This window comes from Ceratotherium simum, chromosome 4, assembly GCF_057802395.1.
Source record: "Ceratotherium simum simum isolate JZ-2026a chromosome 4, ASM5780239v1, whole genome shotgun sequence".
In the NCBI taxonomy this organism is placed as follows: domain Eukaryota; kingdom Metazoa; phylum Chordata; class Mammalia; order Perissodactyla; family Rhinocerotidae; genus Ceratotherium; species Ceratotherium simum.
The window spans coordinates 50,183,541-50,471,461 of NC_141903.1; the positions used below are offsets into that span (position 1 = coordinate 50,183,541).

The following is a 287,921-nucleotide window of genomic DNA, read 5'->3' on the forward strand; positions in this document are numbered from 1 at the left end:
CCCTCTAATGAGTTTTTCATTTCCAGTATTGTATTCTTCATTTCTGATTGGTTCTTTTTATATCTTCCATTTCTTTGTTGACATTCTCACTGAGTCCATCTATTCTTCTCCCCAGATCAGTGAGCATCCTTAACACTCTTAGTTTGAACTCTCTGTCAGGTAGGTTGCTCATTTCTGTTTCACTAAGTTCCTTTTCTGGGGTTTTGTCCTATTCCCTTACTTGGAATGTATTCTTTTGCCTCTTCATTTTGCCTCTTTCCCTGTGCTTGTGTCTACGTATTAGGTAGGTCAGCTACGTCTCCTGCTCTTGGATAGGTGACCTTATGTAAGTGATGGCTTAGGAGGCTTCCAGTGTGCTTCCCTCAGTTCTCAATGTTCCAGGGGTGACCCCTATGTGGGCTACGTGTATCCTTCTGCTGTGGCCTGTTTGCTCTCCCTGTAGGTGCCCAGGGAGGCTGAGTTATGCTCCTGGCCAGCTGTTGTAATGCTCAGCTGCTTGTAGTTGTTGTGGGTCCTTCAGTCTCTTTATCGGGTGTGGGGAGCCCCAGCACAGTTGGCTGCAAGTTCTAATACCACATTTGTGTTGCAGTATTTCTTTTAAGTGAGTAGGCCCCCAGCGTGGCAGGTTGTTAGGCTCAGGGCCTTACAATTGCTGTAAGCCTCTAGCCTATTAGGTCTCTTGTCAGCTCTCTGAGGATTGCAGCTGGGTGGGGCTGGCCTCAGGCACAGGAGCACCCAATTGTTTCAGGTTTTGGAAGGTGGAGCAAACCTCCTATGTGGGTCTTTGAGAAGTACAAGTCTTCTGTAGCTGACAAGCTCTGCCGCCCACAGGTCCACACACACAGTCAAAACAGTCCTGCCCCGTGTGTGCGCCCCGACATCCTGAAGTGGACCCAGTCTCTCCTCGGCGGGAGCCCCACACACTCTGCTACCGCCCCACACTCTCCACCTGCTCCTTGTGCACGCCCTGCCCCGCTCAAGTCAGCTCAGTTGCCAGGCTGCAGAGAATCCAGTCACCAATCTATGCAGGCCCACACGTTGCCTGAGGGCTTGTTGTTGGGTGGGGCTAGTCTCTAGGGTGGGCTGCCTGCCCTGGCTGAGCTGGATTAAATCGGTGCTCTAGCGGGTAGAGCAGACCCTGGGCTAGCAGGTCTCAGGGAGAACTCCAATGGCGTCTGTGTCGGCACGCTCACACCAGGCCACAACAATGGCCGCCGCCAATGTCCCAGTCCCTGGAGAGGTCTCACCCCTCACCGAGATGCACTCAGGGCCTATTAGGTGAGTCTCTTGTGCACGAAGCACTCTGCACCTTTCTTTCTGGTGATTTTAGGATGCTTTCTGGAACGGGTGAGTTTGTGCGCGGGCCCTTTAAGAGCCAGTTTTAGTTTCTTTGTGAACCGGGTTTTCTGGGGGTGCTACCCAATGCTTTAGTAGCAGGCAAAGTCAGATATTATGCTGCTGGTCTCAATTGTGCTGGGTCCACAAAATGCCCACAGCGGGGGCGCTCCCCGGCTCAGGGCCCCGCGCCTCCAGGGAGGCTGCGTACCTGTGAGCTGCTCTCGGCGGCCGTGAAGCTGGCGGCTTGTGAAGGCGGCGTTTTTCCTCTCCAGAAGGGAGTCTCTGCCTCTTCTACCCCAGTTAGGATTGTCCGTTGTTGCAGGAGTTCCTCTTATCCAGTTTTCAGTTCTGTCTCAGGGGTAACTTTTCCACGAGTAGTTGTAAATTGGCTGTGTCCATGGGAGGAGGTGAGTTCAGAGTCTGCCTACGCTGCCATCTTGACTCCGCCCCTCCTATATAAAGTATTAATATTGTTTTTCCTATTATAATATCTTGGAGAGAGATTATATCATTCCTGGTTATTAGTGAATCATATGAGTGACAGTGGGCTTCCAATCCCTTCATGTAATCAACAGCAAAGAATGAACAAAATAGCATTTCTGCGTTTTCCTTCTCATCCTTTATCTAAACTCATTGTTCTACCTTTCCTATGATAGCTTCAGTTGCTATGATGCAGAGTAAACAAAAAAGTTTCCAATCACAGCATTATTAATAAAAGCTCTGATAATGCACGTTAATTATTTTATGTCAAAAAGGACTTTTTCTCCGATTCAGTAAGAATATTTGGATACTAAATTTGATACTGAAAGTAGTATCAAACCTGTTTGAACCAGAGGAACAATTTATGTCATAAACTACATCAGATTAGCTGCTAGTCACACTGCAACTTCAGAGGTAAGCATATGAGGAGAATGAAAAAAACAAACCAATCTGTTTATAAGCCTGTGCTCCATAAAGTTGGCCAGCAAAGGGGGGTGGTAGGCAAACTCAGTGGGAATCTAAGATGGTCTTAAAATCCGTAGGCTCCAAGGCATTCTATAGAATGTCCCAAGAGCCAGTTCGGGGTACAAGTGATAATAGTGGTCAAGTGAAAAAAGTCATTTATCAAAATCCACTATCTATTCCTGATAAACACTCCCAGCAAACTAAGAATAGAAAGGAACTTCCTCACCCTGGTGAAGGACAGCTACAAAAAACCTGCAGCTAACATACTTAATGGTAAAAGAGCAAGTGCTTTCCCTAGAGATCAAGAACAAAAGAATATCTTCTCTCACTATCTCTATTTAATATTGTGTGGGAGGTTCACAGCCATTGAAATAAGACAGAAAAAAAACAAGATAGCAGAGTAGGAGATACCAGCCTTTGTCCCCCAACAAAAAACAAATAGACAGCTATAAATGAATGAAAATAGCCCTGGGAGGACTCAAGAGTACAATTAAGAACCTACAGCAACACAGTGGAGCAAAAAATGGAGAATAACCACACACAAATGATCTCTGGGAAGATGGGCATAGTTGAGGCATCTAGAGACAGCTAGGAATGAAAAAGAAGGGTGGGGGCTATCAGTATCAGCCATGCAGTGAATGCCACCCTGGCAGTCTTTGCCATTGAGGACCTCAACAGCCCCCATGACAGCCAGAGACTACACCATAGTGTTTGTTGGCATGGACCCCACTAGCCTTGCTTCAGTGAGGACACCAGCAGCTTTCACCAATGAGGTAACCAACATCCATCATTGCCCTGGACCACTTGGAGAGGAGACGCTGCAACCTCCCTCCTGCCAGAAAGAGCAGTTGCTGCATCATCCTGAGATCAGGACTGCCACCTCTCTTCCCAAAGCCCACACATGCCCCAGACCCCAGAGCCACCACTGCTCCACATGTACCCAAACTTCAGACCCTGACTACACAACTGTTCTGCATACACCTGCATCTCAGACACTGGAGCCAATGCCACTGAGGGCTAGGCAGTGCCCCAGACTCCAGAGCTGCTGTCTCTACAAATGTACCTTCTCTTCAGTCCCCAGCTCCATGGCTGCTTGGCATGTACCAGCATCTCAGACCACAGAGCAACCACTGTTGCAGCTAGTCAGTGCCCCAGACCCCAGAGCCACTGCTGCTCTGCAAGCAGATGCTCCAGAGCTAGACTCCATGGGCACCTGTGCATCAGACACCAGTGCCATCTCCACCACGAGGGTGCCCACAAGCCAGACCAGTGGAAAAAAAAGTTCAAGAGGTCCCCGGAAGCCTTTACCACCAAAGACCCCAACAGATCTCACCACTGCTTCAGACAACCACAGCTTTTGCCACTGAGGACCCCAGCAAATCTGTGCTGACACTGACCTCAGCTGACACAGCTACATAGAGCTGTGGACTTCTCTGGAGTCAGAACCACCACACCCTACTCAGCCAGCACTCTCACACCAGCCACAGGTGAAGGTCTTTCCCCACCAAAACCAGTCCATAAAGTCTGGAAGAGGTGACTACGCCATCAAATGCACAGACATCAACACAAGTCTACAAGAAACATGAAAAATCAAGAAAACGTGACACCACCAAAGAAACACAATAATTTTCCAGTAACTGACCCCCTAAAAATAAAGAACTATGAATTGACAGAGAATTCAAAATAATTGTTTTAAGCAAGCCCAGCAAGCTACAAGAGAACACAGATAGACAACTCAATAAAATCAGGAAAACAATACATGAACAAAATAAGTTCAACAGAAAGATAGAAATCCTAAAAAAGAACCAAACAGATATTTTGGAGCTGAAGATTACACTGACTGAAATGAAAAATGCAATACAGAGCACCAACAACAGACTTGATCATACAGAAGAGGGAATCTGTGAACTTGAAGACAGATCATTTGCAATTATCTAGTCAGAGGAGAAAAAAGAAAAAGAATGAAAAAAAGTGAAGAAAGCCTATGTGAATTATGGGACACCATCAAGTGAAACAATATTTGCATTATGGTAGTCCCAGAAGGAGAAGAGAGAAAAGAGCAGAAACTTATTTAAAGAAATAGTGGATGCAAACATCTCAAATCTGGGAAAAGATATGGACATATAGGTACGTGAAGCTCATAGGTCCCCACAAAGATTCAACCCAAAGAGGACATTACCAAAACACATTATAATGTAACTGTCAAAAATCAAAGACAGAGAATTTTGAAAGAAGCAAGAGAAAAGAAATTCATCTCATACAATGTAACTCTTACAAGCCTATGAGCAGATTTCTTAGCAGAAACCCTGCTGGCCAGGAGGAAGCAGGATGACATATTCAAAGTGCTGAAAGAAGAAAAAACCTGCCAACCAAGAATATTTTATCTGGCAAAGTTATCCTTTAGAAATGGAGAGATAGGGGCTGGCCCTGTGGCCTAGTGGTTAAGTTGGGCGCACTCCACCTTGGCAGCCTGGGGTTTGTGGGTTGGGATCCCAGGCATGGACCTACACCACTCATTAGCCATGCTGTGGTGGCAACCCACATATAAAATAGAGGAAGACTGGCACAGAGGTTAGGGCTAATCTTCCTCAGGGGAAAAAAAAAAAAAAAGAGGAAGAAATGGAGAGAGAAAGAGTTTCCCAGCCAAACAAAAGCTGAGGGCATTCATTACCACTAGATCTTCCCTACAATAAATGCTAAAGGGAGTTCTTCAAGTTGAAACAAAAGGACACTAATTAGTAACATGAAAGAATATTAAAGTCTAAAAGTCACTAGTAAAGATAACTATATAATCAAATTCAGAATCTAATATTGTAATGGTGGTTGCAAATCACTTAATTCTGCTATAAATGTTAAAAGACGTTAAGGGGTAGAAAAAAATGAGTTAGGTTATAGAAGACCTAACTGTTATTAATAAGATAGATATAATTTGTATATATGCATTTTATACCCAGAAAACAGAAAGTAAACCTTTATAAGTTCACTTGAAATATGCAGAAAAATTGAGCATATATTAGGCCGGAGAAAATATTATATCCTAAAAATATAGGAAGTGTGGTCTTTGATAAACCTAGAAATTAATAAGGAAAAAAAATTATAAAAAGACCCTTCAACTTAGAAATTATTTAAACATTCTCTTAACACTTGCATCAGAGAGAAAAACAGAAATCAATACAAATTATAAGACCTCTAGAAAATAAGAATGATGAAAACAACATTTATCAAAATTTATGTGATAGTGACATAAGCAAGACAGTAGACGAGGAAACTCCAGGCCCTTGTTCCCCAACAGAAACATCAAGTAAAGAAGAGACTGACTAAAATAACTTTTGGGAGTGCTAGAAACCAGTTAAGGATATGCAGCAACCAAGTGAACACCCAATCAAGAAAAAGTCACACTCAAAACAATAAGAAATTTTGTAGCATTTTTGCTCACCTTTACCTCACTCCCTCCTCAGTGTGGGGTGGTGTGAAGCAGTGCAGTCAGGACGAAGCCACCCAATTCCTGGCTCCTCCTTCAGAACTGATGGTAAAAAGGGGAACTTGCAGGGCGGGCCCTGTGGCTTAGCGGATCCCGGGCACGCAGCACCGCACCACTCGTCCAACCATGCTGAGACGGTGTCCCACATACAGCAACTAGAAGGATGTGCAACTACAACATACAACTATCTACTGGGGCTTTGGGGAGAAAAAGGGGGAAAAAAAAGGAGGAGGATTGGCAATAGATGTTAGCTCAGAGCTGGTCTTCCTCAGCAAAAAAGAGGAGGATTGGCATGGATGTTAGCTCAGGGCTGATCTTCCTTGCAAAAAGAAAAAAAAAGTGTGTGTGTGGGGGGGGGGACTTGCTTGCAATATTTTGGTTTGTTTCAAAAGCGCTGAGGGACTGGTTTCTGTCTCTCCTGACTCTGATCTCAGACAGGAATGGTGGCATAGTTTGGATATCAGGTTGGAGGTTGCTGAACGTAGTGGTGGGTAACATGGCATAGGAAAACTGCAGGGGACTGCAGACCTGTGGGTGCCTGGGGGCAAGATACTATGGGCAGAGGAATACAATAAAACATCTAAGTCCTCAAGAAGAAGCAGGAATGAAACTCAGGGAAATTAACACATTTAAAAGCAGCTGTGTTTACAGAGGATGGGGGGAGAAATCACATGCACAGTTTCAGGGAAGACAAATGCCCAGAAAAGCCTTGAGAAGACCTTAAGCCTTCAGGCCAGGTGAATTAGTGAAGTTTTCCCCCTGCATGGAGCCAGTCTGCAAAGACTGGGAGAGGTGGTTAATTTCTTGTGTGCCCAATTTTCAACAAAAGATCACAAGTCATACAAAGAAACAAGGAAACCTGGCCCATTCAAAAGAACAAAATAAATCTCCAGAAACCAACCCTAAAGAAACACAGGCTTCAGATTTACCAAAGATTTTAAAACAATTATATTAAATATGCTTAAAGAGCTAAAGGAGAACATGAACAAGTAATTAAAGTTATTCAAGAAAACTATAAGGAACATAATGAGAATATCAACAAAGAGATAGAAATTACAAAAAAGAACCAACAGAAATCCTGGAGCTGAAAATATAGTAATTGAATTGAAAAATACAATAGAAGTGTTCAACCACAGACTTGAATAGGCAAAAGAAAGAATTAGCAAACTCAAAGACAGGTCCTTTGAAATTATCGTGTCTGAGCAGGAAAAAGAAAAAGAATGGAGAAAAGTTAGCAGAGCCTAAGGGATTTATGGGATACCATCAAACGGATTTAATACACACATTTTGGTAGTCCCAGAAGAAGAAGAAGGGAGAGAAAGGGACAGAGAATTTATTTGAACAAGTAATAGCTGAAAACTTACAAATTTGGGGAAATACATGGTGATAGAAATAAAAAGAAGGCAAAAGAACTCAAAGTAGGAAAAAACTATTATAATCAAACTGTGAAAGTCAAAGACAAAGAAATAATCTTGAAAGTACAAGAAAAAAGTGACTCATTACATACAAGGGATTCTCCATAAGATTATTAGCAGATTTCTCAACAGAAACCTTGCAGGCTAGAATGCAGTGCAGATACATTTAAAATGATGAAAGAAAAAAAAAAGTCAAGCAAGAATTCTATATGCTGCAAAACTATCCTCCCAAAATGAAGAAGAAATTATGACATTCTCAAATAAGCAAAAGCTGAGGGCATCTATTACCACCAGACCTGCCCTATAGGAAATGCTAAAGGGAATTCTTCAAGTTGAAATGAAAGGACACCAGAGAGTAACTTGAAGCCATAGGAAAATATAAAGTTCTCAGTAAAGGTAAACACCTGGACAAAAATAAAAACCAGTATTATCGTAATTTTGGTATGTCACTACACTTTTTATTCTTTCACAGGAATTAAAAGACAAAAGCACAAAAATCATATGTCTATGTTAATGGGTAATAATATGTAAAGATATAATTTGTGACATGAGTTAAATAAAGCAGGGTGGGAGAGACTGTAAAGTGTAGAGCTTTTCCCCCCAGCTTTATTGAGGTGTCAATGACAAATAAAGAAATAGAGTTTTTGTATGCAGTTAAAGTTAAGCTGTTATCATTTAAAATATATTATAACTTTAGGATGTTATATGTAATCCCCACTATAACCACAAAGAAAATATCTATAGAATATACACAAAAGGAAATGAGAAGAGAATCAAAATGCATCACTACAAAAAAATCAACTAAATACAAAGGAAGGCAATGTGGAAGGAAATGAAGGACAAAAAACTATAAGGCATACAGAAAACAAATAACAAAATGATAATAAGTCTTTCACTATCAGTAATTACTTTCAGTGTAAATGGATTAAAATCCCCAGTCAAAAGGCGTAGTTTGGCAGAATGGATTAAAAAGAACCATGACCAACTATGTGTTCTCTACAGGAGACTCACTTTAGATCTCAGGATAAACACAGATTGAAAGTGAAAAAATACTCCATGCATATAGTAACCAAAAGAGAGTAGGAATGGCTATATTAATATCAGACAAAATAGACTTTCAGTCAAAACTGTTACAAGAGACAAATTATATAATGATAAAAGGGTCAATTCACTAAGAAGATAAAACAATTATAAATATTTATGCATAAAACTCAGAGCTCCTAAATATATGAAGCAAACTTTGACAGAACTGAAGGGATAAATAGAGAACAACACAATAACTGGAGATTTCAATACCCCACTTTCAATAATGGATAGAACATGGGACAGAAGATTGATAAGAAAATAGATGACTTGAACAACACTGTAGACCAAGTGCACCTAACAGATATACAGAACACTCCACCCAACAACCGCAGAATATTCTCCAGGATAGCCCAAATATTAGGCCACAAATCAAGAAGATTAAGATTATATAAAGTATCTTTTCTTATCACAATGAAATGAAACTAGAAATCAATAGCAGAAGAAAAACTGGAAAATTCACAAATATGTGGAAATTAAACAACACACTCTTAAACACCAAGTAGGTCAAAGAAGAAATCACAAGAAAAATTAGAAAGTATCTTAAGACAAGTGAAAATGAAAAAACAGCATACCAAAATGTATAGGACACAGTGAAAGCAGTGCTTTAAGGAAAATTTAAATCTGTAAACACACTAAAAATGAAGAAAGATCTCAAATCAACAATATAACTTTACACCTTAAGGAACTAGAAAAATAAGAATGAACTAAACCCAAAGCTAGCAGAAGGAAGGAAATAATAAAGATTAGAGCAGAGATAAACAAAATAAAGAATAGAAAGCAATAGAAAAAAATCAACAAAAATCCAGTGTTGATTCTTTGAAAAGATCAACCAAACTGACAAACCTTTAGCTAGATTGACTACGAAAAAAAAAGAGAAGACTCAAATAACTAAAATCAGAAATGAAAGAGGGGGACATTACAACTAATTTTACAGGAATAAAAAGGACTATAAGAGAATACCATAAGCAATTGTATGCAAAAAAATTGGATAATCTAGATGAAATAGACGAATTCCTAGAAACACACAATCTGTCAAGACTGAATCATGAATAAATAGAAAATATGAATAGACCTGTAACTATTAAGGAGATTGAATTAGTAGTCAAAACTTTCTCAACAAAGAAAAGGCCAAGACCTTCATTGGCTTCATTGGTGAATTCTACCAAATATTTAAAGAAGAATTAAGATCAATCATCTGCAGACTCTTCCAAAAAATTGAAAAGGATGGAAACGTCTAACCTCATTCTATGAGGCAACATTAACCTGATAACAAAACCAGACAAAGACACTACAAGAAAACTACAAAATAATATCTCTGATGAACATTGGTGTAAAAATCATCAATAAAACACTAGCAAACAGAATTCAACACCACATGAAAAGGATTATAAACTATGCCCAAAGGGGATTTATTCCTAGAATGCAATGATGATTCAACATATAAAAATCAATTGATGTAGTAAACCACTTCAGAAGAATGAAGGGAAAAAACTCGCATGATCATCTCAATTGATGCAGAAAAAGTATTTGACAAAATTCAATACCCTTTAATGATAAAAACACTCAACAAAGTAGGTACAGAAGGAAACTACTTCAACATAGAAAAGCCCACATATGAAAAACTCAGAGCTAACATCATTCTCAATGGTGAAGATTGAAAGCTTTGCCTCTAAATTCAGGAACAAGACAAGGATGCCCACTTTCACCACTTCTATTCAACATAGTACTGGAAGTCCTAGCCAGAGCAGTTAGGCAAGAAAAAGAAATAAAAGGCATTCAATTGGAAAAGAAGAAGTAAAATTATCTCTGTTCACAGATTATGTGATCTTATATGTAGAAAACTAAAAATTCCGCAAAAAACTGTTAGAACTAATAAATGAATTCAGCAAAGTTGTAAGATACAAAGTATACAGGCAAAATCAGTTGTGTTTCTATACAGTAACAATAAATGATCCAAAAAGGAAATTAAGAAAACAATTTCATTTACAATAACATCAAAAAAAAAAAAATACTTAGGAATAAACATAACCAAGGAGGCAAAAGACTTGTACACTGAAAACTACAAAATGTTGCTGAAAGAAATTAAAGATGACACCGATAAATGGAAAGACATCCAGTGTTCATGGATTGTAAGACTTAACATTACTGAGATATCAATACTACTAAAAGCACTCTACAGGGCCGGCCCCGTGGCTTAGCGGTTAAGTGCGTGCACTCTGCTGCTGGCGGCCTGGGTTCGGATCCCAGGCGTGCACCGACGCACCGCTTCCCTGGCCATGCTGAGGCCGCGTCCCACATACAGCAACTACAAGGCTGTGCAACTATGACATACAACTATCTACTGGGACTTTGGGGGGAAAAATAAATAAATAAAAGTATTTAAAAGCACTCTACAGATTCAGTACAATCCCTATAAAAATCTCAAAGACCTTTTTTTCTAGAAACAGAAAAACCCATCCTAAAATTCATATGGAATTTCAAGAGACCCTAAATAGCCAAAACAATCTTGAAAATGAAGAACAAAGTTGGAGGTCTCATAATTCCTGATTTCAAAACTTACTACAAAGTTACAGTAGTCAAAACAGTGTGGTACAGGCATAAAGACAGACATATAGACCAGTGGAGTAGAATAGAGAGCCCAGAAATAAACCCCCACATATATAGTCCAGTGATTTTCAGCAAGAGTACCAAGACCATCAACAGAGAAAGAACAATATTTTGAAAAATAGTGTTAGAAAAACTGGATATTCACATGCAAAAGGATGAAGATAGAGCCATACCTCATACCATATAAAAAAATTAACTCAAAATGGATCAAAGACCTAAATTTAAGAGCTAAAACTATAAAACTCTTAGAAGAAAATATAGGGAAAATCTCAACATTGGATTTTGCAATAACTTTTTGGATCTGATATCAAAAACAAAGGCAACAAAAGAAAAAATAGGTAAATTGGAGAACCTTAGAATTAAAAGATTCTGTGCAAAGGACATGACAGAGTGAAAAGGCAACCCATGGAATGGGAGGAAATATTTTCAAATCATATATCTGATAAGGGTTAATATCCAGATATATAAAGAACTCCCATAACTCAACAATAACAAAAACTAACGACCTGATTAAAAAATAGCAAAAGACTTGAGTAGACATTTCTCTGAAGAAGATATACAAACGGCTAATAAGCACATGAAAAGATGCTCAACATCACTAATCATTAGACAAATGCATTCAAAACCACAATGAAATATCACCTCACACCCATTAGGATGGCCACTACAGAAAACAAAAACAAAGAAACAAAAAACCCAGAAAAGAACAGGTGTTGGCAGGGATGTGGAGAAATTGGAACACTTGTGCTCTGTTGTGGGAATGGTAGAGCCACTATGGAAAACAGCATGGTGTTTCCTCAAACAATGAAAAATAAAATTACCATATTGTACTAGTTAGGTTTCTCCAGAGAAACAGAAACGACAGGATTCTTCAGAGAAACAGAACAATGGGAGATTTATTATGAGGAATTGGCTCACATGATTCCTTAGCGGGAGGCTAAGAAGTCCCTCTATCTGCTATCTGCAAGCTGGAGACCTATGAAAGCCAGTGGTGTAATTCAGTCCACGTCTGAGGCCTGAACCAGCGGAGCCAATGATGTAAATCCCATTCCAAGGGCAGGAGAAGATGAGACAAGATGTCCCAGCTCAAACGGTGAGACAGGAAAAAAAAAGGAAGCAAATTCCTCTTTCCTCTGCCTTTTGTTGTATTCAGGCCTTCAAAGGATTGGATGATACCCACCCACACTGGGAGGGCAATTTACTTTACTGAGTCCACCAATTCAAATGCTAATCACATCTGGGAAAAGAAATTCTGACATATGTCATCACATGGATGAACCTTGAGGACACTATGCTAAGTGCAATAAGCCAGTTGCAGAAGGGCAAATACTTTATGATTCCACAGCGGCAGGGAGGAGGGGAAATGAAAAGTTATTATTTAATAAGTAGGGAGTTTCAGTTTTCCAAGATGGAAAAGAGTTCTGAAGATGGATGGTGATGATGGTTGCACAACAATGTGAATATACTTCATGTCACTTGACTATACACATAAAAATGGTTAAGATGGTAAATTTTATGTTATGTGTATTTTATCATAATTAAAAAAATTTTTTAATGCAGAATTTCAGACCCCACCTGGACTTCCTGAATCTGAGTTTGCATTTGCACAAGATCACCAGATGTTTTGTACACATATTAAAATTAAAATTAAAATTTGGACTAGAAAGTCATCCTACACTTTCAAAAAGAGTTTGGCAGTTCATAACTAAGTTAAACATATAGCATCCTATGACTCAGGAGTTTCACTTGTAGGCATCTACACAAGAAAATTGAATGCAGATGTCCACAAAAAGACTTGTGCAAGTTGATCATGGCTGCTCTATTCATAATAGCCAAAAATTAGAAATAACACAAACCATCGAGAGAATGGACAAATTGTGAATATTCACGTAACAGAATACCACTCAACAATACTAAAAAGAAAAAGAATGAACTGCTGATACATGTAACAACATGGATGAATTTCAAAAACATTATGTGAGTAAAAGAAGCCAAACATTATGTGGTATGATTTCATTTATATGAAATACAAAAATAGGCAAAACTAATCTATGACGATAGAAGTCAGAATAGTGTTTACATTTTCTTTCAGGGGTATGGATACTGCCTCAAAAGGTCCACAAGGGAACTTTCTGGGAGTGATCGAAATATTCTATGTCTTGATCTGAGTGGTAGTCACTTGTATGAATATATATGTAGAAATGTATTTATACAATTTACACACTGTATTGTGTATTTCACTGCACAGTGGAATTCTTAATATTCTTAGTATTATCCTTAATATTTGTGGATCTTACTGTATGTAAATTATATCTTAATAAAGTGCCATAAAAATATAAGAGCTGAGATTTAAATAGGATGATATTAGAATTTTAAACAGAATTTTTAATAACCTGAAATGACTGGAAAGTTCTGACATCTGTCCAGGATGTAGTTAAGTATAGGAGAGATTTAACAGAGTAAAAGAAGTGAGTGAAGAAAAATGAAATGGATTCATGCTGATGTCTTATCGAGTAGAGACTATTCAAAAAACCAGTTACAATTCCATTATGGAATATTCAGTTACATATAAAATGATGCTGTAGGTTGCTTATGGAACATATATATGTAATAAAAGTTTGTTGTTGTTGTTGTTTTTAAAGAACAGGAATGTGAACAGCAGTGTAAACATTCAGGAGAGTGGTCAGACAGGGGAAGAAAGGGGGTCAACGGGATTAAGAGGGATACCAAAGGGTCTTCAACTTTATTTTTTCTTAAAAGGCAAAATAATAATAATAATAATAAAAATGTTAATACTTGTTAAATCTAGGTGGTGTCTTTAAAAGTGTTTATTGTACTTTTATCTGTAACCATTGTTTAAAATATTTCATTTTAAGAAACAAAATGAGATAGATCTTTATATCTTAATAGAAAATTATCTGTAAGATTTACTGCAAGCCATCACAGTTTTATAGTTTGCTTGCATTGATGTTGTTAAATAGGTTAAATGTGTGCTTGTGAACAGAACAATTCTAGAAGAATACCCAAGAAACTATTAGCCATTGCCCCTGGGATAGGAAAGAACCTTAACTTCACTGTATAACCTTTAGTAATAATTGAATATTTCTTTTCAGTGTTATTTATTAACAAATGATGTAATTAAACGAGTGGTTTAGATGATATGATTTTTAAGGTGTTTACAGGTTCTAAAATGCTATGATATAATGAAACAGATTTCCAGAAAGGACTTTATTCTGAGATCTAAAGACATAATTTTGAGATCACACATATTTTGAGTTGTAACATTTTATTAAAATTACCTGAGGGGAAAAGCATAAATATTGTCTTGTTTCTTCAATCTGCATTATGCCTGTACGACCAGTCAATTTTAAATTACTGAATATTGATACATATACATTGTGTTGCCACTGCATTGGATTTTTGTAGATAAAGTATTGACCTTAGTATCAGAGAATCTTAAAATAATAGTGGAAAATATATATTAACTTGTTTACAGAAATTTCTTATAATTATGTTATAACACAACATCCTGTTTCTACCATAACAGATTTAATATTCCATTCTTAATTATATTTAAAAAGACTTAAATTGTCCTTTTTTTTTTAGAACTAGCTTTAAGGCAGACTTGCATTCTGGTTTGGCATGCTTCATATGTGAACTATAATCCACCAAAAGCACTTAAATTAAGGTTTATCCATTTATTTACCATTTAAACCTTGATTACCTCTTATTCATTTTAACATTTTGTACCAGATGATTGGCTAGATATGGAGAGAGAAAGAAAACTAAGACATGGATCCCACCCTAAAGGGGGTTGTAATCTAAACAGGGCACAAATAGCTGCTGTACAAGGTATACTATGGGATTAGTGCTATCATGGAATGTTAAAAACTATTATAATGATGCTCAGAGGACAGAAATATTTCAGAATAGGAAGAGTCACAGAAGAGGTAGCATTTAACTAGGCCATGAAAGAGGAAGAACTTCAAAATGACCTTATATTAATTAATCCCTTTAAAATTACTGTTCTTTTCTACAAAATGCTCAGAAGTTGTTTTTAATGCAGTTATTGAAATTTTTCTATTTTTCTACATAGAGAGAAGGCTTTTTTTTTTGGTGTAAAGGTATGCACTACCGAAAAAATGAAGGTAGTTATAGTGAAGTGTTAAAGAATCATATCTGTAATGATACATTTATTAACATCATAGAAAGTAATTTTATTTTATGTCTTCTCAAGAGATACATTAATCAGAAAAGTCCAAACTGCATAACTCATTCACTAAAAGATGGACTAGATGAAAAAACACCTATAATATTTCATATTCAATATGTATAATAAAGTATCAGATGGCCTAGATCATTACAGTAATGAGAATTTAAAATACAGCATATTAGTTGCTGGAAAGGTCAGAGATGGTGAAATAATAGCACTAATAAGAACAACAACAACGTCATAATACTTGGAGGTTTGGATCAAATAAACTCCCAAAGAGAAACCCTCTAAACTTGCACTGTGAAGATCAGGGGAAGAGGGCAGAATTAGAAGACATGGTTTTAAATCCCAGCTCCGCCGCTTGACCTCTTAGCACCCCTGCTTTCTCAGCTGTCCAAATGGTAATGGCCCAGACCATGCCTCCTTCGAAGGGTTATGCTGTTGAGTGAATGTGCTTTATAATATACAAATCATTATCAATTGTAGTTGTTACTAGTCAGGTGTGACAAACTAGCTCAAGTTTTCCAAGCGTGTCATGGAGAAGGGAAGTTGGAGACACGATACGATATATCCAATTACGACTTTCCCTCCTATTCTTGTTTTTACTATTGCATTGCCTAAGTTTTACTGAGAAAAAGTTGAGGAGTCCTCTCCACACAATCAACTAGCTGTACGACTCTGGAAGTTTTCTTCTACTCCAGTGAGCCTCCGTTTCCTCATTGGTAAAGGAGGGATCATAATATTACCTTCCTTCTGGAGCATTGTGAGAATTAAATAAAATACCACATGTGAAGTGCTTGGTACAATGCCTTACATGTGCTAAGTGCCCACAAATGGCAGCTCTTGTTATTACCATATTCCTTGTATTCTCACAGGAACAAGAGAGTGCTCATTGATACATTATGTCAGTCCTAAAGGGGATGCCAACTTTCCACAGTTTGTACAACTGCTAAGGAGCTATGAAATGGTGTTTTAAAGTTCAGGATTATATTTAAAGAGTTTTTCTGGAATTATGCATTTAGATCTTTTCCTAACATGTCTTATTAAAATTTTAAAATTATATGTATTTATTTCTTCTCCTTGAAACAATTCTTTTCCTTTTTTCAATCCCTCAGTTTCCTACGCCCAAGTATGCCAATACTTGGAATGTCAATAGAAGCACCATCTTTGCTCTTACATATGGTTTGAAGCAGTATTCAGATCAGTTCTGACTGACAGAATAATAAAATAAAGAAAAGAAAGCCCTGTTGAAGGTTAACCAAGCCATAACTATTCCAAAAGAAATAAAGTTGGTTCACTGTCATATCATAGGCCAAAATAAATCCCACCAGGGAAAAGAGTTTAAAAAAAAAACAAGAAAACTCAGAGTGCTAAAGTTCTTTTAAACCATAAAGGCAAAAGAAGAATCCCTTAAGGAAAGGATTGACAGATTTAATTTCTTTAATTTAAAAAACAACATAAATAAAACTAAAATGAAAGCAACAAACTAGGGAAAATATTTGCAACACATATGACAGATTTATGTCTTTATTATAGAAGGAAATAATAAGAGTTGTGTGCAAGGATGTATGTGAAAGGATTTTATAATAGTGATAAATTAGACAACTCAGGTTATAAAATGAGGATAGTTTATGGAATGACCAAAAAATGAATAGTATACACTTATTACAAAATTAGGTAGTAAAAGAATACTTTAAAAATAGTATATTTAAAATATACTTATCAATAAAATAGTTAAAAGTAAATACTTAGAAAATGTTCAGTCCTAATTAAATGAAAATTATGTTATAACACAGTATGTTTAATATGATACAAACTTTAAGTAAGTGTATATTTTGACAAAATATGATTAACTCTGAAAGATGTGATTATGGGTATTTTAAGTTTTCTTTTGCTTTTCTGTGTTTTCCAAAATTTCAACAATGAATATATAGATTTTTAACAAAATCTCAAATGTTATTTTTAAAAACATATCATAAACAGATTAAATGATGACTGGAAAAACTATTGCAACATGTTTAACAGAAAGTTAACATTTTTACCTTCATGCTGCCTCATCTTTTCTGAGCTAAGTCTTGCCTCTATCCTGTTCATTGCAATACTTGAACAGAGAGGCCACAAACGTTATATTTAAGAATGTATACCACAGAAAAAGTAAATGGAATTGATATAAATGTAAAATCGTAAGATTAAATAAAATTATGCTCATTCATAAGATATAATGATGTGCATCTATTAAATACGCCTGTTTAAAGGAATAATGTTATGATCAAAGCAAATGGCACAGTAGTCTGTTTGAAATGATCCCAATTATATCTTTGTTCACATATCACCTTTTCAATAAGGCCTCCTCTGACCATTCCATTTAAAATTGCAATCCCGACCCATCTATATGCTGCTTACAAATGCTTACTTCAGATGTAAGGACACACATAGATTGAAAGTGAAGGGATGGAAAAAGATATTCCATGTAAATGGAAACCAAAAGAAAGCTAGGGTAGCTATACTTAGACAAAACAGACTTTAAAAGACAGACTGTAATAAGAGGCAAAGAAGGGCATTACATAATGATGAAGAGGTCAATCCAACAAGACGATATAACATTTGTAAATATTTATGCACCCAATGTAGGAGCACCTAAATATATAAATCAAATATTAACAGACCTAAAGGGAGAAATAGACAGCAATACAATAGTAGTAGGGCACTTTAATACTCCACTTACATCAATGGATAGATCATCCAGATAGAACAATTAATAAGGAAACATTGGCCTTAAACAACACATTAGAACAAATGGACTTAAGAGATAGATATATACAGAACGTTCTATCCAAAAGTAACAGAATACTAATTCTTCTCCAGTGCACATGGAACATTCTCCAGGATAGATCATATGTTAGGCCACAAAACAAGTCTTAATAAACTTAAGAAGATTGAAATCATATCAAGCATCTTTTCTGACCACAATGGTATGAAACTAGAAATCAATTACAAGAAGAAAACTGGAAAATTCACAAATATGTGGAGATTAAACAACAGGCTACTGAAACCAATGGGTCAAAGAAGAAATCAAAAGAGAAATAAAAAAATAACTTGAGACAAATGAAAATGGAAATACAAAAGACCAAAACTTAGGGAATATAGTAAAAGCAGTTCTATGAGGGAAGGTTATAGGGATAAATGCCTACATCAAGAAACAAGAAAAATCCCAATTTTACACCTCAAGAAACTAAAAAAGGAGAAAGGAAGCCCAAAGTTAGTGGAATAAAGGAAATAAAGATCAGAGTGGAAATAAACAAAATTGAGATTAAAAAAGACAATAGAAAAGATCAATGAAATTAAGAGCTGGTTCTTTGAAAAGATAAACAAAATGGACAAACCTTTAGCTAGATTCACCAAGAAAAAAAGAGAGAGGACTCAAATAAATAAAATTGGAACTGAAAAAGGAGATATTACAACTGATACCACAGAAATACAAAGGATCATAAGAGACTACTATGAACAATTATACATCAACAAATTTGCTGACCTAAAAGAAATGGATAAATTCCTGGAAACATACACCTACCAAGACGGAATCAAAGAAAATCTGAACAGACCAATTACTAGTAAGGAAATTGAATCAGTAATCAAAAACCTCCCAACAAACAAAACTCCAGGACCAGACAGCTTCACTGAGGAATTCCAGCAAACATTCAAAGAATTAATACCAATCCTTCTCTAAGTCTTCCAAAAAATAGAAGAGGGGGAAACACCTCCAAAATCATTTACGAAGCCAACATTACCCTGATACCAAAACCAGACAAGGATGCCACAAGAGAAGAAAATTACAAGCCAATATCCCTAATGAACATACATACAAAAATCCTCAACAAAATATTAGCAAACCAAATTCAACAATACATTAAAAGAATCGTACACCATGATCAAGTGGGATTTATTCCAGGGATGCAAGGATGGTTTAACATCCACAAATCAATCAACATGATACACCACATTAATAAAATGAAGGATAAAAATCATATTATCATCTTAATAAACGTAAAAAAGCATTTGACAAAATTCAACATCCTTTCATGATAAAAACTCTTAACAAAGTGGGAATAGAGGGAATGTACATCAATATAATAAAGGCCGTATATGACAAACCCACAGCTAATATCATACTTAATGGTGAAATGCTGAAAGCTTTTCCTCTATGATCAGGAACAAGACAAGGAAACCCACTCTCACCACTTGTATTCAACATAATATTGGAAGTCCTAGCCAGAGCAATTAGGCAAGGAAAAAAATAAAAGGCATCCAAATTAGAATGGAAGAAGTAAAACTGTCACTATTTGCAGCTGACGTGATATTATATATAGAAAACTCTAAAGACTCTGCCAAAACACTATTAGAACTAATCTACAAATTCAGTGAAGTTGCAGGATACAAAATCAATATACAAAAATCTGTTTCATTTCTGTACACTAATAACAAACTATCAGAAAGAGAAATCAAGAAAACAATCCCATTTACAATTGCATCAAAAAGAATAAAATACCTAGGAATAAAATTAACCAAAGAGGTGAAAGACCTGTACACTGAAAACTATAAGCATTAATGAAAGAAATGGAAGAAGACACAAATAAATGGAAAGACATTCGATGCTTGTGGATTAGAGTTAAAATGTCCACACTACCCAAAGCAATCTACAGATTCAATGCTATCCCTATCAAAATTCCAATGGCATTTCCCACAGAAACAGAACAAACAATCCTAAAACTTGTATGGAACCACAAAAGACCCTGAATAGCCCAAGTCAACTCGAGAAAGAAGAACAAAGCTGGAAGGAATGCTCCCTGATTTCAAACTAAATTACAAAGCTCTGGTAATCAAAACAGTATGGTATTGGCATAAAAACAGACAGATAGATCAACAGAACAAAACAGGAGCCTAGAAATAAACCCACACATATATGGTCAATTAATTTATGACAAAGCAGTCAAAAATATACAATGGGGAAAGGACAGTCTCTTCAATAAATGGTGGGGAAACTGGACAGCCACATGCAAAAGAACAAAACTGAACCACTTTCTTAAACCATACACAAAAATTAACTCAAAACGGATTAAAGACTTAATGTAAGGCCTGAAACTTCTAGAAGAAAACTTAGGAGGTAAGCTCCTTGATGTTGGTCTTGGCAATGATTTTTTTGGATTTGATACCAAAAACAAAGGCAACAAATATAAAAAGTGGGACTACATAAACTAAAAATCTCCTGCACGGCAAAGGAAACAATCAACAAAATGAAAGGGCAACCAGTGGAATGGGAGAAAATATTTGGAAATCATGTATCTGATAAGGGGTTTAATATCCAAAATATATAAAGAACTCGTATAACTCAATAGGAAAAAAACCCAAACAATCTAATTAAAAACTGGGCAGAGGATCTGAATAGACATTTTTCCAAAGAAGACATACAGATGGGCAACAGATACATGAAAAGATGCCCATCATCACCAATCATCAGGAAAATGCAAATCAAAACCACAATGAGATATCACCTCACATCTGTTAGAATGGCTATTATCAAAAAGATAAGAAATAACAAGTGTTGGTGAGGATGTGGAATAAAGGAACCTTTGTGCACTGTTGATGGGAACATAAATTGGTGCAGCCTCTATGGAAAACAGTATAAGGTTCCTCAAAAAATTACAAATAGGTAGCATATGATCCAGCAATTCCACTTCTGAGTACTTATCAGAAGAAAATTAAAACATTAACTCAAAAAGATATATGCACCCATGCTCACTGCAGCATTATTTACATGGACATCTACGTGTCCACCAACAAATGAACAGATAAAGAAAATGTGGTATACACACACACACACACACACACACACACACAATGGAATATTATTCAGCCATACAAGGAATGAAATCTTACCATTTGCAACAACATGGCTGGTCTTTGTGTGTATTATGCTAAGTGAAATAAGTCAGACAGAGAAAGACAAATACGATATGATCTCATTTATATGTGGCATCCAAAAAAAAAGGAAAAAAAATGAGCTCATAGATACAGAGAACAGATTGGTGGTTGCCAAAGGCAGAGGTGGGGAGTGGGTGAAAGGGGTCAAAAGGTACCAATTTCCAGATATAAAATACATATGGATGTAATGCACAGCATGGTGACTATAGATAATAATACTGTATTGCACGTTTGAAAACTGCTGAGAGTAAATTTTAAAAGTTGTCATCACAAGAAAAAAAAATTTATAACTATTTATGGTGATGGGTGTTAACCAGACTTATTTTGGTGATCATTTCACAATATATACAAATATCCAATCATTACATTATACATCTGAAACTAATATGTGTCAATTATACCTCAATAAAAAATTAGAAAATAAAGGATGTCACTGAAAAAATAAAACTATTTCTCTACCCTGTTAAAAAAAATGCAGTCCCCTCCACTCTGCCCCAGCGTCTCTGATCAACCATCTTACTCAACCTGCACTATTTTTTCCATACACTTAATATCTTCTACCATACTATATAGTTTTCCTTTTATTGTGATGATGGTTTTTTGCCTGTTTCTCCATAGAATGTTGGTAGGCACCTAATGAGAATTTGTTGAATGAATGATTGCATGGGTAGATACTTTTAAAAAATAGAAATACACCAAAATACTAACTGTAGCTCTTTTAAGGTGGTGTGATTATGGCTGGTGATTATTATTTTCTTCTTTATACTTTCCTAGATTGTCCAAATTTTCTGCAACTGATAACTTTTATAATAAAGAGAACATGTAGTGTACATATGTATATGTTTAAAGGATGTTAAACTAGATCTCTGTGTAGGTCTTCACCCCTGAATCATTCTAGATATTGTATGTTTTCAAAGACCTCCTGGAGAAATGATCTTACAATCTTTCCCATCAACCTGTGTTAGGGTTTAACATCCCTGAGAGTCAAGAAATATTTCTTTCTATCTGACTTACTTCTGCTTGCCACTTGCAAGATTAAACGGTGCGTCTGGGTCTACTGTCAGGTAGTGAGGTGTGTGTTGAAGACAAGAAAATGGAGCAGGAGAGAGACACATTTTTTAGAGTGATGGAGTCATGACAATGAAAAGAAAGGTAAGTAGGAGAGAGAAGAGGAGAAAAGGCACAACTATTACCAGTTGCAAACATTTATTGACCCTCTTTTGTACGCTAGCACTGATGCTGGGTGCTACAGTATGCATTAAGGTGATTGTAAGAGAGTCCCTGCCCTCAAGGAGTTTATAATATAGTAAGGGAGTTTGGGGTCTAATGTCTATACCTCGTCTCCTCCCATAACCTCAGCAGCCATTTTTGACTACAGGCGCCCTGCTTATTGACAGCTGCATTAAACGAGTGGCTGCGGGGGAGGAATGTGGGACAGCTAAAAGTAATAACACTGTTGGGATATTATAAAATGTTTGACAAATTATAAAATTATTATAAAGGATTATAAAATTATCCTTCTATGGACTATCCCCTGTATGCGTTATCTGCAGCTTTATTTTATTGGATGGTGTCTTTTTGTCTCATTTTAATCCTTGACTAACTTTTCCTTAGCACAATTATGACACACGCTTGGAAGATTTCAAAATAACTTTGAGACTGGATTAGGTGAAAGATAAACAGGCAAATCTGGAAGAGGAAAGAGCATCACATTAGAATTCCACAGCCAAGCATAAATGACTTAAGGGTTTTGTTGTTTGAGGTATTTCATCCTAGGATGTCTTTCTTTCCCGCCAGAAAATGGAGAATTATTTGCAAGGCTGGTGTAAATTCTTCTTGCTTTCTGGGAGAGGACAAAAACTAAGCTGGTCATTGTTTGTCATAAAATGGTTTTGATAAGCAACCTTTGATAGCTTTCTTCAAAAGCAGCCAAATTTCTTTGACTTACCCTCCTGAGTCTCTTCTAGTTCTTCATACCCTCCGGAAGCTGTGTGGCCCTGTCCTAACATCAGTGTTACAGGTGATGTTTGAATTCTGTCAGTTCTCATAGTAACTATGTTTTGCCTCTGATTTTGAATTATACTTCATTTTTAGACCCAGATAAAATCATTTCCTCAGGCACCAGTGTCACCAGCGTTACTGCTGCTCCGTCTGCACCTTCGAGTTACGTGTGCCCTGTCCTGTCTGCCATACTTGCTCATGCCCTCCACGTGTCCAGTTCTGTTCCTCCTCTGAGCTGTCCAGCCACTGTGGTTTGGTGGAATGGCTGTGGGAACCAGAGTCAGGAGATCTGGGTTCAGGTCCCAGACTTACTGCATCCTGTCTGTGGCCTGGGTTAAATTGTTTAAGTCTTTAAACCTACCCTGGGTGGTTGTGAGCATTAAACACAAGAGCAAACATGAAAATACTTTGCAAACTGAAATCAGATATATAGATTCTCCTTCTGTTCCATTTTTTTTTTTGGTAGTGAGTTTCTGGAATCTCCCCTTGCTCCTTTCCATCAAAAGGTATTTCTTTCATTTAAAATACTCCTCTAGCCCCTAGTTAATGCCTACTCTGCCTTCAGATGCCATCCTAACCATCTCTACCCCATGAAGCCTCCCCTGACCTCTTACCTGGGTAATTTCCTCTTAAAATACGCTTAATAGTGTCACGAACCTCTCCTCTTCAGCTCTCAGAATAGTTATAATTTTCCATTGATCTATAAGTTTCTTTGATTACTGAAAGTCAGTGTAGCTCAGGAGGCAGACAGCCTGGATTCCCGTCCTGGCTGATACTTACCAGCTGTGTAACGTTGGGCACTGTAATGAATCCATCTCTGGGCCTGAGATTCTACACCTATAAAATAAAGACATTTGCGGTGCCTAGCACACACAGCTGTGGGAGAATTAAATGAGTCAGTTCACACAAACCAATCCAAACCGGGCCGGGCACGTGGTCAGCACCCAGTGAATGGTGCCTGCCATTACGGAGACTGGTATTACTGTGTGTGCATCCACCACGAGCACAGAAGCTCCATAATGACTATGCCCTGTCTTTCAAGTGCAAGCACGGGGCCTGGCTTAGAATAAGTGCTTCACAAAGATTTGCTGAATGTAATAATGAACACTTGAATTAATGGCTCTAAATTCTAAAGCTGTCCTCACCTTAAAATGCCGGGATCATGATTTCTATTCCATTATCCATGTTACATTAAGTCATGTAAACGTTAAGAAGCAGAGGGCTTAAAACCAAACCTTTAGGGAAATAATCTCCCCTAAATTGCAGCTAAATCACTGGTCATTATTTATATACACTGTGAACTTCCATTCAGTTGGGTACTGCCTTGTTAGTTATTTGTGGAATCTAAAATAATAATCAGTAAACATTTACCTGAATACAAAGAACTCTGCTAGGTATTTTGGACAATACAATAATGAATGACTATCTCTCTATTGGAGAAGCTGGTTGGGGAGTTATAACATAGTATCAAACCAAGCCTCCTTGTGATAAATCCAAAAGAGGAGTAGACAAGTGCCATCCGCTGGTGGCTGATGGTGGAGAACTTCCAGTCACAGATTAAGGAAAATGGAAAAATTCAAAATTGTTCATGTTTGGCTCTCTCCTCCTCCACCAAGTCCACCATTTTGTCAATATGTAAAATGACTCTGAGTTTACTTTTCTTACCCTGTTCTGTCCTATATTTGCTGTTTTTTCCCCTAATGGTTTGTTCTAAAGTTTTATAGACACAGATAAGTTAATTCAAATCATTTCCACAGTATCAATTTTCTTAGTCTTAAAAAACAAAATATCCTAATGATTGTAAATGTAAAAAAGCTCACATTGAAAAAGTAAAAGTTGTGTTTTACGTAGTTCATATAAAACACATCCTTTCGTGTTTCATAGTAATTGGGTCTCTGTTTCAGTGAAGTATAAAAGGCCAAACTACAGAGACAATAAACCCATCAGCAGTTGCCAGGGGCAGGGACGGGAGGAGATGAAAAGGCAGCGCACAGAGGATTCTTAGGGCCGTGAAAATACTTGGTATGATATTAGAATAATGGATATATGTCATTACACACTTGTGCAAACCATAGAATGTACAACACCAAGAGTGAATGCTAAGGTAGACTATGGACTTTGGATGTTTATTATGTGTCAACGTAGGTTCATCCCTGGTAAAAAATGTAGCACACTGGTGAGTGATGTTGATAATGGGGGAGGCTATGTGTGTGTGGGGGCAGGGAGTAAACGGGAAAACTTTCCATCCTTCCTCTCTCTTAATTTTGTTGTGACCCTAAAATTGTTCTAAAAAAATAAAGTCTTAAAAAGAACAATGCATGTTTCAAATTTGTGGTTTAAATGTAGGCCACTTCATCTGGCCGATTAAGTCTCCTAGGTGAGGAGCTATCTTAAAAGTACTAATTAGATGATATTATATCCAATAAATACCTTTCCTTGGCTGAGCAGGTGGTTTCGGAAGATGAAAATTAGCCTGATGTGGCAGTTACTGTGTTGCCTGACCAGTGATCTTTCAGCCTTCTGTTTTCCTTGTTAGAGCTCATCTCCCTAGAGAGGCCCCAAATGCCAAAAAAATTGGATTCCCAGCTTTCTTCATAGCTAGAGCATGGGTATAAGACCCAAGGATATAGGAGGAGAAGTCTGCTGAGGGGTTTCTGGGAAAGGCTTTTCTCCCTAATTACAAATAATAATAATAATAAACACTTTTTTCTGTCTTGATGATGTTGTAAGTGAATGTGATGCCTGCAGCCATAGCAGCCTTCTTGAGATTTGAGGACAAAAGCCAACATACTGAACATATTATAGCAGAAAGATGGAAAGAATATGGGCTTCTGATGACATCTCTAACTTCTGTGCTCACCTTCTGGGTGTAGAAGAAAATAACTGTGCTTGCTGCTAACAACCTTTAGTTGACTAATCTGTTGCAAGTAGTCAAAACTATGTAATATATTAGTAAGCTTTGCCCAACACACTGCAAGACCAAACTGATTTTCAAAGTGGGCCCATGTGAATCAGTGAACAGGGCAATGGACTGGCCTGTGGGAGTTAGGAATTTTGTGTTCCACCATTTCAGTTCTGGCATCAACTAGTTAAGTGATTGGTACTGCACAAGTCATATAACCTCTTTCGTGTGCCATGTCCTTACCTGTAAAATGAGGGATTCGCATTGAGAAAGCACTTAGGTCCCTTTCATCACTAACATGCTCTGATTCTGCGTTTATAGTAGTGTCAGCGCTGGTTCCCCAGGAAGCCGACTGTGAATCAGAGATAAGCTTGGAGAAGGTTTATTAGGAAGTGCTCTTGGGATTATCACCTGTGGAGGGGGCGGGACAGACGCAGCACTAGCCAGAGGGAGAAAAAGAGCTGCCATGCAATCTCAATGGAACCTGAAGCTGGAATGTTGGAGTGAGGAGGCCGGGCCTTATTACCCGACATCAATGAGTCACGGGAGGAGGCTGTTCCAGGAAGAGTGTGCAACCTTGGGTGAAATGTCTCTCTCTCCAGCAAAGACAACCCACGTAAGGGGCTGGTGGCTGAGGCCTTTCTGTGGGGAGCACCCCCAGCAGCTGAAGAATATGCTTTCATTCCTGAATGGGATCTGAGTAGCACATCACAGCATCCACCGTGGATAGGAACCAAAGTTTACTTGTGTTAACAACATAAAGGTTGGTATCTTTCTTTCCATTTAAATCACTGAATAATAAAAAAAATCAGCATGGAAATTTTCAAACCTTCATTAAAGTAGAGAGACTTGTATAATCAATCCCATCCATCCATCCCCCAGCCTTTTATGATCCACATTCTGCCATTCTTGTTTCATGTTTTTCCCACCTCTACAATTTTCCCACCTCTACAATTTTCCCCCTCTCCTGGAGTATTTTAAAGCAAACTAAAAATATTATAATAACGATATACGGTTGATTAAACTCAACACAATACAGAGTGTCCATATGTGTCTCTAATCTTAGAGGTTTTCATTTATTAGAATATTATTTTAAATTACAATAGCAATAACATATAGCCTTCTCCCCCTGCTCTATGAGTTCATTTCAAGGGCTTCTCATGGAGCCCTGAAGAGACATTTTCAGGCCCAGGAGTTTTCACCTGCCCCCTTTCTCACCCTGTAGTAGGAAACCAAGAAGCATGGAACTGGGTTTTAGACTGGGAGTAGTGGGTCCCATTATCAGCCAATCCGATTAGGGGTCCCTCGTGAGTAGTGTGTTTTGCCACCAGCGTTCAGATGAACAATGGCAAGCTGTGAAGCATTACTTAGTAAATAATGATTTTGTGGTTCCCAAGGTCAGTAGATCCAAGCTTAAAAATAGTGTTTGTTTTAGCTATGCCCTCACTTTTCAAAAATTCTTCCACATAATGGCCCTGTTCAATCATTCTCATTTCCAAACAACCATGTCCACTGACACTTCTAATAAAATGGAGGGTCTCAGTCCAATTGCCATAAAAAGGATCCTAGACCAAAAGGGATCACTAAGAAAATGAAAGGTTTGATTCCTCTTAAAAGTCAACTGGACGGTGTAGAAAGATAGACATTGGGGGAAAGTTCAGATTGAACGCATCTCCTGAGCTACATGTTATCACAGGAATTCATGTGAGGGATCTGCTACTTTGTTTTCCAGAACAGGCATCTTTAACCCAGTGTTGTTTTCTCCCTTGTGGGAAATCTGACAGCAAAGCCAGACGAATGAGCATGAATTCTTAAGTGATTGTTGAGAAGCGTGAAGGCTGAGACACTCTGGCTTTAATCACTAGCCCACACTACATCTTTATCCAGGAGCATGGCAATTGGTCCCTATTTATGGAGTGCACCCTGCTCTGTGGGTAGAGCCAGAGCCTGTCCATTAGGACAGGACAGATGAGGACTAGAGACTGCAGTGTCTATTCTAGAAAAACTTATGGTTCAATTGTGAGGACAGGCCAGGCAAGCACAGCAATCTAATAAGAACAGTTACTTGGAAGCACAAAAATAAACTGACTGTATCATATATGTAGATACAAAATCCAGAAGTTTCTTTATGGCTAAAGGTACTTAGGAACTTGGTAAAAATACTGTATCTCCATATATCACTTTCGTGCAGTGCAAGAAATTTAGTTTCTTTTCATGCTGCTTGAAAAGTTGCTCAAATAATAAACTCAAGGTTTAAAATTCAAAGGATGCAGAATATACAATGGGGAGTGAGATATCAACCTTATATGGTGCTTCCAGGATACTCCTGAAAGATTTTTATTTGGAAGCATGTGTTTCAAGGTCACAAGGTGGAATATACTTTTAATAACTCTTCTGAGGTTCAATATCATTGAGACTGGGTGAAATTATTTTGCTTCTAAGAAATAAAGACTTGGAACATTAGATGGAAAAATCCTAAGAAAAATAGTAGCAGACCAAACCCAACAATGTAAAATAAGTTATACATCAAGATCAAGTTGAGTTTTTTCCCCTAGATTGCAAGGTTAATATAACATTAGAAAATTAATTACAGAAATTCATCGAGGTAACAGAGAAAAACCATGTGCTTATCTCAATAATGAAAAAGTGTTTGACAAAATTGAATATACATTCACAATAAAAACCTCTTAAAGAAGGAATAGAACTATACTTATTGAACACTGATAAAGCATATCTATAGCAAACATCACATATAATGATGAAATGTTGACAGCATTCCCTTTAAAGTTAGAAATAAAACCAGGTTCCCTGTTATTATCAATTCTATTTAACCTTTCTCCAATGAAGTTAAGAAAAGTAAATAAAAAGTATAAGGATTGGAAAGTAACAAAACTATCTATATTCCCAGATAAAACCATTATGTAGAAGAAAATAATCTACAGATAAAGAATTACAAGTTGCTGGATGCAAAAATCAATGTACAAAAATCAACTGCATTTCCATACCCCAGCACTGAATAGTTAAATATAATTTTTAAAAGATGCCATTAATATATCATCAAAAGTATAAAGATTCTAGAAATAAATTTAAGAAAAGATGTGTAAAACTTCTATGAAGAAAATTATAAAGGTTTTTTGAAATACATTAGAGAAAGTTTAAATCATATACCATGTTCATGGGTTGAAGAGTTCAACATCAAAGTGTCAGCTTTCCCCAAACTGATATTTAGATTCAATATGATTCCAATAAAAATCCCCAAAGTTTTTTCCTATGAAACTGACAGGCTGATTCTAATATTTATATGGAAAATCAAGGGGTCAAGGGGAAATTTAATTTAATAGATATTACCATTTACAACGAAACTATAATAATTGATTCAGTATGGTATTGATTTAAGGATAGACAAATTGATCAAAGGAACAGAATAGAGAGCCCAGGAAAAAAAAAACACAAAGTCACACTTAGTTTATGACAGTAGCCTTTGCATTTCAGGGACTTTTCAATAAATGATCCTGGAATAATTGGATATCCATATGGAAAAAAATGAAATTGGGTCTGTATTTCATGCCACACACACACATGAAAATCAATTCCAGGTGGATTAAAGACTTCAATGTGCAAGGTAAAATCATAAAACTCTTAGAAGACAACACAGGAGACTATCTTTTTAACCTAGGATGAGGAGCAAGTTTCTTAAATAAGACACAAAAACCCCACCAACTATATAGACAAATATTGATAAATTAAACTACATTAATACCAAGAACCTCAGTTCATCAAAATTTGTCATTAATACAGTGAAAGGACATGCTACAAATCAAGAGAAGATATTTGCAAAACGTATAACTAACAAGCGGAAATGGGAAATGGAGAACAGGCCCTTCACAGAAGAAGAAATCCAGATGGCCAATGAAAAGATGTGCAATCTCATTAGTAATCCAAGAAACGAAAGTAGAAATCACAATAAGGATCCATTTTGTTACCACTAAATTGGCCAAAAAAAAAAATCTGACATTAAATATCGGTGAAGGTTTGCACAATTTCTATATATATATATCTTGCTAGTGAGAGAGTAAATCTGTATGGAAAACAATTTGGCATTACCAGTAAATAAAGATGCACATACTCATGACCCAGTAATTCCACTCCCAGTGATAGACCCTAGGCCTAGAGAAATTCTAGAGTGACCAGGAGACCAGGAAAAATGTATAAAAACCTTCACAACAGCACTATTTGTAAAAGACAATATTGGAAATAACCCAAACGTCCACCAACAATAGAATGGATGAATATAGCAGTGAACATGAGTAATTTATATCAAGCTATATGCAGCAAAAGCATGCTACATGCAGCGCAATGAATGACTCAGAAACCTAAAGTTTCTTGAAAACAAGCCACAAAGCATGTGTATGATACGATTCTATGTATATAAAGTTCAAAAACTTTCCTGAAAAAGAAACAGTTACGTTCTTAACTTACAGTAAGTATTCGTTGTATTACTATTCTTTATACCTTACATAAATTTTAAATATTCTTTTGTATCAACTTAGCAGTCGATTAAGTTTTTAAAAAGAGAAATACTGACCTATAGCAATCCTTATATCGATTAAATCCAATTTGCAGTTTTTAAGAGAATGCTTTCCTATAGCAATCATTTCCTGACTAATATTGGAATAGAAGTAAAGAATAAATCCTCATTATCTCAATAAACATGACAGATAATCTTCAAAGAGGAACTTCAGGCAGAGGAGGAGAGAGAGAATAAAATAACCACCCGCCCACACGAAGCCAAAAGTCTCCGCTGGAAAACTAGCAAGCGAGACGCACATCCCCCCAGCCGCCAGGCCAGCGCCTTTAATTCTGTGATAAGGCTGTAAATTCTCGTCCCCGGCCTGGAGTTCAGTGTAAACACTCCAAGAGCCTTAGGGACCACAGAGTGAGAGAGAAATGGCTTGGCTCTGGCTGCTGCTTCTCTGGGGGGAATGCTCACTATCAACTGTTGAATCACAAAACCCAAACTCTCCGCATCTGTCAAGGGCGGTGCGTCCCTGCGGTGGGGAGAGTATCTGGTGCAGGGGGACGGTGGTGGGGGTGGGGGTGGGGGACGGCTCGACACCGACACGACGGTGGGGCCCAGACAGTCGGGCCAATGCTTTTGGGTCCTCGGATCCCGAGCAGGGCCGCAGCTGGGATCTGGCTGCAGCGGCTCCGTAGACCTACCCACCAGGCCCACCGCGGCCTCTCCTTCCTCTTGCAGACTACACTGCCTTGTGGGAGCTGGGACCGACCACGTGCGGCTTCCTGCTCGCACACCTAACTGGCCTCAGTGAATGAGAACACAGACAATATTCCAGAACTGCTCCAGAACTGCCAGTTGCGCGATGAAAAAGAAAGACATACTGGGCACAAAGTTGATGGATGCTTATTTCCGTGTTCCTGAGGGAGATTAAAGCACATCGTGCAAGTAATTTGGGCGCCTTTCTGTCCATTACCGAGAATGAAACACACCACCGCGTGCAGTAACGAAAACTATGTGAATTTGGGGGAGAGAGGCCTCCCGCCGCTCTGCCGGCAGAGCCAGCCAGAAACTTCTTCTCAGATAGCAGTTGGCAATAACATCTCAGCCTGTCAGCTACAGCACTTAAAGCTGATGGATATATATTATTTTTGTTTGGAAAAAAAAAATCCATTCTACCATTATTGACTCCTCCAGTATTAGCTCAACTGTTTTCTTTTATATTAAAATAAAAGATGATTTAGACAGATTTCTCATGGCTTCTCAGTAACTTATGCCGGTATATATTTTTTAAACCAACTTTATTGAGGTATAATTTATATACAATAAAATGCATTCATTTTAAGTGTACGTTTTTATGAGTTTAATTTGTGCAACTACTACAATTAAGATGTAGAACATTTCCAACACCCCCAACAGTTCCCCCAAAGGTTCCCCAGCTCCTTCCCAGTCTATCGTCCCCCTCCCCTGGGCCCCTGCTTCAGGTAATCTCTGATTTGCTTTCTGTCACTATGGATAAGTTTTGCCGTTTATAGAATTTCAAATGAAATGCAATCAGTCAATATATTTTTGATTCAAGGTTTCCCCCATTCTGATAAACTTCTAAGGCGTTTCTCCTGATTCTCATTGCTCAAAATGGCAAGACTTCATTTTGTTTTGTCCAATGTCATTCCCCCCCCTCCCCACTCCCGCTGGTTTTTCCAATTTTAGTAACTTTAGTACATGTCCCCAGATGGAGCAGTTCTGGTCTGGTTTTAAACTTAAAAACCAGAAAAGTTAGAGATTCTAAATTGAAGTGAAAATACGTATGACTCACATAGTGATACTTAAAAAACCACTCCATTATATCTGTTCCATATGAGCTAACTGGAGAAGTGGCCCAAACCCATGGCCATGGCTGACTACAAGTGTCGGCTTCTGCAGGAGTGTGACAAGATCCATTTACATATCCACAAATAGAACAAAAAAGAAAATGCTGACAGATCAGCCAATTATGAAATTGTGAAAAATTAAAAGCTGCCAATTGGAATTACCTATGAAAATGTCCTCTCTGTCCAGTCACTGGTGGGGGCCACAGAAGAAGGTGGTTTCTCTCTCCACCTTTCTAAAATGCCTTCTGAGAGGCAGGGGAGTTTTGGGTAATTTGCTTGTATTCCACTGATCGCCAACTGTGCCCAGTCCAGGTAGGGCAGAAGTCTTTCCATAGTGGGCAACGCTGAGGTTCCTCTCTTCCCAGTAATGTTTTCTAGGCATAAAGCTTCTTGGGAACTCAAAAACGGACTTCTCTCTCAGCACATTGTTAACCTTTTTTCCTATATCTTCCAGGCCATTAGCTTTGGAGACTTTGAGAGGCTGCAGGTCACACGATCACAGAACTTCATCCACCGTGGTAGAAAAGGAGAATACAGGCTGTTTTCCTGCCTTCTATTTTTGTTACCCACCATATCTATTTTAATGGCAATTAAACTCTGATGCCCTCGCTTATCTCTGTTGGCTAATGTATTTAATTCCACCACTCCCAAAGGGAATAATCCCAAATCTCAAGCCTGCGCTGTATTAAAGACCCATGACTGCTTAATCAGAGCAAACAGAGGATTTGCTTTATATAAACAGCAAAAGCTCACGTCTTTTATGTCCAGAGAGCAGGACTAAAGGAAGAAAATGATGGTAAATCATTTCAAGAAACAGCATAACGTAAATGTTGTATGTTTATTTAAAACTTCATACAATCATTTGTCTAGAGCTACGGCCCAGCTTCAGAAAGTGACTTGCCATAATGAGGTTCGAAGGCGAGCAGCGTTCAAGAGCCAAAAGACGTATTACCTCCTCCCCGAACTGGCTTATGGGGAAAAGGATAAGCTCTTAAGTAGAACCAAAGCATCCAAGAGTAACACACAGCTTTGAGATATATGTATATATTTAACAGTTCTTTGTTAAGGTATCAGGTTACACAAAAATCTAAGATGGTTTTAAAGAGAGTAAAAGAATGTGACTTCTTTTTGTCTGAGTTGAAGTGAAAAACCCAAGTTGATATCATCCTTAAGTTTGCTCCCAACAAAAAAGAAATAAGAAGAATGAGAGTATGAGTTGGGGGGTCGGGTAGGGATTACGTTGTGGGGGAGGGGGAGGGTGGGAGGGGAGGCGGCACTCTTCCACTCTGCTGTTAGGTATTTATGAAGTAAGAGGATGTATTCAGGTATTTAGAGCTGGGGCAGGCTCTGGCTTCAGGCTGCCTGGGTTTGAATTCTGATTCTGCCATTTCTCAGCTGAATAGCTTGGGCAAGACTTCTCTTTCCCTCAGTCTCCTCATCTGTAAAATGGGATGATGATAAAGGCACCAGCCTCAGAGAGTTGTTGCAAAGATTAAACGTAGGGGCTGGCAGCGTGGCTTAGCGGTTAAGTGCGCGCGCTCCGCTGCTGGCGGCCCGGGTTCGGATCCTGGGCGGGCACCGACGCGCCGCTTCTCCAGCCATGCTGAGGCCGCGTCCCACATGCAGCAACTAGAAGGACGTGCAGCTATGACATACAGCTATCTACTGGGGCTTTGGGGATAAAAAAAAAAAAAAGATTAAACGTATATGGAGTACTTAAATAGTGCCTGGTGCCTAATGAATAAGAGTTGGCTTTTTGGAGGGAGAGATCTTCCACATGTCTCCGAACACAGCATGAAGAAAACCTTGGTTATGGTTTCACTAGAAGGAGGTGGTGTGTAGAGACTGACAAGAAGAGAGTTACCCTGTTCTGTGACCCTGAAGACCAGGTTCCCTGGAGAGAGGGAGCAAAATCATTCTCAAATTATTTCTAATGTGAAGGGTAAATACAATTCTGTTCCTACATTGCCTCAAAGCCACGACATATGAAGCCAGAGTAAACCCCTATTTCGTAAGTTGGCACTGTCTTTTAAGGTTGCATCCTTTTCTCTTTTATTTAGAACAACATGGAACCAGCTAGGCCATTGTGAGCTTTAATGCTGTGGGCTGTCATGATGGTGGCACACATTCCATCACACGTAAAGCCTGATTTCTTTAACAGACAGAACACTGCCAACACTGATGAGCTCCAAGTCTGACCTGCAGCAGTATCTTAAAAGCTGCATTAATCTGCTCACAATATCGTGCTGATGGTTGAGGTGGTGGATTTTCTTGTTTTCTTCGTTGATTTATTTGATTGTGAGGGGTTGGGGGGGAACCCTGATCAACTTTCAACCCTATAATAATCCAATAGAGAAGGTGGTGGGTGGTGGGGAGCTAGTTTTATTATGTAGATGCTGATGTAGAGTCGTGTTTTCTGTGCTCACACATTTCAAAGCGATACAAAGAAATTCTAAGGAATTGTCCATAGAAAGAGAACATAGTTTATCAGTAGTTATGAGAACTGATTCTTGGGAAGGAAATAGATCTGAAGAATATATCATGCAACCTCAAAAAAATATTAAAATTCTGCAGTTTGTAAGAATATTAATAAAAATTTCAATGTAACCCAAAGGGAAAGTGCTGTTTCTTAGTCTCACTGCCATCAAATGTGGCTCTTCTAGATCGGAAGGGTGAGGCTGTTATAATACTATGCTATGGTACTTGTAGTTAATGGACACTTTCTCTTAATTTTCCCAGGTAAAGTCATAATGTATATGTGTATGATGGTGCCTTTCTTGTCCAGATAAATAAGGACTCATTTAAAAAAAATCAATTATGTTATTCAGTTGAGATCAGTGTGTTATTAACGATAAATATACTCATTTAATCCAGCATTTTCAGATTTTGTTTTTCAGACACCGAAGCAGTAAGATAATGTGCCTGGTGTCTTGGTTTTTCCATTTCCCTTTAGTTTACTTGAATTTATAGGTGAAGTTTTCTTATAAAAACCCAATCAATATTTATATTTGTATTGAAAGCATTGATGAGGCAAAGTTGTGAAGCCTCTACCCTTCTGAGGCTTATAATCCAGATGCAGAGATAAGATATAAATATATAAACATTTTACAAAAGATAATATAAATAACTTTTCAACTAAATTTTTGAAGAGGTTTCACTGTCTGTAGATGATTAATTCTTCATAAAATTCACTGTGGGAATGATATTTGCTGGAGAAATTCAGAGGAGAAATTCACTTCCTAGGGAAAGGGTTGGTGGGAGAGAGAAGGCAGAACTTTGCTTGAAGGATGGGAGGCAGGAGGAGGGAAGATGAGAGCCTGAGGTATGCTTCAAGAACTGTATATTCATCCACCCAATAAATATTTATTGAGCTTCTACTACATGCCAGGTGCTGTGCTCATTTACGAGGTGTTGGGGTACAGGCTGAATGAACAGATCCAGTCCTTGCCCTCTTAGGCCTATCAAAAACAAGACAACAGGCCCAAAATGGAGTCACTTATGCTGAGCCCCATGTCACCAAACCAAGACTTAATTAAAGTTTCGGGTCTCCCAGAAATGGAATCTTAAACCAGTCAATTAGGAATTGCCTGATCAGCACGAGTTAGGTAATCTGTCTGATAGACCCCTACCATCCCCTAAAGGAAAGTAACCGTGCAATAACCAACTCACTGTTCTGCCTAGTATAACTTCCTTGTGCCTGCTCCATCTGCCTATAAAAGTCTTCATTTTGTACAGTTCCTTGGATCTCCTTTCTGTCTGCTAGATTGGATGATGCCTGATTCGAATCAATTTTTGCTCAAACTCTTACAATTTTTAATATACCTCAGTTTATCTTTTAATAAGAAAAAATTTTAAATAGAATTAAGTATTTTTATTTTTGTTACCAGACACATTTAAACTCCTCCTTGAGATGTGCCAAGTAGGGGGACACCTGCTGATTCATTTTCTCTCTTCTCCCTCCTTTCTGATCCCTGTTCTCCCTCAGGAATGCAGGTCCTCATGTGTTCTCTACCTTCCTCCCTATTAAAACATTGTTTTCATGAACAACTGGATACATTCACATTAAAGATTGAGAAGACTAAAGGGCTGTCTTCCTCAGGAGATATATTTTAACAGGACACAGAGTCATAGCTAATGGTATAATTCCAGGTACCTGCAAGATTGCCCAGGAGGCAATTTGATGTGAGGAGGTGTGCAGAGAGCCTTCCTCTCCCCTCACCCCTGCAATCACATCCCCAGGCAAATATACCTACAAGTACTGGTTTATCAAAGATCTAACATTTCTTTAAAATTGCTTGAGCTTTTTCAGTGTGTCAACTTGTCCAGCCCAAAGTATTTCTCAAGAGTCATTTAAATGAATACAAAAATAAGAATGAAAATCTTTGAGCAGCTTTCCTCTGTGCATATACCTTGCAAATCTTGCCATTGATTTCTCTTCTTACTCTTTGCTTCTTTGAGCATTTTAATATATTATCCTTTTATTTTATTTTGGGGCAATTTTCAAATTAAAAAATGTCAGTAAAAGATAATTTTAAATATTTTTCCAAAAGTAAGGGCAATGTTAGACTTATCTTTGCTAGAGATTCTGAGGAGGAGGGCTGGGAAGGTAAAATCTGAATGTGCAGTAGAGTATGATGGAGAATGTAGGGCCTGTGGTTAAATCACCCTCAATTGTATTTAAGGTCTTCCACTTAATAAACTGTATGGCTTTGGACAAGTTCTCTAACCTCCCTCAGCGGCAGCTTTCTTATTTGTAAAACGTAGATAATTATAGCGTCTGTCTTATTAGATTGGTTAAGAATTTGCTGAACGAATGCATATAAAATGCCTAGCAGAGATGAAGGACTTTCTAATTGTGAGCTGGTAGTCATTCTTTTATCTAGCAAGTGTTTATTGCCTACTATGTGCCAGGCATTGTTTTAGGTGTTGGGATATAGCAGTGAAAAGAAGTCTCTGCTCTCAGGAATACTGTGTTCTAGTTGGAGTTCAGAAGCAGTAAGTACATAAAGATGTAACATGTCCAGGGATGAGAAGTGCTAGGAAAAAACCAAAGCTAGGGAAGGAGAGAGATACGCTGGTTGGGAAGAGGAGTTATTCCAAGTAGGAGGTGATGGGAAGTTTTTTTTTTTTTTTTTTTTTAAAGATTTTATTTATTCAGTTTTTTCCCCCCAAAGCCCCAGTAGACAGTTGTACGTCATAGGTTCACATCCTTCTAGTTGCTGTACGCGGGACTCGGCCTCACGCTGGACGGAGAAGTGGTGCCTCGGGGCGCTCCCGGGATCCGAACCCGGGCCGCCAGCATCAGAGCGCGCACACTTAACCGCCAAGCCACGGAGCCGGCCCTGATGGGAAGTTTTTTTGATATGTAATCAGAGACCTGCCTGAGGGGAGGTGGTGAGCCTTGTGGGAATCTGGAAGAAAACTGAAACAGAGAGGCTGAGGTCAGTCATATTGACACCGAACCAAGTGGGCTTGCCTCCTGGTGAGTTAAATAAGACTTTACACCAGTGCAAGTTGTCTCACAAAGTAAAGTGTATTTGCAGCAAATAGGAGGCCATGAGGAATCATTTCTAATGGCATCCCCGAACAAAGGAAAGCAGGAACTTTTATTTGGTTGGGGAATGAATATTCAAAAGGGAGAGGCGAGTATTCGCTTACACAGGCTCAGTTGGAGAACATGCTTCCACATAATGAGGCCTAAGCTCCTCCTGGAGAGATCTTTGCATTAAAGAAAAGGCAAAGGTCATGGGCATAGTTCTTGTGGTGAGGCTTGGTCAGTTTCAGGGTGGCTGGTGGTTACATCTCCCTTGAGTGCCTCGCTTTGTCAGTTTCTTGATGGCTGAGGGTTACATCTCCTTAACATACAAAAGGAAAAGAAACAACTTGGAAAAACAGTTAATTGCTTCCAAACCCGTCTTTGAGTTTCTTGAGGCACCTTGTCGGTGACAATATCACAGGATGTGAGTGTAGGAGCCCCAGAACTTGTTTTCTCTTTGCTGGGTTCACTTTTGAGTTGTTGTGTGTCTTTTGCATGGCTTTTCTCTTCACTGCTCATTAATTTCCTCAGTTATAAAATGCACACACTTTTCATGTGTTTCCTTGGAACTGTTGGGAGGGCTGAAGAGGTAGAATCCGGGTTGAGTTTGCAGGAATGAGCCCCAAAGTCACACAGGAGAGCAGTGGCGTGTTGCTAGAGGAGGAAGCTGCCATGGGAGCCGAGAGGGTTCTGCCACAGTTGCTGGCTCCAGAACCAATCCACATCTGTAGAACTCTGCACCAGCAAAATGATTATTCTGCTTCAGTTGCCTTGCTAACCTGACACCCACCTCTCAATGACAGTAATCTTCCCTAGTTCCTGAACCAGGAAACCCCTGGGTTATTTTGAATCCCAATCACCCTGGATAAAAGCAGGTGTTCTGAGTTCCAAAGTGCCCCAGAACAGACTTGGACGTGTTCTTCAAACACGGGCAGACTATTGCTGGAAAGGATTAATTGATTGATAAAGGTCAATCATGTCAAAACATAAAATGGTAAAAACTATGATATCTAATTTGTTTGTAGTCCAAATTTGATACCAGTAATGGCTTCCAAGAAAACTCATTATCTGTTTAATCATAAATATGTCAAAACGAATGTCAGCATCTAGTATTATGCCAAAGATAAGCAAGAGGATGGTGTTTCTCTTAGCCAGAGCATTATTCACTCTACCCAACATTTATTGCATTTCTCCTACGCACTGTAGCTCCTGTAGTAAAACCCGGGGCCTCAGAGGGGATTTGAAGAGGAAGGATCTTACAATCACACAGTGTGGTCAGCGGAAAGCACTCACTGCTTTGGAACACCGGGGGGTGGGGGTGGGGCAGGGATTCTTGAGAATCAGGAAAGAGGTACGAAATTATTTTATACACAGTGGTCCTGCCTGCAAGTAACTATTGCCTTATCAGTACCCTGCAATTTGTCCAGATTAATAGTCCCTCTTCTTGGGAAGAGGTGAAGCAGGAAATGGGCAGAGAAGAAAAGAGCAAAAGGTGTCCCAGAATAGAGGAAGAGGGCTGAGAACTCTGCCCTGCTACAAGCACGGTGTGGCAAGCCCTGGTTGAAAGAGACACTGCATATAGCACAGCCTTCCTGGAGGTATTAAGTCCCTCAAAAGTAGCAACCAAATGCAAGACGATAGATGAGTCATTGTCACGTTGTGAGCTAGGGGTACAAGTGTTCCATAATTTCCCACGTGCTGCTTTATCTTTGTAATGCCCTTCCCTCACTCTCTGCTCAGAATGTTTCCTTTTCCTGAAGCCCTGCCTCTCTTCCCTAAGTGAGCCACCTGCCTTCCCATTTGGTCCTCTTAGGACTAGGTCACGACTCACGTTCTGACCATTCATGTAATTATTAGTCCACATACCTGTCCTCCCAACTGGATTGGGGAGCCCCAGAGGGGAGGGCCTGTTGTGGAGTAAGCAATCTTTGGGTTCTGGTGATGGCATTACAGTTTTCAACCTTCACTCCAGCCTCTGAGGTGGGTTTTACAGCCAACGGGTGATGGTGTTGAGATTCACACCGCTGTCCTTCTGGCTCCACAGCGGGAGCCTTTAACCACCACACCACGCATGTAAGGTCATAACATTTTGGTATATCCAGTGTAAATCCCTTTACCCAAAAGAATGAATGAGGAATTTGATCAGTTAGTAGGGAGAAGGATTGCAGGAAGTTTCCCAGGTCCCATCACCTCCGTGTTCCCATACTTGGGCTGGGTATAGGATGGGCTCGGCTGTTAGAATGAAGGGCCAAACAAGGTGGAGGTCAGTTCCTCCAGGATAATCCTAGGCTTTGGTACCTAAAATCACAGAGATTTCGGAAGCCTAGAAGCAGAAATCATTTTCTTTGGCTACATACCCTTGTCGCGTTGATGGTTGTTTGAGACCATGATCAATTAAATCTATAACTATTTTGAAATTGACCTGTGTTTTGTTTTTTCCTGCTCTACATGATTTGTACTTACTGACAATCCTTTTTATAGAATTACTTCCATCGTTAGGCTTCCCCACAGCATGGAAGCTTGAGGGTTAACAAAAGCACTCAGTTACTGTTTTCAATTTGTAAACAGAGTTTTTCCAGACCATTTTATCAGGCTTCATAGCTGGGACTTTGAGTTTTCTTGAATGGTTTTTACATTTTGTTTGAAAATGTCTTTCCACACACAGTGAAATGGAAAAAAAAAATCCACACAAATAAGAAGTCCTGCTGGCAGGTGTTTTAACAGCTCCAGAATTATAAAGCCAAGAACTCATTCTCGTATCTTTAAAAATGACCAGGCCCTGTGGGCCCCTGTTATTGTTTTCTCAGTTCTATTAATAGACTTCCTTAGCTGGTGCCCTGCAATGTATAGTACATGGCATGTTTTATGGAAACACTAACACAGACTCTATTTTGGAAGTTTCTTTTTCTTTCTTCCAGACTTGACATTACACGTTTGATCAGAAGTAATCATAATTTATACATTTTTTTTTTTTTGTACAAGCTACTTGTTTTAGTTTCTGAAAGTAGGGAATGTCAGCACAGAGAAAGGTCTACTTGTGAGTTAAAATCCTTTGAAACACAGAACACGTTTGATACTTGAAAACTGTTCCAAAAGTCTGTTTGGTTTTCCTCTTCAAAGTGGTCAAATGCAAGCTGAAAGGCGTTTCAAATGAAACCCCACTGCTGTCTGTCATCTCCCGGGCTTGATAAACACAGACGAGAACTGAAAACTACCGGCTCAGCTCTGGAGCGTCACTGACAACCACTCAGTCCATCCCAATTTCCAAGGAATTAATTAATTAAATTTATTTTTTGAAAAAGTAACTTATACACATAGCTAAAAATTCAAATAGCATAAAAGGGTCTACAATAAAAAGCAAATCTATCTTTTACACTAGTCCCTTGGTCCTCCAATTTCCTAGTTTCTTATGTATTCTTACAGTAATATTCCATGTGTATGATAAACATTGTGTTACACATATGGTAGCCAACTCTATATGCAGTTTTAACTCTTGCTTTCTTTACCGCACAATGTATTTTGGAGATGGTATCTTATTAGCATATACAGTTCTACAGAAATGTTTTTAAATGCTGCTTAGTATTCCATAATGTTTTTAACAAGTCCCCTTTTGGTGGGCATGGAGGTCATTTGCAGTCTCCCGCTATTGTAAACAGCACTTCAGTGAAGCCCGATTCCCACGGAGGGGCAGACCTCTGAGGGCAGGCGGGTAAAGCGCTGACACAGCAGAGAAGCATCGCTGTTTCCAGTGGCTCTCTGGAAGAGGACGCCCTGGAAAGGTGGAGGACCGTGGGCACACTTTTGTTTGGAGGCTTCAGATTTATAGCTATGCAGCTGCCACACCAGTGAGGTTTTAAAATAAATTAGAAAAACAAAATAATTTGACTCTTTGTGACCTCAAAAGTATACAGTTGTTGGAGTTGTTCTTGGAGTCAGGAAGTTCCATTCCAGGACAGATTTTTAGTGAAAATGATGACCTTTGGGTACTCTTCGTTTATTTCTCTCATTTTATTTTCCTTTTTTATGTGATGTTTAATATGCAAAATCACTATCTCTACCAGTTACCCAAGACAATTTTTGTGTTCTCCATGTAAAATTATTATGTTTTATATATTTCAAATAGAAAATAAATTATTTCAGCATTTTTAAATTAAAAATTATACCCTCAGTGAAATGATCTTGCCTAAATATTGAACAGGAATCTAATCAAGTCTCTAAATCTAATTACCAAATTATATAAAACATCAGGGAGAAAGGATTGAGTTAAACTACACTATGAAGAAGGAATCAGCCAAATCAGAATATGGGGGGTTCTACAGGACGAATAATCCAGCTTTTTCCTTAAGTTTATACCACAGGAAAGGGTAGAGACTGAGGTTTGTTCTAGAATAAAAGATGCTTACAGGAAGTAACAACCAAATACAAGAATTGGATTTGGATTCAAACCATCTGTAAACCAACAAATTAATACCTTCTTTGAGACAACTGGGAAAATTTGAATAGGGTCTGCATGATAGATAATAAGAAGTTATTGTTAGTTTCATTAGGTGAAGTAATGGCTTGGTGAATATGTTTAAAAAAAATGTCCTTAAACAGAGATGCATACTGAAATATTTATCCGTGAAATGATGATGTCTGAGATTTGTTTTAGAATACTCCCGAAAAAAACATTAGAGGAGATCAATGAAACACTGTTAGCAAACTATTGATAATTGTGAAAGCTGGATGATGGGTACGTGGGATTCATTATAGTCTTCTTTTCATTTTGGGGTACTGTAGTAGTTTACTAAGGCTGCCATAACAAAGTACCACAAGTGGCTTGAACAACTCAGTGGCTTAAACAGCAGAAATTTAACTTTTTACAGTTCTGGAGGTGTAAGTCCAAGACAAAGGTGTCAGCAGGGTTGGTTTCATTTTGACGCCCCTCTCGCAGCTTGTAGATGACCGTCTTTTCCCTTTATCTTCACATTTTCTTTCCTCTGGTGTGTCTTCTCCTCTCTTATAAGCACACCAGTCATATTGGAATAGAGCCCAGCCCAATGACCTGATTTAACCTTAATCATCTCCTTAAAGGCCCTATCTCCAAAAACAGTCACATTCTGAGGTGTTGAGGGTTAGGACTTCAACATATGAATTTAGTGGGGGACACAATTCAGCCCATAGTAGGTGCCTATGAACAGTTCCATAATAAACAAGTTTTATAAGTAAAAGAAATGTTAGCTGGTACAAGATAAGAGTTTATCACAGCAGCTTTTCTGCTAATGCACAAAACAATGCCAGGTGAGCTGAGTGCCTGCTCCCCACTCCTCTCCAACAGACTCGCACAGCCTCTGAACACAACCCAAGTCGGCGGAGCTGTTTCAGTTACTTGATAAACACAACAGACCTCAAACTCTAAGAACCCACTTTTGGAGGATTATGTGTTTTATGATGTGCAAAGATCACTCCAAGTTTAGGAAGCATTTACACTCTGAGAGGAGAGGAGCCAAGTTGTTTCCATAAAGCCTGGGATACGGGGCCGACTGGTGTATTATAGAGGTTGGTTGTATCTGTTTAGCTCCCGGTTTTCTTAAATAAACCTTAATAGACTCCTTTAACCCTCCTATTCTTTTTTTTTCCCTCCTGCACTTTTTGCCCCTCCTCCTCTTAAAAAGTAAACCCAAGGACCGTTTGTATAGATTTTATGCTACAAATGAATGTCAGACCTCCAGGCATCAGTCTTTTAGAAACAGACAGTTTTCTTGGTATTCTCACAAATTGCTCGTGGGTTATCTTTTTGGAAAACTATTTTGACAATGTATTATCAAGAGCCATGATCTAGTACTCCCACTTCAAAAATATATTCTTGCCTCCAAAATGAAAAAAATTATATGTACAAAATTATTCATCATATTAGTATTTATATTATCTAAAAATTGGAAGCAACAGATACATGGTTAGTGGTAAAATAGTTAAATTATGACACATCTAAGTGCTAGAAAAATTCTACAACCATTTAGTGAGAATATCATAAAGGAAAACCTTGAAATATCTCTTTACATGAATATTTTAAATTCTAGTAGGGGGGAAAAACATAAAATCAGAATACAGACAAATCTAGACAAAACTTTTGTGACATGTACACAAAAAGCTAATTTATTTAACACAGCAAGCTCTTACAAATCAACAACAACAGCAGAACCCCAATAATTCAATAAAGGAAGGTACAATGAACAAAAGCAATCCCCAGAAAATGAAATATAAATAGCTAACCATATGAAACAATGTGAAGCGCACTGAAAATTGAAGAAATGCCTATTACAATCACAATGAGATACTAGGTCTCACTCATCTGATGCCAAAGACTGAGCAGAGGGTTTGGAGAAAGAGGAACTGTTGGTAAAAGTGTAAATGAACATAATCTTTGTGGAGCACAATTTGATAATCTCTCTTAAATTTTAAAACGCACATTCTCTTTCACTCAAGGGTTCCTTTGCCAGTGATTGTAAAGAGTTACCTTTCCAGGTGCATAAGGACATGCATACATGGATTATTACTGCAGCCTTTTTATGTGAATAACTATCATTGGGGTCTAGTTGGATAAATTATGGCACGTCTATACAAGGAATACTATGCAGCCATAAATGAAAATGAGATAGCTCTGCTGGCATGAGATAATGTCTGTGATGTAGTGAGTAAGGAGAAAAGGTTTCAGAAGATTTTCTTTTGTGTAGCAAAAAAATATATATGTATATGTGTTCATTTGTGCCTACAAATGCTCAGAAGGTGTGTGGAAAGATGCACGCTGGGCTACAGGCGGTGGCTCTCTGATGTGGCGGAGGGAGAGTCAGGTGGAGGTCATCTTTTGCTTTCTATAGTTTTGTACCCTGATAACGTCAGATAAGCATGTACTTACTTTTATAATACAAAAACTCCAAGTGGCACTTATGAAAATTTTAGAGGATCATGGGAAAGGTTCAGAATGCTGAGTGATAAACAAGAGACCAAATTGAATTTGCAAAATAGTAAAAATTCATGTGACAAGTAAAAGGAACAGAATGTCCTCGGATTATAACAGTTTGTGATCTGGTGATGGCATTATTGGGGGCAATTCTTTTTTCTTACCTAAATTTTCTACAAACTGCTTGAGTGGCTTTTTCCACTTTAAAACGATTGAAACAAAATAAAATAAGCATACAAATTTTTTCAATTAACTTAACTAAAAAACAAAAACCCACACATGCACCAGCAGTGGGTCAGTGAAGAGCAGACCAGAGATGAAGCCTGGAGTTAACCCAATCAAGAGGAAATCAAGAGGAAACGGTTCTCAGAGGCTTGGACTCTGGCCATTCCATCTCACTGAAAGGTCTCAACTAAATACTCAGAGAACCAGCTTTTTATCTTGACAATTTTGAAAATGCTGTAATTTCTCCTTACCTCAAATCCGTGTTGTCCTCAGTGACTGCTCAGGTTAGCCCCGTAAACCATGGGCCATCTTTCTCTCCTACAGTCTCATTCCTCTAATTCTCTCTGGCCCTTAATTCAGCCCCCCTACTTTTCCCCACACCTCCTCAAATTTTTGCATGTGCCATCTAGAACTGTCCCACTCTGGCCTCCAGCTCTCCTACATCCTCAAAGTCTTCTCTCATTAGCCCCATCCACTTCCCTGCTGTATTCAAACCTGTCCTGCCAGACTTCCCCATCAGCGCTTTCAAGGGGAGGTTATTTATTCCTTTGGATCCTACCCATCAGGCCTATCTCTGCCTCTCATGACACTGCCAATTCCCAACCACTATGACTTCCAGCCTGGACCTCTCTTCTGAGCTCCAGATCCATGTACTCCACAGTCCCCTTAACAGATCTTCTACTGGGATGTCGCATAGACACCTAAAACACAAAATATCCCAAATCTGATCCTTCATCTTTCTACAAGCCCACTTCTCTTCTTCTAGTGCTTTCCATCCTGGTACAACGATCTGTTTATGCCAAAAACCTGGGGCCCCCTCAATGCTTTCTTCTCCCTCACTCCTGTATCCAAAACACTACCAAATTTTATGGACTCATCGTCTAAATACCCCTCGTGTCCAGCCACCTTGTTCATCTTTACTCCACAATCCCAGTCTAAGCCACTCTCATCTCTCAAATAGACTATCACAAACACCTCTACCTGGTCTCCCCATGTCTTCTCATGCCTCTTTCCCAGCTGGTCTCCACAAAGCATCCTACTTGTGTAACATGGAGATACAATCACATCCTCCTTGAGACCCCTCAAATGCATGCCTTTGCTCATAGGATGCAGCCTAAACTCCCTGGTCAGCTCTATAAGGCTTTTTATAATCTGTCTACACTCTAGCCTCAAGTATTTAATGAGGCAACCAAGACATATATGGTACCTGCTCAAGGCGAATAAACAAGAAAACAAAATAACCAGGATCGTGACAAGTGCTATGACAGAAATGAACAGGTTCTGAGATAGAAACTAAAGGGGTGGGAAGAGCTGACCTCTCTGACTTGGGGTGATCAAGAAAGGCCTCCGGGAAGAGGTAATAGTTAAACTGATTCCAGAAGTATGAGAAGGTATTGGGCATTGTGAGAGCAGAAGGAAGAGTGTTTAGCACCTGCAAAGTCTCGAGGCTAAAATAAGTGACGTGGTAGAGAAAGAGAAGGGCATTGTGGCTCGAGAAGAGTGAGTCACAGGTAGAGTGGCAGGAGATGAGGTTGGGGATTTAGGTAGTGCCTCATAACCATGATCAGGGAAGGAGGACTTTATTCTAAGGGCAATAGGAAACCACATTCCCTTCACTGATTGCACTCCAGTCCCATTGGGGCTCTTTCATCTCTTTGAATGGTTCTACATCCTTCCTGGTGCAAGGGCATCCAAACCTGATGTTCTCTCTGCCTGCAAAGCTCATTTCTTCTTTTGTCATCTGGCTGATGCCAATACATCCTTCAGGTCCCAGCTGAAATGCCATTTCATCCCAGCGGCCATGCCTGGCCTCTCAGCCGAGGCAGGATCTATCACATTCTCTCATATCTCCCTGCATTTTTCATGGATGGCACTTATCACAACAGAAATGAATTGATGACATGTCTGTAAATCACTCTATCCCAAGGACTGGGCACAAGCTAGGTACTTTAAAAATATTTTTAAATAAACGAATAAATACACAAATCAATGAAAACTGATGCAAGCTTAGTGTTTGACCGAGGGCCACAACGACCATAGAAACTTTAAAGTTGGAAGAGATTTGGAAACTGTTTAAGTAAAGCCAGTTGGTTTATTGATGAAGGATGGGTCCAGAGAGGAGACGCCACATGTCCACAGTCACTGAGCTCACAGCATGACCCGCTTCTGGACCCAGAGACAGGCCCTCACATTTTTCTCGTTGAACTCTATGGCACTTGCATAAGGTCCTGGGGGAAGTGAATTCCTTGAGACAAACTTTTTTCGGCTGCTAATAACTGACTAGGAAAGGAAAAATAATGTAGACAGCATTAGTATTTCACTGATGGATTTAGTTACATAGATTAAAGTGTCAGCTTGGTAAGGTTCCAGCATGTCTCTGGTCTGACACTAGTTTTCTAATAAAGGTAAAGACGTCCAGAGCTGGCTTCTTGACGACTTGGGTAGCAGTGTCCCATGGGTCTCTCTCGGAAAACCTCGGTTCAGTTTGTCACGGTGGGTCTGGTTGGCTCCAGGGAGGCCCACAGCTAGAAAGAATAACAGGAGTGTGTAGTTCAGGCCCGAGACCTGTTGGCACCAAAGTGTGGGAAAAGTTCTCATAAGGCCTGCCCACAGTCAGCCTGGTCCAGACCGAGGTTATTAATCTTTCATGTCCCAAAACACTCAAGTCACAGAGTTTTGAAAAGTAAAAATACAGTGGGATGGCCGGGAGGCAGTGTGGCAGAATAGAAAGAACAACAGAAGGTGACCTGGGAGCCTGACCGCCTGAAGTTCCTTGGCTGAAATTGAGAGGGCTGTCCCAGGTGATGTCCAAGTCATCCACCAGCTTTATGACCAGGTTCGAGGATTTGAATCCTGTTCAAAGCTGACAGATCTGAACACATGTTCAGGCAGTGGGGGTTGTCCCTATGATCATGGAGTCAGACTGCCAGGATTCCAGTCTTGGCTTTACCATATATTAGCTGTATACTCTGAATGTCTTTGTGCCTCAATTTCCTCATCTGTGAAATGGGCTTCACAGAGTTGTTTTAAAGATTACAAGGGATACTCTATGAAAGCGGCTAACACATACTAAGCTTGATAAAAACTAGTCATTACTATTATTATCTTCTGTTGTAGGAAAAGCATGCCCAGAAAAGACATGGGCCACAGAGAGCCAAAGGCTCATGATCACTTATACAGAGTAGAAGAAAGATAATTCCTCAGCTGGATTCAAATAGCATCAAAGAAAATGGTGCTCAGGACATAAATATATAAAGCAGGTTCCCAAACTGTTTACACATCTCAATCTCATTTTTGCAAAATTCTGTACATACTCATAGTACGTGTACAGATAAGGGACGGGAAGGAGGCACACGAAAGAATATTAGCAGTGATTATCTCTGGGAGGAGCTGGTGGAACTACCCATGGTTTATATTTTCTATTTTATTTCTTATTTGCTATTTGTGTTTTCTAAATTCATTCATCAAACATATATTACTTTTTGAAAGCATTTTTTTTTAACGTTCAGGGCAGAGGAATGGGAGAAAAATAAATCAAATTTTTGTCAATGGCTTTATTATATTTATAGATTATTCACCACCTGGGACCTTTAGTCATTCTCATTTTGTACCTTTCCATTTGGAAGTTATTCTTACAACTGTTTCTGGGCTTTTAGTTGCAATACAAAACAAAAGAAAAACTGAAGGAGTGAAGTGTCAGCGAGAATTTGAAACATGAAAAGGGTGTGCATAATAATAATTACTTGTTAAACGAGTAAATGAATTAGATGACATTGTAGGTAGAATGTCCATGACATAGCAACTGATAGTACATAGAGATCCACGTACTAGTATGACTCACAGTATGATTCCAATTTGGCAGGAAAACGCACACACACACCCTGAGTTTCCTCAGGCGTTAACAGCCTGTAGGTATGAATAGAGTTACATTAATGGTAATAATTCAGATTCCACTGGCGCTTGTCTCTATCTGCTTAACACAGAATCCCTTGAAAATAATGAAGTCAATGGATAACGAGAAAGTAGAAACAAATGTAAAAAGAAAATTATGTTCTGTTGTCTTTAAAGTGGTTTATCTCGGTTGATTTTTAAAATATCAGATTTTTAAAATAACTTTTCAAATGTACTCTTTGGAAAGGCTATTACATATTTGCCTCTTTGAAACCTGAGGGTGTGTGAAAGTGGGTGCAGCGTGCTTCCCTTCCTATATAATCTGTGTCCTTCAGCCTGTCTCTTCCTGGAAGGGAGTGGATGGTCTTAAATGTTTTTTGTCTTCCATGGCCCGTGGTCAGCACTGAGCACGTATCACAGAATAACCACATTTTTAATCTGCAAAAAAAGCTTCAAAATCTCTCCTGCCCTTTGGCCTAGAGGGGTTTCCTGGACTCTCCAAAGCCAGACAGTCATTTCATGGCAAGGCTGGGGCTCTGTGCTAATACTGGGCAGTTTTCTTTTCTCTGCACAAAATGCTTATTAGTTGGAATGGGATCCAGGAGTCGTAGCTGGAAATGCCCCAAATAATTTCTCTCACAGACCCTCAATCCTTCTTCCTCTCGGTAATCCAAGAAGTAGAGTAGCTCACACTGAATTTAAAGATATAAGGAGTAAAAAAGATAAATCCAAAAGCACTTCTGGCTTTTGACATCTCATTCCTTCTGAAATATTTTAAATAGTGTTTTGGGGAAAAGAAAAGGTGAAGGTGCGTAAATGAAGAGTTGCATTCAGTTCTTTTTCTGTTCATCTGAAACACTTTATTAGATTGTGGCAGCTTATCCAGAAAAAGCTATAGACCTATAGGGCTCACTCTTTGTTTTGTGGTGGCTTACCCTTTGCATTCCTTCTGACCCTCCAGTGCCCGCTCACCACCACTTATCCCTGGGAGAGACCTGTCTTAGCGCATTAATGAAATCACTAATGTCTGGCCATATATACCCTAATACCACTGTTTCTAGAATGACATTTATATTATGCTCTGCCTCTTGTATCTTTCATGAGGGAGTTTTTATGTGTCACTAAAAAATACTGGATAACACTCTTTATTAGCCCCATGATACCCAGTCCATCAATACTTGTCCAGGCCTGATGAGATCATGCTATGTTTCTTAATCAGAGTGAAAGAGAGCAAGAAGTACCTTTATTAAAAAATCAATTAAAAACCAGTTGCCTCAGGTAAACAAAAAGCATCACCAGGGCATGAAAAGAGGACTAATAATGAAATGAAGTGGCAGGAGGCACTGCTCAGGAAAAGGCCTAGAGATTACTGGTCACTTCCATGCATGGCAGTTTTCTTTTTGTTTTGTTTTAGATAAAACTCTTTCCTGCAAATACAAAAATGCAGCCACTTATCATTCTCATGTGCTCGGAACGATTTTTCTTAGGAGCAGGGATGGATTTTTGCAGCACCATTGATAGACACATCTGGTCGTCAACATAACCCAGCCACAGGCAGGAAGCCTGACTGACTTTATTTAGCAGGGTGGCGCAGGCCTTGATTTCTGCTTCAGAAGCAGTTGGGGTGATGGTTTTAAAGTCCATATTTCAGGGTCCCATTCCCAGAGAGTCCTGTTTAGTCATGCTGAGAAAAGCCCAGAAATCTGCATTTTAAGCAAGCATTCCAGGTGGATCTCATGCAAAAATAAAGGTTGAGAACCACTCTTGTAAGAGGTATGACCTTTAGGGCAGAAAGATCATCAGAAAGTCACAGATGCTTAGGTCTCCCAATGAATACACCCACCCCAACCAAGACACAGAATATTTTCATCCTCCCAAAAAGATCCCTTAAGCCTCATTGCAGTCTTGCCTCACTTCCTGCCCCAGCAACCACTGCTCTGATTCTAACCACCATAGGTTACTTTTGCCTGTTCTAGAACTTTGTTTACATATGGAGTCATACTCTTTTGTGTCTTGCTTCTTTGGTGCAACGTCATGTCTATGAGATTTCATGCTACAATAAATGTATAGCACTTAGCACAGTGCTGGACCACATTTACCTAATACCAGCTGCTGTGATCATCATGAATATCATTTCATCCTTGGAATATTGTTTATTGTTATTTTGGTTTTCTTTGCTATTCAAAAATAAAGGAAATAAATACGATGACCACACAGCATGGGAAAATATTTTTTTTGCAGGCTGATAGTCTTCCTGTGGGAAGGGCCGACTCGGTGAGGGACACCCAGAGACATCAGACACAAGATGGTTGATTTGCTTGACTGTAGTATGGCTACCACATAGACACTGCTGCCAGAGCTCTGTGACGCTGACTACAGCAATTTCTCATGATTTCCTAGAGAGCCAGGGCACAATTGTTATATGAATATTCCTGCTTAAGAAATACTGGTTCGCAGAGTTCATGAGTAATGGAGCCAGATTCCCTCAGACATGGGAAGAAACCTTTAACGTGAGAATGGCTTACCTACATCTCAACTTCTGAAAGCTGGCCATGGAATCACATGTATTCTTTTCAATTGCTTTCCACTTATAATTATAACACTTAGAATACAGTTATTTAGAAAAATAGGAAGAATATGACAGGACACAAATATTATTCTTATGTTCATTTCTAGTTCAATTGGGGTTCTTTATATGGGAATGCAGATAGCAGAGAAACTAGCATTAGATTTACTTTAATATTTACGTATTTATTTTTGTAAAGAAGGCTTTCAACCTGAAGTCCCTCCAGAGTAGATTAGAAACTCTTTCCAGGAAAATTAAATCTAGGCCTAAAAAATATATGGGACTAAGCTCTATTTAGTAAGGTATTCCCCTGGTAGAAGCCCAATATTAGACATTATGTCCTGCTTGGAAAAAATAACATTCATATTAAATAGTTTGCATTTGGAAGAAAAAAAGGATAGCAAGAAACAACAAAAAGCAGAAGTCTTGACTAAGGGCAACTGCTCTCTGTCATGCTGATAGTAACAGAACAAAGTAGTCCATGGGAAGGACACAATATTTCCTGCCATGGCAACCAAGGTATTAGACAGTGACGGAACATAAAGGAGAGAGTGAGGAGTCAGAAACCCCTCGTGTGAACTCTTGGAACAAGCACTGTGAGGCCCTGCCTGTCCAATCTACTTGTGGTTAGTTTGAAAAAATCCCTTTGCTTTGCTTTTACTACATAACTTCACGGGGCATTTCTATTCATTAATTTGTTCAAAAAATATTTATTCAGTGCCAATTTTGTGCCAGGTGCTGGGCAAGCTACAAGCTTCTGACTCTATCTTAAAAAAAAAATCTCATTTTAATATGGAATGGTAGACATGCTAATTGCATGAAAATTCTGTTTGGCTCTTTTTCTAAATTTGTAGGATTATTTCTTTCAAACAGACAAAAGTGTAGGCTTTGATCTGTGTCCTGTTCCTCCATGGTCCTCACCACATTATGTTCTGTGTCTCTTATTTTGTGTCTTGTCTCCCTTGTGATTTGATCTCCTTGAAGGCAGGGGCTGGGTCTTATTCATCTTTGTCTCCCCAGGCTTTAGCCCAGGGCTCAGGATCCAGAAATTACTCAAAAAATTCTCGAATAGATGAGTGAACAGCCACACAGGAGCTTTTCTAATTTGCCTCAGAAAAAAATACTTACGGAAATAAACACTGAATAGAAGGTAATTCAATTAAGAATCACCCGAGAGTTGATTTTCAATGCTCATTCCCGAGTAGCCCTTGGGAAACCTTAATTAGGTCTAGGGTGGGTCTCAGGAAAGTGAGCGTTTAACAACTCCCTGGGTGGTTCTTATTATCAGGCCCATTGGAGAAACTCTGCTCTAGAGTAAAACATAGCAATACAGATAGAAGAAAAATTGAAAAATGAGGAATAAAGTTTTAGCTGGAGACTTTATTTGTGTGGTCAATAAGCATTGGCACCTAAAACATACTTTAAAAAAAAAATAAGCTAATGCTCGTCTTCATTTATATGGAAGTTCTGTTTCCAAGCCAGCCTGCCCTCCATAGCAGCACATCACGGGGTGATCTGACTCTGGCCGGTGTGCCGAGGCCCGTGGCCCCACCTTCTGAGGTTGTCGGGCCTCAGCAGTTCCTTTGCTACCACTTCCATCTCTCTGTTTTCAATTCCTGATGTAAATGAGGGCCATTCTGAAGTTGTCTGAGAGGTAAATTTAGTGCCTATTGATTTTCACAAATCCTGTGGGTCCTGTGAAATCCTCTTAAATGAGTATCAGATACAGGAACAAAACTGGGAAATTGAATAGAAAACGGAGTGCAATGTGAATGTTCATCTGTTCTGCTGAAAAACACAGGCCCAGTGTGATCAGGTGTAAACCCAGGCCGATGTTGGTAAACACATATTTTAAGGAAAAGCCTCAGATATGCCCCAATTATTGTGCAGATGTCCAGGTTAAAGCAGGACAAATGGGGCAGTGACTCTAATTGGCTCCTTGGACAAATTCAAATTTTGACTATGCCAGAGAAAGGGTGAGATTGTTGTAGCATCATTTAATGGTAACTTTTTGCAAAAGCATTCCTTAATTGACAACCTAAAACATAATACAGCCCCTCCTAGAACCAGTCACAATGTGCCACTTGCAAGCTTATGAAGCCAGAGTGATAAGCAATGATGCCTCTGCCAGTGAATAGCCGGTAACATGAGTCAGTCACTTCCCTCCATCCTAGACTTAGGTGCAATAGGCTTTCATGCAAATTTGTCCATTTGCATTTTAGTGTAATTGAACACATTGTTTATCTACTCTGTTAGGGTCTCCTTTGCTAGGTGCTAGCAGCATAAAGCAAAATGAGTCTTGGTCTCAAATATGCAGGGTTAACAATCTGATAGAATAGTTGTCTAAAATAAATAACATCATAAGGGTAGAATATGCTAAATCCCCAATTGTGATATAGACCAGTGCTTCTCAAACTTTAATGTGCATATGAATCTGGGGATCTTGTTATAATGCAGAATCTGATTCAATCGGTCTAAGATGGAGCCCAAGATCCCGCATTTCTAACAAGCTTCCAGGTAAGGCAATGGTGTTGATCAGAGAATCACACTTTGAGTAACGAGATATTGGACATCAGAATGGAGGTGTCAGGTAGACAATTGGGTATATGCCTTTGGAGTTCAGGAGAGAAGTGTAGATATAATTTGGGGAGTTACAGACATATGGATTGCATTTAAAGCTGTGAGACTGGCTGAAGTCACCAAGATAGTGAACGTGGAGAGAGAAGACCAAGGAGTGGGGTGCTGATGATGCATTTCATGCACACAATTTTGGCTGGACCAGAAGGCTCCTTTTGAGGGTAGTGAAAAATAGTTAGGAGCTCAAAGTTGGAGTCTGGTTGTAGAGGGTCTCAAATGCCACTTAAAAGAATTTGGACTTAAGAAACTATTCTTATTCTTGACGGTCTTAGGGGAATCCAACAGTTCATGTAGCTGATGGAAGATGACATCAGCCTCATGTAGTCACCTCACCCAGTGCTTCTACACGTGGAGTCACATTAAACAAGTTAGGCTAATGTGCTACTCTGGGACTCTGATAATTCCTCAAAACATTTAAGAAAGCAATTTTGAGTGACTCTCTCAATGCTGCAAGCAACTTATTTCTGTAACAGAGGGCAGACTATAAATATGACACATCTCTGTTTGGTAATTGCTTTATTTCGGATTAAGACTAGCAATTTTCTTGTCAGAGACAGGCATGCAGTAGAAAGGGAGTGGGGACATTTGGACAGCTCACACAGTTTTTGCAATTTGAAAAGCCATCTACAGTTATTTTCTTTTAAATTAAAATGGCAGATTCGGCATTGGCACCAAATTTGTTTTCTCTTCTGGTCTCCTTGGTTTGATACTCTTTAGAGCTAAAAACTTTATTAATCCTATTAAGTACAAACCTGTTGTGTCTTGTTATTTCCCTCTTGACTAGTTGAACTGACTTTATTGCCAGAGTTCTTGGGGGAAGTGAATGAGAAAGTTAAAAAAACTGGATATCGGTAACGGGAGCCCAGGATTACTAATCCCATCCACCCTAGCCGTTAAACCAAATGTGCACATTCCCAGGACTGCATTTAGCTCTGTGCAACCAGCTAGTCACTGTGCGTTTGTGTGTCTTTTATATGTTAAGACGTGTGTGTTAATCTTGACTTTCCAAGGGCACTAACTGTGGAGATACGACCCAGTGATTATGTGATAAATATGATGAACTCATTTCATTTACTGAGGAAAGCACTCATAATTTTCCCCACAGTTCTGGTCTACTGTATTCTTTCTCAAAATCATTTTTGGAGATAGCAGAGCACGCCTGGAGAGGAGAATAAAGGGGACTTCACCTTTATCTATAAAGTTCTATTTTACTTACATTTATAAATCTGATGCAAAAATGACAAAATGTTAACATTTGTTAATTCTGGGTAGAGACTGTTCTGATGTTTATTATGTTTGTTTTCTCTACTTTAAAATACTGTAACTTTTTTCAAAATAATAAAAAAAGCTCTGCTGAGAACTCAGGGTAAACAAACCTTGAGGCACAGTTTCCCTCTGACTTTTCTTTCTTGCCTCCACTTGCCTTGAATCGGAAACCATGTCAAGAGATTAAAAAAGAGATGGTGATGATCTTTTGCACCTTAATATTAACTTAAACTACTTTTGGTTAAGGTGATTATTTTAATCCTGAATTTTTTGCTAATTTACATGCACTAAAACTCACTCCTCTGGAGGTGCACGTTAATGAGTTTTGACAAATGCAGTCTGCAATCACCAGCACAGTCAAGACACAAAACGGTTCCCTCACCTTTTGTTATCAACCCCCTGGTCCCCCACCTCAACCCCTGGCAACCACCCATCTGTGCCCGCCCTATAGTTTTGTCTTTCCAAGAATATTATTATTTTTTAAGCACAGTCACTTCCTTAGATATAATTTTTATTTTCAGATGACTTCTATTTCCTAGGTTCTAATTGTGAGAAGTTCTTATTGTTCTTTAAGCACAATATCATTTTTTTTTCCCAAACCAATTGGAAGTAAACAGTAACAGTAATATAGTTTCTTATCATAGAGCTCTCACTTCATTTTTCAGGCCCGAAATATCAAATCCAAATCTTGTGACATTTACTTTTAATTTACTCATCTTTTTGTGTAAGTGGAATTCACATGGCTTTCCCATCGAGAGCTAATGTAGCTCACATTTAGTCACTGGAATCGCACATACAGTTTCTGTCAACAACCCTGGGAAGGGTGCGGAATGAACCAACACCAAATTTATTTCACTCTCAAGGGCTAAACAGCACTTCCTTTCCGGTTTCCATTTTGTGTCAGAGCCCACAGTAAGCTGATTTGACACGAAGGTTCTTTTCTTCTTCTCTTCCATTTAATTATTTTTAGCAGAGACATAAAGAAGTTTTAAAATTGCTTTCAGCACCTTCTTTTCAAATACTACATTCCAAGTTTAAGCTCAAACTTAAGTGTAATGAGCCTGTTATCAACACCTGACAGAAAAGAGCATAATGAATGAATATGTTCAAACACCCTCTTGACAAGACCGCTTATATCTCTCCTTATGAAAGCACACTATAGATTATTTCTGTCTACTTTTTATGCATATCATTTTCATAATCTACCTTGGTGCCTTAGCAATACTAGGAGTTTCTGAGAAAAACAGCTCCACTCTACAGACGCTGTAGAGAAAAAATGAAATGAGAAGCAAAAATACCCACTCCACTTTTGTGCGAGAAGTAACCTTAAGTTCTCACCCAAAGCAATGAGAAGACAAGTTTTGACTTGGGAAATACATATGCTCTGTCAATGGAAGTCAAGAAGTAAGCATTATTTTCTTCAGTAATTTAAAGAGAAGACAATTTTATAACATGCATTAGAAAAAAACACAGAGATTCAGAGACCATTTGAGACAGCAGATAGATGGATAGAGGGACACATATGACTTCTTACGGACCTTTCATAATTTTAGCATGCGTGATTTTAAAGCGCGTAAGGTACATATTTACATGTTAATTTCAATTTATTACAATGCTTTTATGATATCAAATGACTAGAAGCTATTTTTTTCTTTCATAAGGAGCAAACCCAACACATAATGTATAAGAATTCATTTTACAGCATAAAATGCCAAAAACAATAAAGAGCTGTGTGGTCTGTCATCTTTTAATTTAATGCTTATAGCTGTACATGATTTTCAACGTGAGAACTATATTCGTATGTATTCTTTAGTTAAAGCAAGAAGCTGTTTAATATATTTGAAAAACTAGCAGCCAACTTAATCAGCTCCTAATCTACATTCCCATTATAACACTTTGGACATTTTAAATTTATGCATATGGTCTACTTGAATACGCAAGCAAATACACCCCTGCAAAGAAAAGACAAATATTTATGTACAAATAAATAGTGTTTTAGTGAACAGGCACTCAGATGTGAGGGCTGATGTTTTATGACTTGACTCAGCCTCGATAAAACATGCTCACAAGGCAGCATTTTTCTTTGGGGATAAGTCATAACTTTGCCATGGAGGCCTATTAGGCAACCATTTGCTGACATGGGACTGAACCTACAATTCCCACAGAGAAATGTTATTTAAAAAGGAAGGCTGATATAGGGGATTTTCGGGAAAATCCCCCCGGGGGAACTGAAGTTCCTCTAGCCAGACAAGCAATGCAATATTCCTTATTAGAATAGAGAATATTATGTTGCAGTAACTGTTCCTAAATGAGATATGGCATGAGCACATCACTTTTCCACCTAAGATATCTGTGGGATTATACTGATGGAAAACTAATAACGTGAAATCGCAGGCTGTTTTAGAACTCTCACTGGCTTTCACAACAGAATTTGTTTCCCTACGTATGTGTGGAGAGACACGCCCTTTAGTTTACAGTCTAGTAGTATCTCCTAGGGGAGGGCTTGCCCAAAGGTCTAATGCGATTGAGTCCTGGGAGGTACTAAATCGATTTCATCATAAAGCCACAACTTCAGTCCTCTAAGGCCCACAATGGTTATATAAAGTAATCAGGGCTCTCTCCCCTCCCTCAGTTACTGGAGATGTGGTGAGAACTTTGCAACATAGATTCATCCAGAGGCATTAGGCATCTCCTACCTCCTGTCTTCACCCAAATATGGAATCTGGCCCCAGGGAAGTTTACCACTTTCTGCCAGAGGACGAAAAGCAATGTGGGTAATAAGTCCAGGTATAAGTATTACCTGGACATTGCATTTAATATGGAATAAATGCAATTGCCTAGCTTCTCTGTGTCTCTTGATCTCCTGAAATTTCTTTCTTGTGCAGTGAAAACAGCCGAAGCACAAACAAGCTAAAGAAGAGAATCAACTCTGAATTGGTACAGGTCCTAAAGCAATGGTCCAGCTTGTACATTCCCTTCTGCTCACCAGTGACCAGGTAAGAATGGTGGGCAGGATCCCCAATAGTGGGCAGAGCATCAGCCTTTCAGTTTTTATGAAGATAGAGCAAGAGGAAGTGAGCTGAAGGCACAGTATGAAAATTTGGATTGCATAAAAGACATAATTGAATAATGTCTTATATTTGCATATGTTTCAACTTTGCAAATTGCTTCCAGATTATTATCTTGTTTTATCCATCCAGCAACCCATCATGGGAAGAAGGGAGCTTATTATTATTACTAATTTAGAAATCAGGGCACTAGGGCCAGCCCCAGTGTCCTAGTGGTTAAGTTCAGTGCGGTCTGCTTCGGCGGCCCGGGGTTCAGTTCCTGGGCACAGACCTATATTGCTCTGTTAGTGGCTATGCTGTGCTGGCAGCCCACATACTAAAAAATACAGGAAGATTGGCATGGATGTTAGCTCAGGGCAAATCTTCCTCAGCAAAAAAGAAAAACAAAAAGAAAAAAAAAAGAAAAAAAAAAAAGGCACCAAAGAGATTCTCAGCTTCCTTCTCAAATTGACAAAGTCCCTGGAGAGTTCATCTACTCCTAAGACTAACACTCCAGAAAGAAAAGCCAACATTTTTGAGTGTTTACTACCTGAAAGGTATTCTGCTTAGTGTTTGATATGCATTTATCTAATTTATTTATCCAAACCTATGAGCTATGCATATGACGCATTGTATATATTTTTATATTTATTTGCATTTATCTAATTTATTCATCTCAACCTGTGAGATATGCATATGATGGCACAGAAGTGATAGATGAGAAAAATGACATATTTTCACAGAAATAGCAGTGGATTTAGAGCCTGATTAAAATTCCAGCTCCATAGGTAGTACAGCTTCGAAATAAACCAGAGGAAGCCTCACAGCCTGCTGCCCTGGAAGCCCATTCCACCTGCCAGTTCTCTGGCTTAGAGGAAAGCTGTTTAATCGTTCTTTCCCTCCCTTCCCTGGGCAGTTTAAATGGGGGTAAAACCTCATTGAGTTGTGAGTGGATTAAAGGAGTTAATGTAAATAACCTGCTTAGAGTAGTGTCTACCATATAAAAAGTGTTCCATAAGTGTTGGTTCTTAACAGCATTTTTACCTCCCAGCTGATGTCATCGGACAAGCCACTTAACCTCTCTGAACCTAAGAAAATGCTTATGATACTGCTTACCTTACAGGCTCAACGGAGATAATATACATGAAAATTAAAATAGTTTTTGCATTATAAGGTTCTAGAGAAATGTGGTATCATTTTTATGACTTCTGAGTTTGTCTCTACGCTGGCCAGTCTCCTGAGATCCACTCCTGAATTTCCTACTGTTCATTTTTGTGTGGAATTAAAAGGCATTAATTCCCCAATTCATTCTCTGAATAAGTACTTCCTAAGTACTTTCTCTGCACTAAGAGATGGATATGGTCTGTACTCTCAAGGAGTTTGCACTCTGGGAGTCGAGACAGACAAGAAAACCAGTGCTAACCACACGGTCTCCTGAGTGCTGTGACTGACGGGGCTAAAGGAGGCAGAGTGGGAGCCACAGACCTGGCTTACCGTGGACAGTGGGGCCGCAGAAGGGTTCTGTGGGAGGTAACATTTCAACATCACCATGTCCCCACACTACTCATGACCCATCTATTCAACCTCTCTTTCCCTGTGTATCTTTTAAAAAGAAGTGAATTTCTATCCATCTCAGGTGTCTTATGATGGTTTGCTCTACAGTAAGGGCAATGATCAAAGCCCTCTCCAATGATTTCTTTATGTTGTAACTCTATTAGGGTTGCGCCTGAATCATACCTGGAACTGCAGAACTCACCATAAACCTTCAAATACAATTTGTTCAGCAGGGTAAAATCTGGGTTTTCTGAAACAGGCTTCAGAAAATGGTGTCGTCTGTGATCATTCTTTCATTACATATCTCAATAACTTGATATCATTAGCCAGAAAGAGTTATGGAATCATAATAATTATTTTTGACACCCTAGACATCTATCTCCACCATTTCCAGTCTTACCTCAGTGCCACTCAAACTTTTTCTCTCAAGTGCTACTAACAGCAGCTGAGAGAAACCACGGTCCTGGGGGTAGCTTGGGGGCCCTCCTTCAGCACAATGTTTTTTGAAGTTTCACATTTTATCCTAAAAACTAATGTCAATTTTGCAGTCATAAACTAAATACATTTATTTTAATAACATCTTATTGTATATCTTGTACTGTATAATTATATGATTATTTTTTCTCCAGATCTTGTTTTGTTTCATTTCTCAATATTCCTATTTTTTCCAATCATCAAGGCAATGCCATTGTAGGAAATTAGGAAACTATATCAAGTGACAAATTAAAAAATTAGGCTCGCCTGTAATTCTTAAACTGCTAACCATTGTTAGTGCTTTCCCTTGAAGTTATTTTCATGTGTATGTACAAGATAATAATATAGAATTACATGAAAATACATACATACAATATGAAGTCATCCTATATCTATATCTTCAAGGCTATGTCCTGCTTTTTTTACTCGACAGTGATTATTTGATGAACATTTTTATATAACAGTTTGATGAGTGTAAGAGTTTAAAGCACAGGATCTGTAGCCTGGGTTTGAATTCAAACTCTGTTTACTTACTAGCCTCAGGTATAGTATAACTGGAGGTTAATAATATTACTTCCTTTAGAGGGTGGTTGTGATGATGAAATAATTCAATACATGTGAAGTGCTTAGACACCCCCAGCACATAGTGAGCACTATGTAGGGGTTTAGTGTTATTTCTTCTCAGTAATTTGAGAGGCTACCTTTTCATATACTGAATTCCTTTACGTATTTCAGTCTGGGAACTTCTGAATCTTCTATTTTTCTTCCATTGAGAGCAATCTGTCTATTTATGTGCCAAAACTACCTTGTTTTACATGTTGTCTTTACACAAAGAGTCCAAACCGGTTAGGCTAATTCCCCTTATTATACTTCTTTTCAGAATTTTTCTGGCTATCCTTTCTTGTCCATTTTTCCACATGAACTTTAGAATAGCTTGCTTAATTAAAAATTTTTCTTATTATTTGCCTTTAAATTGTATTTGCTGAATATGTGAATATGTGACCCTTTAAAACTCTTCTGTAATTCACTGCTCTTCATCTTTATTACATGCTGCTTTATTTTTATCTTAGTCTACTCTATTCTTAAGGCTTTTTCGACCACAGTCTCCCCTAGCCCTGATACTTATTCAGTTATTTTTAAAGAATTGTATCTCAAACTAGATGTAAAAAGAGAGGAACGAAAAGGAAAATAATATTCTGGCACTTCCAAAGCATAATCTGTGTACCTATGTCCCCTGGTAGCATTTCCAAAGCATGCTCCTTGGAAGACTGGTGCTGTAGGATGTTAACAGGTTTTGTTACATAGGAAAAAATAGCGGGCTGTGTGGTAAAATTTCAGAAATTCTAAGTTAAACAGAATTAAATAAGTTTTTATTCTGCAAGAACTCTCACAAACTTTAGTATCGCTAATGTACTTTCTGAATCTCCAAAAAGAGATATATTTGGCAGAAGTGCCCAAACTTTTGACCGTATGCCCTTTTCTAGAAGGAATATCCCTTAGGAATTAAGCTCCTAGACACATCAGTTTGGGAAACTCTGCTATAAATGGGTTGCTTCCAAGATTTTGGGGTTGGTACCAAGGGAGTTTTTTTTTCTCCTTCCACAAGCACTGTTCAGGGAGGTGGACGATTCATTTAAAAATCGAGGATAATTGGCCTTGAATCTAAAGGAAATTCCTCTCAGATTTGGTCTGTGGGTTGACAGTGAGTTCCACTTTTTGGCGATGGTGTGTGTTTCACCTCTTTCAATGTCCTCATGTGTGTTTCAGTGGGAAGTTGGGAGAGACTCAACAGCCAAATACTCCTCTAAAAGTGAAGCCTGGTCCAATATTCTATTGGTTACACACTGAACTGACTCAACACTAAGTCAGAATTGTTGACTAACAGAACAAATGGTTCCTAAAAATACTGAATTTATTTTTAAAACTCCTCATTTGGAAAAGAATTATTTTTCTCCTTTAGGGAATTTTTATTATTTAAACATAACAACACCCTGCAGAACTATTAGGCTTTGTACCAAAATAGGGGTTTTTTTCTTTTCCTTTTTTTTTTTCTTTTTTGGCATGGAGGAAATTATTTTCATGCAGTCATTTGTTGGACCGTGGGGTAAAATTATATTTCATAGTTCCCTTGTTCCCAGGCTATGGTAAAAAAGAGATTGATGTCTGAAATTTCAACTGTATTTGTCTTACAAATTTGTTCAATTCTCTTGGGAATAATTATCTCATATCATTTGAAGGTTAGCAATTCCTTAGGAATGACCTCTCTGTTATAATTAGAGTAAGGGTACGTACATGCAGCTAGAAAAGTGAAAGCTAATGGACTTAGTTTCTGGCATTACTATTTTATTAAACTGTTACTCTTTGAAACAAACAGCAGGAGTCATAGGGACACTACGCAGTTGAGTAACCATTTTTTTCTTTCATTTTCTGAGAATAGATAATGTTGAAATACATGGTAAAATAACATTCAGTGAGAAATATCTCATTATACAATACTAAATCTATATAAAACAGGGAAAGTATCAAATAGCTTTTGAAAGGCATTTCCCAATGGTTTCTTTTTCCCAGTTTGCTACCAGTAGTTAGTTAGATCCAGACATTTGATTCAGGACTTTATTAGAGCAGGAATGAAGGAATAAACAAAGAAAGGAAGAAAGGAAGAAGGAAGGGAGGGAGGGAGGGAGTAGAAAAAAAGAAAGCAAAAAATGAAAAAATATTTGATCTTATAAATGGTAAATCTAAAAAGTCACAATCCTTTAATGAGAGGCCCCAAAAAACCAAGGGAAAAAAAAGGAAAGGAAAGACTTAACTTTGTACAAGCCACTCAGAACTTTGGTGAACGTATGAGCTAGAAAAAAATGGCAAGGGAATTTAAAAGAACTTTCAAGATCAACTCTCCTACATCCAATTTAATAGAGGATGGGAATAACCCAGCTTTGGGATTTTCAGTGAAGCATTTCTTTCTCTAGTCTTAGAAGAAGATTTTAGTTTAATGTTAGATCTTTGCATACACTGAGGTTTCTCCATAGTCACAGGCTCTATGCTGCTGGGTCACTGGCTCAAGACACTAAGAAGACTCTTTAACCCAGCCACAAGATAAATGAATTCTTTCCTACGTATCCTTAGATTCAAGTCAAAAGCTCAATTATGAAAGGTATTATTCACTGTTGTAGGACTCATAAATAATCCCAATCATCGGAGAAAAAACCTAGACTTTGTAGGAATGTTGGAGAGATGCCAACTACTTCCATCTCCTACTTCATATGGGAATTTCCTTTCAGGCCAGACAGGTACTAGCTTATTGTGTTTGATCTGATACCATGGTGACATGGAAAAATATTGCATCTGGCTGTAGGCTCTGTTAGGATGAGTTTTTAAAGCTCATACATTGGCTCCAATGAGTTGAACAACAATTAGTGAGAACCTTTTGTAAAGCTGGGACCCCTAGAGGGACTGTCCTTCTATTAAAAATAAAACTCTTGAGGGGCCGGCCGGTGGCGCAGTGGTTAAGTGCGTGCACTCTGCTTTGGTGGCCTGGGGTTCGCAGGTTCTGATCCCGGGCGCGCAGCGACGCATCTCTTGTCAAGCTATGCTGTGGCGGCGTCCCATATAAAGTAGAGGAAGATGGGCAGGTATGTTAGCCCAGGGCCAAACTTCCTTGGCAAAAAGAGGAGCATTAGCATCGGATGTTAGCTCAGGGCTGATCTTCCTCACAATAAATAAATAAATAAATAAAGCTCTTAAAAATAAATAAATAAAAATAAAGCTCTTTCTAGTAACAAAAGGAATCAGAAAGCTCAAATGTATCCCACTGAAAGAAACTTGAAGCCTAGGTCACTTGCAAATAGTGAGTATGAATTTATATTACTATGTGCTGTGGAATATCAATCTGAAAATTTACTGTAAAAACTGGTCTATGGGCACCCAACAGAGGCAAACTGCTTTATAAGGATACTGCCATAATCTGGGGTGTAGTGGACTCCCTTAAAAAATCCCTACTAATGATGAGTCCCTCCTAAAAATTTATAAAGCAATAAGTAAATAATCCACAGTAAATGAGAGTCAGCAAACATAACTAAGAGCATAACTAGAACTCGATAGTGTTTAAAAAACTGTAAGTATACTCTAAAATGGTTAAAGAAATAAAGCAAGAATAGAAACAATGAAATAATAGGATGCAATGAAATTAGCTAAAAGATTTTGAACAAAACCAAATAAAACTTCTAGAAATAAAAATGTAAGCACCGAAATTAAAAAATTAATGGCTGCATTAAAAGCAGATTGGCCACTGTTTTAAGAGAACATTAAGAGGGGGCTGGCCCAGTGGTGCAAGCGGTTAAGTGCGCGCGCTCCCCTGTGGTGCCCGGGGTTCGCCGGTTCAGATCCCAGGTGCGCACCGACATACTGCTTGTCAGCCATTCTGTGGCGGCATCCCATATAAAGTGGAGGAAGATGGGTACGGATGTTAGCCCAGGGCCAGTCTTCCTCAGCAAAAAGAGGAGGATTGGCAGACGTTAGCTCAGGGCCAATCTTCCTCACACACACACAAAAAAGCATTAATAAATTAGGAGATAGATTTGGGAAAATTACCTAGAGAATAGCACAGAGAAATTAAAAAAAAAGATGCAAAGTATGAGCGAAAGTTTAAGAAGCACACAGAATTAAAAGCAAAAGTCCAGCACACATACAAGTTCTGAAAATAAAGAATAGAAAGAATGAGGTGTGGAACTAAATTATAAGCCCTGAATAATTTTAATCGAGCATTTGTTAGAATTGTAGTTGAAAACTGGAGGCCATGTGTTTCATTAGCAGTTAATGAAGAACATCAGGAGAATGAGGAGACAGCTCGAACCGAGCTTTCAGGAATGCAGAGTACCAGGTTAGCCATTCATCTTCATTTAGATAAATAAGGTTATAAGATCGAGTTTCCTCAAACTCAGTTTACTGAGAAAAGGAAGAACTTTCTTGTAATATTTAGAAGTTTCTTTTAGTATTTCCAAGGACTGCTGACTCATAACCTTGAGACCATGAACGTTTGTTTTAGGAGAGTTTTTGTGTCATATTGTTTGTTGTAGGGAATTGAGTTTGTTCACTTTGAATTATAAACTATGTCATAGGAGGGTGTGACTATGGCTTCAGTGATCTTGACATTCCCCATTTTCTTTTTAAGTTAGGAAAAGAACACATTTTTCCAAATAAAATAATGCAGTTATTTTAAAGATTATTTTAAATTGCAAGTATCTCATTCTTCCACAGCTGATGTGAACGAAAAGCTGGAGAATTTTCCGAAATTGAGGAAAGACATGAATCCTTATGTTAGGAAGCAAATGAGTCCAGCAGGATAAAAACCTAGACACACCGTTGGATATAGCAAAACACCAAAGATACAATGAAAGTTTTAAAAATAACCAGAATGAAAGATCCATTACCTGCCAAGGAACAACAGAGTGACATAAAACTTACTCATACCTCAAATATTTATGAAACCCCTTCTTTATGCCAGACACTGTTGTAGGTGCTTGGGGGTAAATCTGCAAACAGAACAGACTAAAAAAAGAAAAAAAGAAAAGGTCGGAAGGTGATGGAATAATATCTTTAAATTGAAATCACCTTGTGACAATTAACTCCCTAACTATAGCCTCTGTTATCTCATCATATTGAACTCAATCTGCCTATCTTTCTTTCTACTATAATAACAGTCCGTAGTAGTTATATTGGTTTCCTATTGCTGCTATAACAAATTACCATACATTTAGTGGCTTAAAACAACAAAAATTTATTTTCTTACAGTTCTGGAGGTCAGAAGTCTAAAATCAGACTCTCTGGTCTAAAGTCAAGATGTCGGCAAGGCTGGTTCCTACTGGAGGCTCAAGGGGTGAACCTAGTTCCTTGCCTTTTTTAGCTTCTGGAGGCTGTCTGCATTCCTTGGCTTGTGTCCCTTCCTCATCTTCAAAGCCAGCAGTGTAGCGTCTTTTAATCTCTCTCTCTTTTTTCCCTCCCTTCTTCCATTCCTGTCTCTCACTCACCTGCACACACTTCTGCTTCCATCATCACATCTCTTTCCCTGCCTCTGCCTCTGCCTCTCCTGCCTTCCTCTTCTAAGGACCCTTGTGGTTACATTGGGCCCATCTGGATACCCAGGATAATCGTCTCATCTCAATATTCTAATCATGTCGTAGAAGGTAACATTCACAGGTTCCAGGGATTAGGACATGGATGAGGACATCGTTAGAGAGCCATTATTCTGTCTACCTGAATAGCTGTTTTACCCTCCCTTCTGATGTATTCATCAGACTATTGTCAACCTAAAACTCTGTATGCAGCTAAACCAAACTATTCAACCAGTGAAGGTAAAAGAACGATATTTCAGACAAAGACAGAGAGTTTAACAGTCATGGACTCTTGCTGACAGAACCCCTAAGGGCTTTTCTTCAATGAGAAGAAAACTGAACACAGAAGGAAGGATTGAGAAGCAAGATGCAAAAGTTCTTTCTAAAAAATGCATACATCTGTGTTAACTAAACCTCTGAATAACAAGGTGGCCCAAAAATGCTGGAGAGCAATTGTATGGAGGATGAGGTGGGGGCCTGTACAGCAGCCTAAGGTTCTTGTGAGGCATGGGAAGAAGGCAGCAATGTTGATCAACTTCAGAGATTGCATGTTGACATTTTGAATAACCTCTGAAAGAACGGAAATATATAGACATGTAGAGGGAAGAAATCATCCGAAAGAGACAACCCTCAGACTCAAAACACAGCATATGCACCTAACAATATAGCCTCAAAATTTATGAAACAAAAATGGACAGAATTGCAAGATGAAATTAATAAATGCACACTTCCAGTAGGAGGGTTTTAACACATCTCTCTTAGAATCTGATAGACAAAGGAGGCAAAAAATTAATAAAGATATAGGATAGATGAACAATCCAATTAACTGGCTTGATCTAATGAACATGTAGAGAGCAGGTGCCAATACAGTCTGCACTCCTTTCGAGTACACCCAAATATTTGCAAAAATTGACCAAACACTATGCCACAAAGCAAGTGTCAAAAATTCCAAATAATCTATGTCAGTGCTCCCCAATAGAAATATAATGTGAAGGGCGGAGTCAAGATGGCGGCGTAAGCAGACTCGGAACTCACCTCCTCCCGTGGACACAGCCAATTTACAACTACTCGTGGAAAAATTACCCCTGAGACAGAACTGAAAACTGGATAACAGGAACTCCTGCAACAACGGACAATCCTAACTGAGGTAGAAGAGGCAGAGACTCCCTTCTGGAGAGGAAAAACGCCGCCTTCACAAGCCGCCAGCGTCACGGCCGCCAGGAGCAGCTCACAGGTACGCAGCCTCCCTGGAGGCGCGGGGCCCTGAGCCGGGGAGCGCCCCCGCTGGGGGCATTTTGTGGACCCAGCACAATCGAGACCAGCGGCATAATATCTGACTTTGCCTGCTACTAAAACACTGGGGAGCACCCCCAGAAAACCCGGTTCACAAAGAAACTAAAACTGGCTCTTAAAGGGCCCACGCGCAAACTCACCTGTTTCAGAAAGCATCCTAAAATCACCAGAAAGAAAGGTGCACAGTGCTGTGGTGAAAAGAGACTCACCTAATAGGCCCCGAGTGCATCTCGGCGAGGGGTGAGACCTCTCCAGGGACTGGGACATTGGCGGCGGCCATTGTTGTGGCCCGGTGTGGGCGTGCTGACACAGGCGCCATTGGAGTTCTCCCTGAGGCCTGCTAGCCCAGGGTCTGCCCCACCCGCTAGAGCACCGATTTAATCCAGCTCAGCCAGGGCAGGCAGCCCACCCTAGAGACTGGCCCCACCCAACAACAAGCCCTCAGGCAACGTGTGGGCCTGCAGAGATTGGTGACTGGATTCTCTGCAGCCTGGCAACTGAGCCAACTTGAGCGGGGCAGGGTGTGCACAAGGAGCGGGTGGAGAGTGTGGGGTGGTGGCGGAGTGTGTGGGGCTCCCGCCCTGGAGAGACTGGGTCTGCTTGGGGAGGTCGGGGCGCTCACACGGGGCAGGACTGTGTTGACTGTGTGTGTGGACCTGTGGGCGGCAGGGTTTGTCAGCTGCAGAAGACTTGTGCTTCTCAAAGACCCACATAGGAGGTTTGCCCCACCTTCCAAAGCCTGAACCGATTGGGTGCTCCTGTGCCTGAGGCCAGCCCCACCCAGCTGCAATCCTTAGAGAGCTGACAAGAGACCTAATAGGTTAGAGGCTTACAGCAATTGTAAGGCCCTGAGCCTAACAACCTGCCACGCTGGGGGCCTACTCACTTAAAAGAAATACTGCAACACAAATGTGGTATTAGAACTTACAGCCAACTGTGCTGGGGATCCCCACACCTGATAAAGAGACTGAAGGGCCCACAACAACTACAAGCAGCTGAGCATTACAACAGCTGGCCAGGAGCATAACTCGGCCTCCCTGGGCACCTACAGGGAGAGCAAACAGGCCACAACAGAAGGACACACGTAGCCCACATAGGGGTCACCCCTGGAACATTGAGAACTGAGGGAAGCACACTGGAGCCTCCTAAGGCATCACTTACATAAGGTCACCTATCCAAGAGCAGGAGACGTAGCTGACCTACCTAATATGTAGACACAAGCACAGGGAAAGAGGCAAAATGAGGAGGCAAAAGAATACATTCCAAGTAAGGGAACAGGACAAAACCCCAGAAAAGGAACTAAGTGAAACAGAAATGAGCAACCTACCCGACAGAGAGTTCAAACTAAGAGTGTTAAGGATGCTCATTGATCTGGGGAGAAGAATAGATGAACTCAGTGAGAATGTCAACAAAGAAATGGAAGATATAAAAAAGAACCAATCAGAAATGAAGAAGACAATACTGGAAATGAAAAATTCATTAGAGGGACTCAAAAGCAGAGTAGAGGATACAGAAGAATGGATCTGTGAGCTGGACGAAAGACTAGAAGAAATTACCCAAGGTGAACAGGTAAAAGACAAAAGAATTAAAAAGAGTGAGGACAGTCTAAGGGACCTCTGGGACATCAAGCGCACTAACATCCGTGTTATAGGTGTCCCGGAAGGAGTAGAGCGAGACAAGGGGGCAGAGAATCTATTTCAAGAAATAATAGATGAAAACTTCCCTAACCTAAGGAAGGAAACAGACATCCAGGTACAGGAAGCACAGAGAGCCCCAAACAAGATAAACCCAAAGAGGCCCACACCAAGACACATCATAATCAAAATGTCCAGAATTAAAGATAAAGAGAGAATCCTAAAAGCCGCAAGAGAATGTCAAGTTACATACAAAGGAAACCCCATAAGGCTATCAGCTGACTTCTCAGCAGAAACCTTACAGGCTAGAAGAGAATGGCATGATATATTTAAAGTGCTAAAAGGAAAAAACTTACAGCCAAGAATACTCTACCCAGCAAGGTTATCATTCAAAATGGAAGGAGAGATCAAAATTTTCCCAGATAAGCAAAAATTAAAGGAGTTTGTCACCAAGAAACCAGTGTTACAAGAAATGTTAAAGGGACTGATTTAAGGGGAAAAGAGAAGACCACAAATAGGAAAAATTATCTATTTCCATGATTAGAACGTAATGGATACAAATACACAAAAAGAGGTTAGATATGATATCAAAAACATAAAAGGAGGGAGGAGGGGAGTTAAGAGTACAGCTTTCAGACAGAGGTCAAACTAAAGTGACCATCAATTCTGTATAGAAGAAGAAAGGAACAGAGAAGGATTACTAAAACACTGAGGAAAAAAAAAAAAAGTTAAAAAATGGCAGTAAGTACATACTTATCAATAGCTACTTTAAACATCAATGGACTAAATGCTCCAATTAAAAGGCATAGGGTGGCTGACTGGATAAAAAAACAAGACCCATATATATGCTGCATACAAGTGACACACTTCAGACCTAAAGACACTCACAAACTGAAAGTGAAGGGATGGAAAAAGATACTCCACGCAAATGGCAATGAAAAGAAAGCTGGGGTAGCAGTACTCATATCAGACAAAATAGACTTTAAAACAAAAACTGTAAAAAGAGACAAAGAAGGGCATTACATAATGATCAAGGGAACAATCCAACAAGAGGATATAACACTTGTAAATATCTACGCACCCAATGTAGGTGCACCTAAATATATAAAGCAATTATTAACAGACATAAAAACAGAAATAGACAGTAACACAATAATAGTAGGGGACTTTAACACTCCACTTACACCAACGGATAGATCATCCAAACAGAAGTTCAATAAGGAAACATTTGCCTTAAACGACACACTAGAACAGATGGACCTAGTAGACATATACAGAGCATTCCATCCAAAAACCGAAGAATACACGTTCTTTTCAAATGCACATGGAACATTCTCCAGGATTGATCACATATTAGGCCACAAAACAAGTCTCCATAAATTTAAGAAGATTGAAGTAATACCAAGCATCTTTTCTGACAACAACGGTATGAAACTAGAAATCAACTATAGGAAGAAAATCAGAAAAGCCACAAATACGTGGAGATTAAACAAAATGCTACTGAACGATGACTGGGTTAACGAAGAAATCAAAGAAGAAATCAAAAAATACCTGGAGACAAATGAAAATGAAAATACGACATGCCAGAATTTATGGGATACAGCAAAAGCAGTTCTAAGAGGGAAGTTTATAGCGATACAGGCCTATCTCAACAAACAAGAAAAATCTCAAATAAACAATCTAACAATGCACCTAAAGGAACTGGAAAAAGAAGAACAAACCAAGCCCAAAATCAGTAGAAGAAGGGAAATAATAAAAATCAGAGAAGAAATAAATGAAATAGAGACCAAAAACAATAGAAAAATTAATAAAACCAAGAGCTGGTTCTTTGAAAAGGTCAACAAAATTGACAAATCTTTAGCTAGACTCACCAAGAAAAAAAGAGAGAAGGCACAAATAAGTAAAATCAGAAATGAAAGAGGGGAGGTTACAACAGACACCTCGGAAATACAAAAGATTATAAGAGAATACTATGAAAAGCTATATGCCAACCAATTCAACAATCTGGAAGAAATGGATAAATTTTTAGAATCATACAACCTTCCAAAACTGGATCAAGAAGAAGTAGAGAATTTGAATAGACCAATCACCAGTAAGGAGATCAAAACAGTAATCACAAACCTCCCCAAAAATAAAAGTCCAGGACCAGACGGCTTCCCTGGTGAATTCTACCAAACATTCAAAGAAGATTTAATACCTATCCTTCTCAAACTCTTCCAAAAAATTGAGGGGGAAGCTCCTAACTCATTCTGAGCCGACATTACCCTGATACCAAAACCAGACAAGAACAACACAAAAAAAAGAAAATTACAGGCCAATATCACTGATGAACATCGACGCAAAAATCCTCAACAAAATACTAGCAAATCGCATACAACAATATGTTAAAAAGATTATACACCACGATCAAGTAGGATTTATTCCAGGGATGCAGGGATGGTTTAACATTCGCAAATCAATCAACGTAATACACCACATTAATAAAATGAAGAATAAAAATCACATGATCATCTCAATAGATGCAGAGAAAGCATTTGACAAGATACAGCATCCATTTATGATAAAAACTCTGAATAAAATGGGTATAGAAGGAAAGTATCTCAACATAAAGACCATATATGAGAAACCCACAGCTAATATCATCCTCAATGGTGAAAAACTGAAAGCCATCCCTCTAAGAACAGGAACCAGACAAGGATGCCCTCCGTCACCACTCCTATTTAACATAGTACTGGAAGTTCTAGCAAGAGCAATCAGGCAAGAGAAAGAAATAAAAGGGATCCAAATTGGAAAGGAAGAAGTGAAACTGTCACTATTTGCAGATGACATGATTTTATATATAGAAAACCCTAAAGAATCCAGGAGAAAACTTTTAGAAGTAATAAACGAATATGGTAAAGTTGCAGGATACAAAATCAACATAGAAAAATCAGTTGCATTTCTGTACACTAACAACGAAGTAGCAGAAAGAGAAATTAAGAATACATTCCCATTTACAATTGCAACAAAAAGAATAAAATACCTAGGAATAAACTTAACCAAAGAGGTGAAAGATCTGTACACCGAAAACTATAAAACATTGCTGAAAGAAATTGAAGAAGACACAAAGAAATGGAAAGATATTCCATGCTCTTGGATTGGAAGAATTAACATAGTTAAGATGTCCATACTTCCTAAAGCCATCTATAGATTCAATGCAATCCCTATCAAAGTTCCAACAACATTTTTCACAGAAATAGAACAAAGAATCCTAAAATTTATATGGAACAACAAAAGACCCCGAATAGCTAAAGGAATCCTGAGAAAAAAGAACAAAGCTGGAGGTATCACACTCCCTGATTTCAAAATATACCTCAAAGCTATAGTAACCAAAACAGCATGGTACTGGCACAAAAACAGACACACAGATCAATGGAATAGAATCGTAAGCCCAGAAATAAACCCACACATCTATGGACAGCTAATCTTTGACAAAGGAGCCAAGAACATAACAAATGGGGAAAAGAAAGTCTCTTCAACAAATGGTGTTGGGAAAACTGGATAGCCATATGCAAAAAAATGAAAGTCGACCCTTACCTTACACCATACACAAAAATTAACTCCAAACGGATTAAAGACTTGAATGTAAGACCTGAAACTGTGAAACTTCTAGAAGAAAACATAAGCAGTACGCTCTTCGACATCGGTCTTAACAACATCTTTTCAAACACCATGTCTGACCAGGCAAGAGAAACAATAGAAAAAATAAACAAATGGGACTACATCAAACTAAAAAGCTTCTGCACAGCAAAGGAAACCATCAACAAAACGAAAAGACAACCTAACAATTGGGAGAAGATATTTGCAAACCATACTTCTGATAAAGGCTTAATCTCCAAAATATATAAAGAACTCATGCATCTCAACAACAAAAAAACTACCAACCCAATTAAAAAATGGGCAAAAGACCTGAACAGACATTTCTCCAAAGAAGATATACAGATGGCCAATGGACACATGAAAAGATGTTCAAAATCACTAACTATCAGGGAAATGCAAATCAAAACTACAATGAGATACCACCTCACACCCGTCAGAATGGCTATATTTAACAAGACAGGAAACAACATGTGTGGGGAGAGGATGTGGAGAGAAGGGAACTCTCATGCACTGCTGGTAGGAGTGCAAACTGGTGCAGCCACTATGGAAAACAGTATGGAGATTCCTCAAAAAATCAAGGATAGAACTACCGTATGATCCAGCTATTCCACTGTTGGGTATTTATCCAAAGAACTTGAAAACACCAATTTGTAAAGGTACATGCACCCCTGTGTTCATTGCAGCGTTATTCACAATAGCCAAGACTTGGAAGCAACCTAAGTGCCCATCAAGGGACGAATGGATAAAGAAGCTGTGGTATATATACACAATGGAATACTACTCAGCCATAAGAAACGATGAAATCCAGCCATTTGTGACAACATGGATGGACATTGAGGGTATAATGCAAAGTGAAATAAGTCAGAGGGAGAAGGTCAAATACCGTATGATTTCCTTCATTAAGTAGTAGATAATAACAACAATAAACAAACACATAGGGACAGAGATTGGATTGGTGGTTACCAGAGGGGAAGGGGGGAGGGAGGAGGGTGAAAGGGATAATTGGGTACATGTGTGTGGTGATGGGTTGTAATTAGTATTTTGGTGGTGAACATGATGTAATCTATGCAGAAATAGAAGTACAATGATGTACACCTGAAATTTTTACAATGTCATAAACCAATGTTACTGCAATAAACAAAAAGTTAAAAAAAAAAAAAAAAAGAAATATAATGTGAGCCGTATATGTAATTTTAGAGTTTTTGGTAGCCACATTTAAAAATGTGAAAAGAAGCAGGTGAAATTAATTTTAATAATATATTTTATTTTACCCAATATATCCAAATATTAGTTCTTTTTCCTACTAAATCTTAGAAATACAGCACATCTCAATTTGGACTAGTCCCATTTCAAGTGCTCATTAGCCACATGTCACTAACGACCACTGTAATGGACAGAGAAGCACCATGTCATGCAGACCACATTCTCATTCCTCAGCGTAACACAGCTGGAAATCAAAATCAAAAGGTAGTTTAAACAATAACAAATTCTGATGTTTGGAAATTTCAATAACAAGTTTAAATAAATTGCAAATCTAGACATTTGGAAAATTAAAAAACTTACTTTTAAATAATTAATGGTCAAAATCAAATGGAAATTGTAAAATATTTAGAACTGAACAAAAATCAAAATGTAGATATCAAAATTTAGGAGAAAAAATGTACAGCTTTAACTATCCAGAGACAGGCATGTGAGTTACATGCGAACTTGGTGTATGACAGAAGTGGCATGTCAAGTTAATGGGGAAAGAATAGGTTATTCATTAAATAGTGCTGGACATTTGGCTTTTCACATGGGGAAAACATATGTATTGGAAACTTGTCTCATGCCATATACAGAAAATGAATTTTTGTTAAACAGTAGAAAATCTTTCCACTTGAAAAACAGGACAATCTTATCAAACAGCTTAAATTATGGATCAAGAATATTAAATCAGGACAAAAGAAACTATCTCTAGTCAAAAACCTTCAATGATTGCATCCTTATTTCCCACATTATTAAGTGAGATTAAGCAGATAGATAAAAGGGCCATAATTTATAGGCTAGTATGGATCTAGGGTTTGTGAACAGTCAGTAGAGAGGAAAGTGCTCAGTCTTGGAATCATCTGGAACTGAGTGTGTGGCCGTGGGCAAGAAACAACTTCAGTTACTTAGTTCTGGTTTCCTCAGTTGTAAAATAGTGATAATAAAGCTTACTTTTCAAGGTAATAATAGGAATTTAAATAGATCAAGTACATTTAGGGCCTAGAAAATGTTAGTTCGTTTGCTTTAAAGTGTGAGGTCCAGAGTGCATTGAGGGCTTCTGTCCTAGTTCCCTGGCCCCTCTTGCAAGACCGCGAGGCCTGAGGAGTTCTGTGGTGATACATCATATCCCAAGGGTACTCTGAGATGGACGTGAAGGACAAGGGCTCTGAAGTCAGGCAAACTTGTGTTTGAATCTAAGGTCTACCTCTTGTTAGCTGTTAGAACTTAGGCAAGTTACTTAACAGCTCTAGCCTCAGTATTTATATCTGTAAGCAGGGTTGATAATAGTACCTGTGTCTCAGTCAAGATTCTTAGTTTCAGCAACAGACCCCAACTCTGGCCAAGGTAAACAAAAAGGGGCTGTGTTAAGAGTACTGAGTAGTTACTCCCCAGGCTGCACAGCCAGCATCCATGTCCAAAGTGATGCCTCAAACTGGTCCCATGTTTGGGACTGCCAGTCCCAAGCCACTGCTGACACCAGTGCTTGCTGCCTGCTGACACTAGAACCACCTCTGCTGTTGGAACCTGGGTGTGGCTCTCTTGGACAGAACATACTCCAGGCAGTCCCTATTTCTTTGTGTCATTAGCTCTTTGGTTCAAGTCCAAAACCGGTACATCTGACTGATGGAGCCTAAGTCACTTGTCCGTGTCTTAGCTGCAAGGGAGGCTGGGAAAGGAAGTTTTCAGTTACTGTAGAGAGAGAAAGTGAATCTCTGCCTCTACCCAGACCTCAGGCTGGGAAACACTGCAAGAGAAAGGGAGTTCAGATGCTGGTTGGCCACAAAGAATGTCCACTACCTGTCTATTGGATTACCATGAGGACAAAATGAGCTCACGAATGTGAGCACTCAGCACACTGTATAGCAGTCTCAGACCTCAGCTGGGAGGCTTAAAGACAGAATACAGGGGACATGAGAGCATTTTTGGAAGAAAAACAGAGCATATTCTGACCAGAAAATGGGGTAGATATGTTAGAAAAGTTCTTCTTGTGTTCTATCAATCAGTCAAGTTAACAAATGTTTTCAGAGATTCTGACTTCTAAATTCACACATAAAACATGAAGGACCTTGAAAAATGTTGAACTAATATAAGGTTAGGGAAGATGACAGGAAATCTTGTGTTTGGCTTCCTTTTGAAGGGGACTCACCTGTGATGAGCCAATAGAGAGAAATCTTGTTCCACTGTTCTCAGATCATCAGGTGGATATGAGGACATGGTCTCTCTGAACACAAGAAGTAAACATTTTTACTTCTGTGAATTTTCTTTTTAAAACAGAACTTAGGTTTTTATGGAGATATTTTTAGCAGAAACACAGAAACTCTTGTATGTAATTGCTTTTTTGGTGAAAGAATTGACTTTATGGAAAAAGATACTTCTTTCCAGATACTTTCCTTCCTACAAATAAGCTTAAATACACACTCGCTAGAGACTTTGCATTGTCAGCTTTTCACACAATTTCCTATGTCATAATGAGGCAGCAGACATAGGTGGCTTGAAGACTCACAGTGACCAATCATGTGGATTTTTGCAATTTTTATTAAAATCCTTCTTGCCTAGACCTATTTCTTCAACTGTGGCCTCATTTTCTGCAAACTCTGGGATGAAGATTTGTATCAGATCATAAGCAGGTTTGAGGGAGAGGACTGTGAGTTCTATTTTCCTGTCACTTTCCACCAAAGCTGGTGCAGGGTCACACTGCCCAGAAGGAAAGTCCAGCAAATATTATTTACTAGAGGCAGTCTGTGTGTTGTGTCTGGCAGGCCACAGGCAGCACGCTGCTCCCAGGGGCACACCAAGTGCCCCACACTCTTGTGCTGTGAGAGCGATCATCATTAAACAATATTTATTAAATAGCCCTGTGCACAGGGTGCTGGGCTATGTAAGTAAGTAGAGCAGTCGCAGTCCACACCCTTTGGGAGCTTACAATATCAAACAGGAAATTTTTCACAGCCTGGAGGCGCACTGGTGAGGCACTGCGCTAAAAGCATCCATTCACACCACGGGGCGGGCTTCCCTCCCAGCCAGCAGCTCACTCCATCTGGCTTCCCAGGCTCCAGGCTATCATTCAGAGGCAGCTAAACCTCAGCTCACTTAAAAGGTGCATTATTGGAAGAAGTCCCTGCACTGGGGCCGGCCTGGTGGTGCAAGCGGTTAAGTGCGTGCCCTCTGCTGTGGCGGCCCCAGGGTTCGCAGGTCCGGAGCCATGGCGCACACCGATGCACCGCTTGTCAGGCCATGCTTTGGCGGTGTCCCATATAAAGTAGAGGAAGATGGGCACCGATGTTAGCCCATGGCTAATCTTCCTCGGCAAAAAGAGGAGGACCAGCATCCGATGTTAGCTCAGGGCTAGCCTTCCTCAAAAAAAAAAAAAAAAAAAAAATCCCTGTGCTAAGGCAGCCCTTCTACCGAACCTCCACATGCCCAGTCACTTCCCTTTCACAAGATCCAGTGAGCCCTGTGCGGGTTACCAAAGTGAATGCCACATTGTCTCTTCTGTCCAGAGGTGTACTGTGACCCAGTGAGGGTGAGGCATGCCCAGTTACCTGGATTACGGTAGAGGCCAACAGGTATAATACAGCTCCTACAACGTGTGTCCTAATACACAATACAAGACATGCAAATGAGCACATGGAAGAGAAAACCGTTCATTCTGACTTGTGGGGATCAGAGACGTCTTCAAGGATAAGAGGGCAGTTGAATTAGGTCTTGTAGTTTAGGTGAGATTTTGATGGCCAAAGAGCAGGGGGGGCGAGCATTGCAAACTTTTGGATGGGTCCTGGAAGAGTTGGGGAAGTGATGAATTCATGGATCAGGCTGTTGAATACTTCTGTCCCACACAGAGCCTATTTCATCTACTTCAAACATCTTTGGATCTGTAGGTTGGAAGCAGAATTGGGACGTAGTCTACGTGGGGCTAGGAGCCTCTTTCTTCATGTGCTACTGCTCCTCCCTCTGGTTCATCTAGGAGATGCTCCACCCCAGGAGCACAAGAATGACAAGTAAAAGAATGGCCTCCGACCAGACTGCAGCAGTGCGAGATGAACAAAGACTTTGAGGATCATTGGGAAATACAAACTCATCCGGCCATCCTTGCCATCCTAGGTCACAGTCAGATGACCCAAAACAAGGCAATCACACCAGTGTTAAACACATGTTATCATTTTCTCCCATCCTGGGAGTCAACAAAGAGGCCTCTAAGGGCGTTTTGTCTGCCAGGTGTTTGGCAGTGGCATTGACAGGGAAAAAAGTGTCAGCCTCGTAGAGTTTGGAGAGCAAAAGGACCTCAACGGGTGATATAGTCCAGCTCCCTGCCTTTAGTCTGGAGAGCACACAAGTCATAAAGCAGTGTTGGTTGTTTCTTACTCAGAGAGTTTCTCCAGGAGATGTGGTTTAGAAATTGATGTGTTTAGCCTGATACTGGATGCTTCTCTCTCTTGAGCCTCCCCCTACCACAGGTCACCACCTTTACTCTTCCCATCAATGTGAGGTCACACAGTCAAGAGGCACCTGTTTGTTCTCCCACTCCACATTGCCAGAGTCATCAGGGAAAAGGATGGCCTTAACCAAGGATCATCTTCTCAGGACAGGAAGTATCTGTTTTGCACCAAATTCCTATTTAGTTCTATCCTACAATTGCCTGCGGTGATCTCAAATGAAAGCACACAATCATAGACACCTTTTCTAGCAAAAGTAAGCTATTATTACCTCTTTCTTTTTTTTCTAAAGAAAAAGGCAAATGATGCCTTAGTCCAAAGGATTTCACAACTTCACATAAAAACCAGCCAAGTTTCAAAGAAAACATTCCAGCTACATAAAATGAGACATGTGAGCAGCCAAGTTCAGAAAGTACTTGTTCTTTATGTGGATGTGTTACTCTAGATTCTCCCTGATTCTGCTGGAAGCTTGCAGGCTTCCCATGTTCCCCTGTATCTTCATCAATCTGACTCATAGTTCTTTTTTTTTTGGTGAGGAAGATTGGCCCTGAGCTAACACCTGTTGCCAATCCTCCTCATTTTGCTTGAGAAAGATGGGCCCTGAGCTAACATCTGTGCCAATCCTCCTCTATTTTGTATGCGGGTCACTGCCACAGTATAGCTTGATGAGTGGTGTAGGTCTGCACCTGGGATCCGAACTCACGAACCTCAGGCTGCTGAAGCAGAGCGTGCCAAACTTAACCACTATGCCACCGGGCCGACCCCTCACAGTTCTTTTTTATTGTGGTCACTTTTTAAAACCAAATATTCTGCTTCTATAATGCAGTAATAGCCCATGTTTGGATTAGAGTCATGCATGTTATTTAGAAAAAATTGGATGGTTTTATTATAAATGAAATTTCTCTGGAAGCCTGATACTTTGTGTACAGTGATTTCATCTCTCTGCCTACAAAATGGGAAAAATTCTAAAGATTCTGTGACATTGAGGAGTTGTGCAGAAATCGCTTGGCAATTATCTGGTTAAGAACAAGTGGCATTTGGGGATTTGTTGCTATTATTGTTATGATTTTTATTATAATTATACTGGCTGAACTTATATCTTCAATCTATAAATTAGACACTACATAAAGTAACCTAGACAGGAAGTTCTCCACCTGTGAATGTGCAATTCAGATCCGTTAACCCAGATTTAAACTACAATGAGATTTTTCTTCTTTTGAAAAATAAATGGGTATGTATTATTTCATCCAAAGTAGCAGGAACCGAAGTAGGTCTTTTATCATTTTTATATTATTAACTTTTTACTCTTTAACTTCATAACTAAACAATACATGGCAGATGAGTAATCAAAAGCATCCATTTAATTTACTTTAACAGTCAACTAACTACATTGGATGAGTGGAAAGATGATTGTTGGAAAAATAAAGTTTTTTTCTTTCATTGTAAACATTGCATACTTACTATAGGAAAGTAGAAGGAAAACCACTCATAATGCAAACACCCAAAGAGCAACAGGTTACAATGATAGTAAATTTGTTTCTGTTCTTTTCTCTATTTATGGTTATTGGGTCGTGAATGTTTGCAGTCACACTGTATTTAAAATTTTACATTATAATTTAACATTACAATGTGACAATTTTCCACGCCTTTATTAATTCTTTGTACACCTTACTTTAAATGGCTGCATAGCATTGCATTAAGCAAATGATTTCCTTAAAGACATGGCATTGTTTTCCTCTTTTAAATAAAATTATATGGGACATCTTTGTGCATAAAGTTTTCTCCATCTTTAGGATTAATTTTCATGAGGTAAATTTTCAGAAATGAGAGAAAAATACCGGTATGTTTTTCATCTTTATTTACAAAACTGTTTAAAGTCCATAATGATTTTATTTAAGTTGAATCTTTGTCCCTGCCACAGGAAGCACTCACTCATCTGCTGTAAGAGAAGAAATGATCTCAAGGTTGCAATGCATAACTTCATAATTTCAGAAGATTCCCTCTTCAAACTGTCCCTATTTTTAGGAAAATCACATTCTTTTTCAAATTCAGGATTTCAGTGTTCCGTTTTGAAAATATCTAGAGCTTGATTCAGTGTTAAGTATAGAGAAGGAACTCATTAAAGATTGGAAGGAAAAAAGCAAGCGAGAGAGAGACAACTTCTCTTGGCAGTATTAAAATATTATTTATGTGGCGGGACAGAGTAATTTTATTTTGTTTTTGCACCATTATGTTATATAGTTCCCTGGAAGGGTATGACACCAGGGTATGGGAATGTCCACATGCACACATTTCATGTCTGCTTGGCCATGTGAATATAACTGTGCCAGGAGCCCCGGCTGTCAGTTTGCAGCATAGAAATCATGCTGCTGAGATTTAGTTCCTGAGCAACTGGAAGAGAGATTCCAGAGGGACAAATTCAAGAATGACTTGGAAATTATAGACCAGATCACACAACTGTCATAAAGCTATCATCAGCTAATAAAACAGGGTTTTCTTTTCATTAAAAAAATGCTGGCTTTTTTTCCCCCTTAAAAAAAAATATTGATGTTGGAGGCTTTTGGAACGTTGTCTGACCCTCTTTCTGTTGAATTTTTCATTTCCTGTTTTTTTCTTTCCTTTCTTTTTTTTTTTCTTTTTTGCATATAGTGGAGATCTCTGAAACAAGCTCTCAATGTGTTAAAAACAAATATACATTCCCTAAAAATAGTCAAGCTTCAATATCCTTGGTCCCAGAACCCTGCTGTACTAGGGTCCATTGTTTCTGTGAATCAGATTTCTCAAAAATGCAGTCTCCCTCCTCTCCCCCTCCTCCTCTCCTCTTCCTCCTTCTGCTCCCACAGAAACTAGGCTGTGGAGACATTTGTAGGAAGAAGTCCAAGAATAAACATGAGAATATTCTGAATGAAAAGCAAATCTCTGGTAAGGATGAATATGACAGCGTCTGCAAAGTGCTTCAGAGATGAGCTTGGTTTAAATGCAAATCCTTATTTATAGCTCCATAGGGGGAAAATGAGGGCACAGATAAGCCAGAATAGAAAATCCACACACACACTCACACATACACGCCCACTCCAGTCCTCTGGTGCACCAAGTTACCTAGTAGTAAGATGGCACTCTAGGGCCTTATCTGAGGCACTGAGAAAGTGCTTATCAAGTAGCCAGTCCCTGCCAACCACTGGGAACAGAGTAGTCAATATGACAGACACCATCAGCACCCTTTGGGACTCACAGACATTGAACAGGCACACAACACGTAGTTTTGCGCATGACGGGCGGGGAGGAGAGGTACAGATGATACTGTGAGATCCCAGAACCAGGGAATCAAACCTTGTCAAGGCCAAAGCAGCCTCCCTGAGGAAAGCATATTTCAACCCAGACTTGGAGATTGCTAGCAGTTAGCCAGGTGGGGAGAGGGGTGGAGGAAGAGCATCCCAGGCCTAGGACCAATGTTTGGAGACCCCAGGCCCAGTTTCCTGCAGGCAGGGAGGACGGTCCAGGGTGTCTGAGACAGAGGAAAGAAGGGGATGAGAGGAGCTGCAGAGGGGGGCGGGGTGACATCACGCAAAAGCCCCCAAGACTCTAAGAGATGTTTGAACTTGATCCCAAGGGCAATAGGAAGCAATTAAGTGGGTACTCGACACAAGCTGATTTGCACATGGGGCCTGAGAGTATTTTGAAACAATAGTTTAGGCTTTTTTCTCTTCCCAGCATTTTCTTCTTTATCTTTTTCGTTTTCAAATAGATCTCTAACCACGCTTTCCATTACTTTAGGGGAGGTGTGTTACTTGCAAGGCAGTAACAAGATATACCTCACAAGAATTTCTGCTTTTATTTTCAAAAGCATAAGCACTTAGGGGAAGTTGGAGATTTGCAAAGGAATTGTAGAGAGATTTGAAAGGGGTTGTAGAGAGAGGGAGGATGGAGATATGGGCTGCCCTGTAAGTTAGAAAAACAGATTGCTTTGGAGTTGGGAATGAGACGAGAGTGGTCAGTAGGTCCTCAAATCGTTGGTATATGGGGACAACCTCTCAGTAGCAGTGGGACCCTAGGGAGCTCTTTAGAAATTGAGTTGTGGGCAATGGTCACCCCAGAGACCATTTGTTGGATGCCCCTGAAACTTTGACCACACAAAACCCGGGGAGCTTGACACAACTCCAGGGAGTCAGGGAAACCTCAAGAATACCTGAGGATAGGGGCCGTGGCGTGGTGGTTAAGTGCACGCCCTCCACTGCTGGTGGCCCCGGTTTGGATCCCGGGCGCACACTGATGCACAGCTTGTCGGGCCATGCTGTGGCGGTGTCCCACACAAAGTGGAGGAAGATGGGCATGGATGTTAGCTCAGGCCAGTCTTCCTCAGCAAAAAAAGAGGAGGATTGGCATGGATGTTAGGTCGGGGCTGATCTTCCTCACAAAAAAAAAAAAAAGAATACCTGAGGATAAAGTTTCTATAAGCCTAAAAGGATCGGCCTTCAAAATTGAGAGAAAGGTGATCCATGACAAATAAAATGCTGTGATATTTCTTGCACTGTTGACGTTGTGGACCATGATTCATATCAGTTATGCTCATTGAAAGGCTTAGTCTGGCTCCCATGTGAAAAATGGATTGGAGAGACGCAGGTAAAAGATGATAGTGACCTATGTTGGGGTGACAGAAGTGAGGATGAAAAGAAGTAGATGGATTTGCAAAATATTTAGAAAAATAGAAGCACAAGCGCTTGGTGATTGGTCAACTGTGGCAGTGAGTGAGAGGGAAGACTCGAGGAGAACTCCAGTTTCAAGCCTGAACAATCGGGTGGGTGAGTCCACGTCCCGCAGTGATGTTGTGCAGTGGGGCTGAAGAAAGCCACTTGGAGATTTTACGGGAATGATGTCCAGCAGACATGGACAGGGGATGTAATGTTTTACCAACAGCATAAGAACAAGGAGGAGGTAAATGCTCTCAAAGGCAGAAACTGTAGTTATTAACTGAGGATATTTAGTCTCGGAGGTCAACACATTGCTGGAGATATCACCCATCCAAGTCCTTTCCATCCACTGTCTCAAATACAGAAAATGAAATATTAGTCTTGAGAGAGGCCTCAGGAGTCCTATGGCTGGAAGTGTTCCCTAAAGCAGGAATCTCCTCTCGAAGGTATGTGGCAGCAGCCTCTGCTTCTGTGCTCGCGGTACTCCAGCACTTGCTATCTTTAAAGTGAGACTGCAATGGGATCCATTCCTAATTATAAGAAAGTTCTCTTTCCCTTACATGGAAAACTGCCTCATTCACCCACTGCTCTCAGTTCTGCCCTCCGGAGCTACACAGAATAAGTCCAATTCCTTGTTCACATGACATTTGAAAGCTGTTATCACGTTTTCTCTAAGTCTTCTTTACTCCAGGCTAAAACTATACATCATTTCCTTCATTTGTTACTTTCAACGGACATGTAGTAACAGAAACAGCAACTAATATTTATTGCGTGTTGTGAGTGATGTAAGAAGTAGGAATGTCTTCCTTGCTCCACCTGACCACAACACTTGCATCAGACTGTGATGTGAGTAAGAAGTAAACTTTCCTGTGTTAAGCCATTGAGAATTTGAAGTTTATCTGATACAGCAACCTGTGTTACCCTAACTAATACAGAAACTGGTAGTGGACTGCTGCCATAACAAAAACCTAAAATGGGTGGCAATGACTTAGCAGCTAGTTCTAGAAGTTCTAGAATAGTAAAAAGGTGCAGAATGGTGGTGCATGTTGGCTATTAGCTGGCTTTAGCAAGGTATTACAAGAAAGAGATGAGCTCAGGAAAGAATTGGCCAATTTTCAAGCAAGGTTGGAAAGAACAGCAAGTCCAGGGATCTTACAAGGGTGGAAAGATCACTTGCTTCTGGATCCCAGAGAGTAAGAGATGAAATTGAAGAATGCTTTGATGATAACGGCTCAGTAAGATCTCTCAGTTGAACAAAGTGGCTCAGTCCTGGAGCAAAAACCAGGTTAAAGGTATATCACTCCACATATTATGACTTCAACAAAGCTGCCATCTAATTGAGAGAGAGGCATGAAGATAAGGAGCAAAGAAATATGAAGGTTTGAGAATAATATCTAAGAAAGAACTCTGTGTGTGGTTATTAGCACAGGTAACTGACTGAAGCAAATGGATTAGAAGCCGCCTAAGTTTCTGAGAACATTCTATTGCCAAAGAAACCCAGCACCTGGACCAAAAACCAAAAACTCTTTTGACTATTTAAACTTTAAAACATCCTTCAGGCCCCTGAACTTACAGCATCAGGAAGCTGAAGAGCCCTCACGGGATACTCCTCAATGCCCAGTTCAGGGGTGCCCGTGGAGGATACTGGACAAGGAAAATCTCTCAGAGGGGGGAGCCAGAGAGCTCAGGTGAACAATGGAGAGAGGGTTTCTCACAGAGAGCAGGACCATAAGGAGCCTCTTCTAGACCTGATAGAAAGGATTATGTACCACCCAGAGATGCTGGACTTTGAGCCAGATGCAGTAACTGGATGAGACTTGGAGTTTCTCCTTTGGGAAAGAGGTGAGTGTGGAGGAAGAAGGAAGGGGTAACTGGTGATCAGAATGCTGCACTGTGGCCAAGACCGCTATGTCTTCACTAAAACTTGTTTCCTTTCCTCCTGGGTGCGCAGAATATACTTCCCAATCCCTTGCAGTTAGGTGTGGCCACAGGATTGAATTCTCAACAATGGAATGTGAGTGGAAATAAAGAGGTTAAGAAGAGAGTGGTCTCTCTCCTCATCTGCAGGTAGAGCCATAAGACAGAAGGATCCTGGGTCCCTGAATAACCTCATGGAAGGCTATCTGATAAGAAAACACCCACATTGGACTGTGATATGGGCAAGAAATAAACTTAAATCACATTGGGTCACTAAGAAGTCAGAGTTTTTTCTATTCCAGCAGTAGGTCTTAGCTTAATAAATACAATGTATTATCCACTTAATGTCCATTTTATAGATGAAGAAATTAGAGAAGTTAAATAACTTACTCAGGATGACTCATTTAGTAAGAGGAGCATCTATGCTAGGATCTAGATCTATCTGGTTCAAAAGCCCATGCTTTTAATTAATGTGCTGTACTGTTTCCCAGAAGAGCAGGCTTCCAAATCCTGTATCCCATGGCTCTCCTTCCTCTGGATGTTCTTAGTTTGTCCACAATTTTTCAGAACTGAGCACAATGATTTATGTAATAATTTAGGGGTGATGTGACTTAAACCACTTCTCTCTTCTGGAATCATCATCTATGAATGCAGCTCACGAGCTCTCCAGGTACATTAGTGGCCAAGCCTCATCCTAGGACCGTTGACTTTAATCAACCAACATTCCTAGACATTCTCATCCCTGCCAAGCCTCTTCCCCAATAGGAACTTGAATAATTATTTTTAATATAGGGGCATATTTTATAATCAGTTCTGATTAATTCCTTCTTGATAATTTCAGCCTAGTGTTCTAGCTTGTTCACATTTTTCTTGAATCATCCAGATGACCATTCCATCTCGGACTATCTTGCACTGGAATGGAATCAGCCTTGCGTGAGGAGCAGTATCTTTGAATGCTTACTATGGCCAGTCACTGTGCTAAGGACTTTATGTGCTTCATTTAATCTTCTCCTCATGCGCACTTTACAGACGAGGAAAGTAAGTTCTAGAGAGGTTACGATTGCATAGTTAATAAGTGGAACCCATCGTCAACCCTAATCACTGAGTGATCTGAATTGGTAGTTAATATATTACGACCACTTTTTTCCCTTAAAGCAGAAGAGAACTAATATTTACTAAGTGCGTACTCTGTGCAAGGGACTTTCTCACTCCCCTCACTTATCCTCACAATGATCCATTGGCATGATGAAACTTGGAGGGAATAATTTTAAGAGATTTTAAACATGAAATAGAATTATTTGGGGAAGGTCTCAATGTAGTAAAAGAGTCTGTATAAATAAATAGTGGAAGTAGAATGAAGTAACCAGCTAGATACCACGAGCCCAAGATTGTCAGACTGGGAGTCTATGAAAGCAGAGAATTTTTCCCCCTATGAACACTGCTTGGCACAGAGTAAGTGCTCAATAATGTTTGTTAAAATGAGTAAATGAATATAGACCTTAGTGGGCACACACAAAACTCTACATGAGACAAAAACTTCATGCATATCACAAGTATTTATCAGGCTGCTATTATATATGATACACTTTTGGGAGGCCCATGGCTTAGGGAAAGGAGAAATAATTCAAATAAAAGACCCCCCCCCCCCCAAAATACATAGACATTGACTATCTGTGACTAATTTCCTTGGGTGTTGTGGAGCTGAACTATACCCAGGCCAGCAGCATCGTGAAGTAGATATGCAGATTACAGTTCTAGAAGCCCTGCATTTAAACCCAATACAAACACTCAGACTCAGCACAGTGTCGGGTGTTGATCCTCTTAAATCAACATTGGCAGATAGTCCACTGGATTGGAATGATTTAAACCTAACTGTACTAGAGGGTGGGTAGGAAGACAATCCAGCCAGCCAGCCTTTTTCCATGCCATGGAATTCGTGAGCTCTCCAAAGTTCCCCTGAAACAGACACTAGGTAATGGATGCCACATACACCAGGTGGTGAGCCCTGTTTGACTCTCCTAAGTGGCAGCCCTTGTCTGTAGAGGTTTTTCTCATTCCTGCTCCTACCTAAATCCTTTCTTGTTCCTCTCCAGTCTCCTCCTCCCCCTCTCTCCATCTTCCATTCTATTTCCTTCTTTCTGAGTCTCTGTTTCTCTTTCCTTCCTTCCTCCGTATCTCCCTTTCTTCTGTCTTCTTTGCCTCCTTCTATCTTCTTTTTTAGTCTCTGTTCTCTTTTTTATCAGTCTCTCTCTAGAAGACAGTGGAATTTAGAATTTCTAAAGAGCAGTTAAGCACCTCCTTGTCCTTTCTTTGGAGGCTGAGATTAAAGCTGGCAGGGGACAATTAGAATGTGACTTTAGGAGCAGCCATGCACAGGCTACATCATACTTCCTGCTCACAAATCCAGCAGTTGAGCTATGCACATGCTGTCATTTCAGGCAAAATTGTTTATACATCACATAATGCTCGTCTATGTTGTGTCTGTTAGAGCCCTGGCGAGGAGTCTGTCCTGGATTGGACAGTTAGACCCAGGCACATGGTCAGCACAAAACATGAGAGATCCATATTTGGGCATGAGTGTGCTTTAAACACTAATGGAGTTTGGCACAACTGTGGCTCTGGAAATCCAGCCCACAGATCAAGTCACACATCAGGGAAAATCAAAACAGAATTAAGTTGGCCACTTTTTCTTTGCACAGACATGAGAGGCATTTTGAGTTAAGTCTGTGAAACCTTGTTTTTCACTTTCAAGTCAGCTTTTGGGCATAGCCAAATGTTATCAGAGTCCTATTTTATACAACTTTTCCCATACACAAATGAAGAAGGCCTAGATATAGACTCAAAGCATGGATTCAGAGGCAGCACATGATCAAATGGTACTTTCTGTCCTAAAGAGCTTTGAGATCACTAGATAAACACCCATCTGCCTAGGACAGTTTGCATATGTTCCTGCCCAGTGGATGGGGAATGAACAGGGTCAGGCCTGTGATCCTCAGAAGTGGAAAGACAAAGCACTAAATCTCAGAATAAAACTCAGATTATTGGCTCCCCATTATCCTTGGCCTAGTCTTCCATGGACCTTGAAATTTGGAATAGTTTTGGACTTATCCTCCATGATTCCTTTTTATGAACTCAAAATCTCAATCACATTGGTTAACTCTTTGTTCATCTAATTCTCTTTCCTTCCAGGTCCTAGCTAGTTTGATCCTTTGTCTTTCCACTTTCAACATTTCCAAATTGTAATCATCCTTCAAGTCTTACGTCATATGTTACTTCCAAATGGAAACAATCACTCCTCTTTCTAACCTTGTAGCACCTTATGCCTCTTTAAAGATGCTTGTCATTTTTCTACTGTGTGTCCAGTTATAACCTAAGAGAATTCTGGTGTCACTAGAGGGAGTGCTAGACAAAAAGAATGGAAAGTTCCAGGACCTGCTGGTCACTTTGATTCCAGAGATAGGAGTTTGCATTTCTTGGTGTTCCCAATGCCCCCACCTCACTCTAGCGTCTACACTGCACCACCTTTTCCTAAAATATACACTTTTTCACTCTTAGTATTTTGGAAGCAGGAGAGATGCTCATCTGGACTGGAAAGAAAAAAAAATAGCAGCAGCTCAGGAATGAAGCTGCAAGACAGTTTTCTCTCTACCATATGCTCAGCCTAAGGGCTTGCCTAGTGGTCAATTTAGAAAATTAAATGATCAAGGCCACCAGTGAGGGAGAGAAGTACAGACCTTAGATGAGACCAACACCAAGCCCTTAGGCATTCCAGGCAACCTAGAAAATTGGGAGCTCAGCTACCCAACCACTAGCTGCAGTCAACACATCAGAGGTCTTGAATGAGAACCCTGGATGGGAAGACTCCCCTTTCCCCTCCCCGGAGGTGGGGAATAATGCTGATAGACACTGAAAGTTCGAGATCGCCAGATTCTCATGTAATCCAAAGACTTGATGTCTACCCACACCCACACATATGTCCTGTCAGTTAAACCCATTTCTTTACCCAATGTTAACAGTATACTTTGGAGGGGAGGGCATGGTGGAGGGAAGGAGCGGTACTTGTGCAGGGCCAGTGTTATCAGGAACTTGGCTGGCCTTTGTCCCTGCTTCCTGGGAGGGAGCCTCCAAACCCTTGGAATTTCCCAAGTAATAAGAGTGTCTTTTTGTCATTCATAGTGGACTCCCTGCCTCTCCATCACACCTGAGTTTATGCCAATGAGATGACTCAAGATGTGGCTGATGATGCCAGAAAGACCAACCACATAATTAAAGGGTTGGGGCTTTGAGCCACGTGATATCAGCCCCATCTATGGGGAAGGGGATTGGAAATGGAGCCATGTGGACAATGATTCACTCAGTCTTGCATGCATAATGAAACCCCAACAAAAACTCTGGACACGGAAGCTGGGGCGAGCTCCCTTAGTTGCCATGCATTGATGTGCAGAGAGGGTAATGCTCACTGAGAATGCAAAAGCTTTGCATTTGGGACTCTCCCAGACTTTACCCTGTGTATCTTTTCTTTTGGCTGGTTTTTATTTGTATCTTTTCACTATATAAAACTGTAATCAGGGACCAGCCCAGTGGCGTAGTGGTTAAGTTCAGCGCGCTCCACTTCGGCAGCCTGGGTTTGCAGGCTCAGATCCCGGGCACAGACCTACACCATTCATCAAGCCCTGCTGTGGAGGTGTCCCACATAAAAAACAGAGGAAGATGGGCACAAATGTCAGCTCAGGGCCATTCTTCTTCAAGCAAAAGGAGGAAGATGGGCAATAGATGTTATCTCAGTGCCACTCTGCCTCAAAAAAAAAACAACAAAAAACTGTAATAATAAATAAGACGCTTTCCTGAGTTCTGTGAGTCATTCTAGCAAATTATCAAACCTGAGAGTGTAGTAGCCTGTTGGTCAGAAGTGCAGGTGGCCTAGGGACCCTAAGTTTGCAACTGGCATCCAAAGTGAGGGCAGTCTTGTGGAGAACCGTGTCCTCAACCTGTGAAGTGTAACTCTGGGTAGTTGGTGTCAGAAGTCTTTGCAGCAGGATAGTAGATATCCACAGGACAAAATTGGTGACAGAAAGATACTATACCCAAATCTAGAGACCTGAGTTTCTCATAAAAGAATCAGGACCCAAATAAAAATCCACATTTACATATGCCAGAGGCAGGGGTGTGTCCTAAACAGCCCTGTGGTTCCCTATATAACCAGTGCAAAATCTTAATCTGTGTTTGTTGAATGAAGTAAAGAAGACTCATGAATAATTCTATTACTTTCACCAATTTTAATGAAATCAAAGTTTTGTAAAAAGTCATACGCCTTCTATGCCTAGGTTAAAAAGAGAGAGTGGAAGTATACACATGAAAATATTAACAGTAGTTATTTCTGAGTGGAAGAGTTGTAATTTTCCAAAATATATCTTACTTTTTGCTTGCTAGTTTGTTTACATTATGTTTTGCTTTTATAACTTATTAAACAAGGTGATTTAAGGGGAAAAATGTGGCAAGCTTTTGGGAATAAAAGGATGTTTTTCAAAGGGTAGATAAGGCATTGGACTCTTTCTAGCACTGCTTATGCATAACTTATGTAATAACAATCTTCTCCTGTTGGTGTCATTTGGCTCTGTGATCTTGGACAAGTCATTTCACCATATGTTAAATTGGGACTTAAACAAGATGACTGCTAAGATTTCTTTCCACTGTAAAATTCTAAGTGCACATCTAAAGACTTAAGTTTATGTGCCCATGTCTCCAAAACATCCACAGATGTTGGAGGTGAGGGAGAGGAGTTCCTGGATAGGTGCGCCCCGCCAGGGGAATATTTGCATAAATCTGATTTAGCAAGTGAAAAATGGACTGTGACAGATTAATGCTGGGAGGCTTGATCTGCTCAGTATCTGGCCCACACAGCCTGGTCTGATCAGATCTGCAAAGTCATATGGTCCCTATTTGGTTTTACAATAAATAACTCAGACTTATGAGTTAGACACCAATTAATGAAATCATCTAGCCCAGGGGAGAGCAATCCTCCTGGGCAGTCATTTTGGAAGCATAGACCATCCACTGGGTTTGCCAAGCTTGGGGTTTTTATTCCTGCCAGTGATAGAAATGGTAGGATTCCTCCCAATTCCAGATGACTTTGCCCTGAAATATACCAGTGGTTGCCGTGGAGGTTAGGGAGGGATTGGCTTCCACAGACTTTACTGATGATGAAAGGCAATTCTAATTCTAGTCATAGCTTGGACTCAGTACTGGGAAATACTTGGGGTCCATAGGTAAAGGACAAGAAACTTCTGGTAAAACTACATTTACTTAATTTGTTGTTTATATCCATCCTAAAAGGATATAGGAAGGACTCCAGGTAGAATTGTTTTGGAAAGTACTTAAGGCAGCATCTTGAGGCATCATGTTTCTGGTTGAGAAAGAAAACTACTGAAGTGTTCATATATATTGAGAACCAAACCCACCATGGGTCCTCAATAAATATCAAGCAATCAATCAATTCTCCAGACACAGAGAAGCTTCCTGTTCCAAACATGTAGTCATGGAAGGGAGCCTGGCCGAAGACCTATCTCTCTTTTCCAAATGATGTGGCTTCGAACTCCAGGAAAAATTCTCAGTGTTTTTTTTTTTCCTTCATCCCACAGCAACTGATGGCACAATCCTTGGCAGCCCTGGAAACAGTGATTTCCAGATCAAGACACCAAAGGAATGAGGTTCTGCCATGTGTTGGTCAAACTTTTACAACTTAACAGAAAGAGAATCTTAAATTATTGTCAGGCAGCTGATTGGAAGTGGCTGTACCTGTTTTCAGAAACACTTAAGTAAAAATTGATGTGATTCTGAAAATGGAAATCTATTGTATGGAACTCTTTAGCATCGAAAGCACTTGTTGGAAGATAGCCATAAACTGCATTTATTTGAGTCAATTTTGCATCAATCAGTATGCCTCAAAGATGACATTCTGCATTTTTTATTTCGTGATACATATATTATAAATTTCACCTCTGAGTGTTGGGAAAGAGAACATCAAAAATCCACTGTAACGGTTGACAAGTTACTAACAATTTTTAAACATTGCTATTGCAAAAATGATTACCTCTGAAGCTTGAACATTTGGAGTTACCCACTTTTCAACTTACAATACTGAGGTTTCACCACATGTGAAATTTACTTCTGAGGGTTCCACTTTTCCTTCAAAATGACTTTAAAAATGATGCATGTTTTAATGGTTCCTTGGGCATATAAGATTTGCAAGACTGTTTCAGCTGTAACTTTATAGATCTTTTGATGGACCATTTGTCTTTGGCTTTTGGAGAAGGGAACTAAAGTTATGTGATCATATATGTTTTCTATTTAACAGCCATGTATCAAATCTCTACATATTTTTAGTGTGATGAGATAATAACTTGATATATTAACCATGTGAGGTTTTTTTCCCTTGTATTTTTTTAGCCCTGTGACCCTGTGAGCATCTCCCATTAGGACCATTAGCCTGTATGGCCTCCACTGGAGGGCAATTTCAGAGGGGATGGGCGAGCAAAGAGGCGAATTCTGAGTTTCTAAATTCAAAAGCTACTTATCCTTGAGTATGACAGAAGTGATGGGAATCAGACCGAACTAATCTCTCTGGGGTTCTGTCCTCACCCCCACCCAAAATAGTGATCCTTAGAGCTGGTAAGAGAAAGAGAGAGCTGAGAGATTTCTGAGTGGCCATAACATAGGAGTGGATACTTTGCTCAGGCTGGGGGATGGGTAATTAGGTGTAAAGAATTGGGCCTGTTTTCCATCGTGGTTACTGAGAGGTGGCCAACCTCCTACAGAATTCTTTTTGTCACTGTGCTTCTGGAAAGCAAGCTAGATGGGGTGCAGGAGTCAGTGGGAATGAGAGAGAGAATAGAAAGAAAGCGTTCAGGAGGTCTTGAGGCCAGGCCAAGCAGCCACTGAAGAAGGAGACACATACAGGGGTTTCCAGCCAGGGGTCTGATGACGTATCATTCATTGTGGCAGATGCCAACGTGGAGAGATGAAGACCAACTAAGACTCAAAATACATGGTACATCTTAGCAGATACCAGAAGATATAGATACAAAGAGGCCCAAGCATCTCTCACCTTCCCAATATTTTACCTCCAAACCCACCCCAGATTTCATATTGCTAAGGAAGCCCACCCAAACCCACCCCAGACGCCATATTGCTAAGCAAGACTGCTCAAATCCACCCCTGCTGTCTCGTTGCTAAGAAAGACCCCCAAACCCATCCTTGATGTCTTGTTGCTAAGGAAGGCCCCTGAACCCATAAGCCCTCACAAGAGAAGGAAAAAAAAGAAATTTTTAAGTGACTGAGTCTAACCTTAAAATTACTTATCAAATGTTAGTCTTGACTAGATTGTATTTTAGCTGTTGCATAAAGAGAGAAATTAAATCTAAGGAATAGAGCCATGGTTCTTACAACTTTGTAGACTGAGAAATATACCTTCTCCATTAGTGTAGTGTATATAGTGTAGTGTAGTGTAGTGTAAATACTCTCTTTATTGTCTGCACAAGCTTAAACATAGTGCACAGAAAACAGAGAGGCAAAATAGACTTACACTTAGTAAGGTCCTAAATTAAAAGTTTGCCTGGTGAAAGAAAGTCACCAGAAGGCTGAGGTTCTAGCCTCAGCACCACCACTCAGCCATGTAAACTTAGGTGAGCCATCTGGCCTTTCTGAGACTCTGTTTCCTCATCTGTAAAATGGGGATAACACCGCTCTATCTCACAATGACTTGCACAGGGTCATGGTGAAAGTCAAATAAGAAAAAGTATGTGAATATGTCTCGTAGGTTGCAAAACACTGTGTAAATGTAAGGTATTTTAACTATTTCTTTCCAAGCCCCAGAAACGTGGAGAGGTCAGTTCCGAGAGGCAACAAGAGCGTTCAGCAGCGTGTACGTGGGCTGTTCAAACAGTTGGCCCTCAAGATCTGAGAAGCAAAGCCCACTTGAGATATCAAATGATTCCTCTTAGCTGGTGTATTAGGAGAATGGGTGGCAGTCTGATTATTTTTCAGTAGTACGATTTTAATCACATCTAAATCCAGTACTTGTGGAAGGCATGACATCTCCCTACCCCCTCTTCACCCAAAATGCAGGGGAAAGCACTTGAAATTGGTAATAACCTATTTGTACTTGGTCTAAACATGCGTTCGTCTTTCTTTTACAAGGCCGATTTCTGACTCTCTATCAAACTAGTTCTTCAAATCAGAAGAATGTATTAAAAAACTGACAACTAATCTAAATAGAAAATGTCAATCCTCTTATGTTTCATCTCAAGGAAAGCAAATCAGATGCCAAGAAGCTGTGAGATATTGCAAAGAAATGGGACCATAAAAACTGGACTGGGTGATGGATAAACAAAGTCTGGGAGTGGCGGCATGTGAATACAGAGGAATTATTCAGCACTGGCCCCAGTGCCTGTGTGGCCCACACACACGCACGCCTGTGAGAGGAGACCATGCGCACGTTTAACTTACAACAACTTGGCCACACATACGTACTCAGAGTCTGTCTTTTCGTGCAATTAGAAATATTATTAAATTGTTTCTTGCATAAGTAATCTTTATTATATATTGTGTTTTACTGTATAACAAAACTTTTATACATACATATTATTGTACTTTATATGCACTATAAGGGGTTTCCAAGGATGACTGGACTACACACATTCCTTGCCTTAGATACTGACTTTGGAATCAAATTTCCATATAAAACGGAACTTCATTATGTATCTTCACAGTCAATTCTTGCTAAGTTGAACAAAATTTTAAATATGAAAAAATCATGCAACTCTCTAAGGCAAAGTCATCTTACCCATATTTACCCACCTTTGGAGAGGTAAATTTTAAACTTATTTGGAAGTGAATATCTATACTAGATTTACAGACCTATAGATAAGATCTGTACCTCCTTTGCTAGCCTGTTTATTTCACTTCCAGCTAACCCAATTCCAGGGCTAACACTGTATTTTCAAAATCCACAGGAACTTGGCTTCCAGAGGCACTGGCTTCACAAGTGGAACAGAAGGTAAGGTGAGTAAGGCTTCACATGCACAACCGAGGCCTGACACAGGGCAGAGGCATTCAATTTGGAAACCAATCCATTTTAATCACACCTCAAGTTAGGAGACAGACATGCAACCCTCAGGAAGGGCTGATGCATGCAGGAAGTCAGAAAATAATCTTAAATGTCCTCTTTTGCTTTTGCTAACAGTCTCTGGAGACCTAAATGAATTTTTGGTAGAATAATTCCACAAGTGCAATAATATGAAATTATTATTGACATTTTCAATAGGCAAAATTGTGAGAAAATTTCTTTTTTCCTTTCAGTCAGGTTACTTCTGAACACCAGAAAATTCAAGAATTATAGAGTGACTGTGGCAGATATTCTCAGCCCAGGAAAGACTCGAGAGAATGGATACTCCACAGTTTTCATACCCTTGGGGTATTGGCGCACAGAGTAGCTTCCATATTACAAGGGAGGCAAGTGGAAAATGATGGCGGCTGATAGCATTAATTCTGTTCCTAACATCATCATTCTTGGCAAAACCAAGCACAGAAGCTTCATCTCCAGAAAAGCAGAGACTTTAAGCTTCACCAGCTATGGCCCCTTCGGAACAGGTTTGTTGAGGATGCCTGGTCCAATGCTTCCACACTGATTAGGTTTTTAAAATAATTACCTAAAACACAAATTTCCACACTCTTTTCTACAGAGCCGTGGGTGTTTCAAGGGACAAAGAGGAGGCCAGTGTGTCTCCCTCCAACCAAAACATTTCCACTTTTGTCTGTTTTATATATTGGGATTTTGTTTAAGATTTTGTTTTTTAAACAGTTTTACAATTTAAAAAGTACTGATTTAAACTGCAGTCTCAACTATTAATTTTTTCTTCTTCACTTGGACCTCAATAATATCCCCAGGCGATGAGTTTCATAGGTTGATGATGCATAGACTTAAAGAGTGTATCCTTGAATCAATTTTCAATGGAAGCCTTTGACTTAATTGAATACTGTCTGGGCCTTGAAATATGAGAGAACAAACCAGAAACACCTGTGTGACCATGCATTACTTCAGTGTCTGTCATTTCTCCCCTGACACGTCTCTTGCTGGCTAAATACCATAAACCAGCGACTTCCAATTGGTCTTCTACATCATTTTCATATCTTTATATTTTGTTTCCTTCTAATAAGATAAAAGTCCTGGTAAAATGCAAAAGTTAGCCTCTGTCTGCTCTTCAACCCAAGAACCTCCTAGCCTTCCCTTCTCTTCTTGCTGGTCAGGCTCACTAGTTGGAAACTTCTTTTTCAGTCCATTTTGGATGGTGAATTAGAGATATGAGAGCAATCTCGTCAATTTTTCTAGCTAACAGTAAATCCCAAATGTTCCCCCAAAGTCAGAGTAAAGTCCCACAGTTTTGTATTTTCCCTGGCAGCAGGGAAAGATAGAGGTCTTCTGTGCATGTATACATCACTCTGCTATTTAGATACTGGAGCTCATCAACTGCGGGCCAGTTTCTACATCACTTTTGGCTTTCAGCTCCTAACACAAAGCTCGTTGCACATGAGGAGTAATGTTCAATGTTGAGACTTATTGTTCCACTGAGTGACCCTGTAAGAGGCAGAAAACTTGATACTTGTTTTGAAGGGAGAGCTTCCTTTGGAAAAGAGACCAGCTCTCATTAAAGAAATGCTCTTTGGCTTTAGTGAGGGACATTTGCACTCTCCTTGGAGCTAAGTCACTTACAAAATCTACCCACTAGTCCCATGCAAGAATGTTCCACCATGCACCTGAGAAAGGAGGCATATGTAACTGGCACAGCAGGTCATTCTGAAGAGGAAAATGTGGTCAGGCAGAGAAGGAGGGGCGCCTTCTTATCACAAAGGCTCCTTTGATAGATTCAAGCACACATGATTGGTTGATGAACCCCAGGCCTCCCAAGGCCACCCTCAGCACAAACCAGCATCGATTCCTGCTCAGAGCATTCCTTCATTCTGAAGAGTGGCTGTCTGAGAGAGCCTCATGAAGCTGGAGCTTATAACATCCCTGTGGATCATTCATCGAGGGTTCTGCTAGCTATAGCATTGCTAAGGGCCCCTGGCTCTGCAAGGGCCACAGAAGACAGGCCTCTAGCATAGAAAAGCCCCAAAGGAAAAAAAAGGCCCACAAGCCCCAGGCTCCTGACCCTGTCAGAGATGGAGCCCACCAAGCCGTTTCCACCCACCAGGCCAAACCCAGAAAAAGTGTTTGGCTGGACATGGTATTGAGTTTTTCTATTGGCTTCTCAGGTTGACCCACTGACCAAATACCATACCCCACCACTGCCTGGGATTTTGCAAGTTTATAATCCATATAGAAGAAACATTGTTATATAAACCTTGCCAAGACTATAGGCCTTTTAAATTCCCAACTAAGAAGCCGAAGAAATTTATGGCAGTGTTGCTAGATGGGGAGGCCAAGTAAACTCACAGTGTTGATCTTAGGTCTGTTTAAATTTCTCTTGCCTTCTGGCACTTTAAGAAGGAGTGGAAAGAAATCATTTACTCATAGGTGCATTAAGCATTTGGAAACACAAGGGTACCGGGGAAGAGCATTAGGAACATAATTGATGTGACACATGTGGTCCTGGCCTGTGGAGGGCAGGATTTCACTCCAACACTGTAGCCATTCGTGTCATGGGTGGCACAAAAACCTAACAGTACCTTCATGCAATAAATAGAGTGAATTCTATGGAAGCTCAGGTTTCCTACCAGTGAAGTCTTGGTAATTAACCAGCCCTCCCCCGCACCCCCGTAAAAGGACATACTGCTTGGAAATGGAGCTAGTCATATAAGGAAGATCCAGTTGGCCTCAAAGTATAAGGATGTCGCTTTCTTGTGCAGGTTTCCTCGGCTTCTTTGTCATTAGTTCTGGGTCTTTCTTCTGCTTTTTATGTCTGTAATGACTGCAGGATTAGTGATAGGAGTCACTCAATTTCAGATCCTTTTAGGACTGTAGTTGGAGGAGAATGAGTTGAACCCTAAAGAGAAAAATCGGCATTTAGCACAAGATTCAGCCTTCATTTGCTCATTGCATGTCTTTGTGGGAGAATTTGGGATTCAATCAACAGTGAATGCTTTCTGCAAAAGGCTGCAATTCTGCAGGCCTCCTGGAGGAGTGTGAGGCAAAATGCTGCGGGAATCTCCACTCTCGCCCAGAGCTGGAAGTGAAATGGAGGAGGCTATTTTTACGCGCCAGATTACCTTGATTTAATACAAGATGAAATGCAATCTGATATGAGAACTGGTAATGGACTAACACATGACTCAAGTAAAAAGTCATTTTAATGTAAAGTCCTGGACATGATGTATAACCTTCCCAGGAAGCCTGTTAATTGTGCGCCCCCAAGGTTCGTGGCTCTAGGAATTTTCTGGATGTGACGCCTACGGCTTATCTACCCTCCTCCACTGTCTCCATTTTAGTGCTCACTTGTGTGTAATCTGAGTATTTTATATAGGGAAAAACTTGTTGGAGTTGAAACTGGAGGAAAATATGCCTCAATAGAAAGTATCATTTAACAATCCAGTAAGTCAGATTAGAATTTATTGGAATAATATCTCTAAGAATCTTCCGTATCCCAACTTCCATAATCAGTGATCCAGATCTTTAAAAGAAAAAGAAAAGAAAAGAATGCCTTAGAACTTTTTTCAAGCTGAAGAAAGCTGAACTTATTTAAAGTCTATAGGGAATAGTGAGAGAAAGAGAGAGAGGGAAAGAAAGAAAACAAAACAAAGGTCTTGGTTTCTAATTTCCCTGTAGCAGGAATGACTTTCCTCTGTTTTCATTCCCTCTAGTCTCCACCCTCCTCCCATTAAGTTCTTGGATTTGTGTATCTTTAGATGCAGACACTCAGATGCGTTCCTCACTCAGGAAGTTCTTCTCCTCACGCCTTGTGAGGTCTTGGAACAAAAATTAGTTGAGAAAGAAACAACTGCTGCTTCTCTGTCTAGAAAAAAACTCACATTGCATCATGGAGCTCAAAAAAAGTTTGGTGTTTTTTTGGGGGGAGGGGCAGAGATAGCGTTGAGTGGTGGGTAGGGAAGAAGGCAGGAGGGGAGGGGAATCTCATTTCCTACATGTGTAATTTTTCTCCTGAGAGCAATACAAGAGCCAACAGTCACTGTCTGCTAACGTGGTTTGCAGGGGAACAAAATGAACACGAATAGTGTTTGACTGCGTCCAACCTCCTAAGTCAGAACGTGTGGTGTTTGTGCCTGTGAGGACTGAATCTCTCTTTTTTGTCTCATTTCTTCACATTATCCCTCACTCTCACTCCCACTAACCCCCGCCCCCACCCCAAATACTAAGGCTTTTCTCAATAACAAACAAAAATATTTTATGAAAAGTAGATTTTACACTCAGAAAGTTCATTGCCCGCCCCCTTGAAGGAGAGGAAGCATAGTTTGGAAAGGCTCTGTTTATTGGTCTATAAATCACGGTCACTGTGTCTGACCCAGCCGCCAGGGTGCCTAGGGTCAAGGGACCCTTTCAGAGCTTAGAAGCTCTGAAGCTTCTCTTTTTGCTGGGCTCTTAATCAACCCTCCAAAGGCAGAAAGAACATCAAACAACCAAGACCTCGAAGAAGGATTGGTGGTTTAAATGACTCAGCCTCTGCTTGAGAGAAAGAATTTCTTAGAGATTCTGTCCCATCGTAAGTGGTTTTTCTGATTATTTGGAGACAGATGAGGGACTGCCAAGGGAGAAAGAAAAGATCATTCCAAATAATACAAATGACTTAAAACCAAGAACAAAGACAGTAAATATCAACCTCTCCAACTGAGTTCCCTTCTCTTTAAAATAAAGATAATAATAACTGCTTTCTAGCATTCCTGAGAGGACTCAGGGGTGATGCCCAGTCTCCCAGTCAGTCTGCCAGGTCAGATTCTGGCCGTTTGTACCTCAATTTTTCTCATCTATAAAATGGCAATAATTGCAGTCCCTACCTTATAGCACTGTTGTGAGAATCCAATGAGAAAAGGCATGCAATGTGTTTGGAATAGCCAGATATATACTTAATGCTCAGTAAAAGTTAGCTATTATCATAACATATGCCAAGCTCAAGTTCTGAATTACCTGGGCACATCCAAAATGAAGCCACATGAAATAATAAAAGAACATGACTTTTGATGCCAATCTGATCTGGGTTCAAATCCTGGCTTCTTTATTCACTAGCTGTGTGACCTTGGACAAATTACTTTCAGTGGGCCTTGGCTTTCTTCTCTAAACAATGCCCATCTCACAAGGTAGCTATGAGGACAAACTCAGAGAATCCACACAGGAAAATGTTTCATTTGATGGTGATGTCTGGCTTAGAAGCTGTCAAAAACCAAAGATACATGCTCAGTGTTCACTGGTCTGATAAAATAAGCGTGTACTGAACTCCCACTGTGGGCAGGCACTTCAGAGCTAGGGACTGACGATACAAAGGTGAATATCACACAGTCCTGCCTCAAGGAACTTCTAGTCTAGGGAAGGAGACACATAAGGAGACATCATTTTACTGCTCTGTGGCTCTTAGTATTGTCAAAGCATATTCAGAAGACCGGAGAAGACTCAGTAACATACTATTCCCTTGTCTGATACATGTTTTTCCAACTCTTCACCAAAGTAACTCCTATTGTCCTTCAGCTTTCAGACTGGACTTTACTTGGTCAAGGAATCTTCCCTGAACTCCAAGCTGTTGCCTACTATGAAGGCACCCAATGTTTCTCATTTTCTAACACTCATCACACATATAATGGCTTGTTCATTACACTCCCTCATACCTCAGCCCACTAGTATTTTCAGGGCTGTGTTAAACTCATTTGCTTGTTAAATGTAGCATAAATCTTTTATATGGGAAGAACTGATTTGCCCCCTAAAACTGCTCATGGATGAATGAATTGATTGTGAGGTGAATCAAAGATTCTAGGACATCCTGGGCGCCTCAGTGTCTAGCCTCTGGTCTGAAGGAGCAGGAGGCAATTCTATGATCATTAACACAATCCAACGAGTCAAAAATTACTTTGAGAGCCCAGAAATAAACCCTCCCATAGAGTCATGCACTGCAAAATGATATTCTCGTCAACAATGAACTGCATATATGACGGTGGTCCCATAAGATTATAATGGAGCTAAAAAATTCCTATCCCCTAGTGACATCATAGCCATCGTAACATCATAGTGCAATGCATTACTCACACGTTTGTGGTGATAATGGTGTAAACAAAATTTCTGCACTGCCAGTTGTATAAAAGCATAGCACATACAATTACATACAGTACATAATACTTGATAATGATAATAAAAGACTATGTTACTGGTCTACGTATTTACTATTCTATACTTTTTATCATTATTTTAGAGTGTACTCTTTATACTTCTTAAAAAAAGTTTACTGCAAAACAATATGTCATATTATGCCAGCAGCAGCCTCATACATCTTGTGTTTACTGTGTCTCTTGATTGCATCATTTTCTCCTGTGCTTGATTTAATCTTGTGTTATTTTGTTCATCATGGCCCCTAAGCATACAAAATCCACTGCTGATGTTGCCAGTAAGAGGCCACATTGAGCGATTGACCTGGAAATGAAATTAAAAGTGATTAAGCACTACAAAGGTGGAAAATCAGTGATGGTTATAGCTCGTCAGTCAGGCATGTGCCATTTCACCATAGCTATGATCTTGAACAACAAGAACAAAATGATGGAAGCTGTTAAAGGATCTGGTTCATTGAAGGCAATGAGACTAACCAAAATTTGAGAAGGGCCTACATCAGACATGGAGAAACTTCTAATGACTTGAATTAAAGACCAGACACAGAAATGTAGCCCTTTCAGCACCATGACAACCATGGCCAAACCAAAAGTTTGTCTGCGAAGTTGAAAGAAAAGGCTGGACCCAACTATGATGCTGAATTTGCTGCTAGCTCTGGGTGGTTTAAATGATTAAAGAATGGTTATTCATCACATAATGTGAAAGTGAATGGTGAGTCTGTGAGTGCTGATGTGAAGGCAGCTGAAGAATTTTTGGAAATTCTAGATAAGCTGATTGTGGAGGAAAATTACTTGCCAGAACAAATATTCAATATGGACAAAACCTCCCTATTCTGGAAACAGATGCCTGAAAGGACTTATATCCATAAGGAGGCCAAGTCAATGCCAGGTTTCAAGGCTTTTAAGGACAGGATAACAGTTTTACTTGGGGGCAATGTTACAGGCTACAAATTGAAACCCTTTGTTATCTGGCACAGTGAGAATCCCAGGGCCTTCAAGTTATCAATAAGCACACACTGCCAGTACTACAGGAGCAATAACAAGTCATGGATGACCCAGCTTCTCTTCCAAGATGGCCTCCTGAATTGCTATGCCAGTGAATTGGAGAAGTACTATTTGGAGTATAGCTTACCTTTCAAGATCTTGTTTATTGTTGATAATGCTCTTAGACATCCTCCTTTTATTGGTGATCTTAATCCCAATATCAAAGAAGTGTTTCTTCCTCCAAACACCACCTCTATGATCCAACCAATGGATTGAGGAGTTATAGCAGCTTTTAAGACCTACTACTGAGGAGGAGCTTTGCCCAGGCCATTGCTGCAACTGAGCAAGACACTGATGCAATTCTGGAAAGATTACAACATCTATGACTGCATCGAGAACTTTGCTTGGGCTTGAGGTGATGTCACCAAGGAGTGTATGAATGGCATCTGGAAGAAGACACTCAAGGGGGTCATCCATGACGTCAAAGGATTTGACAAGGATGAGGAGATTGCAAAAATCAATAAAGTTGTGGTTGAGATGGCAAACAACTTTAACCTGGGTGTGGATGAGGATGACATTGAGGGGCTCCTAGAGGTGGTTCCTGAGGAACTGACTAATGAGGAGTTGTTGGAATGGGAACAGGAACACATAGCTAGAGAAATGGCAAGAGAAAAGGAAATTGCAGGAGAAGAAAAAGAACCTCCAAGAAAATTCACAGTGAAGGGTTTAGCAGAAGATTTTGCAGAACACAACAAGCTCCTTAAAAAGTTCAGAAACACAGACCCCAACACTAAAAGGTTTTCATTAATAGAGAGGAATATTCGTGGTACATTATCTGCTTATAAAGAAATCTTTGATAAAAAAAGAAACAAACCAAGCAAACCACCACAGACATATTTCTGAAAAGAGTGATACCTCCTCAAGAAGAGCATAAGGCAGGTCCTTTGGAGGTATTCCAGAAGAAGACATTGTTATCAGAGGGGATGACAGCTCCATGGGTGTTATTGGCCCTGAAGACCTTCCAGTGGGACAAGATGTGGAGATAGAAGACAGTGATATTGATGATCCTGACTCTGTGTAGGCCTAGGCTAATGTGTGTGTTTGTGTCTTAGTTTTTAACAAAAAGTTTAAAAAGTAAAAAAAAAAAAAATTTTAATTTTAAAAATACAAAATGAGCTTATAGAATAAGGATATAAAAAAAGAAAATATTCTTGTACAGCTGTACAATGTGTTTGTGTTTTAACTGTTATTACAAAAGAGTGAAAAGGTTAGAAAAATTAAAAAGTTTATAAAGTAAAAATGTTACAGTAAGCTAAGGTTAATTTATTATTGATGAAAGAAAAATATTTTTTTATAAATTTAGTGTAGCCTAAGTGTAGTGTTTATAAAGTCTACAGTGGTGTACAGTGATGTCCTAGGCCTTCACATTCACTCACCACTCACTCACTGACTCACGCAGAGCAACTTCCAGTTCTGCAAGCCCCATTCACGAGAAGTGCCCTATACAGGTGTACCATTTTTTATCTTTCATATTGTATGTTTCCTGTACCTTTTCTATGTTTAGATATGTTTAGATACACAAATACTTACCATTGTGTTACAAGTGCCTACAGTATTCAGTACAGTAACATGCTGTACAGGTTTGTAGCCTAGAAGCAACAGGCTATACCATATAACCTAGGTGTGTAGTAGGCTATACCATCTAAGTTTTTGTAAGTACACTCTACCATGTTCACACAACGACGAAATTGCCTAAAGTCACATTTCTTAGAACATATCCCTGTCGTTAAGTGATGCATGACTGTATACAGTTAAATGAGTTTCAGCAAGGGTGTCAAGACCATTCAATGGGGAAAGGACACTCTTTTCAACAAATGGTGTTGGGAAAACTGGATATCCATATGCAAAAGAATGAATTTGGACCCTTACCTTACACCATATGTAAAAATTTTAACTCAAAATGGATCAAAGACCTAAAAATAAGAGCTAAAACTATAAAATTCTTAGAAGAAAACATAGGGGAAAGCTTCAGGACATTGGATTCAGCAATGATTTCTTGGATATGACAACAAAGGCACAGGCAACAAAAGGAAAAAAATAGATAAATTGGACTTCATGAAAATTTAAAAATTTTGTTCCTCAAAGGACACTATCAACAGAGTGAAAGGGCAACCCAAGGAATGGGCAAAAATACTTGCAAATCATAGATTGATAAGGGGTTAATATCCAGAACATATCAAACTTTTACAACTCAATAACAAAAAAACTAACCTGATGTTAAAATGAGCAAAGGACTTAAATAGACATTTCTCCAAAGAAGATATAATTAAATGGCCAATAAGTACATGAAAAGATGCCCAACATCACTAATCATTAGGAAATAAATGCAAATCAGTAGCACGATATACTACTTCACACCATTAGGATGGCTATTATAAAAAGAAAACAAAACAGAAAATAACAAATGTTCGCGAGAATGTGAAAAATTGGAACACCTGTGTTCTGCTGGTGGGAGTGTAAAATGGTACAGCCACTATGGAAAACAGTATGACAGTTCCTTAAAAATAGAATTGCCATATGATCCATCTATTCCAATTCTGAGTGTATACCCAAAAGATTTCAAAGCAGGATCTCCAAGAGATATTTGTACACACATGTTCATATCAGCATTATTCACAATAGCCAAAAGGTAGAAGCAACCCAAGTGTCCATCAATGGGTGAATGGACAAAGAAAATATAATATGTACATACAATGGAATATAATTAATCTTAAAAAGGAAGGAAATTCTAACATGTTACAACATGAATAAAACTTGAAGACATTATGCTAAGTGAAATAAGCCAGTCACAAATGGACAAATACTGTATGATTCTACTCATATGGGTACCTAGAGTAGTCAAATTCATAGAGACAGAAAGCAGAATGGTCATTGCCAGGGGCTAGGGGAAGAGGGGAAGAGGGAGCTATTGTTTAATAGGTACAGAGTTCCAGTTTGGGAAGATGAAAAAAGTTCTGGAGATGGATGATGGTGATGGTTGCACAACAATGTAAATGTGCTTAATGGCTCTGAACTGTACAGTTAAAAAGCGTTAAAATGGTAAATACTATGTTACGTATATTTTACCACAATTTAAACAACATTAAAATAAAATAAAAGATTTACTTTGAAGTAAAGGATTTTGGTAACGAAAGGAGTCTGAGAATGCCACCACAGGCATGAAGTTTGAGGTTATTCTCCATATGGATTGAGTCATGTTTTTTTGAAAGGCTGAAGGGCAGTGTCAGTTCAAGTAGACAGGTGAGGAGAGAAGGCAGGATGCAGGTTGATGGTGTTTGGAGAGAGCCTGGGGTTGGAAAATCCAAAGACACTGGTCTTCACAAGCTTCACTTCCTGCTTCTTTAGATACTCTTGTGTTTTTCAGGGAAATGGACTCCATCTGGTCTGAGTCATTAGCACTTTTTGAAATGTTGCTTTGAAGAGCTTGTTGATGTGCAAGAAAACCTTAGCCTCTTCTTATCTCATTTGTTGTTAATGAAAGAAGCTTTGTGATTGGCCACAAGGCTCCAAAGCCAGTAAGACTCAAATCCATACCCAAAGCTCAGGCCTGTGGAGTTTGAGCAGTTTCAAAACTTGGCCCAAAGGAAAAGGGCTGTAAGGAAACGCTGCAGAATGAAAATTGTAGGACTCTGGGTACCTGAAAAATGAGCTGGGATGAACTCTAACTCCTTAAGGCTTCTTTTGCCAAAAGCAAGGGGAGGGCAGGAGGCCAGGTTCCAGGCCTTGTCTCTTGGTTGCTTGGCTCATGTTCACAGAGACCCAGCCTATGGAAGAGTAACATGCCCCACCAGGCCCAGGGTGCACGTGAAAACAACTGAGTTCAGGAAAGCCATCTTCAATGGAAAACAAGCTAGAAAGTGGGAGGAAGACCAGGATGCTGGAGGGAAGCTCTTAACTGTGGGAAATGGTCTTTTAAAAGAAAATGAACCAAACCTATTCATTATTCCTTGAACCTCACTTTGTGAGACTCAAGGATCCTCCACACCAAATCTGGTTTATTTGCCTCATTTGAGGGACTAGTGGCCTTTTGTTATTTGGCCCAAAGCAAATTTATCAAAGTTGCCCCCAGTGAGTAGCAATGGGAGATACCAAATATATTTATCCCATGGACAATGTCAACTTTTAGAAAGCAAACTATTTCTAAACCCGAAGACAGAATTCATCCAGCTGTAGATTTTGGCCTATTTCCATATGGATTCATCTAAGAATAACTTCTCTTAGAGCAGTTGCTTTTTGGCCTGTTTTATGTGGGTGGTGCCCTCATATTTGGGACCCAATGGCTCAGGTCCCTTCCTGCTCATAAAAAGGAGGGCCATAAAAAGGAGGGCCTAGTCAAGAGGCACTTGAAAACTCAGAGCCACGGAAACTCTTCACATAGGAGATGCCCATCGAGGGGTGGACAGTGCATGACGGGAGACAAAATGGAGCATAGTGTGAAGAAGAAATTTTTTTCCAGAGTCATGCACAAAATTCTCTTGGAGAAGCAGAAGGGCCAAGAAGTAGCGATTCATTTCCCAAGCCTAAGGAAAGGCGATAGTTAGACAGTCTGAGCCAATCTGATGCAGTCCATAAAGGGAGCTATGTAAATGCCCTGTGGTTGCAGGACTAGTAAGATCTCCAAGCTCTGAGAGGGATGAGCATTGCTATCAATGACTTTCAAGAAACATCACGGGATTCTCCTTACTCTTCCAAAGTTTTAGCTGATTTCCAAGTTCTCTTTGTTCTGACCCTGGACTATTTCTATTATGAAAGGCCCAGAATAAATCTCTGTGAATGGCTCAAAGGTTAAAACATTAGATCTTTAAGAAAAAACATAAAGAAACTGAGATTGAATAATCTAGATATACACATCGCAGATGAATGGATCTGCAGATCTTTAGTAGCTCCTGGAATTCTACTGAGGGGCTGTGGCAGTTTAAAAACATGGCCCCCAAATTCTTTGACATTCCTTCCATAGAGAAGTGGGGAAGGGACTGTCCCCTCCCTTGACTCTGGGCAGGTTTGTAACAGCCTCAACCAATGGAATATGGTGGAAGTGATGCTATGCCAAGGCTGGTCCCCTTGGGATACTCACTCTGGGAGAAGCCAGCCACCGTACAACACATCAAACTCCCCTAAGACTACCATGCTAGAGAGGTCATGTCCAGGCACTCTGGCCAACGGCCCTAGCTGAGCTCCCAGCTGCCAGCCAGCATCAGCTTCCAGCCACACCAGAGAGCCATCTTGGACATGCAGCCCAGTAGAGCCTTCAGATGATCCAGCCCCATCCAACCGCTGGCTCCAACTGCTTGAGAGATTCCAAATAAGAACTGCCCAGCTGAGCCCTTCCTGAATTCCTTTTCAACAAAATTGTGAGCAAAATTTAAAGGTTGTTTTAAGCCACTAAATTTTGGGTAATTGGTTATGCAGCAATAGTAGCCTAAATATGGTCCCTTGGTAGTTTGGTGGTTTCAGTGGGAAAGGTCAGGAGACAAATTTGTTTACATACACATCACACACTTGGAACATAAGGTTGATTCTGGTTTTAACAAAAATCTCATTCTATCTTCAATAACCATTATATTCTTAAAAGTTACATGTGCACTATTAGGATTACATGTAGTCAGTCTGTCATGGCTAACTTTCAGTTAACAGGGTACAGTTCTTCATTATCTTTGCATGTTATTATTTAGAATAGTTAAATTCATATTTTTCATTTTTGTTATACATATATTTTTATTTGCTGGATGGCAAATATTTACAAAGCCCTTATTAGATGCCAGATACTATTTCAAGTGAAGACAGTCAATCTTGAGAATGATCCCATAAGGTAGGTATTATTATTACTATCCCTATTTTATAGATGAGAAAACTGAGTCACAGAGGTAAAGTATCTAGTTCATGGTGACAAAATTTTTAAGTATTGGATTTGGACTATGACCCCAGGAAATCTGGCTTGAGTCCATAAATTTTGACCCTTTTCTGCCTCTCAATTCTGCATTGTTTTATTCTGAATTCACACATACACACACACAAGGACTCCAAAGTGGTACACCAAAGTGCAAAAGAAGTAATAAAAACAGTAATAAAAATATACATCTCGGGAGAATGTCATAAATGTAAATGATTACCAGAACTCAAGTGCAAATACAAAATATGTATCTATACAGGCTGGGATGAGTGAATCTGAGTTGTATATGATACCTGAAAAATAGATTTTATAAGATCATCTATCCATTTACCTCTGGTCTCTAGTAAATTATCTTTTATGCAGCTTTGTCATATAGGGTCATGAAGTAACCCAAGCCTTCCCCTTATTTTTAAACACAGCACAACAACCTTCCTGATAAACCAAGAGAGTCTTTCTAGAACAAGTGCAAAATAATCTTTCCAGGAAGAAATTTACAAATTGTGCTGCTAAGGCATAAGGGAGACCAAAAGGACAGAGGCATCATTTAAAGTGGTATTCTCTACAACAAAACAAGTCACACTATTGCCAATGAGCTTGTAAAGCCAGCTCTATATTCACTGATTGATATCATGTTTGGCAAGAAAGCAGAACAAGCTATTGGGAAGCTCCTTTTTCAAACGTCACTGTGGGTGTCACAAAAGAATAATGACATAAAGTGTGGAGGAGCAATTACCATCATGCGTAGTGATTAAGAACATGGACTTCAGAGCCAGAATGCCTAAGTCCACATCCCAACTCTGCCACTTGCGAGCACTGTGACCTTGGGCAAGCTATGTACCCTGCCCGTGCCTCAGCTGCCTCATGTGTAAAACAGGGATACTGACAGTACCACCTCAGAGCTGCTAAGAGGATTAACTAAATCAATCATTTAAAGCACTGAGGACACTATCTAGCACAGGGTACCTGCTATACAAATATTTGTCACATAAGTAAATAAAACATGTGCTAACAGATATTTCACCCTCTAGCTGGATAACGCTGCTAATGTGCAGTGTACAAATTCAGCATATGTGTAATATACAGATGAGGGAGAAATGTGTGATGACTTTTGCTCTAATTAACACTGAAAGCTAATACTACAGAAGAAGAGACTTTTTTGGTTTAGTTAATAATTATTTTGTGAGCTATAGTGTAAATAGAAAAGGTGAGTTTGAGTATTGAGAAGGTGCTAAGTATGTGTTCATGAAGAATAAAAGAGTAAAAAGTCGTCAATAATTAAATGTGTCATTCCATATACAGCTTTATTCAAAGAACAGTGGGTGGTCAAAAATAAGCCTCCAAATCCTAATTAAATGTTGAAGGAAATAATGATAGTGTAAAGATAATCAACTCACAGCCACTGAATGTCTTTTGGATGTGCTGTATGAAAAAGCAGCGGCGAGTCCCAGCACTCTGATTCCCCACGCTGAGCTATGTTGGTTATTGTATTGATTATTTATTGCCACAGTTGTTCCAGGTAACAGAGAATCCCAAAATCTTTGTGGCACACAACAATACATGTATTGCTAGTGTCCCTGAAATCGTTTGGGGATTAGCTTGGCAGCACTATTGAATTTGGCTGGGCTCACACACATGTCTACGTGTTGGCTGGCTATCAGCTGGGGAAACTGGGGCAACATGGCTCAGTTCCAAGTGTCTCTCATCCTCTGCAGGCTACCCAGGCATGTTCTCATGGTAATGAAAGAGGTACAAGAGAGCAAGCACAAACACACAAAACCTCTTGAGGGCTAGGCTCGGAACTGGCACACAGTCACTTCTACCACACTCTGTTGACCAACAAGCTAAAAGCCAGCCCATAATTGAAGCATGGGGAAATAGACTCCACTTCTTTAGTGGCCAAAACTACAAGCTCAACACGGCAAAGGGGATGAATACACAGAAGCAAAGTAAAAGACTATTTCAATGATCAAAATATCTTTCCTTCAAGATTTATTCTCCAAGGGATGCATTTTTTAAATATACCTAAAATTGTTGGGCTGTATTTATATGAACTGCTCATAATGTGCTCTGCAGTTGAGAGCACTCTGATTCTACAATCAGGGCTAAGATATCATGATTTTTAAGTTAAAATCATACTTTCTTAATAAGACCAAACTGGAATGCAAATGTCTAACTGCCAAGAGCTTTTCTGATATTGATAATTTTTATCATTTGTTGGGGAAAAAAAATCAATGACGTATTCTGTAAAATGTGTCCAACATTTGAAAACCATAAACAAATACTGCAACAGAATGGGAAGAAACACCTTCCACAGCCATATGCAGCCAGAATGAATTAGGAAATCATTTTCCTTTAAATCTCCAGTTGAAATTTCAAGTTTCCACCTTTGAAACAGTATATGTTCTTCAGGTTAGATTCTGACACAGTGCTAAAAGTAATTTCCAGTGATAAAATTTTCCTTAATTCCTGGGTTTGTGTCTAATCTGAATGTCAATGACTCTGACAGAGCCATCAAATACCTGCTGCCATTGCCAACAGCTTATAATTGGGAATTAAGTGTTTCTAGATTAAAAGAAATAGAGAAAAGGAAAAGAAACTGATGAGACGTGGAAACAGACCTATGGCTTAAGCTACCATCCATCATGGAACCAGATGACCAGACTACCTTTGAAGAAGATAATCTGGGGAAAGATAACAGATACTATCATTCCTATAAATTACATTATAAACTAAAATTAATTATAATTATAAAAATATTAAAAAATTGTATAAAATATTAAAAAGTTATAATTAATTTTTAAATGTTTTATTATTTAAAAATTAATGTCAACTCTTTTAAAACACACCTAAAATTGGTGGGCTACATGTATGCTCTTTGCCGTTATATGCTCTGCCAATGATAAAAGTTTGAAAAACAAGTAATGGTCAGCAAATGTATGGAAAAGAGTGTGCCAACCCCAAGAGTCAGCAGAATACAGATTCTGTATAGATCCAGGCACTTGAAGTCAGAATTCAAGAACAGTTATCATTAGAGAATGTTGTCATTCTGCATTGCAAAAGTGACATGGCAAGCCTTACTGACCAATGAGAGTAAGAGCAAGTGAAATTATCTTGGTGGAGAGAATTTCCCAAAAGTGAATTTGGTTGCCCACTCACTGTTTGCAAGATGCTGGGGTATGAACCACAATGGATTTCCTACAGCTGCTGTAACAAACTTAGTGGCTTAAAACAACAGAAATTTATTCTCTCACAGATCTGGAGGCTCCAGGGGTCTGAAATCAAGGTGTCAGCAGGGCCATGCTCCCTCTAAAGGCTCTAGGGGAGAATCTTTCCTTGCCTCATTCACTTTCTGATGGCTCCAGGCGGTCCTTGGCATGTGGCTGCAGCATTCCCATCTCCGCCTGTCTTCACACGGCCTGGTCCTCTGTGTGTCTTCTCTTCTGTTCTTACAAGGTCAAATCATTGGATGTAGGATCCACCTGGGTAATCCACGATGATCTTGAGATCTTCAACTTAATTATATCTGCAAAGACCCTTTTTCAAAATAAGGTCACATTCACAGGTTCTGGGTAACATACCTTATTCTGAGGTGAGGGGAACTATTCAACCAACTACAAATAGGAAGGAGGATGGTAAAAACTCAGAAGAGAATACAAATAGAAGCTTGAAATTCTTTTATTAAGGATGTTAAACATAAAATAGATTGTTATCTCTTACAAAACATGTATTTGTGTGTGTGTGCGTGTGTGTGTGTGTACTGGCTAAGTGAAGGCAAGAAAAATTGATAGAAAGGCCTTGTAAGATGACTCCACTTTATTATATGGTGAGTTGGGGACTAAAGTTCTGTTTTACCACTCTGATAGATACCAAATAATTGATTTTGATTGTGACTGGGATTCCAAATAATTAGTATTCTCTTACAACTGTATGCATGTCACATATAATTTCTATATACACAGATCTGGTTTTAATTTAGGGATGGGAAAAGGGAATAATCTGGGATAACAGGTGAGAAATTCTCCGTCTGGCTGTGAGTTACCCTTTTAAAGGATAACAAAATGACCTCTCTAACTTGTAGATTTGGCCTGGCTTTCTTTCCAGGTCTCTATGCGCCTGTACTGAGTCATAAACAGAGAGAATCTCCTGGTCTCAGAAGCAGGCATCGAGGCCCTGTTGCTCTTGCTAGAGCAGTGAACCAATCAGTCTTGCTTGTTCTTCCTCATTACTTAGAATCGTCATGTAAAGAATGAATATATATGTCTTTATTATCTACTAGGAGTTTTTTGTTTCCATTTCCACCTAATCTTTTGAAAGGCGCCATTCCAAATGCAAGATCTTAGAGTCAGAGGTTCTTAACTTGGGATCCAGACCCGCATCCCTGAAATTCAATGTAAAGTTTGGTGTATTTTTGAACTTTTATGTGGAGCTGTCACATTCTCAAAGAAGTCCATTACCCCAAAAGGCAAGCATATCTACAGGTTGGTTCAATGTTATAAACCATCAGTTTGTTGTTGACCTTTGGCAAGTTCTTTAGTTTTCATGTGCAATATTATTATCTACACAGGGGAAGAGAGCAATGATAAAAATTCATGAAAAGAAAAAACTTTGATTCAAATATGACACAAACATCCCAGAGAAGGGCACAGTGGGTAGACTTGAACGTAGGTGGCAGACTCTCCAAAAGAGCCCACGTGGACGGTTCTTTGTGGTAGTTGTTTAGTAGAGAATACAAACACTTGTCTCTGTTCATTTCAACTCACATCTCAGAAAGCAACTCCTTGGACTCGCCTGAACTCCTCCTCCAGGGAGAGCTGACTACTCCCTCAAATCTCTCCTCACTGGTTCCTATACAGCCTCCTACAACCTCTATATTATACTTGATTGTATGTCTTTCTCTCCCTTCCAGATTTTATTACCCACCATAGCCTATTAATTTTTGTATTAATCAAAATGGAGTCTTAGCACATAGATTTTTAAAAATATTTAAGTAGATGTATGAATGAATGAATGAATGAATGACAAAAACGAGTTGTCTAAGGACTAGATGTCTCATTAAATCTGCTTGGAACTGTCCCAACAGGAGGCTGAAAACCACCAACCACCCCGCTGGCTGGCCCTGCCCTTCCCCCAGCAAGAGGCACTGAATTGAGCTTACAGCCTGACCAGAGAAACAAGCTACACAGGAAAACAGTCTCATTTATTCCCAGAGCAGCCTTTCCTTAAGGAATCTCCAGAATGAGACTCAGGTGTCCCGAGGCTGCAGAGTACTACTATTTCCAAAGTAGATCCTCACTTCTGATGTAATCTTTTCCTCAAGAAACATTTGCACGTCATTCCTGGGCAATGGAATGTCCATGTGGTGCAACAGAAGAAGCAGGATAAAATTCAACTCCTTGTTTCCAGATTGGGGCTGGCTGCTGAACCTCGTCAGATAGCTGCCTATTGTGCACGATCATTTTCACATTTATTATACAGGAATGATCCTGATACTTACGGAAAGAACAAGCAACCTAAAAATGGAATGTAAACTCTGAAAGCAAAAAACTCCATCTTCCAGTTGCTTAGGCCAAAACACCTTGGAGTCATCCTTGACTCCTTTCTTCATCTAACATCCCATTCAATCTATTAGCAAATCCTGTTAATCTTCAAAATATGCCCAGAATTTAACCACACCCTGATGCCTTTACCACTACCCCCCTAGCAGAAGACACCATCATTTCTCAACTTTTTGATGTCCTCCTAAATATCTCCCATCTTCAACCCATAGTCCCCTATAGTCTACTCTCAACAAAGCAGCCAGAATGATCTTTTTCAACCAGATCACGCCCCAGCTCTCTCAAAGCCAGTTTTCCCCACCTCACTCGTGGAAACAGCCAAGTTCTCATAATGGCCTTCAAGGCTCTACACGGCCCACCCTACTTTACCTTTCTGATTTTACCTCCTGCCATCTCCTCCTCTCTCCATCCACTCCAGCCTCAATGTCCTTGCTATTCCTTGAAGCTCACATATTTTTTCTCAGAGTCAAGTGGAATTTTATTTCCTAACAGAACAAGAGGTAAATCAAACAGTTGACTCTGGCTTTCTGACTGAGAGGCCCATGGCCCTGGACATTCAGAAGGGTCATAGATCCAGGCTACTCTTACAGCAAGAGCTTTCTGCTCTTCTCCAAGTCTTATGGAGGCTTGAGATGAAATAGTAAGTCCACCCCACCATAGAATTGTGGCTGGGCTTCTGTGTATGCATTTCCTTGAGAGTGTGCCCAACTCGGTTGAGCAAATGAGCATGAGAGCACAGGCATGAGGAAAAGAGCAATCTCAAATATACCCGAATAAACCATAGGGGTGAATTTTAACAACCTTTCTGCTAGCTAGTTCTACAAGCTTTCTCAGCCCATTTTCTAGCCTAAGCTTTCCCAAGAAGAGTTTGTTGACTGCCTGCATGTTAGGATTGAATAGTTTGCGCTTGGAAAAAGACCCAACGTGGGACTCAAAAGACAGAACCCAAGGGCAGATCAAGTCATCATAGGAATGTTTTATTAATCAAATATATTTACATTTCTTGGCCAATTATCTCTAAATGTGTGCCTGTTTTTCATTTAAACACAATGTAATCCTGGTAGATTATATCATAAGAGCACAGCTGCATGCATGATCTCATTGGTTCTTTGTAGTTTTTTAAAGATGTGAGTTTAATAAGCTGAAAAACATAAGCAAATTGTTTACCATTCTAACTGCAGGATAATCATTCTTGTCATATCAACAGCCCTTACAGCAAATGCTCCTCACCACCCACAGTGAGCTTCTCCTCATTCTCTTGACTGACTTGTTTAAACTTTCCAAACCTCAAAAAGCAGGAAGTCAAATTGAGCCCTAGCCCTAACCATTTTATTTGGGGGAAAGTTGGAGAAAGACATAGTTCTATTCCAATGGGGCACATTTACAGTAAATTTAAAATTAGCATATTAAGGAAATTTAAACAATGCCTTGATAGCATCTAACTATCACACTTCTAGTAGCATTCTACAAAGCTGGATGCTTTCTTCCTTGATATCACAAAACAAATTAACTTGAGACAACAGGTATCCAAAGTAATTTTGGTGATTTGAGCCCAAGTTTTCCTTAATGTTTGAGTCACTACTTTGGCATTTGTGCCAGGCAAAGCCTCTTTCATGGAGTTCTAAGAACTTTCCAGAAGAAGAACATTGCTTCTGTTTTTGCTATTTCATTCTCTCCCAAGTTGGGAGAAACTTGAGTGTGTGCACTAGATTGAGAGAAAGTGAGTTTACAGGGTTGATTTTCAGCGTTAGACAATGCTTGAGTGGGGATCAACAGGGACTGTGAGTCGATAGACATTTGGTCTAAAATGGCTGCTCTCCCTGACATGTGGTGATCACCTGCTGTGACAGGATTTTTTTTTTTTTTTTTTTAACATGAACCAGTTCTGCTACAGAAATATATTTCCAACTTGTTGAAGTTTATATCAAGATTGTTTTCAGTTAGGAGTGATGTGCCAAGCTTCGGGAGAGAAAGGCAACAACAGTGATGTTTTGAAAGGCAGAAAACAGGAAATACCAACCGGAGCCTACCATGTTTGATGTGGAAAACGTGTTCATCGTTTTGACACACAAATGTGCCTATTAGAATCTGAATTTGCAAAAAAGTAGCACACATTGTGGTTTCAATAGCACGATACAGAACTGCCTTGTAATAAAGTCAGTTCATGAAGAAATTTTGTAAACTTACTTTTTGAACACATCTCACAAATAGTCTCATCTAGATTGTGCCTAAGAACTTGAACTGGTTCCTTGAGTATCTCATGCATGGAGTTGTGTTATTTGTGCCTTTGACAAACCAGACCCATAATGACTGCAGTCTTTCTATCTCACTGCTTTAAACCAACAGGCTAACCATCTAAGCTCATATTCTTAATGGACACAACTGCATAATTACTCCATTGATGCCTGAAAAGTAACTCACTTTGCATTCCATCAGAACAAAGAAAGAAAACTAGATTTCACTTAGCCCCGTTCAGGATGTGTCTTCACTTGTCAATAGTGTTCAAGCCTACTTCTTTTTTGGCCACTGCCCAAAATAATCTGCCTTCCTGCCTGTTGCCATTTGTCCCTTATGTGTATCACAGACTTGAGAGGATTTTTTTTTTCTTTTAATGTGGAATTTTAGTTGCACGTTTAGAAAACCAAAAACAACGCCTGCCAGCAATGGGATATTTGAAATTCTGCTGTCCAGCAGCACAATTTAAAGATTACAAAATCGGCAATTACAATGATCCATATTGTCAGAGTAGTTTAGCATTGTTTCCACAAACACATTTTATAAATAAATTACACTTGTGCTTGTTTATTTTAAAAAGCTCTTGTTCTCAAAAGAAGTTTTGAATAAACAAATATTTTCCCTTTTAAAAATTATTGTCACATGATTTTGGAGGAGGGAAAGTAAAGAAGCTGCTCAGATGAGATTAAGCATATATATGAGACAGGGATAATGAGAGTGTCTTCGGTACAGAGTTACTGAGGATTAAAGTAGATAATCCATGTCAAGCAGTTAGAACAGTGCCTGACAGCGACTGTACAATATAAGTTGCTATCACCATTATCGTCCCCTCAACATCTGAGGGAATAAGCTCAGACTTTATTTTTCTATCAAAATTTACTCAACAGATTCTTTTCTAAGTACAATGGTAGCATCTCAATATATAGGGAAGATAATTCAATAGTTTTATGTCTTTCCCCTGTATTCTGACATATTTTTGTTTTTTATCATTTTTCATGTTGACCCGATGAAATATCTGACATCCATTACCTAAAGGAAGAAACTTAATAAATATTTTAAATGTTAAACACAACCATGGATTACAGGCTAAACATTGGCGGCAAGGCTTCCACAGATAAAGCAATATTCTGTTTGGTTTGGCTCTCTCTGGTCAGTTGTACCTGACAGCTGATCGTTGAGTTTGTAGAATTTAATCTTGAGAAGGCCTGAAATATGTGGCTCTTCCCTGGACTCTATGTTGTTATTTTGCAGTAGTTCAGATAAATGCCAGTGATGGGAAAACCTCAGACTCTTGGGAGGGTAAGTACCCAAACAGAGTCACTTCGTAAAATGTCTCCAAACCTCTTCACCTTGAAAGGATCTTGACAAATGAATGACATTTCTGGAACCTACTATTACAACTTAAAGAAGCATATCTCTTAGTATCTTTCAAGATTTGGTGTCAGCAACTGGTAAAGGCTATGGGAAATAAGATTAAATTCACATCAAGGAAGGAAAATATAAACTAACTTTTTTGAAAATGTGTTTATTTAGTTTACTTGTTATTCCTGGCCTGGTTTCTACAGGCATATGTAGTCTTAATATGAGAACGATGGATTTGCCCCTAAACACAAGGCTGCTGGGCCTGCTCAGAGTGACCCACTGACCCCATACTGTTCCGGAAATGCCTTACTTTGTGCTATGTGCCATGTTTCCCATTTTACACAACTCAACAGATACTTGCACTTGATTTTTTAAATTAGTGCAAAACAAATACAGTAATAATGATATTTCTACCATGAAAAGCAATTAAATATTGGTTTCTTACATCAATAACTCTTAAAACCAATTACTAGCAATTAGCCTTGCAATGATGTACCAGAGACCTGGGGCCTTGGAGGTGGTGCCACTGAAGAGGAAGATCCTCCAGTTTTAGTGCATAAAGAGCTTGTTAGTGAGATTCAAAAACAAACTTAACCAAACAACTGCTGTTTTTAAACCAGTGGTGAATATCTACTCCGACAGTGTTCTCTGAAGCATCTGAGTGCAATTTAGGAGACCCCACTTCTGAGAGCACCACAGCCACACACTGGGGACAGGGCCTACATTGCCAAGGCTTGTCACTAATGAGGCCCCTGAGACACATGCAGGGTCTGCAGAGTTCCTTCCCTGAGCAACTCCAGCCCTGTCTCCATTTGTTGCCTTATCACTGGAATAGGGTCATAAAAACCCTAAGACCCTGGCCCTAATCCTGGTATCTCAATATTGTTGCTAAGAACCAACAGCCTGGTGCTTCTACCAAAGACAATCAGGTTGTGTATCTTAATTTGTTTTGAAATTCGCTACCTTCTGGTCCCCAGCTGAGTTTACATCTCTCTGATTCTCCCAGTTGCAGCAATCTCTGTAATTTCACTGAGACAATGGCCTAAAGGACTAAAATACCCATGCTATGAGCCAGCCACTTACAAGAATATTATTTTCTCACCAATAGTCACTTAAATGAAGCTGCTTATGGCAAACACCTACAATGGGGTCTTTATACAAAACAAGAGTTCAATAAATATGTGTTGAATAAATGAATGAAACAATGAACCAATCAATTGATGACAAAATTTGATGAGTTGGTAAATGTTTGTAAATCTTCATATATCTAGACTAGAATCAAGTTTTTCTAAGGTACAATAAATTGTAAGCCCTCTGAGGACAGAGTGTATCATAATCTTTTTCTGTTATATACAGTATCCCTCATAAGACTACATTTTGAATGGAGATTCAATAAATATTTACTAATTGAATCAAATTATATCAATTATACAAGATTCAGTTTTACCAGCTTTCATTATCCACACAATAACTGTATAAAAGCATATCTCCCCCCAAAAAAGTCATTTTTAAAGATAAAGAGAACCAAAATGAAAACCTTAAAAATTCATGCATATTTCTTAGGGAAAATATTCAGCTTTGTCTAAGGTTACTGAGATTTTTCTAGAAATGTGATGTCTGCAGCCCCACCTGGCACTAACCTTTGGCCTAGACTCTTAGTTAGACAAACGAGCGTGTGGTAGGATGCTAAGCCTTATTCTGAAAAAAAAAAAATCTGTCCACATTGATAGAAAAGGGCACAGAGGAATGGCTTCAGGAGCCAAACATGACTCAGTTCTGATAGCCTCCCTTTCTCATCTTAGATAGCCTCCCATTTCCTCCATGAGTCAGAGCTTTTATTCTCTTTACACTGAGATTAATTAGGAAGCTGCTAATAAGAGAGACTGGCAAATCTTTACGACTGCAGTTTCTACCACCCATTTGCAGTGTCCCAAGTGATTATCCGTCACTTTTAAATAGAAAAGGCTAAAGCAATTGTTGGGATGTTTTAAGGAAAAAACCCCTTCCCAGCACATACTTCAATTAAAAGCATTTGGGACCCAAGTAATGCAGGTATCTGCTTCAGGCTCCAAGTCAATCTGCAGGTATAGGCCCATTTTACGAACAGACGGCCTAGGCTAGTCTGCTAGAAGCTGGCAATGGCTCAGCAATGTAAAAACTGTGAATGTTCCCAATTTTCTATTTGTTAGGCAGAAAATATTTTCTGACCAAATTTGGTGAAAATACTACCAAAAGTCTCCCTTACTAATAAAGGAGAAAAATAGACTTATACGGAGCAGAAGGCTTGAAGGATCTTGTGGTATAGAGGTTACTGCCATATTAAGTAGGAGTTTGGGATCAGCTGGCAAAGCCATTAGAGTAACAGAGACTATTATTATGGAAACTCTTCCCATGCCAGATATCAAGGGAGGATGGAGGCTTCTCATTCTTGCATGTGGAGCTCAGGAGAACTGAGTGGGGTGCGCTGTGTTCAATTGTGAAAAGAGGAAAACAGTGGAACTGATTTTTCTCACCGAAAAAAATATTAGAAACATACAGTTGAGTCCCTTAACATTTTCAAAAAGTATAACCAAATGTTTCAACCTTAATAAATGAAACAGTTTGCTCATCTACGTAGCCAACCTATCATTTTCTTACAGGTTTCGAGATAGTATGGCTACATATTCTTTCCACCCTTCCCAACGGCGCACATTTTTGGCAAATGTCTTCATCACCGAGGGCAAGGAACTATAAAATCAGAACACATTCCTATCTACCAGAGAGAATATTTTCAATCAGCAACAGTTACATAGCAGCACAGATTGCTTACTGCTTCCACGACAAGAAGCCAACAAGAACTAGGGGAGAATTCGAGGTGAATGACTTGAGATTGGGCAATGAAGGTCAGAATTAGCCAGGTTTCTCTTTGGGGCCCATACTCTTAGAGATTATTTTGAGATATCTATATATGTTAGAAACACAATTAGTGAGGCCCTGTTTTACTCCATTTTATTTTTTTTATCTTTTTATTTTTTATTTTTTGTGAGGATGATCAGCCCTGTGCTAACATCTGCCAATCCTCCTCTTTTTTTTTTTTTTTCCTGAGGAAGATTGGCCCTGGGCTAACACCCGTGCCCATCTTCCTCCACTTTATATGGGACGCCGCCACAGCACGGCTTGCCAAGCGGTGCGTCGGTGCGTGCCCGGGATCCGAACTGGCGAACCCCGGGCCACGGCAGCAGAGCGCAAGCACTTAACCTCTGCACCACCCGGCCGGCCCGTTTTACTTAGCAATGGGTGCTAAGAGATGGGGAAGAAAATTAAAAGGGAAGGAAGATATTCTGAGAACCAAAATACATGATGATAGATTAAACTGAACCATGTAGTATCCTTGCCTTTCATAGCCAGTTCAGTTACTTGTCTCATACTTTTGTTAAGGAAAGACAATGGGAGGGCTAAAAGACAAGGAGCTCCTTAAAAGACCGTGTCCTGCTATCAGGTGAGGGAGAAATCCAAACAGAGATTGCTGCTGTGAAGCACTCTAAATAAAACTGTTCAGTTTATCCTCACCGGCCATCAGGTAGACTCGTCTCTGTGATCCTGCTGGGAGCTAATGGACAAGAGTGCAGGAGCCGACAGTTCTTCCTGATGTCGGATCACTTCGTGGAATGTGACCCAATTTTATTGAGCACCACTGTTGAGTTACCAAAAGGCTAGCTGAAGTTACACTCACTTTCCTTGCCCTTGGTCAAGGAACAGTGAAATTGTATAGATAACCCTTTCTCTTTCAGTGGATTAATGTTGAGAGAAGAATATTATCAAGGGCCAGAGGAAAATGAAAAGATAATTGATAAAATTAGCTGTTCCTGGGCAAGTCTGCTCTAACCACAATCCTCTCTGTGGCTCCTCCTCTCCATGTTTCCTTGTCTGGGCTATGTTCACCTATTTTTGCAGAGATGCTCCTCCCACACTCAGGTGTGAGTGGAGTAAAGGGGCCTCCCAGGTTCCACCTGTATGAGGAAGGAAGCTGAAACCGCCTAAAAGGGCCTTGACAACGGGGCTGGCACTATTTTTGCTCACATATTCAACACTTTCACAGACACATCAAAAAATTACTTGAAGCCTAATGCCTTATGTTCAGCCTCATGCCGAAGAACTTTATTTTCGTTTTTTAAGCTAAAATGTTATTGGAAACAAAATTTTCTCAGCTAGCTGCTCGGGAACAATATACTGTATCATGAAGCTCCGTACATTTTAAGTGTTTTTGAAATCCTAGCAGGACAAAGTTAAGTCCCCCATTTTTTTCCCTTGAATTTTGACATTTAAACCATCTTCTTCCTCTTCCAGGCTCTTCGGCATCAAGACCAGGCTGCTGGAAAGAAGGAGCCACGTGAAAAGTGCATGAGAAGTGAGCGTGGAAAACACAGAAATGGAATGCCCGTGGGGCTGAAGATGGCGCTGACTTAGCGAAGGTTCTCGCTTCTGCTTCCGTGGTCCCGGCTGGGGCAGCCAGCATCAGGCCAGGCCACACCCAAACGGCAGGAAGAAGGACTGTACAACGGGTCCCCTTGAATCATGCTACTAAAAAAAGGTGCAACGAGAAACAAGTCCCTGTGCATTCTTAGTCACAACTGTGGGCAGAAGAACCCATACGATTCCTCCCTTTGGTATTAAATAACAGTTTAAAAAAGCTTTTTAGAAACAAAGCAAATACATGGTGGGACTGGAAATGTTAGCCATCCCAGGTTAGTTGTCCACTGAAATAAGTCTCATCCCTAGTCATAAATAAATAATCTCTTTCCTGGTCTGACTTCCACGCCAGGATCAATATCTCTTAACATCTTACTTATTTTATTACTGCTTTTGGTTTTCTGGGACTGATTGAAAGTTGCTCAGAGGAAATCTTTGGTTTTGCTTAAGTGTCCGTGACATTTAATCATGACTTTCCTTGCAGTTTAATTCCAACCAGTCAATCAGTTAATCCACTTCGATTGATTCTGGGCTCTCGGTTATTGGCTTGCACTCATTGGGCATCCGCTGGTGTCGGCTCAGCTGGGTGGCCTGCGTGAAGCTCCTCTCACACCTCTCGCACCTGGTGGAGGCAAGAGAGAAAATTGAGACCAGGGAGTGGGGCCTGCAGGGTGATGGGCTTCCTCTCATCCTGCCTAATCAGAACAGACACTCCAAAGTGGCTTCAGATTTTACCGGCTCAAGAGGTTTAATTGGTGGCTCCTTCCAAGGCCTGGATGCCTGTGATGGGACAAAGCCGGTCTGATGCAGAACAGAGGGATCTGTCAATAGGCAGGGGGAAGGTGATTTCTCCAGAGAGCCCTGTCCTGCTGCAGCTCTGATCACTGTCAGTTCAAATAGATAAAGAACAAAAAGAGATTTTTAGGAGTGAGCCATCAAAGCAGCAGCTTGTCTGCAGTTTTCTGCTCTGTAACCCCAAAGAGAAATTGATGACAAACAGAATTTCACCGCCTGCTAATTTAAAATCAGGAATTCTACTCCCCTCAGCATAGCAGTCAAAGCGCGATCATCTCTGAATTTGGAAACCAGAGGAAGCAATACATTATTTTGCAGTGGCTATGGGAGTGGAGGTAAGTGGCCGCTTGGGGGCAAGAGCTAGTTACAGTATCAGAGCCCAACCAAATTTAGGGTTAAAACAGTGTTTATGTGGGGTAGGGGGCTCAGAAAAACCTGAAATCAATCACTGTTTGTGTGGTTCAAGAAGTTTACTTCTCCAGAAAGTACAGTAGAAAGAATGTAGTTGTGGGCCATAATTAAGGGCCAGTGTGTCTGATGAGGAGAAAAATGGGTTTCACACTTCAAGAATATCTCCTCTCCTTCACTTAAAAAAGAAAGATTATAGGGCGGCCGGCCCCATGGCTTAGCGGTTAAGTGTGCACGCTCCGCTACTGGCGGCCCGGGTTCGGATCCCAGGCGCACACTGACGCACTGCTTGTCCAGCCATGCTGAGGCGGCGTCCCACATAAAGCAACTAGAAGGATGTGCAACTATGACATACAACTATCTACTGGGGCTTTGGGGAGAAAAAGGGAAAAAAAGGAGGAGGATTGGCAATAGATGTTAGCTCAGGGCCAGTCTTCCTCAACAAAAAGAGGAGGATTGGCATGGATGTTAGCTCAGGGGTCATCTTCCTCACAAAAAAAAAAAGAAAAGAAAAAAGAAAGATTATAATATAGAGACTCTGAGCCCCACCCATCTCCTATGTAATACACACTTACTAGCTTGATGGCTACTCAGTGTACAAAACACATACACAAAAATCTAGTGGTGGTGTTTAGTTTTTTGGTGGTGGTTGTTGTTCCTGGCTGGTTGTCTATGATTATACACACACACATACACACACACACACACACACACACACACATACAGATGAGCTATGGCAGCAAGCTGGGCACAGACAGGGACTACTCTGCTCGTCTGGGCTGCCTGAAGCACTGGCTGAGCACCCGTTAGGGCACAGTGGCCACCTCAGCCATGCCCTTCATGTCCTCTCCTCAACCCCTTGAAGGAAAAGATTTTCAGGAGAGCTGCAGTCAATTGTCCTTTTCTTAACGCCATCTTTGGTTCTCGGGTCCCTGCACTAGTGGGGCTGCGGCAAAGCCATCCTGACAAAGTCCAAACTGTCCATCACGTGCCATGTGCCCCCTTATCTGGTGGCCAGTCCTCTGTTGCTCCTGTTTAGTAAATTATACAAAGTGCCTGGCCACAGAAATAATAACCTATAAAAATAGAACACATCCACCCACTTTGGGGATTCTTGCACATTGTTGGATGTTGAGAAGCTGGAGTTTGACTGTCACGGTTGGATTTTTCAGGGCTCCTGCACCAGCTCGTGTGTCAGGGTGAAGAAGTTGTGTTTCTTTGATTGTCTTTCAAGGAATATTTTTAGCAGCCTGTTCCACTGTTAAAAACTGCACTGTGATCTTGACAAATGTACAGTGTCAGCTTTAATGTATCAGACCTATCAGCTCAATGAAAATAACTCAGAAGTATTGATCAGCTAATGATTTTTGGTGCATTCATTAACGTCCACGGGCCGCTCATCCCCTCTCCAGAGCTCCTGAAGGGCCGAAGACACGTTAGCGAATTGCTGATTGTTTATTAGAAAACTGATTAGTTACTGGATTAGTGTGTCAAAATATACTACCTTTCACTGCTTGACAAACTTTCAAATTATTATATTCCTTTTTTAAAATTTTGAAGCTCTAGAATCAATTTCAGAGAGAGAAAAATAGCTTGAACAACTATGAGGACTGACCGTTTACCTGGCTCATGCTTTTACACTTCTGATCTTGTGTATTAGATTATAAAGAATTCATAAGTGGGAAGTTTAGTACTTCACATAAGGCAAAAGTGTATGTAATACGTAATATTTACATATCCAGATGAACAGAGACATTAAGAGAGGAGTTACATTTTTCTCAAGTGTTTGCCTAAATGCCTCACAGATATTTACCCTCATGGAACAATTTTCTATAAAAGGAAATTTACTAAGTCTGATCCATCAGGTGCCTGAGATCATTTCTGAAAAATCATCTCTAGTGCCATCTGCTCACCAAGTGTGAGTAAAACACATGCAGATATGTAGAAAATTACCTTAATTTAGATCCTTTTCCTAGGAGTTTCCCTTCTTGAAGAAAGTGGGCTACTAGAAATAATATCTATGTGAGTTGGGAATGATAAGAATATAATTGATATAATTGAGGAAGTAAAGAGAGCTAAATATAAAAATATCTTTTTTGAAAATAAGGGAAGGGCCTCAGTTTTATGTTCATCATCTTTAATTTTAGAAAAATTCCCTTCACAAGTTATTTTCATAGCTTAATGAAACTCATCAGAAGGACAGACTCAATGCAAATACCTAGGTTCTGGCAGGTCAGAGCAGGACTTCAGTGGGGTTGGCATTTCATTAACCCTGAACTACAATGCCAGACGAGTGACTGGGCATGGGTACTTCCAAGCCAGGGCTTCATGTGGTGTAACAGAATAAGAAGGAAGGAAAGATGAGGGTAATGAGCTTGGAGCAAAGAAATAGTCTTGCACACTTGGTCTTCCTCATCGTGCTGACGTCACAGCCTTGAAGAGAACATCGCAGGAACATTGAAGTGGAAAGTCGTCCGAATATTTCAGCAAAGAGAAAGTCCCCAACTTTCTATCAGTACAAATATCTTAATTAGACTTAATTTCCTTTTAGACTTGAGATCATTCCTTACTTAATGTGATGCTGATTGGATTATAGGTACAGGGAGCTTAACAATTACCACCTGAAACTGACAGAGGTGCAAACAATGTCAAGTCTGTTACACAGAAAATCTGCAAGAAACTTTCTTTCCGTGCCACTACAGCCTGTCACAAAATACTTCTTGAACCGAACCAAATTGCACAGGGCTTCGTACATTTGATGTGCTCAATGCATATTTACTGATGTGCTCTTTTGATTTGCTTTGATTTTGCCCAGATCTTGTTAAAAATATTAGATGCTCTTTAGAATACCCTCTAATTTTTTTTATACCGAGCCAAACTGTCTGTACTTAAGGCAAAAATGCAGTGATGAGCATTTCCCCCTGCTTCCAACAAAGATGAAGAGAAGAATCTCTCCTATGGAACGTCCTGGTCTTCTCAGGTGCAGAAGCCAGGCATCAAGCAGCTCACATGGATCCTTCCAGGCAGAGCAGCCTCCCTGAAATCTTGGGAGATGATGTTTAGTAATAGGGAAGGAGAAAGGAGTCCTCACTATAAAGCATAAGTTTTAGACTGCCAACCTCCCTCCTTCCTTCTTTCCTCTTTTTAATAAAGTGCTTGGCAATTGCTGTTAAATGAAATGATGTCTTGCTTTTGTTCCTTGTCCTCCACGACTTCTAGTCTCACAGCACAAACTGAAAGCTGAGACCTTCAATATGATCCTTTGATATGTGTTTTTCCTCTGTGTTCCTTTACCTTAGAAATTCTAAGTCGACAGCCTAGGTTAGCTGCCGACAGGCCCATGAACTACCTAGAGCTTGGGGGATGGTGTCTTTCAGTGGGATTTCAGCCAATCAGATTGTGAGGCAAAGCCCTGGAATGAAACTAGGATCTCTTAGTGCCAAATCTTCTCCAGCCTTCTTTGAACAGCAATAACCTTGATCTGCCTTCAAAAACCACATCTCAGCAGAAGATTTTAGAAGTTGGAAAGGGCTTTCCCCTGGCATGGCAGGCTCAGTCTCAGCTGGCCCCTGAGAATTCTGTGAAGGCCTCCTGGCCCCTGGGTGGGTGGAACAATTTGGGGACTGAGCCATTTGGGGCATCAATTTGGAAGCTGCCCCAGGCGTACAGTTTAGGGTTGTGCATCTTTACAAGATTCTTTTCCTTCTTTGCAACATTGTTTAAGTCAATAGCCATTAGTTGAAGTAGTAAAATTAACTGTTGTGGCGAAACCCATTTTACTGACTTATCTGCAACAAAAGTTTTTTTGCATGTTTGTTTTATAAGCTTGTAAAAGGATATCTTCATAATATTTACAAATGTCCATGGGATGGATATCCATGAGCTATGGTTGGAAGATTCCCAAAACTCCCTTGGGATAGATCAATCCTGAACCATCTGGTTGTATACACTGAAGGATTTAGCTTTCTAGTTCTTAGAAGATGTTTAAATCTTACACTTTTAAAATAAGAGTACACTCAGTTCTCCCCTGAGAATATATATTTGATACGGTAAAAAAAAAAAAAAAAACCTCCATAGTATGTTGCTATCCTAATAAGAGGAAAAGCAGAAGGAACTAAAACATGCACATAGAATCTAATCCTACCAGCTCTGGATGCTTCCTTATATTTTTTTTCGAGATGAAATTAGGTTATGGTCACAAAAAATACTTTCAGAGAGGAAAAAGATACAATTACTAAAGCCCTTCAAATATTAATCTGATGAATTAAAATTAAGTTAAAATGGCAGCTCTATCGGAAACATGACAAAAACAGGATGTTAAAGAAAAAAAATTGAGTGGAGTCAACAAGGTTACACATAAGTAACACCTTAACATTAATAGAAATCTATTTCCCATTTTGACCCTGAAACCTCTTCAATTAATTACTAAAATCTATTTACACAGCAACAAGATAAAAATCAATCTGATTCCTGGCACTGTATCTGTCTGGCTGCCCTCTGTAATACAGGGGCCAGGAGGATTGTCCGTCCTCCTGCATCTCTGCTTCTGAAAAGCTCTCTTGCTCAAAGGCACAGGAGATGTGCTATTGTCATCTTGCACATCCAGAGCAGCGCTGAAGCCAGATTCTGTGAACCCCCTGAGGGCTAGACCTGAGGACAATGACAAAGTCCAGTGGCGCAGGACAAAAACACCTGCAATAAGGAACTCTAGTACTGTGCCAACCCCTCTGGCCCTTGGGGTGGATTAGAAAAAACTGGCCTCTTTGGGCTTCGGCAGCCACAGAGGGCACAGCTCAGCTTGGATTGTGCAGGCTTGCTGTTAGACCCCATCCTTCCCCTTAGCCAGATGCCTTCATGCAATTAACAAGCTGCTCCTGTGTACAAAGACAAAAATTTAAACTATTTTTATTATTAATATCTAAACCACTATGAAAATAGGAATAATGAATAAAGGTAACTAATTTGTGAGGAGGCAAGTGATGAGCTCCTCCCTCCACTGGCAGACACTGAGGTGGAGACCGGGAGGATGAGACTAGCAGGACGAGACGAGCAGGACTCTGTGACCCCAAGCCCAGCCTAGCCTCAGGCTGAGCATCACGGCGACAGCATGCCACACCAGCTGGTCTGGAGGGAAAATCATGGGTAATGAGACTCTGGGAAGACTCCTTGGTTGAGACTGACCAAAGGGACTTGTCTCTGACTGCCTGAATTATTTCCTTTCTTGCTTGATCTTGTCCTACAAAAGGTAAATAGGCTGTACATCTATGGCCTTTTAATTCTCCTTTTTAATCAGGGAAAGGCAGCGTAGCAAAGAGTAAGAGAGATGCAGGAGGGCGGAACAGAAAAGAGCCCATCACACAGACAGTAAATACTGCTCTGAGACCACGGACCCATCATACATGCTGGTTCACATGCCCAAGCCTTTCCACATGCTGTTTGGGATGCCAGAAAAGCCTCTTTCCCTTTGTATGTCTGGAAAACTCCTACTCATCTTTCAAAATACATCTTAAATACCATCTCCCCCAGGAGGCATTGATTACTCCACTTCTGTGCTACTCTGAAACACCATACATATATGTTTTACAGTTTTTCACTTTTGCACTATTTGCCCTATGTTGTAATACTTGTTTATTAATTGGGCTTCCCCATAAACTATGAGATCTTCAAAGACTTGGGGGGCTGAGTCTCATTCACCTTTGTATCTCTTGTGCCTAGCAGGGTGCCTAGCACAAAGGTAGGTGCTCAACAGATTTGCTGAATGAATGAACACACATATAAATGAATGTATGAATGAATGAGTGAGTGAATGAATAGGCCACCTTGCATGATTCAGATGTTTATTGTTTTCATCACCGTGCTATATCTAGAACCACACTCACTCAGGCACCATCCCTTTGCCAAAGCCATTGGAATTCAGTTCCACCTCTTTCCACATTCGCTGAATCCTCAAGAACTTGGATGTGCCCTGTATTTGGTTTTGTTTCTCTTTTTTCACTAACATGGTAATTCTGAGATCCAAAGGGCACACTTAAAAGCTGGAAGTTGGCTGCTATAATAGATTCAAACCTCATTAACACATAGGAAAGAGGAGGAAATAGTTCACTAGAATCCTAAAAGGTTCAAGTCCCACAAGAGATGATTATCCAGATATCCTAAATTGTGGCCACTTTGCTGATGATGGTCATGAGGCTTGCTGATGACCATGAGATGGCACTGTGTGGCTCTGGCTCAAATTCTAGCATAGATCGTCAGGAACTAGAAAGAATCTTAAACTACTTACTCCTACTTCCTCATTTTACCGACAAGAAAACAGACCCAGAAAAATTGTCTCAAGTCCAAGGTTATGCAGCTCAAGCCAGGATCAGTGTATAGGCTTCCCGACTTCATTTTCCCAATGACAGCCAATAAACAAGTAGGTCCCTTGCAGCCTGGACACTGACCTTCCAAATAGCCTCCTGCACCACCTGGCTGAACCGGGCAGCACTGGCCCCCTTGCCTTCAGGCTCTTGGGAAAGGCTAAGAGAAAGGGGGATGAAGGGCTTGGCGCTACTTACTTGAAGGGCTTTTCTCCAGTGTGGGTTCGGATGTGGTTGTTGAGGGTGGTGGCCCCAGCAAAGGCACGACCACAGTAGCCGCACTTGAAAGGCCGGTCACTGGAGTGAGTGACCACGTGGTTCCTCAGTTCTGAAGGCTGCGAAAAGGACTGGGAGCAGTGACCACATTGGTAAGGTCTGAAACAAATAAAGAGACTGCCTGGTCATTGTTTTCTATGTGAGTCAGCGGAAGCCAGCATCATGAGGCAGGGCCAAAACTTTTTGGTGACATTTTCTCAGTCTTTGAAACAGAGCATAGAGATTGGGCTGCTGGGTTCCCGTTACTTTACTTGTTGCCACAGGAATAAAATTCACAGAGATGCTGAGACACACTAATTCCCAAACAAATATTTGTTTCCAGTATCAACCACACCATTCAAGAACCCCTACTTTCTAGACAAATATTAGCGTACTTTTGGGAGCATTGAGAGTACAGACTCTATTGAGCAGAATTTTACAAGAGAAAATATGTAATTGTCTCTCATAATTCCATAGAACTTTTCAAAGTGCTTTAAAATCAATTATCTACTTTAATCTTTACAATAATTCTCTGCGGCAGGGAAAGCAGTTGTTATTATCTCTGTCAGCTCAGAAAACTGAAGATAAACCATCCTCATAGGAAATATGCTCTTGATGCCAAGGTCACTCTAGGGTGTCTGGACCTTATTCTAAGTGCCAGGTAAACATGCAGGCAAGTCAGCAAGTTGCATGTGTGTTTTAATAAATACTAAACTGTCTTGGGGACTGTCTATGGCACAACCCCAACTTGGGGTCATCTGATATATTACACAGATGAACACAGGTGTGCACCTAGATTTGTTCCTTTGTAAAAGTCCTGACTTCTACTTACTCCCCTCCCCCCATTAATATTTATCCATTGGGTCTTTTTCCTGAACTTAGGCTCCCTGGTTTAATCTGGTAGCAAGCAATGATTTATAGCAGCACAGAAATGACGGGATGTCACTACGCTTGCAGAAGGATGACTGTGATGCAAAAGCAAATGGAAGGAAGTTGTGACAAATACCTGATAATTAGCAAGATTATCAGAGAACATTCTTTCCAGCTCATGAAAAGTAAATCAATTTTTGGTTTTCATAAAATAGATTAAAATTCCGTCTTCTCTACAGAAGTTCTTCTGCTTACTTAAGCAGAATCTGGTGAGTGATATAAAACCTGGGAAGTTTTCCCTATTTGAAGCTATTTCATATCATTCCTTGACAGGGCTCTAATTTGTTTATCAAAATTTTTGTTAAGAAAATTAATAACCTGTCATGAAGGATATTAACAGTGCTCACGAAGCTCTGGTCTGTGGCCCAGACATTTCTGGCTGCATTTAGAAAGTGAATGGTGAAAGCTGACTTAATTGCTCCACCTGTAACAAATGCATAAGCTCCGGTGACCAGAAACCAAAATGCAGGGCTAGGAGACAATGGTGACCAAGCATGTACAACAATTCAATTAAGTGCAAAATAAAGTGTACCCTCTCATTTGTCAAGTGAAGTGCTTAATTGTGGCTATTTGCCTCACTGAACACAAATACTATTATTTCACCAGGCTTCAGCACACTGAGCACTGATTGTAGAATTTTTTAGCTTGATTAATAGTCCAGGATTGGTCAATAACTCAATACTATACAATTTTAATTACTTACATTTAGAAATCTATTCTAACTGCTCTCAAACAAGTTTCAAAGAAATATATAAGAGTCCTTGGTAAGGAGTGTATCAATCTTGACAAATTACACATGCATTTTATTACAATTATAAAATAATGCTTTGAAAGTCATTAAAATTATACGTAGATGAAAATGTCCTGCCAAATCTGTCCTTGGTAGTAACCATTAACCTTAAAGGGCTACTCAAGAAATCATTCTCTCAGGGGTGAATTTTTTAAATGTCATTGAAGATTATAAATAAAATAATATATTTATATATGCTATATCTACTGACAATTGATTTTTCTAATAGTGAAGGAACCATTAACATTTATTAGCCTCTGGTTATCTATTTTTAATAGCTATCACAATAAACAATAAGCCACTAAATAAAACCAATTAATCTTTTCTTTTTTTTCTAACTCTGCTGTCAAAAGTTGGGATGATTTATTTCCTATAGTCAGAAGTCAATCCATCCTTTTTACATTAATAGTCACAGGGGCAAAGATTTACACAAAGAAGAGCAGAAATGACCACAAAGAGGCTTATGTTGAATTCTTATATCAAGATAATACCAATGAAAGGCAAATAGGATTCTAACACATCACTTTTGCCCAGCACCGGCCCAAGAGGCATTTGCTAGGTATCCAGTGACCTTGGCACAGTTTTCAAAACTTTGCAGAATTCAGCTTGACTGAATGGAAGGGTCTAGAACAGGGGAGATAGGAGAGGTGAGTCTTACTTCAGCCTCTGACCCTAATCAGCTGTGGGACTTGGACAAGTCACTCAACTTCCCTCTCTATTTTTTCCTCTCTCTGGTAAGCAGGAGGGACTGCTTACTAGATGCTCTCGTGCACCCCGTCATGCTCTGTTCCTGTTTTCAGATAATCAACAAATGTGTGCCGCCTGAGGATCTGTATGAGACACAGCCTCACAAAAGATAGCATCAATATGATCTCCATCTTTTACTGTGTGTACTAGCCAGTTCCCTGTACATAGAGCTTTCTATGGTTTTGTGTGTATGTCCATGCTACTGAGAATATGGACCATTTAAACTTATTTGGTAAACAGTTGAGAATTCATAGCAACAAGAAAATCTGGTACCAAAATGTAGGACCAAACCTTATTTCAGCTGATCTCAAAAAACCAAGTGATATCCTTTCATTCTTAGGTACCTTGAAGAATAAGATTTCAGACCATATGGTCACATTCACCTTTGCAGAAGCTGATTTTATGTAGAATTTAGAACAAAAATCTGTACTCTATTTGCCACTATAATAACAGATTATCTCTCTCAGCCTAGAAATTTATAGAAAGTTAGTCCTCAGAAAGTACAGAAGTTACACAGCTAATAGACAAGATTCCTTCTTTTCCTGGACTTTTAATATTTCCTAAAAAATGAATAAAAGGAGACAATCAAAAGTAATTTAAACATTGACTGTGTCCTCCAGTTTCATGTAATGACATAGGAATACATTCAAAACAGAATGAAACCTTCAAGCCCAAGAGCAGGGCTTAGGAAACATAACTGCCACTAAAGAATCTCAGACGTCACAACTTCTTTTGGGACAACTGGCCACAGGAGTTAAGACTATGAATGCATGTTTCTATTAGCACACCCTGACTCCTCACTGCTCAACTGACAGCTGAAAGGCTTTGGGGGCACAGAAGTAGTTGCCATTACTCAGCTTTTTATTCTGATGACTAACATTCCCATTAACTTTTCAAGGTCTGGCTAAAAGCTAAGACTCAATTTATTAAACTTTTGTACACAATCAATTTCAGCTCCAAAGTTCTGTCTCCCTTTGATGTGTCATACTAGAAGAAGCATGGGAGGACTGCATCAAGGGCTGTGTTCAGCTTGACTCTTTCCAGGATCTCACGGCATTGAACAACTAAATGGGAATTTCCTTTCTAAAGCACTTTGATTCTCCCCAAGTCATCATATACAGCATTTTATTATTCTCAAAACAAACTCAATAACATTCCTCACAAAGGGATAACATCTCACAACCAGAGGAAGCTTATGGCTTTTTCTTTCTCTCTTTTTTTTTTACTACTTGAGATATCTAGCAGTATCGTCCAATGATAGAGATGTTCTATATCTATGCCATCCAATGTGGGAACCACTAGCCACATGTAGCTGTTGAGCAATTGAGTGTGGCTAGGGAGATTGAGAAACTAAAATATTATTTTACTTAGTTTTGATTATTTTAAATTTAAATAGCCTCGTGTGGCTAGTTCTAACACAGAAATATCAAGCTTCATGAAAAACTAGAAGGTGTTCCATACTCAATAATGAAATAACTAAAAAACAGACAAAGCCTAGGTTGATTTAGTTAGCATATGTGCCAGTAAATTTATAAGCAGAAATAAAGAAGCGAGACAATTTTGCACATCCTCTGGCATTCTCTGTAACTGGCAGCTCCTCTGCGAAAGATTACTCCAGTAAAATGTGCAATTCATTTACTTTGAGTCTGTAATTGGTTTGGTGTACACATAGGAAAAGAACCAAACACTTAACAGAATTAAGTGTGGTTTGGTTTAAAATATTAATCCTGCTTTGATTTTTCTTTCACAGCATGAAACCTCCAGGACTAAAGTTGTTCAACTGGGGCCACATTCTCTCCTTGCCCCACATCATCAGCTCAATGCACACCTCCTAAGACTTCAAAGGGAGCACTACTTAGATCACCGCTGGCTGTGTGGAGTGAGAAAAGAACGTAGCTGTATGTAAGGAGAAAAAGATTTCAGGAAAGCAGCAAAAGTGCAGAGCCAGAGCAGCTGCAGAACACAGAAAGCTAGAAAGAAGATAACCTTCACGCTGGGGGGGACAGGGAAACAGTGGAACACAAGAACACTGATGCATTCCAAAGTACTATTATGGTAATGGATTATCTCCAGGATCCTCCCACCAAACAGTACCTTCTAGAGTCATCTTCCCCTTGGGTACTACCACATCCACTTACAAACAATAATATGTCAAAACACAAATGTGAGCGGCTGACAGTGCACCCAGGAGGCTAAACGCGAACTTTCCCCAGGTGTCACAAACAATTAAAAAGGAGAAAAGAAAAGGAAAAGGATGCAAAATGATGATAAGCATTATAAAGACACTTTCTGTGGAAAATAAAAGAGAACATATTCATCAGAAAATAATCCACTGTGATTGAAGGCTTTGCTTACCCCTTTCTGGAGCCCCCCCAATGGGACTGTTGAGAGTTTCTGCAGCAGAAAAACAGAAGAGAAAAGGGATTTCTAACTCCTGGTTCAAGCAAAAGTTGAGTCAAGCTGCTCTGGCCTAGGTAATAAGCTTATGCAAAACCCCAAAGTTTATGAAGTACCTAAATAAAATCTAGATTCATCTAGATTCTAACAGCTTCTTCTCTTTGGATTCTGTCAGGAAAAGAAAAAGTCAGTAGCCTGGGAAAAAGGAAGAAGAAATTTTTGGTTTCATATGTTTAATATATTAACAGAACAAAATCAAGAAGATTCCATGACTCTTGGACCCTCATGAATGTGTTTTTATCTTTAGTGCTAATACCTACCTTGTCAGGTCAAACGGAATTTTTTTTTGCATTTAATGTAAGAAACACAGTAGTGAAAAATGATGATGCTGGCAACTCTGGGTATCCTCAGATCTTTTTCCTTTATATCAAAGCATAAACTTTTTGATGGTCCCTCACATGAAAAAGCTCACGGATATAGACACACAAAGTCTCTTTGATGAAGGTTCATACATCTTGGGTTTCGTGGCCAAATATTTAGTCCGCTGAGTGAAAAATATTTTGGACCTAAGATTCAGGGGCCTGTCTGAAACTCTAACCTGTTTACCTTCTGACTTGTCTTCTGTGTCTCCCTTTCTTGCGTCTGGTTCTAGCAAGATTTTCCCATCAAAATAAAAGCAATTGAGTTTTTCAAATAGAAGGGAAATGGTTTCTGACTGGTAGGTTCTAAGCTTTTTCACTGTATATAGCTGAATGGGCACAAACTGCCAAAGACTAAATGCCAACTGATTTATGAGTCAATCACTAAAGAAAATATGTATATTCAGCAGTTGTAAATCTTCACATGGATAACAAGAGAAAAGGCTCCAAATTTAGCAACCAGCATACACAAATTTGATGTTCCATTTTAGTTCTGTATATTTCTATTTAGCAATTCACTCATATGGTTAAGAATTATGAAGAGTATCTTTTATTTCCAAATTTGCTGGTGCAAAGAGAGCATTCTAGGTTCTGGAATAGAAAAGAAATATTCCAGTCCTATACGCTAAAAGCAAATTATGTATCTAGAATGGAACTAGTGGGTCAAAGTGACTAGGCATCTCCCTCCCCTTATCTCTAATAATCAACTAGGATCTGATGGAGTTATTCAAGCATCTCCCCATGATTAGTAAGAGACAGGTACTTTATTACTTTGCCTACACAGGGACCAATTTTTTTGAAGTCATAATGCTGAATTTTAACTTATTCGTGAATGATGGTGATCACCTCAAAAGTCTTCACCAACAAAGCACAAGAAAGGGAGGAGTAGGGACCTACTGCGTGAGTCACTTGATCCCACTCTGGCTCTCTACCCGGATAACAAGCACCCACTACTTCACCTCATCTAAGAAGGGCTGGACACACCACACCTGGGCTTCTGAGCCAAATAAGCCTGTCAGGGTCTAGCACAGGATGGGAGTCTCATGCCACTTGGATTTTTGGCAATAACTATATTAGATTGAAGTCACATTGACCTAACAGTCTCTCATGGAAGTGTATTTTGTACATGTAAGTCTTCTAATTTGTCAGGTAGTTCTCTGATGGTTTACAGAGGTGTATTACAAATTATGACACTATTATTTGACAGGACAGACTTCATAGAGACTTAAACCATAATACACATATGGTTTTCTAAGTATAACTGGGATCAGACAAAACATTCTGTTTCAGTATCTTTCTATTTACCATGACATATTTCCATTGCTTAATGTGATATTCAGCATGAAATCACATACTCAAAGCTAAGCTCTGAGTTCCAGTATCTAGAAACTTTCAACTATCATTTCATTTTGCCTGGCACATTCAGATATTATAACAACAACCAACCAGTGCAAATAATAGATCCATACATCTAAACTCGCTCAATTTAAAAAGCAAGTTTATAATAACATAATTTTAATGCATCTTTTATATTTAAAAAGCTACTAAAATGTTTTGCAAACTTTGAATAGATATACCTTGAGGCTATATGTATACTTGCAAGGAAGGCAAACTTTCAAAAAAATCCTTTCTGCATGAGGAAAACCTTTTCAAAACTTTTGTGTCACCTCTAAAGCCGATGGTACTAAGATGTGCAGAAGTATGGTGATATTTGCACCAAGGGGCTCTCCTATTGAAAGTAAAAGATTGTAAAGACACAGCTGCCTTAACAGCCCTAATGCAAACATTTCATCATTAATTAGTTACAGCAATGCTTGATGCTAAGCAAGTGGTTTTGAGAATGGCACAAATAAAAACATATACACATGTAAATGTGCATATGTACTCTAAAATGGATTATTATTACTTTAGGAAAGATCCACCCCCTCTCCACCACACCTCCACCTTCCCTGCTGGTGTTTTCTAGCACCCAGTCATATCCTGCAGAGCTGGGAGGGGAGAGCTGGATGTATATAATAAGGCAAGGAAAGCCAAGAGGCTTAAGATTAATAGATGGCCAAATTAAGAAAATAATTGAGGAGCCCTGTTTCTGAGTCTCCTTTCCTATTTCCAAAAATCATTTCCTGCTTTTATATTCAAAGTGCATTTTCAATGCTATTCTTAGATATTTTGGGTTTAATCAGATTTTCATAGGACCTGAAGGAGAGATAAAACACAATCCTTTCTTATTGAATTAATTTGATTTTTGTCTTTTGCGCTCCCAGCTATCAAGACTGTCGAATAAACCAGTTTTGATTCATAAATAATAGTTCCATTATATCTACTGTGCCACTCATCAGAGTACCTGAAATTTTAATTCACTTGTTCAGCTAAATTTCATCCTCAGTTCATGGCCATAAAATTCTTTATTGACAAACTTTCAAACCAACTTTGACTCTGAGGTATCTAGTCAACATTTTTCTTCTGTGTGGATATTAGTTTATTGAATAAGTGGCATCTGTTTTCCTCCACATCACTAGCAGAGTAGGTATTTCCTTTTGACAGCTTTGCAGGATTTATGGGTTTGCATGCTCTGAAGAAAAATAGTACTAAGCAAAAAATTCCAATTCATTACCTCTTAGTACTTAATTAAGTTCATACCCACGGCACACTGGAGGTGAACCCTGAAATGGCTGTCACAGCAGCAGAGCCGCCGGCTATATTATCTTTGGAAGACAGAGGGGATTCTAATTATCCTGACCTCATTTTTCCATCTATGATATTCATAAAGGTTCCTTCTCTTTTGCTCCCCCTAAGACTTGGACAGTTTCGAAAGCAAGAGCAGATTCTTCTCTGCAGCCACTGTTCACGGAGCCGGTCTAAACAATAAAGTGAAGCAGTGGCCTAACATTTATTATTCTCTGACCTTCTAGAACGCATACACCTCTATCACAGAGTGATATATACACCTCTCCGAGGTGTGGCTGGAGGAGGTGACTGGAACCTGGCGGGAGGGCAAGCAGTGTGGGTCTCACTAAGCAAACACACCGTGAGCAGTGAGAGCCGGGGTTACCTGTCGGGGTTCTGCGTGCACACGTGCATCTGTAAGAGGATCCGCTGCGTGAAAGTCTTAAAGCACTGCCCGCATTTCCAAAGATGCCAGTCACTGAACTCCGAGTGCAGCTGGCTTGTGGAAGTCGGGCTCGCAAGGACTCGCTGGTTTTTCACGTTGATTTGGTTAAATCCTGATTCAATGGGCCCAGACTTATCCAGGAGGGAGAAGTTCCTGCTGCACGGAGTCTGCGGGAAAACGACGGAGCGCTGCTGGGTGGCCGGGGAGAGTTTGCTGCTCTTGTTGAAGGGCTGCAGGGCGTCTTGTCTGCACATGGCTTCCATTACCGTCGAGGGGACATTTACTGGGAGAACAGCAAGAGTTATAAAAGATCAGTTTTATTAGCCCTTAAAACAAGCACAATAACACAAGCTTTAAAAAAAATCCTATAAATCAACATTTAAAGAATTTATTTTTCTGGACTCAGAATTAACATAATAGCAGACAATTTGACTTGAGGTGGAAAGCACTATCATCACAAATTAATAACTCATTCAATGCCTATTTATTAAGCTACTACTATATGCTCAGAATTGTTTGTACATGGTCTTTGCCCTCACAGAGCTCACTTATGACTTGAGACATAAAGACTCCATAATGAGGCTCCACTCTGCACCCTAGGTTTGCAGGGAGCTCAGATGGGAGGGGCATAGCGAGAGGGGGCTCTGGAGAACAGGGGCGGGGGGCGGGGGGGGGGGGGCGTGCTGCCCAGAAAGTGTGGCCTTGGGCAGTACAGAGAAGGTAGATTCAGGCCTTCTACCAGAACTTGCCAGCACAGGACAGGTATTCAAGAAAAACTGGCAGAGGAGACGAACGGAACAATATGAAAGACGCCTGGAGACAGAAGTCTGGCCATGCTGGTGGGATGTGAGGGAGACAGGCTGACGAGCAGGGCATGGGTTCTCAGCACTGTGGGAATAAGGGGTGAGGGGTGTAGACCTCAGAGGGCTTTTAAAGTCCAAATAAATAAATAAAGACTTCAGGCATAGGAAATCGACACAGACTGTTTCTGAGCAGAGAAATAGCAAGAAAAAAAGCAGCAGTATTCAGGCAGGGCTTGAGTGAGGCATGATTCACAGATAGGGTGCAGGGATAAGAGAAGAGTGGGAGGCAATGGAGTATGGTGCTTGCAACTCATGCTTTGGAATCAGGAAGACCTAGGTTCAAATCCCGACTATGCCTTTTACTAGCTTGGTAAGCATAGGCAAGTTATTCAATCTCTGTGTGCCTCAGCTACCCGTCTGTAAAATGAGGACAGTGATAGTAATAATCCTAAAAGTAATAGCAGCGTGGCTTAGTGGTTGAGACGGCCTAGATTTTAATTCCACTATTTACTAGCTTTGTGACTGCGGGCAAGTATGGAACATCGAAATCCACAATTTAGTTCTTGGTAAAATGTAAAATGGTCACCCAAAGGATTGAGTGAGATAACGTATAGACAGCATTCAGTAAATGCCATGGTTGCCATTCAATAGATCTAGAGCTCTATGATCCCTGGTCTGCTCATCTTTAAACCCCCTTTTATGAGGTTTAAATGAGGTAATGAAAGTACTCATCACAGGACCTACCATCAACAATAGCCACCATTCTTATTATTATAGAAGGAGAAGAAACTGGAATGAAGGGAGATGGACCTAAACTGGGTGGTGGCAGTGGGAATGCAGAAAGAACTAGAAGTGAGAAACATTTTCGAGGAGGGAGACTTAATATACTTGAAATTTGTTTTTCTTTATTTTTTAGGTTGTTATTGTGTTAAAAACATGTATCATGTATTCACTGGTCAACCCACAGGTTCAGAGGTGATTAGAACCTAACCTGCTTAAAAACTATTATTCTTTCTTTTTTTTTTTTTTTGGTAAGGAAGATTGGCCCTGAGCTAACATCTGCTGCCAATTCTCTTTTTGCTTGAGGAAGACTGTTGCTGAGCTAACATCTGAGCCAATCTTCCTGCACTTTGTATGTGGGACGTTGCCACAGCGTGGCTTTGATGAGTGGTGTGTAGGTCTGCAGCCGTGATCCGAACCTGCTAACCCCAGGCTGTTGAAGCAGAGTGCTCGAACTTAACCACTATGCCACTGGGCCAGCCCCTATTATTCTTTTTCTAATTAACTACTGTGTCAATAAAATGTATTTATTGGTCATTTCAAGGGTTAAAGAGATTAAAGTTTACAGGTTGGTCAAGAGAAGGAAATTAGAGACCAAAATATATGAAAAGGTTGGCAAAAAGATTGGTGATGAGAAGTAAACTATGGCTGTTCTGGTTCAAGGTTGCATGGAAAGGAACACATGGACTGGGAGCTCTCATCCTTACCTGCCACAGACCATTGCTGAGATGACTACGTAGCATGAAAACTGAAGTGTCCTCAACTATAAAAAGAGAATGGTAGGGGACTGTGACTGGCAGGAGTCTCCATGCTTGAGTGGACAGGTAGATACCACGTGTGGGGACATAGAGGGATTGGGGTGTTGCCATTAAGGAGTCTTCAACTCAGAACATTCTATATAATTACATGTATTAGATGAATCCAACAAAAGGAATCACTGAGTCTACAGGGCTCTGTGGGCATGGCCCACCTGTCCTAGGAAGGAAAAAAAAAAAAAAAGCAAGAGACTCTCAGGCCTGGAGAGAGCCTAGGTTTGTCCATTTGGCAGTTCTTTACCCTGACTGCACATTAGACTCACAGGAGAGATTTTTAAAAAAATTAAATCAGAATCTCTTGGTAGGGCCTGGGCATCTGCATTTTCTAAAGTTCCCCAAGTGCTTCTAATATACAATCAGGGCTGAGAATCACTGATCTAATCCTACCCTCTCATATTACAAATAAAAAAAGCTGAAGCCCAAGAAGGCCCAGTAACTTGCCCAGGGCCACACATTCAGTTAAGGACACAGCTAAGCTGGAAGCTTTAGCTTTCTGACTTCCAGGGCATTTTTTTTCTGACTACACTCCTATACTGTCTCTGCTTACCAGCTGTGTTTCAAAAATAAAAGGGCTAGTTACAGCTAGTATAGTGTTTTTTTGTGTGTGTATACATATAAATGTATATATATCATATACATAAAAATATGTTATATATGCACCTATACACACATCCATATACATACTTACGTATATGTGTATATTTTATATATAAATATTTATGTATTAATTTCAACTTTTGGAGCAAAAGTGCATAACCAATATAAAATTTGTGCACACATTTTTGACTTTCAAAAAATCTTGATTGCACACAAACTGTTACTTTTTAAATAGGTATTGAAAGATAACGAGGAATGTTTCATCATGTTTTGGCACTTTTTAAATAAAAAATAAAACAGCAGCAGTGTCAGAGATCAAGGGAGAACTCATCTTGTTTAGCCCATTTATAACTAATCCAGAAGAGACAAAGCACAGGGAAACCCACAAGCTTTCAGGCAACACTAAGCTCTTGCAGGCTGGGAAATGCCAGACTAGCAGGAAGGCAGGGTGGGAAGACTGAGGAATAAAGATGTCATCAACATGCATGAGAGCAGGAAAACCGCAGACGCTTCCCTGTTGGAAAGAGTAATATGATGCCTTTGGAGGTAAATAATACAAATAATACTCAAGTATAGATTATAGATTCTGACTTCTCACTTATGCTCCTGGAAAGTAATCTAGTAAATTAATTTTCAAAAATTGTTAAGGTCACATAACCTTTATATTAAACAAAAGAATTTGTGGGCCAATGAATTTTTGTAAGTTTAATGATCAATGTCAAAATGGTAATAAAGGAAAATTTATACCAGTTTGTATAATAATCTGGGATATATGGGATCTGAGTTAATGATAATAATAGCATTTAAGCAATAAGAGTGGGAATGGTTGGAAGAAAATTCTTCTCTGTTTTATTCTTTTCTTCTCTGGGACACCCCAAATCAAATGTAATATGGTTCAAGATACAGGTAGTAACACTTCACTCTATATTCTACTTTTGGCATGGTCCTTTATTGTACTTCTGAATAAATTCAATCCTACGGAAGGAAACAAACATATAATTTAGAGAGAAGAAAAAGTAAGGATAGGAACGAATAATTTTCACACAGTGACCATCTTTGATCTCTAAACTGTCCTGCAGAGCTCCTGCACACTTCCATGGGACCCTAGAGATCTACAAAGCATGAGTTTTTAAAGCAAGACTTAAAGGACACAGAAGATTATTCTTCCTAAATATCAGCCTCATCCGCTACAATAATCAAAGGTATTAATAAAACAGGAAATTATCAGAAAGGGAACAGGGAAGGAATCAGAAAACATTATTTCATCCCAACTTAAGACAGTACAGACAACTGCAAACAGCCCAGAGATGACCAATGAAAACAACCAAAAAGATGAAGTGGTTTCTACATGAAGGTATACTAACCTAGTAAAATCTCTTCAGTCTATAAAGGTGAAAGGGGAAACAAAGATTAAGGGGAAGAGGGCAAATTCTCAAAGCCTTAAAGGATATAGTCAAGGAAGAATGTGAACTCACGAAATCCTGGAAAATTAAAACATTGAGAGAGGCCAATTCAGGATCCATAAAACAAAGTCCTCCTTTATGCTCTTGTCTATTCAGTCAGTCTACAAGTTCTTACTAAGCATCTATTACATGCCTGACCCTGTGCTGGCGCTGCGGGTACAGGGGGAGCAAGAAAGCCACAGCCCCTCCCCTCATGCCACTTAAACTCTAGTGAGAGGGACTGATATTAAACAAATGTTTTTACAGATAAATATTTACTCAGGTACATCACCTCTAAAATTCCATTAACTGCAAATTGCACCATTAATTGCAAGGCACCGTTAATTGTAAGACATCTGCCAGGTTCAGAAAGACTTAATTGTGAAAAATATATGCATTTTAGAATTGACAACATACAGTTGCTACAAGTGTGATACGTGCTATGAGAGAGAAGAAAGGGGAGCCAGGAAAGCTTATATCAGGGATGGCTAACGTTGGGGTGTGAGGGACGGCTTCCCTGAGGCAGTGACCTTGAATGTGAGTCCTGAAGGGTGCACAGACATCAGACAGGTGCAAAGGGAGGAAAAGGCAATGCAAGGAGATGAAACACTGGCAGCTTTGCCAGAGGTTTGTGTGGCCTACTGAGGTGGGGAGGAGCTCAGGGCACTGAAGGAACTGAAAGGCGGCTAATGCAGCCAGAGGGAGAAGGGTCAAGGGGCTGCAGCTGAGGCTGGAGAGGAAGGCAGCACAGTCGCCAAGGCCTGCAGCAGCTGGGCAGGTAATGGCAGTAAGCGATGGGAGGTGCGTTAATACAACAGAGGACAGTGGGGTCTGCAGCAAACCGAATAGGGCAAGGCCAATCTAAAGATGTTTGAATTCTAACTTTGTAAAACACTGTGTGAGCCATACAAAACATTTCTGGACACTATATGTATCCTGTAGGCTACTATATTAAAGAACCGGGGATTTATAAAAAGAGTAATGGCAAACCAAAAAACGGTTTTAAGCTAGGGTGTGAGGTGATCAGATTTATCCTTTAAATGCATCATCACTCTATACTGTTAAATGAAAAAGTGAGACGCAGAACAATGTATATAGCTTGCTGCTATTTGTATAAAAAGGGGAGGGGGAGAGCAAGAGCCAGAGAAAGAGAGGGAGAACATGTTTGGATGGGCAAAATATATGTCTGGAAGGATACCTAAGAACATGTCAACTGATTGCCTCTTGGAAGGAGAATTATATGTCCATAGTACTTTCTGGATTTTGATCTATGGAACTGAACTACCTGTTAACAAAACGGTGAATAAGCTGCAGCAATGAAATAAGCAAATCAATGAAACTTCACTTTGGCTGCAGTGATACTAAATGAGGGACAATGTGACATCCAGGAGGCTACTGCTGTGTTCCAGGCCAAAGCTGATGGTGACGCTGATCAGGTGGCAGCAGCAGAAATGAAAAGAAATGCGTTTAAGAGTATACAATCAACAAGACTTCATAACTGATTGGATAAAAGGATGAGGAAGAGCGAGGTGTCCAGCTTTCTAGAAAGAGCAACTGGAGGAGTGGGAGTGAGAGTTACTGAACTAGAGGAGAGGCAGTTTGAGAGAGTGAGGAGAATGGTTTCAGTCTTAGACGTTTAGTCTGCGATGCCCATGAGACACGCAAGTGCAGATGTGGAGTAGACAGTTGGATAGGAGTCTGGGGCTCAGCAGAGAGGTCTGGATTGGAAAGAGAAACCTGGGAGTATCTGTCTTAAGTCAGGTCCCCTGGAAAACAGACTCTGAAAAGCAGATTTGCAGGAGGTTTACTAGGAAGTGCTGCCGGGATGGACACCTGTTGGGGAGTGAGGCAAGAGGATCCTGTGGAGGGAGGAGATTAACGTCAGCTCTGGAACTGGGAAGGTCCTTCAGTGTAGTCCTGCCTTGGGACAAGAGAACCAGTCCTTAATACCCCTACATTGACTAGTCACTGGACGTGGGCTACCTGGGGAGGGGCTACACGTGGAGGGAGCATGACCAAGAGTAAAGCAGCTCTTAGGTTGAAGGTAATTCGTGGAGACAAACTCATCTGAGAGCTCTCAGCTCCCTACACTCCCACAAACTAGGGGAATGAATGTCTCAATCCTGTAGCAAGGTTGGGATCCAGGTAACACACCACAGCATCCTACAGCAATCAAGAGGTCAAATCTCTCGTGACAGGTTTCCCTGTGTCTTTTGTCATTTCTCTCTGCGGACACATTTTCAGTGGGTGCTGCCTTCTGTTGGAGTCCCGCGCAGATACAGAGGCAACCCTACGGGGTGAATTCTCCTTTGCTTCTTCTAGGACCCTACAGGTTTCTCCAGTTCTAGAGCAATTTTTATATTAGTTTCTTGGCCCAGGGTTTCCATACCTGGCAGGTTGTGCAAAATCAAGCCCCACACTATCCCATAGCTGAGGCTGGTTTTTAGTGTGACACTCTGTTCTCACCAATGGCCCAGATGGATGGTTCCTTGGCCTACTGGCTTGAGGGTAGTATTTTTCTAGTCCCCATTCAGGGACAAAATAGTAACTTCCAGTTCCCGGATTTATGTAGGGAGTCCAATCTCCACTTCCCACTGTGCACAAGGGGCCTGGAACCTGACTCCTCTCAACTGCGTTAATACTCAGCCTAACACCCCCGTAGCTCAGGCTCACCGCTATGGCCATCGCATGTGGCACCTGCATTGTGTTTTGTACTGTAGTTGTACGCTTGTGTGCCTTCTTCTAGACTGAGTTCCTTGAGGATGGGGCCTGAGTTTTTGTACCTCATCACAATGCTTCCCATAGGGCCTCGCACAGATGTTCTTGTTGGGTTGAACTATACTGTAACCTCCTCAATGTTCACAAACAGAAGGCTTGAGTAGGGCCTTCTTTACCCTGGGCCTAGTTTCTCACTGTTGGTGGAATGGTGGCAGTGACGGGCACTGTGTAGAGGTGCCTCTCTTTATTTTATGCTCTTTAAAATCAAAAGAAGAAGGCAGGCCTCATGGAGGCAGAGTTTACTTCAGTGCAGCAACTCCTGTGTTGCCATCAAGTTTCACATTCTGCTACCTCAGCTTCATACGCCAAGACAGAAAAAGCAGCAGGAAGACTTGTTTAACATTTATTCCCAGGTTTTTTTAAAATTTCCTCTGAAACGAATATGAATACACTATGGTCTTTACACTCTGCAGGAGCTAATCCCCCACTGGAAGCTTTGGGGAACCTCATTCCTTCTTGCGGATGCAATCTGTCCACACAGGCGTTCCTTCAGGCTCTTCTGAAAGACCTACAGTCGATGGAGCGGCTCTCTCTTCGGAGCTCTATTACATTCATAACTATGGTTTTTTAAAAGAAAATAACATAGGAATTGCTTCCAGAACTCAAATGCCTGTGTGAAAAGCTGTCTTCTCTTTGAGGCAAGGCAGCTTTCAGTGGCTTGTCTGGGCAGCGAGGACGCCCCACTGCTTCAAGGCCGCTGCAGAGGGGCAGTTACTGCAGCCTGAGCCTACCACACATGCTCAATAGGAAACGTGTACTTTCGATGTTGAAAGAACCATGGGAAGAAAATGATATTTTTATAAATGAAAGTGCTTAATAAGTATTATTCACTAAGTAAAATCATATTTGCCTTGAATGTCTTGGTCCATATTTATCAATTTTATTAACAAAGAAAACTCTGGCTGAAATATTAATCTCTCCTAATAATGGCAATAAAATTCTCAATATTTTTCCAGCGAGCATTTATTAATTGTTTACCGTGTGCATCGCACTATAAGGAGGCTCTGTGGAGGCATTTTGTCAAATAAGTCTTTGATCTCAAGAAACTTCTTTTTAAGGTACCTAATTTATTTTGTAGCTAGCTCAGTAGGATAAAAATTGTCTTGGAATTGCTAATCCTGTTGAGATGATTTAAATTACTCAGGGCTGTGGAAGGCTATCTGTTACATTATCTGTTCATGCCATTTCACACATTTGTGCTTTTAAATCACACAGAGTATTTTCTCAGTACAGAATAAGGAACCCTCATTATAAAGCATTCCCAGGTCTCTCAGTGAATCATACGGAACGAGAATCCATCTTAGAGTTAAGAGTCAAAGTCATATATTTCCCCCACACACTCTGATGAAGTTTTCTGCTGGTTTCTTGGGTGGCCAATCACATGACAGATATATGACTTTGACACAGGAACTGAAATAAAATTCCTATAATATCCTTAGGGGAAAAGGGGATATTACACTGTTGAGCATTTTAGTCAATGACTTAATTCCCTTTAAACTTCCCTCCACCCTTACTTAGAGCTCTGAACTCAACCCAAAATAGCCGCCTAGTTTACCTACTGAATCCACAATACTTCAAGCTGATGTGGCTTTGCGAATTTTCCTCCAAGGATTTCAGGTGCTAAATGATATAACATATGCCCTGGTAGAGTTTATTCAACACTCTAATCAGCAATCTCAAGAACGCTTCCCACAGGTGGGACTATAGGAGAAAGGACTGAAAAGCAAAACAAATGGTATTACCAGGAAGTACATTTTTGGATGGCACTATGGCACTGAATCTGAAGACCAGATGGTACACTCTTAGACATCCATTGTCAGGTGTCTTTGAATGGTACATAAGACCCCAAAATCCTCCAGCCCAACCCTAAACTCCTCTCATCCATGAAACAGCATCATGAGATGGAAGTAATGTTGTGGATGTGTGACTTCCACCCCAGAGATCCATGTCAAGGGTAAGAAATGCGTTCCCTATGTAGTCATTCCACATTTTCCATTTCTGACTCCTAACTCAGTCGATGGCCATTCCATCCTTCCAGTTCCTCACACCAAAGCCTTGGAGTTATCCTTCACTCCTTTCTCTCTCATTCAGCATCCAATGTGTCAGCAAACGCTGTTGGCTTTACTTGCAAAATGTATCCAGAATCCAACCACTTCTCACCACCTCCACCACTTCTACGCAGGTCCAAACCACCATCATCTCTTCTCTGGATTCCAGCGAGAGCATCTAACTGAATTAACTGCTCCATTCTCAACTCTTACTGTCTAGTCTCCACTCAGTAGCCAGAGTAATCCTGTTACAACTTCAGTCAGATAATATCACTCTTCTGCTCAAAACTCTGCAATAACCGCCTTCACCAGACCCACACAGAGTAAAAGCCAGGGTTCTGACAGTGGCCTCCTATGCCCTACAAGATCCCTGCATCTCTCCACATCTGAGTTAATTTCTCCCCAGGTCACTCATTCCAAAACACCTTTTCCAACCTTGTGATGCTCTTCCAACAGGCCAGGAACACGCCCATTTTGGGGGCCTTGATACTACTAGTCCAGCTGCCTGGAACATTCTTCTCACAACTAACACATAGCTTGTTCCTTCACTTCCTTAAGTCTTTGCCCAAAGGTCACCTTCCCAGTAGGGCCTACCCTGATCACTCTCTACAACACTTATCACCACCTGACAAACTTTTTATTTACTCATTTACTTGTTGGTAATCTGTCTCCCTCTACTAGAATTTAAGCTCCATAAGGGCAAGAATTCTTGTCTGTTGTGTTCACTGCTGTATTTGCAGTAATTAGCAAGGACACTAGCCCACAGTAGGTTTTCAATAAATATTTGAGGAAAGAATGAATGAATGAACGAATGAATGAATATTTAGACTCTGTGCTATGTATTTTAGAACTCTAGGCTTTGATATGTTTACTCTCAACATTCCTCAACACGTGCACACCACAATAATATCTTCAGAGTCTGTAGCAGGTTGTATTAAAGGAGGAAGCAGAGGGCATTACAGGATTTCTGGAATCCTGTCGGATCAAATTCCATACTTTAGAAGGTGAGGTTATCTCAAGGTTCTAATGTACAGACAGGCCCATGTCAGCAGATCAGGGGGGCTGACACTGGTTCCTTTCTTTGTGTGGATCTAGAAGTAGTTTTAGAGAAGCTGAGGCAAGGAGCCATCCTGGGAGGAGAGCATACTGGCCTCCATATCCATATCTGCCTCTAACAGCAACCGCACACTCAGGTCCAATGCTGAGATTTTGTCCTATGAAAACAGACACTCCCTCAAACAGGAGTATCACTGCAGAAAAGAAACTTTCCAATGGAAACTTGGGAAGTAAGAGGAATGTACTATATGTCCAAAGATTCATGTTTTGATTTGAGATTGATTTGGGGTTAGGATAAAGGAGAAAAGGAAAGTTGATAGTAATATGCTTTTTGAGGATTCTATTTTTTTACAAAGAAAATAAAGACAACATGGAAAAGAAATATCTGATCATCAGCATTTTGATCAGTAGTAATACGAGCATTTTTTTATTGGAGTGTGTATGAGAGAGAAAGAGAGAAAATAAGTAGAGAAGGAAAAAGTTAAATAACACTTTTTTTCAAAATCAAGTTTCTTAAATAGATCTGTTCTGTTTCTTTTTCTGTTGCATAATACCAGATTATCAGTTCACAGATTAGTCAATCCGGTGACAAGAAAAAATAGCATCATTGAAACCAGTGTTTTTCATTGAAGCCTATCAGAATTATCCAATTCTTTTCCAAATACTAGAAATCACCTTATAATATTTTCCAAAGAATTGACAAAACAAAGATATAAAGTTTAAGTAAAAATTGCTGCCAGTTTGCATTTGCCTAGACGTTAGATTATTTTTTAAAGATAATGATTGCCATAGTAATAAAGATAGAAGAAAATTACATGGTTCATTTTAGACTAAGATATTTAGAGAGACACAAATTCCTCGGTCATGTCTACGACGTTTACCACCATTCCTCATTCCAGTGAGTACTTAGGAGGGAGCACACCCAATTGACTAGAGGGGTGTTACTCCTGATTAAACACCATTGTTTTCTCATTATTTCATTTTTTTATGTGTGTGAGGAAGATCAGCCCTGAGCTAACATCCAATGCCAATCCTCTCCTTTTCTTTTTGCTGAGGAAGATTGGCCATGGGCTAACATCCGTGCCCATCTTCCTCTACTTTATATGGGACGCCACCACAGCATGGCTTGACAGGTGGTGCATCAGTGCGCTCCCGGGATCCGAACCCGCGAACCCCGGGCCACTGAAGCGGAGCGTGCACACTTAACTGCTGTGCCACAGGGCCGGCCCATCGTTATCTCATTTTTGCATGCAGTGTGACTCCAGCAAGACTGTGCAAACCTTCAGAGCAGAAGTTTTATTTCATGCTGCTCTTATAACCCCATAAGGTGGTGAGCATAGAACCAGAAACACAGTAGGCGTTCAGTAAATACCAGCTGCCTTAACATTGCTGCCAGCGATTATTTAAATTTAAGGGGAAGGTTTTGAAATTGCGAACAGGCAAAGAAGGATTGGCCTGTACAAGTCAAAACACCTTGTGAAAAAGCAAAGAACATCTAAGGAAGAGAAAATGATGGAACCGACTTGGGCACATTGGTGTTCTGTATCAAAGTGACCTGCATTTCAGGAATTTCAAACAACACTCTTAAAAAGTTAGCTTTCAAATAGGTATTTTGAGATGTGAATTCAGAGCCAAAAGAAATTCTTACAGTTTTCATCCTGGGCAATGCATTGTAAGGGGATCCCAAAGAAAGACGTATAGCTGTCATTGTACCACACCAGAAGCTCGGTACCCCTGGGAATATCTATACAGGCTCGGTAGAATATATTCGACCTATTCAAAACAAAAGAAAACCCAGCTTAGTAATAGGTAGGATTCACGTGCCCCCATCCGCATTTTTATTGCCCCGAGAAAGTTCCACCCAGCTCCACCTAAACAGTTTCTGTTTGTAATAAAATCTGCACCCACCTTATCATTCCCAGCAACCAATTACAGCCTGTAACCCAGTATGATAAACAGCTCACAGTTTATTTCCACAGTGTCCCTCCACAGAATGTCTTGGCTGAAAAGACAGATATTTGGCCCAGGAGAAAGCCGAAAGAAAGAGTTCATTTAAAAAAAAAAAAATTCCATCTCACACTGATGAGAAAATTCTCTCTTGGAAAATTGCAGACACTGGTGCCTCAACCTCAAATATAAATTAATACTATTGATTTCTTATTTGAAGGAAAAGCATTATGTATATTCTTGCAACTTGGCACTGGGAGTTCCCAAATTTGTAATAAAATTAAGCAGCTTTGTGACATTAGGACTGAGAGAAAAAAATCTTCCCCATTGCCTTTCTTCTAAAGTTTGATACGAGAGAAGAGAAAAACTCTCTTATGTGAAATGGATAGAAGTTCAATAAATAGAAGAGGAGCACTTTACTCTGGCTGAGAGATTACACTCTGAAATGATAGCGTGAAGGGACCAAGAAATAAACATATTTTTTATAACAGCTTTGGTACTGTAAAGAAAAATCTACAGATTAAAAAAACTGCAACTGGTTTTCTCAATGAAGAATTGCTACAAATATTAGCCTCAAGTTCAAGATAAAAGTGTTTAGGGTTGGTGGGCCTTAAATTTAGCCTTTCTGTAAGGAATTGGATGTAGCAGGGCAATTTGTTCCTTGTACAACACTGCAGACATAAGGCAAATCCTTCACCACATTTTTCACGGCAGTGAGATATGCACTTGTCAACATATTTTGTCACCACAAAGTGGCTCTTGGCAATAGGATCATAAAGATCAATAAAAAAGTGCAGATTCTCAATATTTTACTTGCAGCTGCAAAAATTTCATTTATCTTGTTATTTTCCTTACTTGCTGCCATTCTGTCTCATGAGGGCACTGCTAGCTAAGCAGAATGTTTTTCCCAACATTCTATGAATATCTGACAAAAACTCCAGCCAGTTGTCCGGACCTCACTACTCTTCCTCCCTCCGCATCTCCAAGAGCTGTGCGTTTTATTAATTCTTTCCACTGCTACATAAAAAAATCAAAATTGGAGCTGAGCTATAAATCACTGGCATCTCCTAACTTGAGAAAAATTGAGTCTACTCTGTACTTCACCCTTGTAACATTTCATCTCTCGGTTTGGCTTCTCTTCATATAAACACAGCGCCCGGCAAATGAATGTGCTAAAACCAAATGACACACTTTGCCGCTGAAAGAGCAGAACTGTTTTTGAGCAATGGGTGGTCTTCTGAGGCACGGAGTCCGCCGAAAGGGAAAAAAAAAAATGTGTAAGCATACACCGTTCCTTACAAGCGGGCAGAGCTTCCAAAACTCGCAGAAATCTCTGCATGTTGAAGCACATCAAAGGGATTTTTCCCTTTTCAGATAATATTTCCTTTGCTGACATGTATTTAGTATTGTGGTTGGATGACTCATAAAGATAGCTTCATGGCGTCCCAACGCAGTTGAAGCAGAACACATGCCAACAAACATTATTGTCAGCCTCAAAATAAAAACAAAACGTTCAGCTAAGGGTCAATCAATCAAGGGCGCTTTGAAGAAAATTCCATTTAGATATTACAAATCATAACAGAATGAATCTAAACCAGCTGACTTTTTGTGAAGAGGACATTCATGTACAATAAAAATTAGGCTGGCTCTTCAGGGTCCAACTTTTCTATTTTCTTACTCTTGGACGTGGTCACTGGTGATGGATGCCAGTTTTCTAAATTGTGTTTTTGTAGTTCATTTTATAAAGATCTGAAGTAATCGAAAACAGATCGGCAGAGAGAACTTGAAGTTGAAGCACCATCATGAAAGGGGAGCTATAAAAATCCACTTAATATTGACAGATAGGTAATGACTTACTCATGCCCACCTTCCTCTTAGGGGGTTCTTGTCTTCCCAGATTCAGAATTCGCCTCAAGGGCTCCCCGGGTGCTCATTACAGAACCAGCCAAACTATCTCTTGCTGAATGGGCGAGCACAATCTTTACTAATTTTCTAGCTCCAGCTTCATAAAAACTTCATGACAGAAATGCAGCTGCAGTAAAGGTGAGTAAAGCCCATACATAGCAGTGTAACCAAACACCATTGCGTACTATTTCATTTAAATCATTATTTAATGAAATATAACTGCCCAGGAAACCAAGGCAGGGAGTCACATGCTGCTCAAATATGTGCCTTTTGAATTGGAGACCATGCCAGATTTGTGCAGCCTTTAAGCTATAAGAATAGAGCTTTTTTTTTTAAAGCCTTCATTTTTAAAAACCAAAAAAAAAAAAAAAGCAAAGGAAAATAAATAACCATAGGCAGGACTCCAAGTTGCCGAGCACAGGGCCTTCTGCTTTGATGTGTCTGTGGTGCCTAATAAAGCTAAACAGTTGCTTCTGATTCTAAAGGGAACACGGCTGTTTATAACTGAGGTCATATATTTATATGGCACATGTTTTCGAGGGATTTTGAGAAAAGAAGGCTTAATGATAGGGCTTTTTCCTATGTGATCTGTTTTTGCCTCCCCATCTCCACTGCAACCTTCTTGAGGACTAAGTGGAAATGCTTGACTAACAGGTGCACTGAGCAGATGTGGCTTAGCATCTAGGAGTCCACCTTGCTTCTCAGCCCTCCAGGGACCCTCCTGTGAGACTGTGGGAAATGGAGGTGGCTCCACCTTGTCTTTGTGACCCTTTGGGCTTTGCCCAAACATCTCGGGAAACTGAGGGTTTCTCTATGTTCTGGAACCACCTCATCACCTGAAACCTTCTGAATTGTCGAAGGGCCAAAGCCAAACGTTTAGGCACCGTTCGAGAGATCAGGAGAGGTTATTTTGGCTCAGCCATTGCTGCTGAGCCTAACAGTTTTGGAAAAGCAGCCTTGGGAAGGTTGAGAGTTCTTGGTTTCCCATGCCTTTGTGCAAATGAAACTGTTCCCCCTGGGAGACAGCCTGAAGGTGACCGAAAGCAAAGGCTCTGAGGCTGAATCTCTGAGCTCATAGTTATATGTGTGTACACATCCGCTGGGGGGAATCCCCCCAGTCAAAAGGTTTTCTGGGCTTGCTCAGGCCATTGTGGAAGAGCCGGTGATGATGTGGAAGGAACTTTACCATGTGCACTGAGTGAAAGAGGCCTTCTATTAGCATCTTTATTCCTGAATTCTCACGAAATTACTGTTGCAAGAACTAAGAAGATTTCGGAAACCTAGCAAAAAAATTTCGGCCAGTCCTTGCAGAGTTCTGCAGGACTCTGTGGGATTTTTTCAAAACTAGCAGCAAGCCTGAATTTGTAGATGAAAGCCAAAGGGCTTCAGCTCCGTAAGTGGAAATCAAGATATACTTTACCTGTACTGAACTACTGTTAGATTCTGTTCTCCGCAGTGCCTTGCACATCGGATATACCTCATCCAGCTTGACTTACTAGGTTCCCCACCATCAATAAAGTGCTGTAGTGTCCCATCTTGATCATATATCTAGAGAAGAGGTCAGAAGGTCAAGTAGTTAGAACGAATCATCAGTAATCATTTTCCCTGCTTTCCTTGGTGTCTCTATGTGTCGGCTGCAGAAATTTATTGCCCTTCAGTTTGCTGGTGCTTATTGATGCTTGTGGAAACTCAACCAGAATAACAGGAAAATATTTGTTGGTGATGCAAGTCAATTATATTTTTCTTATCAAGCCAATCTTCCCTGTATTAAACATATTTGTGGTATCTCAAGGATGTGAGTGACCATGTTTCCCAAAGAATATTTAACCTATTTTGACAAGCTACTCTTAAGTAATGAGCTGCTGGATAAACAAAACAGGCTGAAAGAAGAGGCCACACTGACATGGCTGGAACATCCACATAAGAGGCCCCCAGTCTTAAACACATAACTGTTTGAAGGCATTCAGGAAGCAGTAACTGTCTGTTCAACAAGCTGAGTGGCACCTAGCAGAAGGCAGTTGGAAAGTTATGGAGCTATACAGAACTGGTCAAACAGGCTCTGATTTGGATGAAATAAATGGACTCTCAACTCGAAGAAGATGTAGGACTTCAGCTGTCGGGACCTGAAACTATTAGGAGAGGAGTCATCAAAAAAGAGAGACTCTCGAAAAGGGAGAAAAAAAATTAACTGTTTCCTATGGATTTTAAATGTCTTCACTGAGGTTGGTCTACTAACTATTGCCTTAGGTCATCTCAAGCAGATTTTCTTTCAAGATCGCATTTAAGGAAATGAAATCTGCTTCAAACCAGGCAATAAGTGTGAGACAAAAAGTCTTATGCAAAACAATGAGCCAGCCCAGCACATGCAGAGTCAATGCTGACAGCAGAGGCGATTGGCTTCCATTCTGAGAAATCAGGTCAGCCCTGGGCACCTTGAAGGATGTGGTATCTAGAGGAGTGGGAGATCAGGGGGTTACATATATACAGCAATTCTAGAAGGTCATCACCAGTCCTAGGGGCATCCCGGAAACAAGGGGTACAGTTCTCAGAAGGACCATGGTACAGCTGGACCTTTTCAAATAAAACCAGCAGTGGGATCCTGGTAGCTGCTGAGGTGTTCCCCAGAGCATCCTGAGAAATGGCTCTTACTCTCGCTGATCAGCCTTTCCATTTTTCCTTTCCCAATAGACAATGAAGAATAAGTCTTACAGCGAGCCTCACTGGTTACATGTAGGCCCTAAAACTAGCACGGCCATTCATATTAATTTAGCTCGGTATTTCTATTCTGGGGGCCAAAGGGCTTAGTGATGACAGTTTCTTTCTATTATCACCAGTCATTTTAAAACAGTTGATTTTTTTTTCTTTTTTTGTGTTTCTTGAACTCATTTGTCTCCACCTCCAACCTTTCCACTAACCCCACAAATAAAAGACAGACATCAATCTAATAAAGACAATTGTTTGTGAAGTTATGACTGGGTAGCAAGCCAGAATGATTATAGCTGATAATCAACGTAGCCTGAGAAGAATGAAGAGATTCTTGGACTATATTATATTTAAGATTAATGACTTCTTTAATTCCTAGTTTTGAGATGATGGCAGAGAATGGAAACATTTCATGTGGTGAATACATCTCCTATGTGAGGAATCTAATGACAGACTTCGTATTTAGGTTTGATGACACTGTAGTTGTTTTGTTGTTCTTGTTCTTGCTGTTTTTGTTTCAGGAAGCTGGTTTAAAGATTCAAAGTCTCAACCCTGAGTCTGCCGTTGACAGCCCATGCGACATTGAACAAAGCCATCAGTTCCTTAAACGCCACTGTTTATCTATAATGGAGCCAAGAATGTTGATGACCCAGCCCTCTGCCCTGTCCTTCCCCCATGAACAAACCTTCTGTGAGGGCTGCTGGTGAAAATAATGATGAAACATTTTGAGAAGTAGAATTCTCCTTTGTGTTTCTAGCCAGCATCCTCAACAGCAAGTAAAATTCTCTAACATTTATATGTAGTGGGTGCTATCTTGAGTGTTAGCTCATTTGAACAGCAGACACTAGCCAGTCAAGTCTTGAAAGTGAGTATACAAAGGGTTTCCTCCTACACTCTTGTTTCAGCAATAATCTCCTTAAACTAAGTATATAGTGACTACAGGAATCCTACAATTTTTGCCTGCCCTATGGAACTGCTACTTGCCTTGATGAAAAGTAGATGGCTATTTGTCAGTTTTTTCCCAAATATCACACAATGTAGCACATGGCATAAGGTTGAGCCTCACTGGCTTCAGCTAATACTGATATTACACTATTTTACATGAAACTGTGACAAAAATCTCACGCACCTAGTTAGATCCCATAACCACAACCAGTCAGAGTTGAGGAAACTCATTCAACCTTGATCCTGTTCTCTCCCTCAGCCCCCAGAGCACAGCCATCACCAAATCCAGTTGAATTTGCCTCCTAAATACTTTTCTAGTGCATCTATCTCTCCCTCTCCACTGTTACCAACCTAGCCCAAACCAACTTCTTTTGCAACAGTCTCTTAACTGATCTCTCTGCAGCTTCTCCAGGCCCCTCCAACCTAGTCTCTAAACTGTAGCCAGTGGGATCTTTCAAAACACAAATCTCATTATATCCATTTTCTCCAACTCCCCCGCAAAATAAAAGCTTCACAAATGTCATAAAATGTCAAGTCAAAACAACATATATTCACAGCATATGGGACTTCCTCCAGGGGGCTCATCATGCTAATAGGGCAGCACCTCCCACCAGAGTTATTTAAGGAAGCCAAAAGTGTGTTCCAAACTTTGCATTTGGCTCAAGACAACCCTGGGCCCTTTCTGGTCCGTGCTGTTAAGATTTAACATTTAAACTCAGTGTTTCATGAAAGTGAAACAACGGGCCAGAAGGCACTGATGCCTATTTCTGTTCATTCTTTTAGAGGGAGAACAAAATTGGGAAAACCAGGATACCCAAATGTGAGCATTGAATAGGAACTAAAGAAGACATCTCAGAGAAGCTCCAAGTACTCACGTGGGCCCTGTCATTACTCTCCATCATTAGCTCCATTTTGTTTCCATTTAAGAGCTCAGACTTACAAAAAGAGGGGGGGACAACTCCGCATGTAACTGAACTATACAAGGACGCTGAGCCTGAATCCACCTACTGTACCAGTAGGGGCTTCCTCCCAGGAGAGAAGGATCCACGAGTGGGGAAATGTTTCAACAGGCTTCAGTCTAGAGCAGCAGCAACAAGTTCAAGTTCAGGAAGTTGTTCTTGGAGGTGGCATTAACATCTACATTTGCGTGACACTAAAACGAAATTTTAAGTTAGATACCTAATAGTTTAAAAAACTTAAGGAATTTAAGGAGATGAATTAATGCCAAGACCAACAGTTATTTTGTTTCCATTTCTTTTCAAAAGATTTAAAATAAGCAGAAAAATATCAAAAATCATGTAGAAAGTTTAGACAATCCCCTCAGGACCTATGAAAATGTCGAGAAGATAAGAAATTTTTATTCATTCAAAAGGTGAGAATAAAGGCAAGAAAGTCAAATTTAGGTTAAGGGAAAGATTTATTCTGAAAGAACGCTTGAATAAGGCATAGTTTTGCAGAAAGCTGTGCACTTTATTCTGATTGAACATGAACAACCTAAGTTTTAATATTTGCTCTGTTCTTTCTAGGGAAACTGAACAAATGACCCTCTGGAGGTAAAAGAAATACATGTAAAGAAACACACAGGACATTTGGTGGGAAGAAGGTTAAATTCTGCAATGGAAGATCCTAAAAACTGTAGAAAGTATATTTGGCATGTTTGTTTTAGAAAGTTAGTTCCAGCATTGCTGAAAAGGAATATAAAATGGCGCAGTCACATTGGAGAACATTTTGGCAATATCGAAATAAAGTTGACAATGCATATATCCTATGACTCAGCAATTTCACTTCTAGGAAATTGCTCGAATGAAACTCTGATACATGTGCCTCAGGAGACAAGTTCAAGGGCATTCATTGTGGCACTGTTTGTAATAGTAAATAATTAGAAATAACGGAAATATCCATCATCAGAAGAACAAATAAATTGTGGGTTTATTTATTCGATAAAATAGTACAAAACACTTAAAATGAATTAACTAGATCTGTTTGTATTAAGATCCAGTTGATACAGACAAATATCAAAAACAATGTTGATTGAGAAAATCAGGTTGCAGATTGATGCATATGATACCATTTGTTAACATTTCAAAATATACAAAATAACACTGAATAGTATATTTTATAATAGTGTATATTGTAATGTACAGATAGCAATCTACCTACCTGTACATATCCATACATATAGGAAAATTCTGAAAAGACACACTAGAAGGACTCATGATAACTTGATCAGAGTGCTGGGCTTGGGAAAGAAGAGAATGAAAGGAAAACAAAGGGAACTAACATTTTATTTGAAATGCCTCATTTTTCTTAAAAAAATTCTGAAGCAAATATGGCAAAATGTTAACACTCACTTTTTCAATGGCCTGTATATTGGCATTTATATATTATACTTTGTGCTTTTCTGGTTTTTTTTCAAAAAATCAAAAAGAGAAAAATAAACGAAAAGAACACCTAGCTATTTATTTCTTTGTAGTTCAGTTTTTGCACGTGTTGTTAAAATAGAGAAGCTGACTATCTTACCCAAGGTTAAAGACTATATCTGTGTTATCCTCCTGAAAAAATATTTGGAATAAGTATCACTACATTATCAGCCACTGATTTCTTTTGTGATTGTTGTTGTTGCTATTTTAAAACCATTGTTTTTTGGTCTGTACTTTCTCTTTTATCTTATATCAATGGAAGTAGAAAGATAAGTAAGGGGAAGAGCTAACTGTTACCTTTTTAAGGGGATTTTTAGTTTTCAATCCAATAATATTTACTGGGATGCTGCACATGTGGTTGAAATAATCATCACAAATTCTCACTCATTGCAAACCGTGCATGGCAGTAACTGAAAACCACCACGTGAAAGGCATTTTATTGTAATTCTAGATATCAGGAAGCACCACTCTCTCCCACAATCTTATTATCCTAGAACAAGAATCTAGTTTAAATGAGCACAGCATGAGTAAAAAATGCCCCAGTGCTGTGTGTTATAAACACGGGTCATGAATGGCTTGTCCACAGCTTTGTCATTTATAAAAGCTGCCAACTTACATTAACAGTAATAATAATCATAGAAACAATGTAAGTCAGTGACTGACTTGGGCCCATTTTAACATAATAGCAAAAAAAAAATCTTTTGAATGATAGGAATTTGTGTATATTGGTGGCTCTGAGCAATCTGTTTCTTTAAAGCAAGATTTGCAAACTAGTGGCTCTCAGGCTGAATTCAGACAATTGACCAACTTTGGTTTTCTTCCACGGTGTTTTAAAAATTTGGAAATTTTACCTAGTTTTTCTTGAAAAAAAATCAAAAGATGGGACCCCAATCTCTGCAATAATCCACTGAAGCTGAGAAAAAGAAGGTGGTCCCCTTTAGATGAGCCATGTGCTTTTCTAGTTCTCCATAGTCTCTACCACTCCCTATTGTCTTACATGCTCCTTATTTCACTAATTTACTTACCTGCTTGGCCTTATTAAGCATTTAAGTTTGTAATCCCAGCTGTAAAGGAATTATTGCTACCACTGAAAATCAATCCGTTACAGCTGGGGGCACTTTCAAGCAAAACCATTTGAACCCATAGCCTGGAAACACTGCAAACATTCATCACTTCTGTGCTGCCCAGAAGCCATCATCATCTAACAGAATCCAAGCTTTACTGTGCTGTAGTTTTCCAAGAAGTGGGAGAGCAGAGAAGAGAGGTCATTTCTTTCATTTTTACCAGCAGAGGCTATCAATGATCTTTGTAAGCAAGAGATCTCCTTTAATTCAGTCTTAAACATAATTCCGCTATAAAAACAGATAAAAAGAAAGGCTACCAGGCACCCCACCAGCTCAACTAACCTCACCCTCGCTCTCTGAGGCAGTTCCTGGAATGTCACCAAGAGCCTGCAGTGAACTGGGGGACCCTGTTTGAAAAACCACAGGCAGAGCACTTCCTCCAGTAGACAGGCCTCCATGAAGATATCAGTCACCAATTCTTCTGCTAGAACGCTGAGCATCTTGGCTAAATTTAGAGACCAGGAAAATCAGATTTGGAAGGGACCTCAGAGACCATCTGTTCCACCTGATTAGTTTATACATAAGGAAATGAGGTCTCCAAAAGTTAGCGACTTAGACAAAGTGAGACGACTAGTCAGTGGCAGAATGGGGCCTCATCTCCAGGCCTCCTCACAACCTTCCATCCCTCTGCCTTCCCATGGGAGGCCCCCCCCCCACCTCATTTAATCCTGAAAATACCCTGAAGACAGCCAATGACCTTAAACAAAAGGAACTTGAGTTACAACTTAAACATTAATCCTCTCCTCCCAGAACCTAGGTCCCTGAATTTTGGCATGGGGAAAAAAAAAGACCCAAAGGTTTTATGTGAAAAGGATTAGCCAACTTGCAGGGAGTATGGAGACATCTCAGGCTCCCTCTCCTGTGTTTCCATACCTGGCATGTCCCTGTGCCAAGGCCCCAGACACCAGCATTTGGCCGTGTGCTGAAATGCCAGCCTCCTTTAGTTTTCACTGAGCAGCTGATGTGACGGAGCATATTCTATGCTCAAACTTCTAACACAGGGCCCAGCACACAGGAGGAACTCAAAAGATGCTGAAGTGAACTGAATTCTCACAATAATTCTATAGCTTCTTAAAGATCTTAGATTTTATTCAAAGCTAGAGAAGAAATAACCACTAAATTCAACTAAAACTTTATTCTAAGCACTAACAACTAAGGCTTTTTTAAAGAAAATATCACATCCTCCTTGAACCTAACTTCTTTCAAGTCTATGAAATGCAAAGGTGAATTTCATACGATGATTAAAATGTAATCAACAATTACCACAGAAAAGGGCTGAGACGAGGTCTTTGGGAGTTTTCCCGTTTAGACCTGAGAACCCAGCACTGTCTTAAGTCCTTTCACAGCACCTGGAGGATCCAGGAAAGACCAGATACAAAGATGGTTTCTCAGACCATCTTTGTATCTGGACCTCATCTACCTATTCTCCACACGGAGCCTTTACAGGGCCCCATCTTTCTGCAAAATTCAGAAAATCAGGGTTTCAATAATGAGTAATTTAAAATTATTAATTTGAGAAACTCAACTGAAAAATATACTGTTTGCCAAGATGGATTAAAATGTTCTACTGTGAGATTCCTCTGTGTCAGGAGGGAGAGGTAGAATATCTTGTGGCTCATGGATAGCCACACAACTAATAATAACATTATTGACTGAAAGAATAATTCTTGACTGTTTTGACTGTGAAAAGTTAAAAACCAGAATACCTCTGTTGCTAAATAAAAGATTTTACTTTCAATAGCATGGCCGATAGAGAAGACTTTCTTAAGTATTACCAGTGAAGACACAATCGAAGTTACTCCAGTCAGGAGTGAGCAGAGAGGGCAGAGGGCAGAGGTTAAGAGCATGCATGTGGGTGTCAGCTCCACCTCAGGTAGCCACGTGACTTTGGGCAGTTGCTTAACCTCTTGAAGAAGCTGAGAACTTCTTTGAAAAAATGGTGCTAATGATAGTCCCTATGTCAAAGGGCTGACACGACAATCAAATGAGCTAGGATATGTACAGGATTTACATCAGTGCTGGGCACACAGTAATTATAATTAGATGGGAAATGTCAGCCCAGCCACAATCTACTAAGCTGCTCGTGGACACTGACCATGGATAATACATGCAGTGTATGCAAACTCTTTATTACCAAGACCAGACTGTAAGCTCATAGAGGGCAGGAATGTATTTTAAATATTTTAAAATTTTCCCTGTAGGTACCTTACACAAGGCTCTGTACATACGAGGAAGTCAGCTCTTGTTGAAAAAGAAAGAGACAGAGAGAAAGAGAAAGAAGAAAAAATTGGGGATGACATAAGGAAAGTATAGGAGTAAATCAGTCATTCTACCTTATGTTTTTATCTCCCAGATGAGTTTATCAAAAAATAAAACAAAACATAAAAAATGCTGAATGAATGTGAATACTATCTAGAAAACAATAAGGAAGCATTTCTACAGTCCTACATTTTCCATTTCCTAAATTTAATCTGTCTTCAGTTTAATGCAGTGTTATAAAAATGTTATCCAGAAGACATAGGCACCCACCACACTGAGCATTCCTGGAGCATATCTATAATTAACAGGTAGTTATTACAAGTGTTTTAATTAATTCTGGCTTCAGGACCCCAACAGCCCTCTCACTGAACATCACCTACCATGGAGGATTGCCTGACCTCTGAAGTCACTGACGCTTCTGGCCTGAGGAGGCCTCATCTCTACACGAATGCTGAATACGGTCAAGGTAGGTGAGCTTTCTGTGCAATCAAAGTACCTAGATGAGGAGCAGGGGACATTTGTGGATGGCAGCCTGGAGCATCAGATCAATAGGGAGCACTATCAGCCAGGGCTTCCGGGCACTGCTTCCCAATCTAGAGAGGAAGACAGCAAGAACCACACCACTGTGGTCTCCTAACCTCTTCACTTTTAAACTTTCAAATCAAGCTAAATCAAGGCTTGAGAAGAGAGACCACAAAGCCATACTTTAAAAATGAGTGAAAGCCTCTGCCTCCACCTTAAGACAAAGAACAAGAGCTAATGACCAGAGCATACACATTTGTGAGGGATTTTAGTTTATAAAATACTTTCACGGGCTTATGCGATCTTTATAACTGACCTAGAAGGTAGGCTGGAACATTATTCCGTTTTACAGACAAGAAACCTTGGGCTGGGAAAGGTGAAATGAACTTCCGGCAGTCATGCAGCTGGTGAGGGACTGTGACAAGGATGAAACCCTCCTGAATCACAGGCCACCAGGTTATTGCCTTTTTCGTCACATCCCATTTGTCTTATCAGGGAGAAATAGTAGTGCTTTTGCTTTAAAAGCATATGAAATTCTCCAAATGAGGGCCATAAAAATGTTCCTAATGATTAACAACGTCACTTATCAAACATGTTCCTATTTTCAGAGCAAATGTCAATTTAGTGAGAATTACTTAATCTGTTAGTCAAATTTACACAAAGCAACCATGCAATGGATACAGACACAACTCCCCAACTCTATGTCAAACCACTTTCCTGCCACTGGCAATGTGCCATAATGACCAGGAACAGCAAAAAACAGGCAAGGCATAAGTCTGTGGATAAAGATGCATATTTTACAATGAAAGCTTCTTCACTAAAGCAAATACCAGCTAGTGTGTCCATATTTGTTTGTGTTCAGTTTTTCAACTTCTTTCTCACATATATAATACTATATGTTTTTTCATTTCAATAATTTCTGCCTCCTCCCTCCATTAGAATTAACTTATTTTGGTATTATTTCTAATAAGAAAACTCTTTCCTCTCACTTTGGTTTGGAATATTTGGAATGTTTGGAATGCCAAGATTTTAAGATGAGGCTTCCAAGGTCAAGTAATAAATGCCCCATAAAATAAATGAGTAATGGTTATATACACCATTGCTGTATTTTCAGTAATGCTGATATAAAGCTATATACTGTACTTTGTCAATTCACATTCATCAAGTTCCAGAAATATTAGAAAATCATTAGAGGTTTATGTTGAGTTTGCAGATAATACTAACATATAAGTCAAGACTGAAATATGGTAATCAGAAAAACAGTTGAAAAGTGTCAATAAACTGTAAAACACCATGGCGGTGTTTGTGAAGCCTGCATCAGAGAGCCGGCCATGTGAAGAAATGGAAATGGGTATTTTGGTCACACTGTGGGTCAGCTGCTGCTAAGTGTCAGGCTAGCAGAGGAGAGTGGGTGACTCGGAAGATTCCAGCCCGGAGCTCCCAAGAGCTATAGAGCATTTGGTGAATCCCACTTATCTCTCAGATGGAGGCAGCCGTCGATAGGAAGCCTGCCATCCATCAATCTGGAGTCTTCTTCAGACATGCTCTGTCTGTTGATCAGAGGAAGACTTTGGGGAATCAGGCTTTCATTATCAGGATTTTGTCTGTGATCTCAACAAGCCACTGAACCTTTAACTTTTCACTTGGCAGAAGCATATATGCTGGAAAAGTCCTGACAGTTCATTCATTTTGCTCCATCCTGGAGCCAGCTGATGTCTGACTGGTGAGACCCGCCCTCTTTGATGTTGTACTCTTTTGAGAGTGCCCTGCTGTGAAAAAAATTTTATCCGTCCAAATTAAAGAGAAATATTTCTGCATCCAGCTGTTAGCTGTGACATGTTTGCCATTTTTCAGGGCACTGGCTTGGTGCCATCCACTGCTCTGCTGCAACCCTATCCTTTTCCCTTTCCTCTGTTACCGCAATAATATCCACCATGCACAAGTGTCTCCAGTGTCCATACAACATCAACACCAAGAAGGAAAATACTGCTAATTCCTACATTGCTAAGAGCAGCCTCAGAAATATTTTCACACAGCAATTTCTTTTTCATTTATTTTCTTCCTTTTTTTCCAAGTATTAGCACTAATGTCTTTCACAAACTGCAAAATTCTTTGACACAAGCCACCCATTTACAAATTGTTTCAATTCAGTTTTTCAAAAATCCGATTTTAATTAAAGCAATCAACAAGAAGTCCTGACCTCTACTAAATATATTTACAAATGAAATGAATTTGGATCCCGGAAAAACTGGTTTCAGATATACTGAGTCCACGTTTAAAAATGGACGTTTGTTCAGTGGAGAGAAGTCTGTATAAATGAAGAAAAACTCCTATGAAAGCTTGAATAAACATTTAGATCTAAGTAATCAAGAAAGCCTGTATCTTCTCATATTTATTAAGTGCCATTTTGGGGCTTATAAAGATTGCTGCCATGAATTGTGTGTATTATAAACAAAGGGCAGCTCACATTATTACCACGTTTTTCTCAATATACTGAGATGAATGAGTAAAACACCACAGTTTCCAGCTTCCCTCCCATTCTGGCCTTTCTCGCGCTTCTGTCGCATTTTCGCTTTTGCTGAGGTGGAAAGGGATCAGTGGCACTGGATCTCAGCATCAGAGACTCCTGCCTTGTGAGTGATCTCTGACTCTGACTAGCAAACATGCACAGCTACTATCATCCTTTCTCATATAACTGAAAGGTGGAGTAAAAAAAATAAGCAACAACAACAACATGCTATGTGTGAGCAAGTATCAACTTTGGAAAATAAACGTCAGAGAAATTTGAATTAACATGGTCTTCCACTTGGAAAAACGAAGCCCTAGTTTTCTACCAAACGAGAAAGGGGGACCATTATGTTGTTAAAGTAATCCTAGAAATAATACCAGTGTGAACTGATGGGATTTGCACATTGTCTACCAAACAGTTCTACACTTGAGAACTACAAAATAACACACTGAAGTTATTGCACACACTGTGGTACACACTTGGATTCTCCATATGGTTCGTGCACTACATCTTAAGGAGCACTATTTAACCCTTACTGTAATGGAAATTTCTGGTTTGCAAATTCTAGTGGGTATGACACTATATAGACCTTGGTGAAAACTATTACTGATTTTACACCTCAACGTGGTAGCTATTGAAGAATACAACTTCCAAGAAGCAGCTTGGACCAAAGCCTAGGTGCAAAGTGCCATGTTAGACAGCAGTCACATTAAATACTTAGAAGGTACTAAGTAGGCAATGTTTGTAAAGGGCCTGTCCCTAAAAAAATCAAAGAGAGGCTTTTTCCACGGATGTGTGGACAACACACAACATGCCCTAGAGCTTACCCACTTTTTTTAGCAAGAACTTTCTGAAGACACAGAATGTTTGTCCCAATGAAGTAATGGTTTCCTATGGTTTTACTTCTTTTCACAGCAGTCTACAGCTTTATTTCTTCACTGAAATGTGTCACTCTTTAAATTATTGTGTTTTTCTAAGTCTACGACATTCTTTTCCTAGCCACACCAATAAAGTGTGATTGTCAGACACTCTTTATTAAGGGGAAAGTGGCCATCTGTCGAGGGGAGAAAACGTATTTTCAGATCTTAAATAATTTAGGAGACATTCCTTATGTCAAGTTGGGACACTGCTGAGCATGCTCTCAATTCCCAATTTACACCATCCTGCCCTGGATCACAGGACAATGGCAGAGATGAAGTCAACTCTCAATTTCAGGGTGCTCAAGAAAGTGAGTATGAGGGCCACAAATGGCCTAGGGTAGGCATAGTTCCAAGGGAGAGCCGCCTGAGGTTGCTGTCCTCCCAAGATAACTGCTTATAGGGACAACTTAATGAAACTCTGAGTTTGTCCTGGAGCAAGCAACATGGCAGAGGGATGGATTTTGGCTGCTCAGAACCATTTTTCTTGAAGGAATGGTTGCACCGTTGTCCAGAGGACCGAAGAAACATTTGTTTGCCATAGGTCTCCTCCTCATTAAGATCCAGGAGATGAGGTACCAAGGACAGAAGGTGATGGCGATAATGATGAGCCTCAAATGTAGACCTCTGACCTCCCAGACAGCATTCTTTCAACAAACATTTGATAAGCAGCTACTATGTGCCAGCCGCTGTGCCTGGTACAAGTCATTAAAAACTTGGCACCCAGTCCTTGCCCTCAAGTAATTTACAATTCAATAGGAGACAGACACACATAAACAAATCAGAAGACATTTATTTCGGCAATACAATCCATAGATTTTCCTATCAATCTTTGGACACTTGATGTCTAGAATAGGGTTCCTGGGTGTGGGAAGGGTAATCCATTACAATTTTTCAAGAAGGACATCAGAACTTAAAGGGAGAGTGAAAGCTAGTTATTTAAACATATTTTGGATTATGGAGGCAGCATTAAACAAATGTTTGATTAAAATCCTCCAGATCATAACCTCAATGAGGGCAAAGATAAAATCTGTCTTGTTTGCCATAGCATCCCTAGTGATTAACACAGAGCTTAGCACACTATAGTTCCATAAACGTCTGCTGGTTAGTTGGATGGATGGATGGATGGATGGAGGTGTGGATGGATGTGTGGATTGGTAGGTAGATGAATGGATGGACAGCAGAATGATACAGATCAAAGGACAGGATACCTTCTAGGTACTCAAGCATTAAGGACCAGACCATGTCTCTTTTCTCTGGGCCAATCCAGCTAAGGCAGAGTAGAATACCTAACTGGGAGAATTTTAAGGGATGCAACACTGCCTGAAAAAGTGTGCTTTGCCTCACTGGCTAAAATTAACACTTCTTTTATTATTTTTTCCTCTTAATTCTTTGTTTCTCTTATTTCAGCTTTATTGAGGTCTAACTGACAAATAAGATTATAAGATAGTTAAAGTGTATATCATGGTGATTTGATATATTTATACATTTTGAAAGAATTCTCCCCTGCTCATCTAGTGAATTAACACATCCATCACTTTATTTATCTATTTATTTAGAGTGAAAACATTTAATTTCCTTTAAAAAATGCCCCAACAGTTGGGCTGGCCCTGTGGCCTAATGGTTAAGTTTGGCGTGTTCCGCTTTGGCGGCCCAGGTTCAGTTCCCAGGTGCAGACCTACACCACTCATCAGCAGCCATGCTGTGGTGGTGACCCACATAAAAAACAGAGGCAGACTGGCACAGATGTTAACTCAAGGCTAATCTTCCTCAAGCAAAAAGAGGAACATTGACAACAGATTTTAGCTCAGGGCGAATCTTCCTCAGAAAAAAAAAAATTCCCAAATCTCTGTAGAGTTGAGGCTGCTGTAGAGCAGCTGGATGGAGACTTCAGTCAATGGTGAGGCCAGAGGCCTGGCATGTACCTGCCTCTCTGCAAATGTTGGTCCCTCCTCCCATCCCCACCCCCAAAGTGTCCCCTGCTGAGAGTTATTGTTACTATCCCTAGTCTTCCCTTTAGGTGACTCTTTTTCTGCCCTCCACCATGCTTCAATCCCTCTCTTCGGGGCCCAGTGCTCGCTCTCATCAGGATCCTGGTGGTTGTGACTTAACACCTAGTTGTGAACCTAGGTCAGGGTGCCACTCCTGAAAGAATATTTGCATTTTGAGCTTTATCTTCAAGTGAGGCTTGAAAAGGGATATATCCTTTTAAAGGAATTTGAAGTACCATAGTAAGGGCTGAAGTCATCCTGAGGAGGACAAATGACCATTCCTGGATCCTCTGATTGCATAGATGGTTCATTTGGTCCTTGTAGAGATCCAGGGTGCGGCCACTACTGTGCAGCTGCAGTCCCAGGACAAGAGCACAGAAGAAGCTCAGAGAAGAAGGCAAGGGATTCTGGTGACAGGGGCAACCCCAGCTCCTCCTGCAGAAGAGTTTCTTGCAGATCCTCTCCAGGGGGTGCCAGCAGGGCCATTCGGCCTCACTTGCACAAAGAGCCTCAAATTGAGACCTTTGAAGTCATTTCCAAATGAGGTTATACATACAATCACAGAGATAGACTGACAGGATTAAAAGAAGGCGGCCTTCTTTGCACACTAAACTTGAGTCCTTTGACCAGATCACACTGCCTGTAGTGAGCTATAAATTAACATTTTTATAAATCCTGTAATTAACTTATGAATAGCACAATTATATGTTTCCGGTATTAAAAGCATTAAGTTGTTAAAGGTAAACCTTTAAAGTATACCACTGTTTTTGTAACCCTGTCTTGGCATTTTTTCATTTTTTCGATATATCAAGGGTCTCAAAAAATGGAAGTGGCCCAGGCCTCTAAACAGCCCTGGTTTGGGCGTATTTATAAAGCTCCTAGTGATGGGACATGGTGCTTTCCCACAGAGAGATAACCCTGTGTTCCTGGATAGGCAGTCAAGTCCACAAGGCATGATTCCCCGGAAATCCAACTAAGAGATCCAGTAAACCTGAACGTCTGGGGCATGAGGTTTGCAAATCCTCTGGTTAGCAGAGGTATAACTAATGTCAACACCCAAAGAAAAGCAACCACCTCATTTCCACATTGTATAACCAGAATGCTTCCTAATTTTTAGACAAGACTTAAGAGTCCCTTCTTTCCACAGGAAATATCTGTGGGCTGAAAGGAAAGAATGGAAAGAAATCTCTTATACTGGGATCCTTTGAGAGATTCCAGCCTAGGCTACAAACACCTTGAAATCTTAAGAAAATGGTGTATGTGCATATAAGTAATCTTCTGGGGGAGAAGGCTCATAGCTTTTAGGAGATTCTCACACACACACACACATACACACACAAAACTATTGTCAAATTCCACACATTCAGATAGAGAGAGTATTGGAGTATTGCATGGAGAAATGGCGATGAGAACATCTGTGGATGAGCAAGAATTCTTGGGGTGTTCCTCTTCTGAGGAGGTCCTCTTCAAAGTTCAATAGGTTTCTCTGTCTCTGAAGCACCTGATCTCAAGCTCCTTCTCTCCTCTCCACAGCTAGAGACCCTGGGCTTCCCACCTCCCTTCTACTGTACTTTCTTTTTGTATTTGATTGCAATTGCGTTTTGAAGAATTGATTTTGCCTAAATCTCTGACCACAGTTTCAGGACCACTAGAAAAGTAAACTGGAACACAGTCTTTTGGTTGGTCTACTTCATAAAACAGATATTTTTAGGTTAGAGATCATGTGAGCGGGCGGCTCAGTGCTCCAGCTTGTGAACAGGAAGCACTGCCTATTGCTGGATTTAGGGAGCCAATGGTTATTAATACTCCAAAGCATTCCCTTTTGGCTTTCATCAAACCCTTTGATGCCACCATTTTCTACTACTAAAAAGAAAGTATATAATCACATTAAATCAGCCCACCAGTAGAACCACTTGCTTTGTAAACTGTAAAGTTTTGGGTTTTTTTTTTTTTTTTTGAGGAAGATTGGCCCTGAGCTAACATCTGTTGCCAATCTTCCTCTTTTTTTCTTTTTTCTCCCCAAAACCCCAGTATATAGTTATGTATCATAGTTGTAGACTTGTAGCCCTTCTATGTGGGATGCTGCCTCAGCATGGCTTGATGAGTGGTGAGTAGGTCCACGCCAGGATCCAAACCGGCAAACCCCAGGCAGCCAAAGTGCAATGCGCGAACTTAACTCCTTATGCCACTGGGATAGACCTAAACTGTAAAGTTTTTATAAATTAAAGCATTGTTTATCTTCCTCTGGCTTTTGTCTTTATATTTCCTAGTTAATTCATTGGTAGATGGCTACAAATTAGAAATCCTGGGTTCTAATTCTGATTTCAGCAGTACTAACTTTGTGATCAAGGTAAGTCACTTAACCTGATTCTCCACATCCTCCAATGTGAAGTATGGACATTAAATTAGATGATCTTCAGGATCCTTCACCCCAACTTCCATGACCCTATGAATTGATGACTATGTAAATGTGTCCTAAATACAACTAAGTACTTGGTTGCTGGAACCCAGAAGGAGAAAAGCTGTAACACAACCATTTTGAGTAGATATAAAAATATTTCAGTGCCCAATAAAGGGGTTAAATAACATAACCATAAATCACATACTTTTCAATTCGACCTGTGCAAATTTAATTATAATTTATACCTTCCAAGCTGTAGAGTATAACTAAGTCAAGAATAAACTCTTAAACAGTTATATTTTTAAAAATTCCATGTAACTGAAAGTGAATTCAGTTACACAAATGTGTAAGGGATACACTTAGATTTCAGTGAAGAGGAGACACAGCGATAGAGTGGACTCAGACAGCCTGGGCCTGAATCTTGGATTCAGCAATCATGAGATGTGTCCTCCTGGGCAAAACACTTATCTCATTTGTAAGATGAGGAAGATGTTAATACAACTTCCCAAGGTTCCTGTAAGGACAGAATGAGATCATCCATACAAGTGCCTGACACACAGTAAGTGCTCGACAAATAGCACCATTATCACTGCTTTTACTGGTGGGTTTGGGTTTTCCTTTCCAAAACAAATTTCCTTCTACTTCAACATTTCTAAAAAACTAAGTACAGAAGAAAATGACAGAACATTTTTGCCCCTTTGGTTTTGTGTGTTAGGTGGAACTGAGCAGAGCAGGAATCAAATCTCAGCTGTGTGACTTCAGGCAAGTTACTTAATTTCTCTAAGTTCATTTTCTCACAATGTAAAAAGAGAATAATAACCCCACAGGGTGTGAAAGGATTAAGAGAAATAAGGCATATAAAGGGCTGAAAATAGTGCCTGACATGCAACTACAAAAGAGAATTGCTAAAAACTAAAAATTTTTCTGTAGTTCAGTGACCCCATTATCTTAAATATTAAAAGTGTCAAATCATAACATTCTGAAAAACCTCTACACAATTGTTTTGAATTAAAAACATAAATTCCAAGGTATTGAATAATGTTTAAAATATTAATTGAAGCACATTCAAACTTGAAAATAAATTTCCAAGTCATCTCAATTTTATCTCACTGAATCACACTGTATTTCTTTTTAAGTTAAAATAATAGTTTGAAGGGAGAAAATAATATTACTCCTATATCCGCAAAACAATCAGAATTTGATATATTTGTTTTACTGAACAATTCTGAGCTTGGGATATAATTACTCAAAACTGAGTTTATAAAATCAAGGAAGTATAATTTTGAGAAGCTTCACAGAATTTCTACTGTTCTCTATCCCAATAGAAATATTTAGTTTCCATAATCATCCTTGTAACAACTACCAGAATTAACTCTAAAAAATAATCAACTTTATTAAAAAAAATTTTTTTAACTTGGAATCTGAGGTTCAATTTAAAAGGAGGACATCTCTGATGAAAGAATAGGCCCACAAATAACTTTAGAAACAATACTACTGATAATTGTAATTTATTTAAGAATTAACAACTTGACTTCTCTTGATCAGTAAACCATTTACAACCAAAGTCCTAGCAAGAATAAATACATATAATAATTCCATGTACCAGAGGGAAGACTAAATACAAAGATTTTGTCTCATTCATGTCACTCGTTTCTTAGACCTTTGCTTTCCTTACAAGGGAAAATTATATAGCCTTACCAAGATATGTGCCATTTTTATTAGGCAAGAGTATCTTTTCTATAAACCATCTTTGCATTTCTTTTGCAATAAATTAAATACATGTCAAATTCTAAATGGCGTAATTAAAACCCAAGAAATATCTTTCTTTTTCTTTCTTTTCGCTTGAGGAAGATTCACCCTGAGCTAACATTCATGCCAATCTTCCCCTATTTTGTATGTGGGTCGCTGCCACAGCATGGCCGCCGACATGTGGCGTAGGTCCGCACCCAGGAACCAAACCCAGGCCTCTGAAGCAGAGAGCGCCAAACTTAACCACTAGGCCATGGGGCTGGCTCCTAAATTGAATAAGTTTGTCCTGCTAAGAAGCTGCATAAGTCTTGGCTAGTTTATACATTTTTGCTTTCAAGGATGTAATGTAGCCATCAGAGCTGTTACATCATGTAAGTAAATTTCAAAGATGGTATTAATATAAAAACTATATCATATAACCCTAAAAATTTAATATAGCTGCCATGGCAATAACCAGATCATTTTTCCAAACAAATATATATTCCATCATGTCATTTTGAACTTTTTCTGACCTTTTTTTTTAAAGAAAGAAAACTACAATTGAGACCAAATGTTTTGTGAAAGAAAATACAAGTAAGCCGATTTGGCCAAGCACAGATAATTTCAGATTAAAGATGTTATTATATCTTAGAACTTAAGCCATTTTTTTTCATAAGCCACAGTAATTATGATATAACTATGATCTGAAATTATGATGTCACTTAGGAAGTCTATGAGTTTGCAATAGTGCTTAGAACATTTTTTGAATGGTTTGATATAAACTATGACTACCAATTACACAGTTCCTTTTTTTAAAAAAATCAGATGCAGGACTTACTATGGTTTGAAATAAGGGCTACAATTATGTCAACATTTTTTCACAAACAAATTATAAAAACATTTATATCAAATAGAGGCCATGCCTGCAGCACCCTTCTGTCATCCCTCCTTCCCCCTTTCAGGTCATCCTCCCCTGTCACCCAGCCCAACTCTCGTGCTAGTCTCTCCTATTTAGTTCAACTTATGTTGGTTCCAGAATCTTTGTCTTCTTTCATTTCAACTCTGTGCCTGTAATAAGCCCAAAGTCCCCAAATCCTCACAATTTTAGCATTGGTTGGATCAGTCAATGGAATCAAAACAGTAGGTGCAGTGACTTTATAGAAATAAGTCACCAGGATCCAGCACAGCCTGCACACACTGAGTGAAACCTGTGTCCCCACAAGTGGATTCAGCACATCCCAGTAAGGAAATGATTCTCCAAAGACCCTTTCAAGAATGGCAAAGACTCTCTGGCCCACACTGTCCACACTCTCCTCTCTCTCAAGTTCACCACGCCAAACTACGCACACACACAAATTACCAAAAAAATGGATGCTAATATAATAACACGACGGCAAGACCTAACTTGCACTAAATATGATCTGTAAATTATTAGCTGTGCTCCTTCTCAATTGTCTACATGAGGAGATCAGTTCAACATCATCTAAAAAAGGACTGCCTTTCAGAATCCACCGAGAAATTCCATATTATACTTCAAAGCTCATTTCAGCCAGGCTAGATCTCTAGTTTGAGGGATAATAAAGTTCTTCTCGTCTTTCTTATTTGTCAGAGAACTGCATATTTAATATTAGAATTTTCATTCATTTAAAAAATGACCTAGTGCACTTTAAAAGTGGGGTGGTGGGAGGGAGCATGATGCTTAAAGAGGGTCAGGAGGAGCTGGGTCACTCCTCTCCACGAGGCCAGCTGACATTCCCAGTGCCTTCCCTCCATGCCTTCAAAACCAAACAACTCAAACAACTGAAACAAAACCAAATATGTGTTACCTAATATGCCCAAATCTTCAACATTCTGATTATGTCTGCCTTGCTTTAAAAAAATGTAACATATAAATATCCAAATTTACAAGAGATAAAGGGATGAATTTGCTTGACAGAAAGCTTTACTAGTTTTCTTTAAAACATCCGACTTCCCCAGATCCCTAAAGTATGACTCACATAAAACAAAGTATTTATAACATTTCAAAAATATAGCTACTGTGTGAAATCAGGTTTACCTGTGTGTACACACAGATAAAGAGAAGAGATGATATAGGCGCTTAGCAATCGCTGCTGAAAGTAAATGGGTAAATGTCCGTATGTGCGTGATAAGATAACCCGCTATCAGAACCAGGCCTGACATTTGGTTTTCATATCTGCCTTTTCTTTCTAAAGTGCGTTTCACACTTCCCTCAGCTTCGTACAACTGCCAGCAACTGCTGCTTCCCTTTGCACTTAGGATTCCAGAAAATATGTTATATGATTAGCCAATATTCATTCATGCTCGTATTTAAAAAAAAAGTTATTAGAATAGGAAAAACTCCTCAGGCCTAAGAAGTTTCTTATCTTTGGACACACAAGCATGAATGAAAAAAATCTTAAATCATAGAAGACGATGTGGGCTGGCATATAGTTCTGGCCTCTGTCAGTATCTGAAAGCACAGGGGTGAACCTGGAATAGGCAAGATGTCCCATACCTCAGCATCGACATTATTGATTTTTGCTTTATCTTTACACTACCCGTACCATTACATACTTAATATTCTTCTTAAAATGACTTTAAATCAATTTGTTCATGTTATTTAGCCTCACTGTAAGCAATAATATTTATAAAATTGTGGGTTTAATGTCCTAGATAATTTAAAAACATTTTTCTGTATACCCTCTAAAATTATTTTGAATACAACAACACGCCACACTTGGATAAGAATGCTGTATTGGCTTCCAAGGCCAGCTCTGCCCTAGCCATGTGTGACACGGGATGAGAAATTTCAAGCTCTGTGGATCTCCTGGTTTGCTCATCCATAAGAAAAACTTGAGGATAACCTCAAAAGTCTCTTCTCAATTCTAAAATTTGACGATCCCAGAACTCTTAGAGTGATTTGTACAGTCACCTTGCACAGTAAATCAGAGCAGAACCATATCCAGGCCTCGAGGTTCTCAATACCCTATATAATGCTCCCTCATCCTCATCCTACTATGCACACAAATGCGCAAGTGATTGGGAAACAAGCACGTTGGGAAATGATAGCAAACACGCATCTAATGCATACCTTGTGCCAGGGATGTTTCCGAGGATGCATTAGCTCACTTATCCTCACAATCATCCATTAACCTATTTTCACAGATAGGAAATTGAGGCATGAAGAGAAGTAAGCTGCACAAGATTCTAGGGTTACTTAGACGCGATGTAGCTGGGGATTGGAGCCCCAGGAGCCTGCTGGCAGAGTGTGGGCTTTTGTCACCACACCACACTACAAATTTGGAGTGCTCCTGAGCTTCTGAGGCTCCCATGCACACTTTGTTGGCAAAACTCTGAGGATGTGAGAAGAGCAGTAGGAGAGACAGAGAGAGAACACCAAAAAATACTACGTAAAGGGAATGACAGCTGGAAAAGGATAAGGAAACTGTAAAGAAATACAATGCAACATGTATTCTTTTGCATAAATTTAGCACAAATAAGATCAGCAATATTAAACATTTCAACAGCACTATAAGCAGCTGGAAAAAAAACAAAAACAAAAACAACCCCAATAACATTACACCCCCAGCCTCTTCCTCTAAAAAAGAGGATTAAAATTAAAAAGAAAAATTGTGGCCAAAATGTTCCAGAATCAAGTCAGATGTACCAAAACATATTTGTAATCTCTTAGATTTACTAGCTACTTAAATACTTCCTAATTTAGTTATTTTTTTTCTTTGTACATTTTCATTCTTTCTATAAAAGAGAATAATAACAATTAGAAACACTTTGGCCTCGGGTAGCTACTTTGTACAATAGTCTACTGTACTGGGTGAATACCGTCGTATATCTCACCGCCATTCTCAGCCAACAAGAACTCTATAAACACATTAAAACGATTAGGGTAGAAATAAAATAGAAGTGGTGTGGTTCACTTTAGGTCTACGTAGTTCACGTTACACCATGCAAGAGGCCAAGGAATACATTCAAAGTTGTAGTCAGCCATATGATCATAGGCTTAAAACTCGTAAATGGAACAATTTCCAAAAGGAGATAAAGGTCTGACTTCAGAGCGGGATAGAGCTGAAAATATAACCTTATAATTGAAATATACCCTGAAACTCTCACAAGAAACCTAGTCACTCTCACTTCACAGAGACCTCTGCAAAACCTATGCACGTACAGCAGGACAGTGAGACTTGGCCTAACAAGAAAGTTTCATTTTTATTGTAAGATCTTAGACATCTGCAAATATAATTTTAATACTTTAATTTCCTTTACTTAGTGAGAGTGAAAATAAAATTTTTTGTAAATATCCCAAGGCAGTGTGATAGTTAACAAAACACACTAATGAAACTCTAAAATAATTATGTTGAACTCTGCTGTCCGAATGGATTGGTCTGGTTATTTTAATATTTGTGTAACACGGATAAATATGTGTGTGCGTTGGAGGGGGGTGTGTGAATGTGCTGCGAGTGCGCATGAGTAGATTCTTAGGAATTTAGAAATTCATCCAAAATCCAGCAGTTTGAGATGACTTAATAAGTTTGATAATGGGATACAGAAACTTTAATTCTTAAATCATTTGTTTTATTTCAAAGCAATCAGAGGTGATTAATCAGCTTTAGTAATAGTTTAGTGGCTTAGATACACTTCCTGGGGCTCTGGGCTAGGGAGTTGAGGGTGGTTCGCGGTAATGCTGCATTACCAACATCCCATCGACAGCAACCATTAATGGACACACCCTAAAGTTTTATTAAATCCACAGGTCTTCAACACGAAGCTGAACTGCAGCCCTTGGACATGTGCGCAGAATGGAGCCACCTCAGGGGAGAAACTCCTGCATTTACTCCTGCAGCCAATGATGCCTTTCTGTTTTGTTTTGTTTTGTTTCTGTTTTGGGGAACAGCCTTAGGTTCTTCTGCATGGTGAGTTTCACAATCCTATATTGCCTTAAAGTTTTTCCACTAACACTTTCATCCAAGTTGCTGATTTCTAAACCTTCATCTGATAGGATGAGTAAAATATTTTAATCGCACATAGGCAAAGGTAGCTTTGCTCTTGTTCATATGACAACACTTTGCACTTGTGTAGGACTTTATTGTTTTCAAAATACTTTCGTATATTTTACCTCACTGTGGTTTCCAGCCTGTGTAAACCATCTAAGAATTACCAATTCTGGGATGGTCATGATCTTTTGAATCAAGACAACTATAGAGACTTGTTTTCAGCAAAAGTTTTTAATTACTTAAGGAGAACAAGGATCAGTGAGTTTTTCTTAAAAAATATTTTTGCATTTATGCATTTATTTTGATAAGATCTGGTTATCCTTATTGCCTGTGGAGGCTGAATGTGTCAACCACTGCAGGTTAAACGTCCCTGCACTGCAATGTGATTAGCTTCTTAAAACACCGATGTCTTATATAATGTTCTATCACACATCTCTGTGTGCTGAGCAGTAACGAGATGAACCAATTTATTGAAATGTACTCAAACAACTGATTCCTGGGAGCTAAACCACACACTGTTTATCAGAAATCTTATACTGAAAATGATTAGTGGAGATATGAGGTTAATGTTTTTTATGTCTGTTTACAGTTATTCTCGCTTACTTTCATTTAATTAATCCATTATGTGACAAACACATGAAAAAGCAGTTTCTTTCAAAAATAAATTCAAACATGCTCATAAATTAGCTTTCTGTGTGTGCTGCTATAATTTAAAAAACATAAAAATTAAAATGCTTTCTAAATAGATGGAGGGGATATAACATCTACCTACTTACACCAATTTGTATTCTGTTAACAGACTGTACCAACCCTCTTCATTAAAGTAAGCTTAATCTATTACCTTGAAATTAACATGTGCAATTTTTACTCCATTTCTTCTAGATGCTAATTTGAAGTACTAAAATAAAGATCTTTACTGAAAAACTTCACTGACTTGGAATGCACCCACATTCTTTTTGGTTTACATTTTAGAGCTAGAATCTCCAATAATTAAGGCCATTACAATTGTTAAGAAAAAGAACAAGGAACCCAAATGTAGTGGTAAAATCATGCTAGGAAAAATATTATGTAAACCCCACATTTATTTTTCAGATACATCTTGAGTTTTTACAAGGGGGAAAGAACTACAACTTGGCTGACAATCAGAGAAACATATTTGGTAAAAGGACAAAATGACTTTGAGTTATTGTAACTATTTATACAGAAGTAACCCAAAAGTTTGTAAAGTGATCCTTAACTGGTTTGATTAAAAGAAGGTAATTAATAAATGACAAGACAGAATGAAAAGTTTGTTGTGGCATTTGATAAACCACCCAAGAAGTTAAATCAATGCTTTTCTGTTTAATTTCACTATTTGTTCTTCCATTTGAGCTGCCAATTTTTTAACATGCTACAGAAGGAAGAGAAACTTTCTCTCTTTTTTTTTTTCGATTGCTAAACATCACAGATTTTTGCTTCAAATCAATTGAACTTTTTCAAGATGATCGTTGCATTTGCTGTCACACTTGTGGTGAAGCCATTATTCCATCAAAACTCTTTAAATAGCCCCCACTTTTTTAGCCACTTTGACAAGAACACCATAACAGTTCACATCACCTTTGACCTTCAGGGTGTATATCATCTTGTCAACATATAAACAAACACACTATTGGTTGTATTTTAATAGATTTTGTAAATATCAAGATCCAATTTATAAAAATGTTCACCCTAAGTGACAGCTCTGAAGTTCTGGATTGTATTTGCAATGCTAATTCTGACTTTTAATGAAAAAGGATATTCTGGTTGTGTTTTGTTCTTTTGCCTTTTTTTTTTTTTTTTTTCCAAGTAAGTGTAATAAGCTACCAGAACTATTTTGTTGCCCTTTTCTATGATGGAAGCTTTGACTCTGATTCCATTGCAAAACGAGGGGACTACTAGTACTATAAAAAGAGGTTATTTTCCTCAGTTATAGGAGAAACACACATGTTTATAGAGGAAGAATCTATATGAGATTTCTACTACTCTCTCATTAGTTTGGCAAAATTCATAACCTCTGATAATAAGAATACTTTTTCTTAAACGGAAAAGGACATTATGACAAAGGTGATTAACATTATTTCTGCAATCAAGTCATGAGTTTCTTTTTACTTCCACATTCACAGTCTTCTCACGCTAGATGTCATATCTTCTTTGTATCTTCTTTCTGAAACATGAAATGTGTTATCAGTATTAACTTGTCCTCTCTCCTTACAAAGCCCTTGAATAAGGAGATAATTATAGGAATATTGCACACTTCGTGGGCTAGGAGAATTGGATGGACAAAATGTCCTGTTCCTGAGAAAATAGATTTCTAGATAATATTTGTTTAAAATAATATGTAAGAGTTTATCAAACTTCATCAAGTGTAAAGATGTAGTATCTATATGCTGGCAAAATAGAAAAAATGTTTTAAAAAGCTAATATGTCTGGGAAAGAAAATTTTTAGTAAATAATTAAAACCTCTAAAATAATGATGTTAAGAAAAAGGCAAGGGTCTGTAAGAGATATCAACTTGCGTATATACATATGTGTGTATAACCACAATTCTATCATGTTAGAAATGATACTTGGAAACCATCTTGTGTCTCTCAGTCTGGGATGACCACTTAGCCCCAAATACTGATGCATTTAGAAACATTCAAAGCTTCCTGAAATGTCAACACACTTTGAGAGTGCTCCACCAGAGATACGGGGATGATATACCTGCTCTTGTGAAAAACCAAACAAGGAAACCCATTAGAAGGTACTTACAGAACATGCAGGATTTGGAAACTTCTCTTTGATAAGTTAGGAAGAGGAAACAAACAAAAAAACCCACATAACTTGCTGTTACTTGGACACAGGAATTTGTTTATCCTGCTTAAGTGAAGGTTGAGCCAGCAATAATTCTAATTTTGAAAGGCCTGAGGTGTTTCTCCACATTTATGCACCTCATGTGTTAATGGACGGGATTCTTAGCACTGAAAAGACCATAATGTAGGAATGTAGCTTGAGTAATAGACAAAGGAAGCTTGGATCCCTCTCCATGAACATTTTTAAGTATAACATCAAGAAAGCTAATGTGCAGGCATGATGACTATATTTAATACTGTACTGAACATTGGAAATGTGCTGAGAGAGTAGATTTCAGGTGCACTCATCACACCCACAAAAATGATAACTATGTGAGATGATATGCTAATTATCTTGACTATAGTAATTATTTCACTATGTATAGCAAATCATCATGTGGTACACCTTAAATATACACAACTTTTATTTAAAAATATGTAAATAAATTTTAAAAAAGAAAGATAGGTGTTATGAAAAAGAGCACATACCTTGGAATGAGACATGCCCAGGTTGGAAATAATAAAGTTAATATTCATAGGCTGCTTGCTCTGTGCCAGCACTGTCCTAAGTGCTTTATATGTGTTAACTCATTTAATCCTCAAACTGCCTTATGGAAAAGATACTATTATTATGCCTATTTTGCCTTGAGGCACCTGAGGCACAGAAAGGCTAAGCAATCACCCCAAGGGCACACTTCTATTAGGGGACAAAGCTGAGACACAAACCCAGGTCATCCTAGATGCAAAACATCTGACAACGTAGCAGGCACATGAGAAGCACTCAATGTCGATAAGTAACTCTTGTCATCATTGTTCATTCAGCAAATATTTATCAAAACTTGAGGATAAACATTTGAGTGAGACAGATGACCTTTGACCTCGAGTTGCTTTTATTCAGTCTACTGAGAAAGACAGATATTAAAATTTATGACTACAATGCATCATAGTGTTATGATAGATATAGCCTCTCAAGGCCTCAGTTTTTGATGTATAAAATGGGAATAATTAAACCACCCTCAAAGGGAAGATTCAAGGATTAAGATGGATAATGTATGCAAAGTGCACAGAACAATGTCTGGTACACAGAAAATACTGTTAATATTAATAATGACAATTTTTAACAAAATGAACAGCATTTAGTAACAGAGAATACTGTGTGCTATTAAGAATAAAGAAATACAAGTGGAATTGCAGCTGTATCAACTTCTTGCACGATCTCTTGAGAGAATTAGTAACTGCTTATTGACTATCATTTGGCTCAAATGCACTTTTTAATCTCTTAATACTACAAACACTCTAATGGAACACAGGGATTTTATCATTTAAAAAGTATCCCTAAATAAATGAGAGAATTTAAATAAAGCCATTACAAAAAGAGATCCTCTGTGTCTGATTCTAATTCAAAAACATACATACACTGCTGCATGTATTAAGAAATTAGTTATTCCCCAAGCTTGAAGGTTTCCTGATTCTTCAAGATGTATTTCTGGACTAATTGCTGTTAGAGATACAGCAGAAAGGAGGAGGGAAGGAGGAAGCAAGGAAGGAAGGAAGCAAGGAAGAAAGGAAAGAAGGAAGGAGGGAAGGAAGACAGGCAGGCTGCCAGCCAGTTCAGATGCTATTTTCATAAACAGGAATTGCTTAGGTTTGAAACATTGGATTTTCCTACTCTCTCTGGCTTCGATTCTAAGAGGAGCAGAACTTCATACTCTGGATTTTTTTTTTCATGCAATAAAGGGAAGGAAACATTTACAGAGAACCTACTATGTGACAAGCAACATGCTATGAAATTTATATAACTTAGTTTTATTTAATTCTTATCAAAGTTAGGTAAGATTGGTAATCCTCATTTTGCAAATGAGAAAACTGAAGCTAAGAAAAGTTAAAAGCGCCTTGTCCAAAGTCAAACAAAGTGGAGTCAGGATTTGAACCCACCTGCATGATTGCTAAGGCCTTAGTCATTACATTATCCCACAAGCTCCTATCACATAAAGGCTCATTCTTTGCGTAGCACTGGAAGGAAGAAAGATGCTTGATAGGGTCACACAACAACCTTTATTTAATGTCCTCAAACATTGTTGTGCTTGTTTACAATGCAAAGTGTTTTCCAGACACCTTACTCCAGCGGGTTTAGGGTAGATCTACAGCTTTCATGAACACCCCAGGAGATTCGTACTGCACTTAGAATTTGAAGATGTTGTTTGTTAATGATAACCTTTACACCAAGTCTTGGATTCAATATGATCCTAAATGGCTTCATAGTAATATATTATCTGAAAAATCTCTTAGAATATCATTTCTCTAAAAGTTCTGTTTTAGGATCAAAATCCTTTGCTTTATTTTCATCCATAGATCTTTCCAGGCATAGATTTAAAAGTTAACCTTAGATTTAAAAGACTTAACCTCGAAAAGAGTTAAGTCTCACAATTAACAATGTTTTCATTTTTTCAACCCCAAATAAGTAGTCACTTCTTCACTTACTTTTCTCAGTGATGCTGCATACAGACACCAGATCTTTTACCCTCGAACCGACAGTTCCAAGAACTAGAAATGAGAACTTTTTCCCAACCTCTTGATTTTTTTTTCCTTCCACCTCAACCGTCAGATTTTCCCAATGCTTCTGGTGAACAGGAGTAAAAGAAAGTAAGTGTTGGGAGTGGGGTGGGGTCTTTGTCTAAATTTTGGGAGTCTGAGTTTTCAGTTAAATTTACTCCTAAGTCATCTGTACCAAAACAACAAAAACAATAAACATTTATCAACTTTCCTTACACCAACAGAAGAAACCACTTTGTGTCTTTATAAAATACAAGAAGCTTATTAATGATTATGATTATGATAGTAACTCTTGGTAGGCTAGAATCAGGTGAGTAGCCAGAAGATTTCTTTCCAGAAACAAATGTAGGGACAGGTGTAAAACCTTTGGAAATTCTTCTAATTGGCTAGGGATAGTCTCCTTAAAATTAACCTTATTTCCTACATGCTAAGAAAACGTAGGAATATGTATCATCTGTTGCCAGGAGATAGTCTTGCTTAAACAGACAAAACTTGGTTAAAATGAAATCCAAGAAACTGGTGATGTCTTAAAAAGAATTGGGCTGGTTCTGAGAGTGTGTCAGAACCCAGGTATGATGGTGGCTGGCATGAGACCATTTCCATAACTAATTAGCTAAGCCCAGAGAAAATGCTCATCCCAAATGGTACTGGCCCACTGCTCACTGCCAGGGGTCTCAGCCCTCCATTACTACAGAGATGCTACATTTGAAACTTTACCAGAAAAGTCATATCAGTTAGGACCAACGACTCCTGCTTTCAGACTTTTAAGCAGTCACCCACGTCCTTTGACATTTCACACCAAGCAGGAGATAGAGTGATTGCCACAAATGTGACATAATTCATGGCATCCTGGTCCCTCTTTCTGCCTTTATTGGTACTACCCCAAACCCACTCAGACTAATGAGGAAGATTGAGCCTAGTTATACAAGAACAAGAGTGAGAAGCTGAAATGAATTTGTGAGAATTCCTTGCAGGTTGGTTCCTCATTCCCAAAACTTAGCGGCTTTGCCAACTTAGTCTCTACATCCTAACTATTAAAATGTGTGTAATTAAGATCTTAAAGTAATATCTGTCCAGCTGTAAATGAACTACTACATCTCCTGTCCCTCCTCCCACACACATAAGCACAACAGAATAAACATACAGGGATAGGGACAAGGACCCTATATAGTCCTGACGAGGTCCTGAATACAAGCACATGTACACTGTTCTTCGAGATCTCTGAGAAAGGACATTCACAGTTTTTCTCCAGAACCTGCACATGGGGCTCAATGTCCTTCAGAGCATGAAACCCTCTCTCTCTTCAATGAGACCACTTTGAGAAAATGTCTCTTTATCAGATGTCTGAAACCAATAATATATTTTTTTCTAACTTTCAAGTCTCTCCTACTGGAAGTCACAAAAAAGGCCAAAGAAATGGAAGAGGAAGTGTTCCACTCTGAATATCAGGTAACTTCTTTCCTAAGCCAAATTACAATTTCCCGCAACCAAGAGTATTTATCCAGCTTACATTTTGCTTTAAACCTATCAAGGACACAGGAGGAGTAAGATTGGAGGAGGGACCATGTCAAGCAGGCTTTGAATTTCTGGCAAATGGCTCACTGTGTATCTCATTTCAAAGGCCTAATTATGTCTGCATAAATAAACTGTGCTACGCAGCTTGATGCATGGCCATTTGTCATATTTAAACAATGGCATCCAAAGTAAATCCCCATTAACATTGTTTAACGCTTTGGGGTGTTTGCTACTCAAAAGATTAAAAAATGGAGTGATTTATGATACCACAATTTAAATGAGGCAACAAAACAGACTGTGAGTCACCAAGACCTAAAACGCACTACAGGTCCAGCCGGGCTAACAGTGCAAAAGGTACCCACAGCTGAAGAGTCCCTGGATGTGTGTGTGTGTGTGTGTGTGTGTGTGTGTGTAGTTATATGGATTGAGGAGGGTACTGGGAGAGTTTTCAGGAAAATGCAACACAAGGTTTCAAAAAAAAATGTTTTATAAGTTGCCAGCACTTAGTCTCAAGGGAAATATTTGTAGTGATGAGGTTCTGGCATCAAACCTTTGGGGTACCCAAAATGCAAATAGAGAAAAAGTACATTTGTTTCACAGATCTGGATGCAAAAGCCCGGATCTTTTTTCCTTTTATTTTACTTTACTTTTTTAGAAAACCAGAAGCAGAATATCTTTATTTTATATGAAGAAAAAAAATACAGAGCTTGAAGACATATCTTTTCAGAGGTCATAGATCAGTCTTCTAAAGTAAAACATGTTGCATAGGCCGATAAATTAATAAATGACAGAATTGTCTAACTTTCCAGACTTCTCTGGTCTTAACCATAAATTTTCCGGATGCAGCAATGTCTTGGTTTTCACTGCTGTCAAACTTGTCTACTTTCCTCCTGGGTAGAGTCGTTTTAATCCCTGATCCCTGTCCCACTTAAATCAAGGCAGTGGGACTGCCAAAAACAGCAAAGGTTCTGAATTAGACACTGTATCTGTGAAGGAGCAGAATCATTCCATTTAATACCAGCTCTAAGTTGGGCTATTGTCTTAAAAAGCAGATTTGGATAAATACATTTACCAATGGAGTAATAATATTTCTGCCTTAGCCCTTGAGAACCAAACTTCCTGTAAACACTTCCATAAAAATACTTTGAGGTCTTTTAAAACAAAGCACCATACGAAGTGTGTCTAAACAGCACAAAAGTAAACTGAAATTTGGCAACATTCATTCTACCAGTGTGAGTGGCTAAAGTGGACAATTTAAGATAAAATCATTTCCATTTCCATTGGAGTCTAAATTATCCTGCTGGCCATCTACATAGAAATAATTATTTAGAAAACCACCAGATTGGCTCTTCCTGTTGTGCTGCATAAACGGTCACAAACGCACAGAATTTTGGTGTGGTCGCTCAGGACAATTGCAGCGCAAAACAGAGATGCACAACCCAAGTTGCCTTCAACACAGAAGGAGCAGCCACTCAGCCCAGCAGGTAGGTCTCTAAGACTGGCCTGCTCTGGACCAGGGCGAAATTTGCCAGGGATCCTGTCTTCCCTGACCTTGCTCATTCCACTCTGGTGAGCTTTGTTTAAAGGCTGTAATCTACTCCAAATCATGGATTTCTCCAGTTTTTCAAAATTTTCAAATATTCTAGCTCTCCCTTACCCCACCCCAAACTCTCCCTTTCTTCTCCATGTTATTCCTCTTTCTGTCACCCTATAATGAGAGCCCATAGAGCTCCCATTTGAGACAGTCCAGTTTCTACTAGACTGAAGGCAGCCAGAAAAGCTAGATAAGAAATCAAGGGACACATCTAAGGGTCTGTATCAAATGAGGCAAAAGTTTCAAACTTTATCAGAGTTTGTATGGGAAGACAGAAAGATCATATGCCTATTACAGCATCAGTATAAATGTGGAAAGAGAACGAAGGGCAATAAAAATGAAAATAATACAACCATTGTGAAATATTTTTTCTGCAAACTTCGACCCCAAGGATCCTAAAAATAATTGACAAACTTTATTTATTTTGGATTCATTTTGCCTACCCATGAAATGCAGCCACCTCTAGAACTAGGATATTTCATTATCTCTGCCACAATGCAATATTTAAAATGATCAAACCAGATGAAAAAATTCAACAGCCAGCTACATGGTTCCGATCATCCTTTATCCCTGTAACGAGAGCTAAGGGCTTTGAACTGATCACAAGTGGCTTCCCAGACTTCCTAAGCGTGTTTTCCTAACACTCAAAGAGTCAAAAGGGCCAAATACTGAATCATTAGGTATGATGTCCTTCAGAAAGCATAACAGAGCATACCTGAGGACCTATGTTAAAAACCACTAATATGAAAGAGGGAAGGACACATAAACGGTTTTGTAACAGGAAAAAGAGCACAGTGTAGGCAAGGGACCAGGGAAACAAATACTCTCTCATCCACTCAGAGGAGTGAAAACGGATACAACGTTTCTGAAGGCAAATTAGGCAAAATGAAAGCCTTTAAAATGTATAAACATCTTAGCTCAGAAATATAAAAATTTAAACTAGGAAAACAGTCACATATATGCAAAAAAAATCTGTAACGACTCTTACAGAGTATTGTCCATACCAGGAAAAAAAATTAATAAGACAAATATCCAATCCAATATTAGACTATACCCATGTGCTGGAATACTAGGCAGCCATTAAACTTATAGTAAAGAATGTTTAGTCATTGAAAAAAACATTTACAACAAATTATGTTAGAAAGTTACCAAAATGTTCATAGGAGGATTTTACACTTTGTTTTTTAAAAAGTTTACTGCTATAGGAAAAGACTAGAATGAAATCAGTGAAAATACTAACAGTGATTACCTCTAAACAGAGAGATTACAGGTAATTTTTATCTCTTTTTACTTCCCTACATATTCTCCTTTTTAAAATTTTTGCAAAGAAGGGATGGATAACTACAGATATGATGCAAATAGACTGAGAAATTTTGGTATAGAGTTCTTAACAGAAAGCAGCAAAAACACCTATAACAAGGAATAATCACTAGGAGAAAAAGAAGTGTTCGTAGAAAGAAGCCATAAATCCTCTCAATCATCATCCATACAAGAAACAAGTCCCATTTTGGGAAAATCCAATAAACAAAGCATTCACATTTATAAAATAAATAAACTAGGGAACTAGGGGGTGATTATTTATATTTTAAAAAGTTTACTCCTCTACTAAAAATTCATTCCAAAGGTGTCTTAAGTATGCTCTTTTGTATAGGAGTTCTCACAGCTGTTTGTCTATCAAATCACCACTAGAGCTTTTATAAAATGCAGACCATAAGACTATATCCCTGACAATTCTGATTCAGTAGGTTAGAGGGGAGACTCAAGTATTCTTGTTTAAACAACAAAAAAATAGCTCCACAAATATTGAACAGTTACCCATTAAAAGAGACCTAAGAGACATTTCAACAAAATGCAATGTAAAGATCTTTTTTTGTTATTCAAACAAATCAACTGTAAAAAAGATATTTGAAGGGAAATGAGGGAATATGGAAATTAGATAATGTTAAGAAATTATTGTTAATATTGCTGGGTGCAATGACGGTATTATGGTTATGTGCGTTTTTTTTTTCCTTCCTTTCTTTTTTTTTTTTGTGAGGAAGACCAGCCCTGACCTAACATCCGATGCCAATCCTCCTCTTTTTTTGCTGAGGAAGACTGGCCCTGGGCTAACATCCATGCCCATCTTCCTCCACTTTATATGGGACGCTGCCACAGCATGGCCTCACAAGCGGTGCATTGGTGCGCGCCCGGGATCCGAACTGGCGAACTCCAGGCCGCCGCAGCAGAGCGCGCGCACTTAACTGCTTGTGCCACCAGGCTGGCCCTGGTTATGTGCGTTTTTAAAAATCTGTATCTTTTACAGATAGATACTAAAGTATTAGTAGGTAACATGCTATGGTGTCTGGGATTTACTTTAAAATATTCCAACAAAAAAATACAAAATAAAGTTAAAACAAATAAAAAGCAAGATAGAACAGACGAAACAAAAATGGAAAGAAAAATTATTCAAAATGGATGCTGGGTACAAGAGGATTTATTATACTATTTCTCTCTTCTTTTGAGTATATTTTAAATTTCTATAGAAAGTTAGGGGGAAAAAAAGCATCCCAGTGGCTTGGGAACCACTACACTAGCGGTTTAAAAATGTTCAGTTTGCAAAACTGAAGCTAAAGCAACTTTTCAGAACCCTCCCTCTTGTATAAAGTAAGGAATTTTACATTTTTATAATAATCATTTTCAAAACATTAGTGAGTTAAACATTTATAAACATCAACTCACAGATCTTAAGACAGCCCTATTCAGCCCAAAGATAAAGAAAATGGGTCCCATATTTAATAAGCACCTATTTATCATATATTATCTTATTCATTATTACCAGTAACCCTATAAGAGAGAAATAATTCCCAATATATACAAGTCAAAACTGTGGCTCCAAAACACTAAGTAACATGTCTAAATATGCTCACAAAAATAATGAAAAACTGCAAATAACATAGATACTAAATGTCTAACAATAAGGAAAGAGTTAAGCAAATTCTGACATCCATTTGTGGGACAATATATTAAATACAATGATTACAAAGAATAATAATTATAGAAGGACATGTTTAGGTAATAATTTTAAGTAAAAAAATTTTTTCAGCGTAATATGCACACATATATACATATATAATTTTCTAGAAAAAAATACATTTAAAATTTAGAGTTTGTCTCCAGGTGGTAGGCTATGAGAATTTAACATCTTTTCCTATATTTTCCGAATTTTTGGTAATAAACACCAATTACTTGCTTAATAAGAAAAAACACAATTTAATAAAGAAACCCAGACCGAGACTTTGGCCTGACTCTGCACATCTTGTTCTGTCCACTGTATGGATATTGCCTCCAGATGATGGAGCAAAACATCCCATCGTGATAACATCACATCCATTCTACAAACAACAGAACCCTGGGGGAGGAGTACAGTCAGGTAACCGTGTCAAGACAACACTATTTGGATAGAACACATTCAAGCATTAAAACAGTATCTAGAATATTTTTAAATTATGCACATTTGTTTCATTTAGAATTTTCCATTTTCATTTTCTCAAAACATTTATCCATCTCTAAACTCAGATTTTCTAAGAGCCACTTTAAATCTTTTTTGGAACACGGTAAATTGAGAATAAATAAACACCTTTAATAAAATGAAAGATATTAAAAACTAGCCAATAACTCTTTACAAGACATCAAATGTGTATCAGGCATTGCAGAAGACATGGTGAGGAAAAAATCTTTAAAAATAATTTTTAACTCAACTTAAAATTTTCAAATTAAAAAACAGGTTGAAACATAAATTAAAATATAATTTTTTAATCTTGTTCAAAGCTCTGGAATAAAACTGACCTGACTGAACTTGGTAGTATAACTATAGACATATTTTAATTTAAAATGTCTTTACTTAGCTTGCCCCCTTGAATTCCTTTCTGTTGCTTAATTTCCAAACAAGAGATATTACTGCTAGTCTTAAATGGATGAATCATCTGAGAAGGGTCTCTCTGACATGGCTGACAATGTAGTTCTAAAAACAGAAAATTATAGATTATCAGAGAAGAAAGTTTAGAAGCATCAGCTTAGGGTCTGAAGCATGTCTTGTGAGGCCACCCAAAAAGACAGCTTTCCTTGTAGTCCCCCAGTCCGAAACTCTAATCTCCAGCCCACAAACAGATGCATTCCTCTAATTCCAAGAGGGGGCAGGGCTAGGCATCACCAGCAGAAGCTTTTGGTTACTGTAGGAGGAGTAGAGATGTTGCAGCTGAGGAAGCAGCATGGCGGCCCTGAAGATGGCAGGACTCGAAACCCGGCCTGTAAAGCACACCTGAGCTCCAGCTGCCCTCAGGGCCTCGCTCCCCCTCGCAGTTCTTTCTTCATCTTCTCATAGACTACCATCCTTTCGCCAGGTCCTCCTCTTCTCAACTCCTAGCCTCTATCACCCATTTTATTCTCATTCCTTCATTTTTAAAAATCTCTCATCTTGTTTTTCTCTACCCTAATCTCAACTCACTTAAAAATTCGCATTCCTTAGTGTTCTTGTTAGTCTGGAGGTTGGTTTAGGTTAGTTTCTCTCTCTCTTTTGTTTCTTGGTGTGTAGGAAATAATTATTATTAATGCTAGCAGCTACACATTAGCCACTCGGCTATTATCCAAATTTTCCTGGAACTGTCAAATGAACACCCCCATCTTTCAACTCTGTGCTCCTAGACAGTTGGGTTGTCTAGTTTTTCCTTTGCTTTTTTCCTTTATATTTGCACAGCTCAGTGCCACTTGTTGAAAGACTACACAGGGCAGAGACAATTAGATCCTGAATCTAAGGAGATAGATTGATTCATCACAAAGCACATGCTACTCCCCTTTGTTAAAGCAGATCATACACCTATGTATGACCCTATCACAATCACCATCAGAAAAGGAAAAAAAAGCTTCTAATATGGAGAATTGTTATCTACCTTAGAGAGACTCCTATTCCCTTTCGAGCACCATTCTACTCACACGTGTTCCCCCTCTACTCCTTTGTCCATCTAATTAGACATTACTTGGAGTTACAGACCAAATCTAAGACATCACAACACTCAAGTGCCCTAAAAGTGCCATGCACCCTGACTGACAGCCCACGTGTTAGAGAAACCGTGCTTTTGTCATTGAAATTCTCTGGGGTTCAGGGATGTTCCTAGCTTTGTCATAATCTCTATCTGAACGAAGCGAAGATCTCAGATGTCGGTGAGACTTCAGTTACGTATAGTTATACCAGTTGGAATATTATCTGTTGAGTCAAACCCACATCCTTTTCATCAGCAACTGGCCCTCCTCAAGTCACCCTCCTAAAGATTATGTTGTAGTTTCCTATTCACACTTCAAATCTCAACTCCAGCCAGTTTTCAAGAAGCTCAATGATGTGCCTTCCTGGTTCTTCAGCTTCATTTCTTACTATCACCTTGTGGAGAGAGACCCACGGACTAAGTCAACCTTTCATACGAAAACAACTTGCTTATTTCTCTTCTGGGCTTTTGCACAGGCTATTTTCCACCTTAAATTCCATCCCTCCTCTTGCTACTATTCCATGTACACTCATCCCTGAAAAGGAGATGCAAACCCACCTCCAGAGGCTCTAGATGACTCTCCTCCCCATCTGGTCCTTCATTCACTTCTTCAGTCATCCCTCTGGGTTTTCACAATCAGGTGCTCTATTATACTCACTTTGACTTGTTTATTTCACTGAAACATCTTTCTCAGATATTTGATGTCTTCATCATAGACTGTAAGCTCCTCCCAGACACAGACCATGTCTTTTGGACACAACATTATCGTCCAACGACCCTGTATAGTGCCTGCCACATAGGAGAACCTTACCAGATATATGTTGAATGACTGGATGAATGGCTCTCTTCAGTCACACTGTAAACTCCTCCAGAACTGGGACAGCCTCTGTTAATACTTTATACATCTCCACAATTTCTGGTCCAGTTCTCAGTATGACAGTCACCCTGCATGCAAAGCAGATGCTGCTTGGACTTCCCATTCATCCCTATGTGACACTCTCCACAGTTGCTCTGAATGAAACTCCTTGCTCTGGAAACTTTTGCAAGATTTAAATAGAACTCTCATCATTAAAGATCTTATGTCATCAAGGTGAATCTGAGAAAAATCCATCAGTGACTCTAGCCAAACAGGAAAGGCGATGGGTCAGCAGAATGAAATCCACCTTATTTCTACTAGCTATCTAGTCCTTTCTAATGTGTCCCTAAAACACCCATTTTAAACTTTCCAGACACAAACTTGCTGCGATCCAAAGTCCAGGGCATGAAAATTTCCATCCTGCCAGGCCACTAAACAGAATTTTCAGAAGTAAAAATCACTGCCACTCCTCTCCCTTGGCCAAGAAAAAATGCCAAAAACCAAAGGTATCTCGAATGACGCACTGCCTTCTAGGGCAGTCCAACCTTGGCTGTGACCACTTTTGCCATAAGCCCCAGAGAAGAGATGGCCTGGGTATGTTTCTTGCCCTCTCTCAGTCCCTCCCCCCTCTTACTAGGAGCCTTAAGATTGTTAAAAGTTGCATAACTCTAGATTTACTCTGGACCTGGGTCTCAAAGTAATTGAACTGTTGGGCACCCCTGGGGGCCCTGTGAAGAAAGTCCACAGCCCTTTCAGGGCTCCAGAGCTCCTTGGCTGGGTGGCAAGAACCAGTTTGTGCATAAAAGCCAGAGGCAAGACAAGAGTCTCACAACAGAACTTGGTAGCTGGAAAGCCAGTTTATTTGAGGTACGGAACACAGGGATTTGCCAGCTACAGAGAAGTGAAGTAAATTAGGGAGAACAAGGAAATTACTGGCTGGGAGACAGAGTTATTATGAAAAGCTGATTTCACTGTCCAAAAATGTTAGCCTGCATTTAATCTCAAAATTATCCAAGTATTTCAGCAATTATCTATTTATATGGTTGTTTTCTGGCCATCTCCTTACTGTTTCTCTCCAGTCTTTCATACAGTGTGAAAGTGATTTGCTTTGAAACCATTTCCTCACTTTCATCACAACCTGCAAGGCCTAATCTATCTGCCCCTCGAGATCCCAGAAGGTCTGGACTTGAAAAAGGGTTTCAGCTGGACTGAAGCAAAATGTCCTGTAACAGAAAAAAATTTTTTTCACTTTGCTACATAATTAAGTTTGATTTGCATATTTATCCCCTCCAATAGCCACTGTGGACAGTGGTCCAAATGTGCTTTTAAAAGATAGTTCTGTTCTCTTGTATAATTTCACACCTGGAATACAAATACCTATGCAAAGATATGAAACAACTTTCTCAGCTGGAAACCAGCTCAATATTACCTTGGCTACGCACAGTTTGCCAACCAACTTTTCTCTGTTTTGTACATTTTAGAAAACAAAGCTCACAATAATGAGTGCATGAGTCATTCACATGGAGGTGACTTATAATTCAAATTGAATTAACTGTAAATGCAAGCAATTTGAAAAAAATTAAGGCCTTATGTTCAGTGTTGTTACTACATTTGTTAGGGATTTCATCACTGTGTGGAGGCGTTTAGTTCCAGGCTAACATTTGGACAGATGGAAAGCTCCCCTGGAGCATGCGGGTCAAAAGAGCCAGCTCCTCCCGACCTTCTGAGGAGCGAGCAGGCAGCCTCCGGATCCAGCTTCGCCATCTCACTCGCACCAGGCAGGACAGAGTGCTCTCCCTGCATTTGAGAGGGCAGCAACCAAGTCAGTGAGCCGGTTGTGAAATCTCTTATAAATTAGAAAGTGATGGACAAATGTTTGCTGTTGTTCTTAGTACTACTGTTGTTAGTATAAAGGGAACTTTCCCTGTGTGTCTTTTCCTGCAGGTATGTTGGCAAGCATGATCCAATACACTAATCAAATGATTAGTAATATTTTCAAAGGAGGGAGGGAGGCAGGCAGGGAGGAAGGAAGGACCAACACAAATGTTCAACAATTGGAGTCAACCATATTAAGAGTATATAGCCAATAAAAATCATTGGCTATATACTCAAAGAATTTTCAATACAGGGAAAAGCCTTCTGATTTTATGATAAGAGGCAAACAGCATGCTTTCATCTATATATTAAAAGAAAATACTAACTGCAATAAGAAAGAATGATACAGAATTAATTATAGCTCATTTTTCTTTTCTTTTTTAAATATTTTTCTGCATTTTCCAAATATCCTTTCACAAATATCTTTAGCCTTTGTAATCATAAAAACAAATAAAGACTTCACAAGAAGCACTGTGAAAAATGCAAGAGAACGGTGTGTTTGCACACGTGTGTGTTCATGTGACCTATACACGTGGGTAGATGCCTCACTATGAGAAGAAGAGATAATGAGATTTTCGGTAGAAGATTTAGGTGAGTCAGATTAAGTATCTCTCTCTTCAAGGAAAGATTCTGCTACAGACCTCAACTGGAACATACAGTGGCCTCATGGTTCACAGATTCCAACACATTTAGGAGTGGTGGCATCATTCTTAAGTCATTATACTACTGTCTCACTGCCACATCAACCATGGAGGCAAAAGTAAGGACTGTTCCCATTGCTGGCAGAGGAGGGAAACGAGATGAGGCATCCACAACTATGCTTAACTACGTGGTCCTTAATCCACAGTCAACCAACAGATCTAAATCACAGAGGTTTATAGAACTAGAGACATCTTAGCCCCCCTCTAATCAAAGCTCTGCCTCCCCACACACCCCAGATGACCTCAAGTAGTCCTACGGATTTAAATAAGAGCTATACACTCACAACTCCTCGTTTATTTCTCCAGCCACATCCGGTCCTCTGAGTTCCTTCTAACAGCATCCACCCTTGCTCCTGCACAGACTGATCACCCAGAGGGATCCTTTTAAAATGTAAGTTGGCTTGTGCTACCCCTCGCTCAAGATGTACTTCACTCAGAATAAAATGCAAAGTCTTTCCCATAGTCTAATTTATCTGACCCGGCTACCTCTGACCCTATCTCCCACCACACTTCTGCGAACTCACAGGGCTTCTGGCACACTGGCTTCCCTGACAGTCACAAGGTTGACTCCTTTTCCATTAGGTCTCTTTTCAATTGTTACCTTAATAGGACTGCTAAATTTAGCAAATAAAAATACAGGACACCCAGTCAAAGTTAATAAACAACAAATAATATTTTAGTATAAGTATGTCCCAAACATGAGCATACCAACTATTTGAGGCTGTAAGCAATATCAGGTGATAAAGCAAAACCTCAACAACCATCAGGGGGATGTTCAAGGAAAGAGAATGTAGAAAGGGTGGTGGAGACCTGGGATTAGCCCAAAGCGAATTCTTGGGACATGTGACTCTGAAAAAGTAAAAGATACAGGTTGAACAAAATAAGAAGGGAGAGCCTTCTGGGTGTTTCTTCAAACAGTTTAGGCAAAATCACAGCAGCGGAGATTCGCAAGACACTAGTAAAGAACAGGAAGTAGTTCACTTAGTTAGAGTGAAGGAGTGGACAGAAGCACTAAAGCTGGGCTTGGAAGGACTGTGGAGCTCCATTAAAGAGAGGCTGATCTTTTCCCAGGAGCATCTTTCCTCCCAACCCCTGACTTTCCAAGTATTAACCCTCCGTGTCCTCAGGTCAAATTCCTCCTCCTCACCTGATCTTCCCAGCAGGAAGTCACCTCTCCCTCCTCTGTGCACCAAAAAAGCACTTTTTGCTCACTACTTCCAACTAGAATTACTCACAGTTCTGCTGCTCTACAGTCCTTGAGAGCAGAGTTGGTCTTGTCCATCTCTGTGACCTACACAACATCTCATGCACAGTAGTTTCTCAATAAATGTGTTTCTCTGAATGCTGGGGAGTTTAAATTTTCTGGGATAATAAATATGAAGCCCATGGTCCTGGAACACAAGGTGGACTAATCATGTCAAGGGCTGAGTTATGGGATCTCTGTGAAGCTGTGCTTAGGCTGAGAAACCAAAGCAGTGTCCACCAAGGAGGGAAAGCTCGCATCCAGGCCCAGAGCCCAGGGTCAGCTGCATGGAGCAGTCTGTGGCAGAGACTGGGGCCCCATAATATAATGCGACTTAAGGTGTGACAGTGGGAGGGGGCAGGCAGCACAGCAACAGGCTGGTTAAGAGCAAGGACTCTGCAGCACACAAGACCTCTATGGAAATCCTCTTTACTACATACAGCCTTGGGCAAGTCACTTAACTTCTCTGTGCCTTCATCTGAAAAGTTTCCTCATCTGAAAAATGACGATAATAGTCTTTACCTCATTGGGTTATTCTGAGGATAAATTAAGATAACCCCTATAGAGCTCTAAGCAGAGTGCCTGGCACATAGTCTCAGCTTAGTTGTGTTAGCTCTTATTATTGCTATCAGATCAATAGTGTTTAAGTGACTTTTGTAAGCTAGACCTTCTGTTAGTCGCCATGAATACAAATATTTTATTTTATTTATTTATTTATTTATTTTTTGTGAGGAAGATCAGCCCTGAGCTAACATCCGTGCTAATCCTCCTCTTTTTGCTGAGAAAGACCGGCTCTGAGCTAACATCTATTGCCAATCCTCCTCCTTTTTTTTTTCCCCAAAGCCCCAGTAGATAGTTGTACGTCATAGTTGCACATCCTTCTAGTTGCTGTATGTGGGATGCCGCCTCAGCATGGCCAGAGAAGCAGTGTGTCAGTGCGCGCCCGGGATCCGAACCCGGGCCTCCAGTAGTGGAGCGCGTGCACTTAACCACTAAGCCACGGGGTTGGCCCCGAATACAAATATTTTAAAAAGCCATTACAGCAACTCCAAAATGTTGGGCTCATATGCCAAAAAGGACTATGAGAGCACTGTAAATTAAGGATAAAGAGACACCTATTGGAGGACATGTAGGGTGGGGGCAGTTTGTGAACTCAATTTGAAATACTGTCCGTATATCCAAATGGAGATGTCCCACAGACAACTGAGGATACAGAATTTAAGAGATCAGTGTGGGAAATGACGTCTGAGAGCCATCCCTCATAGGGAGCAATGGAAACAAGAACAACAAGTGAGATCTCTGAGGGTGAGAAGGTGAGATCAGAAAACAGGCTCATCCTTACAGACTACATCCATCAATGGGCAGAAATGGGAAGCCAAGGAGGAATACAGAAAAGGATCAGCAAATTTGCAGATAAAGTTGGCAATATGGAAAATTTACAGACTGCAAATCGCAAACGTCATGCAAGGAGCATATGGCCTCTCTATATGATATAGGACTGCACAGAAAGGGCCGGCAGGAGAAATGGTGAGGACAGTGCAGCCAGATATAGTGCTGTTAAGAGCTGAGGGAGTTAAGGTGTCTGCTCGAGGTCACGTAGCTCAGACCCAGTGAGAGCTGGAACTCAGGCCCTGTGAACATCACCAAATGCCTTCCAGTAGGCCACCTCCTCTGAAGCACACCTTGATTTCTTAGCGGCTAATTACACACTGCAGTTTACACACAGTGTAAAACCTTCTGCCTTTTTGGCTGCTTCCTTACACTTGGCCAGGTGGACTCCCAAAATACAGAAAAGACCAAAGTCATGGGAATCCATTTTGCTGTCTGTTAGTAGTTCTTTAATATTTATATCTGTCTTTATCTATCTACCTACCCATCTACCTATTATCAATCAATCAATCTATCTATCTATCTAACTATGGGGGGGGAGGGGGCAGGTTAAGGAAGGAGATTGGAAATGCCCAGAGATTAGCCAAGGCGTAGCAGGAATGAATGTAAGGTTGAGACTAGAATTAACACAGAAACAGACGAGACCAGGTGTAAAACTGAAGCAGAAAAGATGCCAGTCTTACTTAAGAGTAGCCAAGACAAGGGAAGAGGCAGGAAGGGAAGCGGACGACCCCAGGAGTAAGGCAGAGAAAGGTGGAGCCTGGTATTTTGTTTCTTAAAGTGTAGTTCCAGGACCACGTGGGACATTTGTTAAGAAAATAGATTCCTGGGCCCCAGTGCAGAACTACTGAATCTGAATCTTTTAGGGGCAGGTCCCCAGACTGAATTTTACTTGGCTCCCTGCACCTGGAGATTCTTATGTATGCTAGAGTTTAAGAATTACTGAGCTAGAGGGAAAAATATCACTTAAAATATAGATTTTTTTTTAAATTGTGGTAAAATACAGATAACATAAAAGTTACCATTTTAACCAGTTTAGTTAAGTATATTCACATTGTTGTGCAACCAATCTCCAGAACTTTTTCACCTTGCAAAATTGAAACGCTATACCCATTATAGATTACTATTCTTACTGTTTAATTGTTTAATAGCTTTGCTAACACTCGGCTAGCTATCTTGGATTTGGAAATACGTAGCCCGTGGAGCACAGACACCACTGTAGGAGTCCAGGTTTATGGAACAGGTCTAAGCTGAATTGTTTGTCAAATACTTTGAATATCACCCCTGCTTAAAATACCAAGTAAAAACACCAGACACCATAATAGAAATGATTAATATGAAATATATATTACAAAAAAATAATAATTTTGGTCTAAATTTTTGTTCTTTATGACTTGTTTTGGTATTTATGTTTACTTTTTCATCTAAAGTTTTCTAACTGTAGACTATCATTTGGAAATCTTGCTTTTCATAAGGTCGATATTGACACATTCAGAATTTGCATAGTGTACTATTATGCCAGGATTCACTGGTACACACACAGCTGCACACACATTTTTATGAACAGTGGTAAATGTGCCACTGTTGATTTGTTGTCATTTAATATTTATGAACAGACCACAATATGCTAGGCATTGAGATATTTTTCTATTTAGAATTCAATATCCAGTGTCAAACCTACCTAATGAATTGCTCCCTGATTTGAAGTCCATGGTAAGAGACTTTCAGGTTTAGGGTTTCCTTGTGATTTTTCTAGATGTTACTAAGTCATTCCCCCTACACTTTCATATTGCAAGTCAGTTCTCTGTTGTGAGGAGTGAGAGTGATCTTTTCACTTGCTGAAATCATGTACATCTAGGAAATGTTCTTTATGTGCCAAATATTTGTAAGCTATGCTTGTTGCCCTCCATTAGAAATGTAGTTTTAAAAATTAAAACCATCCAATGATTTTTGTTTACATCCATGTTGTATGGTATCCCTTTAATACCTAATCTTTTCTTACTTGTAAGTAGTGCTAAATAAGTTTGCATCTAAATATTATTTAAGCCTGATTTTGTAGTAAGTAATTAAATCCAAACTGTGTGTCATGGTCTACTGTGTACAATTTACTGTTTTAACAGACTAACGATGAGATTCTTTAGAACAATGTGCAAAGTCCACTAGAGACTTAAAAATTACTATTAAAATTCCAATTGAAAAAGGGAAAATCACTTTTGTGTAACAAAAGTGATAAATATTCTCTCTAATTTGCATAAAACTCCAATACGACTCTCTTTTACACATGGAGAAATAGAGGTACAAAGAAATTAAGGAGTTTCCCTAAAGTCTCACATACAGCTAGATAAATTTATGAGCCTTCCTATTTAGAAAAGCATTTCAAAGAAATTTGATCTTTTTTTGTTATCACCTTCATGTATAAAGAGGAAAACAGAAAATTTTTCCTTCCTCTCTGAGGACCATTAAAATCTCACTATAGACCCCAGAAAGGCTCTGGTCTTATTCAAGACGTGCTATAAAATATATGAAAATATTGGGAGAAATGTTCCTATAATATCAGTAGGGTCTGCAGACTGTCAATAAAATTTCCCACCAGGAAAGATACAAAGAGGGGAGGATGGGACTACAAACAAAATCAAAATCTATTCATGGGTGAGCCAAATTTAAACATTTGTGGGAGATCCCGTGAAAACATTGCCATTGATTGTTGCTTTAAAAATGTGTTTTGCACTACAAGCAGATAGTGCAAATATCTTTTACCAAAACTGCGATTCAATGAAATAAATGTGTATTGTATTATACAGTCATCTCTCAAAAGGCCATTATAAAAATCAACAGTGGTTATCACTGTTTCTACCTTTATACAGTTTAAATTTCTTATGATGAGCATTAATCATTTTTAATAGAAAAGTTTATTTCCACCAACTGAAAGCTTAATAATGAGATTTTCCACTTTGTGGATTATCCAGGTCAAATTTTAAATTGCAATTAATTGCAATAAATTGAAATTAAGTGCTTTCCTCAGTAGCCCAATATTTTTCAGGATTCTTTCCCCCAGGAACTATTTGTGCATTTTTATATATCACAAATGAATTTTAATATTAGTTTGCACAAATACAACAGGTTCCAAAAGCACTGTATTTTAACCTAGGATTTGTTTATGGGCTATCTACCATTTTGGAGTTTGCATGGATATCTGAGATGCTGTTACTTTTGTGATAACATTAATATTCCCAAGTGTGCTAACAACACTTAGGTTTGGTGCTTTACAAGACACTGAAAACATGACTTGATTACATTTAATTTGATTCCAATTAAAAAGCACTTAAGAAGTTTCTACTGAATTAGATTACACTGAATGTTTCTATAGAAGACACTTCATTATCTGAGGCAGCTTTAATTTAAAATGGTCACAGAGAGTGAAAAACACTGTTCATTTTAATAAAATGGGCTTAATCCCATATCGTTATTTCGCGATCGCATGCTGTAGACTTTGGTTTATTAAATAAATGTTCAAGGGCCCTGGCAAAAACATCTATAATACTAAGTGCCTCATTCACAGTTCACCCAAGTCAGAGCGAGTCACATGGCTTTTAAGTCTTAACAGAAACCAGAAATATTGTGGAAAAAAAATAATTAAATAAAAATGAGGAGATAATATCAAGACACTGAAGTGAAAATATTGCCTTTTACTGAATTTTTAAGCAGTTGAATTTTATAACTAATTAAAAATGAAAATGAACTTCTGAGTTATTAAGCACCAATAGCCAAATAAATGCATGGTGCCACCAAGCCACAGGACTTCCTGAAACATCATCTCCCCTTTTAAACAAAGAACTACCTTAAGATCAAATGATTATGTATTCAAATCAGGACAAACTAAAAATTGTTTGTCTTCCCAACAGTGTTAATTAATTTTCTAAAGTGCTGTTATTTTACAAGCCCCAGTTTGTGTTAGAGTTTCTAAAGGGGAAAATTACGATTAAAAACAAAATGATGATTAAAAACAAACATCTAAAGGCAGTTATTTTGTACTAAGCATAAACTGAATGGCTAGCTTTCATTGGATAGAGCTCTGCAGACACATTTGGCATGCCATCTCTGATATTTCAGAAATAAAGGCAACTTTGTGGTTTGTGGTTAGTGATTAAGCACCAAGCGAAGTTGTTGTGTGTGTTTTTGTATAGGAAAATCAGCAGCATTTTGAGCATTTCACACTTGTAACAGTGTCTTCATTATGCCTTCCAGATTTAATTGACCTAAAATCCAGCGACTCTACGATGTATCTATTGGATAATTAGAACTCTAAGGACCAACAAATAAAACACATTATTGACTTTTAGATCTTCAATGAAACAAATATTTACAGCTGCAATTTGCAAAAATTATTTCCTTTTAAGTTGGCATCATCTCAAAATCTGTGCTAATGATCTGAAGCATATCAGGATCATCAACACTCTCCTCCAAAACTAAAATTAAAATATAAAAACACTACAACCTTGAGAACAACCTGCACCTACCCTCACAGCCTAGGTGGGTCTCCTCTGAAGACAAATGAAACTTCATAAATAAAGCTTTTTTGAAAGTCTGCCTGACCTTGAGACCAAGAACAGCAGGGGGGGTAAGGAATAGTGACTTGGTTTAGTGACCAGTAGCTATAGATATCAGAGAATGTGCTTGTTGTCAATGATCATTGCTGAAATCTGTCTATACCACACTGGAACAATCAATTTTGTAAATGATTGCAATAATCAAGGAAATTGCCTAATTTATAAATCCTTGCATACAGCATTTTAATGGATTCCTCCATTTTAACGCTGATGCCTTCAGAGCTAAATGAATTGTTGTCCAGGCTGTCATTACACAAAATGATAAAAACATTCCGTCTGGTGGGAAACCACACCTCATGGATATTCAGACCCTCGACCCATAATCACTCATTAGTGACTTCCATGAAAGTTTCGCACTGCTGAGCCTCAGGAAGAGCAAAAGAGCGGGTTTATATGTGTCTGGGCCTTTGCGGAAATCCCTGTTACAGTTTTGGAATTTGAACAAATTATCTTTCACTGAACTGCAATGCACTGGATGCATCCTTCAGTTCTAACAGCCCCATATTGTAACAGTTTTTCTCTCTTTCCTTTCTGTCTGTCATTTTTTTACCACCAAGCCTCAGAGTCAGCAGGCTCCGCCACTCTGAACACCCAGATCGTGAAGGACATCCCCACAGATGATGCTGGCTGGATGCACTGAAGGGAATGGGTGATGTCCCAACCTTTAAGCTCCGGCTAACAGGTAAATCTACGGACTCCACCTGAAACCCGGTCTGCACACTTAACTCTCCCTAAGCCCGCCACACGTAGATTGCTCTTCTCAGTTAAACCTTGACCAATTGATTCCAGCCAATAGTGTGCTGTCAGTGCTTTACTTACTGCTCAATCTCACTAACCTGACATTTATGGTGCACTGATTGGCCTCTGTCAGTGGTGCTGGTTGTAAATTCACTTTGAAAAGCTTTGTGTTAACAGCCTTCAACCAGGCTCCAAGAAGAGTACGAACAGGCAGCCTGACAATTGCTCGACCTCCTGCCCTTATTACAGTGAGTAAATCAGGGTTTGAGCCATTAGGCTGGAGCCTGGGGCCTACACAGAAAGGATTGACATGACGAAAGGTCAACCTCTGTCACACATGTGTAACAATTTGGATAATGGAATTCTGTAACTTATCTGAGCGAGGTGGCAAATGCTTACAAGGAAAAGTATATTCTGCTCTGGCTTCTCTGGCTTTTATGCTAGGTAGTTATACCAGAGTCTGTATTTCTTGTGTAAATACACAAGGAATGTCTGAACTCATGAAATCTTGGAGTAGATACGGTTCTAAAAAAGAAAGAAAACGAGAGAGCGAGGCAGTCTCATAGTGGTTCTGTGCACGGCATTCTTTAGAACAGCAAAATGTTCTTCCCACACTACCAGCGTATCACCTCCATCCTCTGAGAAGAGAGGATTTCGATATTGCAGGCATGATTCTTCAGCTAAGTCATAGGCAGTGTTTTGTATTCAATCAAAAAATTTTAAAACCTATAAAATTATATTACAACCGTAAGTGATTTCTTGGTAATACAATAGACCTACTCAACTAATTAAAACTGCCTTCATTGACACAGTGAAATAAAAATGCCCCCCTGCAGGTTTCTTGGGCCCAGTGTTACCATAATCACATTTTCATCAGATCACTTGCTGCCAGGCAGGAATTGGGGAGGGCAGATTTCATCTGTTCAGGAACCTCTGAGATTCTGATTTTAATTTCTATATCCTACTTTTAAGTCAGTGTGGAAAAAGAAAAAAATTATATGATATAAGAAAATATGCAGTTATAGACCAAGAAATACTTGTGAATCATTTTGGTCACATGGACAAATTGTTATCAATAAAAGAAGCAATCTGTAAACAATAGATAAACTGAACTGACTAATGAGAAAATAGTCCTGGAGATGCAGAACACATCACTCTTCATAAAGTATTTGCTACTAAAGCACTGTAGTGTCTCATGCATATTTAGATTAAATCTTACTAACACGAAAATTTCCAAATGGCTGTTACGATTTTTTTTAAAGCAGAGTCATTTTTGGACTCAGAAAAACCAAGAGTGGCACCGTGCAGGGTGATACGTAAACCAAAAGGACCAGGACTTTAAAGGGACCTTTTCAAAGCCAACTTTAAGTACTGTTTTGATTTTTAACACAATGCTGGAAACGATTCCAAGAGGCGGCAGATGGTTTTACAGTTTATGTAAAACTACAAAATGCTCACACTCTATCAAATGGGCACCACTATAAAACACATCTTCAAATCAAATGAGGCAAAGCCAAAGAGACACACCAGCTGTTACTCTGCATAATTTAAAACATAATAGTAACATTACTATGGTTTATTTTTAAAGAGAAATTATTTGGATTTCATGAAACTGAAACATTCAAAACCAAGCTGACAAGCAGTCTAGTATATTAAATGATAAATTACTAAGAAACACAATTTTTACTTCAATATAACTGTGACAGCCACATAATTCTATCCCCTGGTGTTTTGGTGAATCCAGCTAAAAAGAGCCAAAGTCTATAAAGCAAAATATGGAGTATATATATACAGCACTGGAACAATTTTTAAATGATGTTAATTTAATTTTTTAATGATGTTAATTTAATTTAAAATGATTAATTTTAAATGATTTTTTCAACATCTAAATATATACAAATGGGTACAGTACTATGTATGGAGTTGAGTCATTTATAGCAACATACATAATATATTTAAAGTATGAAATCAATTCATTTCCTTCTAGTACCAATTACCTGTGATGGCTTTGAAATATAAACATTTAGCAACGTGTAATATATTTTTAATATTGGTTTTCATTAATGCCTTTTGACCTAAGCTAAATGGTAATGATGAAAAATAGACCATTTGCTTAAAAGCAAAACTCTTATTAAATCTAAACTATTATGGCACAAAATCAAACCACAAAAAAGACCACATTATGTTATCCCCCTTGATTTTTCTGAAGAAAAATAATGAAGGTTTCCACATACTGCAAATGAAAATGAGACACTCAAATTTACTCAGGCAAAAAAAAGACAGGTTCTGTAAAATTAAATCCCTTTCTTGCACCTTGACTGTAATCCTAACAAGTCACTACATTATTTCAATTAGCAGAATCATTTTTCTAAGGTGAAAATAAGTGCAATTTACTGTCATTGTTGCTAAAATTTCTTGACAAATCAGACTTTGAGTTGAAAGGCCTGAGTAATTCTAGCCTATCTTAAACTGTAACTTTATTTTAAACTTCCGTATTTTGTTCCAGTAGAATTTTAAGTATACACTGTGTACATTCCTCAGGTCCAGTCATATTAAATTCTGATGTTAAGCAGAAAGGCGAAACCATGTGCAACTAGATTAATTTATCTCAAGGGAAAAAGGGCACATTAATAATTGAGATAATGTTTTCATAAATGTTGGAATCAAATGTGCCTTTTCACTTCTTTATTAGAAAACACATTAGGATAAAATTATCTCACTCTCATCAGTAAGACCTAATTGCTGAGAAAGACTATGTTTTCTTTGCAAAACATTCAGAAAGATTTTTGCCGTTATGTCCCTATGGCTAGAAATATATCATGCGTCCAAGTCTTGTTGGAATAAATGTAAGTAAGCAAGGCGAGTGATTGTTTCATCCACTCTATAATGTTTGTGTTTTAAACTATCTGAATTTATTATTTTTTCATAAAACACATTAAAATTCTGATTCTAAAAGAAATTGGCCAAAAAAATGACTAATAATTTGGCTTTTAGTTCGTTAATCCCCTCAAACCACAAAAAAATTTACCTTGGCTTATTGCTAAAAGAAAAAAGAAAAACTCAGAATTTCCCATAAACACCCAAAAGAGTCAAAACATATTGAAGGTAATGGAATGATAATTAATTTTCTTTAAATTGCTGTATTTTTAAGAACCAGGATTATACACAAAGATAATATTAACTAAAAGTTGATAGCACACTTACAAACCAATCAAACAAGCTCTCCATGGCTGATATATGTTAACTATTAAAAAGTCATTTTTCTACAAAGAAAATAGAGCTTTTAATGATTAAACAAAAGGAGTAACTAAGGTGAATCTGATTGTTTCTGTAATAAGCGTTCATGTGTATAATAAAGTATAACCATACTAAAAACAATGAACTGTAAACTGAAACAAAAATCCATCATCTACTTGGAAACAGTGACGGGAAAAGATTAGCAATCCATTTATTGTACTGAAATAAAGATAAGTAACCCTGGTAAGATCCATCAAGACCTGAGTATTGAACTCTAAATATAAAGACATTTCTTCATCAGCAAGTGACTTGAAAAAATGTGAGGAAGAGAAACGATTTCAGTCGACTTTTAAAATGAAAGAGTCATGATTCAACTGCTTTTAATTTTTTAAAGATCTGCTTTATGTCCACCTGATATTCTGGAAGATATCTAAAAGAATATGTTTTAAAAATGGATAATTATTACATGAGTCATTAAACAATTATTGCCAAAAGTTTCCTAGAGACCTACAGTGTATTCTATTTACTGATTCTTTTTAATACAGAAAATACAATGATTAAAATTTTTTCACAATAGAATTTAGGTTTGAAAGGAAAGAATAAAATTTAAGGAACAATCCAACATTTGGAATCTTCTGTTATAAATGTAACTTAATTCAAATAGTCATGTTTCATAAAAATAATAAATCATAATGCTTAAAAACTACAAATAAACTCATACTTCATATCTTAAAAATAATTATACTAATAAAAATATGAAACCTATTAAAGTAAGTGTTTTATCTTAAAAATGGACATTGGCACTAAGTTACCTGGCCCCAGTCAATCACATTTTATATCATCTCCTAGGAGACTGATACATTTTGCATGGCTGCATTTTAATATCCCTTCAATCCTCTAAATGTATGTTATTCTAACTGTTCCTACAGATGATAAAAATAAATAGATTATGTCCTGAATTAGGAGTAGTGACCTGTAGATCATTCAAGCAAACCCCCAGCAAGTCTTTTTTATAACACAGAACCAACTCTATGCACACATCCCCCAACACACTCAACTCACATACCCCAAAACAGGTAAAACCCACTTAAACTACTGAAGTATCAACAACAACAAAAACAAAAAACCAATTAAATTCCCCAGTCTCTTTACAACAACAGAATTTTAACTTCATCAAGTACAAGTAGAGGTACAAAAGCAAGGTTCCACAGTTTTCAGTATTAATATATATCATTATATTCCCTATGTGTAGTGGTCTCCCACCAATATCCCAATCATCCAAAGCTTTTAGGAATAAAATAAAAATAATGAACTATGGGATTTTTTTCATGTTTATGGCTTTGTCCTCCGGCACTCTAAAAATATATGGGCACTAAACCTGGGCATCAGAGGGCAATATAATAGTGTTCAGTTTTAACATTTTCAGATAGAGCAAATCTGTACCACTGAATAATTGCTTTATGGTTTCCTCAGAAAAGCACTGGCAGACCTTTAACTGTATGGTATTAGAGCTCCTAATAACACCACTGAAACATGAAAAGTGCCTGGAAGTGTTTTATAAACTTTAAACCACATTGGAGGTTACAACTAATTAGTCAGAAACAAAAACCAACTAGGAAATATTTCAAAACCAGATGCTTTGATTATTTCCCACTTGTCAGTTTTTCCTACCCAAAAGTTCTAACTTCTAACCTGCTTGAATGTACCAAGCCATTTTCCTCTCCTCTGTTTCCCGGTTAAAATTTCTGTTTAAAAAAAGAAAAAGCACTATTTGGGAACATAAATATGCTCAACTTTTCTTTGCCTCATTCAAGAATCCTATCCCAAAAGCCTAAAAATGTATAACTGTTTTCCAACAATAGTTTAGGAGTGAAATGGAACCTGGGGGCCTAGGCACAGGGCACCAGCAGATAACTAAGGTATGTTGCAGCCCTTTGCCACCATGTGGTCATCTTGCGCTGCTGGGTTGTGAGCTCATACACTTCGCTCCTCCCCCATCAAAGGAGGCTTTGCAGGCACAGGCCTCAGCACCCCATAGCCAACAGTCATATAAGAGTTCTGGAGACCGGCTCTATTTTTCACAACACTGTATCTCCAGGGCCTAAGAGTGCTGGCCAGAGTGCTTAGTGCAACTTTGAGTGGATTATTGAGTCCCATGAGTTGTAATGACTACAAGGCAGCTCACAGTGAAAATGATCATCTTGACAGGCCACTGAGCCAAGTGTATGGGGCAAGGTGCTGTAGAAATGACCCATTAATGGAGCCGTAAGGTCCATGCCAACTTGGCCCCTGGCATTTAAGAAACTTTCTTTTCTGGCTATTCCCACTCCATTATATTGCCTGGCTGCAGCTACTCAGATTTACATATTACCCTTAAGGGTAAGACTTCTAGCATCTTGTATTTCATAAATAACTCTCTATGGGTGGGAAGTGGCTAAAATTGGTGGGGGGATTACCTAGGCTAAGGGTCTGTCTCTTCGGGAGTGGACCTCAATAATTAACCATGAAGCTTTGGGAGAAAGCTCAGGTTAACATTTTTCAAATAGGTTGTTTATTTTTAAATAATAGCATCAAGTAAGATTGGGCCATTGAGGTATTATCATCAATTGGGTTATACCAAAGTGCTTGGAGTTTTCCTATGTTTTGATTTTCTATCTTGTTGAACACTGCACAACTGCACTTTGTCAGAGAAGAAGAAGAATTTGTGATTTCTGATTCACAATATAATTTGCTTACTTCGGGCATTGAAAGTTATGAAACGTGTTGCAGTCTCTCACATTCGGAGGTGCTTCCAAATTTGTTTTCATCTGAGAAAATGAGCCTGGCTCTCCTCCCTCTTGTCTATGCTTATGTTCCTTCTTGCCCACTGTGCAAAAACATCTTGGAAGAGCTTAGAAGAGAACATAAAGTTCACCTAGCTTACTCCCCAATGCCCAACCTCCTCTGCTTTATCTCCTCAGCTGGTTTCTCCTTTGTCAAAATCCAGAGAGACCAACGGTCAAATTCATCCCAGCTGGAATAAGAGGTTTGTTAAGGTGACAAACCTCTCCATCTTCAGAAACCTGTAAGCCTCGTCTTTCTGGCTGGGTTGCTGTTGTGCCACGCCCCGCTCTGCACCTCCTTAATACAGGTGCTGCAGACACCAGGTATTTGCATGACCAGAGAAATCTATTCACTACTCTCTAAGGGACAAGGGAGGCTCTCCCCGCAGTTGCCACCCTCCAAGGACCACGCTCTTTGCCGGCCAAAGCTCTAGTTGGATGGCAAGGTGCTGGGCGGCAAGCGACTTACCTCCCAGAGATGCTGCGTGTTCCTTACGGCGCCGGCCTGCACCTTCTCCGGGGGCAGGAGTACGCCCTGGAAGGGCCCAATCCAGGTGCCCTGCTGGATCCTCTGTGCCGCGCAAATGCCGTAGGCCAGGCCGGGCACGGTGCTGGTGCACAGGCACACCTCCCGCGGCAGGTCCCGCAGCCACTCGGGCAGCTCCGGCGGGGGCGCGGCGGCCGCGGCGCTGCTGGTGCCCACGAGCCGGCGCAGCGAGTGCAGCGGCCCGTGCATGGGGCACTCGCCGTTGCGGTTGTCCGCGCACATGTCGCAACCTGCCGGAAACACGCGAGAGGGAGGAAAGAGAGAGGGTTAACCTGGCCGCTCGGCGGCCCATCCTCGGGTAAACCCCCGAGACCACAGCATCCCTGCCCTGGTAAGCCACCTGCGAGGAAGGTAACGCCACTGGGAGTAGGGGAGAGGTGAACCCGAGCCGCTCCCCAGGAATTCACCGAACCTAAATCCGCCTGGTACGGGGTCGAGACCCCGGGCGCCCCAAAAAGCCTTCCGAGCTTGGTGCGGATGGCGTCGTTGCTGTCTCTGCGGAACCGACGGCTCTTGGCTTCTGCTCGCGGCCTCTGCATCTCTTTCTCTCCCGCTTTCCTTCTGTCTCTAGTTCCCTCAGGCTCTCTCCCCTGTTCCCGCGGGTTCTCTATCCCTATCGGGTGTTTCAAAGTGGGTTTATCACTGTACCACGAAAAGCCCGTCTCTTGCCCAATCTGGTATCTCGGAGAGATTCTATATTGGTGGCCTGGGTGTATTTGGTTTTCCACTTTTTACAGTTAATTGAAAAGACCTTTACAAATCACCTGTGCAGGTGGGCGACCGGCCTGGCGCGGGGCGCCATTCCCACTCCTCTGGACCCCCGCCCAGCGCCTGCGGGGGAGGGCGGAGCCGGCCTTGGGCCCCGCGGAGCCCGAGCCCCAGACGCCGGCCACCGAGGGCGCGCTGGCGCTGAGGTCCCTCGAGCACCCCGGTAGCGCTCGCTCTGGACACTCCAGCCAGGTGGGGATGGTGGTGGAAGAGGGGCTGTTCTAGTGGGTTTAGGGGGTGACTGTGCTTGTGTGGAAGCTCTTCCCAGAAACCAAAAAGAAAGGAATAGCATGTTTAACGATCAGGATAATAGATCTTTAATGATCAGGATAATGGTTCAATGGAGAGGGCCCCAACTCCTGCCCAGACGGTTGATCCCCTGGCTAACTGCGATTATCTTGCGTTATAAACTAAGCGAGAGCTGTTGTGAAGCCGCCGCTCTCCGACGTGCCCCAGAGCAGGCAACGCTCAAGGGGACCCCCACCCTCCGGGCCGGGCGGCCGTGGACGCCCACCGTCCCTCCGCTCACACTCGGCGGGAAGAGGCCAGGCGGCCGCCGGAAGCAGGGCCGCGGCGACCGCGCTGTCGGATCGCAGCGCCCTCGGGGTTATTAATGGGCCTGGCGGAGCCGCCGTGTCTGCGCCCCGGCCCAGCAGACCTGCCTCAGGGAGGTGGCCTCGGCGCCCGCCGGCGCAACCCGGCCTCCCCGGCCGGGCCTCCCTGGGGAGCCGCGGCACCCCCGCACAACGGAGCCCTGTGGCACTGGTATGATATCGGACAAGCCCCAACAGGCGGAGACGGCGAGCGCTAGGCGCCAGTGGATGGGCCAGCGCTGGGCGGGGGGTCGCCTCGTGGCCTTCAGGCACCTGGGCCCGGCCTTGGTCGCGGCCAGTCCTGGTGGATCACCTGGGTGTGCGCTATCCGTGCTGAAACAGCCGAAAGCCCCAAGGAACTTGTGACAAAGTGAATCACTGAGGAAACTTCGACGAAGGTACACCTAATCGCAACCTAGCATGATGAGCGAAACCTCATATCGCCATTTGTTTCCCAGGGAGCTGAAGGTTGACTATGTGAGCATCCTATCTCAATGGAGAAAGGCTCCAGCCAGCTGTGACTTCCTCTCAGTCAGCTACTCCTCCCAAGAGAGCCCAGGGAATGAGGGGACCTTCTGACTGCAGCTTCTTGGAGGTGTCCCCAGGCCTGTCAAGTGAAAAGCAACAACCTGTTTCTGCAGGTAGGAAGTGTCCACGCCTCTGGACCTCCATTACACAAAGGCCTCCTCTTCCAGCAACACGAACTAAAGTAAAAACTGAGTCAGGCTCTGCTTTTGACCCTAGGGCCTATTTGGAAGGTATTCTCACCCTTATCCATATGTCAACCCCTCCAGAACACATACACTTCACACACGCTCTCAAGCTTCTGATTGTGCAAATAAAAACTTCAAGACAAAGAGGGAATGGAAAGAAAGACAATAAAAACTCATAATTACCAAGTGCCAATTATGTGCCAGGACCTATCCTGAACCAAGCAATCACCATATTATCTAAGTGTCATGATTCCCATTCTGCAGATGAGAAAACTGAGGCTTCAGGAGCAATGTAACTTTACCAAGGACCAGAAACCAGAAAGTGGCAGAGAAAGATTCACAGTCAGGTCTGCCTGACTCCAAACACTCAAACCTAGAAATCTAGGAAGACTAATGAAGTTGGGGGAATTTTACAACCAAACTCATAATTCAATCAATAGAATTGAAATATTTCACTGAAGTCACTATTTTGGGGCCACAAAAATTGCTGTAGCATGATTGAATTAGAAAGATTTCTCTCTTTCCCACATTCTTGCGTTTGGGGTTAAAATAAGAGAATGAATTGGAAAGTAAATAGATAATGTCCATAATTTTGAATTTCAGTGCCTAACTTCAGAGATGGTCTTCCAGCACCTTAGCAAAAATAGCTTAAAATAAATGACAATAAGCAAAGGCAAAATGCCCATAAAAATAAAAATAATTTACCCCAGGGAGTGGCTTAACTTTCCTTTTCTGATTGTCTCAATGAAACAAAGGGTGAGAAGCAAGAGTGTTTGGTATTCACTCCCTTAACAATCCATACCAGAGATTCTGTCAACTTCCAACATCTCCACAACACCTAATATCACACCAACTACATCAGTAATAAAATAAGGAGCAAAAGTAGCAATTTCAGCCACGAACCCCAGAACAGCAAGCACACTCCCGACATTTGTTATGCATGAAAAAACTACCTCTAAAGCTCTCTTCAACTTACTAAGTTTCATGTGTCGCCAGGAGGTATTGAAAAAACTTAATAGTAGCCCTTTTGCAGAGTGAAAGGCTGAGGCTCTCCTAATATTTAGAAGACCACCTATATGTTAGGTCCACAGCAGAGTAGGCAAGGCCAATTCACTTTAATTAGTCCACCCAACATGAGTCTTTTAAATTTATAAACCACTTCATGCTATATCAAAATATTCTGCCAGAAAAGTTGACCAGTTACATCAAAGTACATGTTATATCCTAACGTTATTGTTTTTTAATACACAAAACCTCCGCTGCTGAAACCATTTGGCTTCTGGCTCATGTCTTGGAGTCCCAAAGGAGCTTGAGGATGCTTAAAATAAGTAACTGATTACTTGGGGTTGACAAATGTGGCGCAAGTAGGCAAACATTCTAGCAGAGCATTTTCTAGACAGCGAGCCATAAACACCTACATGAAAAGGTTTGAGGGAGAAGCAGGCTAGATGCCCAAACTACACATAAATATATATATATGTATTATATATATATATATATTACACACAGCATTCCATGCCAAGCAATATGTAATACAAGTCTATTTGTATCCATAAAGAGGAGGCAAATGCTGTTCCTGCTTTCTCTTAAAATCAGGGTAAGTTTTTGTACAAGTTCATAATTATTATTCATAAGGGTTTTTCTATATCTGTGAGAAAAATTATATTCTCCAAGCAAGAGACTTTGAAATGCCAACTTAGCATTAGGGAATATAAAAGATCATGGTCCCTTTCTATCTTTAATAGATCTGTTAATGCTCCTGTTTATGAGTCCCTGAATAAGGGAAGGCGGTATCGTGAAGTTACAGGCTTGTTCACCCACTGACTTCAGATGGCCAGGCCAAGCGGAGTGAAGAGCACACTTTCACTCTTGTTCCATATCGTTCCGTATGGTTAGCATGTTTTTGCAAGTGCATGTACTACTTCTGTAATTGAAAATGGATCTATTTTTAGGTAAAGGGGGCAAAGCAGGCTATGGTTTTCTTTTCTGGCATTTCATTTCTCCTTCTAGGAAAGGTGAAATATAAAACGTTTCAGAGCTTTTTTGGTGTCTGGAGAGGCCGACAGGCGCGTGTGGGCGCAGGCGGAGTCGGGACCCGCGGGCAGCACCCACCACGCCAGGCCTCTGCTGCCCAGCGCCTTTACACCGCCTTCGCCTGCCCTCACCCGTCCCTCTGGAAAAATCAAGGAGCAGCTGAAAAGCCTGCCTCCCCGCCTGGGCGGCAGTAACCGCTGGGCTATAAATCCTCCACGACCGCCGCCGCCGAGGTCGCGGCCCTCAGCCCCACAGGCCGAGCCCAGGGGGCCGGCGCGCATCGATCCCCGCCCGGTGACGCGGCCCGGGGAGTGCCGCCTGCTGGCAGCGCTGCGTGCGCTCTGGGCGCAGGCACGGGCGACACGAGCCGCGGGGTCGCCGGGGGCTGGCCGAAGGGGCAGAGGGCAGGCAGAGCACGGCGCCTGGGACCCTCTGGCACCAGAGTTCACGGCCTCATCCCACCCAGCCCGGTGCCCTAGCCCTCCGCGCGCAATTGGCTAGATGGGATGGCAGTGGGCTATGCGCGGCGGTGTGGGCGGTCAGGCCCCCGCCGGCTGGCGGCCCCCGCACCTAGTCTGCATATTGAAGGCCTCGCCCCCTTCCATCCAGCGAAGGGCTTTCTTGCAAGACCAGACGTGGCCGCCGCCACCAGCTCTCCAGAGCCCCCACCGCACCCCACCATCCACCCGGCCCTCTTCTTCCAACCCGGCAAGAGTCTCCTAGGCTCCCCGGAGCAGGTCTAGAGGCGAGGCGGGTTAGCCCGGCCACTGGGAAGGGGAGCCCATTGTGGTTGCGCCCTCGCGGGGCGGCCCAGCTCACGCAGAACCTTCTCAAGGATTCTCCCTGTAGGCGAGTTTAAAGCTCCTTACGAATCGCAGATGTTCTGGGCTTTCCCTGCTCGGCTTGGCCCTGGGTCCAAGACGGAGAGAAAAAATGGGGGTGGAGGGGAGGAGGAATGAGAAAGAGGGAGGGAGGAAATGTGGATTTTATTTGTCTTCCGATGACTGTATTAATAAATTAAATGGGAGCGCCAGTGTGAGAGGGCGAGAGAATATTGCGCGGAGATAAACCTCGCCGGCCCTGCCCCTGCGAGGCCGCCATATACAATGCAGAGATGATGAATAGGAGGCGCGAGAGGAGATCGAAGCGGGTCTGGGCTGGCTCCACTCTCTCCTACAAAACTATAGGGCAATTAATTGTGGCTTGTCCCCTCATCCTTCATCTCCTGATGGCACATATCGATGGAGATTACTGCTGATGGACCATTTTATCACCTTAAATAAACAGTCGCCACCTCTTCTAACCTCAATCTAATATATGGCTCTATGTTCAGTTTCAGGGCGCTAGATAACGAATGATGTAAAATAACTAAATCATGTGTGTTATGGGATGGGGCTGGGCCTGCACACAAAAAGAGAGAAAAGAGAAAAAGAAAAATAGAACAATACAATAGGCCACACTGACGCCGAGCCTCGCTCCCACTAGGGACTGGGTCTGAAATCTAAGTCGCTTGCTGGCCATTGACAGCGGGGACGCTGGGCGGGAGGAGCGCAGCGAGTGTGCCTCGGTGGCAGGAAAGCCTGCTGGTGGGTCACTGGGCTCGGAGCTTCCCAAACAAGACCTGCGTTTTCCAACTGGGTGGGAAGAGATTAGGGAAGGTCAGAAAATACTCGCTCTCCTTTATCTCTTTCCCTGCCCTCTCAACCGGACAAATCAGTGGTGGGCCCAGATTTCCTTCTCTCCCCCAGCCCCTCTCCCCAAAACCTTGGAGAGGGTGGCGCTACCAACTGGAGAGCCTCAGGCCCTACTCCCACACCTGTGAACACGCCAGCGCTGTTCTCGGCGCTGTTCCCTGCGCAGCAGGGCTCCCCTAAACCTGCAGGAAACAGAGACCTCCAGCTGCGGAAGTTGCAGAGTGGCCCGACTCTCGGCAGAGAGACTCCCGGAGACCTTAGCTCCCGCCTCCCTACCCGGTACGAGGGAGAAACATCTTCACAAAAAGGTATGAAAAGCGAATTGGCTCGGCTGTCTCCGTACAAACACCAGCCAGGCGCGCCCCGTGGCGGCCTCTCGCTATCTTCCAAGAGTAGGGCCAGGGTCTCAAGGCACCAGCTCCTAGAACCCGAGAAGAGGCCACTGAGACGGAGCCTGACCGCATCAATGGCTTCAGGCAACCCACCAGCAAATGAGAGTAGTAATACAAGAAGAGGAAGAAAGGGCCCCATCCCCCATTTACATTACACAACTCCCCACCGGACTTGAAAGAGATGAAAGAAGAGGCAGCTAAGCATTCAGAGCTTCAGTGGAAAGTGTACTTCAATCATAGAATAAATTGATACCTGGGTTAGGTAACAGTAACACACTGGAAGAACTCACCCGGGCTAGCTTGTATAGTTTCTGTTTTTAAATCTTTTTGTGTCAAACAGAGCTACAAAACCTTCACTAAGCCTTCACTGTGGCATTGGCCATAGACGCCAATAAAGTTTCAAGGTGAAACTACTATTACTGATTTACAAGTGTTACTGGGTTGCTGATCCGAAGCAAAAAGTTACTCTTCCAAAGGAACAGAGAAGTAAGGAGCCCCCTTTCTTCTCCTTGTAAGAAAAAAAAGTTTTGATTCAATACAAAGTAACAAAATGAAGCAAGGCTGAGTGGTCACTTCACAAATTCCTTTAGAGGGAGATGGCAAAGACTGAGAGGAAACCGAGGGAAATCTTAGGTGAGAAATTAATAGGTGCTTCCCTTCCACCCACCTCTCACCTCACCCCCACCCCACACTACCTGGAAATGGGGAGAAGCTCTGATTTTCACCTCCTTTCAAGTAACAAACATACCAACTTCCCCTGCCAAGGGAAAAAAAGTTTCCCATCCTTTGGATTTCTGATTTGTTTTGAGCCCCTAGCTAGATTAAACTCAATCACTTCTCACCTCATCTTTGTAGAAACACATCCCATGGTTTAAAATAAGTTCCTACGCTTGCCCAGAGAAGTTCCTGAAAGAATGAGAGACCTGGTCTCCCAGCATTACACAGAGCTACCTCAGCTTTCTATTTTCTTTCTCAATTGCCCATTAATTAGGGAGCAACGTGAAGTGTAACTCTAATAGGAGAATCTGACTTCCTTTCCCTTTGGTCTTTTCCCCTGCACTTTGCACACTGAAGCAGTCCAGTCAACTCAAAAGGGGATGCCAGAAGATTAACACAATAGGAATAATTTAAATAAATCATAATTCATTTCCTCCAGCCAGAGAAAAAAGTTACCTAGGCAATAAACTGGTTCAATAGCTATATATTAATTAGGAATCTATCCCAATTATTTCTCTGATTAGTCTAGGTTTTTCTCTGGTGAAAATGTATTGAACCTCAAGACTGCACTGTAAAGAGTATAGGGAGCTCAGCACACTGCCAGGACTTCGGGGTGCACTGCTGGTGTCTTTTCCAGCACTTATTTAATTCAGAGGAGAAACTGCAAGCTTGATGAAGCACTCTCAGCCCACAATGACTATAGTTCACTTAGCAGTAAAAAAAATTCTTATTTATTTCACATTTTTAAAGGACTGCTTTGAAAACACATTCAAGAAATTCAGTAGGAGATAAGTATTTTTTAAAATCCATTAGGGCAATATAATTTTATAAAATTTTCTGAAACTTTGAAATACAAGTCTTTTTAATTGCAGAGCAAATTCGAGTTGAAACCCTCATTTTAAATGAGAACTTTACCTTTAGACTCTAGGAAGGAAAAAAGTAAAGACAACTGCTCTTTTTGTTAGTAATAATCATCTCCATCAGGACAATTATCTCCAGCCATTATGAAAAGGTTAATACACCTCGATCACTAGGCTCATGCCCAGTGTTTTTCATCAGAGTACCGACTTTGGGAGTCCTTTGAATAACTAGAAGGGAAAGTTATTTTGCTTTTACAACGAATTAAAAAGTTCATAGAGTGGTAGACATTGTGCGAGAAGGGACTTATTCAAAATAGAATAAGAACACATATTTATGATCAACTTTCCTCCTACAAAAGCTAGATGAAAGAGTGAGATGAAGAAAATAGCTGAGTACTGATCTTTCAAATCCTATATTGCTTTCAACCTGATTCAACCTGCTTTAACGTTCTCTCCAGAGGTCTCTGGAAGTATATTTAGCATTTATCCCAACACGTTAGGTGTAAACATATCATAACTTCTGAAATTACCAAAAAGAAGCGGATATAAAGTAATACACATTCTTGGTCTTCATTTAGAGTTTTGCTTCAAAACCTCAAAATGGAACTGTACTTGTGATAAGCATTCGAAAATATGAATATAAGAACTGAAGCTAGACGAAACCTAATGTTTAATTAGGCATTTGCTGTTTACTTGGGGACAAGGAGAGTAAGCCTCTTATACTAAATTACTGTCACCCTAATTTTTAAAAAATACATAAGCCAACAAGGGTGGCTACCGATTGCGAACGTTTGCAGAATCAAGGGTGCACGGAGAACGCGGGATCCGCAGGGAACGACCCAGCCCTGAAGACGGGAAATTTTTCTCAGAGGGCAGCTGGTATTTTTTCTTTTCCTCCTCTTCTAAATAAATAATAAACCTAAGAATAATACCTGCCTTCGGGAAAAACTGACCCAGTGGCATCCAAAACTCCTATCCCAGCAACACTGGGCCAGCCAGCAGCTCCCGGTCGGTACCCCCGACAGCCCCGCGGCCCGAAAATGAGCTGACACAGTTAACTCCAGAGAGAAGGTAGACAGACGGAGAAACAAGCCCTGGAATCCACGCCCCCCAGAAACGCTGCGTCCCTCCCTTGTTCCCCCTAAGGCCAGGCTGGGCCCGGCCCGGCACCGCTAATCGCGCGCTGCCCCATCCGCGGGAGGGCGGAGATCTGTACGCTCTGGTCCACGAGCAACTTGAGCCCTAAAGACTTGGGGCTGCGAAGCAGACGATGCGTGGAGAGGGAAGAGGTAACCCCGACGTGCCACCCGGTCATCCTATCCGTTTTCCTTCCTTCTCTAATGCCAGAAAACTTTTGCCACGTGGTCTGGGAGGTGCGGGTCCGCGGCCTGGACCAGCCCACCACCCGGTGTCCCCCTCATCCTACCCGCCTCCCCGACGGGCGCCCGTGCTCGACGGCGCCAGCGCCCCAGGAGAGAGCGCGCGGGCTGCGGTTACGTACGGTTGTTGGGGTCGCTGGTGTGCTGGTTGAGCGGAATGATCTCCATGCGCTGCTGCCCGTACAGGTAATAGTCCAGCTCCTCGGCGCTGCAGCGGAAGCGCGGAGCGCCCCGGCCATCCCCGCCGCCGCCGCCGCACTTAGAGGGCCCGGGGCCCGAAGCGGCGCCGAGGCACAGGTCCTTGGGGGGCAGCGGCTCCGCGGCGACGGCGGCAGCGGCCAGAGGCGCGAACACCGGCAGCTGCGCTACGGGAAGGGCCGAGAGACCCGCGAGCGCAGCAGCGGCGGCGGCGGCGGCGCAGGAGGAGGCAGAGGAGGCCGAGGTGGAGGAGGAAGCCGGAGTGGAAGAGGCGGAGGAGAGCGAGGCAGGCCGCGGACGCAAGCTGTCCGGCGGAGGCTCAGCGCGCTCCTGGGGCAGCGGCGGCGGCTGAAGAGGCTGCGGCGCGCCCAGGGGACCCGCGGCGCCGCCGCCCTTGAGCGGGCCGCCGCCGCCGCCGTGCGGGAAGAGTTGCTGCCAGTGCTGCAGATAGGCTGGGTCCACTTTGAGGAAAGCCGAGCCGCCGGGGTCTCCGGGCTTCAGCATGTCCGACGCCTCAAGCTGAGGGCAGAGGGCAGAGAAGAGGGTGCGCGTGAGCCGAGCCAAAGGCCTAGTGCGAGAGGGGCGGGGAGGACAGCCGCCAAGACCCTGGAGCGAGAGCCCGAGCCCTTGGCTCCGCCAGCGGCAACCGGGTTTGGCGTCTCCCTCCTCCAAACTCCGCTGGGGCGCAAAGTTTACTCTGAAGCCGCGCGGAGGGAGCTGTGTGCGCTCTGCCTTGCCCTCTAGCCTGAGACGCCCAGCTCCCACCCCTGCACTGTTGAACCCGGCGAGAGGGTGCTTCCCCGCACAACTCGGCTGCAGGACGCAGCTCCCGCCCTCAGCCGGCGCCCAGAACGGGACCCGAGCCGGAGTGGCGCAGCGCCTGAGCCGCGTTGGCCTCCGGCGCCAGGAGGCGGGACAGTCTCGCCCCCCGCCCCCAGCCCGGGACCTCCAGCCTCCTATCCCCGGGGCCCAAGACCCTCAGCCCTAGACGATCATCGCCATACCTGAAAACTCTGAGCCGCCGGCGGGAGTGTGCGTGTATCTCGATAAGCGTGCGGGAGAGTGTGCGCCTCTGGTGCGCTACATGACCCTGGGCAGCGTAGAAGGAGAGCCCTAGAGATCGGGCCGCCCGGAACCCTCCCGGGCCGCTAGCGAGGGACGTGGAGGCCTGCGGAGGGCGCGAGAGCAGTTCTGCCGAGCGCGCGGGAGCGCGGGCGGACCCGGACGCAGGACGGAGCTGCCGTGGGCTGCTGCGCTCGGCCGCCGCCGCCGCGTCCCGGCTCCTCGGCTCCACGCTCTGGCAGCCTCCTGGCTGGACACGTGGGTTTTACGACAGCACAAAATACAAGTGTGTGTGTGTGTGTGTGTGTGTGTGTGTGTGAGAGAGAGAGAGAGACAGAAAGAGAGATTGGGGCGGGGGGGGGAGGGGAGGCGGGAGGCAGGCCAGAAGAACTAAGAGGAGGGGAGAGGGAAGAAGGAAGTTCTAACTCTGCTGTATCCACATAGTGCCTGTGAGCCTCTCCCGCACAAATACCTCCTCAGCCCTCCCACCGCCCACTTTTTTTTTTTTTTTGGCGTGACGTCTCTCGCTCTCCTGTTGTCTCTTTCTGATCATGATATATCTTTTCTAGGTGCCGGCTCACTGCCCTGATCCTGAAAGCGGTGGCAACGGGGAAACCGGAATGCATCTCCGCGCGCACTTCGGTGTCCGCATCGGGGCAGGCGCGCTCGGCCCGGCGAGTGGACCAATTCCCGGGGCGGGTTTGCGCTTTTGCCCGGCTCGGTTTTCCCAGGAGTACTGCTGGGTGCCAGAGTCGACTAGCCCGCCACGCAACCTCTAACATAAACCTGGGGGGCGGGAGGGGGAGAAGTCTGGAGGGGAGGGGGAGAGTCAGGGGCGGGGCGAGTTGCGCTCGGGAATGAAATTCTCAGTCCGCGGCGGAGGAGGCAGGCTCTGCCGAGCCGGAAGGCTTGAGACCGAGGGTCTCTAAAGGGCGTCTGGTCCTGGCGGGACTCGAGACTGGGGCTAGAAGCCGGCTGCAATGAAGTCTCACACTACCCAGCGTTTAGCCCACCCACTCTTAAGTTGTCTTCCTGGGGGGCTAGCTCTTTCCCCTTGTTGGCATCCGAGGCAAGTATCCAAAGCTACGTCTGGTGGTACAACCGCCCCTGGAAACAAGCGAGGCTTGTTTGCCTTTGGCTTGCCGAGGCTGTTCCTGGGGGTCACGTATAGGTATCGCTCCCCAAAACCTGGCGTCCGAGGTGCAGGGTGGGAGCGCAGCCTCACCCTCACCGTGCCCATTCCGGCCCTTGGGCCGCGGCCTCCCTTCCAGGCGCGGTCTCACATCCACGAATTAGGCACCCGCCCCCAGCTCCTTCAGGCATTCGCAGTACTGTGGGGAGAGACAGGGTGTGTGAAATTGCTGGGCTCAGGCGCTTTCTCATCGCCGGAGTTTTGGCCACACCTCAAAAAGAAGAAATGACACTTGTCTTTCCCCAAACAAACCAACTTACTTAACACTCACTACTCTGAACAATTAATAGCCTTTCTTTCCTGATTTCTGCTTGTTTTTGTCTTCCCACCACTAATTTCGTCTGAGTCTGGGAAACGCGCTGTTTAGATTTTGTCCGGGTCTCACGCAGGATGCCTCGATGCTGGTTGGAGCCACAGAGTTGGACCGAAAATGTTTTGACTGGCGTCGTTGTGACAAGGTCATCAGTCATCCCTGGACAGATTGATAGTACCCAAGTTTAAGGCAAACACCACGAGGGAAAACGCATGGTGCTGAGGACCCCGAGGCTAACCAGGCAGTCTCCGTGGGCTTTGAACAACTCCATCAGGAGGAGAGGATGAAATTCCAGGCCCGTTTCAATTAATCTGCTCGCAGAACTGCCGAAGAGTGGCTGTCGGGCTGCGGGAGAAGGGGCAAGCTCTCTTTCTCACACTCTCCTGGTTCACTGCTGAGAATCGAGGAGTCTTCTCTGTTCTTGGGAGAGACAGGGAGCACCGGGAACGGAAGCCCCGACGCAGCAGCAGCGGCACCGCCGCCTTCTTGTTTTTGCCCGAGCCGGCCACTTACAAGCGCTCTGGGACTGGCCGTCCCAAAGAACTCCTCCCCGCACCGCCCCCCAAACACACTTGAAGGTCTCGGGATTTTGAGACACTAGTTGGAGCAACCGCTGCGGAGGCCTCATGCTGCCCACACTCTGGGAAGCCCGGGGGTTCTGTTTGTAATAAGATTAGCTGACCGGTTAATGAGAGCATTCGACAGGCCAGGCGCGGGTAGGCGCTTCTATTACATTTAGTCCGCCCAGCAACCGTGAGGAGAAAGCATTATCGTTAACCCCCATATTGCAGATGGGGACACTGAGGCTCAGAAAGGTTAGGTAGGTTGCCTAAGGTCATGCCATTAATGAGTAATGGAGGCGCCAAATGCATTTTCCTGCCCACCCTAGTCAAACCTCTACCCTCACCCTCCGGACTGACGCCCGAGGGGTGTGGGGGCACCTTGGGGAAGATTTGGCTCCCTCCTCGTGCTTCAGGAACCAGGGGGAGAAGCAGAGACTGTAGGGGAGCCTCCCTCTCCCACTATGCCTGTGTGTGGTGTCTCTGACCCGCCAGATTCGAGGACCTCGCCACTGGGCGGCCCAGGGCCTGAGCGGGTCGCGAAGTGATGGGACTCTAGAGCCCAGAGGCCTTAGGGGTCTCGCGTGAAGGAGGTGGGCGAAAGTTAGAGGGGGCGCTCAGAAGGCTGGGGTGACCAGGAGCGCAGGAAAAGATCTCCAGGGGAGTGTAGCAGGAATCAGAGCATCCCCAGCGCCTCCCCAGCAGGCCAATCATGCGGGGCAGGGCCCCTCCTCCGACCTTGACCTCCAGGCGGCAAGTGGCTGGGGCAGAGGTCAATGCAGCCCCGTTCGCCCCAAGGGGCACACCACCACCGTGAGCTGCCCAGGCAAGATGGCCGGCTGCCCGAGGTGCTCCGCGAGCTGCGGAGGCTGCTTCCCGCTCACCCAGCGGACCCTGGGCCCGCTTGGTCAGGGCCACCCTGGCAAGTCTCCGGGGTTTTTAGAAAGTGAGCTTACCGACCACAAGACATGCACCCCTCAAATCCGCTCCCTTCCTCTTCGTTATTTAGAGGAAGACCGGCTGAAACAAATCACTTCTACCACTAAAAGAAGCGATCAAACCTTCATAAAAATCCATGGTTCCCAAATCGATGGGTGAATATTTGCTGGGAATTTGTTCCAGAGGAATAAATAAGAAGCGTGAGTGTATTAAATGCAAACGGGGGGACACAGTGGTGTTTTTCTTCATTGATTAATGACCTCTAAAATAAAACAAGTGGAAAGAGGAGCTGGGATCGATAAATGAACTACCCAAATTCATCATTTTCTCAAGCAATTTTTTCCCCCGAAAATTATCCTTAGGAAGCCCATTGTACCCTTAGCTGGGAGGAAAGAAGGCAGCAGGAGGCCAGAGCAGGGAGTGGCAGGAAGGGGCAGGAAAGCAAGAAGAGGATTCTGTCTGGGAGACCCTCTATCTGATTTCGTTTGACATATAATGTTGAAGTTTGCCTTTCATATTAATTATTTTTTTCCTGATGGAGGAGGGGAACAAATGGTCGGTTGCCTTTGACAGGACTCCAATAAAAGATTCAGCAGCTCTCCTCTCTGCCCTCGGCGCTCCCACTTCTAGGTTTAAGGTCATGGGTGGCTGAGTTAATAATTCATTAATATAGACATTTATTCAGAAGGGTTCTCTGAGATCCACTCTCCCGACCTCCTCCCAGAGATTTATTTTCCTGGAAAATGGATGCCTAGGGGTGGAGGGGGGGCGGGTTGGGCTGCAGGTGAAAGGATGGGAGAAGGAGAAAAAGAAAAATAAGGAAAGAGGCTGGACACAGCTAGGAGGAATCTTTGTTTAGCCAGGTTAGTGGACAGGTCCCTCTAGCTTGCCTTCAAAAACTTGGTTGAAAATGTGGCATCCGAACTGCACAGGGACTCTGGCCTCTAGTAGCTCTTTTTCCTACTTCTACATCTGTTCATTCATATTTAAGCTCCATTCCTCCATGCTTTAGGATCGGGAAGAGCCATCTAACTGAGGAGCTTGGAATGCGGGCAAAGGGGGTAAATCTCTGGAAAGAGACTACCCCACCGCCACCCCTCTGAAGTTCCCAAAGGTGGGGCTTTGCAACTTGCCAGACCTGGCGTCTAAAGGCAGCTCTACTCCCAAGGGCACAGGCAGCTTCTGGTGGACACTCTACCCCCTCAGAAAGGGCCCATGGCGGCATTAAAACAAACAAAACATGAAGTCCAGATCCTCGTGAAGTTCACCTTGTAGGGGGTGGAGACAAAAAGTAAACAACAAAGTCACTGTCAGATGGTAATCAGTGCTATGGAGAGCAGTAAAGAAAGGATAAGAGGAAACGCGCGTGCAGGAGGTGGAGGGTGTTCCTATTTTAAATAGTGCTCAGGGCACTCTTCACTTATAAGGTGAAATTTGAATAGACTCTTAAAGCAAGAGGATGCCAGTTTTGGGCCTAGACTGGGGCATTCCCTGCCTTAACCTATGGCCCAGGGGCAAACGCGGTAAAAGGGGTCTCCCCTGAAGGGCCTCCAAGGATCCAGGTAAAGATTCTGCCTCGTCAGCCTCTGGCCACACTCGGCTCCCTTTGCTCCTACCTGTTCCCGCTTGGTTCCCACAAGATGCTGTGAGCTACTGAATGTCCTTTCAAATACATCTGTTCACTGTTTACATCAGCGGAAGTCGCCTCTCTTGCTGGCAACTTAGAGCCTACACAGTGACCCACCCCAAATTCCCTGGGCCTCAGTTTCTTCAATGGGCAAATGAAGGGATGAGACTGATGTGGCTTTCTATCCTAAGCTTTTTATGAAGCAGCTACCAAATTCTGACCTCCCTCTCTACCACCCATTTCATATCCCACCCTCCTGGATGCCGTGAGTCTAAGGTGTGTGGAGCGTAAAATGTACTGAGAAACTGAAACAAGAAGACACGCACCGTTTATTTTAATCACTGCCATCTTCCCATTGATCCCTTTGCATCCTCACTCTTTGTCCTTACTCAGTGATAGAAAACAGTGCCAGCTTCCGTAGGAAAGAAAGGGCGTGCAGAGGAAGACACACAAGGTGGGAGGCACTAAAAAGCTTAGCGCGCAGGGAAGTCAGCTCTTCCCTCAGATGACGCAGCCTGAGCCTCCCCTTTCTTCTGAGGCCGTGGCAGTTTATACATGTCGTCTCCTCAGCTTTCCTCCTGTCACAGCAGTAATGGGAAGGCAAGCTCCTCACTATGCTCCTCACTCTGGCCTCTGGGCCTCAGACCACGCTCAGCCTATTTCTGACCGCTCTCTTTCATCCTCTGCCAGGATCACCGCAGACAGCACCTGTTCACTTCACTTGAAATGCAGCCGAACCCTCCAGCTCCTTTCACCCTGGTCACCAGACAGCTGTCACTCAAACAATGCCTCTCAGCCACCCCAGGCCTGATTTGGATTTGACCTACTGACCTCGAGGTGAAAGGCTCTGCAGTCCATTACCAATCCCCTGGGCCGGTTCATTCTCCCAGAAAAGCCTCTAAATATATCCTTTCCGTTTGCAGGGAAATCAGCTATTATTATTTGTAAAGACCTCATGAGTTTAAAACATATCGGAGAAGTTCGGTCACATAAGGATTAAATGAATAGCCATTGAGTAAAAAACAGCTGCTTTTTTTTTTTTTTTTTTAAGTCTTGATGAGTAAGGGGGGAAAATAATTAGACAAAGAGAACTTTCCCTTCAGAAACTCAGGTATTCCCTTCACTATCTCCTCCCATCCACCCTTTCCCCAGGAATTTACTCTTCCATTTTCCCAAGAATCTGTAAGAATAGACAAGCCCAATCAAAGTTACCTACAAATCAACAGGTATACATAATATCTAATGAGCTCCTACTATGTGCAAGAGACCATAGAGATCTTTGGGAAAATTTCCTTTGAAGCTCTTCTAGCAAATGCTACCTGGTTCTGACATAGTCTTCCTTTGGTCACCAGATTGTGGCCTAAATTAGTTGAAGCCTGTAGGCCTTAAGTTATAATCAGGATGAGGCAAGCATATTGCAGTGCATCTGTTTGAAATTAGGAACATACGCTATGGTTGATTCACGTTCTGAGGGTTGGTGGTTCCTAGTGGTTGGGGGGCTCCCCTGAGTGCCTGGCAACAGTGTCTAGATTCAGGACGGCTTCCATTTAGCTCCATAAATGAGGGGGCCCTCAAGCCTTCCTCCCAGGGCAGCCTGAGGAAACAGGCCCTGTGCTCTCACAAGGGCTCTTAAATACACCTGTGAGCACCCTGGGACGCCTGTCTGCCCCTTCATCATATGCGCTCCTGGCTGGATTGGTGCCCTTACCCTCCTCTGAGTTAGGGGGTCAGAGGATGACATCAAGGCTTGTTTTTATTGTATTATTTCTGGTGAGTCTATTTCTCTGTGCAAGAGCCTTTCAGTTAAAAAAAAAAAAAAAAGAACCTATTCTCAGTTTCCTTTGGAACCAGAAAACTTGTCTTTAGACCAAAATAAAGACTCTGTGCAGCTTGCTGGGGGCAGTCCAAAAGATTGTAAATTGCAGTGCCTCTGCCTTCCGTGACTTTGTACTGGGGAAATCTTTCAGAGGCCCGGCTTTCCCTCTTCAGTTCCTAGGATCTGGAATCAGTAAGTGGCATAAGAGTTCAGAAGAGGAAACCATTGTCACTTTAGGCTAGGAGATGATGAAGCAAAGCTTCACAAACAAGGTGGGCCCTAAAGATTTTCTGCATTCAGGTGGGTAGAGAGGAAGTGAGGAATGGCATTCTAGGACAGGGGAGTTGCCTGAGCAAAGACCCAAAGACAGGACTCTATGCAAATAAACTGGAGGTCCAAGTGACTTCTCTTCCTCCATTCATGAGATTAACTATTGGATTGTTGGCTGCCGTCTCTGAGAGCCAGAACACCATCTCCTTGGGGCCCCTGCAGTCATATTCCATAGATTCAGAAAGATGTTTTTATGAGAATGTTCTGACCTAATATGCTCAAGTTAAGTTTAAGTCTGAGAATCAATTCACAATTAAGATTCACAACTGAAAAACGGTTGAGGGTTCCAGGACAAAACCATCAGCACAGCAGAAATTGCACTGGACCCTGATTGGGTAAGCTTGGCAATGCCATTTCCTGGCTCGGGATGGTACAAGCTATGATTCTCTGACCTGCTCTTTTTAAACTGTAAAGAACTATGTAAAAAAAAAAAAATATATATATATATAGAGAGAGAGAGAGAGAGAGAGAGAATAAGCCTGAGAGAAGTTTGAAAGGCTAGTGATTCAGATCCTTCTGAAGTAAAAACTACGTAGGAAAATGTTTTAGAATAGGCAGATACATTTCCCAAGGATCCTTATAGAATAATTATGGTTAATCTCCCTTCAAAAGAAAGAAAAAGTACAGAAAAATGACAAGATTCTTGAGACTCAAAAAAAATCATTTTTTCATTGGCAAGACTGCCAGATTCTTATATAGAACTAAAGAAAGACTATGCATGATCATATAATATATTCTTACTCCATTTTTCTAATACAGTAATTGACAAGTGACACTGGAACATTGATTGGAAAATTAACATTTTGAAAATTCAGTAATTAACAATTTGACTTTTAGAAATATTAAGTTTGACCATGTTTTGGGCACTTCCTTTTTGTCTGTCAGCGTTGGCAAGCATTTTTCAATTGAAACATATGTTTGAGTGGACAAGTATTTTATTTGGCAGCAACCTCATAGTTGAAGTATGGATTTCAAAATCAAATGTTTGCTCCAGAAGCAAATGTTTTCAAACACAAGCATTTCTCACACTTGTTTCCTCAAAACAAATGTTTGTCTTGGAGCCAGGAGAGAAGGCTAACTATTCTAGTAAATTTCTTCAATAAGTCCATCACTACTATTCTGTCACCTTTAAGATTTTCTGTTGGTCACAATCTCTTACAGATTTTCATGGGTTGCTTTACAAAGCTAGCACCAAAAATGCTTTGTAAGACGAGTGCAAGCGTTTCAAAATGATATTTTTTTGGCAAAAATGGATTGGACATTCATGCATGTTTAGCAATGTTTCGTTTCATCTGTGTAGATGCCATTGTACTTGTGATATGATTATGGGCGCTATTTGCCTTCTCATTTCCAGATACAGAGTTGTGAAAGTGGGTGGCTTGGGCTCCTCTGCTTCCTTCTCCCTGACAAAAAGGAGAGAGGTTCAAGTTAATGTGAGTCTTTGAGTGACTGTGTATGTGTGTGTGAAGATAGAGGACCACTATGATTTGTCCCCCAAGTCTGAGAAGGGTGTTCAGAAGAATCAGGGATGATGTGTAGTCTGGCTATATATCTGAGGTCTCTTTCAACTGCAGGTGGCAGAAATTAAACTGGTAACAGCTTTTTTTTTTTTAAGGCTTCACTAGTTTACATATGAAAAACCAGGTTAGAAGGTTTCAGGTATAAATGGATTCAGGGGTTCAAACAACATCATGAAGTCTCAGTCTTTCTCTTCATCTCTAGTTTCTGCCTTTCTCTGTTCTGACTTTAATCTCATGCAAAATCTGCCATGAGGTTGCCCCCAGCAGCTCTAAGCTTACCTTATTCTTCTAAATAGCAATCCCAGGGAAAAAGATCATTTATTTCCCAATTGTTCCAACAAAAGTTCTGGAGTTGAGTCTTCATAGGCTAATTTGAGTTACCCAGCTATCCTCGAACTAATCATTGCAACCAAGGAAATGGAGTACATTGACTGGCCAGACCTGGAACTTAGCCCTAATCAAACCAGAGACTGAGATTGGGACAGGAAGAATTTGCCAAAGGAAAACCAGGGTGCTCTTACTAGAAGAGTGGGAATGAATGCTGAACAAGTAAAAGCAGACATCCCCTCCCCTAGGAAGGTTTTGCCTGCTAATAGCTATAGGTCCCTTTTTGTAGGGAACGTTGCCATGGACAAGCCCAGGAGGGTAAGAGCAAATCTCTATTCATTTTTTAGATACTGGGCAGCAGTACTTGGCCCTCACTTCCTGAAACCACCATAAGTGTCTCCTAGGAGCAGAGCCTTAACTAACAATTTTGGCTCCTAGAGCAAGTCGTCCTGTAACACACACCAGTAGCTGACCTGCCCAGCTCTCATTTGCAACCTTCTTTTCCCTATTTGCTTTCTAGGGTTGATTTAGAAGTAGCCAATGAAATATAAGCAGAAGTCCTTTTGTGAAACTTCTAAGAAAACTTTTAAGAAGAGATAGCTTCAGCTGCCATGCCCTTTAGACTTTTGAGTTTTGTCCCTTGCCCTTTCCTATTCCTCTATCCTGGAGCACAAACACAACGAGTGGAGAAGTCATCTTGCAATGCTGAGGAAGAAAGCTATAGGCTAAAGAGGGAAAAGCCAGAATGCAGAAGGGGCCCAGGTCCCTTGTGGAATCATTGAGCTGCAATCCTAGCCTTGGACTCTCTATCCCCAAACTTCTTGTTAAGCAAGACAAATAAACTCTCTGCTCACAGCTGAATGCAATCTTAACTAACACACAAAACTCCAAATCATCTATGTAATTCATGATGTGGTTTACAGAAAGGTTTTATTTATTAGGCACACTACCTGGTGACTCTCTATTTTTATTAATTATTCTTGCTAACTAGGCGCTAATCTCATGATTTTTCTGCTTTAGGAAGACATACACTGTCAACATAGATAGTATAGTTAGACAGACAGTATAGTTAGTGGCTATAACTCTAAGTCAGAGCCCCAACGCTTGGGTTCACCTAGCCCCAACGCTTAAATTAGTAATTGTGTGACTTTAGGTAACTTACTTAACGTTTCTGTACCACAAGGACCTCATCTGTAAATTCCTAGTGCTATGAGTATTCAATGTGTTATTCTCGGAAAAATATTTAGAACATAGAAAGCACTCTATATATGTTACATCTTATTAGGTACATTGTCTTTTAAAAATTGTTTAAGACTTCCTGTCCCTTATATTTTTATATCCTAGAGGTAACTCCAGTTAACACATATGGCTCAGCAATGAACATGTGGCATGTAGACACAGATGGTTAATTGTTCCAGTTCCTTGTTTTCTTGTTGTCTCCTCCCACTTCCAAAATTATGCCACCAGTTTCCTTATTCAACTCTAGTTGAAAAACCAAGGATGATTATATCTTTACCTTTAAATGTTTATTAATCACAATCCTATCCACATATAGACTGTGTTGTCAGGATAGTCATTGTGCCATCTTCACATTGACCATATACCTCATCCTTTCTCTTGCAACTTGATTACAGTCACTTTCAAGATATTTATTCTGATGTCTGGGCTGATCTCTTAAATGCACATTTACTTGCTTTGGCTTAATATATTTTCTTTTTGACTGTAAGAAAAAACTGGATATGAAATCAATAATTATGATTGAAAACACATATATTTCACACAAAAAGAAATGCCTCAGGAGAAATATATGCCATTTAGAGTCCATAACAAGTAGGCTAAGTAGCAGGTCACCGTCTTGATCATTAGGACAATTAACTTCCAGTTAATTGGTTAACTTAACACCCTCTCATCCCCAACCCAAGTACATGCTATGTGTCAGGAAAAGGACTGGGTTTCAGGATAAAGATAAATACTTTTAGCTAAAATTTATTGAGCATAGACTGTGTGCCAAGTCATGGGTTAAGTGCTTTTTATGTATTATTTCATGTAATATACACTTTGATATGAGTTACCTTTGAAGGAAAATAGGTTTTTTTCTTTACAGCTAAAGAGAGCATCTCTAAATAATAGAAACTTTCACCTATTTTTGAACTTTATGAATGGAATCACACTGAATGCTTTCTTGAGAATCTTGCTTCTTTTGTTCAAAATTATATTTGTAAGGTTTATCCATACTGTTGTATGTGACTCAGCTCATTCATTTTCAATGTTACAGATTGTAAGAATATACTATAATGTATCCATTTCACTGCTGAAGGACATATGAATTGTTTTCATTATTGGGTTATAATAAAAAATGCTGCTGTGAACATTCTTGAACCTGTATCCTGTTACATGTCTGCATGAGGTTCTGTATGGTATAGAATCATGAGTGGATTTGCTGGATCACAAAGTTTGTATATCTTAAAGTTCACTAGAAGGTGTCAAACTGTTTTCCAAAATAGTTACATTAATTTGTACTCCCACAAGCAATGGAAGAGAGTTGTTGCTATACCATACTTTGTGAACACTTGGAATTGTTCGTTTTTAAAATTTTTGTCTACCTGGTGGCAAATTTTGATACACTGATATTAATTTGCATTTCCCTGATTACTAATGAGTTGAGCACTAATGAGTTCATATGGTCATTGGCTATTTAGAGTTTCTGTTTGTGTGGTGCTTATTAATGACTTTTACAGGATTTTATTTTGAGTTATCTTTTTTAGATCTTGAGTTGCAGGGCTTTTTTTCTTCTCATATAGTCTATTTATTAGTCTGTAATTACATGCATTGCAAATATCTTCTCCCCTTCTGTAACATATTTTCACACTCTTTGTGGAATCTTATTTTAATATAAAATTTTAATTATTTTTGTATGATCTACGCTTAATGCTTCGTTAAGAAATCTTTCCCTATCCTGAGGTCATGAAGATGTTCTTTTATGTATTTCTTTCTAAAAACTTCCTTGGACTTCCATTTCCAGCCAAGATGGAATAAGAGGGACTGGATTTACCCTCCTAATGGAAACAACTAAGAAACTGAACAAAATATGTAAAACAATAGTTGTCAAGACATTGACCATCAGGCAATGAAAGTGATCCCTGAGAGGTGGGAAGCAAATGACATGAGCTCTACAACAGCCTCAGACAGGAGGAAACAGGTGGAGACTACCAGACCCCCTGATTTGAGGAGACAGATCCAAGATTTGGGGAGTCCAAGACAGCTAGAGTTTGCAGAACAGAGGACTCAAGAGAGAGCTACATAGAGAAAGAACTCCAGGGATCTGCAGAGAGCCCCCTAGAGAGTTCAGCAGAGTGCTGATCAGTGTATATGTGAGTCACCATTTCCCCTCCCCTGAGGAAATCAATGATTCTAGTTTCTTAAATATCCTTCTGGAGACATTCTATGCGTATATATTTTCCTCAAATGTTACATGATACACACTGCTCTGCACGTTAGTTCTTTTAAATTAAAAAATATGGCTTAGAGGTTGTTGTTCCATATCTATAAAAAAAAAGAGCTTTCTCAATCTTTTTTATAACTTTATGATCTAATCAATTTAAACAGTTCTCTATTGATGGCCATTCAGATTGTTTGAAATCTTTATTATGACACATAATTGTGCAATTTGGTACATATATCCTTTTGTATATTCTGATAAATATTTAGCGGTGTGCCGAGGCAGGCTCATATGGGCTTTCAAGCACCATTTGTTAAAATTGCAGGAATTTTGAGATCTGGCTGATGTTAGGAGAATAGCTTGAAATTGACCATGGTGGAAGTATTTATACCATTAAAATTGCCAAAGCCTACAAACAAAAGGCTCCCATTCCCTTATTTTTGGGGGAGAATTGATTGTCAAGTATGTAGAGCTTCCACTAAGCACATTTCCCACTAATGGAATTGCTGGTTAAAAGGGTATGTAACACTTGTAGTCTTCATATATATAGTCAAATTTCCCTTCACATATTTCTACTAGCAGTGTATAAAAGTTATTCCTAAATTCTCACTAACAGTGTTATCCATATTGTTGATCTTTCCCAATATCATGGGTGAAATTGGTTTCTCAGTGAGGTTGTAATACTTATATTAGTTGTTATTGAAAATGAACATCTTTTCATATGTTGAGTTTTTAAATTTCTTTTCATAAAAAAATCATTATTCATATCCTTTGCCTGTCATCCCCTTTAGAGTGGATTTATTATTACTATTATTATTTGTAAAAGCTCCTAATATGTTAAGGCTATTAGCCCTTGTTCTGGGATATGAGCTGTCCATATCTTTTCTCCAGAATATTGTTTGCTATTTAAATTTGTTATGGTGGATTTGGCAATGCAGATTATTCAAAACTTTTTATATAACTAAATTAATCAATATTTTCTCTTGATGCTGGTGATGTTAAGCATCTTTTCATGTGCTTGTGGACTACTTGTATATCTACTTTGGAGAAATGTCTTTTTAAATCCTTTGCCTACTTTAAAATTCGGTTGTTTTTTTATTGTTGAGTTCTAAAAATTCTTTATGTATTCTGGATACAAGTCCCTATTAGATATATAATGTGCAAATATTTTCTTTCATTCTGGAGGTTGTCTTTTCGCTTTCTTGATGGTGTCCTTTGAAACGCAAAAGTTTTTAATTTTGATGAAGTACAATTTATCTATTTCCTTTGTCATTGGGTTTTGGTGTCATATCATGATTAAGATAACAAAAATTTACTCTTATGTTTTCTCCTAAGAGTTTTATGGCTTAACGCTTACATTTAGGTCTATAATCTCTTTTGAGTTAATTTTTTAATATGATGTGAGGTAAGGGTCCAACTTCACTCTTTTGCATGTTTGGAAATCAGTTGTCTGAGCACCCTTTATTAAAAGGACTATTATTTCACCATTGGATGGTCTTGGTATCCTTGTAGAAAATCAATTGACTATAAATGTAAGGGTTTATTTCTGGATTATCAATTTTATTTCACTGATTTATGTATCTATCCTTATGCTAACACCACACTGTTGATTACTACAGCTGTGTAGTAAGTTTTGAAATCAGGAAGTGTGAGTCCTCCAACTTTGCTCTTCTTTTTCAAGATTTTTTTCTTTGCTATTCTGAGTCCCCTAAATTCCCATATGAGTTTTAGAATCAGCTTGTCAAATTCTGCAAAAAAGCCAGCTAGAGTTTTGGTAGGAATTTTGTTGAATCTCTAGATTAATTCGGGGAGTATTGTGATCTTAACGATATTAAATCATCTGATGCATGAACATAAGGTGTCTTTCCATTTATTTAAGTCTTCTTTAATTTCTTTCAACAATATTTTGCGGGTTTCAGTTACAAGTCTCACGCTTTTTTCCCCCAGAGCCCCCGTACGTAGTTGTATATCCTAGTTGTAGGTCCTTCTAGTTCTTCTATGTGGGATGCTGCCTCAGCATGGCTTGATGAGCAGTGAGTATGTCCGCGCCCAGGACCCAAACCTGCAAACCTCAGGATGCTGAAGCAGAACATTAACCACTATGCCACCGGGCTGGCCCTCACACTTCTTTTGTTAAACTTATTCCTAAATATTTTTTTCTTTTTAATGCTATTATAAATGGAGTTGTTTCTTAATTTCATTTTTGCATTATTCATTGTTGTGTATAGGAATACAATTGATTTTGTATATTGATCTCGTATCCTGAAACCTTGCTGAACTTTTAGTTAATTCTAGTAGTTTTGTGTGTGTGTGTGTGAGGAAGATCAGCCCTGTGCTAGCATCTGCCAATCCTCCTCTTTTTTTGCTGAGGAAGACTGGCCCTGGGTTAACATCCATGCCCATCTTCTTCCACTTTATATGGGACACCGCCACAGCATGGCTTGCCAAGCAGTGCTTCAGTGTGTGCCTGGGATCCAAACCGGCGAACCCCGGGCCTCCGCAGTGGAGTGCGTGCACTTAACCGCTTTTGCCACTGGGCTGGCCCCCTAATTCTAGTAGTTTTTTTAAAAAAATTATTAGTTCTACTAGTAACTTTGTGGATTCCTTAGAATTTTCTATATAAGATCATGTCATCTACTAATAGAGACAGTTTTACTTCTTGCTTTCCAATCTGGATACCTTTTATTTCTTTTTCTTGCCTAATTGCCTTGACTAGAATCTCCAGTACAATACTGAATAGAAGTAATGAGAGTGGACAACCTTGTCTTTTTCCTGATTTTATGAGGAAAGCAAAGCAGTCAGTCTTTCACCAGGTTAGCTGTGAATTTTTCATAGAGCCTTTATCAATTTGATCAAATTTCTTTCTTTTCCTGGTTTTTTAGTTGTTTTTTTTTTTTTTTTTTTTTTAACCATAAAGGGTGTTGGATTTTGTCAAATGCTTTTTCTGGTCTATTGAGATGATCATGTGGTTTGGTCCTTACTTCTATTAACACCATGTGTTACATTGATTGATTTTTAGATGTTAAGTCAACCTTGTACTCCTGGGATAAATTCCACTTGGTCATGGTGAATAATTCTTTTCATATGCTGCTGAATTTGGTTTTCTAATATTTTGTTGAGGATTTTTGTGTCTCTATTCTTAAGAGAAATTAATTTATAGTTTTCTTTTCTTGTAATGACTGTCAATTTTTGATATCAGTGTAATACTGGCCTTATAGATTGAGTTGAGAAGTGTTCCTCCTCTTCTATCTTTGGAAGAGTATGTAATGGATTAGTATTAATTCTTTGAATGTTTGATAGAACTCATCAGTGAAGCTATCTGGGCCTGGGATTTTTTTGTGGGAAGTTTTAAATTTACTAATTCAATCTTTTTACTTGCTATTGTTCTGCTCAGATTTTCTGTTGTGTCTTGAGTCAGTTTTGGTAGTTTGTGTTTTTCTGGGAATTTTCCCATTTCATCTAGGTAATCTAAATTGTTGGAATATAGTTGTACATAGTATTTTATAATCCTTTTTATTTCTGTAAGATTACTAGTGATGCCCTCTTACAGCTCTGCATTGTGAAAGCCTTCCTTACTCTGAGATTATTAAAAATTCTCCCATTTTTTTCTTCTAGAGTTATTATGTTTTCATTTCCCACATTTATTTGTTTGTTTGTTTGTTTATTTATTATTTATTGCAGGGAAAGATTTGCCCTGAGCTAACATCTGTTGCCCACCTTCTTTCTTTTCCCCTCCCCAAAGCCCCAGTGCATAGTTGTATATCCTAGTTCTAGGTCCTTCCAGTTCTTCTATATGAGCCGCTGCCACAGCATGGCAACTGACAGATGAGCGGTGTGGTTCCATGACGAGGAAATGAACCCGGGGCCACAGAAACAATGAGAGCTCCAAACTTTAGTCACTAAGCCATCGGAGCTGGCTCTCCCACATTTAAATCTTTAGTACATGTAGAATTTATTTGGGTACATATTGTAAGGTGGGGATATAATTTTATTTTTCTCCAGATGGCTATGCAGTTGTCCTAACACCATTTATTAAATAACCAAATGCAGAAAGCTTGGTTTATTTGGGTGTGTTTCTAGACTTCACACTCTATTCCATATTCATGTCTGACTAGTCATATGCCAGAAGCATGTTGTCAATTATTGTAGCTTTATAACATATGTTCATATCTGGTAAAGCTCATTATTCTTCCTTTAAAGAATTTTCCTAGCCATACTTGCTTGTATATTTTTTTTCTATATGGACTATAGAATTAGCTGTTGAAATTTTACTAGGTTCAAGTTAATCTTTAAATTAAGTTACTTGAATTGACACCTTTATGATATTGAGACAACCTATCCAAGAACATAGTACGCCTTTCTATTTCCTCATGTCTTTTTTGTGTCTTTCAGTAATTTAAAGTTTTCTTTGTATTTATCTTGCATAAATTTTGTTCAGTTTATCTTGAAGAGTTTTAGCTATCTTCTTACTATTGTAAATGGGGCTTTTCTTTCATTGTATCTTCTATCTTGGTGGTTTTTATATATGAAGGTTACTAAATTTTATATTTAATTTTATGATGAATTGATAGACTGAATTCTCTTATTGATTATTTGCATTAGTTTTTCTATTGATTCTTTTGTTGTTTTCCAGGTGTAAAATCATAGTATCTACAAATAATTTTTTTCAATGTTTCAGTTTTCTTTTTCATATGTAATTGCATTGTCTAGTATCACCAGAATATTGTTAAATAATGATACTAATAGTGATTCCCTATTAAGCATGATGCTGGTTTTAGAATAAATTTTTTTAAACTTCTTTTTATATTGAGAGGTAGTAGAAGTGTAGTGGTTAAGAGCATGAACTCTGGAGCCTGAATGACTGGGTTTGAATCCAAGCTGTACAACTTATTGGATGTATAAAATTCTATGGACATCAATTTTCTCATTTCTAAAATTGGGTTGATAATAAAAACCTATCTAATAAGGTTGTTGTGAGGATTATATTGATTATATATACAAAGTACTTACAACGGTGCCTGGCATATAGTAAGTGCCATATAAATGTTAGTTATTATATCTGTATATAGTAAGTTTGTTCTTCTTATTTGGAATTGTCTATGGGAATTCGGATATGTAAGTGGTGCTAAATGTTTAATGAAGATACAATTTATTAAATATATGAATTATTTGAATATCAATCAAAGAACAAGTAAAAGTGATTATCTCCAATTTTATATAAAATTACTGGAGCTGTAAATAAAATTCCCCCTCTTCCTGTGAGCTACATCCTTAGCCCTTCCTACAGTTTAGTTATGTGAGCCAATACCTTCTTCTTTCTAAACAAGCCACTGCACACAAGGCTTTCTCTCACTGGCAAACCCTGTCTGACTCAAGTTTACTCATGTAAATATTTCTCCAATATTTCACACATGGTTAGAAAATTAAACATCACCCCTCTTTGCTCCCTTTCCCATTCCCATTGCCTATTAATGAGATTTCCCTAATCAGGGTTCACATTCCCCCCGTACCCCACCTGACTATTTGGGTAATGGTGGAATCCTTAACTGTCTTAAGCTCTTTCCAACAGCATCATTTCTATTCAAAAGTGCTAGTGATTCTCAAGACCTATATTGAATAAAGTCAAAATGTGCTGTTTCTTTCATTCAAATTCCTTCATCAGTCTGGCCCTGATCTAATTTGATAATCATCTCCCATAACTCCAGATGTGGCCCCTTCCCTCTTGCCAGAATGGTCTCTCCACTCTCCCTCATAGACACCATTATTATTTATGCCCTTCTTTCTGCTTATTCTGTGTTTTCTGCTTTGAGGTCCCTTCTCCCTATTCCATACGTGCCAAAGTCCCCCATATTTTAGAGTCCTGCTCAGGTCCTACTTTCTTCAGGCAGCCTCCACTACTCATGCTCCTCTTTCCAGGAACCCCTATAGCTCTTTGTATCTGGGTCACTTTTTTGGCACTGACATTCTGAACTGCCATGTGTTGTACTGAACACTAAAATATGTGCTAGATTTTTCTCTCAAATGAAACAATAAATTTCTGGAGAACAGGGATTGTGACTTACCTTTATTTTCATATGCCACTTAAGTACCTGCCTGCCACAAGCTATATGGAGGCTCTCATCAAATACTTGTTGAAATATTGTCAAATGAGTGAGTGAGTGCCTTCATAAGTGAATGAATGAATGAATTAAGGTATACTCAAATAAATGTACAAGTGAATGAATGAATTGTTCTCAAACCCCTACCATGTTGAGGTTTGTCAGAGACAAAATCAGAAGGGTCAAAGCCAGCAGGTGGCTCATGGTGCTCAGAGACCATGGTAGGGGTAGAAGATGGGGCTGGCAGACCTAAAGAGACAGAGAGCTTGAGTCCAGCTCCCTTCTCTGCATCAAGAGAGTGTATTCTTGTGCCCTAAGTATTCGGAACTTCTTCTTTTTCATAATGCCAGGCATAAATAACCACAAACTAAATTATTTCCCCATTAGTATCTGTTTATGCTCCCAAATCTTTCCTGAAGAAGAGGGTCTTTGCTCTTGAGGCCTCAATGTGACCCTCACACAGCGCTCCAGACTTGCTGAACTACACCTTCGTAAACAGTTCTTCCAATGAAGGAAGGAAAATTAAGGGATTCCTCCCTTCTAATGGAATGACCAATAAAATGATCACATTACCATTATCTCTTACAAATCTTCCATACGGCCTAATAATTCCCATTAAGATCGTATAAGCACAAGCAAGAAGTGTGTGGTCCATTTTCTCTTTAATAGGAAATGCCAGCACATGTCTGTGGACTAGCAGAATGCACTCATATTTCACACAGGGGTGACACCAAGACATTCTAAATGAGGACCATTGAGTGTAATAACGGTGTTGAAAAATCTAAATGTAAAACATTATGTGATCTAATTGACACAGAGGAAAGAATCAGGAACTTGGCTGATCATAGCAAAGCCCCAAATAATCTGAAGGAGCAATCAAATTAATTTTGAACTGCATGGCTTTCATGAATTCTATATGAAATACAGAGTTTTGAAATAAAATAAGCTACATAAGCTCCTGGAACAATGGGGGAACTTTCATTTATTAAATACACCCAATTTCTAGATTTCTGAGTCAAAAGTGAGCAAATAGAGACACTCAGAAGGGAAACCCTGCTCAGCTGGATGTTACGGTGTTGGAGTGGAGTGGGGAATGTGGCAGGCGGGGGTAGATGGAGGTCTAATGAGGAAAGGATAGGGACAAAGAATAGAGAATTCCTCTCACTTCACTGAAAGAACAGAATGCCAGGGCCTGGGAAAGTTAAGTCAGAGACCTTATAGGGAACTTCATTGTGATTGCCATTTCCACCACTTCCCTTGTGAGGGGTTCATTACAGATAGATGTAACACATAGGTGTATCATGTGAAACCAGTGCACTGGCCACAGCTGATATGACCAAGAATGAGAGCCTGACCCCATCACAGCTATCAATACATGACTATGTGGCCTTGTCCATGATCTCTACCCAGAGGCACAATCTGTGCTGGAGGGAGATTCCCATTGAGCCCAGCTATATTCCCAATGACTGACTCTGAACTCAGGCACCACTCAGCCTACCACCAAGTGAGAACAATAGCATGCCACCGAGTAATTACAGGCTGCTGCACAGTGTTGAGGGCCACATGCAGGACCTCAAGTGGCCCCACACAAGTGATTGCATTTGTACCAATAAAGTGAGATCAAAACTGAGTGGAGAGATCATCTAGTTGGGTTAAGTGATCAGCTGTGTTCCAAAGACTCAGCAATACAATTCAGTACAAATTTTGTAAAACGTGGTGGAGAGGTGAATGGTAGCAATGACAGAAGACATCATCGTTTGGTGTTTGAATCCTAATGAAGTCTCTTCAGACAGTTGTTACATAGGATCAAGGAGGGAATCTAGATAGACAAGGATCAAAAGGTATTCCCACCACTTTAATGTTGCCATGTTGCTTATCATGAGGAAAATGCAATTAGGAAGTTAGATAACTCATTTCATTTTCTATGGGCTGAAATTCTTCCTCCTCACCTCTTTGGATTGAAACGTGTTATATAATGTTCAGGATTTCTCTCTACCATCAAAATTAAATTAATGGTGGGAAAAATGAGAGAGATTTGAGAAAGGAGAACAATCATTAATGTTTCTCTAATCTAGACATTTGACAAAGTTAGGAGAGAGTTTTCTATGAATAATTCTCCCAAGGAACTAGAATTTGAAATGGTAGAAGTGTGCCTGCTTGAAAATTATGACAATCCAGGATTTGGATTTCAAAGTTATGAGTGGTGAAAACTTAGATTGAGGCCTGCTAGTTTAATGATCCATATTTTGACCTAGAATTGGATCATGAATTACCCATAATTTCTCTTCATGGAGCACATTTGTAATCTTCATGGCACATGAGCTTCTTTAAACTATTTTCTTCGTATAAAAACCAGGGCAGTTTCACAAGACAGCAGGGCAGTGTGCCTATTCTGCATGGCATCTGAACAGCAATCTCATCTGGCAGGTGTCAAGGCATCTCCTCTACACATTTATGAAGTGCTTCACATCTGAATATGTACCTGGGATCTAGAAGATTCACATCACAATTAACTTGCAGCTCACACTCTCTTTGTTATAAGGTCCACAAAGTAGCAATAGCTATTAGATAGAAGGATGAATCACATGCTAATGTATTAGCAGAAGTACCAGCAGAGGCTACTAGGCAGTAACAGGAACAAATGTGCAATTCCCTGCAGCAGCTTGGGAGAAACGTTCTAAAGTAGATTAGCACATCCAATTAACAGAGGAGGTAAAATTTGTCTCTTTCTCACATGCAGTATTCCTTCATTCAACAAACGTGGTTGAGTCCCATCTCTGTGCCAGGCATGCTACAAAATACAGGGGCTGCCAAGATAAATAGGGGCAGTGCCTGCTTGCAAGATGTACACAGTCTAGTGACCATTGAGGGTACATTGCACAAGAGCATCTGTGAGATTCCTTCAGAGACATTGAAACAAAACTAAGTGATGTACAAGGAATTTGGCCCATGACAGGGTGATAGCTAGATATGACAAGAATATACCACATTTAAGAAAATGTAAAATAAAAAAATAAAGTGAAGGAAAAGGTGTAAAACAAGACTCCACAGTTCAGGATCTGACATAAACAAGTTGACGGCAAAATACAGAAAGAGTGATTTTTCAAATTCCTTAACTCCAAAAATCAAATCACTCAAGTAATATCTATTCAACTTGACCTATTTGCTTAAAGATTGATTTTTTAAAAATAAGATAGAGAAGAATTTCTTCTTTGCAAAGGCCTCTCCTGATAGTGGTGATGGCAAGAAGTGGCTCTGGATAAAGGCCCCCAAATTTCCATCAGAACCTCCCATCCCTTAACCTCTATTCATGTCAAAGGAAATGGACTTTTCTCCACTCTCATACAAAGAGCTGTGCAAACATAGCTTCAAGACAAGTCCCCTAGCCCTGCCCCCACCCCATCTTTTACTACCAGTCTGTGACACCCGAGACTCTTCCCATATGGATATTCTAGGGATGTTTAACTCTTGATCATCCCTTAGCAAGAGCACGGAAGTGGTGATTTTGTGATAAATAAAAGGGGGGTTCTGCTGGGTTGAATAGTGTCCCCCCAAAATTTGTGTTCACTTGAAACCCCAGAATGTGATCTCATTTGGAAATAGGGTCTTTGCAGAGGTATTTAAGTTAAAATAAGGTCATACTGAATTCTATGAGTCCTAAAGCCAATGACAAACCAATGACTAGCCAATGTCCTTATAAGAAGGCTATGTGGTGACACAGACACACAGGGAAGAAGATCATGTGAAGACAGAGGCAGAGATTGGAGTTGTGCTACCACAAACTAAGGAATACCAGGGTCTACCATGAGCTGGAAAAGGAAAGGAAGGATTCTCCCCTAGAGTCTTTGAAGGGAGCACGACCCTGCAGATACCTTGATTTCCGATTTCTGGCCAATGAACTGTGAGAGAATAAATTTCTGTTGTTTTAAGACACCCAGTTTATGGGTACTTTGTTACAGCAGCCCGAGGAAACTAATAGAGGGGTCATGACAAGAATCATGATTACAAGCAAAAGACAATGAATATCAGTTGAAAGAATGAATGAATGGATTAATGACTCTTCATCAGTGCAATGATTGTGTCCCATCTCCTCTGCTGCAGTAAAGCCCTGAGTTAGACCCAGGCCCTCAAGATGAAGGACCATTCAAATTGCCCCTTAAAGTCAACACTGGAAGTTGTGAGTTAGCAGACTGGAAGGAAGAGTTGCCCCAGGCCTATCCAGGCATGCCATGGGGCTGGAACCAGTTCTCTGGAGTCTCAGAAAAGAGAGTCTTTGAAATCACTCACAAAACCCACAGCATGAAGCATACAGACCTGGGTTTGAATTCCCACTCTGCTGCAGAAACTACGTGTGACCTTGGGCAAGTGCTTACTCTCTTCGAGTCCTGGTTTCTCTTGTCTGAAAAATGGAAATAGGAAAATACTGAACTCTTACTATCCAAATATTTACCATAAAACTTGCAAAATTCATTCTCCAAATTGCAGAACTGTTCTAAGTAGAATTACCATATGTCCCATTTTGCCCCAGATAGTTCCACGTTCCGTTATTATCCCAACATAATTATTAACAGTTCCTCCTTCACTCACAAAAACTGTCCCAATTTGATCATGAATTATATGCTCACCAAGTTTTGGGGAAATTTCATGGACACAGCAGAGAAAAAGTTAGGTTGCACACCTGAGACTAGGCTTGAAGCTGGAGAGAGCACCACAGTTGTATCTCAGCCATCTGCCCCAGAGGATTGTGTTTTGTGTTATTTGCATTCATTGTGTATCTTTAACATATATGCATATTGTTTATTTTCATTACAGTTCATTTCAGTGTGGAAGGAAAATATAATTGGTACGTATTACTGTATAGTATTGTGTACCAAACACAAAGTACCCACAGATACGTTTAATAATTAGATGATTGGTGTTCTTAATGCTTTATATGACACAGAAATCCTTGATGGATTGTTATATAGCTGTTTAAGACATTCAGTTAAGAGAGAATTGATTTCAATTTTTGGATTAAGCCTAGAATTCATTATAATTTTTATATTTAAAATAATGGAATATAGTCTCTCTCAATCCAAAAATCTTCTATCTGGCATATTTTCAGGAGCAAATTCAATGGATAATAAGGGATACTTACCCACTAGGTTGCAAAAACTAACTAGAATATACATATATAAAGCATGTGGCACATAGTGGATGTTCCATTCCCTCTACTTGAAATGAAAACATTATGTACAGAGTAGGAATTTCAGCCCCCAAGCTCAGTGTGCAAGAATGATGACTTCCTTTGTTTATATTTTAAGTGCCCATTTGGGCTGGGTGACAGAAATTTAATGTCGCTTAGAAGGAGTTTCCAGCCTTCCCTAGGATTGTGACAGGAAATTCTGGGGTGCTCCTGTCATGCCAGGGCACTGGGTGTGAGAGCCCACAGGGTTCTCAGTCACCGGTCCACACTGTCACGGCTAGGGCTTCCCTCACCCCTGCACGGGGTTCCTTAAGCTCCCCTGCTGGCTGCTGGCTGCCTGCTGCTGCTGGGCCCCACTGGGGGAGCTGGAAATGCGCTGCGCAGCCTGGGGTCATCCCTGCCTCCATCCTCACTGTCTTAGCTCCCAAGCGCTGCTGTAACAAATCATCACAAACTCAGTGGCTTAAAACAACACAAATGTATTCTCTTACAGTTCTGGAGGTCAGGAGTCCAAAATGGGTCTTATGAACTAAATCAAGGTGTCAGCAGGGTTGATTCCTCCTGGGAGCTCTTGGGGAGAACCTGTTTACTTCTTTTGCCACCTCTGGAGGCCACTTGCGCTCTTCGACTCGCAGCCCTTTCCTCCATCATCAAAGTCAGCAGCGTAAGATCATCGCATCTCCTCCACTGAGTCTGCTCAGCTGCCTCCCTCTTGTGAGGGTCTTGTGGTTACATTGTGTTCACCTAGGTACTCCAGGATAATTGTCCCCATCTCAAGATCCTTGACTCTATCGGCAAAGTCCCTTTTGCCATGTAAGATAATATATTCAGAGGTTACGGAATTAGAATGTAGATGTTTTGGGGGGCCATTATTCAGCCTAGCACACCCAATATGATTGTTTCCTCTCTAGGGCCTCGCCACCTCCCAGGCTCTCCTGGAGAGCATGGCACAGTCCCCTCTGCTCTGGGACCCACACTGCTGTCTGTGCTAGTGCCCATACACCCACCTTAGCTCTCCCCATCCCCACCCAGCCCAGGAGAATCTATTTTCAAATTTGGAGGTGAAAGGAAAGCCCCTTCCTTACCCAAACATTTTGTTCAAACCAAAAATCTTCCAAGCTCCCCTAAATATTTGGACTTTTGGGGCACAAAAACAAGTAATTTATAGTGCACTTCTGCTTTTTGGCCAGTCACCCCCTTTTCCTGAGCTTATGGACCAGAGCCGACCACCTGATGAAAGGAAGGAAGTGAAAGGAGGAAATATGAGAAAAGTCTGTAAATTAATATCTCAGAGTATTATCCAGTCACATTTTCAAATTAACATAGACCCTCCTGAGGGATAAACGCAGAAGCCTGTCAGGGAAGGGTCCCAGCAGAAACCAGACTGCAGTCTGGCTCTCGAGCCTCTCATCCCTCTGGTGTCTTCTCACCCTTATATCCACCGCTGTCACCACCCCACTTGGCTCCGGGAGCACCCTGCTTCCCTTCAAAATACTGGCCCAAATCTACACAGAACCTTTGCTCATGTCCCCCTTAGCACACCTAAGACAGGCTGGCACTTTCCACAAAGACCTGTATTCAGTCCAAGAAAGACAAAAAGGAAACAGTTGTCCAAAATACAAACATTGTATGGTAAATGATCATGACTCCCTCGGGCAACTGTCTGACCGTGATAATACCCTCTGGCCTCGAAGGCTGTCACAGCCTGGTTAAAGGAGCCTCTGGCTTTCTCACTTCACTCCCACCTGCCTGCCACCCCCACCCTCACCTTTCACTCCAGAGCAGGTGCCACATTACTCTCTGACACGGGGCAGCAAATCAGGCAACTCCTCTTCTTCCTGGTCCAAGTTAAATAGAAGCCCACATTCCCAAATCGGCCATCCACCCCACCACTCAGCCCTGGTTCCTCTTCCGAGGGGTGCTCCTAGGCTGAGCACAGCACCACGGTGACTGACAAACGGATGAGCTCACCCTTGGGGTCCTTGGTTATCAACTCTATCACCTATGGAGAATTTTATACCATGTTCATAGGTAGGCCCCTGGCAACCACCTATTACATATACACACACAGCTCTACAATATAAAAATATCGCAAAAATGAGTAACTATATTTTCCCTACATAATGACATATTACAGAGCAAGAAGGGAAATTTTCCGAGGGAGCAAATATGGAATTTTCGGAGGGAAAGCATAATTTATCTTTTTAAAGAAATATAGAAGCAACCCAATTAAAAAATGGGCAAAGGACTTAATAAACACTTCTCTAAATAAGATTTGCAAATGGGCAAAAGCACATGAAAAGATGCTCAACATTATTAGTCATTAGGGAAAGGCAAATCAAAACTACAATGAAATACTACTTCACACCCACTAGCATGGCTATAATTTAAAAAACAAAAACAAAACAGAAAATTAAGAAGTATCAGTGAGGATGTGGATAAGTTAGAATCTTCATATACTTCTGGTGGGGATGTAAAATGGTACAGCCAGTGTGGAAAACAGTTTGGCAGTTCCTCAAAAGTTAAACATAGAATTTTTGTATGATCCAGCATTTCCACTCGAAGGTATATACACAAGATAACTGAAAACATATGCCCACACAAAAATCTGTACGTGAATGTTCATAGCAGCATTATTCATAATGGCCAAAAAATTGAAACAATCCAAATATCTATTAGCAATAATTAGCATTATTTGAACAAATGTCCAAATATTCTTAGCAGCACTATTGACAAAAACCACAAAAAAGTGGAAACAATTCAAACATCCATCAGTGGATAAAGAAATTGTAGTATATGCATAAAATGGAATATTACTCATCCATAAAAAGAAATGAAGTACTGACACGTACTACAAAATGGATGAACCTTGAAAACATTATGCTAAGTGAAAGAAGCCAGACACAAAAGGCCACATATTGTATGACTCCATTTTTATGAAGTACCCAGAATAGGTAAACTCATAGAGACAAAAAGCAGATTGGTGTTTGCCAGGGGCTGGGAGTTACTGCTTAATGGGTATAAAGTTTTCTTTTGGGGTGATGAAAATGTTTTGAAACTAAATAGAGGTTTTTGTGAATGTACTAAATGCTACTGAACTGTACACTTTAAAATTGTTAATTTCGGGCCGGCTCCGTGGCTTAGCGGTTAAGTGTGTGCGCTCTGATGCTGGCGGCCCGGGTTCGGATCCCGGGAGCGCCCCGAGGCACCACTTCTCTGTCCAACGTGAGGCCGAGTCCCACGTACAGCAACTAGGAGGATGTGAACCTATGACATACAACTATCTACTGGGGCTTTGGGGGGAAAAAACTGAATAAATAAAATCTTTAAAATTGTTAATTTCATGTTATGTGAATTTCGCCTCATTTTTTTTAAAAAAGGAAGAAGAAATACAGAACTAGGAGCTAGAGGACAAGAGATTGAGTCCTGATTTTAGTATTTATTAGCCATTTCACTAGGGGCAAGTAACTAAACTCCTTCTGAGCCTCAGTTTCTTCATCTGTAAAGTGGGACTGATAATATTGTACCACCTACTTTATAGAGTTATTGTAGAGGCAAAATGCAGTATTGTTTATGATGTATTTATATCATGTAACAGTGATATAAAATGCTAGATATTGTTGTTATTGAGGTAATAGTCATTAAAATGTACACTCAGCAAGAAAACTGAGAACTTCCTTTCATTCTTTTACAACATCCAAGTTGCGGTAAATGTATTTACAATGTTTTATTTTTAATTAATTTATATATTGCAAGCAAAGGATTAAAATAGACAATTTTTATCCAAATAAGTGGGCAATAGTTTAAAAATTTACTCTAGGGTATCAAGTCTCGTTCTAGAATTGACTCTACGGAAGGAAGATAAAACACACATCACAAATTCTTTATGGACAAGTGACAGAAATTTGAGTCATTTTATGTGCCCAACAGGCACACACAATGACACATGGTCACTCGTGGTATATTAGTCTTCCTTGGAGCAGGTTTTCACAATATTTTCAGCAGAGTAACATTAAAAGTATGAGAGGAGGAGTAAAAACATCTTTGGTTTGAGGAAACATAAATAGGACTTATCTCGGGGTTGCAATGGCTTAATGTTCCATTGCCCTATTAGTAAAAAACGTCTTCCCCCAAATTTCAGTCTGGCTTTAGTCTAGTTCAAATCAGGATAACAGGAAATTTGACTTAAAAATACAAAACAACATAAAAATCATTCACATATTAAAGGAATTAGGAAATACTACAAAAGATCAAAAGATCGCTCTCTTCCGCCCTCTTTTCCTTTCTTTCTTTCCTACCATAAGCCATCCCATAGGAATTTGGTAATAAACAAGTGAAGTCTGACGAAATCATTAGGATTTTTATAGCATATTTATAAGGCTGGTAAATAGTTACTCTTCTCTGATTTTATATCTCTACACTATCTCCTCCAAATATGCTAGCTGACAATTTCCTAAAACATTTTAAGAGTAAAGTACAAGAGAGTTGAAGTTTTCATAGGATTTCACAAATAATCTGGAATATTTAAAAATAACTTTATTTTTCTTTAGAATGCCATAGTCATTTCATGCCACTGTGAGATTCTGGCCATTTGCTAATAAAAGCCTATGGTACAATTACTCATTATCCACTATTTAGTAATTTGCAGTAAAATTCTCAAACACAAACTAGGCATATGCTGTTGTTATGAGTTTCAGGCAAAATTATAATAGCTCAGTCTAGCTAGAATATGTGTTGTTATTGCTGTGAAACTGGTTTAGTTTTATTACTAAACACACCCGATGAGTCCAGCAGTGCACACTTCAGTCCTCCAAATTCTGTAAGCCCATCATAGTTCTGGAGTAGGGATCCAGGCCCAAAACTGGTTCTGAAAAACCAAGGATCCGCTGTAGTTTCAAATAACCAAGGCCACCTCATAAACTCCCTATTTTGAGTTTTTATATACTAAGTTACATACATAAATAGTTCATTTTCTCTCTCTGTTTTTTTTTTGCTTTTTTTTGTGTGTGTGTGTGAGGAAGATCAGCCCTCAGCTAACATCAGATGCCAATCCTCCTCTTTTTGCAAAGGAAGATTGGCCTGGGCTAACATCTGTGCCCATCTTCCTCCACTTTATATTGGACGACACCACAGTATGGCTTGACAAGCAGCGCGTCAGTACGCGCCCAGGATCCGACCCGGTGAACCCCGGGCCCCCAAAGCAGAGCGCATGTACTTAACCGCTATGCCACCGGCCTGTGAGACATGTATGTAACAAGAAAGACTGCTGACTAGAATGAAACAGCAAGTTGATACATTTTCCAAGAGAGGTTAACATTTTTGTTAATGTTATAATAAGTAAATATGACAATTCTATTAGTCTTTTTGAACCACTAAAAATAGTTTGCAGCCCCTCATTACTACTTTCAAGTTCTACACATCAATAACTTGGTCTGTGAACAGAAAAGATTTAACATTATTGAGTACTTATGACATGCTAGAGTCTATCCTAGAATATATATATATAATTTCACCTAACTTGCACAAAAGTTTTGTGAGGAAGGTGTTATTATCACTTCCCCCCACTAGGATACTGAAGCTCAAAGAGTTTAAGTAAATTGTCTCAGGTCCTATAGTCAAATTGGGGCTCAAACCCAGAGTCTTTTGACTCCAAGGGCAAGGCTTACAAACCCGAGTTAATGACTTAAACAAGGAACTTAGCATCCTGATATCAAACAGATCTCCTGGGTGTCGAGAATAGAGAACCAGAACTAAGCCTGCTTCTCTGACAAGTATTCTCTAAGCGCCTGCTGTGTGCCTTGTGAGGAGTGAATGAGACACACATGTCCCTGCCTTCAGAGCTTAAACTCTAGAGGTAAGTTAAGACACTGAGCCAGTGTCACTCAGCTGACTAAAGAGCTGTGGAAGTGGCAGTGATAACATGCCACAGGAGTTCCCAAGCAGACTTAGGATGATGGAGAGGAGGTGAAAATAAATCTTGTAATGGTGTCAAATATAATAAGTTTAACATGAGACCTTTGATTGATTTAACAAGTATTGGTAGAGCACCAACTAAGCGCAAGGCACCAAGCTGAGCCCTCCTTTTCATAAGGTGTTCCAATATTTCATGCATCTCCTATTTCATACATACAGGCATCTTCTAAAAGAAAGCTGTACTTCTGTTGAAAGATCACAGGTATCTATTAAAGATGCCATTGGTTATTCTAAAAGTGGTTTGAAGATAAGAGTCTCTTTCATGTGGGGAGCCTGGTTGGACTTGAGGACACAAGGGTGGGGTGTTCCAGACCAGATTACACGCAGGCAATGACCACAGAATTGAAGCATTCAGGCCATTTCTCCCTCCAATGCATCTAACTGTGGAAACTCAATCAGGTCCAGAAATGAATCAATTTCCTTTGCCTGTGTCCTTAAATTTGATGAATAGAGCCTTTGCTTAGAGCTACTGAAGCTGCTATTCATCTCAGTTAGTTGCTAAATAAAACGTTGTTCTTGGATGTAATTCTGGCGAGTATGACTTTGGAGATTTTTCGTTTAACTATGTAAGTCGAAATTATTCCCCAAGTGATTCTACATTTGAGCTATTTTTGTTCCACATGCTCCATATTTTTTTCCAAGTTAGAGACTAGGAATCTAGGAAGACCAGGTTTTCTTGTTGACTGTAAAGAGGATAAACCCAACTACAAGTGCAAATTTTTGTGACAAACAGCTCAAGTCATCCTCACTAAGAATTACTTTTCTATTCATTGCAATTTGATAATCTGGAAAGAGTTTTGGACCTTTAGACATAGAAAATTTAAAGTAATGAAGAAAGATAAAGTTTAAATAAACAAATAAGCTTGTGTCTGATGACAGAGTCAGCGAATTTGACTTGAAGTAGAGGGTCTGGTTGAATCTTCTTCATATAATAGTTCAGAACCCTGCAGTCTTCTGTCATTAAGGGCTTGCCTATGGTCAGGTAACTAGTAGTGGTAGAATGTAATTGGACCATGAGTCCTTTTTTTCTTTCCTTTCTTTAAATTTCTAAATAAATTTTCATTTTTATCTAAGTGAGGCATGCTCGTAGTTTAGAAAGTCAAAAAGTAACAACTAAAAGGCTTCTCACAAAAAACACCAGTACCTGAACCACCCCTCACCACACCTGTAGTCTCTGTCTTCAGGGAGTACCATTTTGAGCTGTTGCTTCCAGCATTTACACATCTTCATTTTTCCATATCATAAGTTTTTATCCATAATTTGCTACAAAAAATTTCAAAAACCATATATATATATAATCATACACACATTTTTGACGAATTCTTTAAAAAGTAAGTTGCAAACATCATGACACTTCACTCCTAAATACTATATAGTAATACTAAATATAAAATTATGCTATCTCTGCTTCTTCTGTTTTAGATATTATCATATGACTTTCTGTTATGGGAGTTGAGGATTTAGTTTTCTTACACAACCATCCATCTGTTTCACATCCCCCATCTTCTCAGTATCATTATAGTACAATTTTTGGTTAAATATAGTCAATGTGGTACATACTCTGCTTTTCCTGAAACTAATAATTGCCTCGATTTTTCATTTGCTTACTTTCTTTGCTTAGTTTCTTATTAATTCTTCCTATGTCTTCCAAAAGCCTTTCAAAACATTTCATTCACAGACCAATTTCATCAATCTATCAGTTTTATATAAATATATATACATACAGACTTTTTGTTAGACATCCCTCCTAGGAAACTCCCTTCTCCCCTGGCTGTCACTCTTGAACTGCCATTGCCTGTCTCCAATTTTAAATTCCCTGACTCCTGGGTCTCGTGCTTGGTATACTCCCTTGTTTTCGAGGGGCTCAGCCTCTAATAGGTTCATGAGGTGAAAAGGGCAGCATAAAGGACTATGTCTATCTCTTGAGTCATGCTGCTGCACTCAGGATTGGCTTCCCTCCTCACCTGGCATGCAGCTGTCACCCTGGCATCCTGTTCCCAATTACCCCGAGGACTCCTGTCACCACCCTCCTGCATTCTAGCTCTGGGTACTATATACCATGTCTTCCTCTTTCTTGGTTTATTTACTCCCTTTCTTTGGTGGGGCACAGTCTCCAGGAGCTTCTTGAAAAAGGGTGCAGGAAAGGTAAAATTTTTTAGAAATTTCATGTCTGAAAATGTCTTTATTCTGTACTCGATTGATATTTTGGCTGGCAATGATATTTAGGCTGGAAATAACGTTCCTTCAGAATTTGGAGTCATTCTCCCATTGTCTTTTAGCTTCCAGTGATGCAGTTGAGAAATCTGAAATAATTCTGATTCCTGATCCTTTGTATATGACTTATTTTTCCTTTTTTGAAACTTGTAGAATCTTCCTCCTATTTTGAAATTTTAAAGTGACGTGCACTGATGTGGATCACTTTTGATTCATGATGCTGGACACCTAGTGGGCCAGTCAAGTCAAGATTCATGTTTTTCATTGCTGGGAAATTTTTTTGAAAAAATTTTTTAATGCTTTCTTCCTCTCCTTTTTCTGCATTCTCTCGCTCTCTTTTTTAAACTCCTATTACAGACACTTCTATACTAGTTACCTAATTTTATTATTTTTAATCTCCTACTTTCCATTTCTTTGTCTTTTTTTCTCTATTTTCTGGAAAATTTATTCAACTTTTCTTTTTCAACATTTCTAGTTCCAAACCTAATACCCCTTCTGCTATTATATAGCTTTTTCTTTCTTTCTTTTTTTTTGTTTTTTTGGTGAGCAAGATTAGCCCTAAGCTAACATCTGTTGCCAATCCTCCTCTTTTTGCTGAGGAAGATTGGCTCTGGGCTAACATCGTGCCCATCTTCCTCTACTTTGTATGTGGGACGCCTGCTACAGCATGGCTTGATGAGCGGCGTGTATGTCCGTGCCCAAGATCTGAACTTGTGAACCTGGGCAGCCAAAGCAAAGTGCATGAACTTACCCACTACACCACCAGGCCAGCCCCAGCTTTTTATTTCTCAAAATTATTTTTTGTTCTTTGAAAGTTCATGGGTCTTTGTTTTATTGGTTTTTGTGTTTTTTGGGGTTTTTTTGGCTAATAAAATTTGTTCCCTAAATGCAGTATCTCCCCTTAAATCTCTGAGGATATTAATAATCTTTTTGGTGTTTTGTTTTGTTTGATTTTGTTATTTTGTTTTCTTTTCTCCGATTTCTCCAAGTTGCTCTTTTTCCCTGTTGGTTCATTTTAACTTCTGTCTTCAGAGTTAGGGACATCCCTCAGATATCTGTCAATCATTGGCTATCTGCTTATGTTTAATATGGGGAACCAGAAAGCTGATTGGAAGTCTGATATGGCTGGTTTGGGCTTATCCACGTTGAGCTCCCCTGTAGAACGATCTGGCTGGGCTGTTTGTTGGGGAACTTTTGATACCAGTAGCTTTAGGTCTTTCCTCTAGGGCTGGTCAGTTTCCAGCTGGAATACTTTTCTCTCTCTCCTGCACAGAAGGTGGGAGTCTGGCTTCCTGTATTCTGAGAATTAAATAGGAGAACAGGCTGAGAGGACTCATTATTAATTGCACTAACATCTGCTTAATTTCCCTGTTTTAATATGGTAGCCCCACATTTAGCCCTGCCTGGCATCCCCCAGTCCAGCAATGCTCAGTTTACGCTCTGCAGGGAATAAACCTCCGGCGTCCTGCTGGGCTGGGAGAGGGGCCAGTTCCCAGGGTGGAGGGGACAGCCAGCTGAGGGGTCAACTCACTTCCACAACAGCTCTCATCAGGCCTTCTTATTTTGCTCCTCCCCCAACCCTCTACCTCCAGTTCCAGAAGTCCCTGCTGCTGCCACTCCCCGGCATTTTGAGGACCGTAGGTGGAAATCAGGTTGGTCCTCAGCTTTCTCCATTCCAGGTTTAGAATTTTGTTTCCGGCATCTGCTAATATGCCTTCTGTCCATCTGCTGTCCAATTTACAAAATGTTGTTCTTATCTCCTTTGTATCCACCCTGCCCTGGCAAGTTTATCCGTGATTTTAAATCTCTTTATTGTAGTTTTCATTAGGTTTCAGGAGGAAGCAAAATCAGACACGTGTTCAATCTGTCACATCATCACAATAGGAAGCTTTAATGTGTTTTTTTCCTATTCCGTTATAAATATTTGTGCTGATTGTGTAAAGTACGTAATTCAAGATTATATGATAAAGGTGACTGTGATATTTATATAAATAAACACTTCAATCAGCTAAAGTAACCATATCAGATAAAACCATGAGGTAACAACCAGAGGTTCTGAATTTTAAAAGGAATAAGTGGTTGACAAAAGGAGGAGGGAAGAGAAAAAATTTTAATTTATTGTGCATGATGTCATAAGTTCCAACTTCCAATGGAGAAAATAGAAATGACTAGGGAAAAAAAGATAAATGTAGACTAAACCCCCTTAAATGATAACCGAATAATTAAGGAGACAGAAAGTTCCAGAAAAAAGCCTGACATTGGTATATGTAGTAATAAAATTTGAAAACAATCAATCAAGTATACTTTATTATTTGATATAAACAAACCCTGATCAGTCCCCTTATGTAAAACAACCAAAGTCGTCATTAAAATATTTTAGATGTACATTAATCTGTAGATTTCTGTAGGATAGCTGAAATCTACTGCAATCTAGAGTCATGTAGTTAGCATGTATGTCTCCTCATATGGACAACTGAAAGAAGATGGTCACTTGAAGCAATGCCTTTCAGTGCCTGTTCATTAAAGAAGTAGGAATTAACACCTTGAAAGTGCCGAACAACCTACATCTCCTGTAACACTCTATATTTCCTCTTAGGTCTCCCTCCTCTCAATTTCACAAAGAGACCTCTAAAGAGTCAGTGGAGACACTGTGGCTATTGGGCATTGCAAATGGCATCTCAGAATTAGCTAGAAGAATTTAGGCAAGAGGAAAGAGTTTATGAAAAATTTTCAGTCAAATAGATTGTTCTTAACATTCAGAGCTTGAAAAAAATAAAAGCTTATTCATTGCATTTTTATGGGCAAAGAGGATAAAGGGGAAGCCCCAAGGAATGACATTCTCAAAATTTGGGCATTCTCCAGGGAGATGCAGCTGATGCCAGGCATGATGTAAAGGGACCGCTGTCCGATGGCCAACTGCCTGGGCTTGTCCCAAGGAGGATGCCATGGGGATTGAGTTGGAGCTCAAGGCACCACCTAGACGAGCAAGCTGTGTTTTGCCTACTACAGTACACTCCCTCACTCCATAAGGCTTACCTCCCTCTAGCAACCCCACCCCTCCATCAATCAGAGAAAAGTCTGGTCCTTGACACTTCTTCTGGACAGGCTTTGCCTCATCAGAAGCAATAACTTAACTTTGGTTTGCTTTTGTTTCTTCCCATTGGCTCTACTTTATCTTACTTATAAAGACAAACTAAAGTAATACTTGGAATTAAAACTTTTTTTATGACATATTGGCTGACTGAGACAAATTACCTCTGAATCATTTTATACCTTAAACCAGAATATATTCATGATCTGACATTAGCTTATTCAGTATGAAAGTTACTTTATTCTCAAGGTGAGAGATCCAAAGAATAATCTCTAAAAAATCTCTCTGATATCTGGGTAGGAGATACCATTTCCTTATGTCCTCATATCACGGGGGAAAAAGTCATCAATTAAATTTTAAGACATGTCCCATACATTGCACCACTAAGATTAGTACATGCAAGCCTGTGATAGGGGGCTAGGGCTCTTCATAAAGTGTTCCTGACTCAGCCTAATGCTGTCCATGGAACTCAATTTGGACCTGGTATCCTGGCTTTACTTCTCCAACCAACTTGATCTTGCTCTTTAGATGTAGATTCTCTTGCTCATTTCTGCTGAGACCTGAGATATCTGTAGGTTGATTTTGTTACAGGCTCAGCTTATCCCTGACCCAACATTTGCCCTTTGAACCAGGTTTTATGGATTCACTCCTATTCTCCCCAGTATGACCTCTGAATTTCCACTCATTGTTTCTAGGGGCCACTTCTATGGTTGGGGTGCAGTATCATCTTATATTGGTCAGGATTTTTGCTTGCAGACAGCAGAACCCATGTTAGGTAGTTTAAGCAGAGAGTGATCTATTAAAAGGTATTAGGTACCTTATAGAATTTCTGGAAAAGCTAGAGAACTGGGCTTGGATGTTACTTAGCCAGTTACAAATAGCCAGGAGAAATGACCAACCACTCCATTGGACTGTTCTAGTGAAACCTCCCTGCCACTGCCATCTGCCACACCCTGGACACCAGGGACAGACTCCAAAATCTCCAGCAAAGCTGAGCCAGGAAATCCAGTTGTCTTACTCATTATACTTGCCAGATCTGATCTCTCTCTTCAGAGCCACTACTCACATTTGTCGTCTCAGCCTCCTAATCCTAAGCATTATGTCTTCTTGGTGAAAGCTAGGTCACATGAGGAGACTAGCTACAAGCGAGTCTTGGGGAATGTCATTTTAGCATTCCAGCCTCCACAGTACAAGAAGGAAAACTAGAGGGAACTTAGAAAGGGTGTTGAGTGAGGCGTTTACATCATCTGCCACACTCCAAAGGGAATGAGAATTCCCCACATTACTTATCTGGGATGAAGAATCTCCCACCCTTGGGCCTGGGCTCTAGGAGCTAGACAGGAGGGTGTTCCTGGGTGGTGGAAGGAAAATAGTATCTGACCAGGGAGGCAGGCTGGGAGTTAGATAAGGAGCTAGTGCAGCAGGAAATCCGCTAGAATGGGTTGGGACCTGAGGGGTCCTAAGATAGCCACATGTAGGAGCCACCATGCATGACGTTTTGGGCGGTGGAGTGTAGTTGTTAGCAGTACGGGTTCTGGAGCCAGTCTGCTGGGCTTGCATCCTCGTTCCACCCTTATTAGCTGTGTGACCTTGGGTTTTGTGTGTGTGTGTGTGTAGGTCCAGCTTACCCTGGGGATGCGTCGGCATGCACGCCAGAGTGTGCTAGTGATGCAAGAGAAAGGGAGGAACAGCCCTTCCTATGTGAGATTCTCTCTCTACCACCAACCTTGGGAGACCGGAGTGTTCTTTTAAGAGTGAACAGCTTTCCTTACAGGGAGTCTGTCTCTCTGCGTGAGGAACAATGGAACATTGCAGAGGAATTGCAAAGGATTCCCCTAAGCAAATAAGCTCCTATATCATAATTAAAGGATTATGACAGGGTGTATCAGTTATCTATTACTGTGTGACAAATCACCCCCAAAACTTAGTGTCTTCAAACAACAACAACTTTTTCTCTCTCACACTTCTATGAGTTGGCTGGGCAGTTCCTCTGCTTGTCTCGCCTTTACTCATCCACTCAGCTGCACGCAGCTGGCTGGTTGGCTGGGGTGGGAGTCTAAGTTGGCCTCCCTCACATGTGTGGCAGTTGGTGCTGGCTGTGGTGCCTGATTCTGCTCCACGTGGCTTCTCAATCTCCTGTAGGCTAGAACCCCTGCCTTACGAGGCAGTCTCTCTCAGTGCTCCAGGAGAGGAAGGCAGCGCCGCAAGGCCACGTGGGGCTGAGGCTTCGATCTCAAACCACCTCACTTCCGCCACCTTCCACTGGTCAAAGCAAAGAAGGCCAGCCCAAATTCAAGGGGCTGGGGAAATGGACACCACCCCTGGATGGGATGAGCACAAAGTCACATTACAAAACGGAGTGCATACTGGGATGGGGTAGGGGACGATTTGTGGTCATGAAACAATCTACCACACATCGGTAAATGCAGAACTGATACAATTAAGCCTTCAGTGATGATACAGAAATTCCACATTCAATACCCATCTTCTTAGCAAGGCAAACACAACAATCAGTATAACTTATAATTTCCCACTGCTTTTTTGGAGTTCAGGAAAATTGAAAAAACTATTTTTGCAATAATTGTAGTTGAAGGCAAGAATTTTTAGTAACCTCTTGATGATGAAATTAATAACCTCCTTTTTTAAAAACTCTAGCTTAGGGCCGGCCTCATGGCTTAGTGGTTAAGTGCGCGTGCACTGCTGCTGGCAGCTCGGGTTCGGATCCTGGGCACACACCGACGCACAGCTTCTCCAGCCATGCTGAGGCCGCGTCCCACATACAGCAACTGGAAGGATGTGCAGCTATGACATACAACTATCTACTGGGGCTTTGGGGGGAAAATAAATAAATAAATAAATAATCTAAAAAAAAACAAAAAAACAAAAAAAAAAAACCTCTAGCTTAAAAGTCATCCACTCATAACAAAATATCACCTTTATAAAGCCCCTTCAAGCTGTGTGAGTCTAAAACTCCAGGATTTACATCAAGCCTTGAAGGACTTTATTGGGTCCTGTTATTGAAAACATCATAGTTTTCAAGTTTCTCTGGCATGTTCCCTCAACGAATGGAAACCTTAGAGGCTGTTCAGAATCATTCAGATCAGGCTATGATGTGCCCTTGGTAGAAAGAGAGGTAGAAATCCTCCTTTTTCCCTATGTAGACACTTTCTTCTGGGCTAATGCTTAAAAACAGGCCAGTTGTGGCCACCACTTCCGGGAAGTCCTCTGCCGGCAGCCTGGGCCACAAAGCAGCTGTGGAGAGGTGGGGAAGTGGCCCGCTCCCCTTCAGACTGCTGGTGGTGACAGAGCCAGCCCTGCACGGAGTGATTTCCCTTCCCCAGACCTCGGCATTCTTATCTATCAAGTGAGAGACGCTGGATCAAAGCCCTTCCTGTTCCCATATTGAGATCATAAGACTCCAGAAGCAGGGTGCATGGGACAGGGCATTTCTGCCAGCCCCCTGCCACATTCCTCCCGGGAGAAGGCAGGCTGAGGTTTGCAAGGAGCTGCAGTGGCCCTGAGAGCAGGTGGTGGACTCACCTGAGAAGTGAGTCTCCACTCCCTTCCCTGCCTAGGCAGGGATTCTTTCTCCTTCTCCCTGCTACCTTTTCAAATTCTATTTTCAGTTGCTACATTTGAAAATACCGTGTGGTGTTTACAAGATTTGAAAATTTTTTCTTTTGAATAATTTTTTTGTTGTCGCTGCAAGAGAGACAATACTTCACACCTATTCATTTCTGTAAACCATCTACATCTTCCAAAAATATGTTTTAAACTCATAACTGACATGTCGTCATAAAAGACATCCCAGAGCATTATATTAATTGAATTCAATGAAAAAAATAAAATGCAAAGGATGAGCAGAATAACCAAAAGGCAGAAAGGAAAAACAACAAAACATTAACAGTATTTACTTTGGGGGATTAAGACTTCGAAGATTTTTTTCCTCTTATTTTCTTGAATTTTAACCTTTTTTATTGTAAAAACAAAATTACATACAGGAAAATTAATTTGTTCAAAAATATTTGTTACAATAGGCCCATACTTAGAGCCATATGTTTAAGTACCAATTAAGAGTTTTGTTTTCACTTCTAAAATAATGCATTAGCTTGTTTGTGTAGATTGACGTGAGAACAGTGGCTTGCAGTTCATCTTATATTTGACTCTAATTTTACGGCCATGGATTAGCCCTATGACGGCGAATACAGGCTAGATTTACAGTGTCAGTGTCGTTTCTCTCCAAGGAAAGCACCTGAAACTGCCCCTCTAGTCCTGGCCATCTCAACCTGAAAGCCCAGTGGCCTTTAGACTCACCGTCAAATAGGAAAAACCAAACAAAACAAGAAGAGAAGGCGCGTTTTCTGTAACAATTTCAGACGTGCACTGTTAGCTTTCTTTCTTGAGCAGTGCTCATGACCAGAAATCCTAGGAGCAACTATTATCAGTAGATGGAGGAAAGATATTCAAGGAGAAATCCACACAGATGCTGTTAGCCAGCGGCCAGCACCAAACGTGCAAATGATAAGAATGCCAATGTTTAAAGGAGCTGGACCTTTCTGAAACAGAGTAGTACATGGACTTTGTCAATCTGATGTTTTAACGAGGAGATAGATGCCACCATTTTACTTTGCCAACCTTTTTTTGGTGGTGGTGGGGGGATGTTTGTTTCTGAGGATACTAATTATATCTCAAGTTGTAGCCAGAAAAAATTGCCCTCTAGACTACTGTTGCTACCAGCACTTGGGCTCAGAACTGGGTATTTTTGTAAAACAGTGATGCTGGAAGTCTTTTAATGTCACTTAAAAATACTAATAATTTGAGCTTTCCCAAATTTCCAATTTTTAAAGAAAAATCATTCAGTTTCTCTTAACAAGAATGCAAATGACATAAAAGTATTTAAAGTGAAATTTCTCTCTTCTACAATACTAGGGTTTCCTTAAAGACAATGAGAAGTTGTTACCAATAAATGAAAGTCTATTTTACCTTTTAAATTAAGCATAATATACAGTATAATTTAGTCCCACAAAATGTGTTTTCAAGTAGATAAATCTGCTCGTAGCAACTTCACAAATATTCCTTTGACTTTGGATTTATTATTTCAACTGTCTCTGGTGAAGGCATTTCATATGCTTATAAATCTCTTCAGTTTCTTTTTGTGTTTTAGTGCTTCGTGTTAATGGACTCCATAACTGTTACATAAAACATATCTATCAGCAAAGGTTTAGGAACAAACGTTTATACCAAGACTGTTTAAAAGTTGGCAGCCACGGTGAATAGTAAAGAACAGTGAATAGGAGAGAACATAAATATATAGATCAATTTAATAACAGATTGTCTCCAAAGAATTTTTTAAAAGGTTGCCTGAGCTGTCAAGGTAGACACATTCCGCACTCAGATCAATGCAGTCTGAAGTAGGAATCATCAGGGTTTCACAGCACTTGAATTTAGTTCCCTCACATAAATAGATTTTCCTTATTTTTGGAATATAAACAATATTTAATCAATCTCCTACTTCACTCTGAGTTGTAAGAATCATATCGCTTGCTGCTTCTCATAATTCTCAATTATCACATTCAAATCCAACTATGTTTCCAGGTTCCCTAAATTAAACATTTTTTGACCACTTAAGTTAAATAGTTGTGAAATCTCCATCACACTTGAACTTCATAGAAGCAGACATATTAAAGTTTCAGATAAACTTCAATTCCTCAGTTTTATCTATTTCTAACAATACCTACCTCACAGAGTTAAAGGGGATATTGAAAGCAAGGTGCCTTGTACTCAATGAAGAAACTCCATGAAGATTAGATTTCCCTTCTGCAATCTTTCTCAATGGGCTGAATCTCCCAACCCATACTCTCTGGGCCACTGATTGGCATGCAACAATGTTACTTTAAACCCTTTTCATGTACACATCCTACCTTTGAAGCTCCTTGAGGGCAGGAACCACGCATCCTCGCATCTTCCTTTTTGTACCCCAGTGCCCAGAATGAGTAAGTGTCAACAAATGTCAATGCTAGCGCTTCTGTTCTGGCTGGTGAAGGAGCTCAGGGAGGGTGAGAACAGGAGCATCCTCTGTCATTAAGAGTGTTGGTCAGTTTTGCCCAGTTTGGCAAATAAAAAGCAAGATTACTTTTTAATTCCTTGAAGACTTTGTCACTGCAAGTTTGCCAGGAGCTGTCCATGAGCGGGAGAACATTTGGCTAAATGACTAGTTCCAGAAAAAACATGCTATGCCCTTTAAAGACAAGGACAATTTGAGAGCCCCAGTAATTTCATCCCGATCCTGAGTCCTAGCCAGTGGACCCTAATGTCTCCTAATGATCTCAGGTGACTGCATGCTTCTCTCATCCTAACTAACTGAAAGAAATTTTCCAGGCCAAAACTCGCCACTCAAACAGCTAGTAATTAACAAAAGCTTTAGGCATTTATTTGCTAAACATTAATTTAATTTAACAAAGGTATTCGTGCCAGTTCCATTGTAGTTTGAGGGAAAGGTATATTTGACTCAACTAAGATGTTATTTACATAAATGAGGGAAAAAGTTAACACAGTGGACAAAAAATAAAGGGATTTGAAAGACATTAAGATGTAGCTTTGAGGGGCCAGCCTGGTGGCACAGTGGTTAAGTTCGCGCTCTCAGCTTCGGCAGCCCGGGGTTCGCAGGTTCGGATCCTGGGCGCGCATCTACGCACCGCTTGTCAAGCCATGCTGTGGTGGCATCCCATATAAAGTAGAGGAAGATAGGCACGGATGTTAGCCCTGGGCCAATCTTCCTCAGCAAAAAGAGGAGGATTGGCAGTGGATGTTAGCTCAGGGCTAATCTTCCTCACACAGACACACATGAAAAGAAGTGAAAAAGCTTTGAGAGCCACGTTTATTTTACAAGTAGCAGAAATCTAAGACTTGATTCTGATATATTAGGGAAAAAACCTAGATATGATAAAACTGTTCTCTCTGATACTGATAAATCATCAATAAATGAAACACAAGCAGTCTTTTTTTGTAATGAACCAAACTACAACAATAAAAGCAACAAGCTACAAAAAACTTATATCTCCATGGTTTATTTTGATATTACAAAAGATAACTGCCAACAGATTACTAATCCTTTTTACAATTCATACATGCAAAACACTTGCATATATGCAATTCATAATGCATACATTTAATATTAATCTTACATTTTATCTATAATTTTAATTGTACAATTTACTCAATAGTTATACCACTTCAAATGCTTTTTGAAACATGTGAAAGAGACTATACAGGAATGCACACAAATGAAAGTAACTGTTTTAGGTAGCGAGATTGATTCTAAGCAACTCCTGAAGAGTTAATGAATGAGAATTTTCCAAAATTGGTAAAAGACACCAAGTCACAGAGTTAGGAAGCCCTATGAATCCCAAGCAGGATAAATAAAAAGAAATCTACACTTAAGAAAATTCTAGTAAAACCTTTTAAAAAATCAAATATAGAGAAAAATATTAAAATCATCCAGATTAGAAAAAGACAGATGACCTTCAAAGGAGTAACAATTAGACTAATAGCAGATTTCTCAGTAGAAATCATGGAAGCTAGAAGTCAAAAGAAAAAACATATTCATACGGCTGAAAGAAAATCATTTGATACTGGACAAAAATATCCTTCAAGAATGACATTTTCAGATAAAGAAAAATAAAATATTTTCTCAACAGCAGACTAGCACTTAAGGAAATACCAAATGGAGTTCTTCAGGCAGGAGGAAAATGATCACGTGTATAAAGTCAGAAATATGAGAAGTAATAAAGAGCAATGATCATGTTAACATGCGGATAAATCTAAATGCATGTGACTTTATTAGGCAATAATGATATGTGTTGTGGGGGTAAAAATAAAATATATGACAACAACTGCATGAAATTCTAGAGAGGGCAAATGGAACTGAAGTGTCCTGAGGATGTGTATTATCTAGAAAGAGACTAAGGGTAACAGGTAACATTAGGCTTTGAAAAATCAAGAATGCATGTTGTAATCTTTAGTATAACTACTGAAAGAGGAATCAAGAATGTGTAACTATCATGTAGGAATCAAGAACACCAAAATCTGTTCCATCAACTCAGAATAAGGCAAGAAAGGAGGGAAAGAGAAACATAAAATAGGGTAACAACAGAAAGATAATACTAAAATGTTAGATTTAAATTCAATTATATGAGTGTAAACATTACATGTAAACAGGCTACATATTCTATTTAAGATAAAGATGATAAAACTTTATTAACAAATCAATTTATCCTATTTAAAGAGATATATTAAAACATAAAGACAGAAAGATTGAAAGTAGAATCACAGAAAAAGATAAACCATGCATTCAGTAACCCAAAGAAAGATGGTGAGTTATAGTAATATCAGACTTTAAGGCAAAAAGCATTACTAGAAATAAAGAAGGACACTTCATAATGACAAAAAAATTCAATTCATCAAAAGATAATATTAGATTTGTTTGCACTCAGTAAGGTTGCCTCATATATAAAGAAAAATATATGAGGGAAAAATTTACAGACCTACAAGGAGTAATAGACAATCTACAGTCAAAACAAGAGATTTTAACATGCTTCTCTCAGTAACTCTTATAATAAGCTGATAAAGAGTCAGTAAGGACAGACATATGAAATGCAGGATTGACAAACTTGATCTAATGGACATATGAAGAATACTGAATCCAATAAGGGCAGAATACACAGGAAACAGCTTCAAAAAAATTGATCAGATTCTATGCCATAAAGCAAGTCTCTACATATTTTAAAAGAATGAGATATTACACAGTATGTTCTCTGCTTACAATACAACTAAGCTAAAAATCACTAACAAGAAGATTTTAGAAAGTCACATTTTGGACATAAAATACTATACTTCTAAATATCACATGGACCGAAAAAGAAAAAAAAGTGTAAATTAGAAAATATTTTTAGCTGAATGCTGATGAAACAACTACATATCAAAATTTGTGGGAAGCATCAAAAGCTTTGCTTGTCAGGGGGAATTCTATTACTTTAATTTCACATAGAGCAATATAAAAGAAGAAAGGGGAAAAAATCAATGAATTAAGAGTCTATCTTGAGGAGATAGAAAAATAACAGTAAATTAAACTCAAAGAAAGTAGAAGAAAGAAAACAAAATTAAGAACATAAAGTAATGAAATAAAATCAAATGCATTATATTCACCCCCTTCCTTGGTGAAACCATTCAGGGAAAAAGAAAAAAGAACCAATAACAGGAATGAAAAAGAAGACCTTACTACAGGTCCTCCAGCCCTAAAAAATTATAAAAAGATATATTATGCAACTTTATGTAAGTAAATCTTAAAATACAAATGAAATGGATAAATTCTTCAAAAAATACTACATGTAAAAATTGACAAAAGAATAGAAAATTTGAATGATCCTTCTACTATTTAAAAAATTAAATTTACAATTTAAAACTTTACAAGCCCACATGGCTTCTAACAAACATTCAAGGAAGAAATGATGGCAATCTTACACAAACTCTTTTAGAACATAGGAAAGACATTTACCATTTGCCAACTCATGTTAAAGGACCATAATAACCCTGATATAAAAAGTTACAGGAAATTCCAAGAAAGGAAAATTTCAGGCTAGTCTGACTTCTGAATATAGATGCAAATATCCTGAACATAAGATTAGCAAACTAACCCACTAACATCAAAATGGGATTTTGACAATCAGCTTGGTCTGAACTGGAAAGCCAAAGCCACACTTTACCTACTGTTTTTCCTTGAACATCAAAAGAAACACCTTTTTTTGTTTTTTTGTAAGTTTGTTAAAAAAGAAAATGAGCAAACCATATGCAATAATATATTAAAAGGCCATGTATTACATGTTGGGCATATTCCAGAATGCAAGGTTGTGTTAAGATTTGCAAATCAATGCAATTTACCACATTAACAGAGTAAGGGAAAAAAATCATCTGATTATTTCAGCTAATTTCAATAGATTATGTGTATCAAATTCATGATAAAAACAAACTAGGACTAGAAAGAAATTTTCTCAAGCTGAAAAAGGATATCCCTTCCCAAAAGAACCTTCAGCAAATATCATTCTTAATGGTGAAATAGTGAAAGCTTTTCCTCTGGGATTGGGACCAAGCAAGTTTATTGGTTTTCTAAGGCTGCGGTAACAAAGTACCACAAGCTGTGTGGCTTAAAACAACAGAAACTTGTTGTCTCACAGTTCTGGAGGCTAGAAGTCTGAAATCAAGGTGTTAGCAGGGCCATGTTCTCTCTGAAGGCTTTAGGGGAGGGTCCTTCGTTGCCTCTTCCTAGATTCTGCTGGTTGCCAGCAATCTTTGGTATCCCTTGGCTTATAGATGCATCACTTTCATCTCTGTCTCTGTCTTCGTATGGTATTTTCCTCTGTGTATGTCTTTGTCTCTCTTCTTTTTATAAGGACACCAGTTATATTGCAGTAGGGCACACTCTCCTCCAGTATGACCTTATCTTAACTTATTACATCTGCAAAGACCCTATTTCCAAATAAGGTCACATTGACAGATACTGGGGTTTAGGACTTTAACATATCTTTTGGGAGGACACAATTTAACCCACAAAATAAGAACTCCCACTATTGCCACTTCCTTTTGTACTGAGGGTCCTAGCCAGCGCAATAAGGCAAGAAAAAGAAATGAAAGGTATAAAGATTAGAAAGGAAGAAATAAAACTGTCATTATTCATGGATGAGATAGTTGTCTACATAGAAAATCCTAAATAATTCCCAGATAAATTATTAGAATTAATAAGTTCAACAAAGTTGATCTATTCAAGATTAATACACAAAATTACATTTACAATATAATAGCAACAAATAGGAAAATAAATATTTAAAAAGATAGAATTTACAATAGCATATAAAAAACAAACACCTTGAAATCAATCTAACAAAATATGTTAAGATCTCTAGGCAGACAACTACAAAATTTTACTGAGAGAAATTAAAGAAGACCTAATAAATGGAGGAATATGCCATGTTCATGAATTGGAAAACTCAATATTACAAATATGCCACGTTCTTCCAAAATGATCTATAGATGCCATGCAATCCCAATCAAAATCCAGTTTATGAAAACTGATTCTCAAGTTTAGATAGACATGGAAAAGGTCAAGAACAGCCAAGAATCCATTGAACAAAGTGAGAGGACTTGTACTACTAAATATGAAGACTTATCATAAAGCTATTTTCATTAAGACAATGTGATATTGGCACAAAAATAAACATATATGCCAATGGGACAGAAGAGAGGGCCCACAAACAGACCCATGCATGTATGGACACTTGTTCCATGACAGAAGTAGCATTACAGAGCAGTGAGTAAAGGAGAGACTTTTCAATAGATTGTGCTGGGACAAGTGGATATTCATATTGAAAAAGAAACTGAATTTGACCCCTACCTTGTGCTATGCACCAAAAGAGCTATAGGCAAAAACATGGATGAATTTCACAAATATAAATTCAAGCAAAAGAAAACATGCTATAAGATTCCATTCATATAAAGTTTAAACAAAACTAAATCATAATGTAAGAAGTCAGGATTGTGGTTAATTTGGGGAGAAGAAAGTGTTAGTAATCGGGAGTGGGTACAAGAGGAGTTTCTAGAGAGCTGGCGAACATTTCATTTCTTTGGGGGGGTGGGTCCTAGTTATGTTTGCTTTGTGATAATTCGTTGATCTGTACATTTACCTTTTGTGCACTTTTCTTTATTTGTATCAATCTTCCCAAGAAAAAGATTTTTAAAAAGAAGTTGGACAGACACATTCATTGTTCTTTCATTGAACAAATATTTATTGAGAAATCAGTATGTGCCAGGCATGGTAGTAGATCTAGGTCATCAAAAGGAATAAATACAGGCTCTGCTCTGGTGGCACTTCACTGATAGCAAAGACAGACAAAAACAATTACAGTAATGAATACAGGTAAATATATGTAGTTACTCAGTGAGATAAGTGCTCTGATACCCTTAGCTGGCTACAAAAGGGGGCCTCTTTCTTTATTGGAGGTGGGGGTGATGAGGAAAGCCTTTAAATCCTTCTTCCCTGGACTGAATTGTCAAAGTAGTTCAGAAGCGTTCTGCCCACCCCTCAAAAGCAGCGGTTACTCCTTTTACATACAATGAACACTTCCAATGTAATTTTAGATCTCCACTTAGTTACACATAGGAATCCTATCTGCTTACCCAAGGGAAATCTTGGCTTGCAAGTCACGGCACCAGCCCCTAAGAAAACCAAGAGAATACTATTATCAATTTATAGTGAATTTGGAGCTATTACTTTAAAATGAAAAAGTTCGTTTGAAGTCTTAATTCAAAAAGCATTGAGTTTTAGAATAACGTTTTCCTGATTATAAAATACTTACAAGTTCAATGGAGAACATCTGGGAAATCAGAAAATTACAAAGAAAACAAAATTCCATAATTCTATCACCATAGCTACTGTAAATGTTTTGGTGCATTTCTTTCCATTTTTAAAATGTCTTTATATATTTATTTTCACAGTTGAGATCAGAATTTCTAGGGGATTTTGCAACCTGAGTTTTCCACTTAAAAATATAATGAGCCCTTCCCCATGTCATTAAATAATCTTCCCAAACAATTATTAAATTTGTAAAAATTATATCTCCAACTTGAATCATCTCAATGAGAGGTCATTCATCATGTGTAATCGAGTCAACCCATTCAGGAGTCGGTCCCAAAGTTCCGAGAGGCGTCCAAAACTTAGCTAAAGTCTCTGACGGAACATTGGAACCTGGCAGGCGCGGCGGAGGCTACTCCAAGGGCAGCTGCGGTTACAGACCCGGACCGTCGGCAGAGTCCCCAGCCCGGCGGGGCGCAAGTTGCCAGGCGGCTCCGGAGCGTCCTCGACTTTCCGTGAGGTTTAACAGGCGCCTACGCGGTAGGTTCCTGGAGATGTCCCCGCGCACCCTCAGTTCTCGGGCTCCGGGCCGAGCCTGCCGCGCCCCGTGTCCGCGCCTCTCCGGGGCGCCGCGCCCCCGCCGCGCGGGCTCGCTCCGGGCCCTGGCGCCCAGCGCACCCGCCGCAGGCGCGGCGGCCGGACCCGGCTACGCCCTCTGCGGCGCGCCTCTCCGAGTCCCTAGTTCGGGTCGCTGGGCTGAACTTGGGAGGAGCGCACCCTGGGTTCCGGCTCTGCCCCGGCCGCCCATCCCCATCCGCATCCCCATCCCCCGCCACCGGGAGCGCGCAGGCGCAGCTGGCCGGGAGTCCCGCCAACAGTCCTGGCGCCTGCGGTCGCGCCCGAGCCGCTGCCACCACTGCCACCGCTCACCATGGACCCGGGTCCCCGGCTGCTGCTACCTCTCATGCTCTGCATGGGGCTCGGCGCGCTCGTGTCTTCTTCGGGGGCCTCGGGAGTTCGCAAGCGAGGCCCCTCGGTGACAGCCAAGGTGACCGAGCGGCGAGCAGCAACTTCCCCTCGTGCCGGCCACGGGGATTGGGGAGCTTGGGGGACTGGGACCTCAGCGTCAGGGGCGGCGAGGAGGGGGCTGGCTTCCCTGGCGCAGAAGACGGGAGGCGGCGGGGGGCTAGGTGGGAGGGGGTCGCCCGCGCGCGGGGGGCGCGCTCTCGTGGGAGGCATTGGGGGCGCTGGGCCGAGTCCCAGCCCGCCCCCGGCGCCGACTGTTTGAACTTAGCCTCCCGGGTCGGTGGTCCGACGTGTCCAGCCCGGGGGCTGGGAGAAGCTTCCGGAACCGGTGGGTCGTTTCTCCAGGAAGGAGACAGGCCGAGTACTTCCTTCGGCGTGGCGGGGACTTGGGAACAGAAGCAGGAAGAATGTGGGAGGGACGGGGACGGGCGGAGGAGACGCGCTCCGAGCCGAGGGTTTGCAGCCGGCCGGCCCGCCGCGGCTGTCACCCGGCCTGGAAGAGCCCAGGTGCAGCCCCTGCCGCGGGGTGCCCGGGCCGGCGTTCCCCGCCTGGCCCAAACGGGAGGCTGGCCGCCGCCTGCTCTGTTTAGCAACCGTCGTCCTCCCCCGGCAGCGAGAGGGGCGCTTTTAGACTTCCGCGGCTGGTGGGTAGACCCTGGGCTTGGGAAGGTGCTAGCGTGGCACGAGTGTCACCTGTGTGACTGAGGCCAGCCTTTTCATCTCGATTAGGGGAGGAAAAAAATCTGCCATGAACTGTGTCTTTACAGCTTCGGTTCTTTTTTCAGCATATTTACCCAAGGTTAGAAGATAATGGGAGGGTGCAGGGAGAGGAGGAGGAGGGAGGTAGGAAGAGAGGGAGTGATTTGGTGGTGCCTTGATCACCACTTCTAGAAAAACCCACAGGCACTATGCGTCTTGGAATCTGGAAGGAGGGGCAGCTGCAAGTGGTCTTAACAAGCAGTCGGGTGTTTGCCAGTGGAAATGATACTGCTGAACTAGTAGAATGTTCAAATCCTCCACCACAGACCCCGCCGAGGAGTGGGAGGACGAGGGGGTCGAGGAGGTTCAGCCCAACGTCTGATGTAGCCTAAGAGTGAGCCAAAAGGCCATGCCATGCTGTGGGGGGGGAGCGGGGGGGGGGTGAGTGTGAGATAAACTTAGCCTGATTGTTTTAAGCACTGATTCTACTCCCAGCCCTTAATCTTTTGGGTCCTATCCAGTTTTGGGAAATGCCTTGTATAAGGCCACAGAGCTGAAGGGGTTGGGGAGGGGGGTTCTTTCAGTCCGCTAATACTATTTGGGTCTCTTGGGATATAGCCGTAAACATAAAATTTATAAAATTATGAAATGATGAAGGAAATAAACCCTAATACAGGTTGGGTGACATTTAAAAATACCTGAAGGATAAGCACAAATAGCCTGGCAAAGACTTAGAAGGCAAAGGGAACTGCATGTGCAAAGGCCTGCAGACAGAAAAGCCATCCGTTTGTGCAAAGGATGGAGAAAGGTGACAGTGTGGCTTCAGCCCAGGGATGAGAGGAGAGTGGCTTGAGATGAGGTTGGAGGGCTGAGCAGTAGCAAGATCATGCAGGACCTTAGAGGCCACAGTTATGACTCTGGGTTTGAGGCAATTATTCTTATAATTTGAGGTCTTACTTAGGTGCAGTGAGAGCGGAGGAAGGGTTTTAAGCATGGGATGGCATGATCTCATATATGCTTTTAAACAATTACTGTGGTTGCTCAGTGGAGAGTGAACAGGGAGGTCATCCAGGGCTCCATGTCAGAGTCCAGATGATGGTGGCTTGGATTAGGGTGGTAATGGCAGAAATGGGGAGCAAGGGAGGGACTTGAAAGAGGTTTTTGAAGTATAACTAACAGAACTTGCTGACGGTTTAGATGCGGGTGGGGGAAAGGGAGTAGGATTGCAGGATAAAATACAGGAAGCCCAGTTAGATTTCCCAGTGTGAGTACATGACCTGCAATATTTGGGCACAAGCTTCACCTGGGAAGCTTTTAAACCTCTCTGTGCAGAGACCCACCCCAGAGCAAGTCAGTCACAATCTCTGGGGTGTGCCGCCTGGGTTGGGAACCTCTAGAAGAGGGAGCCAAGAGGGGAGGAAGCTGGTGGCTGTAGGAGGGGAAGAGTGGGAGCATCTTAGCCCTAGTCTAGGGTGCTGTCACTGAGGGAGTTTTCATGTGTCTGCTCTCGGAATTGTCACTTAATGTATCTCCTTTTTTCCCCCACCAAATTTATCATTAAATTCTAAAAGCTAATTGTGTAGGCAAGTCTTCCACAGACTCAACTCTGTTGAATTACTTTTTCAGTGGACTTTTTAAAACAACTAAATGTATTGGAAAATAGAGACATTAAAAAGTATTTCTCTAAGTGCGGAAAAGTAGATTAATTGGCCGTTGCTCTAGTGTATTGTTTTACCCAGCAGTCTTTTCCTTTTTCTCTGATTTCAATTAAAAATAGCAATCTGTAAATAAGAGAGGTGTGAGGTGCTGTCCCCACACAGGGCCGTTTAATGGCACTCAGTGTGTGGTGAATCCTGCTGCCAGCCACTGCCTCAGCTTCAGGGCTCTAGTTCACAGGTCTCCAAGTCCACCAGATTGGCATTTGCAGCCCTGCATTTTCCAGCAGATGCCATGGGTTCTGTGCAAAGTCAGGCACCCAGAGTATTGAAATTAATGCTTCCATCTTTCCAGCTGCACTCACGTCACAGCTTGCTGGCACTTTCTACAGCATGGAGTGGCCAAGAGGCTATGGCAGGGTGACCTTGGGCAAGTTATCTAAGTCTGGTGCTCTGTTTCCTCCTCTGTAAATGGAGATAGAAATGATACCTACCTGGGAGAGTTTTGCATATTAGATGTGATAAAGCAAATAAAGTGCTTAGCCCTGACTTCAGAGGTCACTTGTTAGTGTTGTGTTATTAATCCTCCGGTGCCAGTGCAGCCCTGAAAGGAATCATCACCTGTCATACAGGTGCGGAACGGGAGCTCAGAGTTAACTAACTTGCACAAGGCCCCATGGCCAGCTAGCGGTGGAGCCTGCTGGAGAACAGTTCCCTTGACATCAGAGCTCATGGACTTGCTGTCTTCTGTAGTTGTTTTGGAAATGGAAGCAGGATTAACCAAAAGGGTTTGGGTCAGGCTATGTGAGTGCCTCTTGCCTCCTCCCCCACTTCTCCCTGCCTCCAGTGCCCCATAATTTTCAAGTGACTTTCAAGGGCAGCCTTGAGGGAAAAAAGAAGTGACTGAGCTGCCCACTCCTGAAGGGCAGCATGGAGTCCAAGTACCACCTTTTCCAGGAAGCCCGCCCCGATCCCCAAAGATGATCATCCCCTCTAACAATGACATTTTATCTGTGCTTGTCTTCTTGTAAAACCTGACTTCCCATTATATTATAGCTACTTGTGTGTTTTCTCTTCTGTGGGACTGTACGCTCCATGAAGATAGGGGCTTTGCAGCCCCACCCCCTGTCCAGCACAGGGCCTGTTCACAAGGGCACACAGCAAACTCAGAGAGGATCTCAGGGTGAGGGAGTGTAGAGTGAGAGGGTTTGCCTGGCAGCCCCCGTGGGCCCACTTTTACCCTCTGTCTAGGTGTGTGCGTGCCCTGGTCCTTGTTTAGTATCACCTGGCATTGAACTCTTTAGCATTTTTGAGTACCTCCTTGAGCTGACACTGTGCCTGGCACTCAGGATCTAAAAGCACTGTTTCTACTCCTTAGGGGTCCCTGATTAGACCGAGAGAACCATATCAATGATGAATCACAGTCCAATTGGGCACAGCCTTGGATGGAAATTTTGGCTTGCACACTCTGGGTTGGGAAACCTTGGTACATCATTTAACCTCCCTAATCCTCAATTTTCTTATTTGTAAATTGGTGATAATAGTACCTTCCCCAGCCCCCAAGGATGCAGGGAGGATTAATTATATAAGATATGTAGGCAAAGTGCAATGAGACAAACCACTGACGAGGTCATGTTTGTTTCCTTCCCTCCTTCCTACTCCTCTTGTCTCTCCCCTTCATTTAAATGTCTCTCCCCTCTACCCTATCCCTGCATTCCCAGTGCAGGCCATATCACCTCATTCCTGAACTGCTCTAAGAGGCCAGATTCTCCTCCCAGTTGAGTAATATTCCCAAAGTCTTCCTTGGGTCCTGTTCTTTCCCTTCCCTCTGGTGCCTAACAAAACCCAGATCTCTTAGCTGGCATCCTTCCTCAGCCTCCTGGAACTGGTGAGAGTCCCTTCTTAGCTCCTTGTGGTCAGAGGGGCTGCATTGCTTCTCTGCACACACACCACATTTCCTGCCTTGGTGCTTGGGTTCCAGAAAGAACTCTGCCAGGCGGGGCTCGTGCCCATTCTTGTGCCTGGAGGCTGCTCCCCTCCTTCTCGGCCTGCATCCCATCACACCTTCTCCAGGACACCTTCCCGTAGCCCTCATCATTCCTCCAGGCCTGGGTACACAGTGTTCTTGGGGCACTTGTCACATGCTGCCCTGTACTGTGGTTATTCCTTTACTTGTCCTGTCTGTTCATGTAAGCCACCTTAGGACAGGGACTCTTCGTGTAGCTTGTGCCCCCACATTGCCTTTTACATAGATCTTTGATAAATACTTGTTGACTAAATGAGATTTGATTTTATCATTTCCATTAGAGTTAGGAAAACTCTGCTATATTTTCTGGCCATCATTCATGAAGTTGAAGCATGCTGCAGTTTGGAAAAAAATGTTAATGTGTGCTAGGCCGCATGTAAGAAAATAAGATTTTTATTGAAGAGTTATGCTGGGTGACAGGCACGTTTTCTTCATCTTCTCTTGCTGCTCTCCCACATTTTATTCTCTTTGCTCTCTATATTTTTCTCTTATTTTAAAAGTCTGGTGGCTTTTCTAGCATCTTATACAGAGTTTCTTTAAGATTACGTCCCTGATTCTTTTCCTGGTGCTGCTTCATTATTGCCCATTATTGAATTTACTCCTTGGCTTGGAAATCTTTTTGGAGAAACTGCTTCTCTTTCACACTAGCTCTGCACAGCCAGTCTCGTGTGCATTTTAACACAGCTTCCCGTCCCCGAGCCACGTTGAATTGTTCTCCTTTACTGCATTGCCCATCTCAAGGGCACAGTCTTTTATGCATTCTATAAAGTTCTACTGTGCAAATAATAATACAATTTTTGCTGCTTTGGCCATGTAAAAATTGTAAAATGCCACATAGAACACTAAATATCACATCAGCCCGTGACAGACGTACTGATGTCTTGGCAGAAGCTCTTGTCTTGAACTAAAGCTTGACAGTCTTTACTTCATGATTTTTCTAAACTGTGAGACATCTTTTTTCTTTGACAACCCTTCTTATATTTTTTAAAGCCATCTCTTGAATGTCTTTTTTTACACATTCAAACAGTAAATTGGTTCATATAATCTAAACTGGCTAATAGAATGCTCTTTGACTCTGTGGCCTTTTCAAGTGTTCTGTCTCAGAATCATCTTCACACAATGATTTGTGAAGCAAAATGTATATAATTTTGTTTCAGATGAAACAGTTAAAAAAAGAGTGTGAGAGAACTTTTAAGGTTTATTTGCAAAAAGGTGACTCGCTCACTTCTGGATATGTGTTTTCTTTCTTCTGTTCTAAAATGTTCTGACAGAGAAAGAACACATTCTACTTGTGTAACTTTGTGAACATGACGACTGAATTCAGTGTCTAAGTTTACAGGGTAAATGGCTTTGTCAGGACCCGAGTGTAACGTTCGCTGTACTTTGGACGAGGCTGGGGACCTGGGGGCATCCTGTGCTTGAGAGTGAGTGGCAGGCCTTCTGGAGGACCACTGTGTGTTTTGATCGTCTGCTGCGGTCCCCTTGACAGCAGACGTCTATTGCAAACTCATTGGGAATTTGGCACTGTTCGAGTTACAAAAAAATAAATCTGGATGGTTAGCCTATTTCTGTCCTCACCAGTTTTTTCTCCTGCCAAGATTAGAGAGCATTACATTTCAGAAGAGCAACAGTTTCCACTCTAAGCTTCATCTACAAAGCTGGGAAGCGAGGAAGTGACAGCAGTGTCTGTCTGGGGTCCGTGGGGGAGTAGAATTCTTGAAGATTTTGCTGGCTGACTCTGACAGCATTGAGTCAGACTTTAAACCCAGGACCTAGCACAGTGCCTGGCCCATCGATGGTGCTTAATAAATGTGTGTTGAGTGAATATTTGCAAGTGAAATGCACCCACAAAATAGTTTCAGAGCTCCTTTAATTTATATCATGCTTCTTCATGACTCCTTTATAAAATACTGGTGGGCAGGGCTTTTGTTTATGGATCAATTCTCAGATTTTAATTTTCACTTACCTTGTGTTTGTGGCTTTTCTACATTGTAAACTTCTGCTCTGCCTTTCAACCACACACAGGTCTTCTTTGATGTGAGGATTGGAGACAAAGATGTTGGCAGAATTGTGATTGGCCTCTTTGGAAAAGTTGTGCCCAAGACTGTGGAAAATTTTATTGCTCTGGCAACAGGAGAGGTATGTCTCAGTTTTATTACCTTTAACTATGCACAAAATTGGATCTTCCTTCTTTTAAGCCAAGCATAAAGATGTCTTCTGGGAAAATAAATATTAAATTAATAGGTCAGATGAACTTGAGACATCTTATAATATTTTACTTTATTTTCCTATAAAATATATATTCTTTAGAGTTCTAGAAATTGAGGGGAAACAGTCATCAAGTGAAAATGCAGATTGTTCTCTTTTTACTTATTCAAGTTAATACTTTAATTCCATAGTTTGTTTTTATTACTATTATTATCATGATTATTTGGTCAGCTAATGATAAATTTCTATCAGTAAATCATTGCAGGGACCTAATTAAGTTCTGTAGATTTTTTGTGTAATTTTCTCATTTTGTCATTTCCAGATAAACACTGGGGTTTATCTTTCAGTATGGGTTATATCTACTTGTATATTCAATTGACATAATCTCTTTAGAAAGGATATGGATATAAAGGAAGCAAATTTCATCGTGTCATCAAAGATTTCATGATTCAAGGAGGAGACTTCACCAGTGGAGATGGCACTGGCGGTAACATCTTTGCATTTTTCCTTTCCTGCTTACCAAATTGAAACCTAAGTTTAAGCCAATATATTCACCCAATATATTGAATTCCCAGATTTAAGGAACAAAATCATAAAGCTCACCAAACTAATTCTTTAAGAAGGATAGAGTTTGGGGTGCCTCATCTACCAAAATCTTCGCAGGCATGAACGAGTAAGGCTTCCTAAATTTAAAAAGAATTGCTTTGGTGTTCATTATCTTTCCACTGTGGAGAGATATTCATTTAGTAGACTATTTTGCAGTTGTTGAAATGCTAGATTACTACTATGTAGCAATCCAGAAAGATGTCTGTCACGGGAAGGACAGGAAGAATATAAAACCGTGTGGACACTGGGATGGCAGCTCACCACAAATGTGGATGTGTTGGTGGAGGAGGACTGGGGGCATCATGCTAGAATGACAAGACTGGGTATTTAGGTGGCAGGATTACAGGTGAATTTGTCCCCTTCTTTCAAAATTCTTTCATTTTATTGTCAGCTTTTTCAATAATAAAAAAAATTTAAGTAATGGATGAGTTGTCAAAATTATAATATAAATTAATTTCTATAAACAAAGTTAGAGTTCTATAAAATACAAATAATTAAATTTATAGAGTTTCAGATATCCCTGAGCTTATTGTTTCTCACTGAAGATTCCATCTACCCAGCTCCCTGGACTGTTTTCCCTCAGAAATGTAGTGAGTTCTTTTTCTGAACACACATAATATCTATCACTACACAGAATTTAAATTTACTTTATGTTTAAGATTTTTAATTCAGCAAATACTGGTTTTAGTAGATATTAAATTGCTACTTTTAAAAGAAACAGGCCGTTTTCAAGCACTATTGCTAATTTTATGTTTATTGCCATGGTTTATTTATAACTAAATGGCTACCATTAAATGCTTGGATTTGCCAGGCACTTCAGGAGGATTACTTTTAGTCCTGGCAAAAATGTTGCAGGGTATGGGGATGCAGAGTGGAGCCGAGAAACATGTTCAGGTTACTTGGGTTAACGGGGTTGGTGAGGATGCTCAGGGAAGCAACCCCAGCTGCTGCAGAGCTGGGTCTCACTGGAAAAGCCTGCAGCTCGAGTACCAGTCTGCTCGGGGCCCAGCAGGATATCTAAGCTTTACAGTGCCCTCTTTTCTTCGTTTCTCTCTCTCTGCCTTCCCTGCTCTGTGTGTGTGTGTGTGTGTATGCAACCGTGCACACATGTGTCTTGAGTTAAAATTCTCTGAGTTTTGGAGATAGGACCTTTGGGATCACTTCAGTTTAGCCCAGACCTTTTTGTGGGCAGAGCTTTCCTCCAGGCCATCTCATATGTCACTAACCAACCAGCTATAAACTGCATGCCTTTGATACCCACTTCTGGTCCTTGTAACTGAGCCAGGATTTTAAGATTGGCAACCGATGGATAAGGAGCCCTGCAGAAGGGCAGGATGGAGGATGGAGTAGTTACTTCTCATGGTCTATACTATTGTTTTATGGGGAAAATGTGTTCCGCACTACCTGCTGCCTTGCTAGAACTCCAGCCCACATGCCTGCCTTTGGTCCTTCTGTTCAAGGTTGGATCACTGGGCACTCCCAATTGCCATCATCCTCTGTATCCTGATGAGCCCTGAAGTCATCAGGCCTAATGACTTCCAGGCTGGCTGCTATTGCTCTTAGCACTGAGGCAGGAAAGAGCACTGGCTTTAGAGTCAGAAAGTCAGACATTCAAGTTCTGCTCTGCTGCTTTCAAGTTTTATAACCTGTTTCCCGTTCAAAATGGGATTGAGAATACCTATTCTATAGGATTGTTGTGAGAATTAGCCAAGGGTGTATATTAGGCGCTTCTTGCACCCTGATTGGGTGCTGAGGTAGGAGTGACCCAGAACAAGTAACCTGAACCTCAGGACAGAGACTGAGCCACTGACATGGCTCATCCACCTTTCCATCTGGCTTTATGATATCATCCTCCCTTCAGTTCCTTGGTCAAGGTTTGGGTCTTGGTCCCTGGTGCCCTGCTTCCTTAAGGAGTTAATTTTATCTTCTCCTTTATTTCTCCTTATGTTTGACCATCTTTTTCCCCATCTGACCTCTGATAAGATTCTATTAACCAATTCTACTAAAACCTTATGTTTCCTTTTGAAGAATTTACTTTCATATAACATCTGTTGATTCTCCTCTTTTTTGTTTTGTCTTACTCAGGTATAAGCATTTACGGTGAGACATTTCCAGATGAGAACTTCAAACTGAAGCATTACGGCATTGGGTGGGTCAGCATGGCCAATGCTGGGCCTGACACCAACGGCTCTCAGTTCTTTATCACCTTGACCAAGCCCACCTGGTTGGATGGCAAACATGTGGTATTTGGAAAAGTCATCGATGGAATGGTAACTTTTATATTATTTTTTCTCATTCAAAGCTTTATATTTATGATGAAAGTAATTTCAGTGATTTATTTTAATCTTAAAATGTGTTTGTTAGAGCTCCATCATTATATGCTGACTGGCCTCATCAAAGGTGAATAAATTATCTATGGTATGATATTTTAATTGTTAGGAGCATTGGCACAGAAGCTGAGGACTTGACGAGAAGTTGAATACAGTCATGTGCCGCATAACGATATTTCAGTCAGCGACGGGCCACATATATGACAGTGGTCTCATCAGATTAGTACAGTACCATATAGCCTAGGTGTGTAGAAGGCCTTACCACCTAGGTTTGTGTAAGTACACTCTATGATGTTCACACAATGACAAAATCACCTAATGACGTACTGCTCAGAATGTATCCCCATCGTTAAGTGATGCATGACTGTACTTAATTTATCTCACTACTTGATATAAATGGAAACTCTTTTTAATGTAACCGAATAAAACCAGGGCCCTGTATGTACATATGATGGAATATTATTTAGCTTTAAAAAGCAAGGAAATCCTGTCACATGCTACAACATGGCTGAACCTTGAGGATGTTAAGTAAAATAAGCCAGACACAAAGAGACTGTATAATTCCACTTATGTGTATTTAAAGTAGTCAAATACATAGCAACATAAAGTAGAATGGTAGTTGTCGGGGGCTGGGGGAGGAGAAAACGGGGAGTTGGTGTTCAATGGGTATAGAGTTTCAGTTTTGCAAGATGAAAAAGTTCTGGAGATTAGTTGCACAACAATGTAAATATACTTAACACTTCTGAACTGTACGCTCAGAAGTGGATAAGATGGTAAATTTCATGTTATGTGTTGTTTACCACAATTAAAAATAAAATGTTAAAAAATATCCTGAGCCTCATGTGGTTCAGTACAGACACAAGTCTTCAAAGACACACAGTATAGCAACCAAAATTACTAAAGAGAATTTAAATTTATGCTGGTGTGAATCAAAGAACATCAAAGGGGTCCAATTCATAATCCACAGGAACACTTCTTAAAATCCTCGTTCCCTTCAACTCCCAGCATTTGTCTTCCTTAGCAACTGCCCGAAGAAGCTCTCCCACCTCCTAAACTGGTAATTGTAAGGTCTGCCCTGGACCGTCCTTGACTCCCTTGCCTTCTCCTACATTTCATTTTGTTTTGTTTTCATCTGAGTTGTTCTGCCTCCCTCATCCCAATGTAAATAAACCAATCTCACTCGCTGCAATTCTTCCGTAACTTCTACCTGCTATTCTGATTCTCCCCAACAAAAGCCCAGGAGCTGAGCCGGCCAACCCCGAAGCTCCCTTACGAGGCAAGGAATTGTTCAGCCTGAGCCATCAAAGAGAGAATTCTTGTTAGCAAGTGGGATGAGAGGGAAATAGGGCAAACACATATCACTTAATATATGATTTACATCCCATCACAATAAATGACGTGCCTCTACTCTCATGAGCCATAATTGTCCTCAAAGAATCTATTCTGAAATAACAACGAATGCCAGCACTCCCCAAGTCTCTTATTGAACTTTGCTTTTGAAATGAGCTAAACATGGGCATGCATGTGTTAAACCAGTCTGGGTTTTTGACCACTGGGCCTAACCAGGTTCTAAATAGTTTAAGTGTAAACTGATTCAAACATTCATTCAATGTATTTTAAATACAACATTGTGCTAAGCTGTAAGAAAAATGAAGAGTAAAGATTTAGGTTTTCTTCTGGTCATGGCTTTTCTTCACGTCGTCTTGAGCTTGTGTCTTATTGCCCTAATTGACTGTACCGACTTCCTTCCACCCAGTGGAAGAAGCCTGGGAGACCTGCTGCCTGGTCTTAGAGGAAGAGTCCTTAACATTTTATGGGTCATAAACTTCTTTGATGAAAACTATAGACTTTCTCTCCAGGAGAAAAAAAAGTGTGTGTGTGTTTCATACAGTTTCAAGGAATTTGCAGAATTCCATCCCTTGATCCTCCAGAGATCATGTGGGTTGCTTTGTTAACACTACGAGTTTTCTGGGCCTCACTTCAGACTTCTAAAATCAGAACCTCCAGAGGTGGACCCACAAATAAGCAATTTTAAAAATTGTGGTAAAATATATATAACATAGAAATTTTCATTTTAACCATTAAATAAGCATTTTTTAAAAGTGCCACAGGTAATTCAGATGTGAAGCCACTGCTTTAGGTACACATGTGTGCAAACGCACACACACCCCCACACACAATCTATTTAGAAATATATATTATTATTAGGAGAATGCTGGTCTTTTATCTTAAATTAACCTAAGTCAGCCAGAGACTGGATTAGTTGACACCATGTCCAAGGCACTTAGACACTTTGTAGTTATTCGTGTCTCAACCCAGTTGGGGAAACCCACCAGAAGCCGACCTGCCTGGTCCTTGACCAGACCTCCCGCCTTCAGTGTGAAACATAAGGTGGTTCATGGGCTTGTGAAGCCTTCCAGGGTAGAGAAAGGGGCCTTCACACCACTGTGGGGTTGGGGTTACATTAGTATCAGACTCAACCTGTAGATTAATGGCTTGGGTCAGCTTTAAAATGGGCAAACGTGGGACTAGCTCCATTTCTTAATCTGCTTTCTGGCCCATTTTATTATGTCTAGACCTATTACAGGGTGGAGCTGAAATTGATTCATACTTCATATTAACTCTTAAATGCTGGGTTGTAACAAGTGAGTAGAAATACCTTTTATTAGAGGTAGGTGTTTACGAAAATATCTAATTTTTTTTAGAATATAAAATGTTAATAAAAAGAAGTGAGGAAATACACAAATATGTCTTCTGATTAGCACGGTAGTGGGTAAATTTTATTGTTATATATAAAGTTCCTGAATATTCTAAGTTTTCCATAGTTAGCTTGCATGGTTTGTAATCATAAAACAAAAAACAAAAAAAACTTTTTTCCCACCTGGGCTTTTCGACTTGGCATGGATTTCACCTTTCGATCACCATAGCTGTGAGTCAGAAGTGAACCATGGGTCTGCCTTTCTCTCACCAGACAGTGGTCCACTCCATAGAACTGCAGCCAACTGACGGGCACGACCGTCCGCTCACCGACTGCTCCATCGTCAACAGTGGCAAGATAGACGTGAAGACGCCCTTCGTGGTTGAGGTTGCTGACTGGTGATACAACTGGCAGAAAACAAGAAACACACTCTGGCAGGGATGTGTGTGTGTGTGTGTCTTTTCATTCTTCAAAGTTACTGTTTGGCTTTGTTTTTTCACTTTCTTCTGTTTTCCACCCCAGATCATAGGAAAGTATACCTGTGCTTACCTACCTATAAAATCATCCACTCAAAGTTTAGTTTGCATGACTTTTGGTAAATCACTTATTTAAGGATTTTGCACTTAAAAGACATATCCTCTTCCTCCAATGGTGCTGTTTTTAAACTAGAAAACTTTGTACTGGCTATCTTCTTTTGAAGAATACAATCATTATTTTGCTGAATTAATTGTGATGCCCAAGTTGAGTGATGCTAAAGAATTCTCTGAAAAAAATGGGGACATGAAGTTTATTTTGTATTCAAACAGAATTCTTTTTGGGTAAGGGGAGATTTGATTAGTATAATTTGATATATGTCATAGGGACTTTTACCTGATAAAAGGCGCTTTGGTCTTCTTTATAATAAATACTTTTTATATAGATCAACTCTTTTTGCAAGACTTTTTTTAATTTAAAGTTCTTTAAAAAATTAATGTACAAAAATATATGCACTCTAATGTTAACAATGAACACATTAGAGAGGGTTCTGTAAATCAAAATACTAACCCAACTGGAGAATTTGGGATGGGAATGCACTGAAATGATGCCCATCCACATCCCAAATACCTGAGCTAATTATTCACTAATTTGTAGTCAATGTAACATTTTTAGAGAGTTCCCTTGAGTCTAGTTGCAACAAAAAGGAATCTTTTCTTCACTTATGTAACAGGATGAAGATTCAGGCTGTACTTAAACTAGATGGGAAAGTAAAACCCTCTTGTGGCCTTGGTGTAACATACCCACTGTAACAGAGGGTGCCTGATCTCTGTTCAAATGGGAGTGGCAGCTGTTAGAAAACAGCCCCATGGCTTCTCCTCCGGCATCCATGCAGTGAGGGTCCAAAAAAATCCCATCTCTTGAGCTACATTCTGAGAAAATTGCTTCAATGAGAGAAGAGATGAAATGAGCATTCTTACTGCTGATGGGGTGTTTAATGGCTACAACCCTCTTGGAGACCAATTTGTTAATTTTTTTCTAACAAACAAAAATTTATTAAAGGCCTTTGATACACCAGGTACTGGTTTTGGGTTTTGGGGATATAGCAATGGACAGCGAGAAAAAGGCCTCATGGAGCTTACATTCTAGTGGAAAAGACAGAATTAATAAAGTAACAAAAAAAGTGATGAGTACTGTGAAGAAAACACGCCATGTTTGCTGGAGAGGCTGGGAGGGAGTACTGATCAATTGGCCAAGGAAGGGCTCTTGAGGGACATTCGAGCTGAGGCTGAAGAACAAAGAGGCGGCAGCGGTCAGGCGGGATCTGCGGTATGGGCCTTCCAGGCAGAGAGGGAAGAGAAAGTACGAGGGTCCTGAGGTAAGAAGGAGGAAATTCCAGGGCAGAAGAGAAAGCCAGAGTGCTGGAGCCTGAGAGGTCAGAGAAGCAAGGCTGAGACTGGATCATTTCAGCTCTGGGGGGCCGGGGGAGAGTTCTTCTTTTCGTCACAGAACAGTGGGGAACTATCAGTTTTAAGTTGGAGAGGGGCATGATGTGGTCTGCACTTAAGAAAGATTCCTTTGTCTGCTCTGAGGAGAATTTTTATAGGGAGCTAAAGTCCATATCAAGAAACTCAAAACATTCATACCCTTTGAAGGCCCCCCTCCTGGGCATTTGCTTTAGAAAGTGATCTGAAATTACAGTGGGCATCACTGGGTCAGTCGAGCATCCAGTCCCCCATGTTCTGGGGACGGCTGCCCATTTTCTTTGGGGAATCACAGCATTCCCTCAGCATTTCTTGTCCTTAGGGGAGGCTGACCCTACGGATGGGTACATACCTGGCCTGGCAAACTCATTCCTCAACTCACTTGATGAATATTCATTGAGTGCTGGATAGAGCTGCAAACAGTGTCAGCCCTCGTGGTTCCCATGGAAGGAGACGATTCAGGCATGTGCCACATGAATATATATAACAGACCCTCAGGTAGTAATAAGTTTATGAAGAGAAACAGAGCAAGGAGAGAGGACAGTGAAGAGGTGGTCAGGGAAGTCCCTGAGCGTGCACTGAAGGAAGCGAGGGGGCAGCAAGGCGTGGGGACAATGGGGGAAGAATGTGTGAGGCAGAGGGGACATGAGTAGTGGCCCTGGGTGAAGGGCAGGCTGATGGGTTCAAGAGACAGCAACGAGTTCAGGGGCACAGCGTGAGGGTGGGGGGTGAGGTGGGAGAGGGAGCAGGGATGTCCTGTAGGCAATCAGAACACTCCCTCACCTGGCCCCAGTGACTGGCTCAGGGATAGGTGTTTGACCTCAGTCACGTTAGTGAGCCTCAGCTGTGGGACTGCTGCTGGAAACACTGGGAAAGAGCTGCTGTTTTTCTTCTGGGATGTAAAAGAACAGACCTGAGAATGAAATTGGCACGGAGGGTAGCTGGTGTAGGAGATGGAAAGATGGACGGATTCCTGAAGACACCATTGAGCCCCTGAGTCCAGCTGTGCCTGAAGCCAACTCCACCCCTAGCTTTTTAGCTATGCAAGCTAATACATTGCCTTTTTTGCTTCAGACAGGGCTAACTGATTTCTTGTGACTTGCAACCTAAAGTCTTTGTCTAATACAGCAATATTGAAAAAGTTTTATGTATAAAGATGTGAATTGCAGAATTATTTATGATAACAAAATACTGGAAGCAACTTGAATGTCCCCAAATGGTTATAAAACATACATCCCATAATAGAACAGTGTGCATTCATTAAGACTGGTGCTACAGTACCATGAGAAAATGGTTGTTTTCAAGAAAAAAGTAGAAATTCCATATGCAGCATGATCTCAGTTATGTAAATACATTCTCAAAAAGCAAATGCAACAAAATGTAAATTGACATAAAGCAAATGCAAGTGGTGGGATTTTTTAACTCTTTTATGTTTATATCATCTTTTACTTTTTTTAGTCTTCCAATTTTTCTCTAGGGTGTATTTCTTTTTAATAATTAGAAAAAGAAAACATTAAAAAAAATTTTTTTAAAGATAACATGCAAGGAAATTGGAAACAAATGACCTCTTAGACACATAAAGTGCCTTACATCTCAAATGTCAGAGAGCATGTAAGCCACTGCGACCCGCCATGCATAAGGACATGCTTCTAGTCTTTTCATTAGTATGAGCATATTGACATCTCTAGTGACAAAGCAAAACGTGGTTCATTTTTGAAGTGCTGAAATTCTGAGAGCATTAGTGCACAGGTAGTAAATTGTCAGGCCATCTATTATACCAGATGACCAATAAGCTAACATCACACCCCTTGCTAAAAGTCATTTATTTCTGGTACACTGAGGGTCAGACCTTATGCCAAAAACATCAGCAAACTGATGACTATAAACTATTGCTTTACAAAAAGTCTACGCTCTCTGCAAAAGCCTCTGAAATAAATACTTCACTATTTTGCCAACTGTGTTGCTGAAAGGTCACGTATGCAGCCCAGGGTGTATGTGGAATCTGAGGAAAATTACACTGGCCACCACCATCACTGTGCCCAAATTATTACAGTTTAGTCTTGAATCACTTTAACAAACAATTTAAAACATTTTGGTATCTTTAGCCGTAGTTGTTTTATTTTAAGGACCATTTAGCAATTTTCTGGATCACCAAGTAAGAACTTAGTAAAAGTTATTCTTGGGTCGGATGGTTTAGAACCACACTTTCAAAATTATTGACGACTCCATTGCTGATGAATTTTTAGGTTTTGAACAGAACTCACCAACCTCATTTTTTAGTTCAGCCGTTTTGAGTTACATAAAGACAAAAACATGGCAAAGATTTTATAGCAGGAAAAGGATTTGTTTTTGTTTTTCAACATTCCTATAATTCAGACAGCTGAAGAAATCTTTGATCTGGAAGGCTTGGAAATTCAAAGACCCTCAAGGCACTTTTTTTTTTAAATTAAGAAAGAGTAAAAACAGTATTTGTAATGGAAAATTTGGGGCTGTTAAGTACATAACGGCTTTTACTTAAGTCTGTAATTCATCTTGTGGATTTAAGATTCTGGCCAGGCATAAGATGTAGGTGTGATATAACTTCACCTACTCGGGGATTTGCTAGTGTTACTGATATTCCAGAGTGATGGAAAAACAACTGGCACTAATGCAGAATTAGAGTGACTAGTCACAGGAGTCCTGTCTGGGAAAAAAAAGGTCCATCTGGCAAATATTGAGTCAAAACAAAATGCATTACAAAATCCATAAATGGAATTTTAATCCCATCGCTAGTTCCATCAGAATGCTTGGAGTCACAAATTTGGAGGATTTGGAGAGGACTCAACATGCCAATATCCCTTCCCTCGCCTACTTCTGAAGTGTTATTAGAAATCATGTAAGTTTCCACATCTATCAATTTTTTCAGAAAATGTGAAGGACTTTCTTCCTGAAGCACACTGGGCCTTTAAAGTGCTATTAAAACTCCAGTCACCATTTGTCCTAGGTGATAAATATTACATCCTGTCATTTGGAGAGGTATCTCAATCAGAAAACTTGAACCTTTTTCTTCTAACCTGAACATAAAAGATAGGACTGCTTCCTATGCCTCTTCTAGACACCAGGACCTACACTGTGACAGAATGTCATGAGGAGAGGAATAAGAACTGGTCAGCCTGCAGCAGAGAAATTCAAGACGATTTATTCCTGTTCTGGAAGTTACAGCTCTCTTATAAAGACCTCGGAACTTCTGAATTGCCTCCAAGCCTTACACAAGCTGCTCTCTCTGCCTCCCCTACCCCTCCTCAGTATGTGAAACTTCCTCACACTGTTGCAGCTGCATGCTTCCTGGGTGTCTCCCATCTCCTCCTTGGACTGGAAGCTCCTCTAACGCAAGAATTAGATCTCATTCCTAATCTATCCCCAGACAGTGTTTCACGCATAATTGATGCTCAATAAGCATGTTCAGAATCAGTAACCAAAAATAATGTGTGTATTATATGTACTATGTGTATACTACGAGGTACTTAAAAATCTCTCAGGACCGTAAAGATTGTTAAACATTGGCATTCGTCTTTTAACTGTTTCTATTCTTTTTCAAGAATGTTACCTTTAAAAGAATAAACTTTTCCTCTATTTTCTGGGTTGATGTTTGAAGGGCATGATAGAAGTAGACTGGCAAAAATGAGGTGGGTATCAAACAGCAGGAGGAAGGGTCCAGGTGGCGGTACCCTTAAGCAGCAGTGTCTGTGGTGGGTGGTGGCTGGCTTCGGTGTCACGCCTTGGTTGTGAGCATGGTGTGCTGTCAGCAGTTGGTGGAGGCGCAGCCCTGAGCTGAGCAGTTTGGATTTGACCCGAAAGGTGATGAGAAACCACTCTCTCTAGTCGCAGGTACTGTGGAAGTCACGGTGTCCACTTTGGAAACCTTTACATTTGAATCCTCATTTGCTGGGCGATTTGTGTGGCCTTCCCTGGGAGTCAATGAGAAAGTTGTGTACAGACACACTGCTCACCACTTGTAAACTCAGTTAGATAGTAATATGATGCACTTTGCGGGCAGAGTCACAGGTTTGCTCTCTCTGCTTTGCTTTACTCCTGGCTGCAGAGCATAGTCCTGACCCTTGGGAACTGGGCAAGAAGTTAGAGATAGTTCAGCACAAGCTATCACCACAATAGGAAAATTCTAGGTCAGTTTCCTTCTGTTGGTGGATCAGTGTTGCATCTAGTTTTTCTTTCACGCAGCTGCAGACATAACTAGCAAACCAGGAGTCACAGTGTCTGAACTGTAAAAGAGACCGAGGCCTAAGAAAGGATTTATCCAGCAACCTGGAGATCCCTGGGGATAGGGGCCTCATCTTAGTTCAGGCTGCTACAACAAAATACCATAGACTAGGTAGCTTATGAACAACATAAATTTATTTCCCCTCGTTTTGGAGGCTTGGATCCAAGATGCAGACACCAGCAGATTTGGGGTCTGGTGAGGGCCTTCTTCCTGGTTCGTAGACTGTCATCTTTTCGCTGTGTCCTCACATGGTGGAAGAAGCAAGGGAATTCTCTGCCCTTATGATCTAATCACCTCCTAAAGGCCCACCTCCAAATATCATCACAGTGGGGGTTAGGTTTCAACATGGAATTTTGGGGGGACACATTCAGTCTATAGCAGGTCCCAACCTCCCACTCCCAGCCCCAATCAATGAATGGCACGACCATCCAACCAACTGTTCAAGCCAAAAACCCATCCTTGACTGCTTTCCCCCCTCCTTTTACCTTCCACATCCAAGTCCATCATCAGCAAGTTCATTGGCAGCTCTGCTATATAGCTTAACTATCCAGATCTCATCCTCTTCACTGCTACCACCTTAAACCAGAAGGTCACCTCTCACCTGTATTATTCAAGTGGCCTCCTAACATGAAGTCTTTCTGCTTCAGACCCTGCAGTCCATTCTCCAGAATCAGCCAGAGCAGTCTTTTAAAACTAAATCAGATCAAGTGTGATATATCACATATGTGTAATCATATGCATTATCCTAAATTGCATATTGTTTCCAATGCTTGCGAGCTGTTTGGAGGATTTTTTTAAATTCATGTTTAAAAAAATTTCATGCCTAATAAAGAAAAAGAAATGAATGTAAAAAAGTAAAATAAATCACTATTTGTCAATTGTACCTCAATAAAGCTAAATGAAATAAAATAAAATGGATCATATCCCTCTTGTGTAAAACCCGTCAATGGTTTCCCACTGCACAAAGGCTATACTCTTGAATTCCACCTACCGAGGAGGGCCCGTGGGATCCAGCCCCAGTCCCTCACTATCCTTTAAATCACTGGCTTTCCCTGGGGAACTTAACTGAAGCTCTCTACCGATTTGGGGCTTTGGAATCTGCTGATGTCTCTGCAACACCCTCCTCCTTCCCCATTCTTTGCCCAGCTGATTCCTCCACCATCCTTTAGATCTCAACTTCTGTCACTACCTCAGAGAAGGTTCACACTCTGCCCAAGTCTAAATTAGGTGTCTTCCCTGGACATAAGTAAACCTCCTTATTTTTCCTTCATAGCACTTACATTCTGTAATGACAAATTTTTGAGGTATTTATCCATCCAAGATCACATTATTCTAAGTTCCATGAAGTCAAGGATTCTAGTTTACTCAGATTCAAATTAGAAAGATACCAAGGATTTAGAAAGATACCATGTTGCCTTCTGTGATGAAGAAAATTACCATGATAACCAAATATAAAAGTTCATGTAAAAGAAGACAATTTCTAAGTGTATGACATCTCATCTTTTACTACATTTAAAATACCTTATTGGTTTTGTTGAGTTGCTGATGGGTTGGACTGTTGTTTTAAAGGTATCGCCAGCCTTTGTTAGTAGCCATCCTGGCATTGTTTGAGTTTCTGCCAGCTACCCCTAAAAGTATTGAGGGTTTTGTTTTCATTTTTAAAAGTTTAAACCTTTTAAAAATGTGCAACATAAAAATAATTTGAACTGTCCTAGGGTTGTGGTTCTCAAGCTTTATTGTGCATCATAATCACCTGGAGGGCTTGTCAGATTTCTGGGCCCCACTCTCAGAGGGTCTGAGTCTGTAAGTCTGGGGCAGGGCCTGAGAATTTGCATTTCTAACAGTTCTTGGGTGATGCTGATGCTGCTGGTCCAGGGTCCAAACTGCGAAAACCACTGCCCTAGGGTGTAACAAAACCGTGCTTTGTAATCACTGAATTAGCTTGGTTATTCATTTGTAAAGAAAGACAGACATTTAAGAAATCATCCAAGTGTGTAGTTACCCAACCCATTACCATTCCGTGTATCAAATTGGTGAGCAAACTGTAGAAAATCACTGTTTTCAGGACAATCAGATGTAATGAATCATTATGGGAATCTGGCAAGATGTTAGCAAATCCTGATTTCAAGGTTCTTTACTCCACACACATTAAGAAGCCCCTGCTGTGAAGCATGTAGCCAGCACTGAGCTGGGTGCCGGGAACACGGGCTGCCAGCCGTCTGCTTCTTCAACAGTGGTTCCTGAGATCTACTCCCGGCACTGCACTGGAGAAACAG

General features: G+C 40.3%; 3 protein-coding genes across 8 annotated transcripts; 2 read left to right on the forward strand and 1 right to left on the reverse strand.

The window, feature by feature from the left end:
• The first annotated feature begins 1,065 nt into the window (after window positions 1-1,065).
• On the forward strand, window positions 1,066-122,295 carry LOC147917288 (uncharacterized). Of its 5 annotated transcripts, none has more exons than XM_087429889.1 (4): window positions 1,066-1,278; window positions 58,301-58,411; window positions 95,460-95,508; window positions 122,176-122,295. In XM_087429889.1, the coding sequence occupies exons 1-4, from the start codon at window positions 1,169-1,171 to the stop codon at window positions 122,293-122,295; spliced, it is 390 nt and encodes a 129-aa protein (XP_087286015.1). In that variant the 5' UTR covers window positions 1,066-1,168. The 5 variants fall into 5 exon arrangements, 4 of the variants coding, with proteins under 4 accessions (XP_087286015.1, XP_087286014.1, XP_087286016.1 ...); XM_087429888.1 differs by lacking the exon at window positions 122,176-122,295 and adding an exon at window positions 95,806-97,529 and having other exon boundaries at window positions 95,460-95,503; XM_087429890.1 differs by having other exon boundaries at window positions 1,068-1,278; window positions 95,460-95,503; window positions 122,176-122,237.
• Window positions 122,296-122,727: 432 nt separating this feature from the next.
• Window positions 122,728-219,158, reverse strand: PRDM6 (PR/SET domain 6). 2 transcript variants are annotated; one of them, XM_014796485.2, is made up of 8 exons: window positions 219,100-219,158; window positions 218,020-218,614; window positions 208,670-208,977; window positions 154,099-154,226; window positions 150,475-150,599; window positions 138,448-138,790; window positions 130,056-130,232; window positions 122,728-122,920 (listed from the first exon to the last, which is right to left on the reverse strand). In XM_014796485.2, the coding sequence occupies exons 2-8, from the start codon at window positions 218,597-218,599 to the stop codon at window positions 122,806-122,808; spliced, it is 1,776 nt and encodes a 591-aa protein (XP_014651971.1). In that variant the 5' UTR covers window positions 218,600-218,614; window positions 219,100-219,158; the 3' UTR covers window positions 122,728-122,805. The 2 variants fall into 2 exon arrangements, with proteins under 2 accessions (XP_014651971.1, XP_087286013.1); XM_087429887.1 differs by lacking the exons at window positions 122,728-122,920; window positions 219,100-219,158 and adding an exon at window positions 123,038-123,182 and having other exon boundaries at window positions 218,020-218,933.
• Window positions 219,159-267,043: 47,885 nt separating this feature from the next.
• Window positions 267,044-280,353, forward strand: PPIC (peptidylprolyl isomerase C). Its single transcript, XM_004420266.3, has 5 exons — window positions 267,044-267,229; window positions 273,613-273,726; window positions 274,189-274,282; window positions 276,487-276,671; window positions 279,703-280,353. Exons 1-5 carry the CDS (start codon window positions 267,113-267,115, stop codon window positions 279,829-279,831), a joined length of 639 nt encoding a protein of 212 aa, XP_004420323.1. The 5' UTR covers window positions 267,044-267,112; the 3' UTR covers window positions 279,832-280,353.
• Window positions 280,354-287,921: the final 7,568 nt, after the last annotated feature.

Coding starts and splice junctions, on each gene's coding strand:
- LOC147917288 (XM_087429888.1), top strand. CDS start 1,169: ATGGCGTCTGTGTCGGCACGCTCACACCAGGCCACAACAATGGCCGCC. Junction 58,412..95,459: donor TTCTGCTCACCAGTGACCAG/GTAAGAATGGTG, acceptor CAAAATCCACAG/GAACTTGGCTTCCAGAGGCA. Junction 95,504..95,805: donor CTTCACAAGTGGAACAGAAG/GTAAGGTGAGTA, acceptor TTTTCCTTTCAG/TCAGGTTACTTCTGAACACC.
- PRDM6 (XM_087429887.1), bottom strand. CDS start 218,599: ATGCTGAAGCCCGGAGACCCCGGCGGCTCGGCTTTCCTCAAAGTGGAC. Junction 154,227..208,669: donor ACACGCAGCATCTCTGGGAG/GTAAGTCGCTTG, acceptor CCTCTTCTCTAG/ATATATGATCAAGATGGGAC. Junction 150,600..154,098: donor CTAACAGTAGTTCAGTACAG/GTAAAGTATATC, acceptor TGTTTTGAATAG/GTCGAATATATTCTACCGAG.
- PPIC (XM_004420266.3), top strand. CDS start 267,113: ATGGACCCGGGTCCCCGGCTGCTGCTACCTCTCATGCTCTGCATGGGG. Junction 274,283..276,486: donor CAGTGGAGATGGCACTGGCG/GTAACATCTTTG, acceptor TGTCTTACTCAG/GTATAAGCATTTACGGTGAG. Junction 276,672..279,702: donor GAAAAGTCATCGATGGAATG/GTAACTTTTATA, acceptor TTCTCTCACCAG/ACAGTGGTCCACTCCATAGA.